Raw genomic sequence first — 288,358 nt, 5'->3', positions numbered from 1 at the left:
TTCAAAATAGGAAGTTCTTTCAAAAGAAGCATTTAGACCCTGGCCTAGTAGCTCAGTTAGTTAGAGAGCTGTCCTGATATGTCAAGGTTGTGTGTTTGATCCTCAGTCAAGACACATATAAGAATCAACCAATGAATGTGTAAAAAAGTGGAACAACAAATCAATATTTCGCCTTCCTTCTTTTCCTGTCTCCCTTCCTCTTTTTCTCTAAAATGAATACATTAAAAAAAGAGAGAGAGAGAGAAGCATTTATTGGTGATGTGGTTGGTATCAGACACGTCTCTGGACAGAAGAAAGTAAGTTCTTGGCAAAGATTTGTACAGAATGTTATGAATATAATTCACTGTTGATGAGAGTGACTAACAGAATCCAAGCTATGATTGTATTTCTTTACCATAAAGGCTTTTGATTTCATTAGGCTTGATTTTCAAAGGAAGATAACTATTTCTCTCTCTTTGGAGGTTTTGAAGGAGAGGAGAGGAAGAGATTGAAATTTCTGAGTAGGATGCTTAGAAGGGGCCATAAATTGTTTATGAACATTAGTCCTGTGGTAATATAAAAATTGAGGAGAAAAGAAAATCTCCTTAGAAGCAAAGGCATTTTGGCAGTAGACATTCAATGCTCTGATGGAGTGGTTAGGATGTAGAAAAAAAGTACCCCTTTCCTTCAAGTTCTTTTTCCCTCAGAGAATTAGCACACTAAGTACTCAACAAAGACCATAAGATAATGGTGGCTTCCTACCCTTCCCTAAGGCGTTTAAATGGCCTGATAAAAGCAATGGAAACAAGCAAACATCAATTCTCACCAAGGACACTAGACTTTCTGAATTACCAAGAACAGTTTCACCGAAGACCTTAGGTTTGCAAATAAAATCATGTTTTGTTGTTTTTTTATTTTTTTTTCTTCTCTCAAAATATATTTATTTATATAGTTATAAATAAATTATATAGTCGAGAGTATTATAGATGTCCTCCCTTTTTTCTCCCCATTGCCCTCCTCCACCCGGTTCTTGCCCTGCCCCTGCCTTCAACACACTATTGTCTATGTCCATGGGTAATACATACATGCATATAAGTTTTTTGATTGATCTCTTCCACCTCTTCCCTCTGAGATGTGTCAGTCTGTTTCATGTTCCCATGCCTCTGGTTCTATTTTATTCATTAGTTTATTTTGTTCATTAAATTCTTTGTTTGCTTATTTTTATTTTTAGATTTAATTGTTATTAGATTTCTATTGCCATTTTATTGTTCTTTTTTTTTCTTTTTTTTGTTCATCCTCACCGAAGGATATTTTTCCATTGATCTTTTTAGAGAGAGTGGGAAAGACAAATAGAAACATCAATGTGAGAGAAACATCAACATGAGATGAACACATTGATTGGTTGCTTCCAGTGCAGGGCCAGGGCTAGGAGGGAGTCTGCCACCAAGGTATGTGCCCTTGAGCAGAATTGAACTTGGGACCCTTTGGTCTGCAGCTGATGCTCTATCTATTGAGTCAAAGCAGCTAGGGCTATTGTTCATATTTTTAATCTTTATTTTCATCTTCTTTTTAAAAAAATATATTTTATTGATTTTTTACAGAGAGGAAGAGAGAAGGTTAGAGAGTCAGAAACATCTATGAGAGAGAAACATCGATCAGCTGCCTCCTAAACACCCCCCACTGGGGATGTGCCCACAACCAAGGTACAGGCCCTTGACTGGAACCAAACCTGGGACCCTTGAGGCCACAGGCCGATGCTCTATCTACTGAGCCAAACCGGTTTCGGCTTTACCTTCTTCTTAAAGAAGACCCTTCAACATTGCATGTAGTACTGGTTTAATGGTTATGAACTACTTTAGGTTCCTCTTGTCAGTGGAGCTCTTTATTTGACCTTCAATTCTACTCAATGATAGCTTTGCTGGGTACAGTAATCTTAGTTGTAGGTCCTTGCTTTTCATAATTTTGAATTTTTCTTGCCACTCCCATCTGGATTGCAAAGTTTCTGTTGAGAAGTCATTTGGCGGTCCTATGGGTACTCCCTTGTTGGTAACTGCTTTTCTCTTGTTGCTTGTTCCTTTTTAATTGATTTTGAGAGGGAGAAAGGGAGAAGGAGAGAGGTAGAAACATCAATCAGCTGCTTCCTGGGGATCAAGCCTACAACCCAGGCATGTGTTCTCTCCCTTCTTCTCTGTAAAAAATCGATAAAATATATTTTAAAAATAATAATAATAATAATAAACTAAAATGTCCATAATACCCAAAGCAGGAACCAATGGTTTGAGACGATTATGAGCAGCACATTTCAAGGTTGTCCTTCTAGAATCTATTATCTGTGACTTTTCCTGATTCATTCCAGCCCCACATCTATGCATAACTAAGCTCTCAAAACTCTTTTCTCATGTCTATTTTTCATATGAGCTGCTCCTCATTCGCCTCCCCTTTAGACTATGAGCGCCCGAAGGGCATACGTTTTGCCCTGATTTTGCACAGGCTCAGTCAATGCTTGTGGGTTGAATTGATTTTTGCTTTCCTGGTTTTGCTGGGTGGGTCAAAATTAATTTGCTTGTGCATAGTATTTTCATAAAGGTGAGGCTTTTCCCCAAGAAGATAATGCTATGTAACCTTGGGCAAGTTACATAACCTCTCTGAGTCATATAATGATGTCATTGATGTCATTGCATTGATATTAATATTAGGTTTAGGAAAAAATTGAATCTGGAAAATGGTGGAGCTGGGATTTTAATCCAAGGAGTCTGTCTCCAGCCTTAAGAGTCTGAGCTCTGCGGCCAGGCCCGGAGCAGCAGCTGCCAGGCTGGGAGCAGCCAGGCCCGGAGCGGCCGGGTCCGGAGCGGCCGGGTCCGGAGCAGCCGGGCCCAGAGCAGCCAGGTCGGGTGCGGCCAGGCCCGGAGCAGCAGCAGCCAGGTCCACAGCAACTAGGTCGGGAGCGGCGGTGACCAGACCCCGAGCAGCTGGTTGTGGAACGAACTAGAGCAACAGAGGCCAGGCCCGGAACAGCCAGGCCCAGAACAGCTCGCTCCTCACCTGCCCCTGCCCCACGGCTGCCTATCAGACATGGCTGGTAACTTTTGTGGGAACTTGAGGGTCTGCTGAATCAAGTGATGAAGGCTTAGATCTGGATGTGTTGAGTTAGTATAGCGCTGGGGTGTTGATCTGTGAGTGCCTTGTGTGGGGCCTGGATGAGGCTGGTTGACCTATTTGGAAATGTCTTTTGTGTGAAATGTATCATTGGGCATGTGGAGGTATTATTGATATGAGAAAATGCTAAGTAACTGATTTACTATCTGAAAAGGGATTTACTATCGGGGAAAGGGAGGGAGGAAGAGACTGAACATAAACTGTGTACCTATGGATGAGGACAATGGGGGATGGGGAGGGGGCGGAGGGTGGGGTGGGAACCTGGTGGAGGGGGGAAGAAATGAGGAACCTTTGTAACAATATGAACAATAAAGATTGATTTAAAAAAAAAAAAAGAGTCTGAGCTCTGAACCACTCTTCTTGATTTCTTTTTTTTTTTTTAATATATTTTATTGATTTTTCACAGAGGAAGGGAGAGAGATAGAGAGCCAGAAACGTCAATGAGAGAGAAACATCGACCAGCCCCGCAACCAAAGTATATGCCCCTGACCGGAATCGAACCCGGGACCTTTCAGTCCACAGACCGACACTCTACCACTGAGCCAAACTGGCTTCGGCTGATTTCTTTCTTTTTTTATTTATTTATTTATTTATTTATTTATTTAATTTTTTTATTAAGCATGCTAGAGTTTATTACAGATTTGAATCCGGGCTCAAACCTTGGCTGACGCAGCAGCCTGCAAACACCCAGGCAAGAGCCCAGATGGAGGGGCAGTCCCTCCTCTTTTTTTTTTTTTTTAAATCAAGCTTTATTGTTCATATTATTACAAAGGTTCCTCATTTCTTCCCCCCTCCACCAGGTTCCCACCCCACCCTCCGCCCCCTCCCCATCCCCCATTGTCCTCATCCATAGGTGCACAGTTTATGTTCAGTCTCTTCCTCCCTCCCTTTCCCCGATAGTAAATCCCTTTTCAGATAATAAATCAGTTACTTAGCATTTTCTCATATTACCTCCACATGCCCAATGATACACTTCACACAAAAAACATTTCCAAATAGGTCAACCAGCCTCATCCAGGCCCCACACAAGGCACTCACAGATCAACACCCCAGCGCTATACTAACTCAACACATCCAGATCTAAGCCTTCATCACTTGATTCAGCAGACCCTCAAGTTCCCACAAAAGTTACCAGCCATGTCTGAGAGGCAGCCGTGGGGCAGGGGCAGGCGAGGAGCGAGCTGTTCGGGCCTGGTTGCTCCGGGCCTGGCCTCTGTTGCTCTGGTTCGTTCCACAACCAGCTGCTCGGGGTCTGGTCACTGCCACTCCCGACCTAGTTGCTCTGGACTTGGCTGTTGCTGCTCCAGGCCTGGCTGCACCCGACCCGGCTGCTCTGGGCCCGGTTGCTCCGGGCTTGGCCGCTCCCAGCCTGGCAGCTGCTGCTCCAGGCCTGGCTGCACCAGACCCGGCTGCTCCGGGCCTAGCTGCTCCCAGCCTGGCGGCTGCTGCTCCAGGCCTGGCCGCACCAGACCTCGGCTGATTTCTTATATTGAGAAAAGAAAAGAACAAAGATATTGAGAGGAAATATAGGTAAAACATATAATATATAAATGAATTTGCCTCAAAGAAGGAGTATAGATACACAACAGCAAGATCCAGACATTGCAAATTCAATTTTAACTCTCTGCTGCACTATGTTCTAAAATCTTTACCTTTAAAAAAAAAAAAAAAAGTATATTTTTATTGCTTTCAGAGAAAAAGAGAGGAGAGAGATAGAAACATCAGAAAGATAATCGTTGATTGGTTGCCTCCTGCACACCCCATACTGGGGATTGAGCCCACAACTGGGGCATGTGCCCTGACCAGGGAATTAAACCATGACCTCCTAATTCATAGGTTGGCATTCAACCACTGAGCCACGCCAGCTGGACTTCGCCTTTTTGAAGTATAAGAAAAAAAGAGGTTTGGGCAAAAAATGAAAAAGCATCCCAAGTCAAATTTATAGAAAATATTCCTTTACTAACTTTTGGTCAAGAATATGTTTATATATTTTCAGAAAACAACTCCAAGACCATGTGGATTCTAGCAACAGAGGGGAATTGACAGGACTGCTCCAGCCATGAAGAAAGAAGAGAAGCAATCTAGAGATGGAAGACGCTGACGTCACCTTGCCATATCAGCAGTCAGCAGCTGTGTGTCACTGCAGGTTGCCCAGGACCAGACTAGAGAGGGTTGGTCAGACCTGCATTACCACCATTTGTCTACCATCCAGAACTGAAATATCATTGCTGACATATACACATAGGAACTATTTGACACTGAAACTGGGACTCAAAAGAACTGTTGGCTCAGAAAAAAAACAAAACTCATTACAGACTGATTTATTTGCCTCTCAGCATAACCATTATTGCTTGTCTCATTTTTGGTTCTTATAAGTATATTTCCAGTAGGACATGATCTCACTCATCTAGGGGAAATGATGAACAATATAGACTGATGAACAAGAACAGATGCAGAGACAAGGAGCCATGGATCAGACTGTTGGACCTCAGAGGGAGGGTGGGGATAAAAGAGAGAGATAAACCAAAGGACTTGTAGCATACTTATGAGCCTAACCAGTGGTCAAGGACAATAGGGGAATGGAAGCAAGAGTGGGGAGGGGTGGGGGATGGGAATGGGGGGATGAGGACAAATATGTGATACCTTAATCAATAAAGAAATTTAAAAAAAGAAAAAAGAGGGGCCTTACCCAGTTTTGCTCAGTGGATAGATTTTAGGCCTGCAGACCATAGGGTCCAGGGTTTGATTCCTGTCAAGGGTATGTGTCCTGGTTACAGGCTACTCCCTGGCCTGGGCCCTGTTTGGGGCACATGCAGAAGGCAACCAATCAATGTGTTTTTCTCACATCAATGTTTCTCTTGGTCTTTCCTCCTTTCTTCCACTTTCCTTAAAATCAATGGAAATATATCCTCAGGATTGACAACAACAACAAAAAGAAATAAATGAACAACCTATAAAGAAAGAAAATAAAAAAGAGGGGAGGTATAATTTCTTTAATAGTTTTCTGTTGAAGGGAAGCAAAAACTCAATCTAGGGACTTGCCTTCATCTCCTACCCATTAGTTCCATGCCAACAGTAGCCAGGCCAAGAGATGTGAGAATTTTTATTTATTTATTTATTTTTAGATATTTGAAATACAACTTTATTCTGATTCTAAACTAAAAGGAATGTGAATGAAAGTAACAAACAAGATTTCACCACTGAGTATTGTGATGTGACTGCAGCATTTTTATAACTGAAACGAATTGATTTTTTTCTAATGCTCTATCCCTCTTCTTTCCTCTCTGTAAAAAATCAATAAAATATATTTAAAAAAAAAATATATATATATATATATATACTTTTCTTGATTTCAGAGAAAAAGAAAGAGGGCATGAGAGAGAGAAATCTTTTTCATAAGTGTATTTAGAGAAGCCTTTCTATTTGTGGCATCTCAGTAAGTTATATTTTTCAAAGAATTTGCCCATTTCATCTAAATTTTTGTTATTGTTAATCCTCACTCTAGGGTATTTTTTCCCGTTAATTTTTAAAAATATATATATTTTATTGATTTTTTACAGAGAGGAAGAGAGAGGAATAGAGAGTTAGAAACATTGATGAGAGAGAAACATCTATCAGTTGCCTCTTGCACACCCCCCCACTGGGGATGTGCCTGCAACTAACGTGCCGTTGACCAGAATCAAACCCAGGACCTTTCAGTCCACAGGCTGACGCTCTATCCACTGAGCCAAACCAGTTTTGGCTCCCGTTAATTTTTTAAAAATATTTTTAAATTTATTTTAGAAGAGTAGAGGGAGAGAAAAGATAGAGAGAGAGAGAGAGAGAGAGAGAGAGAGAGAGAGAGAGAGAGAGAGAGAGAGAGGATGAGAGTCATTGATTGGCTGCCTCCTACATGCCCCACACTGGGAATGGAGCTGGAGACTCAGGCATGTGTCCTGACTGGGAATTGAACTGTCCTGGTTCATAAGTCAATGCTCAACCACTGAACCACACAGTCCAGGCTCCCATTAATTTTTTGAGAGTGAAAGGGAGAGGGGAAGACATAGAGACAGAAACATAGATGTGAGAGAGACACATACATCAATTGGTTACCTCTCACATGTACCCTGACCAGTGCTGGGGATTGAGCCTGCAACAGAAGTACACATTCTTGACCAGAATAGAACCTGGGGTCCTTCTGTCTGTGGGCCCACGCTCTAGCCACTGAATCAAACTGGCTGGGGCTCATCTAAATTTTTATTTATGTTTTTATTTATGGACATAAAGTTGTTCATTATATTCCCTGATTGTTATTGGGTTTTAAAATTACCTTTATTGAGGTAATTTACATACAGTAAAATTCACCAATTTTAAGTGCACAATAGAGTTTTAACAAATGTATACAGTTCTGTGATCAACACCACAATTAGGAAATAGAACATTTTCATCACCCCCAAAAAAGTTTCCTTGCTGTTCCTTCGCAGCCAGTCTCTTTACCTGGTCCTTGGCCCTAGACAACTATTGATATATTCTAGAATTTCAAATAAATTAAATCATACAGCATGTAGTCTTTTGTGTCTGGTTTCTTTCATTTAGCATAAAGCTTTTCAGATTCATCCAGGTTGAACGGGTGATTATCAATAGTTTGGTCCTTTTTCTCCTGAGTAAAATTCTATTGTCTGGTTATACTGCCACTAGTTTATTCTTTCTCAAGTTGACAGAAATTTGGGTTACTTCCAAGTTAAGGCTATTGTGGATAAAGCTGCTATGATGATTTTCATACAAGTTTTCGTGTGGACATGTTTCCACATCTCTTGGGCAAATATCTAGGACTGGAATGCCTGAGTCACATAGCAGGTGCATGTACAACTTTATAGGGAACTGACAAACTATTTTCCAAATTGCTATCCCATTTTACATTTCCACTATGAGAGTCCCAATTGCATCATATTCTCGCTAACTATAGCCATTTTACTAAGTGGGTGGATGTAGCTCAACTTGATTTTTATTTTGCATTTCCCCAATGACAAATTATGTCTTTTCATGTGTTTATCATTTATGTACTTTCTTTAATGCAGGGTTTAAATATTTGGTTTCCTCTTAAGCTTGTTTTATAAAAACAAACTTATAGATACAAAGAACAAACTGACAGTTGAAAAATGGGAAGGAGTTGTGGGAATAGATGAAAAATGTGAAGGGATTAAGAAATGCAAATTGGAAGTTATAAAATAGTTACAGAGATATAAAATACAGTATAAGAAATATAATCAATAATATTGTAATAACTATGTATGGTGCCAGGTGGGTACTAGACTTATAGTGGAGGAATCACTTCATAAGTTATATAAATGTCTAACTACCATGCTGTTCACTTGAAACTAATATAATATTAAATGTCAACAATAAATGAAAAATATTTTTAAAAATTAAAACTAAATAAATAATGGGGAAAAATTCAAATAATAAACTTGAGTTTTAGTCTTTTTATTGCTTTTCAGAGTTTGTTTTTGAACTTTCTAAATATAAGTCTTTTATCAGAAACTAGAGGCCCAGTGCATGAAATTCATGCATCGGAGGTGGGGGGGGTCCCTTCAGTCCAGCCTGTATCCTCTCCAATCCAGGACCCTCAGGATATGTCCAATCCTCAGGCCTAAACTGGCAGTTGGACATCCCTCTCACAATCTGGGACCACTGGGTCCTAACTGCTCACCTGCATGCCTGCCTGATGACTCCACACTAACCCCCCTGCTGGCTTAGTCACCTCATGCAACTTGCTACTCAGTATTTTGGTCACCCTCACTGCCCCCTCCCCCCCATGGCCTGATCACTGCCAACTGCCCCCCATGCCCCCTGCAGATTGGTTTCCCCACACATCTTGCTGCTCAGTTTTTTGGTCATCCCTCACTAACTTACCCTGCCAGCCTGTTTGGTCGTCCATTCGGTAGTTTTGGATGTGACCATCAGTTAGCCTTTTATATATATTGATAAGTTTTGTATAATTACAGTATTCCTGTTTATGGCTTGGCTTTCTTTTTAAAGTATATTTTTATTGATTTCAGAGAGGAAGGGAGAGAGAGGGAATGAAAAGTCAATGAGAGAGAATCATTGGTCAGCTGCTTCCTACATGCCTCACACTGGGGATCTAGCCTGCAATCCAGGCATGTGCTTTGACTGGGAATCAAACCATAACTTCCTGCTGCATAGGTCCACACTCAACCACTGAGCCACTCTGGCCAGGCATAAATGATACTGTTTTAAATTCCAATGTCCAATTGCTTGTTGTTTCTTTGTATATTAATCTTATATTCTGAAACCTTGTAAATTCATTTCTTTTTTAGATTTTTTAGAATTGTTTACATAGCTAATCATATCATTTTAAAATAAAGACAATTTTACTTTTTTCTTTTCAGTCTATATCCTTTTGATTTTCACCTTTATTATCTCCTTTCTTTTATTCCATTAATTAATTAATTAATTAATTAATTTAGTGTTTCTTTTCTAAGCTCTAATTTGGGATACACAACATTAATTTTTGTTTGTTTGCTTGTGTTTAGTTTTGTTCTTTTTTATTTCTATTTTATTTTTAAATATATTTTTATTGAGTTCAGAGAGGAAGGAGAAGGAAAGAGTGAGACAGAAACATCAATGACGAGAAAGAATCCTTGACTGGCTGTCTCCTGCATGCCCCCTACTGGTGAACAGAATTGTACCCACAACCCAGGTATGTGCCCCTGACCAGAATCAAACTTGGGACCCCTCAGTCTGCAGGCTGATACCCTATCCACTGAGCAAAGTCAGCTAGGACATTTTGTTCTTTTGTTTTTTAACTAATATGAACAGACTAGAGGCCCGGTGCATGAAAATTCATGCACTAGAAGGGGGTCCCTCAGCCTGGCCTGCCCCCTCTCACAGTCTGGGAGCCATCAGGGGCAGGAGGTGACCTGGTGATTAGGGAAGGGCAACACCCCATCACACCTCTGTTGCTGCCACTGCCAGCACTGCAAGCTTTGGTCGGCCCTGGTTACGTGTGCCTCGAACAGCCTTGCACGGTTGGGCAGCTGCCATCCAAGGCTTGCCTGTGCCTTGGGCCAGTCCTGGATGGCTGAGGGGATGAGGGAACTGCAGGACTCCAGAGGCAGGTGCGCAGAGTGGCTGCATGCCTGCCACCCTGGTAGGGCTGAGGGGACTGGGCGCTGCCATCTTGTGGCTGTGGGTGCTGTCATCTTTGATGGCATAGCAGTCAATTAGCATATTCCCTCTTTATTGGCTATGGGCATTGCCATATTTGTGATGGCATGAGAGTTAATTAGCATATTCCCTCTTTATTAGATAGGATAAGCCTGACCACAACACTTCTGCTCTATCCCATAAGTGTTGATAGAGCATGCTATCACTATTATTCCATTCTAATTATTTGAAAAAAATCAAGATGGTGGCATAGGTAAACACCTAACTGCAGCCTCACACAACAATTTCAAAAAAATACAGCTAAAATACAAAAAAAAAATTATTTATCAACTTTTTGTTATGATTTCTTCTTTGATCTAGGAGTTATTTATAAGTATGTTTTTGTCCTTAATTTTTAACTTAATAGTGGCACTGTTAAGTTAAAAATTAAGGACAAACCCAGAACTCAGCAAACTTTTTTTGTAAAGGGCCAAATAACAAATACATATTTTCTTTTGCATATTCTTCACAGGAATATTATGTAACCATTAAAATTAGGCTTTGTTTTTATATCAATATGGGACTCTAAGACATATTATGAAATCCTATGTAATAGAGGTAATATGCAAATTGACTGTCAAGCACTTGAACAAGATGGCTGCCTTCATGTGGGCACAAGATGACCACCACAAGATGGCTGGCAGGGGAGAGAAGTTGTGGATGATCAGGCCAGCAGGCAAAAGTGGTTAGGGGCAATCAGACAGGCGAGTGGTTGGGAGCCAGCAGTCCTGGATTGTGAGAGGAATGTGTAACTGCCATTTTAGGCCCAATCCCCAGGATCAGACCTAAACTGGCAGTTGGACATCCCCCTAAGGGGTCCCGAATTGTAGAGGTGCAGGCTGGGTTGAGGGGACCCCTCATGCATGAATTCCATGCACCAGGCCTCTAGTATAAATATAATAGGCTAGTGTACATACCGTGTTTCCCCGAAAATAAGACATCCTCTGAAAATAAGACCTAGCGCATGGAAAGATAAGATATCCCCTGAAAATAAGACCTAGCGCAACTTTGGGAGAAAAAATTAATATAAGACACTGTCTTATTTTCAGGGAAACAGGGTAGCATAATTTGATATTAATTTAAAGGAGTGTATTAAATATATATACTTATATATGCATAAAATAGCCTGGAAAGATATTTAAGAAGTTGCTAAAAATGAGAGTCTTTGGGAAAAACTAAGCCTGGGTGCTAGAGATGTGAAGCTCACTTTCACCATATACATTTTTACTCACTGAATTTTTTTAAAGAGAGTTTATTAGTGAAGGAGAGGGACAGGGAGAAGGCTGCTTTATAGGCAGAACACCCTTCTTGAATTTTTAAAATATCACATGTATTACTTAGTTTAAAAACTATTAAACCTTTTTTAAAAGCTGGCATTTCATCATATAGCATATGTTTATTTATTTTTTAATATATTTTATTTATTTATTTATTTAATTTAATTATTTTTAGCATATGTTTAAACAAACTTCCCTTCTTTGTCTGGAAGAAATTTTCCACAATCAGGAATTAAATGTACTGTGAAAACAGGTAAGACTAGTTTATTAAGTCTCAATAGAATAAAGAACCCTCTTATATTTTTACACATACACACACACACACACACACACACACACACACAAAAGCACACGCGCGCGCGCATACACACACACACACACACACACACACACCACAAAAACCTTCAGCCTACATTTTAAAACTGGCTGAGTGTGGCCTTTGAATGTTACTGTTTTGTTTTGTCTTGTTTTGTTTTGTTTTTTTAAAAAATCAACAAAATGGTTTGGTTTTATAAAAATAGAAAGGCATGAATGAATGTATTGAATTCTTATACTTGATATTGTATTTTTCAGCTCTAGAGTTTTCTTTGGTTCTTCTTCAAAATTGCCATGCCTCCAACCTCTGACATTAAAACAGAAAGAATAATTTCCAGTTCTGTGCTGAGATATTTAATCTTGTGTTTTGTTTTGTTTTTGTCTCCTCAAACATTATAAACATAATTAGTTTAAGGTCTATGTTTGACAACCCCTTGTGGTTATTTCTTTTGTCTGTTCTAAACCTTCTGTGCCTGAGGATTCTTTCATGTCCGGGGCATTGTATTTGATATAATCAAGGTAGAAATAACCTGATGGCATCTTCTACCTAAACGTGCCTAACGAAAAAAAAAAGAAAAAAAAAAGAATAATAATAAAAAAATAAAAGTGCCTAAGGACATAGTAACAGGAATTACCTTAATCCAACTTTAGGTATTGAGATAATAGATAAAAAACTGGGCTGAAGTCCCTAGAAAGGCTGATCTAGGGATATGGTTTTAATCTTCTTATAAAGACCCTCAGGCTCTCACCCCAAAGCTAGATGCCACCCCTACCCAGAGCAAGTCAGCTCCAGGGGTTGTTTCAAGGCATCAGAAGAGAAGGAAACACGTGGGCATCTTGAGTAGGCTCCTAAATTGGTGCACACTCAATTCCGATATGTTTAGAATATCAACCCTACCTTTCAAGCATTGAGAAATGAGTTCTGACTGCAGGAAAGGAGGCAGAAAGATCACTTAAAAAAAAAAAATCACTTTCATTACCAACATAATAAACTTGTAATTAACCGAGACTCTCTCCCTCTTAAAAGCTCTTGGCTCCTTGACCCAGATGCTTTCTCTGCCTGCATGCACCCTCTGCCCGATTGTCTTCTCACAGATGTCCACCTGGTTCACTTCCTCACCTCCTTCAAGTCTTCACACAAACACTATCATTTTAATAGGCCACGTCCCCATGACCCTTTGTAAAAGGGGAACCTCTTCAATTCCTGCTTCTTCTTACCCTGCTCAGCTTTCTATTTTTTTCATGATCAACTTGTCTTCTACTATGCTGTGATTTACTGAGTCATCACGCCCAAGGCTCTGTCTGCTTTGTCCACTGCTGCCTCCTGGCATCTAGACCAACATCTGTGTGGTGCTCAGTAGATGTTTGGTAAGTGAATAAGTGGTGGTAGCTCAGAGGTCTCCTGGATATAAGAGGGAGGAGCCTCTCAGAGGTCTCTAAAAATCTCTCCTCTGCCCTACAGCTTATCAAACAATTTTAAAATATATATATATTTTATTGATTTTTACAGAGAGGAAGGGAGAGAGACAGAGAGCTAGAAACATCGATGAGAGAGAAACATCGACCAGCTGCCTCTTGCACACCCCCTCCTGGGGATGTGCCCGCAACCAACATAAATGCCCCTGACCAGAATCGAACCCGGGACCTTTCAGTCCGCACATGGACGCTCTACCACTGAGCCAAACCAGTTTTGGCGAAACAATTATTTTTTTGTTGTTGTTCCAACTACTTATAGCCCTGTCCTCAAAAGGGATTTGAATAAATGTATTTCCCCTACTTTCATGCATTTCTGGTGATATACTAGATTTAGGTTTTGTAGGTTATAGTTCCTGGATCCCACTGCCTGACTCATCTCTGGATCTGCATCTCACTAGGAGAAAGGTCTCCTCAGGGATGCCTGGAATATTCTTCAAAGTCATGGACCACCACACCCTGCAACCATCTCCACAATAGAAACAATTCTGCCCAGACGCAGATAACCTCTCTTTCTGAATACTCTTTAAAAAAAAAAAAAAATTCTTTATTGATTAAGGTATTGCATATGTGTCCTTATTCCTCCATTACCCCCACCTCTCATTCATGCCCATACCCCCCTGTTGTCTGTGTCCATTGATTAGGTTTATATGCATGCATATAAGTTCTTTGGTTGATTTCTGGATACTTCTTGAATATTCTAGAACAGGCTTTTTTTTAGTGTCCTTGACTAATAATGAACGAATGAGACCTTCCCTCTGAATGACTCATTCATTCTCTCTCTCCCTCTTTTGTTTTTTTTTTGTTTTTTTTTGTTAATCCTCACCTGAGGGTATTTTTTCCCCACTGATTTTTAGAAGGAATGGAAGGAGGGGTAGAGAGAAACAGCTTTGTGAGATACATCAATGGGTGGACTCCCACACACGCCCCTGGAATGGAACCAGGGATGGAGCCAGCAACCGAGGTATTTGCCCTTGATCAGAATTGAACCCAGAACCCTTCAGTCCCTGGGCGGACACTAACCACTGAGCCAAATCAGTTAGCAGGACTCATTCTTTTTTGAATATTCCTTCTTGCTCATCTCTTTCAGAGGAGACTGAAGTTGGTTTTATTCTCGCTGTTTAATCTAATGGGAACAATGTCACCTTTTCTCTTTCCAAAGGACTGCCATGCTGGACCTAAGCTGAGGGCAATCCTTTGAAACACACAAATATTCAGGCACATTAGCATTCAGTACCTCAAGTCTGATAATTGCCTCTGTAACTTCCTCTTTCACGTGGGAATTCACACCATGACTAAAAAAGAAAAAAAAAAACACTGAGCTCTTTGGTTTCTTATCAAACAAAATAAGTTAGCGTTTAAATAAACCAAATATATTTAAAATTAGCGGGGTCTGCTTTCAAATTTTTCCAAGTGGCACACCAAGAAACATAAACTTAGACAGTCCATATGTGCTATCTGATGGCAAAATCATGTCCATAAGAGTGTAGGGCTTCAAACAAGAAATGATATTTGGAATTGATTGGAGGCTGAGATGAGGGTGACAGAACCAGTTCTTGAGACTTCTGTACTTTTTATCACTGTCATATATTAGGTCATATATTGATATTTACATGGGTTGTATTTAAATTATGCTAGAGTTTTAATAGGATAAAAATTGTAATTTTACAACACCGATAAGTGTTTTCATTGTTCAAGGCAAAGCTGTTTCCTTAGAATTTTCTTTTTTGGAATCTTACCTGCTTTTTTAGATAACCTTCTTTTATATCCCTGTTCTCGCTGACTTATTATTTTAGTATGTCATTTGAAGCACATAGAAGCACATGCATGCTGTCATTTTCATAAGATGAATACCCGTGAACCCATCTCCTGGTACAAGGGAAAGATAAGGGTGTACTCCTGAGAGGGAAAGTGTGAAAAATTAAGCATTTTAAATAATTTGCTACTCTCTTTATCACCTCCCTGCTTGCCCATTCCCAGGAGTAGCCAACAGCCCTAAACTTCCTGTTTATTATTCCCTTGGTTGACACATATACACATCCATCCTAGAAAGATAGATGATAGACAGCAGAAAAAAAAGAAAGGAAGGAAGAAGAAAAGAAGGAAGGACAGAAATAGGAAGAAAGGAGCCTTTCCGATCCGCCATCTGCGGTGGAGTCGCCGCCAAGATGCAGATCTTCGCGAAAACCCTCACGGGGAAGACCATCACTCTCGAGGCTGAACCCTCGGATACGATAGAAAATGTAAAGGCCAAGATCCAGGATAAGGAAGGAATTCCTCCTGATCAGCAAAGACTGATCTTTGCTGGCAAGCAACTGGAAGACGGGCGTACTTTGTCTGACTACAACATTCAAAAGGAGTCCACGCTTCGTCTTGTGCTGAGACTCCGTGGTGGTGCCAAGAAGAGGAAGAAGTCTTACACCACTCCCAAGAAGAACAAGCATAAGAGAAAGAAGGTTAAGCTGGCTGTCCTGAACTACTACAAAGTGGATGAGAATGGCAAAATCAGTCGCCTTCGCCGAGAGTGCCCGTCCGATGAATGTGGTGCTGGAGTTTTCATGGCCAGCCACTTTGACAGACATTATTGTGGCAAATGCTGTCTGACCTATTGCTTCAACAAACCAGAAGACAAGTACTTGTATTTGGGTTAATAAAAGACATGAACTGAAAAAAAAAAAAAAAAAAAAAAAAAAAAAAAAAGAAAGAAAGAAAGAAATAGGAAGAAAGGAAAGAAGAAAGAGAAAGGAAAAGAAAAGAGAAGGGGAAAAGATGGTTAAAACATATTTAGTTATTTGTTTGTGAACTCTAAAAATCCTGTCATATTTTAAGTTCTTCCCTGTGTTTTACTTTTTCCATTTACCATTCTTCTTCCCTGTAATGCATTTAGTTATAATTAATCCATTTTCATTCTTCTATATTATTCCATTATGTGGTCATATCACAATTTATTCATTCTCTTGTCCTGGTGTAAATATCTATCTATCTTATCTATCTATCTATCTATCTATCTATCTATCTATCTAGGTATCTGTATGGGTGTTGTTGTTTTTTTAAAATATTTTTTATTGATTTTTTACAGAGAAGAAGGGAGAAAGATAGAGAGCTAGAAACACTGATGAGAGAGAGACATCGACCAGCTGCCTTCTGCACATCCCCTACAGGGGATGTGCCCACAACCAATGCACATGCCCCTGACCAAAATTGAACCCAGGACCCCTCAGTCCACAGGCCGACCCTCTATCCACTGAGCCAAACCGGTTTCGGCTCTATGGGTGGTTTTTTACTAGTCCTGTGTCAGAGGAGTTTCCTTTGTTGGTATGAACACTAGGAGGAGTTATTTGTGTGTTTTCTTTGGTTTGTTTGTTTTTTGTTAATCCACACCGGAGGATATAAAACCTTTCAAGAGCCCTTTGCCAAAAGGCAATTATCAGTTATCATTCTTATTCTCATTCACAATCTTGCTCCATAGATAAGGATGCAAAGTCAGTTGAATGGTTAAAAGCTTTTGGGTCGGAGTTAGGTAGAACTGGTTTGAAAACCTTCACACCTATACACAGTAGCTGTGTGATCTTGAGTTAATCAGTTCACCTCTCTGAACCTCTATTTCTTCATCTGTGAAAATAAAGTGGGACCTAACATTTGTCAAGTGCCAGGACTATCTAAAGTACATTATATGGATTCACTCAGATTTTCACAGTAGCTCTATGTGATAAAAAACAAACAAACAAACAGGTCCCCCACCTTAGGGGCGGGGAAGGGGGTGCGGGGGGAGGGTTTAGAAGAAAGCGCACTTCCGGTGCCCTTTCTCCTGCAAGCACCTGGGCCACGGACCCTCGTGCGATGGGTGCGGTTTCTAAGCTGGAGTGGGGTGGAGGCGGGCCGCCGGTCTCGGGGTCGGACATGGCCCAGAACTTGAAGGACTTGGCGGGGCGGCTGCCCTCGGGGCCCCGTGGCATGGGCTTCGGCGTTGAAGCTGTTGCTCGGGGCCGGCGCCATGGCTTACGGGGTCTGCGAGTCCGTGTTCACTGTGGAAGGCGGGCAGAGAGCCATCTTCTTTAATCGGATCGGTGGCGTGCAACAGGACACCATTCTCGCCGAGGGCCTCCACTTCAGGATCCCCTGGTTCCAATATCATCTATATTCTATGACATTCGGGCCAGGCCAGGAAAAGTCTCCTCCCCCACAGGCTCTGAAGACCTGCAGATGGTGAACATCTCCCGGAGAGTGCTGTCTCCACCCAATGCCCTGGAGCTTCCCAGCATGTATCAGCGCCTCGGGCTAGACTACGAGGAGGAGCGAGTGTTGCCCTCCGTCCATCGTCCACGAGGTTCTCAAGAGCGTGGTGGCCAAGTTCAACGCCTCACAGCCGATCACCCAGCGGGCCCAGGTGTCCCTGCTGATCCGAAGGGAGTTGACAGAGAGGGCCAAGGACTTCAGCCTCATCCTGGATGATGTAGACATCACGGAGCTAAAGCTTTAGCCGAGAGTACACAGCTGCTGTAGAAGCCAAGCAAGTGGCGCAGCAGGAGGCCCAGCGGGCCCAGTTCTTAGTGGAAAAGGCAAAGCAGGAACAGCGGCAGAAGATGGTGCAGGCCGAGGGTGAAGCTGAGGCTGCTAAGATGCTTGGAGGAGCACTGGGCAAGAACCCAGGCTACATCAAGCTACGAAAGATCCGGGCGGCTCAGAACATCTCCAAGACGATCGCCACGTCACAGAATCGGATCTATCTCACTGCTGACAACCTTGTTGCTGAACCTGCAGGACGAAAGTTCCACCCGGGGAAGTGACAGCCTCCTCAAGACTAAGAAATGAGCCTGCTGACCAAGAACTCCACTCCCAGAGAAGTGGATCTGTTTCTGCCCTGGTGTTTGAGGAGCCAACTTGGGTTCAGCACACACACCCCGCCCCTGCCCCTGGTGTCATGTGATGGTCCCCTCCGAATCTGTCCTCCCAGCCCTTTTCAGATGAAGACTGACCCATTGTCAGGGAATGGCTTTCCTCCTCCCTGTGTTGGCAGGGGCTGTGGGGACAGTGTGTGATTTCTCAGTGATTCCTGCAGTGTTGGCTCCTCTCTCAAGGTTGGGAGGCAATAACCACCATCCCAGGAATTCTCAATAAATTTTTATTACTTAAGCAGAGAAAAACAAAAACAAAAAAACAACAACAAACAAAAACTATCTACATTTTACAGAGAAGAATCAGAGGTTAAGTGATTTGTCCAAGTTCACATAGATCTGGAGCCACAATTGGAATTCAGGAATAATAATAATACCACCACGTAGCATTATTGTGAAGGTTAAATAATCCTTTATGATAACATGTATAAAGTAAATATATGATGAGAGTAACACAAAGGACAAGAGGGGATGAAAAAGGAATTATACCAAATATACTGATAAGTATATTCTTTTTTAAAAAATACATATTTTATTGATTTTTTACAGAGAGGAAGGGAGAGAGATAGAGAGCCAGAAACGTTGATGCAAGAGAAACATCGACCAGCCAACGTACATGCCCTTGACCGGAATTGAACCCGGGACCTTTCAGTCCGCAGACCGACGCTCGACCACTGAGCCAAACCGGTTTCGGCTGATAAGTATATTCTTATGATATGCATGAAACGGTATAATCATAACTAGGGATAGTCTGTGATAAATTCAAAATGAATATTGTAATCCCTGAAGCAATCACTAAAAATAAATTACAGAAGTATATTGTATCATAACATGCCATTACATTATAGAAAAGCTAATAAAATGAAATAATAAAAATAATTCAAAAGGAAGCAGGAAATGAACAAAGAAACAAACGAATAGCCAGAGGATAGACTTAAAGTTAACCTTATCAGCAATTACTAAATTAGATTAAAAAGCTGACGTCATGCCGAAACCGGTTTGGCTCAGTGGATAGAGCGTCAGCCTGCGGACTGAAGGGTCCCAGGTTCGATTCCGGTCAAGGGCATGTACTTTGGTTGCGGGCTCGCCCCCAGTGCGGGGTGTGCAGAGGCAGCTGATCGATGTTTCTCACTCTCTATCCCTCTCTCTTCCTCTCTGTGAAAAAGCAATAAAGTATATTTTAAAAAATTAAAAAAAAAAAAAGCAGACGTCTTTAACCTGGATAAGCACATGTTCTAACCAGAAAATTTTCTTGACCTTTCACCAGGATCACATACTCTCTCTCCATCACCTTCTCTAAGTCATTTTCTCAGCACTTATTATCTCATACTTCTCTAGTTGTTGTTTTTCAAGTAATTTCTCCTCATTAGAACTTGTACGGGGCTGTTGGTTGGATAAATGAACCAAATAAAAAAGTGGCCTGAAGAGGACATAGATTTGTGGACAATACAGATTAAAAACTCATCAACCACAGATAGGGATTACATCTATGTATTTTATATATATTTAAAATGTATTTTTTATATGTAATTATTATATATTTTAATATATATATATATATATATATATATATATATATATATATTAATTTAGGAGAGGAGGGGAGAGGGAGAAAGAAATAGAAACATCAATGATGACAGAGAATCATTGATAGGCCTCCTCCAGCACACCCCACACTGGGGAACGAGCCTGCAACCTGGACATAAGTCAGGACCGGGAATTGAACTGTGACCTCTGATTCGTAGGACAATCCACTGAACCATTCAGGCTTGAGAAGATTATATAAAAATATCTACATTTCAGAAGAGGAGATTTTGCATAACAAAAACATGTCAACAAAGCAATTCATTTAGAACAATAGTCCCTATCAACAGTGAATTCAGATTCCAGAATGCTAAAAATCTCTTCCCCACCCAGAAGATTTACTACAAATCCTGAGGTGTGCTTCCTTCTGGCTACACGTGACAGCTATTAAAGCGGCCGAAAGTTGTCTCGCGTTAGGGTGTTGCAGACTTGTGTGTCAGAGGAGTGGATGATTCCCACCTGGTACCAGTGGATGCTAGATTGGAAGAACAGGTAAGAATCAGGGGTCTTCAAACTTCTCTCATTATGAGAATCACCTGGTGGAGTTGTTAAAACACAGATTCCCGGATCCCAACTATAAGAAGTGCTATCAGGAATCTGTGTTTTAACACCTCCACCAGGTGATTCTCATAATGAGAGAAGTTTGAAGACCCCTGGGTAAGATGGATGGGCTGACAATGAAGCTTTATAGGTGGACGGATCACCCATAGTTTCCATCAGGATGACTGGAAACCTTGGCAAAGAAGCCTTCAAGCCAAACAAGAAAACTTGATGCCCTCCGCAAACACAGAAGCTTCAAGCAGTTTACCGGTAGATTGCCACCCATAAACTTCTAGTCTACTAACTATTTGCTAAACCTCTACTACGGGATCCAAGTGTGCAGGGAAAGCAATAGCCTTTCCTCCTCTAAAATGAGCGCTGGTTGTTTTGGTTGGTTTGGTTGGAGCATCGGCTTGTGAACCAAAGGTTTGATTTCTGAATTCCCTGCGAAAGGCACTTAACCCCAGTTTCAGGTATTGTGTTGTTGTTAACCTTTGTTGTTGAAAATATTACATAGTTCCTTCTTTTCCCTCTATTAACTTCTTCCAACCTGGCCCCGTCCCCCATTCCCTCACTCCCCCATTGTCTTTGTCCCTGGGTTATGCATATATGCATACAAATTCATTGACTGGTCTCTTCCCACCCACCCTTCCCCGCCTTCCCTCTGAGGTTCAACAGTCTGTTCAGGCTTTTATGTCTCTGGATCTATTTAAAAAAAATATTTTTTTTTATTGATTTTTTACAGAGAGGAAGGGAGAGGGATAGAGAGTTAGAAACATCAATCAGCTGCCTCCTGCACACTCTCTACCGGATACGTCCCCCAACCAAGGTACATGTCCTTGACCAGAATTGAACCTGGGACCCTTGAGTCCATGGACTGATGCTCTATCTACTGAGCCAAACCGGTTATGGCCATGTATTCTTTCTGATGAGTGTTTTGGGTTTCTTAGGATATATTCCTAGAGGTGGGATCACTGGGTCAAATGGAAGTTCCATTTTTAATTTTTTGAGGAAACTACATACTGTTCTCCACAGTGGCTGTACCAGTCTGCATTCCCACCAGCAGTGCACTAGGGTTCCCTTTTCTCCACAACTTTGCCTACACTTGTCATTTGTTGATGATAGCCATTCTGACAGGTGTCAGTTGATACAACCAATGAATGATACAACTGCTTACCAGTAGTAGTACGCTCCTATATAGTGGGCTCTTGTTATTTTGTTGATGGTTTCTTCTGCTGTGCAGAAGCTTTTTATTTTGATGTAGACCCATTTGTTTATTTTCTCCTTAGTTTCCATTGTCCTAAGAGATGTATCAGTAAACATATTGCTACTAGAGATTTCTGAGATTTTGGTGCCTATGGCTTCTTCTAGGACTTCATGGTTTCATGTCTTACATTTAGGTCTTTTACCCATTTGGGGTTTATTCTTGTGTATGGTGTAAGTTAGTGGTCTAGTTTCTTTTCTTTCTTTTCTTTTTCTTTTTTTTTTTTTTGCCTGTATCTGTCCAATTTTCCCAACACCACTTATTGAAGAGATTGTCTCTGCTCCAATGTATGCTCTTGCCTCCTTTGTCAAATAGTAATTGAACACAGTTGCTTGGGTCAATTTCTGCGTTCTCTGTCCTGTTCCATTGACCTATATGCCTGTTCTTGGGTCAGTACCAGGCTGTTTTGAGCACAGTGGCTTTGTAATATAACTTGAAATCTGGTATTGTGATTCCTCTAACTTTGTTCTTCTTTCTCAACATTGCTGCAGTTGTTGTTTTTTTATGTTGTTACATATAAATTTTTGGAGTGTTTGTTCTACATCTGTGAAATATGCTATTGGTATTTTAATAGGGATTGCATTGAGTTTGTAGATTGCTTTGGGTCATATGAGCAATTTAAAAAATTTTGATTTCAGAGAGAGGAAGGGAGAAGGAGAGAGAGATAGAAATATCAATGATGAGAGAGAATCATTGATCAGTTGCCTCCTACACATCCCACACTGGGGATTGAGCCTGCAACCCTGGTACACACCTTGACCAGGAATTGACTGGGAATCGAACTGGGATCTCCTGGTTCCTAAGTCAACACTCAACCACTGAGACACACTGGCTGGAGTCCCTGGCCTCAGGGCCTGGGCTCATGTGGGAGGCAACCAATATGTATCTCTCTCATGTCAATGTTTCACTTTCCTTCCTTTACATTCTCCTAGGATCAATGGCAAAAATATCCTCAGGTGAGTGTTATAAATAATAAATAAGAAAATAAGTAAGTAAATAAATAAATAATCAGTTGAGTATTATAAGTAAATAAGTAAATAAATAAGTAAATAAGTGAATAAATGAACTATGGTCAATAGAACTAAGGCTGGAATGAATAGTCTCCAATGCCAAAGCAAGCCCTATGCCTTTAAAAACTGTCAGGAAGGCCATCAGTAAATCACAGTAGGGGTAAAGAAGTTTGAGAGTAAAGAGTGAAACAGCTGCTAAATAGTCCAAACAAGAAAGGCCCTATATTGCCCTGCTGGCATGGCTCAGTGATAAGAGTATCAACTTATGAACCTGGAGGTCACAATTCGGTTCCTGATCAGGGCACGTGCAGGGGGTGTGCAGGAGGCAGCCAATCAATGATTTCTCTCTCCCTCTCTCTCTCTCTCTCTCTCTCTCTCTCTCTCTCTCTCTCTATACCACACACCAATCTCTATCTCCCCTCTCCTATCTCTCTCCCTATCTCCTCTCTATCTCTCTCTATCCTCTCTCTCTCTCTCTCTCCCTATCTCTCTCTCTCTCCCTCTCTCTCTCTCTCTCCCTCTCTCTCTCTCTCCCTCTCTCTCGCTCCTCCCCTCCTTCTCTCTCTTCTCCCTCTCTCTTCCTCCCCCCCTCCCCCCTCCCTCTCCCTCTCCCTCTCCCTCTCCCTCTCCCTTTCTCTCTGAAATCAATGAAAGTATATTTAAGAAAAATAAAAAAATACATATGAAAAAAAAAAGAGAGGCAATTAAGGCCCAGAATCAGGGGAGAAGTAACAGGAATAAAAATAAATAAATAAAATAAAATAAAAAGAGGAGGGGCAAGCAATGCATAGGTCAGAGTTTTCTTCCAATGGGGCTGTGCAGGCCTAAGGGCTGCAGCTTACACTGGATGGGGGTTTCATGGGGTTTGTTCTATGCTTTTGGCCCATAACATACAAACTATTCTGCGCCTCTTCAAAATATTAGCCCCTGGTGTCCACTGGCAGTATCATGAAATAGACATTATGATGGCACTGTATCTTTTAAAAAAAATCCCCTTTTGTAGCACTTCCTTAAAAACAGCTATTTAATGCAACTCTGCAGCGAGCTCTTGACAGTTCTGTCTTAACCATTCCGATATTCATGAAACATCATTGTAAAGGGTTGAGGTGCCTTCCTGGTAAGTGTTACGCTTATTTTTTTTCAAAGCATCTTGTAAAAACGGTTATTAATTTTCTCCTTTGGTCTAACGAGTGTTTTCTATTTACTGCCTGTCCTGATAAGAGATATATTAAGCAGCTGAGTGATCAATACGTTTTCAAACTTTTTTCTTCCCTTTGAGTTTGTTACTTTTGAGAGTTGTGGCAGTTTTGTGGGGTATTGTAGTAAAAAAGGAGTAGCTTCATTTAAGTATTTAATTCAAAGTACAACACTCATGTATTTGCTTTGGCACTTGCGAGTAGAGGCATATTTCATTAAAGTCATTGATGCGTGGCTTTTGAAAAAATACATTTCCCCCCAGTTTTTTTGAGGTACAATTAATGTATAATATTTTATAAAGTTAAGGTGTACAACATGATGATTTAATATAAACAATTATTAGGAAATGATGACCACAATAATATTAGTTAACACCCATCATCTCAATAGTTTCCTATTTTATGGCTTTTCTTTTCATATTCTCTTTTTACTGGCATGATATAGTGATTTCAAAGAGCTGAACAGAATTTTTGTATTTGACTTATTGATGTGTTTTGGATATGCATAATAATAACATTAGATCCCATCATCTCATTGTACAATGCCGTCATATTAAATATTAGAGTAAATTCATTGTGTTTGCAGGATAAATGTTAACAACTTGTATAAAGAGTCGTTAGGTGTGCTAAATGAAGGATAAGCAATGTTAGTTATAATGTTGTTATGTGTATTTATCTCTGTGTGTGAAGTTTTATAGAAAGTATAGTTAAAAAGTTAAAAAACATTTAATGTGGGTCAGTGTGATAATTGTTTATTTAAAACAAAATCTAAATTACTTATAGAGATAAGAAGAAGATAATATAAAATTATGGATCAGGGTTCTTAATTCAGGATTTTAGGAAGTCCATGGGTGGGTTTAAAAGGCTATATCTTATTTGTGATATAATTTTACATTTTATAAAAGAAAAAGTGTGTCTTGCCATATCCGGTTTGGCTCAGTGGCTAGAGCATTGGCCTGCGGACTCAAGGGTCCCAGGTTCAATTCTGGTCAAGGACATGTACCTTTGTTGCAGGCACATACCCAGTAGAGAGTGTGCAGGAGGCAGCTTATCGATCGATGTTTCTCTCTCATCGATGTTTCTAACTCTATCTCTCTCCCTTTCTCTCTGTAAAAAATCAATTAAAAAAAAGTGTGTCTTTCCCCAGATTCTCTGAAGGCTCTACAACATCAGAAATGTTTTAAAAAATTACTGCTAAAAACAAATAGCTATGTGTAAGGTAGAAAATGATTTTGATTATCAGAATTTAGAAATACTTTTAAATATTTAAATATATACCTGAGTTGTTTCTGTATTCTCCTATATGCTAAACCATGTAGGAAATTAATTCTATTTAGTTTTTTTAAATTGAAGTTTTGTAATGCTAGAACAGCAAAAAAAAAAAAATGTTTATAGGAAGAAAATTTGTACTCATCATATAGGATTCAGATGGTGCTTTTGGTTTATGTAAGACATTTTTAGAAAAAAATTTGAGTAAGATCTTTCAAGTCAGAGGAAAATTAAATAGAGACACTTTGTAATTTCAGTTTTTAAATCTTAATCTTTTTCAGAATTGCCAAATTAATAAGAAGTATGGTAAGTGGTCATCTAAAAATCTTTATTCATCCTCCATTTTGAAAATACATGGATCAAATTAATAAGAGCAAGCAATGGCTTGCACAACAGTTCTACTTTAAATTATTTATCTACTAGAGGCCTGGTACATGAAATTTGTGTGTGTATGGGCGGTCCCCTCAGCCTGTCCTGCATCTTTTCAAACCGGGAATTGGATATCCCTTTCACAATCTGGGACCACTGGCTCCTAACCGCACACCTGCCTGCCTGCCTGACTGCCCCTAACCACTCTGCATGCCTGTCTGATCGCCCCTAACCCCTCTGTCTGCCAGCTAGGTCTCCACTAACTGCGCTTCCCTGCCAGCCTGATCACCCCTAACTGCAATTGCCCCTACCTGCCCTTTCTGCATGCTTGCTTGCCCCTAATTGCTCCCGACTGCCAGCCTGATCGCCCTTAACTGCCTCTGCCTCAGCCCCCTCTGTGGCTTTGTCTGGAAGAAAGGAAGGACGACCAGAAGATGTCCAGTCGACCCAGTCTAATTAGCATATTACTTTTTTATTAGTATAGATTTTTTTTATTTCAGAGAGGAAGGGAGAGGGAGAGAGAGAGAGAAACATCATTGATGAGACGATCATTGATTGGCTGCCTCCAGCACACCCCCTACTGGGGATCAAACCCAAAACCCAGATATGTGCCCTTGACCGGACTTGAACCCAGGACCCTTCAAGATTTAAAAACCAAAATTAAAAAGTGTCTCTATTTAATCAGTCTGCAGGCTGATGCTCTATCCACTGAGCCAAACCGGCTAGGGCTAGTTTTTGAAATTCAGAGAATTTCGGCCCTGGCAAGTTTGGCTCAGTGGGTGGTGCATCACCCCTGGTACCAAAAGGTGCCATGTCTTGGTTGCAGGCTTGATTAGAGGCATTTGTGGGAGGCAACCAATTGCATCAATGTTTATTTCTCTGTCTCTCCCCCTCCCTTTCACTCTCTAAAAATCAATGGAAAAATATTCTTGGTTGAGGATGAACAAAAGAAAAAAGAAATTAAGAGCATTTTGTTCTTAAGTAACATTTCAGATTCTGTTTGATTAAAAATATTTTTTTATATTTTATTGAATTTTTTTTTTTTTTACAGAGGAAGGGAGAGGGATAGAGAATTAGAAACATCGGTGGGAGAGAAACATCAATCAGCTGCCTCCTGCACACCTCCTACTGGTAGATGCCCTTGACCAGAATCGAACCTGGGACCTTTCAGTCCACAGGCTGATGCTCTATCCACAAAGATAATTAATTTTTATCCCTTTTTCCAAATCAATCTCCAGTTCTACAATTCCTTGAAAAATTTTATAAGAATGTTAAAATACTTTACTATAGCTACAAGGAGGTAGGCAGTTTGATTCCTGGTCAGGGCACATGCCCAGGTTGGAGGCTCAATCCCCAGCATGAAGTGTGTAGGAGGCAGCTGATTGATGATGATTCTTTTTTAAAATTGTAATCCTCACCTTCACCCGAAGATATTTTTCCATTGATTTTTAGGGAGATGAACAGACAGAAACATCCATGTGAGAGAAACACATGATTGGTTGCCTCCTGCATCAGGGCTCAGGCCTGGGAGGAGCCTGCAACCCAGGTAGGTGCCCTTGACCAGAACTGAACCCAGTATCCTTCAGTCTGCAGGCCGATGCTCTACCTACTGAGCCAAACCAGCTATGGCAATAATGTTTCTATCTTATCAGTTCTCTCTCTCTCTTTTTCCCTTTCTTTTCCTCTTACCCTAAAAATCAATAAAAAAAGATTAAAAAAATACTATACTATATAGTATGAATATTAGTCTCCAAATATGATATTATAGAGCACTGGCTCTCAATCAGGGTTGAATTTGTCCCCAGGGGTATATTTAACTATATTTGAGACATTTTGTCTGTCAGAGCTATTGAAGTACTCCTGGAAGCTAGTAAGTGGATGGAGGCCTGGGATTCTGCTAAACATCCCACAATGCCCAGGACAGGGTCTACTTCCCCCCCCAACAAAGACTTGGCCAACCTAAAATGTCAATAGTGCCATGGTTGAGAAACCCTCCAATTGGTAATTTTTGCAACTTCAGAGTGTTGCCATTGTTCTTACAGGCTTCTGTCGAACAAGATAGGCTGGGCCAAGCATTTGAAGATGCTTTTGACGTGTTGAGGCAACATTCAACTGGCAATCTTCAGTACCCTCCAGGTAAGATGTTAGCCTCTTCTACTGCCACATCAAATGGCTGGTTGGTAACATACATATGCAAGAATAATGATAAGAACAGAGAAGACTGTTTTTCCCCAATGCAGCTAGAATTAATTCTAACAAAGGCAAAATGCATCCAGGTTTGCCTAGCCTAAATCAATCTAAAGTCTTATATATAAAATGCAGAATACATAGAGAATGACATTCCACACAGGAATACTAAGACATATGAATCTTTTTTATTAAGTACTAGAGGCCTGGTGCACAAAATTCATGCACAAGGGCAGAGGGGTCCCTCAGCCTTGCCTGCACCTCTTGCAAACCAGGACCTCTCGGAGGATGTCTGACTGCTGGTTTAGGCCTGATCCCACAGGGATCTCTGCAGAATTGGGCCTAAAACGGCAGTCGGACATTCTTCTCACAATCTGGGACTGCTGGCTCCTAACTTCTTGCCTGCCTGCCTGCCTGCCTGCCTGATCGCCCCTAACCACTTATCTGCCTGCCTGATTGCTTCTAACCACCTGCCTGCCTACATGATCATCTCTAACCATTCTCCTGCCTGCCTGATCGCCCCTAACCACTCTGCATACCTGCCTGATTGTCCCTAACCACTCTGCCTGCCTATCTGATTGCTCCTAATGACTCTGCCTGCCTGATCACCCCTAACCACCTCTGCCTCAGCCCCTGGTGCTGTGGCTTCATCCAAAAGGACATCTGGAATGATATTCGGAAGGTCATTTGGCTGTCAGGTCTAATTAGCATATTATGCTTTTATTTTTATGGATATTGACATTTTCAGAAAGGGCTTTTCAATTCTAATTTATTTTATTTTTTATTTTATTATTTAAAAAAATGTATTTTATTGATTTTTTACAGAGAGGAAGGGAGAGGGATAGAGAGCTAGAAACATCGAGGAGAGAGGAACATTGACCAGCTGCCTTCTGCACACCCCCTACTGGGGATGTACCTGCAACTAATGTACATGCCCTTGACCGGAATCAAACATGGGACCTCTCAGTCTGCAGACCGAGGCTCTATCCACTGAGCCAAACCGGTTTCAGCTCTAATTTATTTTAAAAGACCTTCCACCCAAGGAAAATATATTTTACTGGAAAAAATAAGTATGCTATTCTTTTGTACCTATTATCCCATAGACCAGGCGTCCTCAAACTTTTTAAAGTGGGGGCCAGATCACGGTCCCTCAGAGAGCTGGAGGGCCGGACTATATGAACTACTAATTCCTACTGTAACACCTCGGCTGCACTCACTGCCCAAAAAACCTGGCTGGCCGGCTCAGACTCCTCTGCGGGCCGCATGTGGCCCGCGGGCCGTAGTTTGAAGACGCCTGCCATAGACTATATAGATATATAGCATAAATAAGATGCAGATATTTTAAAAATTGAGTTTACACATGGTATTGCAGGAAGTTCCAAGATATAAGAACTCATGCGTTCTCATCCTGCAAGGAGCGTGTACTCTTGTGGAAGAAATAGAATATGTAAAAACTTATCTGTAATACCAGCATAGTTCAATAAACACCCTAGGGAAATGCTAAGTGATGAAAAGAACATGGTGGAAACAATCCAATCTAATAAAGAGGAAATATGCCAGTTGAGCGTCACTCCAACACACTAGATAGCTGCCCCATGTGGACATGAGATGGCCACTACAAGATGGCCAGAAGGGGAGGGCAGTTGTGGGCGATCAGGCCAGCAGGGAGGATAATTAGGGGTGAGTGGGCTGGCAGAGGAGGACAGTTGTGGGGGACCCAGGCCTGCAGGGGAGGGCAGTTGCAAGGGACAAGGACTATAGGGGAGGGCGGTAGTGGGTGACCAGGCTGGCAACAGAGGGTAGTTAGGGGTGACCAGCCCAGCAAGAAAGGGAAGTTGGGAGCAATCAGGCCTGCAGGGGAGGACAGTTAGGGGCAATTGGGCTGGCAAGGTAGGGCAGTTAGGGGCAACCAGGCTGGCAAGAGAGGGAAGTTAGAGGTGACCAGGCCTGCAGGGGAGGATAGTTAGGGGCAACCAAGCCTACAGGGAAGGGCAGGTGGGGGTGACCAGGCCAGCAGGAGAGGGCAGTTAGGGGAAATAGGGCCAGCAGGGGAGCAGTTAGGCATCAATCAGGCTGGCAGAGGAGTGGTTAGGGGTAATCAGGCTGGCAGGCAGATGTAGTTAGGGGCAATCAGACAGGCAGGCAGGCGAGCAGTTGGGAACCAGCAGACCTGGATTATGAGAGATGCCCGACAGTCAGATATCCCTTGAGAGGTCCCAGATTGGAGAGGGTGAAGGCTGGGCTGAGGAACACCCCCTCCCCCCATGCACTAAGCCCCTAGTTGTATACATAAGCATATACGTATAAGCACATATACATACAAACATAAACTTTATCTTCTTAAATTTCTTTCTGCTTTTACATTAGATTGCAAAGACTACGTGACTGTCTTCAACCACTGCCCTCCTGTTGTAGGAAGTCCCAGCTACTACAATTTGCTTTCTTCAGAGCAACCTGTCTATAACTGGAAAACAGTGTTTGTGAGTATACACACCAGGAGGCCTCCCTCCTCCCCTTCTCCCCCCTCAGTAACAGGTACATTTCCCTTTTGCACCGGATTTCCCCTTGGCACTAGGTATATGGTAGCTGAAACCCAGCTGAAAGACAGCACAGACTGCAAACGCTTATTCATGGCTGCTTACTCATGGCCACCATCAATCAGGGTATGAATTTGACAGGCAATGTGGGTGGTGCTGAGCAGTGCTGTGAAGAAGGAAACTGCCCTTTGCTATTGCTCCTCACCCAGCCGCAGACTGGTTCAAATGACTTCTAGAAAGAGGAGGTGCTTTCAAGGATCTAACATCACTGCTTCTCTTAAATCCGTCTGGAAAATTGCAGAACAGCTATGATGGGTCCCTAAAAACCAGACGGTAAAGGCCCTGACATCCCCTGCCCTGACTTTACCTACAATTTTGTATTCATCTGTTCTATTCCCCCACCCCCCAAGCACTAACTACATGTATTGGGCCAATTAATTTATATTTTAGTAGCTTCCTGCAAAAGTAAATATCCCCACCATCTCCCCCCATTTTATTGATTTTTGTACAGAGAGGAAGGGAGAGAGATAGTTAGAAACATCGATGAGAGAGTCATCGGTCAGCTGACTCTTGCACACCCCCTACTGGGGATATGCCTGCAACAAAGGTACATGCCCTTGACCAGAATCGAACCCGGGACCTTTCAGTCCCCAAGCCAACACTCTATCCATTGAGCCAAACCGGTTTTGGCTCGTGTGTTCTTTTACATTGTTCTGATGTGTCCATTTTAGTAAAGCAGTCTTAATGTAGTGGGGAGTAAATAGGAAATGATTTTTCCTTTTCTTCTGTCATTATTTGCAACCGTGCTATGCAAAAATCTTCTTTTCTGACCCTGCGAATTGTTCTGTCATGGCCTTTCCACGAGACATTTCTTTGAAGAGGGAGTTTTTGCTTCCAGCTTAAGCTCTTCTGACTCCATTTAGGGTTGCCAGGTAAAATACAGGATGCCCAATATTTCTATTTGCTAAATCTGGCAATCCTCCTTCTGCTTCGATACACACACTGCACTGCCTCTTGTGGATGGGAGGTCCTTACCTGTTGGGCAGCCCTGTTGCATGGGGCGTGGTAAGATCACTCAAGTTCAGCCCCTTCCACCCATGTAGATCCACATGTCCTTGTCCTACTGTATGGTAGGAACTCCTGTCCCCTTTCTTCGCTCTGCCCTCCTTTGGTTGCCTTCTTTCTCCTCTTATCTCCTCTTGCCTGGATGGGCATTTAAAGCAAGAATGGAAATCCATCTCTCCTTTTTGCTGACACTTAAATTCAGCAAAACTGATTCTTTTTGGACTTGTGTTCTCATTGGTATTTTTAGGGGAGGGAAGCCACCCTCTGTACTTCCTCATATGGAGAGGACACTATGGAACTCCTCAGAAACCCAAAGATGACCCTTCATGGCTAGGTCCTCTGCATATATGCTAGTTCTGCCCTGGGAGAGATGTGGCTGCAGCTGAGGGGTAGTGCTTTGGAGAATCTGGAGGATGTTTAACACTCTTGTCCCCCAGCTTTTGACTTTAGCCACATAGAAAGTCCCACTTAACTTCCTGCTGCTTTGTTTGTATAGAACCATCCTGTGGACCTCCGTCTTGAAGGGAATATTCATCCATCTTTGCAGAACATCCCTGAAAACCAGGTGGTACAAGCTCCTGTTCTCCAGCAAAAGGGAGGAAAAGGTACATGGATCCATCATGTAAAAGAACCGGGTCCCCCTCAAAGCAGTTTTAAGGGGATTCCTTATCTGTTTGGAATTGTATTTGCAACATATTCTCTAATCACGATTGAGCATAATTTAACTCAGACAGATTGAACTACTCCAAGTTGTTCATCAATGATGAGCTTTTGCTTCATAGAGATATTGTAAAGTTGCAAAGTATCCACTTAGCTCAACTAAATACATAATGTGTATATATTGTATTTTAGGTATCGAAAGGGGAATTTTTCACAAGTTATTTTAGAATTCTTATTTCAGTTGTGAAGTCCTTGGGATAAAAATCATCTTCTTTATTAAGTTTTCTGCAAAAAATGTTCTATAATAATTTGATATTTTGCCGAAACTGGTTTGGCTCAGTGGATAGAGCGTCAGCCTGCAGACTGAAAGGTCCCAGGTTCGATTCCAGTCAAGGGCATGTACCTTGGTTGCGGGCACGTTCCCAGTAGGGGGTGTGCAAGAGGCAGCTGACCCGATGATTCTCTCTCATCGATGTTTCTAACTCTATCCCTCTCTTTTCCTCTCTGTAAAAAAATCAATATAATATATTAAAAAAATAATAATTTGATATTTTATAAATTTGAACAACTGATGTGAGAGAAACATGGATCAGTTGCCTCCCATATGCCCCCAACCAGGGATTGAACAGAAAACCTAGGTTATGTGCCCTGACCAGGAATCGAACTCTCAACCTTTAGGTGTATGGAACAACACTCCAACCTAGTCACCTGGCCAGGTCATCCTTTAGAATATGCATGTTTGTATATGCAAAAAGTAAGAAAAACACTTTCTAGAAATATGTAGGATAGACTAGAACTTTTACTTTTCACTTTATGCTTCTCCTTAATCATTTATCATGAGCATATAATATTTTATTAATAAATAAAAATTTAAACATTTTTTTTAAAAAGCTGAGGATCCATTATAATTTTTTAAAATATATTTTATTGAGTTTTTACAGAGAGGAAGAGATAGAGATAGAGAGTTACAAACAGCGATGAAAGAGAAACATCGATCAGCTGCCTCTTGCACACCCCCAACTGGGGATGTGCTCGCAACCAAGATACATACCCTTGACCAGAATCAAACCTGAGACCTTTCAGTCCGCAGGCGGAGGCTCTATCCACTGTGCCAAACCGGTTTCGGCTGGATTCATTATAATTGATTTAACCGCTGGATAAGAGGCAGTGAGTTTGTTTAAGGTTGTGACTTTTAATTCATGATTTGTTTTTGGTAAGTCCCTTTCATTTCTCAGTTCATAAACTCAAGATAATACAATGCAAAAGATAATTGTAAAAAAAAAACAACTTTTGAGGTTTTTGGATGACTAATGACTGATGCAAGAGTATGTCTCCCCAGTGGCTATTTAAAGTGGTTTAGAAATCCACTATTTTAATTTCTCAAGGGGGAAATGGAATTTGGCCATGGATCTTTTTAATTTTATTTATTTTTTTAAGCTCCTGACAGATCTGATGAGGCATGGCATTTATAGGCCAAACCCCAAGTTACAAAACTGGTGGTCACCTCTGTTCTCTGTTCCACTAAAAATATCCCATTAACCAACCAAAAACCACAACAAATCTTCCTGAAGTTTCCTGTCTAGTAGTTCTAAAATATAAAGGGCTAGGCTCCTAACAAGAAACACTCTGACAGTGCCATTTTATGTAACCGTAATGAAAAAATATTACAATGCCCATTGTCATTGCTCATAAACAGTATTCAAATGTCATAAATATATTTCAGCATTTTCCACACCAGTTTTCTCTATACTTGATTTTTCAAGAAATTATGCAGACCCAGAGTTCGCATTTTTACCTTAGTCACTGCTATTGAATTCACTTAGATTTGCATAATGTTTTGCCTTTGACAAAAAGGATTCATACTCCTTACCTCATTTTGACAACTCATTTGAATAAAGACCTTCAAATGACTTGCTTTCTGAAAATAGCTTTTGGGGCTTCTCTTGAAGACCACTACACTTGGTCACCCATTTTGCTCAGTTTCTTTGGTCTGTAGAAAGTTTTAACACTTGATATAAAAATACTAGTTAAGATTTAGCTAGATAAATGGGAGATTCAGGTAAAGAGGTTCCAGGCTTCTTTATCATTGAAGGATGATGCAGGATTTTTTGACAATTTTCCCAAAAAATAAAGGTCCAGTTGAAAGTTCAAGGTCCAAAAGACCCTTGACTTTCAAGTCCCATAAAATGATGCCCTAAATGCATGCCTATGTGAATGAGAAGGAGGGAAACCAGTCCCAGAACAGCTTTTCATGTTGTCGTCAGTCAATAAACTCTTCCTGAGGATGTTCCTTGGTACAGCAATGAGTAGAGTGTGATGTTGTTTTCCTCCATTTTAGGCAGGAAGAAGCTCCGACTGTTTGAATACCTATATGAATCTTTGTGTAATCCTGAGATGGCATCTTGTATTCAGTGGGTAGATAAAACCAAAGGCATCTTTCAGTTTCTATCAAAAAACAAAGAAAAACTTGCCCAACTTTGGGGCAAAAGAAAAGGCAACCGGAAGACCATGACTTACCAGAAAATGGCCAGAGCCCTGAGGAATTATGGAAGAACTGGGGAAATCACCAAAATCCGGAGAAAACTAACTTACCAATTCAATGAGGCCATTCTCCAAAGACTCTCTCCATCTTATTTCTTGGAAAAAGACATTTACTCACAGTACGTTCAACCTGGTCAAGGATATTTGAGTTTAAATAGCTGGAATGCAAATTGTAACTATCCATATACCAATCACTATGAGCTGAGTTACCCTAATTGCTAAATATAATCTTACATATGATTTCCTAACATCAGAAATCCCCAAACCCACAATACAATGTATAACTAATAAATTATAGAATTATATACTACATAATTTTATTAACCAGTCACCCTGAAAGAATTCAATAAAAATTAAAAAACATATTTATAAGTTTCAGTATTTTTCTCTTTTATATTTAAATCTTTTATTGTTCAGTATTACACATATGCCCTCTTTTCCCTTCTAGCCCACCCCAGCCCTTCATCACCCTATTGTGTGTGTCCATGCATTATGCATATATGCATACAAGCTCTATGGTTGATCTATTCCCACCCACCATTCCTCTGAGATTCTATAGTCTGATCCATGCTTCTATGTTTCTGGATCTATTGTATTTTGTTCATGAGTTTATTTTGTTCATTAGATTCCACATATGAATGATTTCATGTGATACTTGTCTTTCTCTGACTGGCTTGTTTTGCTTAGCACAATACTCTCCAGATTCCTCCATGATGTCTCAAAGGTAAGAGACCCTTCCTTTTTACTGCTGCACAGTATTCCATGGTGTAAATGTACCACAGCTTTTTTATATGCTCATCTCCTGATGGGCACTTGGCTTGTTTCCAGATCTTAGCTATTGTAAATTGCACTGCTATGAACACAGGGGTGCATACATTCTTTCTGGGTGATGTTTTGGCTTTCTTAGGATATATTCTAGAAGGGGGATTACTGGGTCAAATGGCAATTCCATATTGAATTTTTTGAGGAAACTCCACAATGTTTTCCATAATGGCTGCACCAGTCTACATTCCCACCAGCATTCTACTAGGGTTCTCTTTTCTCCACACCCCCACAGGCACTTGTCATTTGGTGATATGTTGATGGTAGCTATTCTGACAGGTGTGAAGTGATACCTCATTGTCATTTTAATTTGTATCTCTGTTGACCAGTGATTTTGAGCATTTTTTCATGTCTTTTGGCCATCTGTATGTCCACTTTGGAGACGTGTCTATTTAGGTCCTTTGCCCATTTTTAATTTGGATTGTTAGTCTTCCTTTTGTTAAGTTGAATGAGTTCCTTATATATTTTAGATAATAGCTCTTTATCAGTTGTATCATTGCCAAACATTTTCCCATTCAGTAGGTTGCCTTTTCATTTTGTTGACAGTTTCTTTTGCTGTGCAGAAGCTTTTTATTTTGATGCAGTCCCACTGGTTTATTCTCTCCTTAGTTTCCTTTGCCCTAGGAGATATATCTGCAAACATATTGCTATGAGAGATGTCTGAGATTCTGCTATGTATGGGTTTTATGGTTTCATGAGTAACATTTAAGTCTTTTATCTATTTTTAGTTATTTTTGTGTATGGTGTAAGTTGCTGGTCTAATTTCACTTTTTTTTGCTTGTATCTGTCCAATTTTCCCAACATCATTTATTGAAGAAATTGTCTTGACATTGTATGCTTTTGCCTCCTTTGTCAAATCAATTGAACATAATGGCTTGGGTTGATTTCTGGGGTCTCTGTTCTGTTCCATTTATCTATATGTCTGTTCTGTGGCAGTACCAGGCTGTTTTGATTACAGTGGCTTTGTAGTATAATTTGATATCTGGTGTTGTGATCCCTCCAACTTTGTTCTTCTTTTTCAGTATTACTGTAGCTATTTGGGATTTTTTGTTGTTATTGTTGTTGTCCCATGTAAATTTTTGGAGTATTTGTTCTAATCTGTGAAATGTGCTAATGGTATTTTAATAGGCATTGCATTGGATCTGTAGGTTGCATTGGATAGTATGGACATTTTAATGATGTTGATTCTACCAGTCCATGAACATGGTATATTCTTACATTTGCTTCGATCTTGCTCTATCTTTTTTTTCAACATCTTATAGTTTTCTGAATATAAGTCTTCTTACTTCCTAGGTTAAATTTATTCCTAAGTATCTTAAGTTTTATGTTGCAATAGTAGATGCTTATTTAGTTTCTTTTTCTGAGAGTTCATTGCCATTGATTTCTTGGTGTTAATTTGTATTTTGCTATATTGCCAGATTGTTCATTAGATCTAATAGTTTTTTGGTGGTATCCTTAGGTTTTCCTATGTATATTTTTATGTCATCTTCACATAATAGTTTTATTTCCTCCTTTCCAATTTGGATACCTTTTATTTCTTCATGTCTGATCACTGTGGCTAGAACTTCCAGTACTGTGTTGAATAAGAGTGGTAAAAGCAGACATCCCTGACTTGTTCCTGTTCTTAGGGAAAATGGTTTTGCTTTGGCCCAGTGAGTAGGATATTGGCTCTTTTTTTTTTTTTTCTTCATCAGTTTAGGAAAGTTTGCTGCCGTTATTTCTTCAAACACATTTTCTATCCCTTTCTCACTTTCTTCCCCTCTGGCACTCCTATGAAATGGATATCGTTATGTTTCATGTTGTCCCACAACTCCCTTAAGCTGTCCTTGTGTTTTTTAATTTTTTTTTTTCTTTTTGGTTCTCTGATTGAGTGATTTTTTTTTTTTTCTCTACCCTATCATATAATCCACTGATCTGATACTCAGCTTCCTCTAATCTGCTGTGTATTCCTTCCAATGTGCTCCTTTTTAGTGCTATAACATTCCTTCTGACTGGTCTTTTTTCACAGTTACTATATCTTTTTCTCATGCTGTTGAGCATCCTTGCCATCATTATTCTGAACTCTATGTCTGATGAATTTATTATTTTCATTTCATTTAGCTATTTTTCTGGAGAATTCTCTTGTTTGTCTTCCCATTTTGGCTGCCTGTTTGGGTTTGTGTCTATGTATTAAGTAGATCTGCTATGACTCCCAACCTCTAGTGAAACACCATTTCAGATACAGTTTCTGACTGGCCCTGAGTCCCCTGTTTGGAGCTATCAGCAACCCACAGCTTGAAGCTTCCTCTGTGGGGGCTGGCTGCCTTTGGAAAGAACCAAGATGTGCACTAAGGTCTGCTTTTTCTATCGCAGGCCCTGAATTAGATCAGGCAAAGACTTATAGGCTCCAGATAACCTGCCTCTGCCTGCAGTCCTATTGTTATTCAGTCTGATTAACCTCAGACTATCTGCCACAGGATGAGGTGAGAGGTTTTCCAACAGGGTAGGGCAATTGCCTCTGCCTGCAAGCTGATTGTTATTCTCACTCTCTTAATGGGCCTCATAAGCTCCACAGGGTAGGTCAATGGTTTTCCAATAGGGTAAGGCAATTGCTTCTGCCTCTCCACTCCAGGCAAAATCTGCCTGGATGGTAAAGGTCTGCTGGAGAAAGATGTCCTCTGCAATATGAGGGAAATGACTCAGCACAGGAAATGGGTGTCTGTCTTCTGAGTTATAATCCCAGAGCCCTCAACCCTGGCTTCTGTTCACACAGTCCAATCCACTCTGCCTTCCCTCTAGGTGAGTGGCTGCACATGTAATTTTGTGTATTGGCTATTTAAGAGGTTGCCTGTATTCCCATCTCTCTCTCCCTGGCAGACAGTAACCCTGATGCTATTCACAGCCAGATGTTCTGTGGTCACCTTTCTCAGTTCTGCTGCCCTGGACTGGGGAGCCCAGCTTGGGTTTAGACCCCAGAGTTCTCAGTGGGAACTCCCCACAGCTGTGATATCCTTTCAGAACTTCAGTTGCTGTCTATGACAGTGGACCAACCCTTTCACACCTCTGTACTTCCTACCAGTCTCTAAGCAGTCTCCATTTTTCATCCTTGGTTATCAGGGTTCTCTCCAGCTAGACTTCAGTTGATTATTCAGGATGGTTTTTCTGTATTTTAGTTATAAGTCCAGTTTGGTACTGGAAGCAAGTCAGTGTAGTTTCCACTTATTCGGCTGCCATTTTGGAATCTCCAGTATTTTTCTCTCTCTCTTTTTTTTTTTAAAAATATATTTTATTGATTTTTGTACAGAGAGGAAAGGAGAGAGATAGAGAGTTAGAAACATCGATGAGAGAGAGTCATCGATCAGCTGCCTCTTGCACACCCCCTACTGGGGATATGCCCGCAACCAAGGCACATGCCCTTGACCGGAATCGAACCCGGGGCCCTTCAGTCCCCAAGCCGAGGCTCCATCCATTGAGCCAAACCGGTCCCGGCCAGTATTTTTCTCTTAATGCAAATGTTGAAGAGAAGAACTTCATTGTTGTTATTTTTTAGTAAATAGCATATAATTGCCTAGCCAGTGTGGCTCAGTGGCTGAGTGTTGAGTCATGAAAGAGGAGGTCATGGTTTGATTCCCAGTCAGAAAATCATGCTGAGGTTGCAAGCTCAATCCCCGTAGGGAGCATACAGAAAGTAGTCAATTGATGTTTCTCTCATGGATGTTATTATCTCACTATCCTTCTCCCTTCCTCTCTCTGAAGTCAATAAAAACATATTTAAAAAAAATAAAAGCTTAGCAACTTGGTGAGATATTCTCTCAGCAAAAGATAAAATGATCAAGGCTCATATGAAAGCATAGCCTAAATGTCCTTGCTCTTAGTATTGACTATATACAATACTTCTATCAGTGTTTCCCAAAGTGTGATATGCGTACCCCCAGGGGTACGGGAAGAGTTTGGTGGGGGTACGCGTTGCACCGGAGTTTGTTGGGGATATGCACTGCACGTGCTTAGCTGCGCCTAATTCTACGTTCTCATGAGTATGAGGGGTACTCAGTGTTACGAAAATTATAGAAGAAATACACATATGTCAAAAGCTTGGGAAACATTGTATGTCTGAAGAGATTACTTGACTTATATATTCACTTAAACATTTTCCTGCCATACTCAACAAAAAAAACCTCACTAACACATTATGGCTTTAGCAATAAAACCAAAACTAATTGTGATAATAGTGTTTATTTTATGCTAATATACGCTTAATGGCTTTATAATCTTCAGTAGCTATCCTGAACTGATATTTTTCTCTGCACTTGGGACCTTATGATCTATAACCTGTGGTGCCAAAGAACAATGGTCTAAGGCAGTGGTCAGCAAACCGCTGTTCTCGAGTCATATGCGGATCTTTGGCCCCTTGAGTGTTCTAATGCCACTTCTTCAAAATAGACTCTCCCAGCTGAAACTGGTTTGGCTCAGTGGATAGAGCATCAGCCTGTGGACTGAAAGGTCCTGGGTTTGATTCCAGTCAAGGGCATGTACCTTGGTTGTGGGCACATTCCCAGTGGGGAGAGTGCAAGAGGCAGCTGATCGATGTTTCTAGCTTTCTATCCTTCTCCCTTCCTCTCTATAAAAACTCAATAAAATATATATATTTTTAAAACAATAGACTCTCCCAGGCCAAAAAAAAAAAAAAAAATGACTTCTGCGCATGGACCATGAAGTTTCATTTTCTACGTGCACGCCTGCATGTGATATTTTATAGAAGAGCCACACTCAAGGGGCTAAAGAGCCACATGTAGCTCGTGAGCCATGGTTTGCCGACCACTGGTCTAAGGAAAATGCCACCTAACTTAAGAAAAGCTTATACCTCTCAAAAATTATTTCCTTTCATTTCTTTCTTCCATAGGGTAGGCCCAGAAGCTAATGTTTCTTGCTCTCTTGCCACTAAGCCACAGGGAGGGGCTCTTGCCCCATTATCTCTCTGGTGCAACCTTGGAACGTGATCTTCCTTTTCCCTTGAACAAGCCCAACTGAGACCAAACTGGAAATTGAAAACGGAAAAAAAACTGATAAATGATAGAAACTAGCAAATACTAAACCCAGAATGAAACCAGGATTTAATCAGCCTGGCCTGAAAACTATGGTTTAATCTCCACATTACATAAGAAATCCTGGGAAGAAATATTTGCCTTTTCTGCTTGGCAGGTTCATGCCTGTGCCATAACTATGAAGCAAGAGAGCTTCCTAAATTACATGGACCATTTTCATCCATTTTCATCCTGGAGCCTGCCCTATCCCATTTGTAGTATTCCCACTCTCTTTTTTCTTTGTGTCCTCCTGGTGCCCTTCCCCAGGGACTCTTAAAGAAAAAGAACAACGTGTGGATTATAAAACAAAAAGCAACAAGCTCATAGTTAGAAACAGCAGAATGGTGGTTACCAGAGGGGAAAGGGGTAGGGAGAAGACAAAGATTGTAAAAGACATCAAATACATGGTAACTAGAAGGAAACTAGACTGAATGGTGAGCACACGGTTGAGTATACAAGTGTATTATAATGTACACCTGAAATGTATATAATGTGATTAACCAATGTTCCCCAATAAATTCAGCAGAAAAAAAAATCAACATGATAGATCCAGAGTGATAAAATCAAGGGTAACTTGATATTGGTCATCTCTACATGTAGTCTGGGTTTCTTTTATAGACTGAATGTGTACATCCCCAAAATTCATGTTGAAATCTACTCTCAATGTGTGGGTCTTTGGAAAATGATCAAGTTATGAGGGTGGAACCTTAATGAATAGCTTTAGTGTCCTTATAAAAGTGATTTCCAGAGAGCTTTCCTTCCCTTTCCATCATGTGAAGATACAAGAAGTTGGCCATCTTTTAATCAAGAAGTGACTAATAAAAAACAAAACATTAAAAAATATTTTTTATTGATTTCAGAGAGGAAGGGAGAGGAAGAGAGAAAGATAGAAACATCAATGATGAGAGAGAATCATTGACCAGCTGTCTCCTGCACATCCTTCACTGGGGTTTAAGCTCGAAATCTGGGCATGTGCCCTTGACCAGAATCTTATCCAGGACCCTTCAATCTACAGGTCAATGTTCTATCCATTGAGCCAAATGAACTAAGGCTAAATTTTACCACAGATTGCAAGGAGGAAATGAAAAGGATTTAATTAGCGACAATAAAATTCCATAAACATATTCTCTCTATTATCCGTCCTATATCCAATACCAGCCTGAGGTGTACATCTGGACAATTCTCCCAGAAGTCCCAGTCAGTTCCAGTTCTTTCTTACTATTATAAAGAGATGCTTCCTCTTGGGCAGAAACCTTGGCTCTGACTTTTACCCAAAAATGCACCTACCAAAGTCCATTTTCACAATCAGATCTTTCCTTTTAAAGACATCTCATTCTGTTCAAAGACTAAAACCCTCTTCATATATTATGGGAAATGATACCCTATTACAAACAGGATGTTCTCCTGGCTGCCACCCAAGGACAAGGGAGAGACTTCTTACCCTTGACTCATGATCCCTCTTTCCCATCCTCCATCTTTGTCACTCCTCTGGCTGAATGTCTCAGTGCATGGGAGTTCTGAGAAGCAAACTCCAAGTACAGTGCATCTCATGGGCAGTTTCCCCTATTCCATCTCTTGGCCCACATATTAAGCATTCATTTTTTCCTTCAGGATACTTCCTGCTAGCACTTCCTTTAAATCACAGGATCCTCCTCTGTACTCTGGTCCTGGAGTCTGTGGTCTTTCTAGTTGACTTACCCTCTTTTCTGTCTTCAGTTCTTCCTATTCAAAAGGCTTAAGGAAGTGCTGAAAATGTTTCCTTTTCCTCATCCCAGCCATGCTGAGTAAGAAATATTCTATGGGCCACTCTGTTCAAATGCATCTCCTTTACAAAATTAAGGGGGGGAAGCCTGTATAAAGTAGATTGCAGCAATAATTATAATGCATAACTTAAAAAATGGTGAATATAATTTTCTCCCTCCCCTCTTCTGTTCCCTTTTTCTGCTACCCTGTGACAGGTAGAATATATCATGCACTGGGTATTCAATGCTAAGCAAAACAGACATTTCCTTCTGCCATAGAGCTTCAATTCTACCAATATTGAATCATCCTATTTAATAAAAGATTAATATGAAAATTGACCATCTCTCCAACATACAAGATAGCTGCCCCCATGTGGTCAGAAATGACCGCTTCATGTGGACACAAGATTGCCGGCAGGGGAGGACAGTTGTGTGTGATCAGGCCAGCAGGGGAGGGCAGTTGGGAGAGACCAGGCTTGCAGGAGAGGGCAGTTGTGGGGACCAGACCTGCAGGGGAGAACAGTTAGGAGCAACCAGGCTGGCAGGAGAGGGCAGTTAGGGGTGACCAGGCCAGCAGGGGAAGGCAATTAAGGGCAATCAGGCCAGCAGGGGAACAGTTAGGCATTGATTACTGGTTAGGGGTGATCAGGCTGGCAGGCAGAAGTGGTTAGGGGCAATTAGGAATCCAGGCAGTGAGCATTTGGGAGCCAGCAGTCCTGGATTGTGAGAGGGATCCCAGATTGGAAAGGGTCCAGGTTGAGCTGAGGGACACCTCTCCCTTCATGCACGAATTTCATGCACTGGGCCTCTAGTAGACTATAATATAAGGTCAGAGTGAAAAAGGACAAGAGCAGAACACAACTCCCCATCACTGCCCCATAAGACACATTTCATCCAACTGCACAGGAATGGTGAGATTCCTCCCTGGAGAGGAGTAGATTCCATGAACAATCGATGGGACTGGTCCTATTTCCATTCTTTTCAGGGAATACCCTTTATTATGTCCTTCATGATCCTTAGTTCTGCCTTTGGGGATAATATCCCAGTTTGTTTGTTTGTTTATTTAGTATAATTATATCTGAAATGTACATTCAAAAGATGTTTTCTTAGTGTCAAACAGCATTGTGCTAATACGAGTTCAGAAATCTGATATTGCCAATTCCACATTTTAGCATTTGCTACTAACAACACCCTACTTCCTGGTACTAAATTTTGAAGCAGTAAACTTTCTTGGTTGTAGCTAACTGAAATTAGCTTTGATCCAGTTAAATACTCACAGGAATTTATTGAAAGATATTAGATTGCTTACGGAATTTCTGAGAAGCCTGAAGACCACGCAGCCTTTGGATCATAAAGACCCAAACCACATCAAAGACTTGGTCAAGTGAAGACATTGCTGACATTGTTACCAATCACTAGATTAGATGCCTCAAGTTATGTCATCTCACATGTCACTGAACAGAACTAGCATCCATCATTGCTGAAACTAATTTGCTACAATTGTCATTGCATTCAAGGACAGTTGTCTAGCATTCCTGCTTCTGCACATCAAATTGGCTGAGGCTTGGTCATGTGCCTATGGTGGCTACAAAGTAAGCTAGAAAAGCAATTATCTGGAACTTTCAATTTTTATACTGGGAGTCTATTTCTGCATCCTATCAAGACTCATAAGGTCAAGAATTCCCCAAACATGGGAAGGGGTTCACATGTTGGGCAGCCAAAAGAATGACAAAAGTTCACTTGATTTTTAAACTACAATAACAAAGATGAGAGCATGTATAGTTTAATTTTAAAGACCTTTGACATGCCTGGCCAATTTCCCAACATTCTCTTTGTTCTTAGTACTTCTGTGGTCATAAAAAATTTAAATAGTCTCTAAACAACTTTTCTTTATCATTCTGAGAAGGCAGTTTCAGCACAGTATTTAAATTCTCTCAATATCAAGTAAAATTGTAACATATTTCTGTAACTGAAGCTTATCTAAGAAATTGAGATTTTTGCAATATGAAAGTTTTTTCATTTTTGCAATATGAAACTTTTGCAATATGAAAGTTTTATTAATGTCTGCCTTGCTTAGGAAGCATTTATGATTATGAGTTTCATGATTTAATGTTATGGGATGAAGTTTGGAGAGCTGGAAATAATATAATCAACCAATTACAATGATAAAAGACTACAAATCTGGTGCACGGATTTGTGCACTTTGAAAGGAAATTAATTACTGCCAACTCACCACAGCTCGGCAATAAACCAGATTCAGGGCCAACAGTGCCCCAGCAACAACATAACCCATGGCTGAAGGTTTAATGTCATAGCCTCTGTGAGGAATCAGGCTCGCTTCTCTCTGGTCCTGTGGTGCGTCACCCAAGAACCACCACCGCAAAGTCACCACAGCGTGGAAGCTCCTGCATTGAGCATCTGCCCCCTGGTGATCAGTGTGCATTATACGCACTGGCCGGTCAGCTGGTTGGATGATCAGATGTTGGCTTAGCCCTTTATATATATATAGATAACTGATTCTATTCCCAAGAACATTTTTCTGGTTGCCAGAGCTCACTCTGAGGATGTGAGGGGAACATTGAGAGTGGTCAGGGTAATTGCCTCTTAGGAGCAGCTCTCAGTCAATGACAGATGGGAGTTCATAGGTACTTACCTCTGCTTCTTTACTGCATAATTGAAATAATGCTGAGACATGTCCTTCCACTTCCATCTTCCCCTAATGCTGTTTCTCTCAACCTCCTCTCAAACTACTAATATTCATGTTCTTGTCTCAATGTCAGCTTCTGGAGGGAGGAGAGTGCCCAACATAAGCTATTAAAGGTCTTAAGTCACTTACGACCATTCAAATGTATTAATTATGGATGAGAGCAATAGACTAGCACTTAGAGCTTACTGCAATACTAATATGTTTCTTCTTCTTCTTCTCCTCCACCTTTTCTTCCCCCTTTTCCTCCTCCTCCTCCTCCTCCTCCTCCTCCTCCTCCTCCTCCTCCTCCTCCTCCTCTTCTCCTTCTTCTCTTCTTCTTCTTCTTCTTCTTCTTCTTCTTCTTCTTCTTCTTCTTCTTCTTCTTCTTCTTCTCTCTCTCTCTCTCTCTCTCTCTCTCTCTCTCTCTCTCTCTCTCTCTCTCTCTCTCTCTCTCTCTCTCTCTCCCGTGGGTGTTAGCAGCCCTATTTTCCATTTATATCAATAAAAAAAACCTGAAAGAATTTATGTATTTTTTTTTTCTAAAATCATCCAGCTAATGAGTGTTCCATTGTCTGTATTCAGGTCAATCTAATCCTTCCTACTGTGCTATACTGTCTGCTCATGTAAAGATTACCTTAGGAATAAGTTAATATATGTTCTCTACCTGTGCCAATGCCAAATCTTCATAACATTATCATTCTGGAGAAAAACATCTGCTAAGGGTATTATTCAGTGTTATTAACAAAAGTCATATATAAAATAACCACCTACTCCCCATCACTGATGATGAGAGGATACAATTAGTACAACCTTTGAGGACAATATTTTAAATTAAGAAATAATGTATTTCTTATTTTTATTAAGGTGTAAATTTATCATGTACAAAATTTAAATTTCAAATACTGCTAAAAGGCTTATCATGAAAAACAACAGTGCCTTGCCCCATCCTCTCCTTCACCAAGGCTTGCTTTCCAGAGGCAACCACTCCAAACTCGTTTACCTATTTCTTCTGTATTTACGACATAGATCTAACTAAGTGCAGGGCTGCTATTTCTTAGTTTCCCAACTTTAGATAGTATCAGCTAACATTACCGACAAGTGACTTTTCTGTGCTGGGCCCCGGCTTGTAGGATGTTAGGCTTCTCATTTTGCTAAGGCAAGGAGCTTCTACAAGGAGCTTCTTCATAAAACTTCATGGCAGATAGATGATTTTAGCTCAATGCATGCATCAAGTCCTCTTCATTTAACCCTATATTTGATTGATAGTGTTATTAGGTAGAGAATTTTGAGGGTTGTTTTTTTTTTCTCTCTGAATTTGGAAGGCATATCTTCATTGACTTCTCCCATTCCCTGTCTTTTTTTTTTTTAATTTTTTTTGATATTTTATTTATTTTTTACAGAGAGGAAGGGAGAGAGATAGAGAGCTAGAAACATCGATGAGAGAGAAACATCGACCAGCTGCCTCTTGCACACTCCCTACCGGGGATGTGCCCACAACCAACGTACATGCCCTTGACCGGAATCGAACCTGGGACCTTTCAGTCTGTAGACCGACGCTCTACCACTGAGCCAAACCAGTTTCGGCCCATTCCCTGTCTTTTGAGACATCAGATGCTCTTCAGATAGTGGTGCCTTTTCTTTTCCTTTCTGAAAGTTTTTGGATTTTCTTTGTATCCTGGGTATTCTAAAAATGTTTTACTTGTGCCCTTGGAGGAATATTTTTTAAACATATTGTGCTGAGTAGTTAGTGGATCTTTTAAACCTGCATACTTACATCTTTCAGTTGTGGGATTATGTTGTTTTTGTCATGCTTTTGAAATTTCTTTTCCCAAATGTTTTCTCTTTCTTACATTTTGGAACTTTAATAGATCTAATATTGATCTTATCAGTCTTATCATGTCTCTTCTCTTTTGGGGGGATATTACCTTAATTTCACATTCTAATTTCTCAATTACATTTTATTTTAGCTATTATATTTTAAATATACAAATGTTTTTTAAAAAATGTTTATTAATTTCAGAGAGGAAGGGATAGGGAGAGACAGAAACATTAATGATGAGAGAGAATCGTTGATCGGCTGCCTCCTGCACACCCTACAATGGGGATGGAGCCCGAAACCCAGGCATGTGCCCTGACCAGGAATCAAACCATGACTAGTGAGTGTTCCTGGTTTATAGGTTGACACTCAACCTCTGAGCCATGCTGGCCAGGCAAATGTACAAATGTTGTATCTTATTTTCTGACTGTTTTCTTTTATTATTATTATTATATCTTATTTTTATTCTATGGATCTGTTACCCTCTACCATATTTCTGAGGTTATTATATATAAGCACCTTTAAGATTTCTTCCATTTACAATAATATATTTTTTTCTATCCCCTCACTTAATTTTCCTCCCTATTTTCTTTCCTTCTTTTTTATATTAATGACTTTCTTAAAATGTCTGGTGATTCTTGTCTCTCCACTAATGGGTAAGGCACTAAAAAGCTTTTATGGGTAAAACTTACTGACTATAGACTTCACTTTATGATAGTATGGTTGGAAGGTGGCTATTTTCTAGAAAAGCCCAAATATCATCACCTGTAGAAGAATATTCCTGAGAAGAATACTCATAGAGAGACTCTGGAGAGACAAATTCCTAGCTTTTGGGGTTTCTTGCAGCAGGTTGATAAGGGTCTCAGGATCCCACTATTCAGTAAGCAGATATTCACTTAATACTAAGGTTTTTCAGTGTCACACTTCACTCTACCCTTTAACCTAAGTTGAAGTCCTTCTGATCCAATTTCTCCACATAACAAACTTGTGATGTACTATTATATGGACTAATTACTTACCTGTCTGGATAGAGAACCTAAGGACACAACTGTTACATTTAAAAATTTTCAAGTAATCACCCTATTTTCAACCCTATGTTGCCCTTAACCTTCCATGATACCTCATGCCTCCAAATATTGGACTTCTCAGGGAGAGAAATCATCAAATCATCTTGGTTTTACAGTTTCCCCTTCAGTATGCATGTAGGTTGAACTTTCTCTTCTTGCCAAGGCAGTTATTATCCTTTCATGAATCATTTGTGGGTCTATTTCTGTTGTCTATTTTTTCTCTTGGTTTGTGTGGTAATTTTAAATTGATATTTACTATGAAAAATTATAGAGACTGTAGATGATATTATTTCGCCAAGAAAGGATTTATATTAGCTTTGGTTAGAAAACAGTTTAGGAATATATTATTGTAATCCAGTCAGGCTACTATGCTAATTCAAGACTAGATTTTGGTTTTTTTAAGGTATAATCTATTTCCTTTCCTTTTTATACTATCTCCTAAGGTATAGCCCTGCATATATATATTTAAAATTTGTTACTTTAAAAAGTCTGTTGTATGATTTTACAAAATTCAATAATGAGAACTTTGTAAACTTGTGCTTTTCAAACTGTATATATTTACTTCCCAGGGGTAAGAGGAAATGTACCTTGTTGTGGGAATATGGTGTTAAGCTATAGGATTAACATGCTACTTCATTCTGGAGAATACATTTTACTGATATAGCGCTGATAAAACTAATTTTTTCATGAAAACAAATGTCATTGTATTAATGATAGAATGCAGTATTTCCATTAATCCTTGTGCTAAATCATAAAGTGATTTTTTACTTTTGGTGGATGGTTTCAGTCTATGCACCCAGGAGTCATTCTCCTTGAATTTTAGGGGGATATTCTTCTTAGCATTGATTGCATATAACCTGCTTCTTCCTCCTTCCTTATTACTCCCATGGCTAGGAAATTCAGAACATCATATCCCAAACATTCAGTAATAATAAATATCATTAACTTATGTAGTCATTTGTCAGTCTCAATTTCAGATTTAATTATTCATATCTTGACTATATTTGTTTTCTGTTTTTTATCTTTATCAAATATTCTTTAATTTTTCTAATGTGCTGGTTTTAGAGAGAGAGGAAAGAAGACAGAGAAACATCTATTTGTTGTTCCACTTATTTATGCATTGATTACTGTATATGCCCTGACTAAGGATCAAACCCACAGCCTTGGAGTATGGGGACAATGCACTAACCATCTGATCTGTCTGGCTAGGGCTCAAAAATGCTTTTATGTGTATTTATTGTCTGCTGCTTCATGGTCTTTTGGGAAGTAGATATATTTGGGAAATAGATATATTTTATGTATCTATCACGTTGCTTATTTTATTCATTGTCCTTTTATTTTGGAATATGACTGAGCCTTTCTTCAAAGACAGAGTGACACGATTTATTGATTTGTGTGGAATTTTTTAATAATACCTATCATTTTTTTCTTTATTAAGGTATTATATGCATGTCCTTATACCCCAAATGTCTCCTATCCCCCTCCCCTGCTCATGCTCTCACCCCGCTGGTGTCTGTGTCCATTGGTTATGCTTATATGCATGCATACAAGTCCTTTGGTTGATCCCTCCCCCTGCCCCACCCTCCCCTGTCTTCCCTCTGAGTATTAACAGTCTGATCAATGTTTCTCTGTCTCTGGACCTGTCTTTGTTCATCAGTTTATGTTGTTCATTATATTAATATTATGTGTGACATTTTATTAAAATTACTAGGAAATCAACCTAATCTAGGGCTAGGAGATTAAATGATCAGTGTAAAATACATTAGTGTTTTTTGACTATTTAAAAGGAATTATAAATATTGTTATATTTTCAAATATGTAAGGCACTTTAAAATACAAGGAAAAGCATTCATTCTATTCATTTGGTCTCAGGAAATTATTATTTCTTTTAGGTTCCCCCCTGCAAATCTCTTTCAAAGGCAAAAGCAACCCAATGCTTTTATAGATATTTTTAGAAGCATTTATATGTAGGGACTACATGATATCAGGATGATGTAAAAATATTTTTATAGGGCAAGAATAGCTATCATATCCACTGAGTGGCAGAAGGAATATGTCATTCCATCTTATAAAAATACTTTTGCTATCTTATGACCTCCATACTGAGTAACTTATTTAGCTCATTTGACTTGTGGAGTACCAAGAGACTAATTTTCATTGCAATAAATAAGAGAACTTATAAAATTATTTCTTAGATTGCCATATAACTTTGGTGAGGGAACTGTGACTACCTGAGGAGTAATTTGTAGGAGAAAGGATATCTTGAGTAAATTAAATAAGTGAAATAGCATTACAATGAGACTTATGGTATAGGAAATATTAATAACAAAATATGGGGCTATTATACTTTTAAAAATATACTTTATTGATTTTTTACAGAGAGGAAGGGAGAAGGATAGAATTAGAAACATTGATGAGAGAGAAACATCAATCAGCTGCCTCCTGCACACTCCCTACTGGAGATTTGCCTGCAACAGGGTACCCTTGACAGGATTCAAACCTGGGACCCTTGAGTCTGCAGGCTGATGCTCTATCCATTGATCCAAACAAGTTAGGGCTAGGGCTGTTATACTTTTTAAAAAAATGTGTTAGATTTCATCTGAGAATATACACTAGAGTGAGTTTGAATCTTCAGTCTTAGACAGTGACTTAAATTCTTTGAGACACAATTTATTTATCATTATAATGTAGATACTGCTCTCTCTCTCTCTCTCTCTCTCTCTCTCTCTCTCTCTCTCTCTCTCTCTCTCTCTCTCCCCCTCCCTCAAGGTTGTCTTGAGGAATAAATGACATATCAACCTCATAGAAAAACCATATTCACTTCAATGAAGGGACCCCAAATATAGCTTGATTTCTAAATTTTCTCATTTAGAAGTCTTAACAATAAGTTTTCAGTCACTTGAAAATACAAACTTCTAGGGTACACTGTAGATTAGTCAAATGACTATGTTTTAGTATAGTAATTTTGCTACTTCTATATATTTAAAATTGCACATGAAAAATAGCAAATAAACAATGATTATATTACCTATATAAATATTTATTGATTTAAGAAGATGCATGTGGGTACCAAGTTGATCAGGGGTGGATTTGTGATGGTTAATTTCATGTGTCAACTTCACTGGGCCATAGAGCACCCAGACATTTGGCTAAATTTTCTTCTTAGTGTATCTGTAAGGGTGCTTCTGGATGAGATGAACATTTGAATCAGTAGACTTAGTGAAGCAAATTGGCCTCCTTTTCATGTAGATGGAGTTCATCCAGTCAATGGAAGACATGAACAGGCTCAGTAAGAAGGAACTTCTGCCTGACTGCTGGAGCTAGACATGGATCTTTTCTAGCCTTGATCTTAGACTGAAACATCAGCTTTTCTTGGATCTCAAACCAGACAGCTTTTGGACTGACCTTTATACTGTAGGCTCGCCTGGTTCTCAGGGCTCTCAGCTTGGACTAGAACTTCACGTGGACACTTCTGGGGTTCCATTTTGGAGACTGCTGATCTTGTAACTCTTTAGCCTCCACAGGTGCACGTAGTTTAAATAAATCAACATATAGGCAGAACATCCAGCTGAGGAAAGTAGAGGGGGAAAACCCTCTCTCTAAATTGAAGAGCTAGGAAAACTGGAATGTGGCAGATGAATTCGACACTGACACATGGTGAGGTAAGCTTTCTATTTCTTTCTGCAATATGTCCTCCACATTGAATCTCATGGTCAAGGTGCCTGAAGTACTTTGCCTACCTTGAAGACTTCATTTTCTCTTCTCCCAGTGCTCTCTGCATTTAATAGACTTCTGTTGTCCCTATGCAAATAGAAGTCCTAGCCCCAACCCAAGAGTTCCATCTTAATTTGTTTCTATGAATTGACTATAAACCTGTGGGCACAATAACTGATCAATTTTCCATAATCACTTGGTCTGGGACTTCTTTGATCACCATGTTTTTTGTTCAATGGAAATTCCTTCACTTAAAAAAATTGTACACTCATTTCATACCTCTTTTAAAAAGCTCTCAAAATCTAAATATAAAGGCATAATAATCGCCTTTAATTCTTTGTATTGCTTTCCAAGCTTTTCTTTTTATAATACACACACACACACACACACACAAACACACACACACACACATGCATATATATATATATATATATAGATAGATAGATAGATAGATAGATAGATAGATAGATTTTGAGAGAGAGAAAGAGAGAAAGAGAAAGAGAAGGGAAGTGAAAGAGAGAGATATATTTATGTGAAAGCATCAATAGGCTGCCTCCTGCACACACCCTACATGGGATTGAGGGATCAAGCCTGCAAATAGGGCATGTGCCCTGACAGGGAATCAAAGCAGCAATCTATGGTGCCCAGGATGGTGCCCAACCAACTGAGCCACATTGGTCAGGGCTCCTTCAAAACGTTTTCTATACATATATAAACATGAACTATTTTACAAAATGATGCCATAAAAATATACTCTATTTGTAATCATCTCTTTTCACAGAGAAATGCAGCCTGACAATATTTTTTTTTGTGGACAAATAAAGCTTTATATTTTCCTTTTGATAGCTGCATGATATTCCTTATGTAGATATGGCATGATGTCTAGAACAGATTACCATCTTGCTCTATGATATTTTCCAGAAAAATTTTCGGATTTCACATCTATTTTTTTTTTCTGTTTGTGATAAATCTATTGTCTAGACAGATTTATTCTGTAGGTTTTTTGTTTTTTGGCCACTATGTACAGCAAACACTTCAGAGCAGTAACCATTTGCAGTCTAGAATCCCTGATCTTGACTCAGGAATGGTCTTCTGTGCTGCTGCTGAATGACCTGCTCTGGATGTGATTTCTCAGTTGCTCTATGAGTTCAGGATTCTGTTGCTGTATCTGCTGAGCAAACTGCTGTCCTGCTTGGATGAGGCTAGACAGGTCAGTTAGGCTCCCAACTCCAGCAACAGGTCCCCCAATGGCATTTGTCATCATTCCTGTCATTAGCTGTTGAACTTGAGGATTCTGCATTAAACTTGCTGCCTTAGGCTTTTACAGCTCCTCTGATTTTCCTTCTGATTTTCTCTTTCCTTCTCGTTGTAGAATTTCCAGTCATTCAACTTTCCTGTAGTTCTGTGTAATGTCCATTTTGTATTTTAGTTGTATTTTATTCAAATTGTGTGAGGCTGCAGTTAGGTGTTTACCTATGCCGCCATCTTGGATTTTCTGTCTCACATCTATTTTTACCTTTAAAATTTTATTTATTTATTTTGAGGGTATGTTTATTAAAGCTGGGGGCAGTGAAACAAGGAAGGGCTTAGGATAGAAATTAACAAGAGAGACTAGGCGGGCTGCTTTGGTTCTCTAAAAATGTTACAGGAGAGAAATGAGCCACGATGGGACTGCTGTCAGCTCACTGGAGAGTCAGAGAAAAGGGGGCCTTGGAGGCAGATTCAGGGGGTAGACTAGGATGAGCTGACACTGTCCATTGCTACCCTGGTTGCAAGTCTCATGGGGTCCCCTAGAGTTTAGGAAATGCATGCCTGTTGGGGGAAAAATGGGTTAAGGATCAGGCATAGGCACAAGCATGTTCCTGGGAGGGAGTGGCCATTTTTACCTTTTTCTCAGATGCCAACCTTTTTAGGTTCAAATTGCAAGTTTTAGCAATAAAAATAGAAACCCAGGGCTCTGATGGCTGAGCCCTAACTCCTGTCAGGTCACATCCTCTGCGGGGTGCCACCCTTTTTCCACTGTGAAACATTATTTGAACAGATTCTCAAAATAGCACTGCCTCTTTTTAGCATGCCAGCATCTCCCTGGTGTTATCTGGCCTTCCCCAGTGGCCAGCAAGAATTCTCGACTCCTCGTCCCGGAGTCTCTCTGTCCCTGTGCCAGACCAGACTTAGCAATCAGGGCATGACGTCAGATATTTTCAGGCAGTTGGACCTTTGGGACAGCAAGTGGGAATGCAGACTTGTGGAACTGGCCAACTCCCTGTCTCCACCCATAGCCAGAGATCCTGGAGTCATGCATACAAGTGTTCTGAGTAGGGGAAAAGGTCAGGGGTACAGGCAGATGGAGTGTTCTAAACCCAGTCTAACCAGCTTCCACTTTGAACTTGCTGTTGCTTATAAATTACAGAGGAGGTTGAGGGAGGATTTCATGGGTGCAGGTACAGTGAAGGCAAGATGACATAGTGAAGGTTATTGCCTGCCAGTCTCACTGGAAAAAAGATCATTGGCTAGGACGATGGAGCCACTACAAGCACGTGAAATCTTTTTTTTTTTTCCTTTCTTTTTTCTATTTAAATATTTTTAAAAATCTAAATACACATGTCCCCTTTTCTCCCATTGACTCCCTTCTGTCCGCCTCTGTCCTTCACCATCCTGTTGTCTGTGTCCATGGGTTATGTATTCAAGGACTTTGGTTGATTACTTCCTACCCACACACCCTCCCCCACCTTCCGTCTGAGAAGCATGTAAAATCTCAAAAAGTTGATTGGTTACTTTGAAGAAACCCCTGGTTAAAATTGTTCTTTCTTCCTCTTGCTCTCTCTTGCTCCGTGACCCACACTCACCCGGGCATGTGGCCTTACCCGCATGGCCCATGGCCCTGCAGAACTCATGCACAATGGACTGCAGCTGGGAACACAAGCTAAGCCAGCCAGATGTTGGACTGGACAATAATGTGGAACAGCAATTATGGGCAGTGGCCTCAATTCTGGCCTCGCTGAAGACCAGATTGGACTTCTTTCATGAGAGGCAGACAAAGATGGGACCTTGGTGGGAAACCCCTTAATTTCACATCATCAATAAAGCTTTCCACAAAACCCCATTCTCCCCTGAGGGCCTCTTTTCCTTGTGGCACCCTGAGAACTCTACTTGCACTGAGAACAGATTTGCATCCTTGCCTCACCACTTACTAGCTATAGTGATCACAGGCAAGTTAGATAATGGCTCTGTCCATTCCAGTGATAAATTGACCACTTAATCTGCTACAAAGTAACTGCTCAGCACATGTTAATTAACAATTACTGTTTTTATTCTGCTAAAATTATTGTTAAAGGCATACCATAGCGGGTGTAAATGATACCAATAGCTAAAGTCTAGCATGGTGCTGGGTGTGTCAGGGATCAGTGAGAGGGCTGGTTAAGACACTGAGGGTTGGAACCCTCCAGGAGTTTCCAATTTAGTAGTTCAGAGGGTTAGGAGGGAGGCTGAGAATTTGCATTTCTTTTTCTTTTTTTTTTAAATATATTTTATTGATTTTTTACAGAGAGGAAGGGAGAGGGATAGAGAGCTAGAAACATCGATGAGAGAGAAACATCAATCAGCTGCCTGCACCCCCTACTGGGGATGTGCCCACAACCAATGTACATACCCTTGACCAGGATCGAACCTGGGACCTTTCAGTCCGCAGGCCAAAGCTCTATCCACTGAGCCAAACAGGTTTTGGTGGAATTTGCATTTTTTTTTTTTTTTGAATTTGCATTTCTAACAGTTATGTTTCCAGATTGATAATGATGTCACTAGTCTGGGAACTGCACTGTATTTGACAGTGGTTAAGTACACCAACTCTGGTGCCAGGCTAGCTACTTTCAAGTTCTAACTACATCTCCCTAGATATATGATCTTGACTAAGTTCCTCAATCCCTCTGGCCTCAGCTCCCTCCTCTGAAAGTAGAGATAATAAGAGAGACTTTCGCCGAAACCAGTTTGGCTCAATGGATAGAGCGTCGGCTTGGGGACTGAAGGGACCTGGGTTCGATTCTGGTCAAGGGCATGTACCTTGGTTGCGGGCATATCCCCAGTAGGGGGTGTACAAGAGGCAGCTGATCGATGACTCTCTCTCATCGATGTTTCTAACTATCTCTCTTCCTTCCTCTCTGTACAAAATCAATAAAATATATTTTAAAAAAATAATAATAAGAGAAACTTTCTCCAGAGGTCATTAGGAGGTTTAAATGAGGCCTCACATATTGCAATTGTTTAAGACACATTGATACATAGAACAGATTGACAAAATGTCAGAGGGGAGGGGGCGGGACTGGATAAAAGAAGGTGAAGAGATTAGCCAAAGAACATAAATGCACAGGCCATGGATACAGACAACAGTGTGGGGAAGTCCAGGGGAGGATGTGGGGCTGGGTGGAGATGGGTCAAGGGAGAGAAGTGGCAGAAATCTGTATTAGCACCAATAATAAATAAAAAAAAATAGGAAAAATTAATAGACAAAAAAGATACATTGATTGTTGTTAATAAAAAAAAAACAATTAGAATAAACTTATACCAGTGCTATCCAATAGAATGTCCTGGTATATGGAAAGGTTCTATTTTTGCACTATTCAATTTGGTAGCCACAAGCTTGAAATGTGGCTAGCACAATGGAAGAACTTAATGTTTGATGTCAATTCATTTTAATTAATTTAAATTTAAAAAGCCACAAATGTCTAATTCGAGTTCCTCCCCAGGACCTGGGCAGAGCCCAGCTATTTGGAAAGCTGACACACATGGCAATATAAAGACACTAGAGGCCAGGTGCACAAAATTTGTGCACTGAAGTGGGGGGTGGGTCCTGCAGCCCAGCATGTGCCCCTTTGCAGGCCAGGAGCCCTTGGGGGAGTCTGACTGATGGCTTAGGCCCGCTCCCTGCCATCAGTTGGATATCCTTAGTGCTGCTGTGGAGGCAGGAGAGGTTCCCTCCACCACTACTGACCTTGCCAGCTGTGAGTCCGGCTTTTGGCTGAGTGACACTCCCCCTGTGGGAGCACACTAACCATCAGGGGGCAGCTTCTGTGTTGAGCAGGATCGGGCCAAAATTGGCTCCCTGACATCCATTTCACATGGAATCCCTCCGGGGTCCTGGGTTGCTGGACCCCAGCAGCAAGCTAACCTACCAGTTGGAGCATTTGCCCCCTGGTGATCAGTGCATCTCATAGTGCCTAGTTGACTGGACAACTGTCTGCCCCCTGGTAGTCAGTGCATGTCATAGCAAGTGGTTAAGTGGCCTTAGCATATCATTAGCATATTACGCTTTTATTGGTTGAAGGGCTGACTGGACGACCGGACACTTAGCATATTAGGCTTTTATTATATAGGATGGGTTTATGTGAATCAACTATTTTCTAACTGCTTGACTTTCTAATTGAGCTACTTCAACCAAGCAACTCAATTTCTTAGCAATGCAACCTCACTTATAAACGGGAATAACACCTGTCCTGATTCCTCAGAAATTCTCTATGTGCTCTGTGATGCTATTCATTGTATAGAATGCTTCCTCACTTCTAGACTCTGTCCTGGCTCAAGCCTTTGATGGACAGTTACCAACAACCAATCTACATTTTTCTTGGCCATCCCCCACACCAAACAGAAGAAAAACTATCCCTCTTAATGATTTACCTTAGGGCTCATCAACATAATACTTCCCTCTACCCAGCAACTTCATTCATTCATTGATTTGTTCTTTTATTCCCCTAAGAAAGAAAGGATGTGGGGCCATGAAAGAGAGGAGTAACAAACAAACAAAACAGAACAAAAAGAGAGGGATTCTGTGTGAAACGGAGGGGGCTATGCTGGTCATGGCTCAGAGCACAGAAGAGGACAAATGTCTATCCTTGCTCTCTCTGTCCAGCGGCTATAACTCCCTCCATCACAGTCTGAGCTTTTCTCCCCTCACCCCCTTTCATGCTCCTCCCATTCTGACTTAGGAGCCTCTTTCAGGATTTAAGTTTTCTATTTTTTTCATCTCAAGCTGCAAAGGTGCAGAGTAATTAGCCATGTTAGTCATGCAAAAATATTAGGAAGAGGACCACAAACAATGTGGGACCTGATGATTCCAGAAAACGTTTTTTATAAGACCTAAAAATATAGCTCAGAGTTATAACATGAAATAGTGATGCCCAAAGACTCAGTAAAGCCTAAAATGTGAACAGTGAGTCCTGGACTTGGAATTTCCTGGATCTGAATAGGATAGTCCAAGGAACACAGCATTGGGGCAGTCCCATCGATCCCTTAAGAATGTCATAGCCCTAGATGGTTTGGCTTAGTTGGATAGCGTGTTGGCCTGTGGACTAAAGGGTCCCAGGTTCAATTCTGGTCAAAGACACATGCCTGGATTTCAGGCTTGATCCCCAGTGGGTGGGGGGCTCATACAGGAGGCAGCCGATCAATGATTCTCTCTCATCATTGATGTTTCTATTTCTCTCTCCATCTCTAAAATCAATAAAGAAATATATTTTTTTAAAACGTGTATGGACCAGTACTATCAAGTAGAAATCGGGTGAAAGCCATGAATGTATGTCATTGAAGATTTTCTAGTAGCTACATTAAAAAAAGATGAAGCTAATTTTAGTCATGTCTTATTGAAATCTGTGTATCTGAAATAGAATTTTAATATGCAATCAGTAGAAAAAACTATAAGTGAGATATTTTATATATTTCATAGTGTCTTCAAAAGCTCAGATGTATTTTATACTTGTAACACATCTTAATTCTGACTGACCACACTTCAAGGGCTCAGCAACCACATGGGTTACTAGTCACTGTCTTGGGCGGTGCAGATGTGGGCTCTGCAGCCATAAGACCTAAAGCTATAATCTTGGGAAAGTTATACAACCACTGTGCTTCAGTTTCCTCATCTGTAAACTGGAAGAAAGATAGTCCCTACCTTGTTTAGAATTGTTATGAAGCTTAAATGAGCACTTAGTACATTGTCTGACAGAGTCGGCTATCGGTTAACGTTAGCTTTTATTATCATTGGGTATTTGTTTAACTGCATCCTTATAATGACCAAAGCAATCTTTCAGTCAGATCTTACTCTGGGCTTACTAAATGGGGACTATATGTTTGATGCCTTGCAACAATAAAAATCACCAGAATTTCTACCTCACTTCAAACAGAAATTATCGGAGCAGCCTGGTCTTTCACAAAGCTGGGAAACCTATAACTTGACAAATTTCTTTCTACTATTAAGTCTGCAAATAGATTCCTATTGAATTTTTCCTATAAGCAATATCATATTTTTATTAGGATGTTTACAGTTATAAAATTATCCCAGATTGCTTTTTAATGAGTTCTTAAGAGATTAAAACCATGCTTCATTACAGTAAGAAGATAGCACTGTTTTCTTGAAACTATGGCACATAGCCATAAATTCATATTAATATCACAGGATATGATTGAGGGCCTAAGCACCATTATATATAAATTATTACTTGGGACCTCATATGACCCTTTGGAATAAACAGTTGAGTAATTCTACAACGGTTGTTTTGGGCCATTTAAAAAATATATCTTAGCAGTTTCCAAATCTCAAATTCTTTCATTTATTTATGCATTCACACATTCATTTATCAACTATCTATTTACTCAGCAAATATGTGTTGAGCACTTACCATGAACCAGAAACTTGGCTAGGTAATGAGGAGTCTCTGGTTAGCAGAACATACAGTTCCTGCTCTCATGAGCTTACTATTCAGTGGGGTAGAAAGATGTTGATCAAATAATCACACCAATAAAATGGCCAACCAGCATAATTACTATTGAGAAAAGAAAGGGTTGCTTTGAGAGTCTATGAGGAGGGAATCTGATTTGGTCAGGAAAGCCTTCCTCAAGGAAGTGCTAATGGGATTGAGGACTGAGGAGTAAGAGGAGTTAACTAGGTGGAGAGGGGAGGCAATTGCATTCCAGACAGAGGGAGCAGCATGAGCAGAAGTCCTTAGATGGCAGGGTCATGGTGAAGGGGAAGAGACTGAAAGAGCTGTGGCCCTGAGACAGAGTACCTCAGGTGCTCCCGCACCATTGGCCCCTGGGGGAGTAGGTACTACTTCTGGGTTACATTTAATAAAAGGTTCCAGCCGAAACTGGTTTGGCTCAGTGGATAAAGCGTCGGTCTGTGGACTGAAAAGTTCCAGGTTTGATTCCGGTCAAGGGCATGTACATTGGTTGCTGGCACATCCCAGGTGGGGGGTGTGCAGGGGGCAGCTGGTTGATGTATCTCATCGATATTTCTAGCTCTATCCCTTTCCCTTCCTCTCTGTGAAAAATCAATAAAATGTATTTAAAATAAATAAATAAATAAAAGGTTCCATTTCCTTCAGCTCAGGTCAAGCAAAGCTATTTGTAACCCATTTAACTTGTGTGTTTTCCAGAGTGCTTGCACCCAGAAGTCGTTTCAATTTACTGATAATCTTTAGGATGTAAGATCAGCAAGAAGAATGACCACTCCTCATTTCCCACATATCATCTAGTTACCCAGTAGGTAACTAACTTCATGTGATTTAAAACAACCTTGGCCATTTGCTTTCATTTCATTTGTTACCTTGGTGTTTCCAGGATCTGCATAGTGCCTTGACTGTAGATGCCTCTGAAGCTTCCACTCTCCACTTCCTTCTATAAGTTGGAGTGGGAATTTGAAAATTCTAAAACTACCACTGCACACATTTGGTTACATTTTCTCTTAATTTGTATGTCAACTTGATGTATAGCCCATTGGAGGGGGAAAAGAGATACTAGTTTAGTGTGAAAGTTGATGATTTTAAAGCAGCCCAGGTTGACACCCTTAGAAAATGAGTTTGAAGAAAGAGCTTAAAAGTCAAAGTTACAGCTATTGCTTCAATATGAGACACCAAGAAGGACAATGTTAGGTAGTGCCTTGGTCTATACTTCTTAAAAGGCTCTTGAGTTGATATTTGAGAGATGTACCCTAATATAAAAAGGAATATCCATCAAGAGCATCAATGATGCCAAGTGAGAAGTGTAATTAACTTACTTGAGTATGCTTTTCCAAAGTGGCCTTCTGCTTCCAGCTGACACTCTTCAAGATATACATAACTCCCCTTTTAAGACATATAGTGATGTCCTTCTTTAAGCCCCCATCCCCTCAGATCTCAGCATTTTGAGTTCATTGAAAAATATATTTAAGCCACCATTGCAATCTCCTGGAAATGTTACTAGAATAATCAATCCAGACCCTTCTCCAGGTAGAGTGACCTTACATGACACTCAGTGCCTCAGTTTCCTCCCTGGCAAAGGAGAGTAGCAATAATACCTACCTCAGAAGGCTGTTGTGGGAAATAAATAAGTCAAGTGTCTATATATGTAAAAAAAAAAAAGTATAATATATTACCTTATTATTATCAATATCATTATTATATGAGAGTGAGTGGCTGGTAGGAGACATTTCTGGCCCAGCATTCTCTTGGGAGGATATCAGAAAGAGAGAGTGAATTGACATTTGAGAGTTCTTGATCTGTCCAGGGCGGATGAATATGTCTGCGTCCTTTCTGTACCCACCAGAGAGTCATGTGGACTTTAAACTCTGCCCTTAAAACTTTTCTAGGGTTCACTGAGTCACTGAGGTAGTTAATTTCTTGAGATCCTAACCACTTGTCATTTAAACTTATAGATCCAAAAGATAATACCCTCTACCCTTATGAGGAGCCCAAAGTAGCCAGGATTTGTTACCTACCACTGCATTGTAATACCAAGAGGCCAAACTAAAGCAAAAATGCAGTGACTGCCCTAACTGGTTTGGCTCAGTGGACAGAGGTCGGCCTGTGGACTAAAGGGTCCCATGTTCGATTCCAGTCAAGGGCATGTACCTTGGTTGCAGGCATATCACCAGTAGGGAGTGTGCAGGAGGCGCTGAATTGATGTTTCTCTCTCATCGATGTTTCTAACTCTCTACCCCTTTCCCTTCCTCTCTGTAAAAATAAATAAATAAATAAATAAATAAATAAATAAATAAATAAATAAATAATATATTTTTAAAAAATGGAGTGGCCATAATAGGGTAATTGACATAGTCAATATGGCAAAGCACAATCTCAGGAGACAGGCCCTGCTCAGCTTTTTATTTAAAGCATGTTAGGCCATGTTATTCCTACTGCTGATCCATTTTCATAGCAACCCCTGCTCCTCACCCCTCACCCCTCACCCCTCACCCAGGGTGTGCTTTTTACATAGTGAAAACACACCAGCTAATTCTCTTTGAGCCCAAGTCCCCCCAGGCTTGCCATTTGAAGATGGTTTGTGGGTAAAGAGCTCATTTCTGGAATGCTGAAAGAGCTAAATATTTGCCCAGTGGGCGATGCACCAAAGGCAGCCCCAGCTTTTTAGCTTTGATGACTGTTTCAGGGTAGGATTTTGCAAATCTGTCTTGCTGCACCCTTAACCATAAAGATAGACTTCCTGGCTTTAGGAAGATGATCCAGTTCACAAATTCCCTTTACCAAAACTGAGTCAATTCTCCACAACTTCCCCAGTTTCCTGATTCCAAGGGTAATCCTTTGATGTTACCCCTGCCAATGAACTATGACCACAGAAAGGTCAAGGGCTGTAGATAAAATTCAAATTAATTTTGAGGTAAGGGATTATCTCAGCCGAATTTGAGGAGGCTCATTCCTTTCAGCATCTGGTGCTATAGTCTCATATGATATCAAAGTATTCGGTCTAAATGCCAATCCCACAGATCTGGGGGCAGGATATATTGTAGATCTAACCAATCAGGAGATATTTTTTTATGCCAGCTCAAAGTAACTCACAGATACCTGACAGCTGCAGCTGTCTGGGCCCCTAGCGATGGCATTGGTCTATGACTCATAGGGATGTTTATGCCAGAGAATGTTGCCTCTGCAACATTATCCCAGATATGCCCCAGGAGAAAGTAATTGGAGCAATGAGTGTGAGAGGAAGATCTCTGGGCAGATTTAGTCAAACCCAGCTCCATATCTGAGTGCAGATAGCGGTAAATGGAGAGGCAGAAAATGCATGGGCTTTGGGGTCAGACAGACCTGGCCACGATTCTTAGCTCTGCGTAGTTTATTTTTTTATTTTAATTAATTAATTAATTAGTTAGTCTTTTATTTATTTTTATTGATTTCAGAGAGGAAGAGAGAAGGAGAGAGAGATAGAAACGTCAATGATGAGAGAGAATCACTGATCAGCTGACTCCTGCACTCCACACACTGGATATTAAGTCCACAACCCAGGCATGTACCCTGACCAGGAATCAAATCGTAACCTCCTGGTTCACAGGTCAATGCTCAACCACTGAGCCATGCCAATGGGGCAGCTCTGGGTACTTTATATTCAGTCAGTTAGTCAGTTATTTACTCATTCATTCATTCACTCGCTCAACTATCTTTATTGAGGAGTACTATGTGCCAGCCACTGTATATATGAAAAGCATAGGATATATGAAAAGCAGGACTGGCTACATAATTTGTGGGGTCAGTGCAAAAGGAAAAAGCAGGGCCTCTTATTCAAAATGTATTGTATTAAGAATTTCAAAAGCTGAAATCGGTTTGGCTCAATGGATAGAGTGTCGGCTTGGGGACTGAAGGGTCCTGGGTTCGACTCCGGTCAAGGGCATGTACCTTGGTTGTGGGCACATCCCCAGTAGGGGGTGTGCAAGAGGCAGCTGATCGATGATTCTCTCTCATCGATGTTTCTAACTCTCTATCTCTCTCCCTTCCTCTCTGTACAAAATCAATAAAATATATTTAAAAAAAAAGAATTAAAAAATAAGAATTTCAAGATGGTGACAGCAGCACATTAAACCAAGCGTGGAGCCCTTTGTTAAGGGCTAATTCTCACGATAAACCTTATGAGAGAAGAGGCATAGTGCTCATAAAGCTGAATTTCTTGGGGGAGGGGATTATTGAATCACACCAATTAACCTATTTTATTTTACTAATTAAACATGACTTTATAAGGACTGTTGAAAGATAGGAGCATGGTGCTTTGAATATCTGTAAAATGGGGCGTCAGCTCAGTATACCACAGATTGGGTGGCTTTAACAACAGAGATTTATTTCCTCACAGTTTTGGAGACCAGAAAGCCAAGATCAGGATGCCAGCTTGGTCAGGTTTTGGTGAGAACTCTTTGGCTTGCATCTCAAAATTATCTCCCTTCCCAGGAGATAATATCCTCCAATTCCCGCTCACTTGGCCTGGCTAAAAAAGGGCCCTTAGGTGAAGATGACTTCTCAGGCATGAACTGGAGTGGTTAATGCTCAGGGGACAGGGATAGTCACAGACAGGAATAGACATAACAGGATCTGCTATGGACAAAGCAAAACAAAGCAAAGAGCACAAGAAGAGAAGAAAGGAACTGTGTGTGTGTGTGTGTGTGTGTGTGTGTGTGTGTGTGTGTAGAGCAGCGATTTTCAACCTTTCTAATCTTATGGCACACATAAACTAAATATTAAAATTCTGTGGCACATCGAAGAATATAGTATGCCATATTTTCCGGCGTACAAGAAGACCCCCTAATTTTACAGTTAAAACATAGGTTTAGGCCTATATTCGCTGTATAAGACTACCCCCCATTTCCGAGGCAACACCAGTTCTTTTTTTAATAGACCGCCTCTCTGACTCTGACCAATTTGAGCAGGCTTTTTACTAGAGCACAGTGTAGCTTCAGGTACAGAAAATGTATAAATTGCATGCATAAAAAGCCCGCTTGGATTGGCTGAGTTAGAGAGGCGGTCCGAGCAGCCTTGCAGTGATTGGTGCTAGATCGAGTTGGAAAATTCGTTTAGCGGCATATCCAGACGATTTTCGGGATATACTCGGTGTATAAGATGACCCACGATTTTCGGTTGACTTTTTTTCGTTTCAAAGGTCGTCTTATATGCCGGAAAATATGGTGCTTTTTTGCTGATATGACAAAAATATGCACAAATTTGATTCATTCACATCAGACAACTATTGTGTTAACTGTTGGAAAAGAGGTCAGTGTCCTTGACTAAATACCAGGTATTGCATGTTTTAAAAATTTCTCTCTCTCTCTCTCTCTCTCTCTCTCTCTCTCTCTCTCTCTTTCTCTCTTTGTCTATATTGATAAAAATAAAATTATTGCAGCACAGTTATAGAAAATCACTGGTGTAATGAGCTCTATTAATACATTAAAAAATAATAAATAGAAACACCTACAACCAACCCCTCTATACAACTCTATTTGAAATAAGTTCTTCTACATTTATCAATTCATAATTGTTTCTTGTGTATGGATTTCCAAATAGAACAACACATTGCTAAGTATTTATGAATAAAAATGGGTTCATAGAGGAGAAAATTCCCTAAAGGGTTAATAAACATAATAAACATATAAAAAGGTATTCACATCACTGGTATTCAGGGAAATGCATATTAAAATAGTAACATCCCATTTTGGGGGGGAGGAAATATTAAAAAGATGAATAATATTCAGTGTTGACAAGGATATGAAGAAACAGACATTGCCATCAATGCTGTTAGGAATTTGAGTTACTACCACTTCTGGGGAAAGAAATAGAGCAGTATACATTAAAATTTAAAAGCTCCTATGCCCTTTGGTTCCTCTTCCTCTTCCTCTTTTTTTTTTTTTTTTTTTTTTCCTGCAAAAAGTTTATTGTTTTCATTTGGTGCCAGGAGCATGGAAGAGGGCTCTAGGGTGTGAAAGAATGGCTAGGGATTTAGGCCAGCGGTTCTGGCAAAAACCAGACACCAGGGGAATGCAGAGGGGCCCCTCAAAGTCCTCTGGGCTCCAAAGGCTCCTTAGTCAGGCTTGAGCCTGAACCTTTCAAAGAGATACCCGCCCAGCCCCGCCTGGGGCCGGCCAGCCTGCAGGAGGTGAGTCAGGCGGTCACCCATCTTCTTGATGACTTTCACCTGCTCACCCAGGAAGTGGATCTACTCACCCAGGAAGTGGATCTGCTCGCCTAGGAAGTAGTTTTGCAGAAAGCCACGGAGACAAGGCTCTGTGCCGTTAGAACCCAGGGCCTGCAGCTCCAAAAGGGCCTAGTTCGGGTTCCTCTCCAAGGCCCTGGCGGCTTCCACGGTGACCTGAGTGTCACCCAATCATCCTGGGAGGCGTCAGCGCGTCCTGGAGAGAATGCGGCGCTGCGCTGGTTTTGCATCTTTAGGAGATGCTCAGCGCCCTCGCGCTTCTTCTCCGCCAGCTCTGGGGAGAAGTGGTCCATGCCCCAGAGCCACATCGTAGAGGTGGAAACCGAAGCCCAGAGAGAGGTAGGTGCAGGAGGCCCGCAGATGCCGGGTGACCAGGCGGTGACGGCAGCCTCTTTCTCGGAGGAATAATTCGGATAAACTTGGGAGCTCATGATTGTTCAGCAGTAAGAAGTTAAGGTTACCCTAGCTCTGTGGTCTGTAAACTGCGGCTTGTGGGCCACATGCAGCTCTTTGGCCCCTTGAGTGTGGCTCTTCCACAAAATACCATGGCTTGGGTGAGTCTATTTTGAAGAAGTGGCTTTAGAAGAAGTTTAAGTTTAAAAAATTTAGCTCTCAAAAGAAATTTGAATCATTGTACTGTTGATATTGTGCTCTGTTGACTAAGGGTTTGCCAATCACCACCTTAGAGGGAAAGGCAGGGACACACAGATACTGTGTACTGCAGGAAAAGCATATAAGCCTGGTTATTTTATTATTATATATATATATAATTGATGTACCCGCAACCAATGTACATGGCCTTGACTGGAATCAAACCTGGGACTCTTCAGTCCACAGACCGACGCTCTACCACTGAGCCAAACCGGTTTCGGCCCTACCCATTTTTGTTTCTATTTCACCCTGCAGTGAGTAGTAAGCAGTAGGCATCCTATTGGTTGACAAAACACCTGGCGTAAGAAAACACAGAGAACTGCTTATTCAGTGACATCCAAGGACAATTGAATTCAGTATCTCACTATGACACAGCCAACTCTCACACAGAATTAAATATGAATCTAGGCCATGTTCAAACATAGTGACACACATCACTTGATATTTTTTTCACAGTTTTATCATGAATTTTGTTTATTTATTTATTTTTAAATTTCTTTATTAATTAAGGTATTATATGTGTCTTTATTACCCCATTATCCCCACAACTCCCCCATTCATGTCATTACCCCCCTGTTGTCTGTGTCCATTGGTTAGGCTTATATGAATGCATACAAGCCCTTTGGTTGATCTCTCTCTCTCCCTCTCCTACCTTCCCTGAGGTTTGACATTCTGATCGATGTTTTTCTGTCTCTGGATCTGTTTTTGTTTATCAGTTTATTTTGCTCATTATTTTCCATAAATGAGTGAGATCGTGTGATATTTCTCTTTCTCTGCCTGGCTTATTTCACTTAGCATAATGCTCTCCAGCTTCATCCATGTTGTTGCAAATGGTAAGAACTCTTTCTATTTACTACAGCGTAGTATTTCATTATATATATATATATATATATATATATATATATATATATATATATATATATAGTATTGATTTTTTTTTTTACAGAGAGGAAGGGAGAGGGATAGAGCGTTAGAAACATCGATTAGCTGCCTCCTGCACAGCCCTTACTGGGGATGTTCTCACAATCAAGGTACATGCCCTTAATTGGAATCAAGCTTGGGACCCCTCAGTCCACAGGCCAATACTCTGTCCACTGAGCCAAACTGGTCAGGGACACATCACTTGATATTGATTGCCTTCTTTTCCTTCCCTCTTTTCCTTTCTATTCATTTGATTTATACAACAAATTTGGACCAAGCACTGAATGTTTACTTAGCATCAAGTTATGAGGATACAAGCATCAATAAAATGTAATTTCTGCTCAGGTGGCATGGCTCAGTGGTTGAGCATTGACCTATGAACCAGGAGGTAATGGTTTGATTCCCAATCAGGGCACATGCCTGGATTGCAGGCTTGATTCCTAATGTGGGGTGTGCAGGAGGCAGCCAATCAGTGATTATGACTCATTATTGATGGTTCTATCTCTCTTCTTCTCCCTTCCTCTCTGAAATTAATAAAAATATATTTAAAAAAAATATAATTCCTACAATATTTAGATTTAGAATCTTGGCGCTATCAACTCAGCAGTAACTTGAGCCTTGGGGAAAACAACCTCTCTGACCATAGTTTCATCATCTTTGAATTGACCTAGCTTTTCTTCCATTAAGCAATAATAATCATTTCACCTTAGGGCTTTGGGAAGAGGGAGAATTCTCTTTAGCAGGACAGAGAAGAAAGAAGCTGTGGATACCCTTACATGGCTTTTTTCTTTTTTTGTTCCATCACAAGGATGTTTGGCAACCTATAGGGGCGGGGGGGGGGGGGGGGAAGTGTCATAGGCAAACGTAAGAGGAGAGCCAAGTTAGGAGGAGTGGGAAGGCACATGAAAGGAGTTACAGCAAGTGGATTTGCCAGGATAGAAAGGACCCATCCACCTGGTTGTAACTTAAATAGCTTTTCTGCTCATTGATGTGACTATTGAATGTTACTAGTGTGGTAGAATTTGAACAGTTGATGAATGAATTCTATCTGTGGGTATAAAGTAATCTGATATCTTTGGAGAAGATGTTTTGCTTAAATGTTTAAGTACCATTTATGAAAGTGAATTACTGAAGAAGCAAATCAGGAACAAACACATCACACTGGATTGAGCTAAAAAAACACAAACTATCAAAATGGTGAAAGAACTTAAATGTAAGACAGGAAACCATAAAAATCTTAGAAGAAGATTCCATAGGCAGCAAAATATCAGACATATGTCATAGCCATATCTTTACCAATATAGCTCCTCGGGCAGTGGAAACTAAGGAGAAAATAAACAAATGGGACTACATCAAAATAAAAGGCTTCTGCATAGCAAAAGAAACCATCAACAAAACAACAAGAAAGCCCACTACTTGGAGAACATATTTGCTAATGCTACTTCAGATAAGGGTTTAATCTTCAAAATTTACAGGAAACTCATACAACTTAACAAAAGAAAAATAAACAATCCAATAAAAAAAAAATGGGAAAAATGTAAATAGACACTTTTCGAAAGAGGCCTAGAGACATATGAAAACATGCTCAAAGCTACTAATCATCTGAGAGATGCAAATCAGAACAACAATGAGATACCATCTCACACCTGTCAGAATAGCTATCATTAACAAATCAACAAATGATAAGTGTTGGCAAGGATGCAGAGAAAAAGGAACCCTCCTGCACTGCTGGTGGGAATGCAGGCTGGTACAGTCACTGTGGAAGACACTATAGAGTTTCCTCAAAAAGTTAAAAATGGAACTCCCATTTGAACCAGTAATCCCACTTCTAGGACTATATCCCAAGAAACCAGAAACACCAATCAGAAAGGATATATGCACCCCTATGTTCATAGCAGCACAATTTACAATAGCTAAGATTTGGAAATAGCCTAAGTGCCCATCAGCAGATGAGTGGATTAAAAATGATGGTACATCTACACAATGGAATACTACACCGCTATAAAAAAAAAGAAGGAACTTTTATCATTTGCAATAGTATGGATGGAACTGGAGAGCTTATGCTAAGCGAAATAATCCAGTCAGAGAAAGATAAATATCACATGATATCACTCATATGTGGAATATAATGATCAAGATAATTTGATGAACAATAATAGATCCAGAGGCAGGGTGGGGATGGGGGTAGAGAACAACCAAAGGACTTGTATGCATGCATGTCAGCATTAAGCAATGAACACAGACACAGGGGCATTGGGGGCTTGCCCTCGGGGGTGGGACTGGTGGTGATGGGGTCAATTGGGGGAAAAATGAGATATGTAATACTTTAAATAATAAAAAACAAACAAACAAAATCATGAACGAGGTTATTGTTGAGTGGGGAAGACAAAATGAGGGCCTGATGGTGTCAGTTTCTGAATATGGGCTTAGAGCCTGACAACCTGAAGTCTAATCTCATCTCTACCACTTACTAGCCATGAAACTTTGGGAAAAATACTAAAACTTTTGTTCCTAGGTATCCTCATCTGTAAAATAAATGTAATACTACTTACCACATAGGATTGTTGTACTTGATAAATAGTAACCGAGCATATGTAGCCCTCTTGTGACCAAGAGTTGAGAATGTTTCTCTTCTTATATTAAACTGGTGACCTGGTGCACAAATTCGTGCACATTGAAAGGTAATTAATTATAAGGTGGCTGGCAGGGTGGGACTGGGTGAGATGGGTTGGACATGCTCTGGAGCCAACCTCCCACAGCCCCTCCCCAGCATCTGCTGAGTGAGCAGGAGTCCCTCTGGCAGGTGAGGTCCCTCAGTCTGGCCTGTGGGGATTGGGCTGAAACCGGCTCTCTGACATCCTCTGAGGGGTTCTGGATTGTGAGAGCGCACTCTGCAAAGTTGCTGTAGTACAGGTTGTAGAACGCAAATGCAAGTGTGCAGTAAACCAGATTTGGGGCTGACAATGCCCCAGCAACAACATAGTGATAAATGATTCTCTCAGCTGAAGGTGGAATTGCGCGGCCCCTGCGAGGAAATCGGGCTCCTTCCTCTCTGGTTTTGGGGTGCATCAGTCGAGAACCGCTGCTGCCAAGTCACTGCAGCTCAGCAGCTCCTGCGTTGAATGTCTTCCCCCTGGTGGTCAGTGTGTGTCATAGCAACCGGTCAGATGGTCAGACACTTAGCATATTAGCTTTTTATATATAGAGATGTTTTGATGGACTAGAATGGGATGAGGAAAAAAAGCCAAGGGTATGAGAGAAATTTTCATTTGCATGAGCTATTGCCTTGGATAATACAATTGTAGTATATTACAAGTGGAGAGAGTATTGCTGATATTTTGGGGGGAGCACCACAAATTTTTGACCAGATAGTCACATAAACCATTAGCACTTTAATATACCTATATGTATTTTAATTGATTTCAGAGAGGAAGAGAGAGATAGAAGCATCAACGATGAGAGAATCATTTATCACTCTCTCCTGCATGCACCCTACTAGGGATTGACAACCTGGGCATGTGCCCTGACTAGGAATCGATCAGTGTGACCTGTGACCTCCTGGTACATGGGTCAATGCTCAACCACTGAACCACACTGGTTGGGCCCATTAGCATATTATATGTCAGAAATTAAAACCTAACCTCATGAGGAAAGTAGTTTGAGTCTATATTTATAACTACCCTGGAAGTCTATTGCTGGAATGGAAGATCTTTATTTACTTGAGCCTTAGTCAATTCAGGTCAATGAAAGGAAAGTACTAATCTAAGACAGGGCTGTGATAGATGTCTTAACTTGTCACAGAGATATTTTCCAGAGGAGATATGGAGTAATGTTGAACTTGGCAGGAAGTTCATATTTTGCAACGAACCATACAATGGTTTGTTTATTCTTTTTTTTTTTTCAAGTGTTTTTCTCTGTGTTATTTTTTTTAAAGTACTCTCCTATATTTTTCAGAGGAAAGGCTTGAAGGCTTGAATATTCCCGAATTGCTTATCTGCAAGGGAACATGACTTTGGGCATGTATGCTTGGTATTGCTAGTTTTCCTTTTTAAATGCAACTCCCACCATTACTCAGAGGTTGGCTAAAGCAAAGTGTAACTAAGATTTTCATACTGTACCTGTGGCCAACTATATCATATACCCCTGTGTTTCATCAGTCCTTATCCTATGTTCCCATCAGCAGGCAATTACAAAGCCTATGGGAAAACAGGACTACACATGGGCTTGGAAACGCCATCGATTTTACAGGAGAAAGGCAGAGCAAAAGAATAGAAAAGACCCCTATTCGCTAGCCTTTCGGTTGGGGTTTTACAGTTACTTCAAATTCTAGACACTTAAAACACTTTACTCCCATCTGCAAAAGTAAGTCAAGGAGAGGTTCTTTGTTCAAGGTTCAAGTGCTCTTGTGACCTTCCCAAAATAACTTTGAATGTAATACAGTAGAGTCTCACGTAGCTAAACACTCAAGACTTGGACCTGTCATCATTGTCACCCCAATCATTCTTTCCTCCTTTCTTAGGTGAGTCAACCACTTGAATAAAATTTTCCATCAGCACTCAGAGTTACATAAACCCCTTCTTTTTGCCTTTCCAAATCCACTAGGAGTCTCTGTCAGTTAAAGAGACAAGTACATAAGCTGGGCTTATCAAGGACTTTTTTCCTAGATAAGTTTTCCTAGCTGTTTATACTGTTTTTTTTTCCACTCCAATCTGCATCAGATTCAGTCAATCTTCCCCATTGGTTTTATGTCACCAAGGGTCTTTTTTTCTTGATTTGTGAGATTTTGCAAGAACTGTGACCATTTCAACCAGCTGTTTATTCCTGAGGCCATGTGTGCCACTGTTCGGCATGTATTATTTATTCCGTCAGCCAAGTCATTGTGCTGAGTTGAGCATTCAAGAAATACGATCGTTTCCTTGGTCTCTGTTTTGGAAGAAGCTGGAGTTTTATCCTTGGTGACAGCATGAAAACAATATTTAAATGAGGTTAACAGAGATGGGAGGGTAAAACTACAAATGTTTTGTTTTCGACGACTTCAAGATACAGCATAGGAAACGAAAATGGGCAGTTTCTAGAGTTATGGCAATGTCACAAGAAAATGCAGCAGATAAAATGTATGTGTATAGAAAAGTGTGAAGTTGACACCAAAAGGAAGGAAACATACCAATAACACTGAATACTTGGGTAATGAAATCTCAGGTGATTTATTTTTTTCATATGTAATGTGAGATTTCCCCCTACTTTATTTCTATAGCTTTTTTATATCTTCTCTCTATATACATGATTTTACACAATCTTCACTATTTCATGCAAGTGTTTTTTTGTAGAATAAGTTCCTAAAATAGAGGTGGTATATATAAACTCCTATCCTCCCCCCAATTTAAGGGTCTGAACCATTTTTTGTTTCAGAAATGTATAAAATTTAGATAATAAAATATTATATAGCCAGCTGGCATGGTTCAGTGGTTTAGTGTTGACCTATGAGTCAGGAGGTCACGGTTTGGTTCCTGGTCAAAACACAATCCCAGGTTGTGCGCTCAGAGGGCGTGCAGGAGACAACCGGTCAACGATTCTCTCTCATCATTGATGTTTCTTTCTCTTTCCTTCTCCCTTCCTCTCTGAAATAAATACAAATATATTTAAAAAAATATTACATAGCTAAAACATTGAAAACTTTTTATTTTTCTTTAAAAATAATTTGTCTTGGTTTCCTTTTATCCTAGTTACAAATGGTATATGGTATAAAAAAAAAATGAAAACTGTTACTACTTTAATGATTAAGCCACCCTATTATAATTATAATTTACAAAACAGGATCACGTTATAATACTGTACTACCACTTGCTTTTACCCCTGATATACCTCTACCACATTGCTCCATGTCAACTTGGATAAGTTTACCACTTTCTTATTAACTAGTGGCCTGGTGCATGAAATTTGTGCAGAGGGGGAGGGGAGGAGCCTGGCCTGCACCCTTTCCAATCTGGGATCCTTCTCACAATCCAGAACCACTGGCTCCTAAGCACTCACCTTCCTGACTGATATCCCTAACTGCTCCCCTGTCAGCCTGATGGCCCTAACTGCTCTCCCCTCCTGGCCGGATTCCCCTCACTGCCTATGTGCTCTCCCTTCCTCTTGGTGCCTTCAGACCCTAGCACAGGAATGCTAAGAGCTCTCTGCCTAGACCCCGCTCCCATCATGACATCACTCTCCAGGCCAGCAGTACAACGGTCCTGTGCGTGCCTCCAACAGGGGGGGTGCCCCCTGAAGCAGCCTCATTTTCCCGCCCACCAGCTCCTGTGCGTGTAGCCTGGTAGTGACTATGACACCATTAGGACCAATTAGCATATTACCTTTTTGTTATATAGATTATATAGATGGCGATGAGCTTCTTCATATGTGCCATTTCAGTGTAACAGATACATACTCCCCTTACTGGACATGGCTCATTTTCTTAATAATTGCAAACAGTGCCTTTTATGTAATCTCTTAAAAATATATATTTTTATTGCTTTGAGAGAGAGAGAGAGAGAGAGAGAGAGAGAGAGAGAGAGAGAGAGGTGTGGTGAGAGAGAAACATCCATCAGTTGCCTCTTACACTCCCCCTATTGGGAATTGAGCCCACAGCTCGGGCATATAATGTACCCTGACCAGGAATCAAACCAGAGACCTTTTGGTGCAGGGGAGGAGCTCAACCAACAGCCTCACCAGCCTGGGCCCTTTTATATTATCTTTACCATCTTGCACTCACATTTTTGTAGTGTCAATTTTTAGAAATGAAAATGTAAGTTTTTCAATCAGTCTTGGAAATGCGTTAGATGGCATTCCTAACTCCTCATGACCACAGGGTGGATATTTGTGTTTCCTCCAACCAGCTCACAGAGACTGCAATTGTCTGAAAAGACCCTATGCTCTGTTGAGAAAAATGGCAAGTTCTGACTTGTTCTCAGTGTCTTCACCAGTAGATGGCACCTCGTCTTTCCTTGTATTGATTGCAATGCCCCCTAACTTCAGTGCATTCCCAGCGTGCCTCCGAGCCCGCACTAGCAAAGCCATGATCACATCACGTACAAATGCTCCTCTCTCCGCGTGCTTATCCCATGTTTGTATTGTTCTGGTTCCAGAACGCTGAGACTTTAAGCCCGAGGCTCTAACTTGAGCAGGAAGAGTTTATTTTGGGATGAAGCATCTTCCCCCCTAGAAGGGCCTCTCCACCAGCGTCTCTATTTCTCTGTCCTTAGAGCACGGGAAGTTCTGGAGGGGAAAGCATTTTTCTAAATCTGCAGAATTGACTCTTCTCTCTCAAATAACAAGCAGACACGTGTTTGTCGGATTGACTCAGTCTACAGAGGGAAGCACAGTTGCAGGGACACTGAAGGGCCGAGGGGTAGTGCCCAGAGCGATTTCGTTCAGTTATGCTCAGGAAGACGACCCTATAAATCTCTTTAAGTATGTAGAGTTGATGGGATAAATATATACAAAGTATCCATTTCATCAACCCTATAAATATACGTGTTTAAAAGGGCTAAGGAGGAAGGAAAGAGCAGTAAACTATGATTTTTAAAAATGTGATGACACATCATTTTGTGTAGGGCAGGTGTCGGTTTTCTCTCAAATATATCAGAAAAGCTCAGGGTAAGAGTTTACTATCTTAGTTTGCTTTAAAGTGTTTTTTTGTAATCAAAGTGAGTAAGCATACATTTTTTTTCCCTCTAAAAAATTAGTATGACCTTGAATAAACCTTCAAGAAGAATGGGAGAGAACTGACATTCATGGTTTGCCTTTTCTATAACTACGGAAATGTAAATGACATTTCCACTTGTCTCTCTCAACAGTTCAAGTATATGTAATCTTCTCAAATGAGATAAGAAAGATGAGCTTTGGGGTTTGGTAAGAAAGGAAAAAAATAACCATTTATGATGCATTTGGCCACATGTGGCACACAGCACAGTGAAAATTCCACATGGGGCCCTCTGGGCCGATTTTATACTATGAAAGAGTTTACTAATCACCAGCACAGCCTGCGAAAGTCTAGTCCTCAAAAAATAGCCAGGTTTTCTGCCTCTTCTCCTCCCTTCCCCTTTCAAACCCAGAGAGACAATGGAAAGTTAGAGTCTTTTCTAACAATATTTTATAAGCAATTTGGCAGTATTGGCCAGTAAAATGTAAAAATATCTTAGTTTTGTTCTAAGGTAGCTAAACACATTCTTAGGTCACCCTCTCCCCAGAATATAATATTGTTATTGGTGGTTGTTGGGGGTGGGGGTGAGGGTGGGGAATAAGAGGTGAATTTAAAAAATACATATATATGTGTGTGTGTGTGTGTGTGTGTGTGTGTGTGTGCTATGTAGATTTGCTTCCATATTTAGGCAAACATGTTTTCTCCTTTTTTAAGTTACAACATTGTGCACTTAAAATCTTGTCTTGCCTAAATCTGATATAGCCCCAAAGCTCTAGCTCAGCCTAACTTGAGATTTTAAAGGAAAGGTAAATGATAACTTTGGAAATGGGGAAGAAAACTCTGTCTTTATGTGACTTCTGAACAGAATATAACCCTTTATGTCCAGATCCATATTAAGCTTTAAAATAATCACACACACACACACACACACACACACACACACAGTAAAAAAAACAACCCTCCACAAAAAACAACAACAACACATAACACACACAAAAATAAAAGCAAAATATAAAAATAATCACAAAACTGTTTGCTGCAGGATTCCTTTTATATCAGGTTTCTTGGTTATTAGAGCATTAGCTACTTGACAAAGAAGCTGAAGTGCCGATGAATAGCCACAAATGAAAGACTAGGGCTTTTGAAATGTATAAAGCTAGTGAGTGAGCTACAGTGGCCTTTCAGAAATGCCTCCACTTAGCATAATATCCTCAAGGTCCATCCTATTGTCACAAATGACAGGTATCCTTCTTTCTCATTAGGTAGGGCAGACAGAGAAAGACAATTATTGTATGATATCACTTATTTGTGAAATCTAGAAAAGCAAATGTGTGAAAACTGAGCAAAATGGTGGTTACCAGAACTAGAGAAGGGGGGGATAGGAAAGACAGTAACAGGACAAACTTACAACGAGGTACATAAACCCTAGAGATCTAATGCACAGAATATGGAATATAGAAAACAAAGCTCTAGTATAACCATCAAATTTCCCAAGAGACTAGATCTTAATTATTCTAACCACTAAAAATAAATGATAATCTGTGATGTGATAGGGATGTTAATTATTGCTACAATAGCAATCATATTACAATATATGGATATATTAAACACATTGTATATTTTAATTTTACACAATGTTATATGTCAAATATATTTCAATTGAAAAAAATAGAAAAAATAATATATTCAACATATAATGTGAGCTATGTGGGTAGGGATTTTACCTCTGAACCAATCACTGACCTCTACCAAGTCCTTAAAAGTCTGATTGTTGGGATCTGTGGTTACAACCCTGATGCACATTTCCTTTTTAAAATAAGTTTTTATTGATTTTTAGAGGGAGAAAGGAAAGAGATAGAGATAGAAACTTCAATGAGAGAGAAATCATCAATTGGCTGCCTCCTGCACACCCCCTATTAGGGATTGAGCCCATAAATCAAGCATGTGCCTTGACCAGGAATGGAATCATGGGACAACACTGAATCACTGAGCCATACTAGCCAGGCTGGATGCACATTTCAATCACCTGGGGGAACATTACTTTTTAAAATGCTAATGCTGGTGCCCCATCCCACCCACTCCAACTAAATCTGAATGCTGAATGTGGGCTTGGCAAAGCAGGGAAAGCCCCTGTATGGATATTTTTTCAAAGTACCCAAGAGATTCTGATGTGCAGCAAACCTTCTACCTACATCTGAAAGGAAATCTCCATTTTATATTCCCAGAGCAATTCGCAAGTCACTGGTTAGATTTGAAAGGGTTTTCTCCCTTCCTCAGCAGGGGGCAACTGGATTGTGCTAATGATATAACCAAGACAGTTGGGGACAGAAAGGAATCTGACTTATGTGAAGGGGCCAAGGATACCCACAGAAATTATTTAAAGAAAGCAAACTTCCCTTGCTGAGTGTGCTTCATGGCTACTATTTTTTTTAAGTCCTTCATTTTTCTTTTTCTTTTTTTTAATATATTTTATTGATTTTGTACAGAGAGGAAGGGAGAGAGATAGAGAGTTAGAAACATCGATGAGAGAGAAACATCGATCAGCTGCCTCTTGCACATCCCCTACTGGGGATATGCCTGCAACCAAGATACATGTCCTTGACCGGAATCCAACCCGGGACCTTTCAGTGCCCAAGCCGACGCTCTATCCATTGAGCCAAACCGGTTTCGGCCATGGCTACTATTTATGATCCAGTGCTTATCAAGGTCTTTGTCTTTTTTTCAGAGCCAGTTTCCTAAGAAACTATAAAGCTGAACAGTTGGCTTCCTCCAGTATCTTGGCCTCTCCCCCATTTAGTGAGCCCTAATGGTGATTTGAGCCTGTGAAATGTTCAAAGGGAGAACATTTCCGGTCAAATGCTGGCCTTCTAGTGTAGGCGATGGGAAAGGGATTTCTCCCAGCTTTCCATGGCTGACCGAGTGTGCGAGACAGTGCACCATAAGAGTGAAGGGTGGGTGTTGGAGACAGACCCCTCGGGTTCTAATTACGACTCCTCTATTTCCTAAATATTTTTACTTGGAAAAAGTACTCCATTTTTCTGAAACTTGTTTTTCTCTTCTGTGAAGTGGTGGTGATAATTTTCAGGGTCATTATAAGAATGAAATGGGAAACTGTATACAGAATGTAAGGATCAAATGGAATAAGGGATACAAAATGTTCAGCATAGTGCTTGACTCAGGCTTAGTACTCAAGAAATAATAGCTATTACTACCCTAACTCTCTTTAGCCACTAAATTGACTGGCAAAATTAACCACCTCTCTTTACTCCCTCTAAAAAAACATATCGATGGCCGCACCCTGGAATACTCCTACGCAGGCTTACTTCTCCCACCAGTTGAAGTATAGCCTTATTAAGAGTATTATTTGTTCCTAAACCTGTTTATGCCAGTGTAAGACTTATAATTGAAATTTAATTAAATGTTAAGTAAATAGATGAAATATGAATATGAAAAGTTTTTTCTAGAAATACTAGGTTGGATGCATAAACAAATTGAAATTACAAAAAAAAAAAAAAAAAAAAAAAAAGATGCCGAAGCCAGTTTGGCTCAGTGGTAGAGCGTTGGCCTGCGAACTGAAAGGTCCCAGGTTTGATTCCGGTCAAGGACATGTACCTTGGTTGCAGGCACATCCCCAGTAGGGGGTGTGCAAGAGGCAGCTGGTCGATGTTTCTCTCTCATCCATGTTTCTAGCTCTCTCCCTTTCTCTCTGTTAAAAATCAATAAAATATATTAAAAAAAGAAAAAGAAAAATGTCAAAGTAGGTATGGTAAAACAAGCTGTAAAGATTTGGGAAATGGTAAAAATCTAGCTGGTAAGAGAGTTGTCTTGTTAACTTAAAAGGTCTTTGGTTCAATTCCTGGTCAGGGTAAATGCTTGGGCTGCGGGTTTGATCCCCCTCCCTGATGTATGTGGGAGACAACCAATCCATTCAATGTTTCTCTCTCACATTGATCTCTCTTCCCCACTCTTCCTCCCTCTCTAAAAATCAATAAAAAATGTCCCCCAGTGAAGATATATATATATATATATATATATATAGATAGATAGATAGATAGATATATTGATATATATATATTGATATATATATTAAACTTTAAATATTTAAATAATTCATTTGTGCACATGTAAAATCATATTCTCTGAGATATGTGAATGTTGTCTATAAACTCAAGAAAATTTCAACTTAAAACCACAAATCTAAATCAATTACTCAATTACACCTTTTATGTTGGAGCCATGAGACTGTCTCCTAAATGGCTCAGCTCAATTGTCAAATATGAATATGAAAATAGTAGCACCATGGTTTTGATTCTCTGAAACTTTTCTACACTTTTTTCTAAATCTTCCCGGAGTTTTAAAAAAAAAAAGCATACTCAATGAAGATGATTACCATGCTAGTGAACCAAGGTTGTCTTTTCACATAAAGACAGATACCATTCAGTTAATAGTGGTCATTTCAGACCAGAGATCCTGCCCAGACTTGAGACCTGGTGCTCCAAAGACAGTTAGCAATTCTTCTCTCCACTCCACTGAGCTCCTTCTTATAGTCACGGTGTTTTGGGTTTTGAAACTTGAAAAGACATTGCCCTCTAACTTGCATGACCCAATTCTCTGTCCGTTGTCAAGTGTCTGCAACTCTGGACCAACTCAAAACCAGACCGATCACTTGCTTTCACGCATGTCTTCACTCTTAAGATATGTGCATAGGTTTCTCATTTATATCTAAAGACTTTGGACTTAGCATTGAAGATACATAAATGCTTTTTTCCCCACTTAACTTAAAAGACTTTGAACTTGATAAAGTCCGAAGATATGAAAACGTTTTCCTGTTTTGCTTGATAAGAGACTCTAGACCAGATACCTTCAGGAATATTTGAAATGATGCTTATGACTTTGACCTGTGGTCCTTAATCACGAAATCGTTTTCTTGCTACCTCTCTCAGAGTTGAAGCACTAAAACTCTTATTTGTGGACTATGTTCTCTTCATAATCAATAGATGGACATTCTGAGAGTTCATGCAGACTTGACTGATGGGTCACTGCATTTTCCTCACTTAACCCAATTGTGATACAGCCCTTTAAGCAGTGTTGCAAGTGGCACTACAAGATCTCTAGAGTGAACCCACAGAGGAAACCTCTCTGTCATCCTCCTTATGCCAAGGTAGCAATAAACAACTCATGAGAGAAAGAAATGGGTTTGTGAAGGAAAGATATCCACCTACATTTATTTGAAGAAGAATAGTTTAATAATTAAGATAATAGTTTGATAATTATCTTATTTAAGAATAGTTTAATAGCCGAAACCGGTTTGGCTCAGTGGATAGAGCGTTGGCTTGCGGACTGAAGGGTCCTGGGTTCGATTCCGGTCAAGGGCATGTACCTTGGTTGCAGGCACATCCCTGGTGTGGAGTGTGCAGGAGGCAGCTGATCATTGTTTCTCTCTCATCTGTGTTTCTGATTCTCTATCCCTCTCTCTTCCCCTCTGTAAAAAAATCAATAAAATATATTAAAAAAAGAGAAAAGAATAGTTTAGTAATTAAGATTCTGAAAATCATACCTGCTTTCAAATACAAGCCCTCCCTCTTCCTCACCGGGAGCTTCGGAAAGCGATTTACCCTCTTTGCATCTGTGTCCTTATCTTAAAACAGGGGTAAGAATGATATCCGTCTCATAGCATTTTATGAGAATTCTTTAAATGAGATAATACATGTAAAATGCTTAGCAGGATGCCTGGGACATGCTAAGTATTTACTAAACGATGATGGCAACTTCCCTGCATTTTCTGAGAGACAGCTGAGCGTGAAGCACGCCTTCAACCAGGGAGGCAAAATGAGGGCACCGTGGGACGGCAGCAACAGTCAGGGCAGCTGAGCAGTTCCAGTCTTTTCAACAAAAGCACAGGGCAGAAAATAAATCTGAGCCCAGAATCCCATCTCAGAGGCCCCAGCGCTGCAAATAGCAGCTGCAGCTGCAGACCACGGGCTGGCCTTTACATGTCCAGTGTGAAAAGACTCCTGGTGACACACTAATCTTTTCTATCACACCCACACAGACTCAGCAGTCACACGTAGGAGTAAACTCTGAATATTAAGGAGCCATTTGCAGTAGCCGTATAGCAGACTGACTGATAATAAAGACTTTATGGGAAACAGGGCTTGGTGAATTTTATATCCGAAGTGTACTATGGATGATTCTGGATTATTCAGCTGCCAGTAAAAACCACCTTCCATCTATAGAACACTTAACATTTCCAGACACTATGCCAAAGACTTAACATGTGTTATCTCATTTAACCTCCTTATGTCTCTATGGGGCAGATACAATTATTGTCTCAAACTAGATCTTGAAAGAGACCAGTAAAAGATGAAAAAACAAACAAACAAACAAACAAACAAAAAAAAAACACACAAAAAAACAAACCTAAGGCTCAGAGAATTAAATAATTTACCCAACATTGCAAGTTTCTAAATACGGAGCCAAGCTAGAAACCCAAGTCTGTCTGACTCCAGCATCTCATCTGTTAAACACTTTGCTATGTTGCCTTGAAATTACAATGATATATTGCTCGTAAATTATTTCATGTGCTTATTTCTCGTTACCTCACATGGGCCCCTACAGGGAAGGGCAGGGTGCCACACTTGTTTGTTTTGTGCCTCCAAGCTTTCAACACGTAGTGGAAGATGAATGATACTTATTGATAGATGTTGAGCAATGTTGTGATGGAATAGGAGAATGGGAGGAACTGGTCAGATCCCAGTGACATAGCCTTACAGTCACTTACAAAAAAAAAATGCTTGCCTCTCAACCCATAATTTTTTTCAGCCACAAATTCCTAAGTGCTTGCTGCAGGCTGTAAAGATGATTAACACAAGATCCTGCCTTTACAGTACTATAGGCTAGACTGAGTATTGCAAATTCAAATGGCCACCTGGGCTAGGCAGTTAGCCCAAATGACTGAAGTTAGCCCAAGAAGAAGCAAACTGGAGTGGTTTCTATTGAGCTCCAGTTTAATGTGTCTACCTAGACCCAGTATTTCCAAGAGAGACCAGAAATCCACACTTTGTGTTATATACATCTACATATAGATATATTATTGATTTTAGGGAGAGGAAGGGGAGAGAGAAATATTGATGAGAGCGAGAAACAACCATCAGTTGCCTCCTGTATGTGTCCTGACCAGGGATAGTACCCGAAAGCTGGGTATGTGCCCTGACTGGAAATTGACTCCACCACCTTTTGGTGTATGTGATGATGCCCAAACTGACTAAGCCACATAGACCAGGGCTGATTTTAGAGGGTTTTTTTTTGTTTTTTTTTGTTTGTTTGTTTGTTTGTTTTTAATATATGAAATAAGTGTGTGTGCCAAGCAAAATTCATTTGCAAACTGGATTTAGCTTACAGGCTACCTGGTTGAGATCTGGTTCAAACGATAAGTCACATAAATAGGGACAATAGGAGGTAATCGGACTGTGTTTACTCTACATGGAGTATATGTAATGTATTCGGTGGAGTCAGAGGTCATGTCAAACTAGAACAGTAGAGATGGAGGAAGTCATCTTTGAGGTTATCCTGCCAAACTGGATCAGCTTTGGAACCACCGTGATGGGAAGTAAAGCTGCTTGGGCTGCAGGAAGTAGTAGGTACAAAGACCTGCAGCTGGGAAATAATGGGCCAAGGTCAGGGACCTCTGGGTTACGCTTACTTTGCTTCATTTTTTTTGTTTGGTTTTTTAGTGTCTCTCTGAAAAGAAATATATTGCGCATGTCACCTACAGTCATCAGAATTTGGAAACATATGGATTATTCCAATGAGCATTATAAGCCCAGAGTAGAAGACATTGAGGCTGAAAATTGTTAGGGTCCATAAATCAAAGGAGATATGAAGGCAAAGGAGCTCTCACTGCTTATAGCCTTCTGCATGGTGTGTAGTAGGACCTGAAGCTTAAAAGAACATCTGAGTCTTGGAAGGGATCCAGCAGAGGCACCAGGACTAATTTGGGAGATGAAGGGTATGTCTTATGAGGAGCGGCTTAGAGGGCTTAACATGCTTCAGCTTTAAAATAAGGCGGGTGAGCAGAGTTCTATTGATAGCTTGCAAGGTTTCCAGTATGAACTTGTGCTTGGTGTGAGAGAAATTCAAAGTCACACCAAGGAATGTCCAGAAAGTGGGTTTCTTCTTTCTCATTTCAAGAACAATGAGCAAGAAAGTTTTTAAAACATGGAATGGATTTCCATAGACTATTGGGGGTAATAACCTTCCATTTTATCACTACCAATTCCCCATTGGCATTTATAATGCCAATTTATAATGCCACGGGTAGGAACATCACCGTCCCAGTAGCTGCAAGAGTGCATGGAGCAAACGTGACACAGACATCCATACGGGCAAAATTCACTGAGTCTAAAAGTTTACAAATTTTCCCCGCCTTTGTCACTTATTCCTTCTTGTTTCATGTACTATGAGGCTGGTTATGGCTGGGAGAACTGGTAGACCTAAGACTGTAAGTGATACTACGGGGTCAGGCTTCAAATTTCAATTTACTCAATAGCCTGCTTTCTTTTGTATTTTAAGTAATTTCATTTTGGATCCAGGACTTCTGCTTTTCATGGCTTACTTAAAACTCAAAAATTTCTACAATGTATGCACGGAGGGAAAAATGAAAGATAACTATATGTTTTAGCAATGGCTATCATCCTTAACTGGTTACATTTTTAACATTCAACGCAGATTGTCGGTCGGTTCAGAAGTGAAACTCAGGATCAAGGTCAGAGATGGGCTCCGGGAGTCATTCACACAGTAATAGCTGAGAATCTAAGAGGGGATTAACTCACCAAGGGAGAGAATGTACACAGAGACCAGAAGGCCAGGAGCTGAATCTTGGGGAAAGTCTCCCCACCTCTATTTCAGCCAGGGTGCAGGAAAGTAAGAAAGGGAAAGCAGGAAGAGAGGTAGGGTCTGTCTGTTGCCACTGAGATCCAAGAGCTCCTTCCCCCTAATCACTGTCCTCTTTTGAAACCAGCTATCTAAACAAAGCCCTTAAGCTCTTTTGTTCGCATACTTTTTGATATGGATGGAATTGTGCGTGCCCGCGCGCCCTTCCCCCCCCTTTTCAATTCATATGTTGAATCCTAAGCCCCAATGTGAAGGCATTTGGAGATGGGGCCTTTGGGAGGTAATTAGGTGGAGATGAGGTCACGAGGGTGGGATAGTCATGGATGGGTTTAGTGTCCTTAGAGACACTTTTACTCTGCCTCTCTCGCCTTGTGAGGACACAATGAGAAAACTGCCCTCTGCAAGACGGAAAAAGAGCTTCTACTCAATCCCTGTCTTGCAGGTACTCGGATCTCAGCTCTCCAGCTTCCAGAACTGTGAAGAGTACATTTCTGTTCTTTAAGACACCCTGTCCATGGTATTTTGCTATGGTAGTCTGAGCTCACTAATGCATCTTCCAAAATTCTTTTTGGATAATCTTCGTATATTTTCAAATTTATATTTAACATTTTTCCATCATAAACTTAAATAGTTGCAAACAACGTCATCTCCAGTCTTCTCTAAAAGTTGGCCTGGAAAATAACAAAAAAAACTGTAACCTCACCATTTTAAATATCTTCCCTGGAATAAAAATGTCATAGTGATATGATACCCACCATAACATATTAAAGGTATATAAATAAGCTCTTTAACCCCTGGAAATGTAATGTTATTTTCTTTCTCCCTGAGTAAATATTTTTATTCTATTTACCTCACAGAATTCTATTCCCATTTAATATAATTTCTGGCCTTAAATGTTAAATTATTTTTTTCTCCTTACATTTCTCTCCTCAAAAGATATATTTAAGTAGAAATTTTTAAAAAATTGTTTTTCTGACTACAAGGCTTTGTAGTGTTAAAAATACATTCAGAATTAAGTTGCTGTTATAAGTATTATTTGTATACAGTTGATTAAAGATATATTACTAACTGATAAATTATTAAGAATAAAATAATATTTTATAGAAAATGCATATTAGGTGGGAAATGCTTTTCCCACTAGTTAATTTATTCATGGTTGGATATTATCCTATATAATAAAAGGCTAATATGCAAATTGCCCGCTCGGGAGTTTGACCTCTCATAGTGTCCTTTCTTAGAGACATGTGCTGACCACCAGGGGGCGGTGCAGAATGAAGGAAGGCCCTGGCTGGCAGCCAAAAGGCCTCCATCAGCCCTGATCACTGGCCAGGCCTAGGGATCCTTCCATGCACAAATTTCATGCACTGGGCCTTATAAGAAAGAAACAGTATCAATATCAGACAGAATATTCTAGCCTCAAAGAGCATATACTATATGATTCCATTTATAGGAAATGTCCAGAATAGGTAAATCCACAGAGATGGGAAACATAATGTTGGTTACCAGGGCTTGGGCAGAGGGGCAACTGAGGAGTAAGTGATTACTGGGTACCAGGATTCATTTTAGAATGATAAAAATGTTTTGGAAGTAGGTGGAGGTGGTGGTTATACAACATTCTGAACTTACTAAATGCCATTGAATTGTTCACTTTAACATGGTTAATTTTGTATGATGAAAATTTCATACAAATTTCACCTCACTAAAAATTTAATTTAAAAATATGAAGAAATCTTCATTTCTTAGAAAGTAAGAAATAAATCCCTTTTAAGTAACTCCTGGATCAATAAGAAAATTAGAAACAAAACTGACGATTATTTATAAATTAATTAAAAGTTTGGTAGGTTAAATCAAAATCTATGGGATGCAAATAAAGTTGTAGGCTAAAAATGTCTAAATTAAATCTTCAACATAGAACAACAACAATAAATTTGACCAAAAGAAGTTATGAGAAGAAAATATAATAAGCCTACAAACTTGCTCTTCCAAAACACAAATTAAAAAAGAGTTATACTCAGCAAAAACATATTAAGAGAAAATAAAAATATTTATTAGGAATAAAAATGGGGCATAAAAATCACAGATATACCAAGCATTACAAATTAAAACATTTATACAACAAAATTCTTACTAAACCTAGAAAATAATTTTTAAAGTAATTTAAAAAGAAATAAAAATCCTGAATATTTCACCATCTAAAGAAGAAATTAGAAATATTTTAAAATATTAATGAATTAAAATGGATAAGACCAGCCCTAGCTGGTGTGGCTCAGTTGGTAGAGTGTCCACCCATAGACTGAAGGGTCCCAGGTTCAATTCCAGTCAAGGGCATGTCCCTTAGTTGCAAGCTCCACCCAGTGCCTGGTCGGGGCATGTGTGGAAGGTTACCTACCCATGTGTTTTCCTTGCATCGATGTTTTTCTCTCTCTGTCTCTCTCCCTTCCCTTCCACTCGCTCTAAAAACTAATGGAAAAATATTCTCGGGTGAGGATTTAAAATAAAATAAAATGAAAAATAAAAATGGATCAAACCAGATGGTTTTATAATTGTGATAATTATCTTTAAAGAACACCTTTTTTTTAAAATTTGTTTATTAGGGGCTCAGTGCATGAACTTGTGCACTTTGAAAGGAACTGTGGGCCATGAGGCTGCAGTTGGCCCATCCTCTGTGCCCCTGCCCAGCCCTTCCCATCCCCTGCCCCCATCCTCCCACCCTCTGTCTGCCGGCAGCCCTGTTCATGCTGCCACCACTCCCACATGCTGACAGCGCCAGCCCAGCTCTTACCCACTGATGGTATGGAGTAATTGGGCAGGCAAGCAGTGGCTGCTGCCCCAATTACCCCTCAGGAGCAGGGCAGATGGAGAAGCCCTCAGGGGCAATAAGGACCAGCAGCTGCCGTACACCCACTGACAGCACCAAGCAATCAGGTCCGGGGCTGGGCACCAGCAGCAGGTGCAAGCAGGGCCGGTGCCAGCAGCAGGTTCAGGCACTGGCAACAGGTGTGAGTGCCCAGAGGGACAATGGCACGCAGGAGCAAAGAATTTTCAGTAACTACTAGAGGCTCGCCCCAATGACAGTGACCAGTGTCCCACATTGATATTCATTTATTTTTATATTACTTTACAAGAGGCCTGGTGCATGAAATTCATGTACAGTGGGGGGTTCTCTCAGCCCAGCCTTCACCCTCTCCAATCTGGGACTCCTCAACGGATGTCCGACTGCCCATTTAGGCCCGATCAGGATTGGGCCTAAATGGGCAGTCAGCTCTCACAATCCAGGACTGCTGGCTCCCAACTGCTCACCTGCCTGCCCACCTGATTGCCCCTAACAGCTTCTGCCTGCCAGCCTGATCACCCCCTAACCATTCCCCTGCCAGCCTGATTGATGCCTAACCCTTCCCCTGCTGGCCCGATTACCCCACAACTGCCCTCCCTGGTCTGGTTCCCTACAACTGCCCTCCCCTGCCACCCAACTGCCCTCCACCTGCAGGCCTTATTGCTCACAACTGCCCTCCCCTGCTGGCCATCGTGTGGTGGCCATCTTGTGTCCACATGGGGGTGGCCATCTTGTGTGTTGATGTGAGAGTCAATTTGCATATGACCTCTTTATTATATAGGCTTTTTTTCCATCACCTTTTATCCTCTCTTGCCCTCTTCCACCTCCATCCCCATCTTCCCCCCAAATCACCACAGTGTTGTCCATGTCCAGTTCTTTCTCTTTTTTTTCTTTTTTGCTCAATCCCTCCACCAATCCCAACCCTTCTCCTATAATCCCCCCCAGAGATGTCTGCCTGCTCTTAATCTACGAGGCTGTCTCTATATTGCTTGGTAGGTTAATTCAAAGAACAAGATTTTTTGTTATTCCAACTATTTTAAATATTAAAAATATCAAGTATCAATAATTAATTTCATGACACTAGCATAACTTACATGGTAAAGATAGCACAAAAAGAACTTATAGAATAATTTCACCAATACATAAATGCAAAAATATATAAGCTCAAGTATTAGCAAATAAATTCAGAATTATATTAATAAAATAATAAAGACACAATAATATAATGGATTTCCTGGAAGGCAAGGATTGTCCAACATTTGGCAATTTTTCAAAATACTGTAATTCATTTTATAAGCAAATCAAAGAAGAAAAGCACGTGATTACAATATATATATAAATATATATTTGATAAAATTCAGCAATCATTACTAATAAATACTGGATACAAAATAATTACAAAAATAACTTATTGCTTTTCTTTATACTCTTAATAACCAATAAGAAATAGAAATGGAGAAAAGAATTTCATTTGAAATAGTAACAAAAATAGAATGCATAGGCACAAATTTAGCATGAATGGTATAGAATTTTAATGGGGAAAACTATAAAGTGTTATTAATAACTATAAAATAATATCTGACTTGAGAGACAAAACACATTTCTAAATGATAAAAATTAATATCTAATGACAATCATCTATGAATTAATATATAACAATTTATATAATTTTAATTATAATATTCTTTCTGTTGGAAGCAGGTTACTGAAATTGACAAAATGAATTGAAAGTTTACAAGGAATAACATAAATGGAGAATTGCAAAGAAAATTTTGAACACTTAGGCCAGAGAGGGGGACTTGCCCCATTAGATATTAAAATATAATGTAAAGCTAATTAATCCCAATAGTATGATATTGGCTGAAGATAAACACACTGATGAGTGAAATGTGAACACTGCATCTATAAATAGATTAAAATTTATATGGGAACTTAAACCCTGGGTTACATTTCAAGTCAGTGGAATGGTGCTAGCATGACTCCCTGTTAAACTGGGGCGGGGGAGAATAACCAAGTTTGAATCCCTAATTCACACAATAAAAGTATTTAAATATTTATCAAAATTTGAAAAAAAATTAAGCGAGAATTTGAGTAACCCTGGGTGGAGAGACATTTTTGAGTAAGACAGAAAATCCAGAAGCTATAGAGGAAAAGGACAGATTTGAAGAAATAAAATACTTATGGCAAAAAAAAAGCAATATAAAATCAAAATGCAAAAAAAAAAAGGGGGGGAGTATTTGAAACATATTACAGTCAGAGTTAATATCACTAGAAAAAAATAAGTATTTGAAAAAAAGCAATAACAGAAAAAATAGAAATCATCAATAAATGATTTAATAATGATTTTAAATAATAAATGATGAAAATATCTTAATCATCAATTAAGATATGTTGCTTAATCTCTGGAAAAAATGGTTAATAATGAACAATCATATCTAACATATTAAGTTGATAACTTTAAAAAAAACACAAGGTATGAGAAAACAGGCAATCTTGTACATTGCTGATTGGCTTGTTAAGTAGGCAACATTTTAGGAAAGCAATCTAACAAAAATCTATAAAAGGTTTAAAATGCATCTACACTAGCAAGTTCACTTTTAATTTCTGACTAATTTAAAAGTATCCATATAAGTTTATAGTCTATGATGTTATTTGTAGTGGCAAAACACTGGAAACAATCTGAATGTCCATCAAAAGAGAAGCAATTGAGAATACATGGCCCACTATGGTGCATCCAGTCCATGAATGATTATTATTCAGCGACATGCACACACACACACACCCAGACACACATACGTATACTAGTACATATTAACATGGAGGATGTCTGTCTATGACAGGTTAAATGGGAAAAGCAAGTTGGAGAGTAATGTAGATAAAAATCGATGAAGAACTTCCTATGTATGAATATATATTTGCATGTGTATATATGAACACAGAGGAAAGTTAGACCATGTTTGGATCCCTAATTCACACCTTGGAGTGAGGACAAGGTTAAGGAGAGGGCGAGGGTTAACATTTACACTCCTCTGCACCCTTTGGTTGGTGCAGTGAACATTATTTTTTTATTTTGAAAAGATTTGCTAGGAATGGGTATTTGCCTAGCCAACATCCATTCTTTCTCTTTGGTAACAGAAGCCCATTGCCACTGAGAGTAAAAGGTCCTTTTGTGGCCATGAGATCAAGTTGTAGCCAGTGGGATGTACTAGACATTGTGTGGGGCTTCAAAGAGGGTTCCTTAAAATGAAGGCACTTTTTATCTGCTGCCTGGAATGTAGATGTAACGACATGAGCACGAGCAACCATTTTAGACCATGAACTTACCCGAAGGATGGTAGGTAGACCAGAAAGGGGGAATGTGGATTTCCCATGACACTGTGGACCCACTATAATGACTAGACTAGTTACTTTGGGATTTCCTTTATGTAATCAAGAAAGACGTCTATCTTTTATATATATATATATATATATTTGATTTTTTACAGAGAGGAAGAGAGAGGGACAGAGAGTTAGAAACATCGATGAGAGAGAAACATTGATCAACTGCCTCTTGCACACTCCCCCGGGGATGTGCCCGCAACCAAGGTACATGCCCTTGACCGGAATCGAACCCGGGACCTTTCAGTCCCCAGTCCGACGCTCTATCCACTGAGCCAAACGGGTCTCGGCAAGATGTCTATCTTGATTTAGCTATTATTTTGTGGGTTCATGCAGTATTCAGCCAACTCTAATCCCAAAGAACACCAAGGGGGTGGGGGACAAGAAAGCATTTAAAAATGGAGAGAAAGAAGAGCCCTATTGACCATTTTCCCCACTCCCCGAGAGGCATGTTGGAGATAAAGAGTCTGCCATCTTAGATGGATGTATAAGATCTGAAACAGGGTTTATGTGCTCCTAAAACAATACAATCCTGAAAAATTACTCTTGTTGATATAGTACCCTAATTAAAAATTTTACTTTAGCCATCTAATACATTCTACAGTCATTTTTCTAGAATTTGTTCATACTTCCAATTCCTCCAATTAGTGTTTGCCTTTTTGTTGTTGTTGTTGTTGTTGTTGTTGTTGTTAATCCTCAGTTGAGGATATTTTTCTATTGATTCTCAGAGAGAGTGGAAGAGAAGGGGAGAAACAGAGAGACACATGGATGTGAGAGAGACACATGGGTTAGCTGCCTCTCACTCATGCCCAGACTGGGACCAGGGATTGAGCCTGCAACCTAGGTATGTGCCCTTGACCAGAATCGAACCCAGGACCCTTCAGTTCTTAGACCAGTGCTCTACCCACTGAGCCAAATAGGCTAGGGCAGTTTTGTCTTTTTAGCAAAAAGTTCCCTAGGCCATAAAATATTTTCTCCCTGGGTTTCAATATCTCCTGGCACTCGTTCAGTTCAGTAAAACGATCAGTGTATTAAAAACCCAAAAGAGTTTCTGCAGAGGCCAGTGATGGCATGGCACCTCTCGAGTGGCATGCGTGAAGTCTGCCCATGACTATAAACATTCTTCTGCAATGTGATACTCAGTCCTTATGTCCATTTCATATGTGGTGTTCAGTGCTATGGGAATGCTGAAGAAATGATTCCTTTTTAGGCCTACCCATGTAGAATCACTATTTTAAATCTAGAAAGATCTTCAGGGGTCATTTAAAATATATATATTTTTATTGATTTCAGAAAATAAGAGAGAGACAGAGATAGAGGCATCAATAATGAGAGAGAATCATCGATTGGATACAGAGGTCAATTTTTTAAGCTTTTTTTTTTTTAATCCTCACCTGAGGATATTTTTTCCATTGATTTTTAGAGAGAATAGAAGGGGGAGGGAGAGACAGAAACACCAATGATGTGAGAGAGACACATCAATTGGTTGCCTCCCACGTGCCCCTGACCAGGGCCGGGAGCCTGCAACCGAGGTATGTGCCCTTGACCAGAATCGAACCCATGACCCTTCAGTCCGCAGGCTGATGCTCTATCCATTAAGCCAAACCAGCTAGGGCCAAAGGTCATTTTTATATGCCTCTTCATGAACCCAGAAGGAAACTGAGTCCCAGAAAGGCCTTTTATCTTTCTTACAGTAACAGCTGATCCATGATGGTCCAGAAATAGAACCCAAGGGTCTGACTTCAGACTCTAGATTCTTTAGTTTATTTCTCATGGTAGACTCTGGGCTGGGGGAGGAATGTTTGGTTTTGTTCTTTTCAAGGCACATTTAATTTAGTATTACAAAATACGCTGTTTTCTGGCTGATGTTTCGCATCTAAGAGCAAGGAAATCATTTTAAAAAGCAAAACAATGAAATCAGTGGCACTCCGTGGTTGAGAGAAGGCTTTCTTTGTAGAAAATGGTCATTGACCTTCCTGACTGCTCTCCTCCCCCGCCCCCCACATAGCTAACGCATGATGCTATTGAGTTCTAAGTTGAGTTTCCATCCTTATATGAAAAGTTAGCTTGGCACAGAGTTTGGTAGAGCTAAGTCTGACCAGCTGCGCGCTCAGCCACAGGGAAAATTAAGTGAGACAGGGTGGCTGGTTCCCTACAAATCAGTCAAAGTCTCTTGAGCACGATCTTGAAAACACATGGCAATGGAGGCACTCAAGGAGTCTTTTCATATATAAACTAATTTTAGTTCTGGTCTCTGAGGTGCCATGAATGTGGATAAAGGAAGTAAGGTGTCTTTTTTTGTTTGATCCCTCGGTAAGTTCATAGTTCTCCATGAAGTTCCAGGAGGCTTTTGGGAGAAAGTGGCCAAATCTGACAGTCTACCAATATCTTAAGTTAAGAGTACTGTGTCTGTCTGCTGTCTTGAAACAAAATAATGGCTACTGGTCTGTCTGACTTTGCTCCATGTATTTTTGTTATTTATTTACTTGTTTATTTATTACTAGAAGCCCGATGCACGAAGATGTGTGCAAAAATAGGCCTACTTCCCCTGGCTGCCGGCACGTGGTGGGGTCGCTCCTGCAGCCTGAGCAGTAGTGGCTGCAGCGGCAAGCCCTGCGTGCTCCGGCCCCGCTTCCTCCTCGCCCTCTTTCTCTGAAGAGTGCCTCTGTGCAGCGCTGGTGCTCCAGGGGAGGCGTGGAGGGGAAGAGCTGGGGAGAGCGAGGCAGGAGGGGAGGACTGGAGCGGTTGGGTGGGCATTTCACTTTCCCATTGTGAAAGTGGGATGCAACTGGCCCCCTTCCTCATCTTCTTCCTCCTCCACCCTCTGCCTCCTGCCTGCCCACTCTCCCTTCATGCCCATCACCCTCCCCCCCACCCACCTCTTGATTTGGTGAGATAGGGAGGAGGGAGATCTGATAATTTGGGTTACTGTGTAGGTGGCCTCTTTCATCACTGCTGCCATGGCCTGGGGCTCCCGGGGCGTGCTAACTGTACACCAAGCTGCTCCAACGTTAGGGTTTTGTTTACCAGTGCAGCGGGGCAGGGTGGGGTAGAGGGAGACACCGGACACCCTGGAGTTATGACCTCAGGCACCAGAGGGTTGCCTCTGAGGCCGGGGACTGGGCCACAGGGAGGCTGCAGGGACGGTTGACAGGTGTGGAACGGGGCAGGGAGGCCCTGAGGAGGCACGCTGCCCAGAGGCCTGGAGTGGCTGGGGGAGCAGGGCTGCCACACTATTTGTCACATTAATTTGCATACTCACTCCTGATTGGCATTGGGCATTACGAAGTGATGACCAACTTACATATTTATCTTTTATTACCGTAGTATAGATTTTTAATAAGTTTTTCTTGATTTCAGAGAGGAAGAAAGAGATAGAAACATCAATAATGAGAGAGAATTATTGATTGGCTGCCTCCTGCATATTCCTGGGCATATGCCCTGAGTGGGAATTAAACTGTGACCTCCTGGTTCATAGGTCTACTCTCAACCACTGAGCCAGGCCAGCCAAGCCCCCATAAATTTTGAAATGTACAATTCAGTGGTTTTTAATATATTCACCAAGTTGTACAACCATCATCATGATCTAATCCCAGAACATTTTCATCACCCCTAAAAGTATCTCCAGATCCATTAGTAGTCACTTCCAATTCCACCTCCACCCCGCCACTGCCAACCACTATTCAACTTTCTGAGCACCCTGGGCATTTCACATAAATGGACTGGTGGTCTTTTGTGTTTTCCTTCTTTCAGTTGGTACCGTGTACTCAAGCTTCATCCATGTGGCACCATGTATCATTCCTTCCTTCTTTTATATGCTGGGTAATATTTTTTTAATTTATTTTTTATTATTTTAAAATATGATATATTTTATTGATTTTTTTACAGAGAGAGGAAGAGAGAGAGATAGTTAGAAACATCGATGAGAGAGAAACATCGATCAGCTGCCTCCTGCATACCCCCTACTGAGGATGTGCCCACAACCAACGTACATGCCCTTGACTGGAATCGAACCTGGGACCTTTCAGTCCACAGGCTGACGCTCTACCCACTGAGCCAAACTGGTTTCAGCTATTTTAAAAAGATGTTTCTTGAGAAAATATAAAGTCTAAGTATTCCTTAATAGAAATCTTTGCTATTCTTAGAGATTAAATGGGAGAAGATATTCAACATAAAAATTTGGCTATTCAAATTAATTTCAATATATTATTAACGGCCCTGGCTGGGTAGCTCAGTTGGTTAGAGCATTGTCCTGATATGCCAAAGTTGTGGGTTCAATCCCTGGTCAGGACACATATAAGAATCAACCAATGAATGCATAAATAAGTGGAACAAAAAATTGATCTCTCTCTCTCTCTCTCTCTCTCTCTCTCTCTCTCTCTCTCTCTCTCTCTCTGTGTGTGTGTGTGTGTGTCTCTGTTTCTTCTTCTCCTCCTCCTCCTCCTCCTCCTCCTCCTCCTCCTCCTCCTCCTCCTCCTCCTCCTCCTTCTTCTTCTTCTTCTTCTTCTTCTTCTTCTTCTTCTTCTTCTTCTTCTTCTTCTTCTTCCCCTCCTCTTTCTATATCTTCTTTCTCTCAAAAAATAAGTAAGGAAATATTTAAATATAATAATTCAGAACTGACAAAAATAAAAATCTAATGGGAGCATAAAATTCTCATCTTAATTCAGAGATTTTTTTTTTATAACCTTAGTAAAAATTAAGGTAGATGTTGGATTCACATATTCTAATTTTTAATTTAATTAAATTTTTTATCATCTGGCAAACTTTTTGCACTCCTGAGTCGAGACAAGCTTTCATTAGACAGAAGAGAAAAAAAGAGAGAGAGAGAGAGAGTAAAAAGGAGCACTAGGCTGCGGCTGAATTTAGAAAGTAGAGGTGTTCTCATCAGCCACATGAGATGGACAGGAGATTCCTTCCAATAGGCGAGAGAGCAGAGCACAGACAACAGATGTGAGAAAGGTCCTCCTAGCTGTCAGGTTCCAGCATCCTTGTGCTGAAGAAGGGGCGGTGCCACATGACTGAAGTCCAGAGGCAGTACAAAAGCCCAGGGTTTCTCCCCAACTGCCTGTCACACGGACCTGCACCATCTCTTGACTGCTCGTGGGGTTTCTGTCATCTCTTCCCCGAGGGGAGCAAACCCTTTGGAGAGTAACACTTTACTGCAGCCATGCCTGAACCTGTCCCAGAACCTGCTAAGAAGGAGGGTAAGACTCATCCATAAACCTTTTTGCTGTACTTTATAATAGCATGTTTTCATGTCGGTATTAATTTTTAAACAAATCCAACTTCTTAAATAGGCTATAAGATCATAGGATCACTGTGCTTTTAGGAAAAGACCCTTGAGAATAAAAAGGAAGAAAGATATAGGAAGAGTACGCCAATTTGAAAATATCTGACAATGACAGTTTGTGAAGGAATAGTGACTGGAAGTTTCAAATTGTGATTTTATCCTTCAATGGCCAGGGATCCTTGACATGTAACTTGAGGATATTAGTTGCTTGTGGTGAGCCAGTTGCATTTTTTCAAGTGTATTTTCATAAGTTGAATCACAATTTTTTCACCATGTATTTGCAATGTGTGTGTGTGTGTGTGTGTGTGTGTGTGTAGAGGAGCTTGGAATATACTTTTAAAAAAATGGTTAGTAGATTAGATCAAGATTTCAAAAAAGAATTGGTGACACTATTTCCAGATTGGTTGTTTTTATCAACTGGCAAACTTTAGAAGAGACAGATACAGGCATTTTTTGCTTTTAGTGCATTTGGAGCTTCATTCATTAAATTCTTCCATGGGAAGAAAATCAAACACCTGCATAAAAGAGACAAACTTTGAATATCACTGATGGGTTGTGTTTTTAATGAATCTTATTGTAGATAATTTCATAATATGTAGCCTTTAAAAATAATTAAACTGAAAATATGAAACTATTCTTCATTAGAAGAAATGCTTCACCTTTCTATAAAACAATCAAGATTAACTACTAAGTAGTAACATAAATAAATTGGAATCAGAAATTACTAAAACAACTTAATGAAAAACACAAATTAACAGCACAAGTAAATTTAGTTTTGTTTTTAATGGAAACATCTGACAAAATATTATTTCATTCACATGAGCCTTCATTTAGTGCTCATTGAATTTTTATTTTTGACTTCTGCAAATAAAAGCTGAAAAAAAGATTAGCAAAGAGCAAAATATAGCATTCAGTTTTTTCATTTTTAATTCTTAAAACTGCTTTTAACCGTTATTATGAAGAACCTTGGAAAAGATGCTAGACATTGAACCAAATTATCAAAAGTCTTTGGAATATATTTTCTTTATGTAATTAAGTAACCAGTGTTGACAGGCTGTGGTGATCAGCTTACAGGTTGGCTTTACTTGCTAGTGGAGCATTGATGGATGAAGTCTTCCACCCGAAATAACCACACCAAATGCATGCATTAATATGGGAACTTAATCCTGACTCTCAGGCAGGGAGTCCAACCCCTGCTAGAGTGTCTTATTTGTAATGCAAATGATTTACATGCGTATTAAGTGTCCTTTTTATTTGATCTGTCACTTGACTAGCCTCTTCAAGGCTTATGTGGATGAAATGCATTCTATGTTTCCTGCCTGAGGACAGAATACTGTTTTAACTAACCCACCCTTAGTGGGTGAATTTGCATGAAGCCCACTTGAAAATGGCTGAGAAACTACTAAAGAAAAAAAAAGAAAAAAGATGACAGGCTATGGAGCCTATAAAGCTAGTTAAATGACTCTGTTTGCTAAACTTTTACTTTGTCCAACAACTCAATCTGATCCATTCTACTTTTAGAGACAATGACATTTTAGAGCTACGGAGAGGAAACTGTATCTTTAAACTTCAGCTCCTCACCACCCAAAAATGTATATTTTTACTAAAGTAACACAGATACCAAAGTCCTCATGACCTTCTTTTGCTATAAAAGTACTGTTGATATTCTGTGTAGGAGTCCCCAACCCAGGACAGTAATTTTATACTCATAGATTCTTTGGTTAGTTTAAATTTAGGTGACAGAGAGTAGAGATAAAGAAAGGGTTACTGATATATTTAAAATCTTTTCAGGAATTACAGGGATTTTTTGCATTGGTATCATTTCCAGCGGGACTGATTCTTTTTTTGACATTAACATTTTTTTTTTTAATTATTGACACTCTTACAGATGTTCCCCATTTTTCCCCCCTCTTGGCCCTCTTCCACCCAGCTCCCGCCTCACCCCTCCCCTGACCTTCACCACACTGTCTAAGTCCACAGGCTAGGCGTATATGTTCTTTGGGTAATCTCTCCACCTTCTTTTATCCAGACACTCCCAAACCCCTTCCCCTCTGACATCCTTCAGTCTAGAACTGATTCTTTCCCCACTCCCCACTAATTAAATACTTTATTGAATAAATACAATACCAAACAAAATGCATTCAAATGCTTCCTAAAAATAAAAAAAGATCAATTTTAAAGGTCAGGCTAATGACAAACGCAATAAAGGCAGATAAGCTAGTTTAACATAATTGGCTGATTTTATACAGCACTTATATCTTTTAGCCCACAAGTATATTATTAAATGATAGAGAACATCTAATACAACCATTTCTACATAACTAGGAAATAAATTTCTAAGAAAAAAAGACTTTACAGACCCCATCTTTTGTACCCAACCCCAACAGTCTAATTCTAGAGGATAAAGCCAACGACTCTCCTCACACGAGCTCACGACTAAAGTCGCTTTGCTATAAAAATCTGTATTTCTGATCCGTTATGAGCATTGAGACAAGATTCAAATATTCCCAAAGAAAGAAGCACAATGCACGTTGTGGTCGCCTAGTCAGCAACAGCAAGCACTACATTCAAAACTAGAACTAACTCTTAAAGAAACTGCACCTTCAAGAGTTTTCCTGGTGAAACACGTGCATTTTAGTTTTGTTTCCATCAGAAGAGTTAGGACTATGTCAGTTCAGGAACTATTCTGGTTCTTGTACCTTTTCCTAACTGGTTTCATTTTTACCGGGGTTCATTTTTTCCCATGTACACATCCCTCTGAAAGATAGCCTCAAGAATAAAATTTGCCTCCAAACCAGTTCTTCAGAGTCATTTCAAACTACCCAAGGGACAGGTTCCTCCAGCTCCTGCAGGTCTTATTACCTCTTGCCCGGCCCAGACAGCCATGTCCAGGAAGGACATGACCAGTTGCTGTCACTCTTGATCGAATACATGGGCTGTTTGGCCCTCTTAGGATCCAAGACGACCTGGCAACTCTTTGGAAGAGGCTGAGTTTTCAGCACCTGAAGCTGCAAATGATGAATCTCTCAATTGCCTCCCAACCTTCAGTGGCCTAATTCTGGGAACTTCATGTTGGGTCTTGGGAGAGCTAGATCTTTTAAGGAGGAGGGAGAAGTTCAAGTGTAACTTTGGGCCTCAAGGAGGAGCCCTGATAGAAATGATTAGTCAATGGGCCTTGTTTTAGACCCTTGAAAATATTCTGGATGACTCACTAACCCCTTTTGGAAGAAGACGGTATTCTTTTAAAGGAGCAGCCACTTCCTATTCCTTCTCTCCACTGCTTAAATTGTGTATTTATCCTGTGCAGAACTGGATTATTTGTACCACCAGTTATAGTTTGGATTCATGCAGAAGCCTAGTAATTTCCAGTTATCCTATTCTTTTTAAAAATATATATATATATATTTTATTATTTTTTTACAGAGAGGAAGGGAGAGGGATAGAGAGTCAGAAAATTCAATGAGAAGAAACATTGATCAGCTGCCTCCTGCACACCCCCCACTGAGGATGTGCCCACAACTAAGGTGTATGCCCTTGACCGGAATCGAACCTGGGACCTTTCAGTCTGCAGGCTGACGGTCTACCCACTGAGCCAAACCAGCCAGGGCAAGTTATCCTATTTTAATGATGAAAGAGGAAGTGAAAAAAATCTCGAGATTTGTGGTAATGCTTTTTATACATTTATGCTTGCATCAACCCTAATTGAGCAGTTACTAGGAGTCAGTTGCTGGGACTTGAGGGATATATTTAATATGGCCTCTATTTTAAAAGCCCTCACTAATTGCTCCGGTGTTGATTTAAAAAAAAAAAAAATTACCAATCACTGGAAATTCTCTTTTTTTCCCTGTCAAAAAGTAATTTTATCAATAAAAATTTCTAATTTTTTGAATTAGAAAATTCCAAAAGCTTTTCTTCTATGCTAGACTTTCTAATAGTTTTAAAATACTACAAATAGCTCTTAACTGCCCCCTCCCCCAAATGATTCCTCAGAATGATATCTCTGTAGTTTGTGATAATTAAAATCATAAAGTGGTTCCCTACCTACTTTGACAACTATTTATTGTCACAATCTAAAGTTACTAAAAAACACTCGTCTAAAGCACCAACTTGAGGCTTCAACACAAATTTCACTTTTTGTTACATGACCTATCAGGCCCTTGTGTATTTATGTACTTAACATAAGCACAGAAAGCAAAAAGGTGCTTGTGTAATATTCAAAAAACCTTGGGGGAGTCACTGTCATTCCTTCATCAGCTATGTGAGATCTCTTCTTGAAAACTCAAACCTACAGAAAAACATCATTCCATTTATGACCATAATCTTAAGGTTATCATTCTGATAACTCTGAGAATCAAAGGATGGCATTGTTGCTAGATTCTTTTGCTATATCACCATGCAATATATATCTAGCTAATCTATCTTGGCCCTTTTCAGTAGAAATAGGTGAGGTCTTGGTAATGGAGAATAACTTTTTTTTTTTTTTTTTAAGTCTGTAAGACTTTTTTGTTCGCTTTATCTTTCTTTCTTGGTTCCCTAGAAATTTCGCCATATTTTAAAATTCTGCTAACTATCTCAATGTAGAGCAGCATTCATAACCTCTTGCCTATTTCTCAGCATGGCTCAAGGCTTAATCATCATCAGAAAAAGGAAGCCTGGTGACAGAAAATCTACCTGCATGAGATCGGGTGGCTTATTTCAAACACCAAAACAAAGTTATCTTTGGAAAAGTCATCTTATTCCCTGGTGGCGGGGTTTAGTGGATAAAGCATCCGTCTGTGCACTGTGAAGGGTCTCAGGTTCGATTCCCAGTCAAGGGCAATGTATTGGGTTGCAGGTTTGATCCCTAGCCTGGGTCAGGGTGAGTGGGAGAGGCAATCAATCGATGTGTGTATCTTTCTCTCTCTGTCCTCTGACTCTTTCTCTCTCTCCCTCCTTCTTTCCTTTCACTCTCTGAAAAGCAGTGGAAAAAAATGCCCTTATCTTATATATAAACTATTACCTTTCCTTCAAATTGGGAAAAAGTTCATTTGCAGGAAATAAGGGAAAAAACAGGGGAAGAGAGAGGAGGTATTTAATCAAAGGCAACTATTCTTCTACTTCGAATGGTTTATTTAGGCCAAGTGAAAGATTTGGAAGAGGAATAAAGAAGTTGTATGAATGACTGGATAAATGAATGAATATGTTTCCCCCTGAAAAAAAACATTGCCATGCTGTACTGGAGAGGTCTGTGTAGGTTTGAGCTATCTGTTTTCAGAAGGAATACTCTGCAAATGCACATGAGAGAGACTTAATACTTGGCAAAATCATTCTTTTTCAGTAGCCTGATTTTATGACTCTGCGGATTGCACCTGTTAGGAAGATAAATAAAGGACTGGCCAATTCTTTCCTCTCAAGTGCCCTAAATATATCACTTTAAAAAAAAAACTTGGGAAAACAAATTGTATCCTTGCTTCTCATCCAATAAGTCAGAAGAAGTGTCCCCAGACCTTTCAAACAGCAGCAAAGTTGTGGTAAGAAAGTTCCTGAAACAGAGATCGAGGTTAGGCCCTCTGGCCCCTGATGGGTCTGAGGGACCCAAGAGAAAGGGAAAAGCGCGGCACTTGCAATCTTTTGTTCTCTCAGTGGCTCTTTGATTTTGTTCATGAAACTCTTTTAAAATTTGTTTTTATTACTTTTTGTTGTTAATTTTCACCCGATGATATTTTTCCATTAATTTTTAGAGAGAGTGGAAGGAAGGGTGAGAGACAGAGAAAAAAAAATCCATGTGAGAGAGAAACATCATTTGGCTGGCTCCTGCTTGTGCCCCTACCAGGGCCGGGATGGGGCCTGCAACTGAGGTATGTGTCCTTGACCGGAATTGAACCCGGTACGCTTCAGTCCCAGGGCCGAAGCTCTACCCACTGTGCTAAACCAGCTAGGGTGAGACATTTTTTATTTTAGACTCCTCTGGACACACAATTCACAGAGTTTTCTTATTTATACCAATTGCCAAGTCCCTGAATCTGACATGAATATTTGAATAAATTACCCAAACTGAGGTCTCTAAAACAAAACAAAACACAATACACACACACACACACACACACACACACACAAACCCAAAACACAGGGCACAAAAATAAATGGTCACTTTAAAACTTGAGTGACTATAAAATGATGTTTTTGCAATTCTTCTGTAAACAAACAGATGCTTTTTTAAATTTCAGAGAGTTGAGGGAAGAGGTTGCTTTGAAAGGAAATAAGTGCTATTGTTTTTATAATCCTAGAAAGCTTTTTTTTTGTTATTTTTGCTTAAGTTTCTTTTAATTTTTAAATACAAACTTTATTTGTAGGCTCTTGATAAACACACAGGGAAGAATTTTTATTATTGTTAATAATTGCTATTTTTGTCGGCACTCTCCCTTAATTAGTCTATGAGACCTAAATTAAGAGACACAAAATACTCCTGGCAGCCTGTGTCTTCTGGAGTAATTCTAGACCTCATCCCTAGACATGCTTGGGTGTGTTAGATAATAAAGAACAGGACTAAAGCTCTAGCAATAACAAATAAGCAGAAAACTCTTCACTTCTTGTGTAGTTGAGGGGAAATCTCCATGTCTTCTTTCTTTGTTTTTACTTTATGTCCATTTTCGATGGGGACAGATTTCTTTTCTGCAAGAGTCCTAGGTTGATTCAACATATTGTGTCCTCGGGAAACTCAGATACCCAGAATCATGGATACTGAATTATAGTGTTCTGAGTGAGGGTCACCATGAAGTAGCTATTGTTTGTGTAAGAGCAGTTTCCTAACAGTTGAAAGCTAATATTTAAGGAATGCAAAACTGAAAAAGCAACTTTATCATTAAATTTCCTATGTGTATGCAAATTGTCTTATCACCAGAGCCAACAGGACTTCTGTCCCAGAGCTTTTTTTTTTTTTTTTTTTTTTTTAATATATTTTATTAATTTTTTACAGAGAGGAAGAGAGAGAGATGAGAGTTAGAAACATTGATGAGAGAGAATCATCAATCAGCTGCCTCCTGCACAACCCCTAGTGGGGATGTGCCCGCAACCAAGGTACATGCCCTTGACCGGAATCGAACCCGGGACCTTTCATTCTGCAGGCCGACGTTCTATCCACTGAGCCAAACCGGTTTCAGCTGTCCCCAGAGCTTTTTATAAGGACAGCCTCAAAATATCAGTAGTGATCTTTTCTGCTTATAACTAAAAATTGAACCACGTCTCTTTCGCATGGATAGGCCCAGGTATAATTTACAAAGAGTGCATTCATTTTGGACAGCCACAAAAATACACAACAAATAACATTTCAGGATGTTCCCATTCATGGGGTTGGTTATTCCTGTGTTTTTATATGCATTGCCATCAGATTATATGGACTCCATCAGATTGGGGTGTGAAGTGGTTGATTTGGCAAAGAGAAAGAGCAGGATCATTTATTCACATGCTTATTTCTTTCTCTAAAATGAGCACAAATGCCCGGCCAGTGCCACTCAGTGACTGAGCATTGACTTATGAACCAGGAGGTCATGGTTTGATTGCCGGCCAGGGCACATGGCCTGATTGCAGACTCAGTCCCTGGTGTGGGGTGGGCAGGAGTCAGCCAATTGGTGATTTCCTCTCATCATTGATGTTTCATAATTTTTTATAAACATTTTAAAAAATTGATTTCAGAGATAGAGAAGGAGAGGGAGATTAAAACATCAATTATGAAAGAGAATCATTGATCGGCTGCCTCCTGTACGCCGCCTACTGGGAACAATCCTGCAACCCAGGCATGTGCCTAGGAATCGCACATAGGATCCTTCAGTCCATAGGCTGACGCTCTATCCACTGAGCCAAACCAGCGAGGGCTATTGATGTTCCTGCTCCCTTTTCCTTCCTCTCTGAAATCAATAGAAGTTTATTTAAAAATTAAAAATAAAATGAGTTCCCCAAAAACCACCTGTAATATGATTTTCATTATGTCTTTCAAGTCTGAAACCCACTTTGATAAGACTTTTGCTCTTTTATACTCTCTTAGGAATCTTTTTATGGGCTTAGTTGGCACCTCAATACAACATCTAAAATTACATCTAATATGCCTGGCCGCTGTGGCTCAGTTGATTGAGCCTCTGCCCCATGCACCAAAAGGTTGCCTGTTTGATTCCCAGTCAGGGCACATGCCCAGGTTGCTGGTTCAATCCCCAGTAGAGGGTGTGCTGGAGGCTTATGATCATCAATGTTTCTATCTCTCCCTTTCCCTCCCCTCTCTATAAATCAAAGTTAATAAAATTATGTCTAATAACATGTCAGATGTTAGATTTCATCATTTGGTCTTATTAATTTTTTGTCTTGTACATTAGATATTTACAAGAACCTGGGATAATTTTTTCTTCTTCAAAATCATCTAATTCTTCTTCTAAATAGCATTAAATCTTTTTTTTAAATGTCTCAGGAATTATTTGCTTGTATTAGGTAATAGTTTCTGCCTTCTATAAAACTGTATACATCTTGAAACAGGATTTGCTGCTTATAACTAAAAATGTGTAATTTCTCATTTTTAAGTTAGAGTTGTTTTGCATATAGTATGCATTTGGCTTTCTTCTTATGCATATTAAATAAATGATATTAATTATTGAACAGTGATATGAAAAAATTATACTATTTACTAATAGAATATTCTAGGTGGTTCAAAGTACAGATGTACCAAGTACTTAGTTACCTTGTCTGTAGACGAGAATAATAATAGTACCTAACTCATTGGGTCTTTGTAAGCATTAAGCAGGTTAGGTAAAAAGCTCAGAACAGGACTTAGCACATAGTAAGAACTACATTTTCCTTCTGAAGCAGCAAACTTAGAAATCTTGTTGTTAAAGGTGTTAAATGCCACGTTTAATATAAATTTTGAGGATATTTGACTTCCTTACCTTGTGTTACTATCCATAATACATTACAAAAGAGCTGTTGTTATTATCGTAGCCATAATTGGCACCATCATAAATTTTTTTGTTTGTTTTTTAACTCGGGTGAAGCATCTTAGCTTTTACCCAGGGATCAAATAAGAACCTCTGTTGTGTTACATGCAGTGTGTCATGTCCAGCTGGGGGTCTCCAGTTGTTAGACAGAAGGTAAGAAGATTGTGGGGCATGGCCTTTCTCACGGAGGTGAAGGTGTCACCCTACACAGTTGGTCATGTAACCAGATCTGCCACTATATCTGGGTTTGTTGGACATTCAGATTTCTCTCTCCACCAAGGGTGCTTTCTGCAGGTGGGGTCTGACCATCTCTGTGATAACCACGTAAAGAATGCCCCTTGGTCACATATGGATGTGGAGAGTGACTGATTGAGTGCTGCTGTGTTTACTGTTGTGGAATTTTATTTTTATGACCCACCTGGCATTGGCACTGTTCTTCCTCTATTTTTAAAAAGTTACCCAGTGTGAGGCCCAGTATGCCTTGGGCAAGGTCTTTGAGGAATTATCTGATAACCTATAACCATCTAAGAGCGATATGATTGTGATGATGATCAGCTGAGGAGCAGACACCCCCCCCCCCCCCCCCCCCCCCCCCCCCCCGGGAAAGGCATAAAGAAGGGACTAAACAAGGAAATTGTTAACAATTCAAACCACTTTTGTAATAATTTTCTTTGGACCCATGCAAAGTTTTTAAATTTCTTCCATTTCAGTCAAGGTTCCCCGACACCACGATGCCATTCAACACCCCCATTTGATTCTTACTTTAAAGCACGTAAGAATAGGGAGAAAGAGACGAGTCATCAGATCTTAGCAGAAGGTCTTATTTTCACCCAGCCCCGTGTTTATAGCGAGAAGCTATTTGTTGCAATGTAATACTAACCACATTTGAATCCTCTTCCTGTGTAGAATGACATCTTGAGTTGAAACATTCCTAATTAGAAAGACAAGAACAAGCTGACTAGGAGAGGGGGAAAATAAATCCTGTGGATTCAGTGAACTTCCATCAAACTGAATGATGAGCCACTGAAATTTTACATACTTGATGCACAATTAGGTTAATCTATTCAGAATCTTAGAATATCATCTTTGGCAATACATGTAAATGAATACGGATTAAATGGATAGAATCATTCTGAATAGCTGGATTCTCTGGGTAGCTACAGGTTTTTATTCTTGAATCTTATTATTTTAAACAATTTGGATAGAGACAAGCCTAAAGTGTAATATATTGCTCCTCACCTTTTTTTTTTTCTTTTCTTTTCTTTTTATCCTCACCTGAGGATATTTTCCCCATTGCTTTTTAGGGAGAGTGGAATGGAGGGAAAGAGCGTGGGGGGGGGGGGGATTGAGAGACACCTATGTGAGAGAGACACATTGCTGGGGATGGAACCTGCCATCCAGAAATCAAACCCATGATCCTTCAGTGCTCAGGCTGATGTTATAACTACTGAGTACACTAGCCAGGGCAATTACTCTTTGCTCTTAAAAACAAAGTTCAGCTGAAACCGGTTTGGCTCAATAGAGTTGGCCTGCGGATTGAAGGGTCCCAGGTTTGATTCCAGTCAAGGGCATGTACCTTAGTTGCGGGCACATCCCCAGGATGGGATGTGCAAGAGGCAGCTGATCGATGATTCTCTCTCATCGATGTTTCTAACTCTCTATCCCTCTCTCTTCCTCTCTGTAAAAAAATCAAAAAACATCACAAAACACACATACACATACACACACACATACACATACACACACACACACACACACACACACAAACATAAACAAAAACAAACAAACAAAGTTCAATGAATATAACTTAATGTTGTCTTAAATTATAGATGTGTTATTGTACCACCTGAAATCCTGAGAGCCAAAATTATTTGCTTTTGTATTAAAAGGGCTCAGGTTATTTGTATTTAGAATTTGTGTATAATTTTTCATAGATTTCCTGTCTCATCCCTTGCCAGAAGGCTGCTGTCTTCTTTTATTGCTTTTGTTACTCAGTATGTGAAGCTGCCCTTGTCTTCCCTTGGTTTGTTTGCTCTGGACCCCAGACCAGGTCACCAATCTGGTTGAGTAGGGCCTCACTAAGGAGTTTCTGCAGGGAACCTAACACATCACATTTAAGGAGGCACTCACTTTCAGGGTTGTGCAAGAGCAGTGTCAGTGCCTGTGAGTGAGTGCTCCCTTAAAAGTTAGACCCTGGGCACCTGGCCTGCCTCACCCTGGCCCCTCCCAGTTCCTAGACCAACTGAGGACCTGGGTTAGGGGCTTCTCTTGTCAGTAAAGCACTTGAGCTCTTAGTGCCCAGAGCTTGAGGGGCTTGAGGGGCTTGAGACAAATCCATTTTGTCCGTGGGAGACCCTTTTAATTTGCTGCTCAGCAGCTGTTGTCTGAGTCAGGGAAGTTGCTAGATAGCTGAGTTCTGAGGAGAGGTGGTACTAGACAACATTGGCCTTTTGTCTCTATTATTGTACGAGGAAAATGGTTATTACCCCCAAATCAATTTATGACTTTGACTGCTTTATTTGTTTTATTAATCAAGGCTACAGATTATTCCCAAATGAGCCACATGACATGTTTATTTAAAAGAAAGAGAAAAGCACACACACAAAATATTTTTCAACAAGATTTGCAATAAATTCTAAACATTTCTAAAACATTTTGGTCGCAGGTTCACTTTCATATTATTTATAACTAGTGACCTGGTGCACGGATTCATGCACATTAAAAGGAAATTAATTAGAAGGTGGCTGGCAAGGCTGGACTGGGTGAGAAGGGCCAGACAGCCCTGAAGCCAACTTCCCATGGTCCCTTCCTCATCAGCTGCATGTGGGTGGCTCTATGACTTGAAAGGCACCTGTGGAATGATCAGGTTATTTGTATTTAGAATTTGTGTATAATTTGAGCAGCAAATTAAAAGGGTCTTCCAAGGGCAAAATGGATTTGTCTCACCTTTGGCAGGTGAGATCCCTTGGCCTGGCCTGTGAGGATCAGGCAGAAACTGGCTCTCTGAGTGCGAGAGGGCACTCTGCAAAGTTGCTGTCCTACAGGGTGTGAAATGCAAACACAAGTGTGCAGTAAACCAGATTAGGGGCTGACAGTGGCCCAGCAACAACATAACCCATGGCCTGAAGTGGAATAGTGAGGCCCTGCATCCTCAGCTCCTTCCTCTCTGGTTACCCAAGAACCACCACTGCCAAGTCACTTCAGCTTGGCAGCACCTGTGTTGAGCGTCTTCCCCCTGGTGGTCAGTGTGCCTCATAGCAACCCTTCAGATGGAGTGAAGGACACTTACCAAATTAGACTTTTATATATAGAGAGGCCTATCTTTTTATATATATGTATATATAGACTAGAGGCCCGATGCACACATTTCTGCAAGAGTAGACCTTCCTTCCTCCGGTTATGGCACCAGCTTCCCTCTGGCACCCAGGACCTAGGCTTCCCTCGCAGCCCTGCTTCATCGGGAAGGATGTCAGGCCTAATTAACATATTATGCTTTTATTATTATAGATAATTAATAAGGAAATGAAAAAGCATTTATTTTACTCATTGTATCTATCAATAGTTACTGTACTAGGAATTTAAATTGATAAAATAATTTACAACACAAGAATACACAGCATAACTTATATTAGCTGTCAGAGCATCATGTCTTCACACATATATTCTATGGAAAGGTTACTCCATGTTTGTGAGATTGTGAGTGCAAAGGGCAAATAATGTCTTAGCATTATTTAAAAAAATAGTTTTGTCCTCATGGACTCCCCAAAGGGGATTTGGGGGTTCTTGTGGATGCCAGACTATAATTATAGAATCACTGTTATAAATCAATATAGAATTGCCTCTAAAAAATGTGTAATTCCTTTAATTGTCAAGGTGTAAAATGTAGAATAAGTAGAACAGGAAACAAATTAAGCACAAAACTATAAAAACATTAGATTAAACAATAATTTATACCCAAAATCTATATCACTGATGCATAAGCTAATAGAAATATATTGTCATTTGCATTTGCTAATGTTTTTGGTGACACTTACAATTTATATAATCAAAACTTCTCTAAGAGTGATGGCCACCCCCATGAACAATATTTTATTTTTTTTTAATATATTTTTTATTGATTTCAGAGAGGAAGGGAGAGGGTAAGAGAGATAGAAACATCAATGATGAGAGAGGATCATTGATCAGCTGCCTCCTGCCCACCCCATACACTGGGGATTGGTGCAACCCAGACATGTGCCCTGACCGGGAATCGAAACATGATCTCCTGGTTTATAGGTCAACACTCAAATCACTGAACAGTGCCGGCTGGGCTGGACAATATTTTATATTAAAGCATTTACCGTTGTTCTGTTGTCAAGGCATGTATAGTCCAGACTGCTACTTGTACAGAGTGCAGACCCCACGATCAGCAGGGGATGCGCCTGCCAGTGTTTACGACATATTTACTCTAAAAAGAAAGATAATTTCTGTGCTACCAAAAGTGACAAAACAGGAGTTGGTCAGACAGAGCCTTATTCATCATAATGTTTGCAATACATAAGGCAATCACATATTTTATTTCAAACGGAGAATTTCACTCTAAGAATAAGAAATAATAATTAGGGATAACATACAATATTTTCCTGCACCCCAAGTTGCCAAAAGAGGGTTTTAGCATGTTTATTTTATTAAAAAAAAAAAAAAGTGGCGAAAAGAAAACCACAAAAAGACCTAGAATCCTGCCACTCAAGGGCATTGACTGTTATTATAGGTTCTTCCTATCTTTTCTATGACAACAATTGTGCCCTCCATGCTTTCAAAAAGCTAAATTAAATTGTGTATGAGGTCCCATAAAATATTTTTAAGCGGGTCAGGCGATGTATTGGAGCCAGTGAGCCCATGGGAAGAGAAGAGCTGGGTTGTTTACATCGTTTTGGTGTAGAGACACACACATACAGAGAGGCAAGTCAGTGCCAAAGACTTCGAATTTCCCCTCTTAGTTTACTGACCAGGGTCCCTTGGTCATTGGAAGCAGAAACGGACAGCCCTGGAGGCCAGTAATGGCGTTACTGGGTTCCTAGCCTTTCAGCAGCAGCACGAAGGCCACATGGGGGCTGTCTACTTAATAGCTGCCACCGGTGCCCATCAATTAGAACGCCCTGGCACTCACTGTGCGGGCCTGCCATTGGTGGCATACCTGTGCTGCTTACAGTAGGTGGTCATAGGAAAAATCCACCATAAATAGCTCGAGCCCTTTGAAAGCATTTCAGGGTTGCAGAGGCAAAGTCTATATCTGTGAACCAGACAGGATCAAAGAGCCGTCGCGCTTGCCAAAAGGGGCAGGAGCTTGCTTGACTTGCTGGTTCAGAATCCAATTCATTTTCACATTGTCTATTAACATATTTCCTTGGGCTTAACTTTTTAGAGTATTTGGTTTCTTCTTTTCATTTAAAAAAAAAAAAAAGAAAGAAAGAAAAGTTTAAAAACAGCAACAACAACCTGGCTGGCATGGCTCAGTGGTTGAGCTTTGACCTATGAACCAGGAGGTCACAGTTCAATTCCTGGTCATGGCACATGCCCAGGCTGTGGGCTCAATCTCCAGTGTGGGGCATGCAGGAGGCAACCAATCGTTGATGTTCCTCTCTCATCGTTGATGTTTTTATCTCTCTCTCCCTCTCCCTAAAAATAATAAAAAGATATATTAAAAAAATAAAAACAGCAACTTATATATCCCTGCTACTTTAGTCCATCCTGTTGGTCTGCTTTCTAATGGAGACAATGGGATGACGGGAAGAAGGCAAAGAGCCACCTTTCCTCACATGGCAGAAAAGTTGCATGGAATTTGCCCTTTGGTTTTTGAAAAAGCAGAGATGTAGTAGAATAAATATCCATTTGCTCTCAATCTCAAGAGCTTCCCAAGGCCAGGCGCCTTCCGATAGTCACAGCAAGGCTAAACTAGTTGGCGGCGGAGGTGGCATGCTTGTCCATGCCCGTCTGGAGGGGCTTTTTGCTGAGAAACGCAGCCCAGATTTTGAAAGGGGGGATTCCTTAGAAAGGCGAGGGGTATACTGTCATTGACGGCCAACACTCTAGTCCTAATTGCTCTCCTGCCCTTGTTAAGAAGTGGAAGAGGTGTTGACAGTAAGAAGAAATATAAATGATGGGGTTGGGCGAATGCTCGTGAGCCTACAGCCAGGGGGAGGGTCAACCGTGCGAGACATAGCGTTCCCTGTGGGTAAGACAGACGAAGAAAGCTGCCCTTAGAGTGCCAGGGGCCAGTTCTTCATTTCCTGGCAGCGAGGGGAAGGGCCTTTTGTGCGGGCAGGAACAGGCTGCCAGTCAACTATATTTATGGAGCAGCTGCTGTGCAGACTTTGAAGAGGAGGAGGAGACAGGCCTTGTCCTCAAGAAGCTTGTGATCAAAGAGAGAAGAAAGCTCCTCACCTACTGTAAGCCCTTCGCCTTCACGGTGGCATTTGAAGGGGAAGGGACTTGGTGAAAGGGCAGAGTCCGAGCCTTGTCTCTCTAAGTGTGTGTCAGGGTCCGGCAGCATCAGCCTCACCTGGGAGCCTGTTAGAAATGCAGAGGCTCAAACCCAGAGTCAGAATCTGCACTTGACCAAATCCCTATAGATGATCTGTTGGCACGCTGCAGTTTCAAAAGCACTAGAGGGGCCTGGAGGTGCTGCCTTTAGAATATTCTGAGAGAGAAAGCTACCTCAAAATATCCGGTTCAGTGAGTAAATTGGTACAAAAGGCAGTCCATTTACCTGTGAGCTTCTTTATTATTATTATTATTATTTTAAAATATATTTTACTGATTTTTCAGAGAGGAAGGGAGAGGAATAGAAAGTTAGAAACATCGATGAGAGAGAAACATGGATCAGCTGCCTCCTGCACACCCCCACTGTGGATGTGTCTGCAACCAAGATACATGCCCTTGACCGGAATCGAACCTGGGACCTTTCAGCCCGTAGGTCGACGCTCTATCCACTGAGCCAAATCAGTTTTTGCACCTGTGAGCTTCTGAAACACTGGCATCTCATCTTAGCCTCACTTACTAGTATAAGCCCCGCCGTTCTTACTCAATTTCATATGGGAGCTCAATGAATCTCAGTTGCATGGGTGCCTCTTCCTACAGCCCTAGTCAGTGGGGTCCTGTGGAAATTGCTGGGAATGAATTATTGTTACAGAGGCAGCCAATGAATTTTGGGAAAACGAAAATGATTATTAGAGGAGTGAGCAAAGCTATGGGCAAAGTCAGAGACACAGGTGTGAGTTAAAGTGAGAGTTTTGGGCCCTGAGACTTAGCTGCCATAGTTTGTGTTCGGTCTACGTCACGTGTCACTTGGCCTTTGCCACTCCTGGTTCCCCATCTCTCCAGGTTTAAGGCAGCCGGTATTCTTTGTTTCACGTGCACTGAAAACTATTGAGAGTTCATTTTCTTATCTTTTCTGCCCCACCAGGATTGATTGAGTTATCTACATTGTGCACACTCTATATCATACATGTACATGTCATCAGAATCATCTATTACCATTTTATAGTAGGAGACTGTTCAGTTCCCAGATGCTTCCTCACCTCCCACCCCAATTTCAGACGTGTTTGTTCTAGAACATGATACAGCCCACAGACCTCGAAATAAGGCCCATCTCTAGCAAGTGGCAGGTGTGAAAAGACATTTTTAGAGAAAAATTCTGATAATGATGATGATGACCAAGGAGGAATAAAGCATATACAGGGTGTACCCTGTTTCCTGCCCCTGCAGGAACTCACTCTTTGCTGCCAACAACCCTTAAGATAAATTCTGCTATTATTTCCATCGCCTCAGAGAGGAAATTAAGACATGCTCCACTCCTACAGACAAGGCAACACCCACCTGAGGCTATCCACCTGCCACACGTCCAACACGGAAACCATCCTCACAAGCCACGATATTTTGAATTTAATTTTAAAAAATCAATTTGCAATGAATATTATAAACAGAAATATATTACTCACAATGCAGATGTTCTTGAATATTTTCAGCTGAAAATTCTCATGAAAAAATGATTTTATTTATTTATTTATGTATTTGCTTTCTAAATAGTTTGTATTTTTTCATTTTTTAAAATATATTTTTATTGATTTTTTACAGAGAGGAAGAGAGAGGGAAGGAGAGTTAGAAACATCGATCAGCTGCCTCTTGCACACCCCCTAATGGGAATGTGCCCGCAACCAAGGTACATGCCCTTGACCGGAATTGAACCTGAGACCCCCCAATCCGCGGGCCGACGCTCTCTCTATCTACTGAGCCAAACCAGTTTCGGCAGAAAAATGATTTTAAAGCTGGTCAGAGCTGCCACTTAAGGAAAACTTTTTTTTTCTTTTTTTTTTAAATAGACTGGCGTGGCGTGTGGGGAAGGTCCGTCTCTTGCGTCTACAGATGTTTATGGCATACGATGGGTTAAGACCAGTCAATTCGGTGTTGGAAATGCAGTAATATCTCTGAAAAGGCCATCCATTTACTTCTGCTCCACAAGTATGAGCATCTGAGAGGGGAAGGGCAGCACCAGGCTGCAGCACCCGGCTTCTGAGTCAGGCAGACCTGGCCACCCTTCAAGGATCTGTGGAACCTTGCTGGGCCTCAGTTTCTTTCTGCAAAATGGGGGTAATTATAGCACTGACGTCATAGAGTTGTAAGGATGATAAGAATTAATATACACTAGGTCCAACGTGTGGTGGGTGCCAAAAGTGGTTGTGCTTTATTTATTCCTTCATTGGTTGTAAAGTAATGGAGTTTCTATGGTTTAAGAAGGAGAAATTTTTGCTCTACCTACCTACCAGGTAAACTGCATTTTTCTGTTTGTTTTTTTTCCCTTCCAAAACCTTTCTAAAAAAATGTACTAGCATTTATATCCCGTGTCTCTGACTATCCGGCAATGACCCATGCTGTGTGGATTTCTCGGAAGTGGAATTAAGCCCTTTAAATTCTCACTCTGTTTTGATTTGGGGTGTTTAGACACAATGGAAATGGAGAACTCATATTCAGGGTGCATTTACAGTTTCAGTGTTCAAGACTATATTCGCTTTACTTATTTGATTAGAATTCACCCTTGGCATTACTTCCAAAACAGGATTTTAGATAACTTCAGCTTCCCTTACAAAATAGGCCTTTATTTACATAGACGCTGAGAAAGTATCACCAATTTTTAAAAAATATATATTTTATTGATTTTTTACAGAGAGGAAGGGAGAGAGATAGAGAGCTAGAAACGTCGATGAGAAACATCAACCAGCTGCCTCTTGCACACCCCCTACTGGGGATGTGCCCGCAACCAACGTACATGCCCCCGACCGGAATCGAACCTGGGACCTTTCAGTCCACAGACCGACGCTCTACCACTGAGCCAAACCGGTTTTGGCGAAGTATCACCAATTTGATAGTTTATGTGCAATCACCAAAGAAGTCCTTCTTAAGTTTTTTAAAAATATATATTTTATTGATTTTTTACAGAGAGGAAGAGAGAGGGATAGAGAGTTAGAAACATCGATGAGAGAGAAACATTAATCAGCTGCTTCTTGTACACCCCCTATTGGGGGTGTGCCCGCAACCAAGGTACATGCCCTTGACCGGAATCGAACCTGGGACCTTTCAGTCCATAGGACAACGCTCTATCCACTGAGACAAACTGGTTTCGGATTAAGTTTTCTTTTTTTTTTTTTTAATCAATTCACTGCACACTTAATGTGTTTTCAGGAGCAAAATAAGTTACCAGGGAGAAAAGAAGAAAAAAAAATGTAAGATCCTTGTTCTGATTTTGTTGTGAGGGAAAAGAAACATACATATACAAAGACAACTGAAGATTAATGAAAAACAATTAATGAATGATGTGGCCCAGAATCCCCAAAAAATAATGAAGAGGAACAGAATGGAATAATTAGCTGAGTGTCTTATAAGAAATGTAAAAAAGATAGGTCAAGATTACTATCAGACAACAGAGGTAATAGTTATTGCTGTAAATTATAGAACTCTATCTACATGCCAGGAACGTTGCTGAGCATTTTACATAGGATCAGCACCCTTGGAAATCATTTATCTTATTATACTTATTTCACCTACGAGCACACCAAGCTGATAGAGATTAAGGAATTGCCCAGGTCACACAACTAATAGGGTGTAGAGTCAGGATTCAAAAACCTAAGTCTGTCTGACACAATCCCACGCAGGTCTGTTGGGAAGAAGATCATCACTCTCCTCAGTGGCAGAAAAGTCAGAAGGTGAAGAGAGACACCAGCTCTAGAACAGAGGGGCCGCCCAGAGAGAGAGGGAGGAAGTGGCCGCTGACAGTGGCTTTGAATGCTAACCTCCAGGGCATAGACCTAACCAAATAGGTAACAGGACCCTCTCGTGTAGAATAACAGGATGAAAACCAGTTTGGCCTTACTAATCCCTGCAGCTGTGGGGAAAGAGACTGAAGGGGAGCCCAGCTGGTGTGGCTCAGTGGTTGAGCACTGACCTATGAACCTCGAGGTCACGGTTAAATTCCCAGTCAGGGTGCATGCCCAGGTTGCAGGCTCGATCCCCAGTAGGGGGGTGCAGGAGGCATCTGATCTATGATTCTCTCTCATCATTGATGTTTCTATCTTTCCCTCTCTCTTCCTCTCTGAAATAAATAAAAAAATATATATATATTTAAAAACAGACTGGAGGGAGAACAAAGTTGTCTGCAGAGAGAGCCAGGAAGAGGTCCTCAGGCAATGGGCAACAGAGATAGCATGTCAAAGAAATGGGATTCTCACTCTCAGTATTCTGGTATCCATGTGCTGAATCAGCTCACCCAAAGCTGAGAGCTCAACATGAGATTTACACCTCTGCACTCAGAACTCTGAAAATAAAATGCTTTGACCCTGGGCTTTGTCTTCTAGTTGCCAATGGCACTAAAGATCATTTCCATGATGTGGCAAAGAAAGATGCCATTTATGGAACACATGTCTTTCACTGTATCTTTAAGCCACATTACATCCTGTCACGTTATCATCTGCCAATCTGAAAGGTTATATGTGTTTTTTTTGTTTGTTTGTTTGATTTTTAGAGAGAGTGGAAGAGAGAGGGAAAGACTGAGAGAAACACTGATGTGAGAGAAACACAGAGATTGGTTGCCTCCTGCACCCACCCCAACCAGGGCCCAGGCCAGGGAGGAGCCTGCAACTAAGTACGTGCCCTTGACCAGAATTGAACCTGGGATCTTTTAGTCCATAGGCTGATGCTCTATCCATGGAGCCAAATCGGCTAGGGCTGTGTGTGTGTGTGTGTGTGTGTGTGTGTGTATGTGTGTGTGTGTGTGTGTTTCCATTTAGTCGTTTTCCCCTACCTTATTACTAAATAGTAATGTATTTATATGATCATCTGGATGAAAATCATTTTTTAATTTCAATTGGAGTTTATACCTGGCACAAAAAAAATATTAGTGATGGAAGAAGACGTTGCTACATCCTGGCAGCCCTGCACCTCTCCTTTCTTTTTTCCTGTTCCCATGACATCTAGCCCTTCTTCGGTGCCCACTCCTGTCTGCCCAGACTGAAACAGGGCGCTTGGCCTGCACATAGAAATGGCTTTTGGGCCATACTGCTGGTTGCGAGGTCTTGTCCTCTTGGCTTGGAAAGAGCCACTTGTAGAAAAAAATGTGGAAAATCCTAGATCCAGACAAAGACAAAACTCCTGGGATCCCACAGAGTGCCTATAATATAAAAACTTTGCTTTGATATTTAATTGTCAAGAAGAAAATAATTGCAAAAGAGTTCGCCTTCCTTAACTGCGTCTTCCTGCGCTGGAGGAGGAGCAGCTGGTCCTCACGCGCAGGCCACTAATCCCCAATCCTGGGCACCCGCCGGGACTCAGCAGGGGAAATTCTATGCCCTGTGGTCACGGGGTGTGCCTTTACGGACTTGGACTTAGAATGTTCTTTAACAGAAGTTCCTTTAACAGACTTTACTGCCAGACTACTCTATAATTCTGGATCTCTAAGCCAAGTATAAAACCTCAAAACCAGAGCTCTAAAACCTCTGGATAAGTGTAGGAAATCTACTCCAGGCATATGACCCTGCCACCCGGATCCCCATTTTACCTGTGTCCTATCCATCCCTAGTCTCTGCCACCTCCTGGAAATCTAAACAATACCATTTATTTTTAATTAAAAAAAAATATTACTTTATTTTTTATTTTTACTGAGTTCAGGGAGGAAGAGGGAGGAAGAAATAGAAACATCAATTATAAGGAGAGAGAATCATTGATCAGCTGCCCCCTGCACACCCCACACTGGGGATCGAGTCTGCACCCCAGGCCTGTGCCCTGACCAGGAACTGAACTATAACCTCCTGGTTCATGGGTTAACGCTCAACCACTGAGCCATGCTGGCTGGGCTATACAATACTATTTAGATGCTCACCCCACACCATACACCAAAAGGCATTGTGTTTTGGGCCCCTTGATGCCACAGGTTGATGCTTCACCTGTTTCATCCCTCTTGTTAGTACCAGTAAGATGATGGCCTAGACTTTAGTGCAGCCAGGGGCCATGAAAAGTAGCTCTGTGTTACAAGAGCCTAACACGTACGTTACTCTTTTCATTTCTAGAAAATGAAGTGCCAGCCCCAGCCCCAGCCCCAGCCCCACCCCCGGAAGGTAAGTAAAGACACTATCTCATCCATTCAGGCTGTAAATCCAGAATGTCTCTCCCAGCATGATTTGGCCTTCACTGAAGCTGGGAGCTTTACTCTAACTCCTATGGAGAAGGTGGATGACCACAGTTGCCATGGGTTTATAATAATAACAACAATACATTGTGTCCATATAACCCTCTCACGTTGATCTAATTTAGATGACACATCATATACTCGTAAAACCCTCCGAGTTATGACAAAACTGTAGTTGTGCTGATGTTTTGGTGTTGTGGAGGCTGGGCCTCCCAGGGGCTGACACCTTTGCAGGGCTTTTTCACATAAGCTCGGAGCAAACAAAACGCACATCCCTCTTGTGAGGGTCTAGAGCAGATCTCTCCTCGGTTCTGGAAGATCAGCAGCCCCTTGGCGACCCAGACCCTGCCACCATCAAGCAGCTCCAGAAACTCCTCAGCAAGTTTCTAGGAAGATTTGGTGGCCTGAGTCTCAACATCAGAACCAATTTCTCCAGTTCTTAGTATCCTGTTGTCCACCAGGTGGCAACAACAACAAAAAAATAAGAGGTAAAGAGTTCTGGTGAATTTGGCAGGTAGAGGCAGTGCCCAGTGACACACACCAGGTGAAGCCAGCTTTTCTACCTACATAGATCCAAGGAATAGAACAGGACTGATAAGATCACAGGCCTGAGTGGAATGTTAAATTCCCAGCATGGGTCTCCAGAGTCATTGTCTATCATGCAAATAACCCTCAAGATGGAGGCGATGTGTGTTTTCCTATGAAGACATCCAAGCGCCTTCCCGCATCTCTTCCTCCTTGAACAGGATGAGAAACTGGCATTCATTAAAGAATTATTCACACAGACTGTAGATACAGAGAATAGACTGATGGTTGCCAGAGGCCTGGATGAAAAAGGTGAAGGGATTGAGTGGTATAGATGGGTAGTTACCCAATAATCATGGGAATGTAAAGTACAACACTGGGACTAGTCAATAATATTCTGATAACTATGTGTGGTGCCAGGTAGGAGTGGAAATATCAGAGGGAACACTTTGTAAAGTATATGATTGTCTAACCATTATGCTGTACACAAAGTAATAGTGAACATAAATGGTAATTGAACATTTTTTGAAAAAAATTTATTCATAGGGTATTCACCATGTGTACAACTCTGCCTTAACCCTTCAGAAAGATATAGGTCTCTCTCCCAGATTCTTATTGATAACTGGGTACAAGCAAACTGAACTGGTTGCAGTGGAGAACTCTTAGAAAACATTTCTGTGTATTCAGTGTGCTTAAGGCCACATACAAAATAGAACACAGACCAGGGAACAATTCAATAAATTACAACCACTATGTTGAAACATGAAGCAAAGCTCTAAGAACTTCACAGGGCGGTATGTGATTTAATGCATGTTACTTGAGTTGAGAATGTGTTGTGGAGACAAGCGTGGGAGGACACTGTAGACCAGTCCAGCCTAGTCGAAAGCAGGAATTGGATAAGACCTCAGTTGCTAGTGATCTTTTTGCCATTAAGGGTGTAAGGGGATTATGAAGTTCTTCCACCCTGGAGATCATTTTCTGAGAGACAGTTTGAGAAATCTAACTACTCACAAAAGCCCCTTTGTCCAGCTGACAGTACCAAACCACATGCCCCAAATCCTCCAGTAGTATAGAAGAGTATTGCTACATGTCAAAACGAATGAAACAGGCTCAGTGCCATGAGTTTAAACAGGGGTGAAGTCAAGTTTAGTTTTCTTTCAGCCAGTAAAGATGTGTGACATTCTTCTGAGGAACTTCTTTGAGAAGTTCCTTTGGTATGTTTCCTTCTCGCATTTACAGAGTTATCTTTGCCAACATTGTGCACATTGAGGACCTACAGGCCATTATAGACATAACCTTTCCCTTCTTTTCTTCAGATCAGTAGCTGTCCCTGAGCCACTATAAAGTTTCCCTTATTATGCCATATTTCACAGTCATTGCACAATGCTGACTTCCTGTTGCCCAAACAAGTCTCCTATGAAACTCTGCTCAAAATGTCTTTATTAGTTAACTAAGATTCAGATCTATATTCAATAAAAGAGAGAGAGAGAGTTCTTGCTTGAAAGAATTCCTTTTTTACATGTGCCACAAGTCAGACACCATATGAAGGTGTTTAAACTAATGTGGTTTTGAACAGAGAGAAATGCAAAGTAGATGGTCTCAACTGATAAAATATGATTTTCCTGCTATCATATTGGCACTCAACTCAACCCAGAAGATTAATATTTGTCCCAAATTATTTTATTTGAAACTGTTGTACAAGTATAGATTTTATACCCTGGCTATATTATATTATCCTACATAATAAAAGCCTAGGTGGTGTCACGTGCAACATTATCACAAGATAGCCATCACAAGATGGCCAGCAGGGGAGGGCAGTTGGGGACAACCAGGTTGGCAGGGGAGGACAATTGGTGACATCAGACTGGCAGGAGAGGACAGTTGGGGGCAATCAGGCAGGCAGGCAGGCAGGCATGCAAGCGGTTAGGAGCCAGCAGTCCCAGATTGAGAGGTATGTCCCAGATTGGAGAGAGTGCAGGCTGGGCTGAGGGACACTCTCCCTCTACCCCCATGCACAAATTTCGTGCACCAGGCTTCTAGTCTATATAATAAAAGACTAAGCAACCATTATGGTGGTACGACCAGAATGACCAATTGCTATGATGCGCACTGACCACCAGGGGCCAGATGCTCAATGCAGGAGCTTCCCCCTGGTGGTCAGTGTGCTCCCATAGGGGGAGCACCACTCAGCCAGAAGCTGGGCTCACAGCTGCAAGCACAGTGGTGGTGGTGGGAGCCTCTCCCACCTCTGTGGCAGCTCTAAGGAGCAGTGAGTCAAGCAGTAAGGAGCAGTGAACAGGCGGGTGGTAGGGAGCGAGGGGTCCCAGAGTACCAGAGGGTACAGGTCGGGCTCAGGGATACCCTCCTCCCCCAAGTGAACAAATTTTGTGCACTGGGCCTCTAGTAGAATCATGATAGTGTAGTATTATTTAGAAATAAAAACTATTAGAACCATTACATTGCACAACACTGACTTCCATTGCCCAACAGTGGATCAAACCTCCTTAAAAAGTCATTAAGTCTCTTGTTGGGATCTACAAGGAATTGACCCACATTTTATAAGCACCATGCATTAACCAATTGTCCGCTGCAGCATGACCCATATTTTATATTCTCTTCCATGCCAGCATGTTCTAACATGAACCCAGAGTTGAATGTATTTTAAAATCTGTATTGTATGTTTATACATACACTTTTCCCAAAAGTGATCAGATTAATTGCCTTTATAAACAGTTGAATGTGACTCTACATTAGACTCCCAAAATTCACCATTTCTGTACAACATAATAAGTGAATATTAGTATAATTTATGATCTGTCTGTTTTCATTTAAACCCCCCACCCCATTGCCCATCACACAATAAAATACTTTCCTTAAGACACTTTAAAAGTATGCTTGTTGCACTAGCCGGTTGAGCTCAGTGGATAAAGCATCAGCTTGAGGACCAAAGAGTCCCAGGTTTGATTCCAGTTAAGGGCACGTACCTTGGCTGCTTCCACATCAATGTTTTTCTCTGGCTTTCCCTCTTTCTTCTGCTCTCTCTAAAAGATCAATGGGAAAATATCCTCTGGTGAGGGTTAACAAACACAAACAAATAAATAAATAAGTTTTTTTTTTTTTAATGTGCTTGTACTTTCCACACAGAACCAAATAAAGAGAAGGAAGCCGGAACTGCACCAGCAAAAGGTGAGTGAAGGGAGGGAGAATGGGGCTGAAGTCAATAAAATTAGAAACAGAAAGAAGTCAGTAAAAGTTGCCATAGGGGCTTCGTGGAATTTCTATGCATTATCTTTCATCAGCCTGGTTATGTGTGCCTTGTTTTCATCATATCTGTACAACCTAGTCAGTATAATGGCAAATGGTGCTTTGATCCATTTTTATTACACACATTTCTAAAAGAAAAACAACGATAAAAAAAATGACAAGTACTTGTTGAGATGGCAGCAAATTAATTGGTAGTTTCTAATTTCCAATCTGCATATGAAGGAAAAGGGGTGTCTGGTCTTCTTGAGAATACACCAATTTGGAAATTCATCTGGACTGCCCAGTTTTTCTTGAATTGGATATTTTCATGTCACTGTGCTAAACTGTTCCAGGTTTCACTAGTAATTTTGAAGGTCAGCATCTCATTTTGTAACACTATGTATTCATGTAGATTTATATAATGACATATAGATAGATAAGACAACCTTAAGCAAACATCACATTGCTCCTTGCTGATTTGGAAACTCATTTATTTCTGCAAAATTATTGTTTTTACTTTATATGTAGTTAGTCCAAACAATGTATAATCTTTATTACAAGGATCCACAAAATACAAATTTCTTTGTGTCCCTATGGAGGAAGTCATTGTCACATCTGACCATCTGTCATAAGCTAAGGAATATTGGTTTTCTACTAAAAATAGTTTTCACAGAGGCAGATTTGACAATTCTGCTTTATATGTTTGTATCATGACTTATACATTCATTCTTATTTGTGTAATGAATGACATAGTTTAAATTTTGGAATAGCCAATTATTTCCTGACTGCAATAAGACCTTTTTCTTTTTTTTCCTGGACACCACTCCACAAATGTCAGGTACCTTCGTTCTTACTATGTTATATTTCACTACCTAATTCTTACAATTCTCTTTTCTTCTATACATGAGTAAAATACCTTTTTCTTTCTTTCAGTATATTGGACAACTTTTCTTCAGCTAACTTGAACTTATGCACTCACAAATGAACACATAATGTTGTTAGTACACTCACTTTGTCCTTGACCTGCAGTGGCTTCTGTGGGTAGTAACCTGAATACTAATCCCAGCTACATGAGACGGTCTGAAGGTTATTTGCTTATGGAATGCAGACAATGCAAACTCCTAGAACTCCTTCCATGAGATGGGTTCAAGGATGTTTGGACATCTGGCTGAAGTTATTGTAACATTATTCTCTACAAAGCCGATGGCATACACCTCTGTTTCCAAATTTGGAAAGATGTCTGGGCCAGGTTGTAAGGCTCCACCAACAGAGCAGATGATCTAATCCTAGAGGGCAAGCTGTCAACGTTTAAACAAAGCCTGTGCTTGACCCTGAATGTGAAAAGTCATCCCAATTATATTTGTGTGTTTAAACGAGAAAATGACTTTCTGTGTATTACAGTCAACCAACCAACCAACCAAGCAGTTAACCAATCAACAAAACTCTTCTCTCTGGAGAACGCAGTTTGATGAAAGAGCCAGGCCAGATGACTAGGGAGGGCCTCCTGAAATTAGTAGCCTTTTCCCCCCTGATATTTGCAGAAGTTAAGCAAGGCCATGGCCACATGCAGTCACAAGACCAAATACATAAACTCTATGTATCTATTTTCTCTACATGCCTAGGAAGAAAATCAATTTAGGATAGAAGGTGAAATTCCTAAATAAAGAAGGTAGATAAATAGAAGTTGTTTGTTTTTTGTTTTTAAATGTATATATATATATATATATATATATATATATATATATATATATATATTTATAGAGAGGAAGGGAGAGAGATAGAAACATCGATGAGTCATCAATCAGCTGCCTCTTGCACGCCCCCTCCTGGGGATGTGCCTGTAACTAAGGTACATGCCCTCAACCGGAATCGAACCCAGGACTCTTCAGTCCTCAGGCTGACCCTCTATCCACTGAGCCAAACCGGTTTTGGTGAAGTTGTTTCTAAATATACAAACTTTTCAACTATTACCCACTTTCATCAAGGAAAGGGAATTTTCAAAGAAAAACACTTAAGCAAAGAATAGACACAATAAACATTGCTGACTGTATGGCTGTGGTTGAGAAAGATGTGCATGAGCATAAGCAAGATTGACAAGTGCAATAAACCATTCCTGCAGCATTGACTAGAATGTCCTTCCCTGCCCTTCACCCTCCCCAGTCATCAGTCCATCTAATTGATTTAACCCTTCAGTTGGTTTTACTCCTTTATACAGCTTTCCCCTTGACTTCCATCTCCCTTCCTTCTTCTGACTTCTCTTGGACCTATTGCCTCTGTTGTTCAATCACTCTTTTCTCCACTTCATCACATATTAATCCTTCATTTATTTCCCTCACAGGAGTAAGCCTTTTGACAGTCAGGGGCCATGTCTTACCACCTCCTTGGGCCCCTCATCTCATTTTTAGTAGTTTTTGCCAGAGAGTCACACAAGGCAATCTCCTAATAAATACCTGAAGGAGGAATTTTCGCGCTGGCTTAGCTGCTGATCCCATGGACAATGGTAATCTAGATAGATTTTTATTTCTATTGGCTTGGCAGGATGATGAACACCGGATGCATATTTTTTTTAATATATTTTATTGATTTTTTACAGAGAGGAAGAGAGAGGGATAGAGATTAGAAACATCAATGAGAGAGAATCATCAATCAGCTGCCTCTTGCACACCCCCTACTGAGTATATGCCCGCAACCAAGGTGCATGCCCTTAACCAGAATCGAACCTGGGACCTTTCAGTCTGCAGGCTGACACTCCATCCACTGAGCCAAACTGGTTTCGGCAGCATGCATACTTTTTTTTTTTATATAATATATTTTATTGATTTTACACAGAGAGGAATTGAGAGGGACAGAGAGTCAGAAATGTCGATGAGATAGAAACATCGATCAGCTGCCTCCTGCACACCCCCCACTGGGGATGTACCCACAACCAAGGTACATGCCCTTGACCAGAATCGAACCCGGGACCTTTCAGTCCGCAGGCCGACGCTCTATCCACTGAACCAAACCGGTCCCGGCAGCATGCATACTTTTAATAATGAGGTTCAGAATGAGGCAATGATGCTATGTATTGAGTGCTCAGGACAAATAGTCCTCAGAACAGATAGATGATATACAACCAACTCACTTAAAGCCATCAAAAATGGTCATGCCTGGATATTAGTACATTTTCACACTTAATTGGTCCCCTATCCAAGTAGTTGAAATATATTCAGTTGATAGCTCCAAGACTGTCACTGTAAAGAATGTCATTCATACCAACTCAGCCTTAATATTCCCGGATATTTATGCAAAAACCCGGAAATGTTCTGAATCTTTTGATGTAGTCGCAAACTATTATCTGGTTCTGATATCAATCTTACAAGTAATGTTTGTGGGTGGATGTGCCAAGTTTTCAGGGTTACTAAGAGTCTCTGTCTGGGAAACAGCTGATTTCCCAGAATGGGGTTTTACTATTTGTTGATTTGCTTGTTTGCCTCTGGACTTGTCCATCTAGCTATCCTGTTCCTTACTTAATACTGCCCACTTGTCCTGGAATTAAAACAGTAGAGATGGCAATTTGAAAAATAAAAATGTGTTTAAACAGCAATATCAGAATGTACATGTGCAAACCCCTCTAAATCACCGGGAGGCATTGTCCTTATAAAAAATAAAGCTACCGTGACTTAGAATCCTTCTATATATTCTGAAAGAATATAACAGGTGGTAAAAAAAAAAAAAAAAAAAAAAAAAAGTAAAGTACTTTTTTTATTTTTATACCATCAGTGGGCCAGAGAACTGTCTTTTATTCTGACATTCATTTATTCAGCAAGTGTTCAGAGGCAGCTGTGTACCAGGCCAGAATCTAGTGTTGGGTCCTGCCCTCCTGGAGCTGAGTTTGGGAGCGTTAGAGGAGAGAATGACCATCAACAGAATTCAGTGCAATTCAGCTTTGAAAGCAGACAGTTGTCCTGGAGAGCCATGTGTAAAGAAGAATGTGGGTGTTTAAAGGGGATTATACTTTTTAAAAAATATATTTTATTGATATTTTACAGAGAGGAAGGGAGATGAATAGAGAGCTAGAAACATTGATGAGAGAGAAACATCAATCAGCTGCCTCCTGCACAACCCCTAATGGGGATGTGCCTGCAACCAAGGTATATGCCCTTGACTGGAATCGAACCTGGGACCTTTCAGTCTCCAGGCCAACCCTCTATCCACTGAGCAAAACCAGTTTCAGCGGATTATACTTTTTTATGGGCAACCAACATTGAATCCATGAACATAAAGTAATGAGACTGACTTTCTTCTGTGCCTCAACAATGGGCCCTGTGGCAAGTGTCAAAACTGGTTGGCCCTGTAGGTGGCTGCAAACATGCCAGCAGCATTAGAATCAGAGATTACTTTGACAATAAGTACTCATTTTAATGCCTAAGTTCTGATATATGTTTTTTTATTTTAGTTTTTGCATCTTATTAATGTATAGTCTATATATTGTTTGTTAAGCCCAATTGGGATAGTTTATTGCCATTTGATAATCATGGCAAGAAAAGCAAAATCTTTCTTTTTCCCAGTCATTAAAAATAACTTTACCACATAAACTATTGTAAATGAACCCTGTGCATATTAAAGAGCTCACATAAGTTGAATTGAAGCCTCTTTCTTTGGGAAGGAGCGTGATTGGCAGAGGAGGAAGTGAATCAACAGAAGTTCTAGGAAATTTCTCCTAAATAATGATTCTTTTAATTTAAAATATGATTTTATAGGTTTTTTTTTCATTTAGGTCTCTTTACATCTGCAATAACACTATCTTCATGCTTCTTACTAGCATGTTAAAATATTTTTGTGGAATTTTACCTTTAGGTATCAGACAACCGTCTATTAAAATGTCTCTGTGCTTTATCTGTGTCTTCTAACTATATATTTCTTTGTGAAGAAGTTTGTTAAAAATTAATATCATCATAGTTTTCTTTTTTAAAAAAAAAGTATATACATATATATTTTAGGAGAAGAATAGAGAGAAACATTGATCAGCTGCCTCCTGTACACCCCCTACTGGAGATTGAGCCTGCAACCCAGGTACATGCCTTGACTGAGAATTGATCTGGTGACCTCTTGATTCATGGATTGATGCTCAACCACTTAGTCACACCAGCTAGGCAATATCACCATGCTTTTTGACTCTAAGACAAAACCATTATAAGATGCAATATCAATTTAATAGATTTGGGGAAGAAAAAACTTCTTACCAGTGTATTTTCCGGTGTATAAGACAACGTTTGAGCTGAAAAAAAGTCAACCAAAAATTGGGGGCAAAAGACCAAAATTGCACAAAAATTACCTGCAGATCTTGACGGCAAAGTAAGTCTTTTCTTTGAAGTGAGGGGTAGTCTTATACAGCGAATATAGGCCTAAACCTATGTTTTAACTGTAAAATTAGGGGGTCGTCTCATACACTGGAAAATACGGTATTAGACATGTTTATTGTAAGATATATCTTGATTTCAGAAGCATCAAAACGTAAAGGCATGAATCTTCTCATTAAGAAAACACAATAATTTAACAAATGCCTTAACATATGATGAGTTAGTGTTAGCTGTTGTTGTCATTGTCTTCCATACATGGTAGTTGTTGCTATTTTCATTTTTGGTATGTTAATAATTATAAAACTGATTACCCTGCTTGAGGAATTCATAAATATGTCTAAATCAAATCATGTGTTTACCCGAGGCTTGTTTATAGTCACATGTATTTTTTTTTAGATATTTTTTAAAAATATATTTTTATTGATTTCAGAAAGGAAGGGAGAAGGAGAGGAAGAGATAGAAACATTAATTATGAGAGAGAATCATTGATCAGCTGCCTCCTGCATGCCCCCTACTTAGGGCCAAGCCCGAAATTCAGGCACATGCCCTTGACCAGAATTGAACCCGGGACCCTTCAGTCTGCAGGTGATGTTCTATCCACTGAGCCAAACATGTATTTCACATGTACTTTAATTTTATAGGCTTTTTGGTCTTTATTCTAAAATCTCAATAATAATCTCATTTGTTTTACATAAAAAATTTAATGTAAAAAGGCAATTGAAATCAACCATAGATAGAAGTTATTTTATGCTTACCAGAGTGTGGAGAATTATAATAATGAAAATATCCTATTATCAGTGGAAGTTCTCCCTCAAATTTCAAATTTCATGTGTATCCTCCCAAAATCCCATGTAATATGAGACTAAATTCTTCCTCTTCTTTCCAGACATCCTTCTTTAGGCTTAAAGAATCACTTTTTTACGGTTTTACTAATGCTATTTTCCCATGACTTGAAGGCAAATAAAATTCTGCTTTGGTGAATTTTCCTTCAACATAGCCAGGGGAGCTAGCGCAGCTGCTCTAGGTCCATGACTTCTGTTTCCTAAAGAGTCAAAAACAGATGTGTATGTTTTCATCATCATTGTAGTCACTTTTTAGATAGAAAAAAAAGAGAAATTGTGACTTACATTGTACATATTTTTTTTGCTTTGTTTTCTTTTAAAATGTTTTTTGTATGATGCCATACCTTTCTCATGTGTGTTGTTGAATTAGGCACAACTCAAAAGATTTGGATATTCAGTTTCCCTTCTAGCAATAGAACCTTTCATTCTCATTCAATTCAACCAGATTTATAAACAGGCAACTTTTCAAGAATTTCAGGTCAGGATCCCTACATCTTAACTATGTTTCCTAATCTAAAGAAATGTCAGGACCAAAGTTACTTTTATTTATTTATTTGTTTGTTTGTTTGTGTGTATGTTTGTTTATATTTTTAAATTAACTTTAGAGAAGAAAGAAGAGGGAGATAGAAGCATCAATGATGAGAGAGAATCACCAATCTGCTGCCTCCTGCACACCCCCTACTGGAGATTAAGCCACAACCTGAGCATGTACCCTGACTGGGAATTGAACTGTGACCTCATGGTTCCTAAGTCAATGCTCAACCACTGAGCCACCCCGGGTGGATCAAAGTTACTTTTCAAAGAAGGGAAACAGTCAACTTGTCCATTATATTTTCTAGCACCTAAGTAAATTTGGAAATGTGTGTATAAGAAATCAAAAAATTGTTAATTGAGCAGGAATTGATGTTTGGAAGTAATGTTTGATCATCTAGATCATTTCATGACACTCTGAAGCTTTGGTTTAATATGTGGTGTCTTAATAGTCTAAACCCGTGGTCGGCAAACTGCAGCTTGAGGGCCACATGTGGCTCTTTGGCCCCTTGAGTGTGGCTCTTCCACAAAATACCACGGTCTGGGCAAGTCTATTTTGAAGAAGTGGCATTAGAAGAAGTTAAGTTTAAAAAATTTGACTCTCAAAAGAAATTTCAATCGCACTGATGATATTTGGCTCTGTTGACTAATGAGTTTGCTGACCACTGGTCTAAACTAATTGTGCATATTCATCCAAATAGTCTTTAATATTTAATGGACATCAAAACTACTCATTCATCAACATTTTGCTTATTTCTTCATTTTAGTTTTATGAAAGTATGTGAATATTCTTAATCATTTAGCTTTCCAAACAATTAACTCAAGGATTCATTATACCCTGTGCATAAAGCAAACAAATACATATAAAACCTATATAAAATGAAGTATTCACTTGACTCAAAATGGTTCTAATTTCTATATAATAAAGGAAGTTCCTGTCTAGGACTTGGTTGAGTTTTAAAACTTATTTTTCCAGGACTTTAAATCAAGATTTTATTTAGTTTAGTAAATAAAAGTCTTTAAATTATAAGAATAAAATATTAATATTGAATTAAATTTATGGCAAGCATTTGTAAATCACCAAGTATTTCATTTTTTATGTAAAATTTGAATCATCTAAGTATTCTGAACTGTAGAATTCTGATGATAGCTCAGAAATGCCTATCCTTCCCCAAATGTACAATTCCAGGAGTCAAACATGAACTAAGTTTGAGAAATATTAACTGTTGTATCATTTCTTGTCTCCACCCCGATTGCTGGAGCATATTAGCACACTGACAGCTTTGAGATGTCCCTAACAAGCACAGTACAATAGGATGCAAGCATAAAACTCCAGTTAGCCTAACATCTTCCAAGCTTCTCTGACCACAGAAAGCTTCCTCTGAAGATTCTGATTCTCACAGTATCCAGCAAGTCACCTCGTGGGTTCTGAAGATATAACATTAAGGTTCTCTGAATATTACCTTAATTATTTTGTAAAAACTAATAATAGATATCTTTGGTTGACAGACTTAGGAAAGAAATTTCAGGCTAGTAAATATTATTTGCTGTAAATATTTTAATAAATTATACAGAAATGTGCTATTTTATCTCAAGGTATCTGGTAAGGCACTTTACCTGGTATAATTAACAGTCATGTGTGTGCATTTGCTGAATCCTATTTTATTTTATTATTTTGTTTTCTTAAATTATATTTTTATTGATTTCAGAGAGGAAGGAAGAGAGAGAAAAACATCAACAAAGAGAGAGAATCATTGATCAGCTGCCTCCTCCAAATCCCACAAGGGGATCGAGACTGCAACCTGGGCAAGTGCCCTGACCAGGAATTGAACCATGACCTTCTGGTTCATAGATCAATGCTCAACCACTGAGTCACGCCAGCTAGGCAATATTTTTAAAATTAAACAGCATTGACCATCACCGATATAATCTTGAAAGTTCTTATAAAATTTCTAAAATAATTATTGGTGAAGTTAATAAGTATGACAAATTGATTTATATTAGTTAATGTTGACTTTTGTTTTCTATAGAAAAGGGAAATTAACCATGAGGTTTTCGGAGTGGGGGAACAAGTTCTCAAACAATACATATATGCTTTGATGTCTGTGTCCAAATGATCGTGGTTCATGAATCATGCCTGTCATTGATGTTAGCTACAAAACGAGAACTCAAAAATCACCTTCGTTGAGGATTTCATCGAGGTTAAAAAATTTAACATCCTAACCTAACAACCACATAAAACGTTTGCTTAGAGTTCCAATTTTTAATTTACACTTTCATTTGTATTATCTTATTCCCTTTTATTTATTTTTATCTTTTGCCCAAAACATTCAAATTTAATCTTTCAGGTACCCAGTCTTACTCATCAGTTGAAAGTGTTTTGTGTAGTTTCTCCTCTTCTTTTTCAGATTTCTCTTTCCTCAGGATACTTGGGATGAAGTCCTTTTCTCCTTGACTTTGTGTGCCTATTTCTTGTTTCAGATGAAGAGGAAGCCTCCCCATCTTTTGTCCTGCCTCCAGGTTAGGATGATCCCAAATCCCCTATTTCCCCACTTTGTCATTTATTATGAAGTTGCAGTAAAGGAAAAGAAAAGACAGAACACCTTGATGAAACAAGGCACTGAGAAGGTGGTGCCAGAGCTAAGAGGAAAAACAATGGCTTTAATGGTAAATTTGTAATTTTTTTTTTTTACATGAGGACATTTTTAAAGAGTCTTCTTTTGTGAAATAAATAAGACTCATAAATATTGGATACAAATTTTAGGGGCAAAAATATTTGTCTTCTATTTGTTTTTTAAATATTATTATTGGTTTTAGAAAGAAAAGAAGAGGGAGAGAAAGAAACATCAATGATGAGAGAGAATCATTGATTGCCTGACTCCTACACACTCCCTACTGGGGATCGAGCCCAGAACCCAAACATCTGCCCTGACCCAGAATTGAACCATGACCTCCTGCTTCATAGATCGAGTCTCAACCATTGAACCATGCCAGCTGGGCAATCTTATTTTATTTTAGTTTAGTTAATATTTTTTTTAATTGATTTCAGAAAGGGAGAGGGAGAGGGAAAGAGAGACTGAAACATCAATGATGAGATAGAATCATTGATTGGCTGCCTCCTACATGCCCCCTGCCAGGGATGGAGCCCACAACCCAGGCATGTGCCCTTGACTGGAATCGAACTTTAGTCCATAGGCCGATGCTCTATCCACTGAGCCAAACCGGTGAGGGCTTATTGTTTTTTAAATAAGACATCATTTTAGAGATGCCTTCATAGTTTAAGCTCTATTGATTTTCCATCCAAACCAACTTCTAGTTTCTTTCTCCCTATTATCAGAAGAGGGTTAGGGGATCCAAGGAGGTTGCAGTCAGCACTTCGTTGGCACCCCTTTCTCTTGCATCACCCAGACCACACTTTCCTTTCAGGTTTGAGTAGTCGGGCCCTGGAGAGAAAAGACTCAGGTGAGCAGACGCCTGGAACAATCACTAATGACCTCATTTCTTGAAGCTGCATTGATTCTAATCTTTGTTTTATTCAGTTTGTAGCTCTGGTAGCCCTCTTTCATTACATTACATTTCTTACAAGAAAACTAATGTATTAAGAAACAATTAATTTTGCATGATATATATACACAAATGCGGGAATCTTCCTACATACACCACAGGTTGATTTGTCTTATTATAACTATCATTTGACAAATAAAGAGAGATTAAGGAACTTTTAAAATCTACACTTGGAGAGTGCTAAAGTTAGATAATAATTCACATTTTTATAGAGCTTTACATATACTTGATAAAACACCTACAGATCTATCCTGTCAGCTATGCTACAATTCATTTATTCATTCAACAAATTTGTGTTGAGTGCCTACTATGATCCTACTATGGACTTCTTATGGGCCAAGCATTTGTAGATATAGAAATGAAGAAGAAAATAAAAACAGCAAAATTTCTGCCTCATATTCTAAATGTGAATGATCACTATTATTATTAATATCACAGTCACGCACAACATAAATTTTTAACATCAACTTCGTTATTAAAAATCATGTAATCATGTGACTACATTGCATAACTTAATTGTGAAAATGATGGTCTCTGTGGATAGAAATACTGAGCATGACTGATACATGACAACTAAAATAACTAAATCTACATTTTCTTCTTTTCAAGAAGCATTAACAGGTAAAGTTGGCAACTCTAGCATTTTTTCCCCCCAGCTATTTAAGCAGCTGAAACTGAACTTCTCTGAATTCAGCTCTCAGAGACAGAGGGAATATCTACATTCTCTCCTACCCACCTCATTGGAGTTGACTGATGATTAATCCAAGCTAAGAACCTGGAATGCAAACTAGAAAATGCAAAATAATCTTTATTTCCAGGTTCTATCTCTTCATGGGAAAGACTCAAAGAGTTTTTTCTTTCTGTTTTTCTGAGCTTTCCCCTCTTTCAGGATGCTCCTGATATCCTTGAAACTGTACCTGCAGTCATGATCTGTTAATTTTCCAAATTATGGCCATATCTGTATGATCCTAATAGGATTGTCTAATTATACAATAGCAAGACATTTAAAAATATCAGGCCAGACTTGATTGTCTCATCCTTCCCAGTTGACCTACAAACTGACCCATCCAACTCTTTTGTTATATGTGTATAGCCTCAAAGTCAGTGACCTAAAAAAATACTGAGAGTACTGCTTTAATATACTTCTCACTATTATTTATTTGTTAGGGGTCAGGCAGGATGGGGAAAGAAAAGAACCATGGCTTCTAACAAAGACAGAATAACACCCTACCTGAAAAGTGTTAGCTTCTAGGAATCAGAAAATGTTCCTTTATCCCATCATGGAAGAAACATCCATGTAAGAATGGGAACCTGTCACTCTTCTGATGACTGCAGGGAGATGGATGGAAAGAGTGGTGTTACATTTACCCAGGTTGACTAGACAAAGTCAAGCTTCTGAGATGATGAGAACGACAAACCCAGGTAAGTCTACCTCCGAAGCACCTGGCCCTGAAATGATCCTTTTCCTCCTTTATCCTCATTAGAATGGTCTCTTGGAGAATCACCTGGCACCGAGGATCAAGACAAGCAGAACGCCAATTCTCAGCTGTCCATCCTGTTTGTGGAAAAGCCTCAAACAGGAACAGTGAAAGTTGGTGAGTGCCAAGCATAAATCCTGCTTTAAAAAAAAAAATGCAGGTGAAATTCACATAACAAAAAATCAACCATTGTAAAGTTGGCTATTAGTACGACCACTACTTCTATCTAGCTCCAAAACTTTTTGTCATCCCAAATAGAAACCTTGTACCCCCATTAGGCAGCTACTCCCCATTCTCCCTCCTCTCAGCCTCTGGCAACCACTAATCTCCTTTGTCTCTATAAATTTTCCTAATCTGGGTATTTCATATAAATGGAATCACACAATATGTGACCTTTAGTGTCTGAGTCTATCTATTCTGTAGCATAAATCAGTACTTCCTTTCCTTTTTATGGCTGAATTAGAGGCCCGGTGCACAAAATTCATGCATGGGAGGTGGGTCCCTCAGCCTGACCTGTACCCTGTTCAATCGGGGACCTGTCGGGAATATCCAATTGCCTCTTGCAATCCGGGACCACTGGCTTTTAATGTTCACCTGCCTGATCACCCTAACCCCTTTACCTGCCTGCCTGATTGTCCCTAACCACCTCTGCCTGCCTGCCTGATCGCCCATAACTGCTCCCCTACCAGCCTGATCACCCCTAACTGCTCCCCTGTTGACCTGATCACCCTTGTGCCATCTACCTCACCCCATACCTGAGACCCAGGATTCCCCCCTCTGGCTGATCACAGGCACCCGGGACCTGGGCTTCCCTCACTCTGGCTGGCTACAGGTACCCAGGATCTGGGTCAGCTTCTCCCAGGCCAATCACAGCCACAGGAGACTGTGGGCATGTGGCTTCACCCAGGCCACAACCACAAGCACCTGGGACTGCAGGACGGGCAGCTTGTCCCTCCCCCAGGCCACAGGTGCAGACGCAGCCACTGGCACCTAGGACCATGGGGCAGGCAGCTTGTCCCTCTCCTGGGCCACAGCCACAGCCACTGGCTCCCTGGATCGAGGGGTGTGCGGCTTGTCCCTCTCCCAGGCTGCAGGTGTAGGCGCAGCCACTGGCACCCAGGACCACGGGGTGTGCAGCTTGTTCCTCTCCCAGGCCACAGCCTGGCTGGTCCCCATTCCTCTCTCCCAGTATAGAGTGTCTGAGCCATTATGGTGTGATGGCGTGAGGGCATGATGACCATTTGCATATTAGCTCTTTATTATATAGGATAGTATCCCATTGTATAATATTTCTATATTAAATCCTTGAAGAGGTGAGTTATCATTTTAGTATCTAGGAGTTGAGTGCCTTGAGACTGGAGCCAGGTGGGATACAAATATATTTCTTCATTTGTCAAGTGGGGATGATACCTGTGAAATACTTTGAAGAATGCTTGGTGTATCTTAAATCTCCGAGCCAGTGTTTGCTGTCATTACAACATGCCTCATTCTGTAAGATTATTACAATACTATCAGAATGTATAGTATCTCAGAGGAAGCTAGTCAAGTAGATGGTTCAACTTTGGAGATAATCATTCAAAAATACTGATTGCACACATGTTAAAACACTGTTCTGAACACTAAGTATAACATGTGAGCACTCACAACTTGCAGTTTTAATGGGAGGAACAGACGACAACAAATTAAACCAACAGATAATCACAAAAAACAAGCACCATGAAGGAAATAACAGGGTGCTGAGTTAGAGAACAACTTGGGGCCAAGGAACTTCTAAGTAAATTTTTATAAGAAATATACTGGGATCAGGACTAGTCTTTGACACTTACCAAATAGTATGCATATAAGTCTATAGTTGCCTATATTCTTTTAGGTTGGGAATGTAGAAGCACACTGCATGTAAATGGAAATGTCAGTGCCCCTCATGTTTCCGGAAGACACCAAAATGCTGTCTGGCCATGGAGCTAGAGTTTTCATGTACTTAGGATCTTATCAGTAATCTTTCAATTCAAACAGATAGGCAAGTTTATTTTAAAAAGATCAGCTTCATATAATCATATTCTCATAATTCTAGACTTCCCATCACTTGCTTAATAAAAAAGATTTGAAAACATTTATACACTATCTATAATAATAAAAGCATGATATGTTAATTAGACCAGACAGCCAAATGACTTTACAGATGACATTCCAGACAAAGCCTTGTCGGTGGGAGCTGAGGCAAAGGTGGTTAGGGGCGATGAGGCAGGCAGGTGAGCAGTTAGGGATACAGGCAGGAGAGTGGTTAGAGGTGATCAGGTAGGCAGGTGAGCAGTTAGGGCACTGAGGCAGGCAGGCAGAGTGGTTAGGGGCAATGTGGCAGGCAGGCCAGTGGTTAGGGACGATCAGGCAGGCAGCCAGAGTGGTTAGGGATGATCAGGCAGGCAGGCGAGCGGTTAGGAGCCAGTGGTCCCTAATTGTGAGAGGGATGTACGACTGTCGGACATCCTCCAAGGAGTCCGGGATTGTAAGAGGGTGAAGACTAGGCTGAGGGACACCCTCCTTCTACCCCCTCTTCCTGTGCACAAATTTTGTGCATTGGGTCTATAGTATATATAGATTTGTATACATACATTTGTGAATTCACATTTTTATTTCATATATAGAATATTAACCCCCCACAAAATTATTTCTACTAATTAACCCATTGCTTCTTTTTTGTTCCATAAACTTCAAATGCAGAACAAGTTGGAGAATCTAAAGACCTTCTAGGGTGCTTGTAAAATAATCAGGCCCATTTCATTGGACAATTCTAGGGGCACCTGTCTCATTAGAGTGTATGCAGTGCAGTCCCATGTAACTCCTTCCAGTTGAGAACAAAACAAATGACAGTTTTTAAAAATGTCATTTAAAAAAATGACAGTTTTTGTTGATTTCAGAGAGAGGAAGGGAGAAAGAAAGAGAAAGGGAAACATAAATTGGCTGCCTTCTATGTGACCCCCACTGGGGATCGAGCCCCACACTTGAGCATGTGTCCTGATGGGGAATGGAACTGGTAACCTCCTGGTGCACAGTACAATGTTCAATCAACTGAGAGCCGCACTGGCTGGGCCAAATGACAATTCTTAAACCAGCCTGAATCACTTGTGCTTTCTCTAGGTGAAAATATCACCTTTGTAGCCAAGGTCAAGGCTGAAGATCTTCTTAGAAAACCCACTGTCAAGTGGTTTAAAGGGAAATGGATGGACCTGGCCAGCAAAGCTGGGAAGCACCTCCAGCTGAAGGAAACCTTCGAAAGGCACAGTCGGGTATGGCCCTGAACTCCTGGCACAGGGGCCTGGCTAGCTCATTCCTTCCGGGTGGGTGTCGGGTCATTTTTATGTTCAGCTTTGAGAGCTTTCAGTCCCAGAAAATTCTCCTGAGTTAGTGTTCCTAGGGTCTATCCTTAGCTTGCTTGCCCTGCTGTGCCCAGAGGCTGTGGAGCACAGGACCCTTCCTCTATTGAGAGCATCATCGCAGAATCCACAGATACAGATGTGTCTTTAAGACGGTGCTACAGGGGTGGGGGAAATACTGAAATGTGATGGCATCTTTCTGCCAGGTAGGACTGACATGTGCTGGATGCATTTCATTGCAGATATATACATTCGAGATGCAGATCATCAAGGCCAAAGAGAACTATGCAGGAAACTACAGATGCGAGGTCAGCTATAAGGATAAGTTTGACAGCTGTTCATTCGATCTTGAAGTGCGTGGTAAGAGACCCTTCTTGTCTGGATAAGTGTGATGTTTTTATTTTTTTATTTTATTTATTTTTGATGGGACATGAGGGGATGGAGGAGAAGGCCATTTAATACTATGGTATTTTGAAAATAAAGCTTCCTTTAAAACAGTGTGTGTTTATGGTTGTGATGGCCTCAGCAAGCCTGCTGAATTAAATAGTTATGAGGTAATTGTATAAGGGGAAGTTGGGGATATCATTACTGAGTATCTCTTGTTCATGCTCTCTATATCCCTTCAATCTCCCAAATAAGGGGCTGGTGCTATACTGAATGTTCACTTTTCATTGAGTCCATTTATTCCCACTCAGGTTTGGGGATAAGTTAATATGGCCCAAGGATGTTAGGATACCCAGGTGGAAGGGAGGATTTCTCTTATAAAGACAGAGATGAGATATGGAAGTATTCATTTATATGTTCTGTGTACCGCCCGGAGCAGATTTAATAGGGATAAATGTAAAGGTGTACAGGTAGTTTGGGGGTGGGAACCACTTCTCTGGGTATAAAAGGGAAAGTTGACTTGGCTGTAAAGATCATACACTTAAGATGATTCCAAAGTGTGATGTCGCTATAAAAGACAAAGCTGGAGTAATTTAAAACTAGGCCATCAGAATCTAGGTTTAGGAAATGACACCCCACTCTACAGCATGCTGCAGCACTGATCCACATCGGGAGTAGTGTCTTGAGCCCTTGACACTATACTCCACCAGCCTCCCTTCCAGAGGAGGGCAGCCAGGGGAATGGAGAATCCAGAAATCATTCTCTATTTAGTGTGGATGAAGAATTGCCTATACAATTCATTGTAAATAGAGGAAGGGCCATCACACAGAAGGACAAGGCCATTTCCATGGAACTCGAGAAGTGTTTAGGCAGACTAGAATCTAAAGGTGGAAATTAGGAGACAGTGAAGTTTGTCTTGACATTAGAGTGAGCTCTGTCATTAAAGCTTTGTAGACACAGCAGAAGGTTGTGAGATGCCCATCCCAAGAGATGTCAGGCGTAGGCTACATGATCTGAGGTGGAGGTGTTGTCAAGCTTTCTCTATGAAGTGGAAATCTGGTCCTGAGCCACTCCATTGGGATTATAGAATCTAGCCAGGCATCTCTGAGAATCACCTGCAGGGCTCTTTAAGAATTTGACTTCTGGGTACCTATCTCTCTGATCAGGTGAATCAAAATCTCCAGCAGGGAGATCAAGAAGCTGGCACTTTTGGAAGCTCTTCAGGAGGTTCTAACAGGCAGGCCGGTGGGATGGCCATGGGCTGTGGTAACATTGGTTCTGAGTGAGGGAGGAGAAGTTATGCAATCCGGACAGCATTCCGGGAGCAGCCATGCCCCTTTCCCCTGGCCTTCCTTCTGTCCGAAGAATCCTCACAGCCTGGAAAGGAAATGAACACAAAACTGCCTTCTTAATGGTGTTTATTGTTTTTCTTTCCTTTCAAAGAATCTACCGGGAGTACGCCAAACATTGACATCAGATCTGCTTTCAAGAGAAGGTAACTTCAAAAGGGGACTCACCATAGCTTTTGTACAACACAAAAGTGGAAGATTTTTAAAGTACACTTTCTCTTCCTCCACCCTCTATAATTTCAAATGAGAACTTTTTTTCACTGTAGTTAAATATACAATATATTAAAAAATTTAGTGTTCTAGAAAAGCCATAGGCTTAAGGCCAAATCAAGTATATACTGATCATGCTTTTTAAAAATATCCTCACCTGAGGACACATTTATTGATTTTAGAGAGAGGAGAGAGAGAAACATCGATGTGAGAGAGAAAAACATCAATTAGTTGCCTCTCCTATGCATCCTATCCAGGGACTGAACCCGCAACCTAGGTAATGTGCCTGGGGAATCCAACCCGTGACCCTTCAGTGTACGGGGTCAACACTCCCAACAACTGAGCCACACAGGCCAGAGATTAAGGGTCATTCTTAAGAATATTCTTGTTAACAGTGAAGCTCCCATTTTGGCAAGCTTCATGGTTGCCTTATAAAAACATACTTTCAATCTGTTCATATATGCCTTCTTCCTTAATTGCATTATTTCCCAACAAATGGCCAAAAAAGATAAATAAATAAATATACACATCTCATGTAGAACCAATTAAATAATGTCAGAAAACGTATATCGCTTTTCATCTAGAAATCACTATGGAGCTATTAAACCACATGCCCAGAAAACCACAATTAAGTAGCTACTTACTGAAGTTAACATTATTTAAATATTGGATTATACTAAATGAAAGACCACTGAGTCTGCTGGAATTAAAACCACTGTAAAATGTTAAATACAAATACCTACTTGATTTATTTCCCAACTGCCACAGCTGAAAAATCAGGGGTCAAGAAAGAAAAATGAAAAAAAAAAAAACCCTCTAATCTATTATAAGCACAACTAGCCCTTTCCTGGTATTATTTTACTTTCAGTAGTTGATATTTTCATAATATAAATTTCTTAATGAGAGCAAATGTTTTGTTCTTCATACAATTAAAGGTACACACAGTTTTATTTAATAAGGAAAGTCAACTATTAACTATTATAAAACAACGAGTCTGCTAATAAAAGACATATTTTTTTCTCCTAAATTATAAACAAATGAAAATTTTAATTACTTTGAAAGATATTTAATATTACATGATCAGTCAATTGGCATTTTTTGAAAAGTCCTAACTTTCAAATCCTGTTCATTTCCTTCCACCTTGTCAGGCCCAGCAAATGCAAAGGTCTGACACTCTGTCCATACCATGTACAATTGGTATATTTTACCAAATTTTGTGCTTTAAAGAAATAGAAATGTGTTTATTTAAAAATACACAAAATTCTCCAAATACACACAATTATAGAACTTTTGAAAACACATTTTTGGACCTCAATTCGTATGACTTATATGTTATACACAGTTTTTAAACCTGCAGACTCCCCTTAGGAACCATAGCTAACATTTGTAAAGAGCAGGAAGAAAAATCTTTATTAAAAAATTAAACATGCAAGTAAGTATGTAGTGCCATTTAAGCCAAAAAGCTTCTATTTGGAGTTGATAAGAAATTAAAGATGGCTGCACGCCTAATTTAAGATCCATTTTTCTATAGAAAAGCACTTTTAAAAAGTCCCTGTAGAAGGCTCATCAACATTTCACAGGCAAATTTTTGAAAAATTCATTTAAAAAGAAAATGAAAAGCTTATACTTATTTCCCTTTAAAACATAGGAATACAACTTTTATTTTTTATTTTTACTTTTTGTTAATACTCATCCGAGGATATTTTTTCCATTGATTTTTAGAGAAAGTGGCAGAGAGGGGGAAAGATAGAGAGAAACATGGATGTGAGAGAAACATTGGTTGCCTCCTGCACATACCTGGACCGAAGCCCGGGCCAGAGGAGCCTGCAACCAAGTACAGAATAGAACCCAAGACCCTTGGCTCCTCAGGCTGATGCTTTATGCATTGAGCTAAACTGGCTAGGGCAGGATGTATCTTTTAAAAAGCTTTGCACTAGCTCCGTTCTTACGTTATATCGGTATCACATTATCTGATTCAACTATTGATGGACACAAAGAGGTTACCTTGGAATATAAGCTTTGTACTTAGTATATATATATATATATATTTGACACTAGTACACTTGGTCCTCCAAGCCAATCTCTGTTTGACATGTGTGAGAGAGATCAGCAAAAGTCCTTTGCTTTTTACACGGGTATGTTTCCAGATCCCCCAACTTGCAAAAACAAAGTACTTTGTGTTGTTTGGCTTCATTGCATTTGTGTTACTCCATTTTAACACAAATCGGAGCCTTTTTTATATATGCAATCGACAAAACTGTGTCTCTTCATGTTTACTTTTCCACAAGTTACATACTCCCAAAAGTTTTCAATGTCACTTGTGTGAAAAGAATAGTTTGTGTTGATTCAGTCCCAGGATGTGTGTGCTGGTACAAAATTGCATATACTTTATACGTAGAGTGTTTGGGGGAAACTGTTGTGTATGTGTCTCTCAGCACTAAACCCAGATTTGCTTTTCTTTCGTTAATGACAGTGGAGAAGGTCAAGAGGATGCAGGGGAACTTGACTTTAGTGGTCTCCTGAAACGTAGGTGAGAACCAAGTGATGGAGTGAGGAGCTATGGCCTGGAAATTTTTAGATACCCACTCAGAGAAGTCAAGTTTAAAGCAGATGTGTTTCAAAGGATTTCTTATTTCTTACAACGTGTTTTGCTTCTAGCACATAACAGAGTCAACTAAGAAAGGGACAGAGAAACAACTGCATACTAATCTGATCAAGGTTTTAGCATACTAATCTGTTAAGGTTTTAGCTGGTGCTGTTATGTTTTCTTCTTAAATGTTTTATGAGTCTGCATATTTTCTTAGTCGGGGATGAAGAGATTGAAAACTGAGACAGAAGACTTAAATACCTAAAAACCTCTGATTTCTCTCATTTCAACTATGATTTCCTATGATGCAGGAATAAAGCTTCCATTCTCCTGCATTTGATATTTGCCTGAAAAATCAATTTCACAATTTTGGTAGAAGTCTATATAATTATACACATCATATATATTTTGAAGGCACACCTACTTTAATATAGCATGTATTATTTACTGTATTTCATCAAATCTAAGACACCATCCATTTTAAGATATAACTGTATTATATAAATCACTGAGCAATAAAAAATTGCTCCAAATAGTATAGAATGACATACTTTGGATTATAAGATACATCTTTTTTTGAGTTGTTTAAAATGTCAAAAAAAATGTTCATTTAAAAAGAAATAAAATATGGTAGTAAAATAGAAGTAAATATTTAGCATTTTCACACCCTGTTACATTGTTCTCTTTTACAATAGAATTTGTACAACTTCATTATGGATGTATAGCATATAATCATTTTATATTTCTGTCTATACAGTTGCATATATAATCATATCATATGCAATATTATATTTGTTATATATAAAGTTAAACATATTCAGATATTTAGTGCAGAAACAAGAAAAAATTGATATTTGCTGGGATTGTGTTTATCTAGTAAATCTGTAAGTTAACAGTAAAACGACAACTCTAAATTGATGATAATGTAGTATTGATATCAGTTTTCATTTAACTTTTTAGGTTCATTTTTATTTCTTTCATTTATTTATTTATTTATTTATTTTAAAATATATTTTATTGATTTTTTTACAGAGAGGAAGGGAGAGGGAGAGGGAGTTAGAAACATCAATGAGAGAGCATCATTCATCAGCTGCCTCTTGCACACCCCCTTCTGGGGATGTGCCCTCAACCAAGGTACTTGCCCTTGACCAGAATCAAACCTGCAACCTTTCAGTCTGCAGACTGACGCTCTATCCACTGAGCCAAACCGGTTTCAGCCACTTTTTATTCCTTTTAGTGCTTCCTAGGGTTATTAAAGGAACACAGGTACAAATATGCTTGACAAGAAATGATAAAAACAAAACAAAACTGGGATATCTCAGTTTAGTTTGATGCCTTTATTCAAGTTCCAATGAATGAAAAATTCACCCCAGCTCTAAACATTTAGGGTGAGAACAGAAATATTAAAAGATGCAATTTATTAATTACCAATGGACATTAGCCACTCAATATACATTGGCAGTATCAAATCATCTTTCCTCCTTTGGACACTTCATAGTGATGCTTCAATTTGTAAAACAAATTGACACTTGATGAAGACAAGAAAGGTTTTTCCCTTGCAAACACTTACTCAACCAGCAAACTACTATTTTCTTTGTATAAATATAATGCTACAGGTGATGTGAGGAAAAGAAATCCAGTGCCTTCCAGTGCCTAGCACACCAAAAGGGAAGACTACATATTTGTGGGAGGGAAAGAATAGTGGTAAAAACATGAATTTGAGTTTCAACTCTACCATTTACTGATTACATGACTTCAGTCAAATTATATGTCCTCTCTGAGACTCTGTTTCCATATGTGTAAATGTGGAGAATAAAAACTACCTAATAGAATTATTGTGAGAATTAAATGTAAAAGGCATGACTCACAGTAGGTGTCGAATATTCACTTCCACCAAAAATGTGACATTTTCCCTTGAAGAGTTTATATTTGTAAACAAAATATATACATATCAATCAGTCAATCAAAACATGATACAGTAGATTATTAATTGTCATACTCTGGGTAAAAAGATAAAAGAAAAAAGAACAGACTAGTTCTACCAGTTTGCAGAATACAAGAAATCATCTAATTAATGGCGAAAATGACTAAGGAAAAAAAATTACTAGAAAATATAGGCAGCCAACATGTCTCATTTTCTTTACATCCCCTAATTATGATTTTGACTCATAAATGGACTGTTGTTAACATAAGACTATATTCATTTAATATACTATACTAATCCATCAATATAACTTTACAAATCATTGTGTTTTTCTACTAATTTGTGAATTGCATATGTTTTCATTGTGGTAATCACACGTGGTTACCATTTCTACTCTAAGAGTCTGCGGCAAAACCGCTATCTGAACATATATCATTATAACCAACATCTCCATACAACAAAAGATATCCCTGCCCTGAGTAAATCTTTTAGGTAGCATCTAGTTATGGGTTTTGACCTATATAAATACTTGAAAATTTTATTCTACATAAAATTTCTACAACTGCTTTGTACTTCATGAGGATCCTCAAGTTATGGAAATTTTGATGTAGATTAAAATACTGTAAATGTTATATAGGTTGATCCCGGTGCTTGGGAAAGAATGAGGAGTGCCTATAGAAATTTGAATTTTTCTCCCCACTATGAATTTTCTCCCCACTATAATGCAGCCATACAGGTAGGGCCATCTGCAGCCACATAGGTTAAGAGAATATATGTTCTGGATGAGTTAAGGATATGCTACAGATGGGAGCCTTGATCTCACAATCCAGTTCAAAATGGGGAATACTTTAATCTTTCAATTTGGGATTCAGTTAAGTCAATGGTAGGCAAACTGCGACTCTCGAGCCACATGTGACTCTTTGGCCCCTTGAGTGTGGCTCTTCCACAAAATACCACATGCGGGCATGCACGTACAATGCAACTGAAATTTTGTGGCCCATGCACAGAAGTCGGTTTTCAATTCTCAAGAGAAATTTCAATCATTGTACTGTTGATATTTGGCTCTGTTGACTAATGAGTTTGCCGACCACTGAGTTAAGTGATAGAGAGAAAAGGAAGGAATAGACACTAAGTCATCGGTGTTTGCACACAAAAATTTGATAAAGAATGTGGCAGAGTAAGGTATATTTTGGTGTTTTAATGGGGGGGGGGGGAAAGGTGAGGATTGGCTTTATGAACCTGCCAACAAAACTTAAGAAATCACATGGAAAATTATTTTTAATACTAGCCTCCATCATATCAATATTCACCTCGTGGATCTAGGCATGCCCTAGTGTTTCACTTGTGCCTCTTTTTAGCTCTTTCAATCTAGTTTGCTATTTTAAATCCTTTCGCCAGGGTCAGGAGGATACTTGAAATGTATATATATTTAATTCTTCTTGGCTGAAATACAAATTTAACCCAATGTGTCATGGCACAATTATATAGTTTAGGGACTATATTGAGGCTGGAATGTGACAAAAACAGAGCACTGATAAAGTGGGTTGAGGGGATACCCACACAGAATATATACATATGCACATATGCATTTGAATTGCAATTCTTCCAGATTTCCTACAAAATATTTAAAAGACATATTTGAAATTTAGACTGCTTTCAGGCAGTAGAGTTAGTAGATCTGGAAATTATTATTATTTTTTAAATATATTATATTGATTTTTTATAGAGAGGTAGGGAGAGGGATAGAGAGTTAGAAACAGCGATGAGAGAGAAACATCGACCAGCTGCCTCCTGCACACCCCCTACTGGGGATGTGCCCGCAACCAATGTACATGCCCTTGACCAGAATCGAACCTGGATCTTTCAGTCCACAGGCTGACACTCTATCCACTGTGCCAAACCAGTTTTGGCAGAGCTGGCAAATTACTACTAATATTCCAATATCAGTACAATTTCCCAAACATTTCAATGTCACCAGGTTATTTCAGTGAAATGAACATAATAATACTCATGTTTTAAGAGGCACTCTTTTTCTAGGGGTGTTTTCTAGTCTTTTCCACAAAGGTTACTGATGGACCAGGGACCCTCACTCACTTCCACTTTCCAGATTAACCTCAGCATCCTCTGCCTCTGGGTGAAGTGGCTTATGTGACAATGAAAATTAAATATTAAAAAGTCATCCTTGCCTAACATCACCCTAAACTCTATGTTAATATTTGTATTCTCCCGTTCCCATCATTGCAATCCAGCATTTCCCCAAGACACTGAAACAAGTGTGATTCATGTGACAATGCAAACATATGTAATCCATCATTTGCTAACATGATAGCATGAATCTGTTTTCACATTGATGTTTAAGATGTGTTGACCAGTTTTCCTGGCAAATCATATCCAAACCAGCATTATTCACAGTAAGTAGTCACTGTAATATTTCCTCATTAATCTGATTTTTTTAAAAAGTCAATGAAATGTCAACAAAATCAGGATGATTTAGCCAATGAAGAAAATCCATTGAAATTATATTTTGCATTTACCCTAAGGATCTTTTCCTAAAGAGTGTTTATTCCTGAGTTTTTGTTTCATTGTTCGTTTGTTTTAAAACAAGGGCAGACAGGTATACTTTAAATCAAATATTCTTTAGTTGTATATGTTCTTTACATGTTCTGTATGTTCTATAGTTAGTAATCAAAGTTTTGAGTCATAATTTTTGACAATTACACTGTTACTATCCTCTTGTTCATGCAACCCAGACCATTTGCTTTAAAGTTTAACATTTTTAAAATTTCTTTATGGATTTTGTTATCGTATCTTCATAACTCATACCAAGCCTGTCCTAAAAATTTCAAGACAGTACTTTAAAATGAAAAAAAAAGTAGTTGGCCTCCTTCTCCTTCTCCTGACAATTTAGAACACAATTCTTTTCAAAATCATATGTATCCACAAAAATCAGACAAAAAAAACCAACCAACCCAAAATAAAATAAAACGTGGCAATTTCAAATATTTTTGCATTAAAAGATAGCAAAAAATGATTAATATGGTAAGAAACTATTTGCAAGATCCAAAGGTGTGTGTACTATATGTGTACTGTCTTCATACATAGATAGGTGTATGTGCACACCAGTGAAGGTAGAGAGCCTTTTTCCCTAATAGACCAATATTTAAAACTTCTAGGTCTTAATCTACTTTTTTTCAATAACCATACCCTTAAGTTCCTCAAGTCTCACCTTCTAGACTTTTCAAGTTGAAAAAAAAAAATCAGTAAAAATGCCTTCAGGCTATTTTCTGATAGCCTCCAGTTCCCACCCCGCCCGCCCACGGGCTTTGCACTAGGAAAACGATGTTCCTATACGTGCACCCATCTGATCTTGAACTATCGGGGAGCTTCTCTGAGACTTCCAGCAAAGCCCTGGACTTCCTTCCCAGCTGAAGTGCTCAGACGCTAAACAGAGCTTTCAACACTGAACCAAAGAATCCCTCCCGGTCCTTACGGGCCAGCGAGCAGCTGCTGCACTAAGCCGTGCTTCTCCCCGGTTAGGGAGGTGAAGCAGCAGCAGGACGAGGAGCCCGAGATAGACGTGTGGGAGCTGCTGAAAAATGCGAACCCCAACGAGTACGAGAAGATCGCCTTCCAGTACGGCATCACCGACCTGCGCGGGATGCTCAAGCGGCTCAAGCGCATGCGCAGGGTGGAGAAGAAGAGCGCAGGTGAGCCCGCGGGGGCGCGGCCGCCGGGGGGTCCCCGGGCCCTGGGTTGGGGGTGGGCTTTGTAAGAGTTAATGGATTCCCTTTGGCTCCAGGTGGACTAGTTCACTGCCCCCGCACAGCACTGACTCTGTAGGCGGTTGACAAGCTACTGAAGGTGGAAGGTTAACAGGAGAATTACATTAAAATATTGCCACGTGCTGCATGTAATAGAATACTTAATATCCCCAATGCCACTGGTGATTTCTCAGCGGCCCCTTTCTCCAGCCTCCACATCTCTCTCGCTCTCCAATCCTTCACTGTTGCGTAGGCGGAGTCGATTCCATGTCTCTCTGTTTTACCATCATGTTCTTGTAAATTCATTTCTCACAGCCAGTGAGGGTAGGTTGTCAGCGAGTTTTGTGAAATGGCAATGCTGCTCCCTGGTGACCTACAGCGGGATGCAGTTCCTCTGGTTTTTTAAATACCCTTTAAAAAATACTGTAGGACGTTGACATTTAAACAAAACAAAACAAAAAAACAAACAAACAAACAAAAACACATTTTAAATTGATCATTAGCTCTTCATAGTTTCCTATTCTTGCTCATAGTATGGTTTATGACACAGCAGGTTAACATGTCAATCCAATTCTTGTTTGTTGTTTGTTAAATGTTCAAACAGGATTTAAAGAATCTCACCACCTCCTTTTAAAAACCTGCTCTTTATTTTTCTGTAAATTGGTTGAGAATTGGCCCCACAGAAACATAGAAGTGGTTTGTTTCTGTTTTGTTTACTAACTCGGCCATTCACAGACTTCATTCTCTCGGACTTCCTGAAGTTTTATTTCTGAGAGGTGTCTGACACACCAGCTTTTCTTATATTTGTCACTTAGCTCTGAATTGATGCCTCGAGGTATGTGATAGATAACTTTTTAAAAGCTAAAATGTATTTTATCTTGCTAAAATATGAGGATGTGAAATTGTTTGAGAAGAAGTATAATAAAGTTGGAATGATGAAAATGCAAGCATGACAACTTTGTGAGGCATTCCACACTTAAAGGTATTTCACAAACTGTTAAAATGAGAAGTATTATCTTTAAAATCATAAAACATATGGACTTTTCAAAAGGTTAACTACCTTTGTTTAGGACCTTTCAAAGACAATATTTTAAAGAACCACTATGTTCTACATTATTTAAATTTTTTGAAACCCCGAGTTCCTAACTACATATGTAAGAGGAGTTTTAAATGTGCCAGTATTCGGGCAACTACCCACAGTACAAAAATATCTGATAAGCCTATTTCAATTAGTCAAAGGCATTCAATGTAATCTTATGAATCATTGGATTTATCTCACAAATTTTAGATTAAAAAAAACTATCTGTAACATAGAAGACATACTAAGGCAATACCAATAATCCTGACAGTAATTATTAGTATACTAGGATGATAAGCATATTCTTTAAATTCTATTTCATTTGGGTGCTTTATATTATACAACTCCTGAAGATTAGGACAATCATCTTTAAAGCCTCTTCAGTAATACCTTTCTTTATGTTTCTTCCAAAAGCATGTGGATTCTAATTTTATAAACTATTTTATTGTATGTAAATCAGCCCGGAATTCTATAATATAAAGGATAATTTGTAAGATTTCTCATTTTTTTCTTCTCTGAGTCTTAATTTTTCATTTTGTCTTGGGTTCTCATGCATATATTGACTATTTAAATTCATAGCATACATATATGCATATTAACATAGTTTTGCTTCTTCTCTCTACTAGCTTTTGCAAAAATTCTTGATCCTGCATATCAGGTTGATAAAGGAGGCAGGGTAAGGTTTGTTGTGGAATTGGCAGATCCAAAGTTGGAGGTGAAATGGTATAAAAATGGTCAAGAAATTCGACCCAGTACAAAGTAAGTGAACTTTACAAGTAATCAGTGATAACTGTGTCAATCAAACAGTAGTTTGACTTAATTTTCTATGAATAAAAAGTTAATAACAGCACTTTTTATTTAACATTTACAAAAAAAGATTATATAGAGGGAGAGTAAAAACTTTTCATGTATTTTGGAACCATTAAAATTATAGTGCTGTATGAATTAAACCTTGTTTTGGATTTAATTCTATACAAGCTATTTCAGATGACTCCCAATTATGGTTTTTATCACTACAAGTTATATGTGATTATAACAGGGCATTACCAAACTTCTGTCAATTTTTTAAAATAAAAGCTTGAAAAGTTTTGAAATACATATTTGAAACCAGTTGGGAGTCCCAATATATAATTTATAATGTTTGTTTTTTCAGAGTAGCATCAAAAGCCTGTGTTTTATTATTGGTTGGCTTTCTCCCAAATGAAGTGGACACTAATCCCTGATGTCTGATGGTATCACTGGTCTAGTATGACACTGATTTACAGCGATCCTTGTCAGCCGGAGAGATTTTCAACTTCAATACATTTTTTTTTAATTAATAGGAGCTACATGCATGTCTATAAAAAAATTTTAATCCTAAAAATGTGTCACTTCTGTAGGACAATTAGGTGGCTTCCTATCTCTTAATGTGGTCATGCCTACAGAGTGACTGTGACCATAGTTCATACCTGACAAAAACCTCTTGAAGGTGGCCTGAATTTACCTTAAAACATAATTTTACTTGGTTATCTTAGTCTAGAAAATGTTTAGTGTTTTATTCTCAGTCTTCAATTTGAGAATTTTTCAAATAAAATGTTTTTTCTGTAGTCTGTTTTAATGCCCTATCATAGATAATCCAAATCATAGATAATGAAATTAGGCAGACTTCTTGGCTTTAATTTTGGTTTGTTTTGTTTTTTTGTTTCCAAATACCCAAGTTCTTTCTTACTAGATGGTAACTGTGATCTGATAACATGAGTTCTTAAGCTCATTTTAGAGAATATGCACATTCTGTAGAATTACTGTTTATATTAATGATTAAGTTTATATTATTGCTTAAATTATATAGTCATTTATTTGGCCCCAAAGTCTGTGTCGCTGGACTAGGCAAGGAGTGGAATCAATGAATCAGTGAATAAGATTAAGGCTCTGTCCCTCTACAAAGTAGATAAATTGGTGATTTTAAAAAATGTACAGAGTTGACAATCTCTCTACCTCAGACAACCCTAGTTTCCAAAAATGGGTTAAAAATATTAAATAGAAAATATGTGAGCACTGATTTATATTTGAAATAAAAACCTTATATAGAAGAAAATGACTGAAATTAAATATTAGTGGATAGGTATGCATAAAAATTACATTTGTATTATAAAGATAAAAAGTGGTTTCATGTCCAATAAACTATGTAAGATATAATTCATAAATGGCAGATCAAAATCATATCCCTGTCTTTCAAGCGTTACCAAATTATAAGCCAACGTTTCTGGCAAGAAAGAAAAGAGTAAAATCAGGTTTATGGACTCTTATTTTTCTTCCATTTATTTAAAATAGATACATTTTTGAACACAAAGGATGCGAAAGAATTATGTTTATCAATAACTGTGGGCTCACAGACGATTCAGAGTACTATGTGACGGCTGGCGATGAGAAATGTTCCACGGAGCTCTTTGTGAGAGGTAAGGTGAAATCCCCTCCTGCAGTCCTCAGGAGCCACGGCTGTCTCTCAGGGGTAATAAAGTGACGAGGTGAGGTCTGGAGCTCCACAACAGAACTAAGAAGCACTCTAGAGATGGTTTAGTTTGGATACTTGATTGGCTCTGTATTGAAGCTACTCTACCCCGGCAGTTAATGCGTATTCTGAGTCTTCAGTTTCATTGAAGACTAGAAAGGCCAAGGAGAGAAAAAACTGCTGAGTACAAATGCCTATAGGTTTTGACACAAGTAAGCAGTATCTTACAAAATAATTATTCTAGTTATACCTTCTGAAACCCAATGAAGTCTACAGAATAATCCTCATCTCGCATGCTCAGCTGATTAAAAAAAACAAAAAACAAAAAAAAGCAGATCTCTCTTGAACCCATCTTATAACTAAAGGGGCATCAGTGGTTGGCACTGAGGGCTCTAAAGAGAATCATTTCTTAAGACATTGTGAAAAGAACCAGATGTTGTCCTAAAGCCAGCCACCCTTATTTTTTATTTTTGTGAGACCCCTGCATAAGACAATTCTGCGATTTTTATCACCCATCTAGAGCCAGAATCGAAAAATTTTAGTCTTAAAGGTTCTTCTTCATCAGAAATATCTACCACCTGGTATCTTATTTGTCCATCCTTCCCCTTCCCCACAGCAAAATGATGTTTGATACATTTTGTCTGCTCTCTAGAACACTAATTGATTTGATTTGATGAGTTCTGGGAAAATTTACTCAGTGTTGTCAGCTATTTATTTTGCCAAGAAAAGTCATTTGCACCCACCTACCATCAAACTAACCATAGCCCTGTGGTATGATACTTTCTTACTTCTAGTTTGGGGTTGTGAGGCAGGTTTGGGACATTTAATGATTCTGATTCTCTCTCGTTTTCACACTAGAGCCTCCAATTATGGTGACCAAGCAGCTGGAAGATACAAATGCTTACTGTGGGGAGAAAGTGGAATTAGAATGTGAGGTGTCTGAAGATGATGCAAACGTAAAATGGTAAATATCTTTTATGAGGCCTATTCATTTTTAGTAGACACACAAAAAAGTACCTTCATAGATTGGAGAATAGGAAATTGTTTTTACAGATATGAAAGGAATTCAGTCTCATTCATGTTAGTGTAAATGGTAACTAAAATTATAATAAGATACTGTTTTGTTTTTTACTTACGAAACTGAAAAAGATCAGAAAAGCTGTATTGGTAAGGATGTAGGGAAGTAGGTTCAAGGGTGCCAGGCCTGTTCAACCCCAAAGACTATAGACGCTCTTCACCACTATGCCAGTCCTTTCACTATACCATGCTTCCTCTCACTATACCATGCTGGCAACTTACATGGAATATATACTTTATAAAAATTTTATTCCTAAGCATTTTATTATTATAGTGCCTCAGAAAAATATTTTAGACTAAGAATCACCAATTACTTTAAAAATAAAACCTTTTTTTTGTCAGATGAAAATATTTAATTTAATCCCAAATTAAAATGCTTTGTTGGGAAGTATAGTAAATTACATAGCCGGAGTCTATAGTAATTGGCACAGAGTCGATTGTTCATCCTAATCTAGAATAATAAAATGTATTAAACCATTATACTCACTAGTGTATGTTAAAGGCCCAAACATGGGTAATATCTGCTCTTAGCATATTCATCTGTTTGACCTTAAATGGAAAGAGGGAGTTTGTGTTCTTTTCATGTAGTTTTTCAGATAACATTTGTCATAATAATAATTTATTGATAGATTGATGTATACATTCTTTAATTCATTAAATAGTTCTTGAATGTCTGGTGTCTTGACAAATATTCTACAAAACACTGGTATTTGGGAAAACAAGGCAAATAAGGCCCATCTCTTGAAGGGTCATTTATAAAACATTTTAATCTATTTTAACTCAGGTTTAAGAATGGTGAAGAGATCATCCCTGGTCCAAAATCAAGATACAAAGTTAAAATTGAAGGCAAAAAACACACTTTGATCATAGAAGGAGCAACCAAGGCTGATAGTGCGGAATATTCTGTAATGACCACAGGAGGACAATCATGCGCTAAACTCAGTGTTGGCTGTAAGTAAGACTTCCTGAGATGTCTTTCTTGTTGGCTTACCAGTGGTGTTGCATTTAACTTCATTGTAGAAAATTTTCCATCTATTTGATTTCTACCTGTGGTAATTTTAAATATGTAAAATTAAATTCCATTCTAACTGTGTGTCTATGTCTTATCAACCAGGGTCTCTAAGAAAAGAACCAACTATTCAAGTTCCTAGTAGAACACCCCTATTGAGAGGGAAGGATAAAAGCCACCTGCCAGAAAAGTTACCCATGGTTAAGAAATATTTCATCTCCAAATCACATAATAGATGATAAATATCTAGTTTGATATGATATCAACTCTTGATCATGTTTGCTTCATCCATAGGTGAACTTGCTATCTGCTCATTAAATAAACATTCAACATTCTGCAATTACATTTGAGATGAGAGTTACTCAACTAATGGGCCTCAATTGAGAATACTGAAGAGCTAATTTGCTAATATGCTTCAGAGGCATGAGAGAATTAATGTACTTCCCCCAAGTACCCACTATTAGTTCTCAATGGCAGTCTGTCCCTTTCAGTTAGCTATGAAAATTAAAATAGCAGATCTCACAAGAAGATTGATAATACACACAGAGCAGAAACCCTACTTCCTTACTGCTTTCTTAGTCGAGTTGCAATTCATATGATCACCAAATTATTCAAAAGTAATTTCAATACACTCCTATGTTTTTTAGAGTAGTGGCCATTTTAGTTTAATATAAAAAAAAAAAGAAAAGAGGGGTGTGTGTTTTTTTATCTTAGGCAGATCCTTATCTGATATTTGTATTTATTTAAAGCAGGTACAGTCAGTTCTGTTATAATGCAACATATGCATTTCTGAAAATTACTGTGCTATCCAACCAAAGTCATGAAATAAAAACCAAAGGACTGGAGGGGGAAGGGGGGAAGAGGAATGAGTTATGGGCACAACATTCAACGTTTTTGTCAGCAATACAACTTACAAAAACCCAATAAGAACCTTACAAAAATATTAGCACAGTTTTACATGTGTTAAGTGATTAATAAGTAGAACAATAAGTAGAACAATGCAGTACCTCAAAAAGGAACTGACATTTGCTTATGGAAGTAGTGTCAAAAGTGTTGCAGCTTGTGAGCTATTAGATAGTGGTAATCTCAGTTGTGCATGGATGTGGCTCATATCACATGGGTGGCCTGAGGTATTATAGCTCGTGGGTATGTGTGTGTGTGTGGGGGGGTGTTCTGTATAGTCCTACCTGGCTCAGCTCAGCTGGGCGCAATTTTTTTTAATTCACCTGATCTTTGTCACAAATGAAATCATATGCAATCAAACATGAAATTTGTGTTATGCTACAATTGCCCCCTTAATTAATTGCACTGGAACAAATTCTCATTTTCAAAGCAAGCCTGAATAGCAAAACTGGCCATACCATTATGAAATGACACCATGTTTGCCTGTCTGAATTGGGCTTGGCACTGATAGTGGTCTGTTACTTTTGTAGTGAAGCCTCTGAAGATATTGACACCTCTAACTGATCAGACTGCAAAACTTGGAAAAGAAGTCTGCTTGAAGTGTGAAGTGTCTGAAAACATTACAGGAAAATGGACTAAAAATGGGCTACCTGTTCAGGAGAGTGACCGCATCAAGGTTGTACACAAAGGAAGGTAAGCAAACTAGGCATTCCCGAAGCGAAGGATGATCCCGATCTTTACTTTCTCCCCTTCTTGGCAAGAATGTTTGAAGAGCCCTCCAAGGAAAATAATCTATTTCTGATTCATTGCTGCCAAATAGCAGGAGCGTATGATTTCTCTGTTATACATCATGTCCTATCTGTGACCTGCACCTTACAATATGGTGCTTTGTCTATTCAAAACCCACTGACTGATTCTTTCTATCTAAACATGACGTTAGAGGAATGATACTGAATTCTAATTGAGGAACTGGTCAAAATGGATTAACTATTCCTTTGTGGGGGTGGAATGGTTCGGGGATAGAGGAGGGCATATTATCCTAGAATCTAGCAACAATAAAACAAATTCTAAGGTATGGGTTCTCAAACTTGGATCTATGGATCCTAATGATATCATGAATGAACTTTAAGGACCCTCATAAATCCTCTGAGATGTTTAGCAAATTTTGTGTGTACAAAAATACTTGTTTTTTTCCAGCAAGAAGATCCACAGTGGCCATCAGATTTTCACTGGCTCATGACCTCAATAAAGTTAAAAAGTATTACTCTTAGTTTTGGTATATAAAGCCAAAGTCAAGATTATTCTTAATAATTTCTTAAATCTTAAAGTATGGTATCAGTGAGATATTTTCTTTTATCCTTTTTAATGCTTTGAGATAAAAAAAAAAAAAGAGAGATTCTTGCTTAATAAGTAAGTTGTATTTGAGGAGATAACTCCATATAGTCTAAAATAGGTATTTAATATGGACCAATACATATGAAAATTAAGACTTCACATTATTTTCTCTCTCTCCAAGCTGCACTAAACAAGTTAACCAGATAAAAGCCAGGTTCCTCCTCAGTTTGAGTCATATACAATCTAAATCTTTGCAAAGTCTTAGAAATATGGTTTTTCTCATTTCCTTAGAATCCACAAATTAGTGATAGACAATGCTCTCATTGAGGATGAAGGTGAATATGTATTCACACCAGATGACTACCCTGAAACTTTGTCTGCCAAAGTTCACGTTATTGGTGAGTAGATAAAAGTAACCTTTGGAGAATTCTGTTCTTTGATTTTTGTTGTTGCATACTTTGGAATTGTAACATATTCAAAACTATGTGATGTTTAAAGAAAAACATACATGAACTGTTATTAATGACAACCATATGGTTAATTCTTAAGAAATCTTACTATAAAGTAGTTTTGAAAGGTGCCAGTACCATCTATACTGAATCCTCTTACATTCTTTTTGGCCCGATAAAATATTGATTACTGCCGAAACTGGTTTGGCTCAGTGGTAGAGCGTCGATCTGCGGACAGAAAGGTCCCAGGTTCGATTCCGGTCAGGGGCATGTACGTTGATTGCGGGCACATCCCCATTGGTGGGGGGGGGGGGAGGTGTGCAAGAGGCAGCTGGTCAGTGTTTCTCATCTACGTTTCTAGCTCTCTATCTCTCTCCCTTCCTCTCTGTAAAAAATCAATAAAAATATATATTTTTTAAAATACTGATTACTACCAATGTTTAGCACTAGCCAAGTACTAGCCCAGGTATTCACATGAGAATGACTGTCTGATAACAAAGGCCATGTTTAATATTCCAGATCCTCCTAAAATCAACCTGGATGGTCTTGATGCTGACAATACAGTAACAGTAATTGCAGGGAACAAGCTTCGTCTTGAGATTCCCATCAGTGGAGAACCTCCTCCTAAAGTTATTTGGAGCCGAGCAGATAAGGTTTGTTCTACATACATGCGCACGCATGCACGCATACACACACACACACACACACACTGCCCACCCCACTTCCTGACCTCCATTAGTTAGATGAAAGAAGAAGCAAATAAATGTACAGGGGTACAGCAACAATGTAATTTTTTTGATAAAGATCACTGATTCTTAGGCAAATGTAATAATCATTCATTTACCTTTCACATATGTGACTGCCTTCTATGTGACCTGGCATGTTTTTGTGTTCAGTGAACAAGATTCTATATTTCATTCTAATGAATGTCAGGAAATGGTATGAAAGAGAAAGAGGCAATGAATTATTTAAATAAATAGATGGATAAAATTATTTTGCATATTTTGAAAATTAAACAAAAATAGGCTAATATTATTAGCAAGTGACTATGTGATGAATGACAAAAGCCTCTTTGAATGACAACAAGGAACCCATTATGTGAAGATCAAAGGAGAAAGATTTTCAGGTAAAGTCAATGCAGGTGCGAAGGATAAAAGGAGAGAATGAATTTGATGTGTTGGAATAATAAAAAGAAAGCCATTGTTACTGGGGTAGAGTGAGGGAAAGAATAATAAGGTTGTAGTGGTAGAGTAGTATCAGCTCATATATAACCCTATGTATTCTTATATAAAACTAGAGGCCCAGTGCATGAAATTTGTGCATTGGGGGGAGGGCCCCTCAACCCAGATTATGAGAGGGTACAGACCAGGCCAAGGAACCCCACTGGTGCAGGATTGGGGTGGGGGAGGGACACGGAAGGTTGACCAGCTGGAGAGGGCTCAAGGGAGGGTTACAGGACATGTCCAGCCCATCTCGCTCAGTCCTGATCAGCTGGATCCCAGCAGCAAGCTAACCTACCAGTTAGAGCATCTGCTCCCTGATGGTCAGTGCACATCATAGTGAATGGTTGACAGATTGTCTGGTGGTCAGTGCACATCATAGTGACCAGTTGAGTGGCCTTAGCATATCATTAGCATGTTATGCTTTGATTGGTTGAATGGCTAATCAGATGACGGTACACTTTGCATATTAGGCTTTTATTATATAGGATGTCTTATGGGCAGCAAAACTACTCCATATGATTCTATAATTTTGGATACTTATCATTATAGATTTGTCAAAACTCATAGAATGTACAACACCAAGAGTTGTAATCTTAATGTAAACTATGTACTTTAAGTGATAATAATGTGTTACTGTAACAAATTGTGCTACTCTGGCACGGGTGTTAATAGTGGGAGAGGTTGTGCATATGTAGGGATGAGTTATATGAGAACTCTCTGAGCTGTTTGTTCAGTTTTGGAGTAAACCTAAAACCAATTTCTTCTTCTTCATCATAGTTATTATCATCATCATCCAAGACCTAGAGAGTATTTTTCTCCTTTTCTATTTTCTAGAGGGGAAAAAAAGTATCATTGAGCCATGGAACAACTTCAAGCAGTACAACTGGAGTCTTGAAAGAGGGTCAGAAAACTGTTTAAAGAAATAATAGTCAAAATGTTTCCAAATTTGACAAAAATTATAAATGCAGATACAAGAAACTCAATAAAAACTAAGCACAAGGAGCATTAAGAAAATGACTCCAAGACTCATCATAATTAAATTGCTCTAAGCTTGTGAGTAGGAAAAAACCTTAAAAATAGAAAAAGGAAAAAAGTCACATTTAATACATAAGGAACATAGGCAAGGATGACTTCAGATTTCTCTGGAAGCAAGGCAAGTGAGAATACAGTGGAGCAACATCTTTAAAGAAAAATACTTTCAATCTAGAATTCTATACTCGACAGAAATACTTTTTAGAAATGAAGGCAAAATAAAATGATTTTCAGATATATAAAATCTAAAAATAAAAAAAATAAAAAAAATCAGCAGCAAACCTGAACTATAAGAAATGCTAAAAGAAGTCCTTAAGTTAGAAGGAAAAGGATATCAGATGAAACATTTTCACAAAGGAGCAAAGACAATCAGGAATGGAAACTACATTTAATAGATAAACATATAAGAGGTTTTTCAATATTGAAATCTCTTAAAAAATAATTGACTAAAAAATAATAACAATGTACTGTGTGACTTATATCATAGGAATAAGTAAAATTTATGACACAAGAAACGTAAGGTCAAGTGAGGAGAAATGGAAGTAAGGATCAGTAGAAATAAAATGGAAGTGTGCTATTATAAGTTTCTTTTCTTTGGGATACATGAACTATTCAATATTATAATGTCATGTGAAGGTAGACCATGAAAAGTTTAGGATGTATACTATAAACCCTATAGGACCTACTAAAATAAAAAATGATTTATAGCTAATAAGCCAACAAAGGACCTAAAATGCAATCACCAAAACATTTATTAATTCAAAAGAAAGGCAGTAAAGAAGCATGAAGAACAGATGGGACCAATATGGGGAAAAAGCAAGATATAAAATTGAATATAAAGAGAAATATATAAATATATAAATTAGATATTTCAATATTCTTCCTCAATAGTTCATAGAATAAGAAGGTAGGCAATCATTGATATACAGAAGATTCAAAGAACACTATCAACCATTTTGAACTAATTGACATTTATAGGACACTCCATTGAAAAAGCAGAATGGGCATTATGTTAATAAGCACATGGAAAATTTACCAAGATAAACCACTTCTTAGCCATGTGGCCGTGGGCCACAGTGTTCTCATGTGTACATTGGGATGATACCTTTGTCCTTAGAGTTGATGGAAGATTAAACTAAGAATGTATGTTTTAGGCATTAGTACTTTGTCCAGCTTAGGTTATATGGCACTCCAGTATAGTCCTTACTTTTGTCTAGGTCATGCCACATTTTATTTCTTTCCTCCTTAGGCCATCATGGAGGGCAGTGGCCGGATAAGGGCAGAATCTTACCCTGACAGCAGCACTCTGGTTATCGATGCCGCTGAAAGAGATGATTCTGGTGTTTACAACATAAATCTGAAAAATGAAGCTGGAGAAGCACATGCCAGCATCAAGATTAAAGTTGTGGGTAAGTTACCCTATCCTGTTTGGCTCAGTGGATAGGGCATTGGCCTGTGGACTAAAGGGTCCCAGGTTTGATTCTGGTCAGGGGCACATGCCAGGTTTCGGGCTCGATCCCCAGTGGGGAATGTGCAGGGAGCAGTCGATCAATGATTCTCTCTCATCATTGATGTTTCAATCTCTCTCTCCTCTCCTTTCCTCTTTCTGAAATCAATCTATCTATCTATCTATCTATCTATCTATCTATCTATCTATCTATTTATCTATCTATAAGTTGTGGTAAGTCCACTGGATCAGTAAACTTCTAAAAACAAGTTGGCATGTTTAGATCATGAGTACACCATCAGCTCTTGATTCTCTCAACATTTCTGGGTAGGCAACAAAGAGAAACATATTTTGGCTCTATATTATAAATCACTCTCTTTCTTTATCTTTGACACTTCTTTTCTTTATTTCTCTTTTTCTTTCCTTCCTCTTTTTTTGTGGCATGGAGGACATACTGCAGGAATGAGTAACTGAGACAGCATGTGGCTCGAGAGCTGTAGTTTGCTGACCACTAGTCTAGCAGATTAATGGTGATCTTAGGTTTCACGAACTCTTTATCACACTTGAGATGTCCCTTAAACATATTGCAAATTGACCATAAACTAAGGTCATTTAATCAGGCACTGAACTATATTTACAAGACATGACTTATCATTTTTACTTGGATTTTTATCAGTGGACATCTTGAATCTTTCAACTATTACAAAATTCACAATAAACCATCCTGGATTCAGTTCTGCTGGAAGTTCATGTTGTAGTTAAAAAAAGAAAATCACATTGGACATTTTGTTTCTTAGTTACTATTCTCAAGGTAAAGAACAAGAGTCTTGGGTTCCATGTGGGGCTTGTTATCTAAGTTGTGACACTACTTTAAAGGATTCATATTTTTTATTTGGCTTACCTTCTCAGATGGAGCATGAGTTTTTGCCCAAATTAGTTACTAAATGCATTTCCATTAAACATGCAGAAGTTCTCAGAAATAACACTGCTTCTATGATCATCACCAAAAAGTACATTTTCCAATTAACATTTTTCTTTGCACGTGCTCTCTTATTTTATTCTATGTTTTTGTTTGCTGCAGACATTCCTGATCCTCCAGTGGCACCGAATGTGACAGATGTGGGAGATGATTGGTGCATCATGAACTGGGAGCCTCCTGCCTACGATGGAGGGTCCCCGATCTTAGGTAACTGCATGCTGGTCAGCCTGTGGAACTGCCACAGGAGTTGATGTCCTCTGTGCACATTAGGACAGAGTACATTAAACATTAGTACAGAGTACATTAAAAATGTGATATTTAGAAGAAAACTTATTATTCTGTCTTTACACAAAATGAAATACTATATTTTAGGATGCTCTGTACATATTCAAGGGTTTTAATAGTCATGATGAATATTGTATGACTGTGTGTTCTCTTCTTTGGTTGACATTTATATTTGACATAATATTTAATTATATTGAACCACTATGAGTTTAACTTTAAACCATTCTAGTAAGTAAATGTCTAGTTTTGTAGAATGGTGTCTATGGGGAAATTTATTTTGGAGTTAAATACTGAGAGAACGTGCTTTTCCTATGGAACACTCTTTTCTACTTACTCAAAAAACTGGTCATTTCCCCTTCATATTGTTTGGACTCAGAGCTAAATTTATTGCTCAATAATTGGTCTTACCAACTCTATAAATTGGTTTGACCTACATATCTATTATCTATTTTTCTCTTTTCTTCTTAGTACAGTTCTATTTTTTTCTAGTATTGTTATTTTTTTTTCTTTCTCCTATGCTATTAATACTTGTATTCCCTTTAATCTCAAACAACTGTTGAAATAAGGTGATTTAAAAATGACATACATGACTCTTTGACTTAGAATGCAGAGACTATTGAAAATTGAAGAACTTCTAATATCTGAGAAAGTATAGTTTTGGAGACCCAGGAGAAAAAAACTTGCATTTCTATTTTATGTCATCTGTAGGATACTTTATTGAGAGGAAAAAGAAACAAAGCTCCAGGTGGATGAGGCTAAATTTTGAGCTCTGCAAAGAAACAACTTTTGAGCCCAAAAAAATGATTGAAGGCGTGGCCTACGAGGTCCGTATCTTTGCTGTCAATGCCATCGGCATCTCCAAGCCCAGTATGCCCTCCAAGCCATTTGTTCCTTTGGGTAAGTCAGGAGAGATGTGTTCTTTCCTGGAAATCATTATCCCAGATTATGACTGCTTCCTTCTGACCTCCAACTGGAGTCGACCTGGAGGCTTCTTTAGAGTGGTGGGTGAGCAGGAGGTTGGAGGTGGTGAGGAGTGGTAAGAAATTTGATAGAGTTGAATGTCTCCCTAATGTTGGCCATGGAATTCATGGCCAGAATTCCAATGACAGCTGGAGGTGGCTCCCGTTTGTGCTTCCCACTGAAAACATGTTGCTGAACTCACTGACACATGACCACACACCATTTGTCCTTCTGAAGGTAAAACCAGCACCTTGTGTAAACACTGTAACTAAAACAGATTAAGATCTGTTCAACGAAACACCCTTTAGAACTAGTCTTTGCTTTACAAGCACATTTTAAGTGTTATCTATGGACCCCAAAAAATCAGTTCAGCAAAGACAAAGAAATAGATGGTGAGGCCTTCACTATTTTATGATAGTGATTTTTTTTTTCAATAGAAAGACTTAATATAAGAGTTTGTACTTTAGAGAGTTATGGGAAATGTATTATAGGTCATTAGATCCCAAACTTTGACTTTTTATTAACTTCCTAGGACCTCCCAGCCTCCACACTAACTTCCCAAATCGGAGGGAACATGTGGCAGTATTTTAAAATATTTCCATGTTCCCCAGCCAGCATAGCTCAATGGTTAATCATTGACCTGTGAATTAGGAGGTTATGCCTGGGCTGTGGGCTCGATCCCCAATGTGAGGCATGTATGAGGCAGCCGATCAGTGATTCTCTCTCATTGTTGATGTTTCTATCTCTCCCTTTTTCTTCCTCTCTGAAATCAACCCTATATGATAAAAGCCTAGTATGCTAAGTGTTTGGCCGTCCATTCAACCAAACAAAGCTTAATATGCTAATGATATGCTAAGGCCACTCAACTGCTTGCTATGATGTGCACTGACCACCAGGTGGCAGATGCTCTGACCAGTAGGTTAGCTTGCTGCTGGGGTCCAGCTGATTGGGACTGAGTGAGATGGGCCAGACATGCCCTGGAGCCAACCTCCCGTGTCCCTTCCTGGCTGGCCAACTTCCCGCATCCCTCCCTGGCCTGCACACTCTTGCAATCTGGGACCCCTCAGGGGATGTCAGAGAGCCGGTTTTGACCTGATCCCGCTCAATGAGGAGCTGCCCCCTGGTGGTTAGTGTGCTCCCACAGGGGGAGTGTCGCTCAGCCAGAAGCTGGGCTCATGGCTGGTGAGCGCAGTGGTGATGACGGGAGTCTCTCCTGCCTTTGTGGCAGTGCTAAGGATGTCCAACTGTCCACCTCTGCGGCAGCAGTAAAGCCATCAGTTGGACATCACCAGAGGGCTCCCGGACTATGAGAGGGCATAGGCTAAGCTGAGGGGACCCGCCCCCCCAACCCCGTGCACGAATTTCATGCATTGGGCCTCTAGTAAAAATATATTTTTAAAAATAAAATAAAATGTTTCCATGTCTAGTGGATCTTTACACACAGCATATGCTTAAGGAGTCTTCATTTAATTTTACTACTAAGTGGATCTTTTGTGTATATTTTTATTTGTACCCCAGCTCATTTTATTACCATTCCTGCTGCGATACTTCTGCAGTTAATAATTTCTTCTCATTTCTGTCTCTTTTACCTTTGAAGCTGTAACCAGCCCTCCTACACTTCTGGCTGTTGACAATGTAACTGACAACACCGTCACAATGAAGTGGCGGCCCCCAGATCAGATCGGCGCCGCAGGGTTAGATGGATATGTGCTAGAGTATTGCCTGGAAGGAAGTAAGTACAACTTCCTGGTTACAATGAATACCATCATCACTAGGTGAGATATGCCCCCCCCCCCTTCCACTTTCTTTTGTTTCTCTCTCTTGGGAACTCACCTCCTGCCTCCTGAAAATGACAAGCCAAAGGTCATCCTCCTAAGATGGATAAAAATGTAGCCCTTCTTTGACACTCGAGGCTAGCAAATTAAGATCTCAAAAATATCCTAGCTTGGCTGCCCAATGGGACAGCACCATTGACCTAAGTCAAGATATAGGAGGGGGGAGGATGCCGAAAATAGTTCAGGGATTTCCAGTTCTTGAATTGGTGGGATTAAGTTGTACCAAAGCAAAACAAAAGTCTAAAGTCTAGTTAGAATGAAGAAAAATTTGAAAATCTCAACCCTACACTGAGCAGAGGTCAGCAATCAAAAGAGCTGCCTCTTTCTGGGGAATGAAGAGTGACTACATACTTGGCTCTTTGGTGATCATCCCCTGCCTTCTAAAGTGGGAAACCAAAAGGGGGAAGAAGAATTAAGGACAACTTTTTTTAGTGTTTAAATCCCACAAGGAGTCCCAAATGGATTGCACATGTGGCAGCAACTCCTCTCAGGGCTTTGCCTACCTAAACATGCAATCACTCAAATTTAAGAGCAGAAAAGAAACGGGAAAACAATTGCTGATAACAACCATAGAAAAAAAGGAAACATGGCCCAAGAAAATATGGGCCAGAGGGTACCGAAAACCAAAAAGGAGGTGAAATTCACTCAAAGCCTCTAATGTTTCTTGAATTCCTACTTGTCATGGTTGGAAAATGTATGAATCAAACTGCCCCAGCTCCAGACTCGGGCTCCATGCTGGATGATGGTAGGTAAACCACCCTCAGGGAAGCACGTTTGTATCCACAAAGAATGAGCCATGGGGTAGCCTTAAGGAAAGCATTTTGGACCCCAGCCTTTAACTTGGGTCTCACATGAAGGACAGTTCACACTTGGGAAACCACGAGTGTGACTACAAATGCACCTCCCCAGGAGGCAACACCGTGATGGAGAGGAAACTTCTTATGAAGAGAAAACTGCCGAGAAAGGAAGCCCTGGCCCTGGATTGGGGCACCTGTGGAAATGACCAGGGGTGGTCAGCAGAGAAGAAGAGGAGGGGGGATGAAGCCTGGTAACACTCATTTCCATTTCCATGTGCTGAGCCCACAGAGCACTGGGTTTATTTCTCCAGGGCTTAGAAAGCCACTAACTAAAACCAGTGGGGACATTCTAAGAAAGTTCCCAGAATTATCCCAGCATGGGAGGGGGGGGCAACAGATAAACTCTTGAGAACTTAATATGGTTAATTTCCATTGCATTCCCTCCTCTCCCCCCCCCCCCCCAATTTCAAAAAATCATGAGCACTTCACTCCTTTGTCTATATCGCCCAGAATTCCCCAATCTTATATGTGCTGTGGCTGCTGACCACGAACCTTTTGTATATGTATGACCTGGAGCAAATTCTCTACTCTTTTCTTTCTGATAGGTCTAAAAAGTAAGAAGATACAGCAAAATGATACATGGCTGTCATTTTGATGTTGCCCACCTTAGATAAAATACAACGAAGTGTATTTTACATGATTTTGTGTGTGGTCTGTGTAGATATATATGTATAAGCCTATACATATATATATGTACACAGTCATTATTAAGTATATATTTTGCCACATAACGTTTTGAAATTAGCTTTCTATGGAACGTGTACATCTTCCTTCTTGCAGTCTTTTCTTACTTCTTTCACGTGGCTGACCTATTCTTCATTCTCTTTTAATGGCTGTTGTTCTCCAGACTAATTTTCTGTAGTGTTTAATGCTTTTCGACATGTCAGGTTTTATCCTGTGAGAGAACTCTTCCTTCTATAAGATGGTGTGTTGGTTTTGACTCTGCCTTTCTCTTGTTTGTTTGGGTTTTTTTTTAACACCTGCAGCATTTTACTCTTCTGTTTTCTTCCTTCACTCTCGCTCCTTCTTCTCTTTGCCTCCCTCAGCAAAAGTGGTTCAAAGGTGAAGGGATCAGCTAGTTTTGTTCCCCTCGGGTCCCATTGCATCCTGTTTTCTCTTAAAATTTTCTTCTTGACTAGTTCTTTGCTCTTTCGTGCACGTTTTCTGCCTCCCGATTTCACTTGCTCATCAACTGTCTCTGGACTATGAAAATGTCAACACAGTAGTCCCCAAACCAACCACTGGCTTAAAGATGTATCTCTTTTTTCAAAGTCCTAAATCATTTTTATTATCACCATACACATTGCCAAAACCGGTTTGGCTCAGTGGATAGAGTGTCAGCCTGCGGACTGAAAGGTCCCAGGTTCAATTCCAGTCAAGGGCATGTACCTTGGTTGTGGGCACATCCCCAGTGGGGGTGTGTGCAAGAGGCAGCTAATCAATGATTCTCTCTCATTGATGTTTCTAACTCTCTATCCCTCTCCCTTCCTCTCTGTAAAAAATCAATACTAAAATATATTTTTTTAAAAACCATACAATCCCAGACACCAGGATATTCTGGCTTCCTGTTCCTTCTCCCTGATGCTAGTACTCCTAGAAGGGTTGGAATAAGACAGGAGAGAAAGTTCCATGGGAGCCAGTGCAGTCCAGATACCCAGAAAGACATCATGCCACACCAGTGGGGTGTTCCCATGACCACCCTGTGAGCCAACACCATCCCGTCCACTCTTGCAGAATGCGGAGACCAGCTGGCTCCCTTGTCTTCTTGACCAACAGCTTGCTCTCGCGGCAACCAGGGGCTGCCTCCTCAGCAGCCAGGGCAGTTTTCATTGCCTTGGAGAATTAGAGCTCAGGTTTGGCCTTATTATGAGTGTCCTCACTCCCAGACTGATGCATGAGCCCCATCACAGGAGCACTTCATTCCATGGGAACTTGGAGGACCCTTCCAGGCTGGGGTGGCTGGAGCAAGGATGGACTGTTCCACTGTGCACTGCTCCCCTGTGGAGTCCAGGGCCTGCTCCTCCCTTCTCTTCAGGGTCTTGCCTGGTTCTTCTCTACCTCTTATTCCCACAGCTGGAGGTGCTTCAGGCTCCTTTCTCCTCCTCTTCCCTGTGGCTGGTGCCACGGGACAAAAACCACAGTCTGAGCAAAGCAGGCCACGACCCTCCTCAGGAACCAATCCTGCCCCCCTCCCCCCTTTAACGTGTTTGGTCTCTTCCATCACTGCTCTGAAGACAAATATCTTTGCATACTTTGCATACTTTACTAACAGAGAATGCTGACTACTGATACATAAGTCTTCTGGTGTGACAGTGGGTGTCTTTAATTAATTTTAATGGCGGATTCTCAAAGGTACATCAGCAAAACAGTCTGGTGAAAATGGGGAGGCCGCATATGATCTGTCGTCAGGTAAAGTATTCTCTGAAAGCTTTCACACTTTCTTACTCTATGAATAAGTTTCTGGGAATGTGCCCATAGCCCAGCATGAAGTACACCCACCATCCGTACACACAAGGGAAGTCCTTAGAGATGGAGGGAGGCGGGCGCGGGCAGGGAGTTCATAATGTGGGATCCAAGCCTTTCTTTGTCCTGTGGGCATAATGCATAGGAACTTTTAGAAGCTGGGATGGTTATTAGCCCTGGATGCTGGTTTGAGGTGGAAGAATTATGCCAACTCCTTAGGAGGTCTGGGCCCCTGCGCTTCGTGGTTATTGTCTTCATAAATGGGAGCATGATCAGATTCCCTGTCCTCGTGTTTGCATCTCATAGTAATAAACTAGCATCTGATTAGCCAGAGAGATTATATGACTGGAAAGTTACTACATCATTCTGTCTCTCATTCATAAGAATAACGTTTTCCTGTGTTTCTGGACTTTAATGGACACGGATGACTAGATATCACGGTTACATCTTTCATTGAACAACTGCTGCCAAATTCCCTGGGGCAGTTATTATGCAAGAGACCCTAGTTTCCTGAATAGAGTTTTTTTCAGAAATAACAGAACCTGACTGCCCTTCTTCCTGTTACTTGCATTAGCCGGTCAAGGCCATTTTTCATTTTTCAAGTATGAAAAATGCCCAGCCACACACGTGGTCTGAGTCCAGGCCAAATGATGTAATTATGAGTAAAATACTAACTTGGAGTTGACTGTTCTGGTTAAGATTATTGTTCCTCTAAACACCTCGTTGCCTTCTTTTTCTTTTGTGGGTTTTAGCTGAGGACTGGATAGTTGCCAACACAGATCTGATTGACAAGACCAAGTTCACCATCACGGGTCTGCCCACGGACGCCAAGATCTTTGTGCGTGTGAAGGCTGTGAACGCAGCCGGTGCCAGCGAGCCCAAGTACTACTCTCAGCCCATCCTTGTGAAGGAAATCATAGGTAGGTGGTGAGCCTTTCAACGTGGTGTCTCCCTTTTACATTATTTGCTTTTATTCCTCAAGTCCCTTTCTTCTTCAAAACTTTCTATTTCGTTATCACGTCTTTGATATTGTATTCATGCTTCCTGGGAGCTGAAAATTACAAAACAGTTCAGCCTGTATGGCTCAATGGTTGAGCACTGGCCCATGCACTAAAAGGTCACTGCTTAGATTCCCAGTCAGGGCACATGCCTGGGTTTCAGGCTCTATCTCCAGTAGGTGGTGTTCAGGAGACAGCTGATCCCATGATGTTTCTCTCTCATTGAAGTTTCTCTCTCTCACTCTCTCTAAAGTCAATAAAAACCTATTTAAAAAATAAATAAATAAATAGAAAACCACACAGCTCTTTTCAGGCAGTGTGGAGGGTAGACTGGATTTATAACTTGGTATGAGGACCAGTTAGTTAGCCTCACTTGGTCCTTTACCATTGACTTGAGAGAGAAAGAGAACTAGTAATCTGGACACACTGTTAGACATCTGCTTTAATGGTGTGAAAGAGGTCATGGGTAAAACTGCTGGGGCCTTGGTGTGGATCAAGTCAGTGCCACCGACTGTTACTCTTTCTTATCTTCCTCCCCACCATTGCACTTGCAGCTAAAATAAAAGGGCCAGTGTTGCCTTGGAGTGTTCTTGATGTGGCATAAAATCATTAGTATTATGAAAGCGTGGTGTTTGAGTACACTTTTTTCCCTATACTCCGCAACAATAAAATGCACAGTATGCATGGCGCCCTGTGCTGTGTACCATAGTATAATGGTTGCTTCTAGGAAGAGCCTTCAACTGAAGTAGAGGCTGAACTAGTGACTTGTTTCATGAGATGACCCTGGGACAAACAATGTCTTGTCAGATTTGGTTACCTGGCAGACATTTTCTAGAAAATAAGTGGCGTGAGCCTGTCACTTCAAGGAAAACAATTTACACTATTGGTTGTCAACTTGTCAATGAAATATTGGGTCGGCAACTAAGTAATTGCGGGTTTCACACATATGGCTTCAGTTGAATTTTTAGGTTTGCAGACGTAGTACAAATGTAAAACACATTTTGTTATTTGATAGTTGGCTATTCAGCTGTTAATCAATAAAAAAGTTTTTTGATCTGTTTTGTAGTTTTCATTTGGCGTTCGTTGAAAAATGAAAAATCAAAAGGAACATTTTCGTCATATTTTGCTTTTTTATTTCCGCAAAGGGAAAAACGCATCGCAAGCTCATAAAAAGTTATGTGCTGTTTATGGTGACGAAGCCTTAAAAGAACGGCAGTGTCAAAATTGGTTTGCCAAATTTTGTTCTGGTGATTTTTCACTCAAAGATGCAAAACGCTCTGGTGGTCCAGTTGAAGTTGATGACGCCCTAATCAAAGCAATAATCAATTTGGACTGTCATAGTACAACATGTGAGATTGCAGAGAAGCTTCATGTATCACATACATGCATTGAAAATCACTTAAAACAACTTGGCTATGTTAAAAAACTCGATACATGGGTTCCTCACGAACTGAAAGAATCACAGTTAACGCAACGCATTAGCAGCTGCGATTTGCTAAAGAAACGTAATGAAAATGATCCATTTTTAAAACGACTGATAACTGGCGATGAAAAATGGGTTGTTTACAACAATATCAAGCGGAAAAGATCGTGGAGCAGGCCAGGTGAACCAACTCAAACAACATCAAAAGCTGATATTCATCAAAAGAAGTTTTTGTTATCAGTTTGGTAGGATTACAAAGGAATTGTCTACTTTGAACTCTTACCACCCAAGCGAACGACCAATTCTGATGTCTACATTGAACAACTAACGAAATTAAACAATGCAGTTGAAGAAAAGCGGCCCGAATTGACAAATCGAAAAGGTGTTGTATTCCATCATGACAATGCAAGGCCACACACATCTTTGGTCACTCGGCAAAAATTAATGGAGCTTGGTTGGGATGTTTTGCCACATCCACCATATAGTCCTGACCTTGCACCATCTGATTACTTTTTGTTTCGATCTTTACAAAACTCCTTGAATGGTAAAAATTTCAATAATGATGATGATGTCAAATCGTACCTGATTCAGTTTTTTGCTAATAAAAACCAGAAGTTTTTTGAACGTGGGATTATGATGCTGCCTGAAAGATGGCAAAAGTTCATTGATCAAAATGGGCAATACATTACAGAATAAAGTTATTTAGTTCCATGAAAAAATTGTCTTTGATTTTCTTTAAAAAATCCGCAATTACTTAGCTGCCGACCCAATATGTATAAGGTTCCAAGAGAAAATTTGGTGTTTTTCTATAAAGTTGCTTTAGGCTTATAATGGCAATAAAAATAGGAAGTTGCAATAAAATCAAAGAGATTAAGGATAATTTTGTGTGTGTGTGTGTTAAACTATTAAAACATTTCTTGGAAGAAAAGAATTGGAACCAGAGTTACCCTATATCCGTGGTAGGCAAACTGTGGCTCACTAGCCACATGCGGCTCTTTGGACCCTTGAGTGTGGCTCTTCCATAAAATACCACGGCCTGGACGAGTCTATTTTGAAGAAGTGGCATTAGAAGAAGTTTAAGTTTAAAATATTTGGCTCTCCAAAGAAATTTCAATCGTCGTACTGTTGCTATTTGGCTCTGTTGACTAATGAGTTTGCCGATCACTGCCCTATATTATCTGTTAGGGGCCCATCTAAGTTTTACTGCAGAGACGAGCAGTGAATGTCATGTCAGCATGCCAATATAAGGCTATTTCCCCGTGCACTAGACTGATCACAGAATTGTGCTTTGCTCCTCTCTCGCAGAGCCTCCAAAGATTCGCATCCCACGGCACCTGAAGCAAACCTATATCCGCAGAGTTGGAGAAGCTGTCAACCTGGTGATACCTTTCCAGGTAACGGTTCAGGGCTCGCTCATTTTCTCTCTCAACGCTGGGGTGTTTAAGAAGACAGGGGGGATGCTCTAGTGTTGATGTTCATCAGGACTCAGGAGTTCCTCCAAGGGAGAAGCTAAATGGGAAGAGATTTGGGGAGTAGTGATCTCCTGCAGTAAAAGAGAAATCTATAAAACTGTCATAGCTTTTTCTTCTGCATGACACAAATGAGACCTGAAGCTCTGGGACTCTGGTGGGGAAGGGAGGCAACATCGAGGAGAAACCAAAACAAAAAAATTTTAGAGACTCTTTCCGGCCTTACACGTCTGTTAAACTGACCTTCATTCGCAGTGAAGTTCTCAGGAAAACGTGGGATCACCTCTCACAATTACCCCAAATTACCCCAAGCAGAATTCCAATGAAGGACATTACTGAAATTTGATGTTTCAATGCCACTAACCAAAAAAAAAACTGTGAACCTTGTTAACTCATTGCTCCATCGAAAGAATTTGTTGTTTATAAGATTAAGTAGACTTTGCCTGCAGTAGTCAATTTTGGTCTCTCTCTCACACACACACTGCATCATCACATCCTTACTTATTTGACATTTTTTTTTTTTTGCCTCTTTTTAATGGAACTTTCTGTGATGGAGGAAATATTTATATATGCGCTCACCAACATGATAACCAGCAGCGAAATATGGCTGTTGAACACTTGAAATGTGCAACTAGGAACTACTGTGAATTTTCAATATTTTAAAAATTAAAGCTAATTTCAGTTTAACTAGCCACATGTTGTTCTTATATCAGACAGCATGGCCTTAGAATGTAGGCCCTTGTGCAAACTTGAAAACACACACACACACACACACACACACACACAGTTCATTTAAACTCAAGCCCCATGAAAACCAAGCTGACAGACAACTCCAGCCATAGGGCCCACACCTTAGAAGAGGCAGTTTGTTATCTTCCACACACACCATGCGTGAGATGAGAATGAAAGCCAGGGAGGACGTGAGTGTAAACACAGCAGAGGGGGAGATGACTTGGCAGGTTCCCCCCACTTCTCTCCTCTGCAGCCTCACACAAAAGCAGGAGTTAGACAAGCCAACCCTCAGGACCCAGCCCCAGCACTGGACTGGAGCTGCTGAATCATTTCTCCTATCCAAGTACTAACCAGGCCCGACCCTGCTTAGCTTCTGAGATCAGACGAGATCGGGCGCGTTTAGGGTGGTATGGCCGTAGACTGCTGAATCATTTCTACCTCTAGGGCTCATCCCAGTTCCCAGATCTTGGGTGTTTCATTTCTGTCACTGGGTCTGGGAAAGGAAAGAGCATGAGAACAGGGACCTCGCAGGTATGGCCTCCCAGGGGCTGCTTAACTGCCAGCAGGGGGGCTGACAAGACTGCTCCATGTTTGTATAACCTCTAGATTCTCATAAGCATTTTCTCATTTAACTGGAAGAAATATCTTGTGAGGCAGGAAGGGCAGATTTCTTTATCCTTATTTGAAAAGAGAAGGAACTGATGGTCAGAGAAGTTAAGTGACTTGCCCAAGGGCACCCAGCAATTAAGTGGCAGTACCAAGAGCAGAGTCCATGTCTCCTGACACTTAATCCAGTGCTTTTCCTACTTTATAGGTTATCAGAGAACTCAATAACTCCTCCTCCTCCTCCAGTAGTTCAGAGCATACATTTAAGGAAAGACCTGGAATTTATTTTCCTTATCTTAACCATATTGTTCTCTACTTTCCATGTGCAAGTCTAAGCACCCCCAGCCATTTTCCAGCTCTGTGGGTGGGGGTTTGATGTGTGTCTTTCACATTCCTAATCATAGCCTATCAATAAGTCCCACTAGGAGCCGTAGGAAGGCTGTGACACACCAGACTGAATGAATGTTTGGTTCCCACCTTCGGGTGAGCCTGGGAGCTCAGAAATCCTAGGAAGTTTCTTTATCATATAAACTGAAACGCATGTCTGTGAGTGAGATTATAATTGCTCAAAGTCTGTTTTTTTTAGGTTGATTGATTTTGGAGAGGAAGGTAGAGGAAGAGAGAAAGAAGGGGGGGCGGGGGGGGAATCAATGAGAGAAAACCATTGATTGGCTGCCTCTTCACATCTTCCACTGGGGATTGAACCCAAAACCTGGGCATGTGCCCTGATTGGGAATCAGAACGCAACCTCCCAGTTCATAAGTCAACACTCAACTACTGAGCCACTCTAGCTGGATACAAAATCTGCTTTGAGAGAATAGTTTCAACACCTATAAAAGAAAGAGAGAGAGAGAGAGAGAGAGAGAGAGAGAGAGAGAGAGAGAGAGAGAGAGAGAGAGAGAAGAATTATAAAAAGTCTGAAGTGAGTTGGAATAAAAGGTAAAATAATAACTCACATTTAGGTATTAATAAAACATAGTATACAGAAGCTTTCAAAGAACTTACCTTTATAACCCCCATGGGAGGCAGTACTGTCCTTGTTCTTGTTTTACAACTTGGGAAATTGAGGCACAGAGAGTTGAAGTAACTTGCCCAAGGAGACACAGCTATTCAGTGGTGGAATCAGAGTCCAAATATAGACTCCAGGGCCCCAGAGGCCCATGCTCTTGGCCATTATGCTGTGCTGTGCAGCCTTTGGAGCTAGAGAAGATCCGGCAGTAAAACCTGCTTCTAATGCTTTCTTAGCTGCAAGGCCTAGGGCAAGTCATTTAACTGCTCATCCAAAAAAATGAGGATAATGATACTGTCTTGATCTGAAGATTACGGGAAATAATAAACTTCATGTACCTAATGCAGTGCCTTGTACGCAGAATATAACTAAGGCAGCGAGAAATACTGTTGCTGCTGTAGTTGCCCACCACCAGGCTCTTTGCCAACTTTGCCTTGAACGGAGCAAGACACTGTCATTTTCTTGTAACAGTAGAAAAAAACGAACATTGAGGCAATCTGATTTCCCTCCCCCTCCACTTTCTCTGTCTTCCTTTTTAGGGAAAACCAAGGCCAGAATTAACTTGGAAGAAGGACGGAGCCGAAATTGATAAAAATCAAATCAACATTCGCAACTCTGAGACTGACACGATCGTATTTATCAGAAAAGCGGAGAGGAGCCACTCAGGGAAATACGATCTGGAGGTCAAAGTGGAGAAATTCGTGGAAAGCGCGTCAATCGACATCCAGATCGTGGGTAGGTTCGGGAGAAGGAACGAGAACGTCCTGTCAGCTCAGGATTTGTACTAATTGTCCGTGTCAATAAGGCTAAAGCAACAATTTGTGTGAGGTTGGCTCTGCATGAAATTCTTTTTTTTTTTTTTTTTTTTTAAATTTCTTAACATAAATCAGTAAGATTTGTTAGCATTTCCGAACAATTTTTCAATAAAAGGATTAATCATGGAAGACAGGGCGTCTATAGTAAAGAAAATTAATGGATATACTTTTTTAGTGGAAAACATCTGTCTTGCTTGATAATCCAGTCGTCTCCTACTCTGTTTCTATTTCTCAGCAATAGAACTACTTGCTGTGTTGAATTCTTGCATAGAAAACATTGTAGATTCTGGATGCAGGCAGTATCAGCTTTCGTTCCCAATTAGGCAGCATACCCTCGTGATCCAATACTAGTAGGGCTGCCCTGGAGGGCTAGTTAATAAGGTCTGAGATTTCATTTTAATTTTCTTTTCAAAATCCTTTTTCCCCCAGGAAGATGAAAATCATGTTTCCAGATAAGCTTAGCTAGAATGCATTCCACTTCTCTGAAGTTTAGGAATGGTACAAGAAATGTGGGTAGAGAGGCAGGGAGGGAGGGACGTTTTAAAATATCCTCCTGAAGCAATGCTAGGCTGGGAGGGAAAGTGACCTTCCAGTGATGCTGTGAATTTATCCTGCAGACCGCCCGGGTCCACCCCAACTTGTGAAGATTGAGGATGTCTGGGGAGAGAATGTTGCCCTAACATGGACACCACCAAAGGACGATGGAAATGCAGCCATCACAGGGTACACGATCCAGAAGGCTGACAAGAAGAGCATGGTAAGGCCTGGCTTTCTCTGGTTCGGCAGCAGCAAAATCACATTTCACCAGGAGGTCCTCTCTCATGAGGAACCCATGGGGCCGTGGAGAGATGAGCTGACTTAAGAGTCAGACTTGAATCCTAGCATTGCTGCTTAAGACCACATGCACATGGACATCATTTTGATCTCCATCTTTCTTGTCTATCATGTAGGTTCATGAATACTTACTTTGCTTGGTTATCATGAAGCTAAAATAATAATAATAATAATAATAATAATCCTATCTAATAAGGAGGGAATATGCTAATTGACTGTCACACCCTCACAAAAGATGGCGGTGCCCACAGCCACAAAATGGTGTCACTCAGTCCCCTCAGCCCCACCAGGGCATCAGGCCTGCAGCACCTGCCTCCAGAGTCCCCAGTCCCCTCAGCCCCCAGCTGCTCCAGGGCCGGCCCAAGGCACAGGCAAGCCTCAGATGGAGGATGCCCAGCCCCCGAGGGCCACCCAAGGCTCAGATAACCAGGGCTGGCAAAGGCTTGTGCTGCTGGCAGTGGCAGCAGCAGAGGTATGATGGGGGTGTCGCCTTCCCTGATCACCGGGTCACCTCCCGCCCCTGAGGGCTCCTGGACTGTGGAGAGGGCAGGGTGGGGCTGAGGGACTCCCCCTCCATTGCATGAATTTTCATGCACTGTGCCTCTAGTAATAATAATCAAAAATAAAAGCACCTGATAGAATGCTTAATAGAATTTTATAGATTCATTTGTTCAGCAAATATTTACTCACTCTGGATTCTGACTCAGATTTACACCCTTGCAACTTTTTCTTCTTGTAGAATAAATGTTTGAATAGCATGGTTGCTAGTTCGAAAAGAAATACTCTAAGGGAACAACATGTGCAAAGGTCCTGAGGAAGGAAGGAGCTTAGGGCGTTCAAGAAGAAACTCAGCCCGGCCAGTGTGGCTCAGTGGTTGAGCATCGACCTATGAACCAGGAGGTACTGGTTCAATTTCCAGTCAGGGCTCATGCTCAGGCTGTGGGCTAGATCCCCAATTGGGGGTATGCAAGAAGCAGTCAATCAATGGTTCTCTCTCATCATTGATGTTTCTCTCTCTCTCCCTTTCCCTTCCTCTCTGAAATCAATTAAAAAATATAATTTTTTAAAAAAAGAAGAAACTCAGTTGGAGTGTGAATTATTACTATCCATATTTTATAGGTGAGGAAACTGAGGCTCAGAAAGTATAAATGACTTGCTTGAAATCAATAGATTTCAAATGTTAGAGTGTCAGTCTTCCTGAATCTGAATCCATCCACTACAACCTGCCTGTAAGTGAATGAAGGATTCAATGAAAGTTTGGTCATACAATGGCATAGAGCCATTTTTCACTCTCATAGGAAGAGAAAAACATCTATTGAATTTATTGGGATGACATTGATTGATAAAATTATATAGGTTCCAGGTGGACATTTCTATAACACATCATCTGTATGTATATTGTATTGTGTGTTCAACACCCCAACTCAAGTCTCCTCCCATCACCATTTATCCCCCCTTTACCATCTTCTACCTCCTCCCACCCTCAATAAGAAGTCTTTAAACATTTTCACCAATAGATAGCAGGAAGAACATAGGTTATGAAATTACATAGTGTTTTTTTTTTTAATTTGATGCAGCTATATTTACACTTTTTAAAAAAATATATTTTATTGATTTTTTTACAGAGAGGAAGGGAGAAGAGAGAGATAGAGAGCTAGAAACATCGATGAGAGAGAGACATCAACCAGCTGCCTCCTGCACATCCCACGCCAGGGCTGTGCTGCAACCAATGCCCCTGACCAGAATAGAACCCAGGACCCTTCAGTCCACAGACCGACACTCTATCCGCTGAGCCAAACCGGTTTTGGCAAATTACATAGTGTTAATTGAACAAGGGAGGAGAGTTGGGAAGAGCCATTTAAGCCCCACCTTTTCATACACTGTTTCTAGCGTGTTTTCCCCCTCTGCTGGATGGTTGTTTTGTGACAAAGTGAGATTTGTCCTTTAAAGCAACATCTTTTATTGAAATGTGGGCAGCTTGAGAGCTGGGTCAATGGATGGCTTTGCAAGGGAAGTACGGCATGTCTTGAATTTCCTTAACACTGAGGGTTCTCCTCCGGACTGTAGCTTAGAATAAACAAGTCAAACAGTAAATATATAATTTAAGGTGGCAAGTGCTGTAAAGAAAACTTCTCCAGATTAAGGTAACAGAGTGTGGACTTAGTAGAGCAATGGAAGGCTGAACAATTAGGGAGGAGGTGAGATCTGAGCAAAGACCTAAAAGAATCTGTGTTGATAATACTAGGTGTTGAACAATTTCAATTTTTCTCTGATGATTTAGTAACATCTCAGAATAAATATACTGGCAATGAAATGTTATAATTATATCTTGTTATACAAAAGATAGATAAGTAGACAAGTAGATTGATAGAGATGACAGACTATACAGTTATGAGAAAAGTATAAAGGTAGTAGTTGACATCTAGGATATATGATTCTAATATATAAATGAAGATTAAATTATACAAGTATAAACCAATTATAAAGTATTACATAAATTAAACGTACATAGTTATTGCTCTCAAGATAAAAATTAGTGCTATTTTTATTTTAGTGAATGAAACATCACTGTTATTTATTCTAATCAAAGGTTGGAATAGTTGTGTATTTTTAGGTGATTTTCCTCAAATTGTTTTGTTTTTGTTTTGTTTTTTTTCAGGAATGGTTCACTGTCATTGAGCACTATCACCGCACCCATGCCACCATCACTGAACTGGTCATAGGCAATGAATATTACTTCCGGGTCTTTGCTGAAAACATGTGTGGCCTCAGTGAGAATGCAACAATGACTAAAGAGAGCGCTGTGATCGCCAAGGATGGTGAGTTAGCAGCGGGCTGATAAAGGGGGCTCTCACCCATTTCCAGTGAGTGGAGGTTTGAGGAAGTTTCCCTAACACCAAACAAGTCTTAGACTCCAGCTGGATGTCCCACAATTCCACTCCACTCTGACATTACCCAGAGATAGCATCAGATCCTACGGGTTCCAGGCTCAGTCCCATAAGAATGTCCCACCTCCCACTTCAAACGCCAATTGCAAGTCCAAACTGTCTCCTGTGCTTCTGACTGACAGGCTATAAACCAGAGATTGCAATGACCCCCTCCTCAGGTTTGGTTAACTCTCTAGAGTAGCTCACAGAACTCAGAGAAACATTCTATCCACTGTATCACTGGTTTAATAGAAAAGATTATAACTCAGGAACATCCAGATGGGAGAGGGGCACAGGCAAAGGATGGTGAATGGGCACGGTTTCCAAGCTCTGGGAGAGCCATCACTCTCCTAGAATCTCCCAGTGTTCACCAATTCAGAAGCTCTACAAGCAGATCCTCTTTGGTTTTTAGTGAGGCTTCATTGCACAGCCATAGGTTGATTAAATCTCCAGCCCCTCTCTCCTCCTTGGAGACTAAAAGTCCCAACCCACTAATCACAAGATTGGTTCCTTTGGCAACCAGTCCCTAGGTGGCAGTGTGTGTGTGTGTGTGTGTGTGTGTGTGTGTGTGTGTCAAGTGCTACCTCATTAACATAACAAAAGACATTTTAAAAGCTCTCCTTGCTTAAGAAATGTCAAGGGTTTTAGGAACTCTGTGCCAGAAATGGGGATCAAGACCAAATGTATGTTTCTTATTATAAATCACAATTCCACAACTAGACATCTGGAGACTGGTTTTCAGTAGCTAGAGAAGACTGAAAGAAAAAGAAATGTGGTGAAAGGAAATAAGAAATTATAAACACATATTTTTAAATTATGGTAAAAATGTCCAGTAATAAATTTAAAAGTAAAAATTTTTAGAGGAAAATTATATTATTATTGTATTTTTTAAAAATGTAAGCTGTAATTCATTCCAACTTCTGGGCAGTAGGTATATAAATGCCTAAATTCACAAGGATAGGAAAAAGTAGGTACTGACTTATTGAGCGTGGGTTACTTCTATTCTTAGACACCTTCAAAGTAGCTACACATGAGACCCATGAAATGGGTGAGGCTGAATTCCATGCCTATCATTTCATTTCCTCATCACTGTCACAGTAAAGTGCATTGTTGATCAAAATACTCTGACACCAATTTCTTCTCAATATTTGTTTCAGTTTCAGATGACCACTCTGCCCCCTGTGGGGTATGTGTGCCCTCCAGAATAAATGCTGTGTGGTATTCACTTGTGTTTTTACATGTTTGGGTTTTTGTTTTTTTTCTAAGTTCAGAGAAGTTTTCCTGGCGAGTAAAGTATGCCAAGAATAATATAGTCTCAGGCCAAATTGTGTATTTTAATGCTTGTTTTTAAGGTAAAGTCTACAAAAATCCAGTGTATGAAGACTTCGATTTCACAGAGGCGCCCATGTTCACTCAGCCTTTGGTCAACACCTATGCAGTAGCTGGGTACAATGCCACTCTGAACTGCAGTGTGAGAGGAAATCCCAAGGTACCATGTTTGTTAGTTTTTAAATCACATTAGTTAAACTGAAGAATTAACGCGAAACTCTCCCTTTTGTATTTGCCATGCTATAAATATAAATAAGAATAAAAACAGACTCTTCAACTGCTAGTTGTGTCTTATCCTGGGGTTGGAGGGTGGTATTGTTGGAAAATTAGGTACACTAATTTAAGAAGTAAAAACTGTTTACATTTCTTTACTACATAAGGAATTCATTCTAAGGAAAAACCAAATCATCTATTTTAAAAAGGATGGAGAGGTGAGGAGACGGAAGTAATATTGTTTTACCTGAAAAATTAGGTGGAAATGTTGATTCATCAAGTTTTCTCTATTAGATTAAGATAAATGATGATACTAGAATGCAAGGCAGAATGTAGAGTAAGCTACATTAAGGGTACAGAGTACTTGGAAGGGAGAAATCACATCTAACAGAAGAGAGTTAGGAAGGTTTGAAGGTTTCATGTTGTTGGCATTTGAAAAGGACAACCAAGTTAATGAATGTTGTCCATGGAGACATTTATCTGTGTGGCACTGAGGGAAGGAGCCCTAGAATTTGAAAAATTGCAAACAGTGGTATTTTTTTCACATGTACCATGAACAGAAATAGGAAAGTCAGAGAAAAGCCAAACTGAGGATAGGAGGAAGATTCTGAATTTGTGATTAATTGGAAGTGATGTTGGTCCTTCCAAGTAGGAATGATCAGTAGGTAGAGGAGAAGTTCACTGGAGCTTAGAAAAAGGCCAAGGCTATGACCCTCAGTTTAGAAGTCTCCAGAAATAGGGGCAGATGGGAGGTACAATCCATCCCTTGGAGTCATTAGAAAGGAATACCATTGAGGAAAGAGAGTAATGAGGAAAAAGCCCAGGACCAAGTGAGCCTCAATGAATACTTCCACTTGAAAGGTAGAAGGAAGAAAGAATAGTGTGAAGAAGAAAGAGAGGGGCCATCTCTAAGGTCTGAAAAAGCAAAATCATATAAGAGGCAGAAGAGGAAATGAGGAGGCTATGCACTCACATAAGAAAGGGGAAGACCCTATGAATAAGGACTGGGGGGTCAGTGATGTTAGATATAGTTGAGGGGTGAAGGAGAATGGAGTTACCTCCCTGGGTGATTAGGTTATCATAGATCTTGAATTATCTGGTTGGAGAAGATTCATTGCCACCAGATGATGAAAACAGATGTCAGATGTCAGAGGACAGATTAAATGGTGAGGAGGCATAAGTAGCCCACAAATAACTAGAAAAAGATATCAGGAAAATAAAGTGAGGAAATTTGATGGTTATGACATCTTATGGGGATTCTCTGAAAAATGTCCAACAATATACACTGAGTGGACAGATTATTATGATTGATCTTTGAACACATAATCTGGCCACTCAGTGTATATATATATATGTGTGTGTGTGTGTGTATATATATATATATATATATATATATATATATATATATATATGTAAATGTATATATTAGAGGCCGTATATATTAATATATATATATTAGAGGCCCAGTGCATGAATTCATACATGGGTGGGGTCCGACCAGCCTGGCCAGGGGGAGAGGACATGGGGGATTGGCTGGCCTGCCTACTGGTCAAACTCCTGGTCAAGGGGACAGTTTGTATATTAGCCTTTTATTATATAGGATATACACTGAGTGGACAGATTATTATGCATTCAGAGATCACAATAATCTGGCCACTCAGTGTATAGTGGATGAGTTAACCTCATGGACCTATAGATCAAATTCAAATGCAATTGAATCCTCCTGGGAAGTTTGCCCCAGAACTGTCCTGTGAACAAACCTGGCTTACTTCTTCAGAACCGTTCATGTGCAAACTTGATCGCTAACTCTGCATGATGTTGCAGAAGTGAAGGGAACCAGGTTTGCTGAGTTTATTGTGGTGATAGAAATATATTAGCCCCAGAAGCTACTGAGGTGGCCCATTCTATCCTAGTACAATGTAAAGAAAAAAAGAACTGCTCATTTGCTCTCTTGCCAATCACTAAGTAGAGTTTAATTTGAGAGAAACTGTGGATTCTTCTGAGATGTTCTCTCTCAGCTATGTTTAAAATTCTGTCACTGCTTTGATGGCCTGTTAATATGCTAAATACAAATATGTTTCAACTTAATTTACTTCAATATTAATTTCAGCCCAAAATAACCTGGATGAAAAACAAAGTTGCTATCGTGGATGACCCAAGATACAGGATGTTCAGCAACCAAGGGGTCTGCACACTGGAGATCCGCAAGCCCAGCTCCTACGACGGAGGCACTTACTGCTGCAAAGCAGTCAATAGCCTTGGGACAGTGGAGGTCGAATGCAAACTGGAGGTGAAAGGTATGACATCCAAGACCTCGGGTGTAGGATAAAATGAAAGAAAACCATTTAATTATTGTGCTTCCTGAAAAATCCAAATTTTTTGCCAAAATGTTCTGGGGTGGAGGAGGAAGGGGCAAGAGAATTGGGATAGAGAATACATTTTTACATCTTGCATTCACTCTTTTTTTATTATTGTTTGAAGTATTATAAATAGTAGTACATATGTCTCCTTTTTTTCCAATTGACCTTCCCCCAGCCTCCCCTACCCACCTTTGACTTATTTGTGAAGTTTGTTTGTCTTGTTAAGTAGACTTAGCTCTATCTCTTGTAATTCTTGTTAATTAAAGAAATAATAATTACAGTGAAATGCTGGTATGTGTACAGCATGGTGAGAATAAATGAAGTCAAGAGAGTATTATTTTGGTGACATAGTCCACCTATAAATATAAGCCTAGGGCAAAACTTATCTAAAGATATAAATTTACACTATATTTAATTAGTTTACTGTTTTGTGAAACTTTCAATACATATGGGTAAGTTTGCTAATTTGGTGTAAACTATTACTTAGGTGGAATATAGCATCTGCTTATTTTAACCAGTTGCTTTTAAAATCTGAATAGAGAACCTCCATTTACAGATGTACATTTCATTTATACTAGTTTTCTACCAATGTAAATTAAGAAAACATATAAGGATTGATGTGGTAGAAAAGTTTCAGCATAACTTGTTGTCTTAATCAGTTTTTATATTAATTTAATATAATTTGTATATTAAAGTTTTTTTTCTTGGCAATCAAAACCTACTTTGGGACACCATGAGATAATAGGTGACACGATTTTAATATCTTTTCTCTCATTTGTATTGTATTACCTTGCCTTCCTATGACAGCCAAAGTCTTTTCTCTACATCTCTATAATGAAGAAATTATTATTTAAAAGTCAGAAAGATAATCTTATAACATCTATTTATTGGAAAAACAGTAAATGCTTAGCATACTTATGTTAAAAAAGTTTTTAGTCCTAAATTTAGTATAAAATAGTTTTGAAACTTATTGAAAAAATTCCTTTTGTAACTTTTTGAAAAATATATTATTCTTTCTCTTCTGATCTCTGTCAGTCCTGTGGTAATCTATACAATAGATTCATAATTGAGTGAGAGAGAAAAAAAGTTTAAAACATAATATCCTTAGAATAATTTTAAAGCTTACTCTTGAGATAGTGCCTACAAAGGTAAACATTACTTTTTAGTTTTTATTAGCTTTAAATGCAGATTATGGTCCCAGTTGCAATACTCTTATGTTTCTAAACTCTTAGGCTTAATAATTCCAAGGTACTGTTGGTACTTATGTTTCTGCATCCAAAAATAAAAATAAAAACAAAAGCCTATTGCAACTTCTGCGTGTTTTGAAAATAACTGATTGTTGTTAATGATATAAAATGATGATTTCATAAATGGTTCAACATTTGGGGTTCTTCCTAAAAGATAACAATGTCATGTATATACAGATGATATATTAATTATGTAGTTGCATAGTGAATTATATGATAATTTAATAATAGAAATAACGTGTTCTAGTACATACGTTCATAGTAAGATATCAGTTGCAACATACTGTATGGGTAAAAGTTTTGGCTCCTAAAAGTAAAGCCAAGTTTGTTTATCATCAGATTGTTATCTGATAATAAGTGACTTAAATCAAGTTAAACTGTAAAAATAAAGGTGAAAATGTGAACTGAGAACAAATAAATATTGGTACAAATATTCTAATTCTACAGTGATATATCAAGGAGTATATTCCCCTGGAGAACCACTGTTCCTGGCGGGGCAGCAACAGGTTTTAAAAATTCATATCGCACCGGATATTTCTACTTCCTGTTCCATTCCTCTTACATGAAATCGCACTTTGCATGTAAAGCTTGACTTTCTCATTTGCTTCTCATTATATTTTTTTTTAGCAGCTCATGGCATACAGTGTTTATGCCATGAACTAGGAAGGCCAAATTATTCAAGGTTATTAAGTAATTAGGAACTAAGTTTTGTCAGAAACCTACCATAGCACAGGTCCCCATAAATAAAGCTAGAAGGCTGCATTTGAAGGTACCATATTTTAGATGTAAGATTATCAACATCTGGGGACCAATGACATTTCTATAATAATTGCATTTTTCACATGTAAAGAAATACGATCTTCCTTCAAGATAGTTTCCAGTGTGGTTTTCTTAGATTTGTGTTGAAATTCAGAAAACTGAATCTTGTTATATTGCTAAGCTGTAGAAAAAGTGTTCCTAGTATTTTTGATAGGGAAAGGTCACAAGTAAAAACAGATTCAACATTTAGAAACTTTCATAGTAAAGACTTTCCCATGAAAAATTTACCAGTATCTGTAACCCATCGTTCTGTTGGACATTTTAGGTATTTCCATGGGACCAAAAGTGTTTCATATACTCACAAACTTAAATGGAGAGAAAATTCTAGGTCCCGTTATTAAATGTATTAAGCATTAAACGAGTTTGATAGTATGTGTATGATTTCTCCCCTATTTGGAAGAGTGGATTAAGAAGTTCTTTGGAGGGGAAGGGGAGTTCTTTGGGGATGGGTAAGAAACTTGATGTAAACTCTAATTATGTAGATCTATGCCTGCGTTTATCATATGCACTCTCTGAATTCCCAGAGGTAATGTAAGCTTTCAAAGGAAGAAAGAATTAGGGCTGTTTTTTAAAAGTTTTGTAGATTATGCATATAGTCACTTTCTAGACTGTTTAAATCTTGTGTTTATTTAGATTAGTCACATTTAGAATAATTTCAGAATACATATTATAGAATACACTAGTCTGATATTAATGTCTACTTGATAATTTTGCCTTTTAAAATTTCAACATATATATATGTACACTAATGCTTTATTCATCATCTATGTTTTTCTTTTGTTGAAAAACACAATATATATATGTTGTAGGATTTTTTTTTTTTTTAAGCTAATGGTTTGGAAGCTCTTACCATAAATATTCACTCTACAATTCAATTGGCTTTGCCACCCATTTAGGCAAAGTGGTTATGCATATTAATAAGTGTTTTACATATTAATGATCCTTTTGAAGTGACTGGATCCCTGCCCTTCATTCCATGTGCTTCTATGTTCCTACATCTTTCACATGACTAAGGATTAATGAAATCACCTCATCATAATCGCGACCATAATTTCATCCAACACGTACTCAACTCTGGTTTTAGCACTTTATTAATGCTCACAACTTCTCTCTTTCTCTCTCTCTTTCTCTCTCTTTCCCTTAGTTGTAGCACAGTAAGGATTTTTGAATGTGTATTATCATCTAAGGTAAGCTTTCATATGGATTTGGCATATGAAGCTTATGCTATCATAAGTCATACAGAGCTTGTGGAGTATGGCATGATTTTCATTATGTAGTCCAATGAAAATAGACTGTTTAAAACACCTAACTTTGTAGTTTTTAATTTGTATTTTAGTATCTTGAAATTAACAATTTATTCAGCACAACTATCTCCTGTTGACATGAATGCGGTAGAGCATGAATTAAAGCATTTAATGTGGATGGAAACGAGTGATACCCAAGCATTCTAAACTCTTTGCATCAAGGAATGGACATGTACAAAAGTGGCATCATTTCTACCGATATGTGACTTGAAGTCTTTTTTTAAAAGGAGAATGACTTTTCCAAATTTGCACTAAAGAAGTTTAAGAATGTTCATATGGCATGCTGTTTTTGTCTGGACATGAATTTGTTAGCTAGTAGTGAAGTACTTCTCCAAAGGACTATGAATTGTATGGTTTCATGGGTTCTCTCATGAAGGGTACTTTTATTTTTTTAGCTATAATTCAGAAACATGAACGGTAAGTATGAAATATTAGTAGGTATTTCTCTGACCTTCAGAAGGTATTGGATAGGTTTTAATATTTTTAACAGAATATTCCAATGTGAGTCCTAGCTGGATTGGCTCAGTGGTTAAAGTGTGAGCCCTCAGACTCAAGGGTCACAGGTTTGATTCTGGTCAAGGGCACACATTTTGGAGGCAACCAATTGATGTGTCTCTCTCACATCAATGTTTCTCTCTGTCTCTCCCCCTTGCTTCCACTCCCTTTAAAAAAAAAAAAAAAAAAAAAAAAGTATCAATGCAAAAAATATCCTTGGGTGAGGATTAACAAACCAAAAACCATTTTTCCCCCCAATTTGTTTCACTCTTGATAATGTATAAGTAGCCAAGTTTAAAGAAGTCACCTCCTTTTTCTTCTCTAATGTGTTTGAGTCAGAACTTGGTGCTTAATTAATAAGAACAGAAATAAACCAGAAGCAGTTCTTCCTGCTGATTCACAACATGGTATGCATTTATTCTGCCATTCAACCAGAGCTCTTAAATCATCTATAGAGAATCCCAAAACCTCTGAAAGAGTGATAAGGGTTTTCCAGCCAGTTAGGAAATTAAATTAAGATTGAATAATAGCAGGAAACAAAGGATTTGCATGGGTCTAGCCAGAACTTGCTTTTCCTTCTAGATGTCAAGTGCTTTAAAGTCATAATATACTAAACCCAGGAGAAGATTTCCGAGTAAGTACTGATTGGATCTCTGTCACTAACTGGAACACAGTTAGACCCATTTCCAGGCAGCTAGTCCAGGAGAATTGTTTCAGCGAGTTTTCGCACCGCCGGTTTTGACTTTGCCTTTGCCTTTTCTGTCCTCTCCAGGTGGACTTTCCTTCTGCAGGCTCCTCTTGCAAGGTGTACCTCCTAACATAATTGAGTCATATATGCGAGATTTGCACTCAAGCAATCCTGAGGAACACTAAGGGCCCGGCCACTGCCCTGGCACTCCACGGCTTTGAAATATGGTTGCAATGAGAAAGCATTGTCTGTGTTATGGCCGTTGTTCTTTTTTTTTTTTTTTTTTTTTCTTTTTTCTTTTTTTTTCGTTCTAATGTTGAAGAAGGAAAAAAAATGTTTGCACGGATTGCTCCATTAAACATTGTAAACAAAATCCTGTTTAAAGTCAGTGTTTTTATCATTATTGTCTATGTTTTGTCACTGTACTTTACAAAAAAAGAAAGCTATATTATATGCAAAAGTAGTTACTTTAACATGCTTCTTCTTTCCAGACTAAAAAACCAGTCTAATATACCACAATAGAATCTTGAGAACCCATCTTTCTCTTGATCTAAGAGATTTTTTTCTAAGCAAAGCAAAATTGAGTATTTCCCACACCCCTGCCTAACACCAGTGGATCCTGTGCCTATTTCCCCATTTGAATTTGCTAGAAGACTTCTTAAAGTCAAACAAGTTTTCTCAACAGAAGGGGAAGTATATTCAATAACTGCTATAAGAAGTCTGAAGTGTTTATATGTTGAAATGACACAGTACTGGTTTTTGCATTGGGGTCTGTGTGCTCAGACAGAACTGAGGACAAAAGGCCAGAAGCCAGCATGCTACCAAACTCAGCCCTGACCTCCAGCGTGTCTCTCTGGTTTGGCATCCTGGCCAAACCCACCAGAGCTCCTGCCAAAACAGCCACAGGGACAGAGAGCTGGTGCAGGCTACAGAGCAGCTACAGATGTAGGGTTTGCCAATGGCATCTGCTCCAGTGGGTGGAAGCCTTAAAAATTTAGAAGCTGAGACACATTTGTGTAAACCCATAATCTCTCTGGCAGCTCCCTTCCCTCCTCTTGATGTAGGGAACGCTGCAGTTAAGGGAGAGGAGCAGGAAGGTAAGATACCATACCTCACCTTACCCCCTTTTTCTCTTTGGCCTTTTGTTCCAGGAGCTAACTACCTTGTGACCTGTAGATGGGCCCATAGCACCCTGGGACAACATTTAGAAATATCTGCTCTGCTTCCTTTCCATCTGAGAGCTGAGAAGCTGTAAGGGTGGTCCTGCCCCTGGGTGGGGGTGTGGCTCCTAACGGGAAGAATTGACTGGGGCGGGTAGTTGTAGTATGTTTGGGAACAGCAAGGAGAAACTCAAGTTATTGTCCAAATTATGGTGGCCACCTCTTCTCCTGTCCTGATTGGTTGGTGATCTTGCCTTCACCACATGTTCTTCACAAATCTGAAATAATAATGCGTGTAGTCCCTATGCAAAGCCCCATTTTAATCAGAAAACCATTTCCATGTTATTGACTAAGATATTTTACATGAAAGAGGTCTGGCCCAGCCAGCGTGACTCAGTGGTTGAATGTTGACTTATGAACCAGGAAGTCAAGGTTCAATTCCTGGTCAGGCACATGCCGGGTTGCAGGTTCAGTTCCCTAGTGCAGAGCATGCAGGAGGCAGCCAATCAATGATTCTCTCTCTTCACTGATGTTTCTACCTCTCTCTCCCTGTCCTTTCCTCTTTGAAATAAATAAAAATATATTATTAAAATTTTGTATAATAAATAAATAAAAAATGTTTTTAAAGAAGTCTGGCTTATCTATAAAGGAGCGAAGACCACTTATCTCTATTGCAAACCAAGTGAGAACCTATCTCTATGTGGCACAACCAATCAGTATGGCCCCTGCTGCCTGGTTGCTGGGTTAGAGGCCCAGTGCAGCAGGTGAGCTGGTTGCCCAATTTAAACACTCATGGTCAAGGTTGTTATGCCCTTTGTAAACATAGCTTAAAGGGACTATAAAGCATCCTTATAAAATGCTGGTTCCCCAGGCATTACTTATGCTCTAACTATATTTTGTACCAGAGAATGTTATTTTTCTACAAGTGATCTCTCTCCTCATATTAAGGGCACTTCCATTACTGCAAAGTTCTAATAGGAAAGAAAAAGCCTATATTAGAACTACAAAGAGCAAATAATGTCAGAAGCTGCCATTGTTATTAGCTGCCTACACCTTTGTTCTAGTTTTGTGTTAGTTTCACTCTGCTACAGAAAAAGTTATATATTAGAGGAATTTACCAAAAATTGTTTTTGGGAACTAAACATTTGGAAATGAAATTCAATGAGAAATAAGCCATTTCATGCCTGTAAGGAATTTATAACGCATCACACTAAATCATATAGGGAAAGACACAAGCAAAGCAGCTCACAAGTGTAAGAGATATACACTGAGTAACCAGATTATTATGATCTCTAAACTCATAATAATCTGTCCACTCAGTGTATATCCTATATAATAAAAGACTAATATGCAAATTGTCCCCTCAACCAGGAGTTCGACCAGCAGGCAGGTCGGCCAACTGCCCATGTCCTCTCGCCTTGGCCAGGCTGGCCGGACCCCACCCATGCATGAATTCATGCACCTGGCCTCTAACACACACACACACACACACACACACACACACATATACACACACACACACTGAATGGCCAGATTATTATGCATAATAATCTGGTCACTCAGTGTATAAGGTTTCAGAAGCTGAGTGGTATGGTCTATGTGCTATAACCCATGTGTGTATCACACCAGATTGTAGTGCAGAACATGCTACATGACTTTGTTTTTATAAATCAAACTAAAGATCACTCTGAGCTCCCCACTAGCCAAAGAAATTGAGAAATTCTCTCTGCCCTGCTTGGAAGGTCCTATCTCAGGTCCTGGGCCAACTGGAATCTTTCCTGGAGCCTAGAAAATGGAGAGAAGGGCCCAGCAGGCATGGTTCAGTGGTTGAGCATTGATGGATGAACCAGAAGTCCACGGTTCAATTCCCAGTCAGGGCACATGCCCAGGTTGCAAGCTTGATACCTAGTGTGGGGCATGCAGGAGGCAGCCATAAATGATTCTCTCTCGTCATTGATGTTTCTATCTCTCCCTCCCACTCTCTTCCTCTCAGAAATCAATAAAAGTATATTTTTAGAAAAAAGAAAATAGAAAAAAGTCTCTGCATTCCCTTCTGCATTGGCAGCTACAGAGATGCCTGTAGTTCAGCTCAGTATTGTCCCTTCAACTTGCTAGAAAAGTATGTGGGCACTGGACAGTGCTACCACTTAGTAGCAGCCTTGGACCTGGGCAAGAGGGACTTCTGCAATTTCAAGAGTCCCACTCTAGTGACAACTTGGAGCGATTACCACACTGCTTCTTTTTACAGATTGTAAACACTCTCACTGCCAGGGCTTCTGTGGACCTTTTCTCTTGGTTCAAATCCCTAAGGAAGAACCATATGGCCTGTATATGAACCCTGAGGCCAAAGGCATGGACAGAGGCACGTGTTTGCCTGGGGCTGGGGTGTGCAGATGTGACCAGAGCTTGTGCATAAGGCTGGGACATCTACCTGTGTGCACCTGAGACCCCCTCATGGTGTGGTGGAGGAAGCATCTGTATTGCAAAGAATAGAGAGATCAGACTGGCAGTGGGCAACAATATTCTAGCCAATATTTCTGAAGAATCTGGTAATTCTATGTTCAAAGCAGGCCTTCCAAGTCATTCTGAGGGTATCTTCATAAAGACTACAGGATAAAATTATTTTTTAAACCATCTGTTAGCTTAATTTATAACTTCTAAATATTTATGTATGAGTTATAAAGGTTCGAGGTCAGGCGGCCCACAACCATCTCTGTTCCTTGTCTTGTATCCTTTCTGCCCCTCCTCCATCATCCAACATCACTCTCACTTCTCCACTCCCATTACTTCTTCTGCCCTACTCACCAAACTCACATACAACCATTTATCTACTGCCCCACTTACATTCTCTGAAATAGAATTATAAAAATATAAATTTCCTCTTTGGAATATAATAAGGGATAATAATACAAGACAATATTACCAATTGTCCCTATAATATTTCTTGATTCTAATTTGAACTCTATGTTTATTTCCTTATTTTAACCAGGCTACTATATCACTTGTAGAGAGTATCTGGGACGCACATGAGCATTTCTTTGGTTATTGTCAGCTAAGTCCAATGGTGTTGGCAGAGTCACAATCTGGAAACGTACCATGCCAGAGGCAGGTATGTTGTCAGCCTGACCCTAAGCTCAGGGGCCAAGGGGATGCAATTATCTGGGCTCAGCCAGGAGTGACAATAACAAAGAAGCCACGAGAATGAAGAATTGCAATTTGATCCTTAGTCATGATTTCACATAATTTCCTTTGTTTTAAACTCTAGTAAAACTTCCTGGAATCATGCTGTATATAATAAATGTGCTACATCAGCTCTGGATCACTGTCCCTCCATCAGAGGGTAGTATCCCCCCTGGTCCCAGCTTTCCCTACTGTCTCTGTGTCTTTCTCCTTTTATTCCTTTTCTCAATCCCCAGCCATCCCTACTCAGGAACTTGTCTGCTCTCTAGCCATGCTGGATGCAGTAAAGAGAGAAAACTTATAATCACCCTTGCACCAAAGATTTAGGTGATTGCTACATGTAGATATTTATAAAATCCTTTATAAAAACTTTGATAACTTAGAATGAACTAGAGAAACAAGCCCATCCATGGGATGACCAGTTCTCCTGATTCTAAGGGCTGTCATCACCCTCTCAGACACTTGAGCTCTCTCTGACCCCAAATGTACTCACGGGCACAATCTCTGGCCTCACTGAATATGTTTCTATCTAGAGTAGATTATTAGGAACAAAATGCCAGGAAGACAGCAAGACAGTTAAACACTCCCAAAGGCTTGGAACACTGGCTGACTCAATTCACTAAAGGGAAAGAAAAACAACCTTGCACTCTAATGAATAATTGACCATATCTATTTTCCCCCAAGCATTAGCTTTAGAAAAAGCTTTCCATTTTTTTGTGGATAAGCACTTAGCCATCCACAGCAAGAGATTCCCCTCCATTTATTATTCTACTCTCACCTTTATCCTACTTTTAGAGCCCAGGAGAATATCTTAAAGACATCATACACCAATTTGCCTTCATTTTTTTTTTAAAGTTAATGAAAAAACAAAACAAAACAAAAATAACCAGGGGTTGCCCTCCACACTGTGGCAAGGAAAGAAGTCATTGTTCAGATTTCGCAAGGCATCCCTCTTGGATGATTGGGACAAAGGGTTATTGGAAAGGAGCCATGTTACAAAATGAATCAAAGCTGGTCTAAAGTCATGTGGATACTTGGAAAATTCCAGGCACTAGAGAGCCAAATCATGCATCCCCTGTAAGCTATAGGATAAAGTGCCCCTGGGCTGTTCATCCGAGGCCCCCTCCTGAGTGTCCACTGCAGGGTTTCTGTAACGTCAGTCCCAGTTCCTGTCCTGGGAGGTACCACTAAGCTGGAGGCAGGTTGGATAGTGGTGGAGGTTGCCCAGCAGAGGCAGAGCCTCACTGTGCGGGGCTATTTTCATGTATGGTACTTCTTTTTTTTTTTTTTTCCCTTTTAATATATTTTATTGATTTTGTACAGAGAGGAAGGGAGATAGTTAGAAAACATCGATGAGAGAGAGTCATTGATCAGCTGCCTCTTGCACACCCCCTACTGGGGATATGTCCACAACCAAGGGCATGCCCTTGACTGGAATAGAACCCGGGACCTTTCAGTCCCCAAGCCAATGTTCTATCCATTGAGCCAAACTGGTTTTGGCTACATGTACTTCTTAATAGCTCATAGTTGGGTTCAGTAAATATTAGCTAGCAATTCATCAGGAGTTCATCGATGAGATGATGTTCTCTGGGTCCTTCGATGGTGATTATCAGGTCCAAGAAAACAATGCAGGCAGGGACTCTGACCCAAAGTCAGCTTTTTTACACTCTCTGAAGATGTTAATAGAGGGTGATGAAAAAATAGGGAGGGTGTGGCAGGAGAGGGCTCCTGTGAAGGCCGAGACTAAGCAGGAGGGAGAAAAGGACTAACACGGTTATTTGTACAGAGGAAAAGGCAAACACCAGACAAGGAACTAGAGAAAGAGGAAACAGCAGTGAGAAAATCAACAATAAAAAGGGAACAGTACCTCCTTATGTGTTTTACAGGCATTATCTCAATCATGGTTTCGCAACTCTACTCACCACTGCTGCACTCCTGTTTAGAGAAAGGAAAAGTTGGGACTGGATGTGATAGCACAGCCTGAAGCCAAGGCCACAGCCCCCTTATATATTTGTTGTTGTTGCTGATCCTCACCCGAAGATATTTTCCATTGATTTTAAGACAGAGTGGAAGGGAGGGGGAGAGACAGAGAAGACAGAGAAATATCGATGTGACAGAGACACATCAATTGCTTGCCTCTTGCACGTACCCCAAGTAGGGCTTGTGATCGAGCCTGCAACCAAAGTACAAGCCCTTGACCATAATCGAACCTGGGACCCTTCAATCCACAGGCCAACACCCTATCCACTGAACCAAACTGGCCCCTTATATTCATTAAGATTTATCCACATGTTGTATTCTTCTTGATGATAGAAGAGTTTATTTAAAGAAAACAATTTTTTCTTCCCAGATCTTCAAATGGATTTGTTCTAATACCTTCACCAAGGACCAAGATCGCAATTCCACTGGATTTATTGAGATCAACTAGCACATATATATTAAAATATATATACAATATAAAATAAAAATAAAGTATAAAAATAAAATAGAAGATCTTGAACTTATCTATCTATCTATTTATCTATCATCTATCTATCTATCCATCATTCTTCATCCTGGAAAGAATAGCCTTATGCAAAATTGAGCCAAGCTGGTCTTCCTCATCCCTTAATTGCCCTGAGTCCTTTCTCTCTCTTCTCTCTTTCTTTTTTTCCATTTGGGGCTCAAAGGGCTTGCTCACAGTAGTACCTCCATCCAAGCTTTTTGAGACTGGATGCTTCAGCTCCCCAATGTGGCCCGGTGACTGGCAGCGGCACATGGGAGCTTGTTAGAATGAAAACTCTCAGCTCCACTTTCACTCCCAGCTCCACTGACTCAGATCCTGAATGATAGCCAGCTCTCCAGTGATTCCTGTGCTCGTTCTTATTGGAGAGCTGCAGCTCCAGCCTTCATTCTCTCTAGTTTCTTGTATGAATACTAGTATGTATATGGAGCCATTCTCTCTCAGCTGTCCCAAAGGAAAACATTCTGACAAAAATATCCCTCTTACATCCTTGCCAACACTTACATATTTCTTCTTATTGGTGAAGCCATGGTAACAGATGTGAGATATCTTGTGGTTTTGATTTGCATTTCCCTAATAATTAGTGATTTTGAACACCTTTTTATGTGCCTGTTAGTCATCTGTATGTCTTCCCTGGAGAAATGTCTTTTTAGATCCTCTGCCCAATTTTAAAACCAGATTGCTTTTTGGTGTTGAGTTGCATGAACTCTATAAATTTTGGGCATTGACCCCTCATAGGATATGTCATTTGCAAATGTCTCCTCCCTTTAGGTTGGTTTTTTTCTCTTTTGTTGATGGTTGACTTTGCTGTGCAGAAGCATTTAGTTTAATTTTGGAGAGGCTCTGAAGGGAACTGTTGAACACTTTCTGTGGAATGTAAATTGATGCAGCCATTATGGAAAATAGTATGGAGGATCCTCAAAAACCTGAGAATTGACCCAGAAATTTCTTTTCTGGGTATTTATCCAAAGAATATTAAAACACTTATTCAAGAAGATACCTGCACCCCTATGTTCATTGCAGCATTATACATACATGGTAGCCAAGATATGGAAATAACCTAAGCATCCATCAACAGATAATAAAGAAGATGCAGTGTATAAGTACAATGGAATACTACTCAGCCATAAAAAAAGATGAAATAGTGCCATTTGGGACATGACTAGAGCTTGAGGGTGTTATGCTAGGTGAAATAAGCTAGACAGAAAAGGACAAAAGCCATATACTTTTGCTAATATATGGAATATAAAGCAAAAAAAAAAAAAAAACTAACAAAACAAAAAACAAACAAACTGTGATATAGTTAAATTTATTAACCTAGAAAGGGATTTTTCCTTGGATTACTCATGGTACTGAAATTTAAAAAGCAGATATCTCCTAGTTTACTATGCATAAAACCAGCATAGTTCAAAGTTGGTCTCTGCCATTGTGATTAGTTTCCTGCATTTTCAGCATCATTTTCCACTTTAAAGATTAGGAAATAGTTTGGCCTGCAGACACCCGCATATGGCCTGAAAGCAGGATTTGCCAACCTTTTTTCTGTAAAGGGCCAGACAGTAAATACTCTAGGCTTTGCAGGCCATGTGATCTCTGCCAAATCATTAAACTTTACCCTTGGAGCACAAAAGTGGTTATAAGCAATATGGAAGGCATACTCATGGCTTTATTCATGGCACTGAAATAGGAATTCATATAATTTTGTATCACAAAAAATTTCTTTAAAAAATTTTTTTTCTCAATCATTTAAAAATGTGAAAACCAGCAACATAGTGCTTACAGTTAACAACATGGTTCTGTGCACTTCAAACTTTATTGAGAAGATAGAGCTCACGTTAAGTGTTCTTACATCAACACAAAACATAACAAAGGGAAGCAAGGAAAGTTTGCAAGGTGTTGGATATGCCTGTCACTTTGACTGTGGTGATGTTATCATGGATGTTTGCATATGTTCAAACCCATCAAACTGTACACATTAAATATGTGCAATCCTTTACATATTAATTATACCTTGCCCGGTTGGCATGGCTCAGAGGTTGAGTGTCAACCTATGAACCAGGAGGTCATGGTTTCAATTCCTGGTCAGGGCACAGGCCTGGGTTGCAGCTGGATCCTTGGTGTGTGGCGTGCAGGAGGCAGCCGATCAATGGTTCTCTCTTATCATTGATATTTCTATCTCTCTCCCCCTCTCCCTTTATCTCTGAAATCAATAAACATTTATTTAAATACATATATATAGATTATACTTTAAAAGAGCTATTTATAAAAATAAAAAGGTAAAAACCAGACTTAGCCCGTGGGCTGCATGAAAGCAGGTGGTGGCCTGAGGTATTGTGATGAATCCTATGGGACAAACTGCACCTGCTGACAAGACGCTGCCCAACGCAACTGTCTTGAGCTTATTCTGTGCAGATCAGAACCACGAAGAGGAAACAGTCAAGTGGCAGGCTTATCTCAATACAGCATGTTTATGTCTTAAGTGGGTGCATTGTGAGGTAAGGCCTGTGAACTTAAGTGGGTGCATTCTGAGGTGAGGTATGTGAATACCACCTGGACCCCTGTCCTCTAGTCCCACAGAGGGGTATGTGTCGAAGTATCCACTGTTATTGGTATTGTGGTAGGCCACATGTGTCAAACACAAGGCTCGCGGGCCAAATCCGTCCCGCGAGGCCTTGCAATGTGGCCCGCACCGCGCTGTCATCACTGCACTCCGCTGTGTTTCCATCACAATGACAGTTTATGACTGTTCAGTAAACCATTCGGCCCGCGATTTAGGCTGGATTTTAGATTTTGGCCCCTTCTCTGATTGAGTTCGACACCCCTATTAGGCAGTCGGACAGACATGAGCAGAGCAGGACAGAAGGCCAGGTCCAGATGCCAGCAGGGCAGAAAGCCCCAGGTGCCTAGCAACAGGGGAAGTGGGAAAACAAGGACCTCTCCCCCAGGGTAACCTTTCCTCCCCTAGCCTATTGGCAGTCATGGCATGTTAGCCCCCCTGACCTTTCATACTACTGGTCATGGGGTCTGAATACCTCCCCCCCCCCCCCGCCGGCCCCCTCACCCCCGTTCTCCTGACCTTTCCTCTCCTGGCATGTTGCTAGTCGTAAAAGTAAGACCACACTTAGAGGGGGAACCATCAAAGGGGCCGAAGAATAACCTTCAAGCATCCAGTTCCCAGGAAAATAGGGTTCTAACCTGAATCAAATACACCTGGGCCTCAGCTGTGCTTCAGCTCCAGGTTCAGTTCAATGGCCGACAGCAAGACCAGCTGCATTGACTAATGTCCCCCTGCCCTGGCTCGGACCAATGAGTGGAGACCAAGACCCTGAAAGGACACACCTGGAGAGCTGATGAGTCCTCTACTGAGATCCTCCCTGGGACCACCCTAAGCCCTTAGGACAGGGGGCCCAGCAAGCTGTCCTCTTCCTGTTTCCACCAGGAATGTTACCTTTCCCCCAAGCTCCCAGGGCCCCTTCCTTTGCCTCTGTAACTTGTGTCCTGAGCCCATTTCTTCTATAGCTCACTTATTCTAAATAAACTTTCTCTTACAGCTTGAGTCTTGGTTCTGAATTCTATCTCAGCCAGAACTCAAGCACCGAGGTTGCCGGGCTCAGGTCTGGTCAGACTTCACCTAACACACCTGTTGCTGTGTTTCTGTCCAGGCCAACAGTATCCCACTCTCAAAAAAAAAGGGGGGGGAGGGGAAAGGGTGGATTTTAAGCATTCAGTCCCTCTGTGAGTGATTCCAAGTCCTGATTTTTAGTTCCAACCCTTGGTCTCTGAACCTTGAACCCCCAGAAAGGAAAAGGGTCCTCCAGAAGGAATACCTGGCAGGGAGGGGCCCTTGTCTTGGGGGTTGGGAGGAAGAATTGCGCTTGTGTGCTTGGCCCACAGGACCTGTCTTCAGGCTGACTGATGGGGGAAGGGGGGCATCCTACTGGAGAGGAAGAGAGACAGAAACATCCATGATGCACAACCCCACGGGGATCAAGCCAGCCCTGAATCAAGCATGTGCCCTGAATGGGAACTGAACTGTGACCTGCTGGCTCATAGGTCAACTGAGCCACACCTGCTGGGGGGCCATCCTGCTGGGGACCCCAGACATGCAAGATCAAGTTCCCCCTTCCCGCTCTGCAGCAGGAAGGGCAGCCGGGGGTAACATTCTAGCCCAAGGCCAGAGCAAACCGCACCCCTGGGGGAGGCCTGAGTTGTGCACGAGGACCAGCTCCTAACTGTCCCGGCCGCTGACTTCAGCCTCTGGGGGCCGCGACTAGCCTCGCGAAGGAGAACCCGACCGAGCAACCATATGCATGGCGCCCGCGGGGAAGGGCAGGCAGGGCCCACGCTCGGGGCGCCCATTCCAAAGCGGCCGTGGGCGGGGCCCTCGCAGCCGCCCGTGGAAGCCCCGCCCAGCCCGCCCACCGCTCCCGCGGCTCCGCCCCCGCCCCCGCTTCCGCCCGGCGCCCAGACCCCGCCCCCCGCCCCGCTCTAGGCCCCGCCCCTGGCCCCGCCCCGGCGCATTGGGCCCCGCCCCCATTCCCCGCCCCCGTCCAGCGCCCATGCCCCGCCCCCGCTCTAGCCCGGCGCCTCAGGCCCCGCCCCCCGCCCGCCGGCCGCGCCCCGGGGGTGGGGTGAGGGCGGGGTCCCGGGACGGGATGGGGGGCCGCCGGGCCTAACCTCGACCTCGTGGCTGGCCGAGCGGGTTCCCCCTGCGGTCGTGAGCCCTCGCTCCCCGTCCCCGTCCCGTCCCCGCGCTGGCGCCCGGCTCGCAGGGGCGGCGGGGCCCGCAGGCGGCCATGGCGGCGGGCGCGGGGGCCCGGCCGGCGCCGCGCTGGCTGCGGGCGCTGGCGGAGCCGCTGAGCGCGGCGCAGCTGCGGCGGCTGGAGGAGCACCGCTACTGCGCGGCGGGCGTGTCGGTGCTGGAGCCGCCGCTGCAGCGCTACTGGGCCTGGCTGCTGCGCTGGGTGCCGCTGTGGCTCGCCCCCAACTCCATCACCCTGCTGGGCCTCGTCATCAACCTGCTCACCACGCTGCTGCTCATCGCCTACTGCCCCACGGCCACCGAGGAGGTAAGGGGGGTCTCCGGAGGGGGGGCTCCCCGTCTGGGCGGCGGGAGGACCTCCCAACTGCTGTCCTGGCCCCTGTGCCCCCCCGCCGCCCCCGGCACCGCCCCGGGATGCAGGCACCAGGGCAGCGGGGACCCCCGCGTGGCTGAGCCTCCCGGGGGGCGGAGGGCGGACCCCGCCGCTGCCCCCCGCGCCGCCCCGGCTGCCCCGAGGCTGTCACGCCGCCGCCCCCCGGTCCCGTACCGCGTCCGCCTGGAGCCTCCCCCCCGGCGGAGGGGCTGTCAAGGTCACTGCCAGCCGGGGGCCCGCTGCCGGTCGCCCCGCGCCCCGTGGGGGCCGCTCCGAGCGAGCGGTGGGTGACTTGACACCCACGGGGGGCTCACACCCCATCCCGGGCGGCCCGGCCCCGGCCCCGGGGCTTGTGGTCCGGCAGGTAGGTCCTCCGGAGATGCCCTCTGGACACCCCCAGGCGTGTGCTTCTCAAGGTTGAGCTGGTGATCCTGAGATGAACCCCCAGAAAGGGTCCCTCCAGAACGAAGGAATAGCTAGCGGTAGCTTTCATCAGAGAGAAGTTACACTTCCTCTTTGCTTCTTCATCAAACACCCCACTAAGATAGTAGCGAGGCGATAATCCTTATCAGGGAGCCTGAAAGCCAGTGGGTTTGGTGAGCTACAAGTCGTTGACCTGTGTCCCAGATAAGAGTAAGTGGTGTGGGCTTGACAGCTGCTCCTCAGTAGCACCCCTGGGGCTGTGTGGAGGGTTTTGGAGGTGGGGAGAGGATTAGGGGAGGGGAGGGGGGTGCTTCTTCCTATAGCTCTGTGGAGTGCAGGGATAAAGGCTACCTTGCACTCTCTGTGACATTGTCTTCTTGTCTTTGCCCTCCAAATAGTAAAGTCCCTTTAAAATCATATTTGAACGTAGTAGGTCCAGTGGGAGAACTAATGTGATTTGAGGTTGGGTAACATGAATCCAGTGGAAATATCTCCTGTCCTCCATATATACATCCATTAAAAAAATAATTAGTGGCCCCTACATTCCCCCCCCCCCCCCCCACGTAGAATGCCTTTTTTTTTTTTTTTAATTAGAGAAACATTGGTTATAGAAATAATACACAGTGGTTTAAAAGAATACACACACACACACACACACAAAAAATCAAAATGAAAATAATCCACACAAGATTAAAATAGTCTTATGAAAAGTGCAAACTCATAGACTTGATGTATCAGTTGCATTTAATGCTGAAGTTGTGCAGTTATTGCCTTGGTTGCATAAGGCTTTTTAAAAATTTATCTTTACTGTTGAAAGTATTGCAGCTGTCCCCTTTTTTTTTCTCCCATTGACTCCCTCAACCCCACTCCCGCTTTAGAGGGAAACCAAAGAATTTATATGCATATATGCAGAGCCTATGGATAGACAATATAGCATGGGGGAAGGCCTGAGGAGGGAGCCTACAGATTTTGCTGACTGATAGTTATATTTATTATAGATGATGTCTTGGCAGCCATTCCTGTTGTTATTCATTTCCATCTTTTTTTTTTTTCTCTTTTTTTTTTTAAGTAAGTTGCTTTAGTGTTTGGCTAGAATGAGGAAGATGTAGGTTCTACTGTGGCTACTTCAAGACGAGAACGCTGGTCTGCTGCCCAAGTATAAAATAGAAAGCTCCACCTGCCAAACCACGTTCACGAGGCTGCAGTGAGGCCCCAGATAAATCACACGCAGATAAACGTAAAAAGTTACCAGTTGCTCAGCAAATTAAAAGCATTACTGTTATTAAGAATGTCCTGAAAATATATAATAACATGTAGTTCTTCTTGGGCCTACATTTGGCCCAACAGGCTTTGGATGTTTCTGATACAGTTAGATTGTGAACTTTTCAATATTATTATTAATTTAAGAACCATTTGTTGAGCATTTAGAAAGAACAGGGCATACAAACAAGTCCAAGAGATTCTGTTTAGAGGTGTAAGGAGGAGGGGAGTGAAGGAAGAGGTCAAAGTATAATTAATTAATTTTTAGGCTGAGCCTCTTGAGGAGTCAATTAAAAAAAAAGTAAAAAAAAAATCAATGATTTTAAAAGGGAGGTAAGGGCTAAGATGAAAGCAAGAAGAGTTTCTAAAATATGTCATAGTTCTGCACCTGCTTCTAAGTGGCTGAAGCCATGAGGAGAACATCTTTGCAGGGTTCACTTGGTCTCTTTGATGATTCCAGCATCAACATGACAGAAACCGATCATAGAGCTGGTAAATGAGTGGTCCAGGCAGGATTCTGATCTAAGGTGGTCTGACACCTAAGTTTATATGTTTTTACATATACTACCACCTTCTTATCGGGAGTTCTTGCCTTTTTCTATACGGTATGTAGGGAAAAAACCCTTGTATCTTATACAATATTTATCAGATATATAAAGTGCTTTCACATCCATTGTGGCTGGCAAATTTTTTCCTTCCTAAAATAGTCTTTCCACCATTTTAATATTTCTTTCGTCTATTCATCTTGAAGTAACAGTAGTACAGTATTTTTGGTAAGAGGAAATTGAGGCCAAGAGGATTAAGTGACTTTAATCTGGCTTGGAACTTGTTTTCTTATGCTTAGACTTAACAGATCGCTTTCATAAAGGGCCAGGAAAAACACATAAGTGTTTTAGATTAAGAGGTGTAGGCTTATCTACTCATCTCCCATATAATAAAAGCCTAATATGCAAATCAACCAAATGGTGGAACAACCAGCAGCATGACCAGTCACTATGATGCATACTGACCACCAGGGGGCAGATGCTCAATGCAGGAGCTGCCTGCAGCTCACAGGCCCCAGGCCAGCCAAGGTGGGTGCCATCAGGAGCCCCCTGATTGCCCCTCAGAGGGAGGCAACTGGTGGTGGTGGTGGCGGCGGTGGCAGGGGTGGGGCTGGCGAGCAGTTGACACCAGGCTGGCCAAGGCAGGTACCAGTGGGGGGCCTCCTCAATCATCCTGCCAGTTGCCCCAGAGATCGGCCTTGATCACCGGCCAGGCCTAGGGACCCTACTTGTGCACGCATTTTGTGCACCGGGCCTCTACTAGGAAATAATCCTACTCAGAGAGGATTATATGTATGCAATGCCGACTACATATCTATATGAATAAGATTTGATCTATTTCTTAACTAGTGGGTTAGTTTCTAGGATATGACTGGGGGATGAAGGGAAATTAATAGAAAAAAAATTAATGCAAGTACTCTGAATTGCATTTCACACCACCATTTTGGTTAAGGCACTTGCTGCTCCAGCCAAATGGAAGTGCTTACTATGCAGCAAGGCTTTGTTTCCTTGTCCCTCTCTTTTCTCCTTCCTCTTCCTTTCTCCTGTCTCACTGCCATCTTTTAATGCCCAGCTCTAACACTAACTCCTGATGTAATATTTCTTCCTTCTCTGGAGTCAAATCAACCACTTAATCTCCTAAACTCCAATAAGAAGAACTAATGTTGGCCATGTATTGACTACGTTGTTCCTGGTGTTATTTGAAGCTGCTTTTGTCTGTTATTTCATTTAATCCTCTCAAAGACTTACGAAAAGGGACTATTATTAACCTCATTTATAGATGAGGGACCTGGAGGGACATTAACCTCTTCAGGGTATATAGCTTTAAATGGAGATCAGGGTCCCAAACCTGAAAGCTATGCTTCACTGAGGGATTTTGTTCTCCATTTGGGGAGCCTTTTGTTCTGCCAAAGGCCATTTGGGTATTTATAACAGCGTTCTCGGGCCATATAGAATTACCATCTTAAAAATTAGCCTGTAGTATTTGGTCAAACATTTACTTTACTTACCTCTAATGCCTTGGCAGGGCCAAACCAAATGATATCGTGAGCCGTAGATTATGTGTGTCTTTTCTGAGCAGGACAACCTGCCAAATTTTAAATTCAGACAGTGATTGCTCATTTATCCATTCTCCACAGCTCAGTCCCTTACACAAAGCAAGAGGCTTAGTAAAAATATTTGCTGAATTATTGGCTGCACAAATGAGATAACAAAATGTAATCGGGAGATCGTGTTTGTCCAACCTTATCCAGTTTTATTAGGTCTTAAATACGTAGCAATTGTTTGGCCAGAGTAATTTTACCGAGTAAGCAGGAGTTGGGGCGAATAGAGAAAACAAGAACTGAATGGCCGCCTCCTTACTTTGATGAAACAGTTCTATCTTAACGCTGTCCTGTCCTTGGCCCCATTCCTTGGTTGCCTGATCCTATGTAGGATCATAGACCCCTAGCGTTTGAAGGGCCTTAGGGCTTTTTAATGTGATTCCTACATTTACATATGAGAAAGCTCAGTGATTGGTATCTAGTTTTTCAAACACCAGCCTAGTAGCAGTTATCTATCACAAAACCCTCATACACCTGTTTTTGACTGGTATAAACGGTGGCTCCATTGTGTAAGCTGATTTGAGTAAATGTTTTTGCTTTATCTTTTTGGTCTGTGTGTATAAATCCATGTCGGTGTCTCTATTAAGAGTGTGTTTATAGCAGATGGGGTGCCTAGCATAGAGAGAGCTAGGTCGAAGGGCACTGAACAATTTCTTTCATTTATGATAGAAAGTTGAATCGAAAGGCAAGTATATATGAGAAAGACCCTAAGAAGTGTTTTATTCCCTGTCTTAATAATTTAGGTTATAGTTGCCTTTGCACTATAAAGAGTTATTTTTGGGGGAAATAAGAAAAGGCAATAATCTGTACATTCCTCTTCAGTTTTTGTATAGGTTTGGTTTCTTTGAAATCTAGTCTATTTCTTTCTTTTTTTTTTATCCAGCTCAATAACTTATCAAGTATCATTTATTAATAAGGCAGGACTCTTGTGAGGGATTGGCCTCTCCTTTTATCGTAAAATAAAATATAAACTCCAAACTTGCAGGAGGTGAAAGGTCTAGAAGCAGGGGAGGGGCTGGAGGGAGGCAAGCAGGCACTCAGGCTTCAGAATGACAGCAGGCAGGTGCACCGCCCTCGTCCCAGCCTGTCCGGAAGGAGCTTCTGCAGGCGATGTGCAAGAAGCTCTGCCATCGTGGGCTTTGCCCCTTGGTTCCTGTGGTTTTCCTGCACTCCTTGAGAATTCTGGCTCACGTGTGGCTAAAACATGGCATTGGAGTGTGTGGAAAGAGCTTTAAACCACACTCCCTGGGTATCTGACCTGGGCATAAGGCTCTGGCCGCTTGGAGTCTGTGAGGTTGTAAGACGTAGCAGGTGTTAGAGCACCAGGCACAGCTGACTTTGATGATAGATCAGACCCCGGAGTTCTCTTCATGCGCCTATTCCTTCCTGCTCCCCTTAGCGGTATGGGAGTCTGGCAACTCTAATAAGTACTAGAGTTGGTATTTAAGGGGGAAAAAAGAAAAAAAGGACAAAAAAAAAAAAAAAAAAAAAAGGACTTTTCACACAAAATAGAAAAAGAAGCCCACCTTTCAAAGTTCAGAGAAAGCCCTGTAGCCCCGAAGTGCTGGTTAACCACTGTGCTCCCTGCTGGCTGCCTTCCCCAGCTTGGAGCCTGCCTCACTTCCTGAGAACGGGTGCGCCCTTCTCCACTGCTGGCCCCTAACCAGCGCTGAGGCCAAAGGTCCCTGTGGAAACCAGCGAGTCCCCAGGGGAGAATGGTGTTACCCTTCCTGACACCCTGACATTCTGTGGAGCCTCCCCCTCTGTAAACAAGGAAATGTCCCCTCCAGCCGCAGGTTTACGTCTCAGCTGTATCCACAGGCACAGGGTGTGGGTTAGACCAGGCAGTCTGTTAGAAACTCCAAGAATTTTTTCTCAAAAAGATCACTAGACTCAGTCCACTAGGATCATAGTCCTCCTTTGATTGACACCACAGCGGTAGTACGTTTTTTCACACGTGCGAGATCTGCCTGAACGGTTTTCTTTCTTCCTAACCTGTTACCAATGCACTTTCTATTTTTATGGAGAGAGTAGTCGGTTGACGTTTTGGATCACTGAAATGTTCCCGTTAGCAGCTGACCCAGTCGTTACTGGTTATGTAATATCTTGTATGTCAGTCAACTATACCCAAGGTTATTTAAAGCCAAGAGGCCCCCCCCCCTTTTTTTTAAGTATAAAAAATCATATAAATGAGCATTGTATAATTCCAGTATTTCCTAAATTTTAATTTGGGAAGATTTGCTTTTTGTGTATTACCTATACTATTTTTTATTTACTATTTTTCTTTCATCAACTTTCATTTTTTAAAGACTTAGGCTCGTTCGAAACCTTTTAGTAACCATATTAAATTTTCCCAATAATACACTAAAATAAAGATGTAAATATTGAAATGAAAAATTTACCCATGAAGCACCTAAAATTATCTTATGCAGGTAGTGTCAGTAACAACAGTTGCAATAAATAAGGAAAATTTACTGAGCTCCTTGTTACCGGTCGGTTAGGGAACCTGGCCTGAGCAGGTCTGCCTAGGGCCAGCTGGTAGTGTGTGGGTTCTTTGTGCAGAAAAGGTTTCACAATATGAGTCCAGGTGACTCTGAGGGGGACAGTAAAATAATGAAGGGCTTAGCAAAGAAGAAACAATAGGAGAGCCTAGGTGGGACTGCTTTGGTTTCTAAAAATGTTATAGGAAACAAATGAGCTGAGGCAGGGCTGCTTTGGCTTGCTGAGAAGTCAAAAGAGGAAAGAAAGCCTTGGAGACAGTTTTGGAGGTAAGCCTGGGACAAGCTGCTGCTGGCCACTGCTCCCCTGGGGCACCTTAGAGTTTAGGAGATGCTTGCCTGAGAGGGAAGAAATGTGATGCATGCTCCTAGAAGGGAGAGCTAGAGCAGGGTCCTTTGTCTTTTTAAAAAATATATATTTTATTGATTTTTTACAGAGAGGAAGGGAGAGGGAGATATATATATATATATATATATATATATATGCCTAAGCAACTATTTAACTGGTGGCTATGACATGCACTGACCACCAGAGGGCAGACACTCCAATGGGTAGGTTAAGTTGCTGGCCTTGGGTTAGCTTGCTTCTGGGGCCCTGTTGCCCCCTAATCTAGTTCACCTGCACCTCAGATCTAGAGAGGAAGTAGTCCAATTCCTCATGGAATTGGCTGAGGGATAGCTTGCTGCGATATTAAAATATTTCTTGTAATTAATATCCTTTCAATGTGCATGATTTCATGCCCTGGGCCACTAGTAGTGTAGTTAGATACATCAGTGAGAGAGAAACACTGATCAGCTACCTCCTGCACACCCCTTACTGGGGATGTGCCCACAACCAAGGTACATGCCCTTGACTGGAATCAAACCTGGGACCCTTCATTCCACAGGCTGAAGCTCTATCCACTGACCCAAATAAGTTAGGGCTGGGTCCTTTGTCTTAAGGGCTTTATTCTCTCCTTTGCTGGTGGGAATCTTAGGGGAGGTCTCAGGGAAGTTTTTAGCAGCATATTCATCAGTTTTCCAGATGTGCTCTTTCAGGGTCTCCGCTGATTGGTCAGTACCAGGGTAGGGGTCATTGGTCATTGCAGCTGGTTCTGGCTTTGACCACCTCCTTTTGCTGCTTTTCTGGAGCTGAAATACAACTGAGGCCTAGATGTTATCTCTAGGGAGGTGATCTTCCGTATCTGCTGTAAATTGCTCTGCCAGTGTGTTCAGCTCTCTGTCTTGGTTTCCCCATTCCACTCGCCAAGAAATGTTTCTAGCTTACTATCTTCCCTCATTTCTATATGCCAGGTACTTTTCTAAGTGCCTTATATGTCATCACCTGAGCACTTCCTCTTCTCCCATGCCTTGACCTCACAAATTCTAGCTGCCTTGACCTTCCTAAACTATGCTACGTTTCTCCTTAACACAGCAAGATCCCTGGGCACTGTTCAGTCCTCATTCCTTTACTGTGGTCTAGAAACTGCCTCTAGGCCATACGCCATGGCAGTCATAGGCTCACCTCATTTGTTTCTCTTCTGCAGGAATCACATCCTGCGTTGCCTGCAATGTCTGAAAACTGGTGTTTAGTTTATTTTAATTGTTTGTCTTGTTTTGTTTTGTGAGGTTAGAGAGTAAATCCAATCCCCTGAGACTCCATCCTGAATAGAAGCAGGGGTCTGTGATCCATTTTCGTTTGAATAATGTCAAATCTAGTGCCATATATGAATAAGTACTGAAAGAATCAAAATCAAGTCCTAATCCTTGCTCGATGATTTAACTTAGTGCTTCTCACAATATGGGCTTCTGAGACCTTCTACCCAGATGACTTAGAGCAACTCATTTCATTTCTCAGTTTATTTTTACCTCTAGAAGGAAGATTATGAATCTTCTTTATAACACACAGAGGTCATATTAAGTATGAATACAAGAAAATGTGTCGATTGGCTTAGATTGAGCTATTGTCAAACAGAAGCTAGCTTACTGTCACTCGTTATTATTTATTATAATAGTCTTTATTATTTACATCTACTTTTAGGCACCATACTGGACGTACCTATTATGTGCACTCGGGCTCTTTATCTACCAGTCGCTGGATGCTATTGACGGGAAACAAGCCAGAAGAACAAATTCTTGCTCTCCCTTAGGGGAACTTTTTGACCATGGTTGTGACTCTCTTTCCACGGGTAAATTAACTATAAAGTTGTGTTGTTGTTTTTTAATAATGACTTAAACACTAAATGAGCTGTTTGATTTTTTTTTTTTTTTAATAGATGTACCTCTGGGAGCAATTTTTGCACAGTGTATTTTAAAAATATCTTCAAGTGTTTATTTTGTTTAGTGTACCTTATTTTAATGCCAAGATTCAGTTCCTTAAAGCACTATTGCTAAATAGTAGATGGTGATTTTCCCCCCCCCATTAATTATTTCTAATTCGTAATGGTTCTTAAACCTTGTTTCTTTCAGTATTGATGGCAGTTGGAGCTTCAGTTGCTGTGCGCTTAGGAACTCATCATGATTTGTTGTTTTTCTGCTGTTTTATTGGGATGTTCTTATTTTATTGTGCTCATTGGCAGACTTACGTTTCGGGCGTGTTGAGGTTTGGAAAGTAAGTATGTATTTTAAGTTGTACATTTAAAAATATAACCGAATTTATGTTCACCGTCTGTTATAGTTCATATGTATGTAATAAGGGGAACAAAGCTTCAATCAGGAATTTAAATGATCTTTTAACTTATTGGATCATCAATAAATGTTCTATCTTAATTTAAATCTTTCAGGTATTCTGCAGGTTATAAATAGTTACATATTTGATAATAACTTTATTTTCTCTCATTCTCCAACTTATTAGCCCAAACTTATATGAGACATGAGGAAGAAAAAAATAAGGGACCCGAATAATATAGAAAAAGATTCATGATCGATACTCAGTAAATGTTAGTTCCTCTCCCCCTTTTTCTCCACAAAGTACCAAACATTTTATTATTATGTTTTCCTTGTCCAACTAATTTATTTCTCCATGAAGCCTGGAGGCCACTGATCTTACTAATACCTGCATGTCATTATTCGTGTTTTCCTTAATATTCAATTCACCTTTTTCTTCTAACCATCCCCAAATAACTTAATTGTATTTTCTTCCATTTCTGATGTTTTGTTTTGTTTTTTTGTTTATCTAATCCTCACATTTTTCATATTTGCAAAGCATTAAGTATTCCTTTAGCATCTAGGGACTCCGGGGGCATCCAAGTGGAGATGTAAAGTAGGCTGACAGATATAAAAATCTGGAGCCCAGAAAAGAAGATGGGGATTTAGAGGTCATTAGCATATAGATGATAGCCTTACATACAGAGAGAATTGTTCAGAGACTCCAAAAGGAGAAAGGATGGATTCTGGAAGTAATAGCATTTAAGATGTGACCTTCTAGGAAGGAGCCTGAGAAGAGCTTCCAGCAAGTTAGAGGAATCAGGAAAGAGGATGGAATAAATAAAACCATAGCAAAGCATTTCAAGAAGGAGAGAATGATCAGCATTTTAAATATTGTAGAGAAGTTATGCAAGATAATAACTGAAATGTATTCCTTAGTTTCGGCTAATTGAAAGTCACTGTTTACCTTAAGTAATTTTAGTAAAACTCAGATTAGAGTAGATTAAGCAGCAACTCTGAGGACAGGAGGAAATTAGGAATTTACTACTTTTCAGTTAACCTGTTTATGGAGCAAAGAAGAGAGGAGTCGATAGCTTCAGGGGGTACTGTTTAGGGACTGTATTAGCTGGTTTTTAGGGGTTGTTTTGTATATAAGAAATTGAAGTGCATTTATATATTAAAAGGTAAACATTTGTTCGGGGGGGGGGGGAAGGATAACTTTTGGAATTCTTCTTAAGTTAAATTGACTTAAGAGTGTTTGAGAATTTCTTAAATTATCTGTTGTTTTTATATTTTATAATTTTTTCTGATTATGAGAGTAATTGTTATAAAAAAATCAAACTTTACAGAAGTACGTAACATAGAAAGTAAAACCTTCTGAATCTCAGTGGAATCCACTATTTGCAATTTTATATATGCTATAGAGCTGTCCTCTTTATGCATATACTAATATTTACCTGTATGTGAGCACATGTTGTTCTGTAGGTATGTTTTTTACTTAACCATGTAGTCAGCTGATAATTCAGTGATGGAACTAAAGGTAAAAATAAACTAAGTCTATAGCTATTTTTACATCTTTGATATTTAATATATGGTTAACTAACCTTTACATACAGGAATTTTATTTACAAATATCTTTTCTATTCTTTACCCTTCCTCTTTAGAGTGGATGTAAATGAAATTCAAGTAGGTTTAATGGTCGTCTTTGTGTTGTCTACATTAGGAGGAGCAACAATGTGGGACTATACGGTAAAACTTAATGTTTATATTTATTTTTAAGTACTTTTTAAATTTTTAGGAAAAATATGCATTGTTAATTTTCTTCAGAAATCCTTGGCATTGTACTTAATATTCATTGGATTTCTTAACTTTCTCCTTTTGTTTTGTAATTTTTTTATCCTATATACCTTATTATGACATTTTCCTTTATGCAAGAATATATTATCACAGAGAACAAAACAACCCACTTCCCTAAATACAAACTAAAACGCTAGTTGCACTGCCTTTTCCAGGCCAAAATTTATCTCATAAAATAGATGTTTACAAAAGTAAATTCAATAAAATATTTTACATTTGAAACTTGTCCCTCAATATTAGGAGAGAAATGTTGCTAATTTGCATTTTTTATAATCTATGATGAGGTGAAATGTCCCATATTAAGGAGTATTTTCATTTTCTGTTTGGTTGGTAACCTCAGTATTTTTATCAAAACTGACTCTCACAAAGCCACTGTCATAAATTCACACTTTGCAAAGGAAGAAACTAGAAAGAAAAAATTATTGTATCTACAACCTAAGTTCACAATACTGCTCGACTCACAACCTCATTCCTATAGATTTAAGAAGGATAATATCAATAGCCACAACTAACATTTATTCAACACTTATTATGTTCTTGAACATTTTGCTATCATTGTTTCACTTGATTCTCAGAACAATCCTATAAAATCAATATCATTAATCTGTTTTATAAATGTTTTAGAATAATTAATTTTTCCAAGAACACTAGCTAGTGAGACCTGGAGCTAGAAATTAATTCCAAATTCTATGTTTTTAGTCACTAAGCTACATTTACGTCCAGTTAAAATAGTACAAGATACAAAACTAAACATACTCCTACCATAAGATCCCTTAGAATTTATCCAAATAAGTTGAAAACTTATCCACACAAAAACCTGAACACAGATGTTTCCAATACATGGATGCAACCAAGATGTCCTTCAGTAGGTAAATGGATAAATCATGATATATCCAGACAATAAAATATTAATTACTATTAAAAAGAAAAAGTGCTTTGACCAGTTTGGCTCAGTGGATAGAGCAGCGGGTGGCCTGTGGACTGAAAGGTCCCAGGTTCGATTCCGATCAAGGGCATGTATCTTGGTTGCGGGCACATCCCCAGTGGGAGATGTGCAGGAGGCACCTGATCTATGTTTCTCTCTTATTGATGTTTCTGACCCTATCTCTCTTCCTCTCTGTAAAAAATCAATAAAATATATTTTAAAAGAAAAAGCTACTAAGCTATAAAAAGACATGGAGAAACTTTAACTGTATATTACTTAGTAGAAGAAGCCAATCTGAAAAGGCTATGTATTAAATGACTCCAACTATATGACATTCGGGAAAAGGCAGATGATGGAGATAGTGAAAAGGTACGTGATTGCCAGAGTTTGGTGGGAGGAGGGTTGAGTAGATAAAGCACGGAATTTTTAATAAAGCAGAGAAACTACTCTGTATGATATAATGCTGGAGGTACTAGGGCTTATGGAGACTCTGCTTACTTCCCGTACAATATTGTGGTGAACCTAAAATTGCTCTAAAAGGTAATTCTATTAAAAATAGTAATAGGAGACTTCTGTGACATTTAGTTTCAGAAATGGCTAATTATTGTTTATATAACTAGGATCAGAAATAGACTTTGAGCATATTTTCAAGTAGTGGTACATTCCTTGAGACATTCATATTTCTTCTCATCATGTAAGATTAAGTAATAGGATCAAGCAAAATGTTATATATCTTAAATGGTAGCTGTTCTGCTAGTACCCATAAGAAGGCGAATGTGGACCTAGAGGCAGTTAGGCATCTCTGGTCATTGTGTCAGACATAGTTGTCTTAAATTTGGAATTCTGACAGTTTTTTTTTTTTTTTAATGTATATTTTATTGATTTATTTTTTTATTTTTTTATTTTTTTACAGAGAGGAAGGGAAAGGATAGAGAGCTAGAAACATCCAAGAGAGAGAAACATCGATCATGGTCAAGGACAACAGGGGGTGGGGGCATGCGTGGGGAGGGGTGGGGGATGGGAATGGGGGGATGAGGACAAATATGTGATACCTTAATCAATAAAGAAATTTAAAAAAAAGAAAAGGAACATTGATTAGCTGCCTCCTGCACACCTCCCACTGGGGATGTGCCCGCAACCAAGGTATATGCCCTTGACCGGGATCGAACCCGGGACGTTTCAGTCTGCAGGCTGACGCTCTATCCATTGAGCCAAACCAGCTAGGGCCTGATTTAGTTTTGATGGGGAAGAATGTAACTTCATCTTAAAATTATTTCATTCACTGTTTTGACAATACTATAGGAAGAAAGCACATCTACTTATTCTCACCAATAAGAATATTTATTTTAGATGTAACTTTTCTAAATTAATTGTTAATCTATAGTTTACACATTTTTTGGACAATATTTCAAAAAGTCTATTTTCAGAACACAACAGCCTACAGCTTTTGGCAATTCATTGTTACTGTTTTTAAATCCTTTGCTGCCTTTGGAAGTTTTCTTGAACAGCATTTGACCAACAGGTAAATATACTGCTAGAGATTTAATCCTGGATCTTAACTACACAAAATTTTTGCATGGACACACATCATGATTGTCACATTCATGATGCAAATTATGGTGTCTGACTTTGCTGTGATTTACTAAATCCAAGTAACCCATCCTTTTTCACTCATTTAAGTCAGATGAAGGTTTATAAGATTAAATGCCTCACAACAGTTATATAAATAGACTTAGCTGAGTTTAGTGGATTTGTTTTTCACTTAATGAATAATACAATTAAAAGAGAAGTTACTACTTTAGGCTATCTTCCAGAAGTTAAGGTTGAGTAAAAGGAAAATGATAACTTATTGTTCAGGACCATATTGTAATGTTTCTTTATTATTTAGGAGGAAAATATATCCCATTTTCTTAATGATGTTTCTTTCCTCTAACCCTCAAGATACCCATTCTAGAAGTAAAATTGAAGATCTTCCCAGTTCTTGGAGTTGTAGGTGGAGCAATTTTTTCCTGTTCAAATTACTTCCATGTTATCCTCCATGGTGGAGTTGGCAAGAATGGATCCACTATAGCAGTAAGACATTAATTTCATCACCATGTAGTATTAACTTTATGCTAAATTTACTTAACAGCTGCAGCGATACTAAACATATGCTGAAGTTCAAGAATGGGGAAAGGAATTAAATATCTTAAAGAATTCTTTTTAGGTATATAATACAAAAGCAGTTTTAAAAGTTTAGACTGATAATAAAGCACTTTTCCTCCTTGTAGCCTTTCTGAGTAGACATTCCTGGCATTTCATTTACTCATCTACTGCTTCATTACTGTACATAATTAAGAGTTGCCATTTGTTTTGCCATTTTGTGCCTTACACTAATAAGGTGAGGAGAGGAGGAAAGGTAGAGACTGAGTTCCTGATTGAATGGCGGGAAAGCTGCCAGGGGTCATTGTTTCACATATGGGGTACTTATTACCAGCGAAGCATATTTCACTGAAATATATATTTTTAAACTATTCTATTTTAAAAGGTAAAATATTTTAACTTTAATTCTTAAATTGAGTGGATAGACCTGGTGCTTTATGTTCTTTACACTTTGCTCATGCTCTAATACTTTTGTATTTATTTATATTTGTTTCTTCAAATGTCTTTAATACTTTATATGATAGTCAGAATTCCTGCCAAGCTTTTAAATAAATACAACACAGTATCTGTTTCTTAAAAAACATATTGTAATCTTCAAGTTTCTTTTACAATAGGATATGAATTCTTATTCCAGTGATGTCATCTTTTATCAAAAATGTTTTTGGAATGTCTTTTTAGAATTACTTTCATTCTTGTTAATTTTTTTGGTGCTATAGTTCAATTTTTCTGTCCTTTAAAGGTGGATTTGATTTTGAAAAAAAAAGTCATTTGGAGCTAGGTCTAGTAAATAAGAGGAGTGATAAACATAAAATACAGCATTTTTCATTTTTAAAAAGTCTTATCCTCTTAAATAACTTATGAATTGGCTTTCAGGACAATTTAAAAAGAATCCACATAATTCATAAATTATCAATCTTTTAAAATACATTTTATATGCATAATTCAAAAGCAAAGTACAAAACTCATTTAAATACATAAGTTCTGATATATTGGGAAAAAATAATTTAATGTTATTTGAGGTGTTTTGTCTGTTGACCTCAGGAGAGTACTGTGCAGAGGTGCTTAGGAAGACTAGTTGCTTGACCATGGGTGACAAAATAGAACACTAGCTGAATCATGAGTCCTACTAAAGAAAATATGATTTAGTAAGGATCAGTGTCCACTTCATAGAATGTTTTACTAAGAAATAATTGATGACTATTTGAAGAAAGACAAGAAATCAAATATTAGGGCTAAGAAGTAGTTGATTTTAAACTTTTAAACTGGTGGTTTTCCAACTTTTTTAGCAGCAGATTTTCTTGAGTAAAATCTCCTGAACCATCTATACTAATAATAGCCTTGGTCAGTGGTCGGCAAACTGCGGCTCGTGAGTCACATGCGGCTCTTTGGCCCCTTGAGTGTGGCTCTTCCACAAAATACCACGGCCTGGGCGAGTCTGTTTTGAAGAAGTGGTGTTAGAAGAAGTTTAAGTTTAAAAAATTTGGCTCTCAAAAGAAATTTCAATCGTCGTACTGTTGAAATTTGGCTCTGTTGACTAATGAGTTTGCCCACCACTGGCCTAGGTGGTATCTCACCCTCACGTCATCACAAGATGGCCATCACAAGATGGCCACACGCACAGTGGACGCAGGGCCTGGCAGCCGCTCTGCGCATGAGACCTAGGGGCTCTGCGTGGCATGGAGGAGGCCCAATGTCTCTGCTGCCTCACATGGAGAAGGGCAATTGGGGGTGATCAGGCCTGCAGGGGAGCAGTTAGGCGTCAATCAGGCTGGCATGGGAGTGGTTAGGGGGCAATCAGGCTGGCAGGAAGAAGCAGTTAGGGGCAATCAAGCAGGCAGGTGAGCAGTTAGGAGCCAGCAGTCCTGGATTGTGAGAGGGATGTCCAACTGCCAGACAGGGATCAGACCTAAACCAGCAGTCAGACATCCCCTCAGGGGTCCCAGATTGGACAGGGTGCAGGCTGGGCTGAGAGACAACCTCTCCTTGAGTATGAATTTCATGCACCAGGCCTCTAGTAATACAGATAAAAGCACTATTTTATTAGTCTAAATTTTTATGTTATTACAATATAGTATAATGTCTTATTATATATGGCTTTGTAGTATTATTACTATAATTTTATAGTAAGTTATAACATGTAAACTTAAAGAAGAATAAGTGTTTTAATAAACATATTTAAATTGGTGGTTATGGATTTAGTAAGTCTTAAGACCAAATTTATTTCAATATTTTGTTTAGGATAAGCAATGCTAAGAGAATCCTGATTGATAAAGGTAAAAGTGTAATAGGTTGGAATTTACAGTGTTATGTAAGAGTGCATTTACAGTCTAAATATGAAAAAAGGAGAGGGAAGGGAATTGGTATTGAGAGAAACCGAGGCAGATATTTCTGGACAAAAATATTTTAACTTTGCAGTCCAAGAGTTGATGACCTTTAACATAGTAAAAGTTGGTATAGAATAAATTATATTATTTTTTAGTGTTTATTAGTTGGGATCAAACATCTGTAGCACTGAATCTTTGTAACCCTAAAGTTCTGTGAAAGTTTGAAAAGCACAGCTAATGCCTGTATACTCACTGTTCTTTAGATTTCTAGTTCCTAAAACAAAATCGATGCTCAGAAAATGCAGTGTAATCAATAGTGTTAAAATGTGATGCTGATTTTCTGCTTTATCCATTAGGGCACCAGTGTTTTGTCACCTGGACTTCACATAGGAATAATTATTATACCAGCAATAATGATCTATAAAAAGTCAGCAACTAATGTGTTTGAAAAGCATCCTTGTCTTTATACACTAATGTTTGGATGTGTCTTTGCTAAAGTCTCACAAAAATTGGTGGTAAGAAATTACTTTATGATTTATTGTATAATAATCTACTTGATCCTCAAACTCAGAGCTGGAAACTATTTCATACAGTGGGTATTTTGTGTGTGTGTGGTGTTATCATCATAAAATGTAGATATCTATTTGTCCTCCAAGTAAAATTGTGAAAGAGTTAATGCTATATTTAGGGAAACAGACTCTTTACTGTATAGTAAGTTCTTTTATTTGTTTAGCTATAATTATCAATTATAACTTTCTGATATCAAGAAATTTAAATACTGTAAACAGTAATCATGAATTTAAGAAATTTTAGATTCAGTATTTCCATATCAAATATGAGATTAAATGATATCTTTATCTTTATTTGTCTTAATAGTGAATTAAAGTTATAATCAATTCTGTTCTGCAAGTAAAAGCTAAAATGTTTAAAATTTAATAATAAAACTATTTTGTTTACTTTTTTATAGATAGCTCACATGACTAAAAGTGAACTGTACCTTCAAGACACTGCCTTTTTGGGCCCAGGTCTTTTATTTTTAGACCAGTACTTTAATAATTTTATAGACGAATATATTGTTCTATGGATAGCAATGGTAAGTTCTTTTCTGCTAATATTTTATTTTTAATAGATGTCAGATAACACTGTGCTTAAGAGTCTTTTCAGTGAAATATCAGGTAGTCTTACTACTATCGATAATTTATACCATAAATGTTTTTGTAAAATTACTTATTTAAAGCTGTGAATTGTTTTTTATTGAGTATAGAAACAGCCTACATATCTGAGATCTTGCTTCCAACAACCCAAATTTTTAAAAATACAACTGTTTACTTAACAATAACCATCTCTTTCTCCTCCCCCCAAAATAGTACAAAAATACCAGAAATGATTTTACTGGCCAAAGGACTATAGCATTTATTATTACCTTTTACTTAAGCTCATTAGAATTAATCAAAGCTTATGGCAAGTAACAGGTAAATTAGATGGAGTTCGTGTTAGCAAAGGCGAGCACTTATTGCATTAAAAACTGTCAGCTAATATTGAGGAAATGAAAACAGACAGTATTATTAAGTACCAGGTTGGGGACCATTTTTTGGTAAAAATAAGCAACCCTATAGATGGCCCTCGAGGATAGTGCTTTATAATCATGATGTCTCATCAAGCAAAGGTTAAATTTTCATTGATTACATTCTGCTTAAGAAAGTGATAGATAATATATATCAGTAGTTTCAAAATATTATTATCCAAAATGATTATATAGAATTATGGTATTTAAGAGAGAAGCTTTAGCCATCAAAGAAAAAGAAAATCATTGTTGATAATAATCACAAAAGTGGATAAAGGAATTATTTTATTTTATTGAGACAGCTTTATGGTAGATCTTTAATTTTGATGATTTCGGACAATTCTGCTATATTTTTCTCTACCTCTGGACCTCACTTGCCTTCACCAAATTTTTAATGATATATAAACACATATTGAAGTGTCCTGAAAGAAATCTGCAGTGAATCTTTTGATAATTTGAATCAACTCACCCTATTTGTTAGATTTATGCACTAAAAAACTATATCTGTTCTGTGTGGGTTACCACATCTGATGATCCTGTATACTAGGTTCTGGAGTAAATTAATAATTTCCATTTATGGTTCATTCAAAGGTTTTTCATTCTTCAAATGGCGGTGAGATCCTTGAAAGTTTTTCAGGCAGTATTCTAAATAGTATTTACAAATCAGAAGAATTTCCTTTAATTTGCTGTCCACTTTAAAAACTTTTGGAGCTTTAAAACACTATACATTTAAGAAATAGATGATTATCCAAAATATCTGAGAATTCAATGTAGGGTTTCTTTTAGTGAACTTAAATATTACCAAATGGACTTAACATAATTAAAATATCAGGTTAAAAACTCAAGTACCTATTTTGTAATGAGTGAGTTGGCCTGGTTTACATTGATGATTATGGTGAGGAAGTCAAATTCAAAACACTTGTGCCCTTTGGCATCCTTAGGGGAAAGGTGATTGCTTCAGAGAGAAAAAGGTCACATGGAGCTTTTCAAGTTAAAGATAGGGGGATTTACCTCTCATAGGTGAAATTCCCTCTCTTCCAACAGAGCTTCTGAAGGAAGCATCTGCCTCTAGTCTCTGGGAAAGTTTTTAAATAGTGTGCTTTCCTCAGTTTTTTATGCAACACAATTTTGTATATGCCTCCCCTTAACTATGGTATCTTTTCCAGACCTTTTTGTCTCCCTTTGTCAAACAAGGGACATCACTTTCATGGGCCTTTACTTTCTTACAGCTAGTCTTAAAGGAGTAAGGAGTAAGAAACGTTGTGATGGAATGATTTTGTTATAACTGATAGCCCCTTCTAGTAGAAATTTGTAGCTTAGTTGCACAGCATATAATTGAAAGAATGTGAAGACTTCCATTCTATTACTTTCCAGCTTTTGTAATTCAGTCGAGGACTTTTCCACTGTGCCTCAAATTCTATAACTCTGAAATATCTTGCATGTGTTCCAGAGGACTATTTGAGGTTCAGATATGAAGTATATGAAATATTCTAAAATGTATTTTTGTTGAATTTTCAGTTAAGTTTGAAATTGGGGAGGGGGGTAGGCAGAAAAATAGCTGCTGCTTCAAAAAAGATAGACCATAATCTATTTTATATTTTCTTTTTTGCTCTAAAGGTCATTTCTTCATTTGATATGATTATGTACTTTAGTGCTTTGTGCCTGCAAATTTCAAGACACCTTCATCTAAATATCTTCAAGATTCCATGTCATCAAGCACCTGAACAGGTTCACAAGCATATTGACTAATAACCCAAGGAAAAAAGGAGAAGCAGTTAGGGGAACCTAGGAGTGAAGGAAATCCCCTTTTGCAGGAGGCTAGTATACTATCAAATAAGGTTATATTTGAATATAAAACATTAAGTCTTGTAAATTCCATTATATCTATTTCAGTTGTGAAATCCTCATTGTGTATCAACATTTTTTACCACAGATAACCAGAGTAATACAAATCTATAAATTAGAAATAAGACTAAAGAAAGAAATTTAAATTTTCTAGGTACAAGAAAGTGAACCACTATAGTTCTAAATAGCAGTCTCTGTCTCAAATTCTTACACTCAGGATTTTCATTGCCAAATGATTACATAAAAATTCAGAAATTCAAGGATGGTAGCCATGTTGAGGATGATGCTACTTAGCTAAAAATTGGTGTGTTCACAATACTGTATAAATGCATGGATTATAATACTATATTTATTAATGATGTATGATTTTTTTATTAGTCATTTTCAAGAGGCATGTTAACCGCTATCATATATAATGAAATACATGCTTTAGTGTATCAACTAGAATTTAAAAGGGCTATTAGAATTTTCTATAATTTGTGTTATGTAAAAGCAATTTGTCTTATTATACAATTTTGTCTTATTATACAACACAATTATTAGTTCAGAAAAACAAATGAATCTTTATAGTGAAGGCACTTGTTTCTTGATATTCTGAGTTAAAATGTCATTGTCATAAAAAGATGGGCATTAAACATCTCATTCTATTAAAACAATACTTAAACTACAGTTGACTTAAAAAAATTAGTAATTTATGAAAACATGGCAAAAATATCTTCCCTTTAGATTACTAGCCCGTTACTACAACTATACATGTCATTTGAGGTAAAAAGGGGATAAAATAAGTACCAGTTACTCAACCACTGAATGCACTATATACTGATTCTTATCTTTTTACTCTCACTTCAAAGTATTTATAGTGTTCATTATGAATAATAGAACTATCACCAGCCTCTTTGGTGATCCAAATCCTGAGACTCCCTCCCCTCTTATTCTACTTTTAATTTTATCCCACAGTTCTGTAGACCATAAGCTATAGGATGAAATAAAAAAATAAAGGAGTAATGAACATGTACTATATCTTAAGCAAGAAAAAGACAATGAAAAAAGTGAAAGTTGATATCCTTAAAAAAAAAAAAAGTATATACTTACGTGAATTAAGGACACAGAAAACACTCTATGGTACTTATTTTGTCTCTGTAACACTTGGTAAACTCAAATAAGGACCTTCTTAGACATCTGAATAGTACCTAAGATTTATATTCCAAAATATACATTGGCTTACAAGGGAACTCCTCTACAAAATGTAAAAATTTAAGAAGCAAATTGTCCCCCTAATGTCAGGTAGACTGTTGTTAATCATGGACTAATTTCTTCCTATATAAGTTATCACAGAAAAAAGAGAATCCCCATGGATTTGTTTTTTAAAACTTTGAAAACCTTTTAAAAAGTAGGATAAGAGTGTGTTATGGGGTGGGGACGAATTAGAATTTAAAACATTGAAAAATAGGAGAAAATCACTTCTAATGGACATATGGGGGGGACAATATTTTTTGTTTTGAATGATTCAATGAAAGTAGTTTGAGCAAAAAAATAGTAAGTTTAACTGATACTTTAAAAATGGTGGAACAGTTTATTTATTAAATCAAGTATTTCATATATTTTGTTTTTAAAATACACATTTTAAAAGACAAGGTATATGAATTAACTGTTCAAATTTGGAAATGAAGGTAAAATCAAACTTCCATATATTTAATCAGTACTATAAGTATGTGCCATTTAATTTTGAACCAAGCTAAATTAAATGGCATTTTATTGTCTTTGTGGAAATGACATTCATAAATTTGTATTTTAAAACAGGTATTTATATTTTGTCCAATCACCTTAATGGTTTTTAGTGGTTTTATTCTACAAGACAAATTTAAGTTGCTTTTAATACATTTTATAAGTCAATAGATTTTTCTTTTGAAATCTTATCATTGGAATTGGCCGTGTAAGTTAATGACTTTATACAAAAGGATGTACATATAAAAATAATTTTTTTCTTTTTTTAAAAATATAATTTATTGATTTTTTACACAGAGGAAGGGAGAGAGAGAGAGAGCTAGAAACATCGATGAGAGAGAAACATCAACCAGCTGCCTCTTGCACACCCCCTACCGGGGATGTGCCCGCAACCAATGTACATGCCCTTGCCCGGAATCGAACCTGGGACCTTTCAGTCCATAGACCGATGCTTTACCACTGAGCCAAACTGACTATGGCTAATTTTTTTTCTTAAAGAGTAACAATGTAACCACCAATACTTGTGCTTTCTACTTTTTGGGACTGATACAGATACACTGAAGCCAAAACTTGAAATTAGATCATCTTTATTATTAAGTTAATTGACAAGTGTCATAAAAATTCACTATTACTATTAAAAGGCAGAAAGCTTATACATACAATTTAGGAATTGCTGCTACTCACATAACTATTTAGATTTTACTTGGAGGTTAACCAAAAGGAGGCTTGCACTTAAGCTAATGAGTAATGTACTGGGCCTCTAGTACAAAATAATCCTACCAGTCATTGAATAGGAAGTCTTAACAGTACTCAATATATATTAATTCAATGTAATATTTGAAAATACAATTTTTAAACCACTCTAAAAATGTGTTTGCCTCTTAGCTAATGTTATAATTGTATCACATTACTTAGGTTCAAGTTCTTCCTTCCAAGAGCCATCAGAGTAACATGGACTGAAGAGACTTTCGAACAATTGCCATCTCCTGCTGCTGCTGTTCATGAAAGGAGATATTAAACATTTGTTTAATTTTTAGATAAGTATTAACCAATTTCAACAAATAAAACATTTCAGTGCTTAAAACATATTCTTATTTTTCGGTTTTAATATAACTTACAGTATCCATCATAATTTGTTTTTGAAACATAGCCATTTCATTTTTAAGTTCATTTTGTGCATCAGTAACTAGAGTATCACTGTTCTTCTCCAACTCCTCCATACTCTAAAACACAAAAAGCTTGTTTAGTCATAAATCACCATTTTTAATCTCAGGTTCTAAACTTGTGCAATTAATTTTCAAAACTAGGAGCTTTTAAAAAAAAACTCAAGTAGTGTACATTATTTATTCTAAATAAAAATATTCTCTAATGCAATCAAAACTAGAATACTCACTAAAAGATTAAAAAGTGCCACACATGAATCAAATAGTATTAGAGGAGGTAACTACTATAGTATACTTTGCTTGAAACAGTAGTTTAATGAATTGTTAAAGTTTCAATATTGAACATACTTAAATAAATAAATAAATAAATAAAAAGACTGGAAATTATAAAGAAATGATTTATGAACTTTCTATTTTCAGTTGAACCAAGAACTCTCACTAGGTGCTTATATTATGTATAAATCTTATTCATAACATATATATTTTGGTAAAATTCCCAATTTACCATTTCCTATTTTGAATAATGTCCACAAAAACATTAGAATCTGAAAGTAGAATACATTTGCCACTTAAATAAAAATGAATTTAAAATGAAAAGTAGTTAAGAATTTTAAATGCATAAGCAAAATTTTTTCCCTTAAACTTAGAAAAAATTATATTCTACTTCCAACATAAATTGCTTTAAAAGAATATGTTATGTTACCAAATATAACAGACCTTTATGAATTGTTCATATAACTGTTTAATTGTTTTAAGTCTCTGGCTCTGACCAAGTCTAGATTGTTGAAAAATCTGTTGTTGCTGTCGAAATAAATTCTGAAAATGTAAAAGAAAAGAATCGTGATAATTTAAGTAAGCTTTTAAATGTAGCAAAAAAAAAAAAAAAAAAAAAAAAAGTTTAAAGCAAATAGTTTTAAAGTCATACTTTAAATATTTGTTTTAACAGCTATTATAACAAAATTAGAGAAAATCTGTATTCACCACGAATATCTATACTAATAAAAGGGTAGTATGCTAATTAGACCAGATGTCTTCTGGACAAAGCCACAGTGGCAGGGGCTGAGGCAGAGGCAGTTAGGGGCCATGAGGCTGGCAGGGGAGGGCAGTTACAGGCGATCAGGCTGTTAGGCAGAGGCAGTTGGGGCAATCAGGCTGGCAGGCAGGCAAGTGGTTAGAAGTCAGTGGTCCCAGATTGCAAGGGGGATGTCCAACTGCCAGACAGGGATTGAGCCTAAACGTGTAATAGGACATCCCTCAGATTGGAGAGGGTGCAGGCTGGGCTGAGGAACATCCGTGCATAAATTTCATGTACTGGGCCTCTAGTACAATATAATAATCCTAGTCATTGAATAGGAAATCTTAACAATACACAATATATCTTAATTCTTGGTGCTTTCAATATCAACACAGATAATCCTTCTGATAATGCTGGTCTTTCAGTTCCTTGGCCTACTTTCTATCCTACTTTAGTTATTCCTTTACATACTTATACCCTAGACCAGCGTTTTTCAACCGCTGTTCCGCGGCACACTATGTTGCCTGGTGTGCCGTAGGTGCAGACAAGACAAGAATTTTATAATTTTTCACTATTTTGTTTACTTAATATTTCATAATAAAGTAATTATAAAATACTTTCTTTGTGTTTATTTGATTCCTATTCAAGAGAATTACTTTATATATAGTCAATATAGGCACAGAGTTAAATTTTTTAACATTTTCTAATGGTGGTGTGCCTCGTGATTTTTTTCATGAAACAAGTGTGCCTTTGCCCAAAAAAGGTTGAAAAACACTGCCCTAGACTCTGTCATTACCAATAACTATAACCTCTTTATAGTATGAATAATAGCATACTACTCAGAATTCTTTTATATAAACTTATTATATATAAATTTTAATCCTCCTAGCAACTCTATGAGATAGGTACTCTTATTATTCCCCCTTTCATAAATGAGGAAACTGAGGGAAAAAAATAATTTTTCCACTAGTTCACAGTAGCATTTGGTCAAACCAGAATGTGATTCCAAACAGTATTTCTAGAATCCAGGCTCTAACCATTACTCATACTCTTTCTCCATATATCTCTTTGTTCAACCACTTCTCTTTACTGTTCTAGCTCACTCTTTGTAGTATTAAAGCTCAATAATATCTATCAAGACCTAGAATCTATTCATCTTACCTACTTTTCACTGTCCCTCTGTGTCTTCACATTTCTCTTTCCCAGTATAAATTCTGTGGTAAATCATTATAATTACTCCTTTCCCATCTATATCTTACTATCTCTTTTTATTCTGTCACCTTTGTTTGCCTGGAAAATACAACTGTAGCTATCCTGCCTACATTCTTGCAGATGGTCCTAGTTGAGGAAAGCTACTACACTAACAGGTCTCTTTAAATCATGATCACTAGTCTAAATTGGACCCTTAGTGCTGCTTAACAATTATATTTTCTTAGTTTGTTCACTGTCCCACTCTCAAGAAAATATACCTTCTGATTTGATCTCAAAAGGCAACATATTTTCCACCCTATGATGGCCTTAATTATTTCACTAAACAGAAGGAATCCAGAGTTTTCAGTCTCCTATCACCATATCTACATACCCATCTACATAGCTGTGCTCATATACTCTACCGTCTCTATTTTTTTTAATTTAAAAAAAAAAGAAAAAAAAATATATATATATATATTTTTTAAATTTATTTATTTATTTTTTACAGGGAGGAAGGGAGAGGGATAGAGAGTTAGAAACGTGGATGAGAGAGAAACATCAATCAGCTGCCTCCTGCACATCACCCTTTGGGGATGTGCCAGCAACCAAGGCACATGCCCTTAACCGGAATCAAACCTGGGACCCCTCAGTCCACAGGCCGATGCTCCACCCACTGAGACAAACTGGTTAAGGCTCTCCTATTTTTAAAGATGTACTATCCTTACTGAGGCTTTTTGACATGTCCCATCCATTCTCAAGAATTTAGCAACTGTCTCCCCTCTTTCCACTCTTTTTTTATTTTTCCCTGAAGATTATTTCTCTTAGCATACAAACATGCTAGTCTTTCATCATTTTTTAAAAAACAACATCAAAACCCCAATGCCCTGGCCAATGTAGTAAAGTGGTTAGTGCTGGCCCACACACCAAAGGGTTGAGGGATCAATTCCTGGTTAAGGGCACATTTCTGGTTGCAGGTTGGATCCCTGGCTCTGTTTGGGGCTCCTGCAGGTGGCAACCATTGAAATGTCTCTCCTTCCACTCTAAAAATCAAGGTCCTTTGGTGAGGATTAACAATGCAAGACAAACAACAAAAGAAACACAATACACTGTCTTTTCTACTCAGGCTACCACCCCTTCTCCCCACCCCCATTCTTATACTCATTCCAATTGGGTTTTTGCACTCACTATTCCACCAAAACCACTCTGTTCAAGACTGATCAGAACCATCCTTATCAACACCAATGACCTCACATCACCAAATCTATCTTATTTGGCCTATAAGCAGCATGTGAAAGTTAATCCTCTCTCCTTTAAAGGCTTTCTTCACTTTAAAATAGTTTCCTTTGTAGCTGTTAGGGTACTTATTCTCATCTTGAAATCTACAGGTCCAGTTCTTAGACTTCTCTTTTACATTTACAATCACTCCTTTGGTGATTTCATCCAATCTAATGCCTTAAATGCTGTCTCTATGTTGAGTTCCCAACTTTGTATGTTCAACCAACACCTCTTTCCTGAACTGGCCTCATACCAGTGACTTAACATCTCCCCTTGGTATGTTTCATATGCATCTTAATATTTCCAAAACTGAGGTGATCAACCAATCCTTAAAATTATTTGATATGAATAGCACCATAATTCTTAGATAATTTTACAAATAATGGAAGGAGGAAATAAAAAGATAATGTAGTTATATATGTGGAACTGACTTCCATCTCCCATAGAAATATCCAGGTAACACAAGAGTAAACTATATCTTGCCCTGGTTGGTTTGGTTCAGTGGATAAAGCATCAAGCCTCAGAATCCGGGTTGGATTCCAGTCAAGGGCCGGTACCTCGGTTGTAGGCTTGATCCCCATGCCCGTCATGTTGGAGGCAACCTATCAATGTGTGTGTCTCACATCTATGTTTCTCTATCTCTTCCCTCCCTTCCACTCTTTCTAAAAAATCAATAGGAAAATATCCTCAGGTAAGAATTAACAAACAAAAGCAGGGAGGCGGGGGGAAGAGTAAACCGTGTTTTGATCATAACTTATTCAATAATGGGAAAATTTCCCAAAGGGATCAGTAATGTTCCTCCAGAGGACTCTTCTGCCAGGGTTACTAAGAAAGACAGTCCACTGGAATTACTAAATTTGTTAAGTCTGGGATTCCAAGAAGCTATTTTGCTTACCACATTGAGAGAGCCAACTAAAAATTGGAGACAGAGCCAAGACTATACTACATGAGAAATTCTCCACCCCATCCACCTATGCCTGAAGTTAACCCCCTGGACTTTTTCTTTTATATATATATATATAAACCAATAGTCCTTTTGTACTTTGGCAAATTTGTGTCACTTGGAACTGAAAGAATCACAACCAATATAGGAAGCAAAGACCATCAGCTTTTATGATTTTGGTATGTGCCTATACTTCTCTAGTTTACCAATCACCAGGACCAAAGCATAATGCCAGCAATGGATAATGGAACCCGGCCAAATTCTATGGGTCTCCATTTCCACTTGACACTTAGTTAATAGATTAATTATAATTCTAAGCATGATACTAACAGCTAGTTTTTCTTCTTGTTCCTTGGCGTTCTGTATATCTATCTCCCACTGCTGAAACAAACTCAGAAACTGCTGAGAATATTCTTGACTAAGCTTCTGCCTGAAAACATAATAATGATATTGTCATATTTCATAACAGTATCAAAAAAAGATTCAAAACAAAAGTGACTTTACAACTTTGTACTATAATAAAAGAAGGAAATAAAAACACCTTAAAATTTCAGATATGAAACCAAGAAAGAAAATCAAGATTCCAGACATGTTTGTTCTAACCCTATAGCTCTTGAAAATTTAAAAAATTTTATTGTACAATATATATAAAGTTTCCAGAAAAACCCATTTTACTGCCAAGCAGTTTATTTTTCATTTATTCTACTGAATATGGGTCCTGATATGATAGATTCAATTAAGTTATTATTCTAGTATTTATCAGATAAGATTTCCAAATACACATCTTTCACTTAACTTGTGCTCATTTTGGTACAACAATGATTTTATACAAAAGAATAGTTACTTCAGCTTAAATATACAAATTATTTACAATATCAGATTGATCTTTTTCTACACTGTTAAATAGTTGACTTTCACAAGACTAACGGTTTAATAACATTTACTTTTTATTCACTTAGTATATTTTTATAACAAATACAAATTACCTTTAGACAAATAAACCTCAATTTTCATTTAAAAGGGGATTAAGGTAATCTTTATTGATTTCTAGGAAATATATTTCAAGTCTATGAAGGAGTGAAGTTATAGTACTAAAGGACTTAGAGAAAAATTAAGTCAAATATATTTTTTACTGGAGACCCCAATAAATATAATAGTATTTTTCATAATTACACTAATGAATACTTTGACATGATAAAAATGTGGCTGTGAAAGAACCAACAACCATACCTTTGTTCTTTTTGGATTTTCCAAATATGTTCAATTTTCTGGTTACTGGTTTTGAGAGAAATCTTCGTATACAATGCTAATCTTTTTTTCTTTGTATTAAGAGAATTTCTAATGTTAGCTATGTGGAAAATAAATATTCATTAAAATGTAATATTGAAAAAAATCACATATTTTGTTCCCAAATCCTATATAATAAAAACCTAATGTGCAAATTGACCTAATGGTGGAGCAACCTGTGGAACAACTGGCCACTATGATGTACACTGATCACCAGGGGGCAGATGCACAATGCAGGAGCTTCCCCCAGGGCACTCAAGGTGGGTGCCAGTGGGGGCCCACAGATTGGCCTTGATCGCTGGCTATGCCTAGGGACCCTACCCATGCACAAATTTTGTGTACCAGGCCTATAATATTGAAATAAAAATGAGTTTCAGAAAGACATTTAAAATTAAATTTTAAAATAAGCATAATATCCAAAAGCAAGGTTATTTGCTTTTTTCTGAGAAAACTTTTCATTATTAATATCCAAGTTCAGATTTTTAAAAAATTTATAGATGATTAAAAAGAGTTAATTAAAGGAAAGAAAGGAACTCAAGAGTAGGCTTTAATTTCTTTATGAGAAAACACAAAGGCTACATTTTTCTAAATTTATAAAATACCTGAAACCAACTGAAACAACACATTTAGATGAATTATCATTAGAACTCATTATAGGAAACACGCAAAACTATTTTTAAATTCAAAAAGGATAAAAATAGTTAAATAATAAGAAAATTATTATTTTATTATTTGTTAATCTTCAGATGAAGACATGCTTACAGAGAGAAACACCAATGTGAGAGAGAAACAACAACTGGTTGCCCTCCACAAGCTCCTCAACTGGGGATCAAACCCGTAATCCAGGTATGTGCCCTCAGCAGGAATCGAACCAGCAACCTCTTGGTGCATGGGAGGATGCTAAACCAATTCTAATCAGGCAAGACAAATACTTTTAAAAAAATACAGCTGGTGATCATTTAAATCATACTTTACTAACTCTGACCAAAACTAAGCATAGAAAAATCTTAATTTAAGAAAATATCTGGCCCAGCTAGCATGGCTCAGTGGTTGAGCATCAACTTATGAATCAGGATGTTACAATTAAATTCCCGGGCAGTACATTTGCTCAGGCTGTGGGCTCGAGCCCCAATGTGGGGCATCCAGAAGGCAGCTGATTGATGATTCTCTTTAATCACTGATGTTTCTCTCTCTCCTCCCTTCCTCTCTAAAATCAATAAAAATATATCTTTTAAAAAAAAAGAAAAAGAAAATATCTAGATAATTTAAGAACCTTTTGAATACTTTCATGGAGCTATTTATACTACATTTTTATTCATAAGAACTGTATTTAAAAAATGCTAAATATGTTTTTATTGCTTTAGAAGAAAGGAGAAGAGAAACATTGATGTGAGAAAGAAAAATTGATCAGTTGCCTCCCATACATACCCTGACCAGGGACTGAACCTGAAACCTGGATGTGCCATGACCTGGAATTGAACTGGCCCCTTTTGGTGTACAGGACAACACTCATACTGGTCAGAACTCAAAAATTTTTTTAATAAATGCTTTGCTAAACATGCATATGGATCTACCTTCAAGTTATTACTTTTCAGTAATCATGATGGAGCTACATTATTATAAAAATACTAGTGTCTCAGTGCACAAAATTTGTGCAGGAGGTGGAGGGGTGGAGTGTCCCTCAGCTTGGCCAGTACCCTCTCCAATCTGGGACATTGCTCTCACAATTCAGGACCGCTGGCTCCTAACCGCTCACCTACCAGCCTGCCTGATCACCCCTAACAACTCTGCCTGCTGGCCTGCTCACCTCCAACTCCCCCCCCCTCCAACCAGCCTGCTTGCCCCCAATGGCCCCCTCCCCTGATGGCCTGCTCGACCCCACCTGCCTACCCGCCCCCACCTGCCCCCTGCCAACCTGCTCGTCCCCAATTGCCCCCCCTTGCCAGCCTGTCTGCCCCCAAACTGCTGCCCCCACTGGCCTGCTAGCCCCCAATTGCCCTCCCCTCCTGGCCTGACCACCCCTAACCACCTCTACCTCGGCCCCACCACCATGGTTTTGTCATATCACCCTTTTATTAGCATATCACCCTTTTATTAATACAGATTTTATATATCCAATATTCATCAACAATAAGTATATGTAATTATTGTACAAAACAAGCATTTTGCCACCACCAGAGCAAAGCTTTCAAAAAAAGTCTCAATTATATGAATAAACCATATAGAGAAGACAAATATTAACTTTTTTTGAGTACTATGTCCCCAAACAGTTAAGGTAATTGATATTTGACATAAACTTTAACTGGTTAAAGTTTATGAACTTTTTATCTGATTATATATTTCTTAGTAGCTAGGCAAGACTATTTTTACTTCTCAACTATATACCGTATTTTTCGGACCATAAGACGCACTTTTTTTCCCCCAGAAGTGGGGGGAAAAAGTCCCTGCCTCTTATGGTCCAAATATAGCCTACACATATACTTTAAAAAAAACGTTTTTTTACTTGCCCGGCTCTGTAGTCTCTGTGTGCTTGCCCGGCTCTAAAATGGTTCTGAATGCTGCTGTTTACTTTACAGGGTTGATTACATGTGTTTATGACTGTGATGTTGGGTTCTAATGTACATAAAATATTTTAGGACACTATTTGTTTCAGAATCTTTTTTTCTTCATTTCCCTTCTCTAAAAACTGGTGCGTCTTATGGTCCGGTGCGTCTTATGGTCCGAAAAATACGGTAGTTTAATGATGTAAAAATAACAATAGAGTTACTTCAAAGGCTTCAGTTTACACTCCCCTGTTAAAGAAAAGAACTAAGGAATGTTATAGAAAATAAATTGAGTAAATGGAAACTGACATACATACAGATATGTGTGTGTTTGTAGTGTGTGGAAGAGTCTGCAAAAGTCCTAAGAGAGGCAAAGACTTTTCCCATCCATTTTTGTCCTAAAATTCCAATCCATTAAATTTGCACAAGTATAAAATAAAAGCACCATTCTAATATTCATCATTGTTAGTAACTTTTGCACTCTTCACATCAACAACTGGAAAAGATTAAGTAAGGAAAACTATGAAGCTGAATCACACAATATATTTATGCAAAGTCACTTAGATGAGAGCAAAGCATTAAGTGGCAATCTTGAGCCTGGCTGGTATTGCTCAGTGGTTAAGTGGCAACCTCTGAACTAGGATATCACAGTTCAATTCCCCAGTCAGGGCACATGTCCGGGTTATGGGCTCGTTCCCCAGTAGGGGGTGTGCAGGAGGCAGCCCCATAATGATTCTCATCATTGGTGTTTCTATCTCTCTTTCTTCCTCTCTGAAATCAATAAAAATGTATTTAAAAAAATAAATAATAGTCTTTTAAACAATGAATATTATACAAGTTATTTGGTTTAAAACAATTTTTAATACAAATATTCTAAAACATACCTCCAAATCTTTCCAGCATATCCTGTACTTCACCTCTGTGAAGAAATTACATTTAAATATTTTAAATTAAGGATCCATAAAATATCATACTAGTTTTGGAAGAAATATCACATCCCCAGTATTTTACATATAATACTAATTGGACAACCAAAATCTACTTTTCTTAAAGTACTAACAGGCAAAACGTATGTTGAGCACATTACCCCATATCTTCAACTGTTACTGCAGAAGTTCTTTTCTTCCCAAGTTTATCAATTGCTGTAGTCTTTGCTGCATTGACAATAAAAAATAAAAATATTTTTGAAATTAAGTATGCTATTTGGATAATTTTTAATGAAGTAATTTTGAGATCTTTTAGGCTTTTTGCTAACATGAGTTTTTGGTTTTTTTCCTAACATGAATTTTTAAAGTCAATATAGAAATGCAATACTTTCTCTGTAAATCAGGTGGAGTTAAATCAAGATCCAGGACCTTTTTTTTTTTCATTCTTATCCGAGGATATGATTATTGATATGAGAGAGGAAGGGAGAGAGAAAGAAGGAGAAAAAAAGAGAAAGAAGGAGAAAAAAAGAGAGGGCGAAGAGAAAGAAATGTGAGAAAGAAACAGATCTATTGCCTTCTGTACTTGCTTGGACTGGGGATCAAACCCATAACCTGGGTATGTGCCATGACCAGAAATAAAGCCTGCCACCTTCAGGTCTATGGGAGGACGCTCCCACCAACTGAGCCACACCGGCCAGGGCTCCAAGACCATTTTAAAGGAACAATTTTGCAAGTTTTCCTGTGTTAATGTCATAGCAAAGCCATGCACTATTTAATCGACATTTTGGGAATAACGACTGCAAAGGCAACATCTGCTATATAAGCTACTCTAACTCCAAATGAGAAACATTAAGTACATTAAACTGCTTGAGAAAGTCTTATTAAAATGAAATAGGTTCAAAATAAATGAACTGTAGGGCATGGTGGCTCCACGATATGAGATATACTATACCATCAGTAGCATCTTCCTCTGAACCATTCAGATCTCGTTTATCTTCTTTCTGAAAGTCATAGGCAATTACAGCCCGATCCTTCATGGATGTCTTCCTATCCTCCACTGATGTCTTCCCTGATTTCTTGGTTTGTTTGCTTCCATGGGGTACCATATTTTTAACTTTTAAAAAACAAACATCTTAAACCTTCTGAATCCAAGGAAACCATTTAAATAAGCTGGTAAATTTCAAAATTAGAAATATCAAATAAAGATTATCTTAGTTGAGTAACATTTAGGAATCCCCTCGTTTAGTTTGACGGACCGAAAGTGAACAATGAGAGTACCTGATCTCTGCCCCAGAGGAGGCAACCAATCGATGTGTCCCCTCTCACACCGATGTTTCTCTCCCACTTCCTTCCACTCTCTAAAAAAAATAACAATAAAAACAAATCAATGGAAAAACATCCTCTAATGAGAATGAACAAACAACAAAAAGAGAGCATCAACCCTGCTTCCAGGGGTGCTGCTATGGCGAGTTCACACCGGGAGGGTGGGAGGTCAGATTTTAGTCTGGCCTCTGCCAGACTCTGGCTAAACAGTGGGCAAACGTAGCTTTCCCATTTCAGTCCCAAAGTGAAAACGCGGTTGGCAGGAGGACCATGAGCGTGCCCATCAGACCCAGCGCAGCCCCTTTCTGCCCACCCCACCCCGCGGCCTGGCTCCCTTCCACGCGGCCCGGCCCCCCTCAGCCCTCAGCCCAGGCCGCCCCCTCGACCCCTCCGTCCCTCAGCCCCTCGGTCCCGCCCTGACCCCTCCGTCCGTCAGCTCCGCCCTGACCCCTCCGTCCCTCAGCCCCTCGGCCCCGCCCTGACCCCTCCGTCCCTCGGTCCCTACGTCCCTCAGCCCCGCCCTGACCCTCGGCCCCTCAGCCCCCGCCTGACCCCTCAGTCCCTTAGTCCTGGCCTGACCCCTCTGTCCCTCGGCCCTGGCCGCCCCCTCGGCCCCTCAGCCCCCTGCTGACCCCTCGTCCCTCAGCCCCGCCCTGACCCCTCGGCCCCTCAGCCCCTTCGGTCCCTCAGTCCTGTCTGTCCCCTCGGTTCGGTTCCTCAGCCCCTCAGCCCCCTGATGACCCCTCGTCCCTCAGCCCCCGCCTGACCCCTCATCCCTCAGCCCCCGCCTGACCCCTCCGTCCCTCAACCCTGCCCTGACCCCTCGGCCCCTCAGCCCTGCCCTGACCCCTCGGCCCCTCAGCCCTGGCCTGACCCCTCAGCCCCCGCCGCCCCCTCGGTCCCTCAGCCCTGTCTGTCCCCTCGGTCCGGTCCTTCAGCCCCTCAGCCCCCTGCTGACCCCTCGGAGCCTCAGTCCCGGCTGCCCCCTCGGTCCGGCTGCCCCGTGGCCAGTCCAGGCCCTGCTCTCATTGACTGACAAAGGCCCAGGTGGAGCCAATGAGAAGGGTTTACCTGACGGAGCAAGAGTAACCTCTGATGGACTCCCGCCCGGTACCAACCCCTGCCTCCTCACCTGAGAAAAGAGCCTGGCTGCTGAGGACCGCAGCCCGGCTCTCCCACGGGTACCCCGGGCGCGCCAGCCTCCTCCCCGGGCAGCCGCTTCGCTACCGCCACGCTCCTCGCTCCTCCGAAGCAGCTTGGAATCCGGCACCTGGGAGAACAGGCCGCCTCGCAGCGCCTCACCAGGAACGGCGCTGATTGGCTGGTCGCAGTGCACGCATGCGTGCCCTGGGCTGCTGGGCTCCGCCCCCCTGCGCGAGGGACCATGAGGCTGCTGCTGACCCAGAGCACCTTGCGCCTGGGGCCTGTGGCTAATATATGTTTGAAGCCTGTTGCTTTCCGGTTTCTTTTTCTTTTTTAATAACTGTTAAAATTTTATGATATTTGAAAGTTATAAAACCATATATAAGTTATGAAATATGGTGAACACATACCTAATTTGTGAAGTAAAATTTTACCAGAACCTAATGAAATCTCCCCAGGAAATTCTTGCCAACACATCCCCCCGTTTTCCAGTCAGAGATAGTTTCAATTATCCTGGATTTTGTGTAAGTATTTGCCACTCTCTACCATTTCCTAAGTTTTGTTACCACATATATGTGTCCTTAAACAATCCTGTTTAGTTTAGTTTAGTTTAGTTTAGTTTAGTTTAGGCAGTACAGAAAATTGAGCCATATTCTATGTAGTATTCTGCCACTCACTTTTTTTGGTTAACATTATGTTTCAGAAAATCTTTATTATTACATATAGCTATGGTTCTTTCATATTCACGGCTGTATAATGTTCCATTGTGACTCTATTCAAAATTTATTCACGGATGAAAGGTCAGTTGAGATGATCATGAAATTTCTCTTTTCCTTGGTCATGTGAATTGCATTGATTCTCCAAGTGCTGGGCCAACCTTGAATTCCTGGAGTGGACTCACCTTAATCATAGAATTGTTCCTTTGGGGAATGACTGAATTTGGCTTGCTAGTGCTTTGTTTTAGATTCATAAGGTAGATGGCCTGTGGTTTTCCTTTCTTGTGGTAACTGAGCCAGGTTTTGGTGTGGGATTGTACTGACCTCAAGGAATAAGTGTGTTTTCCTTCTTTTTTTTTACACTCTACAGGAATTTTTGTGGGGTTGATGCTGTTTCTCTCTTAAATGTTTTTATCTGAATTGTGCTTAGTCTTTCCTTTAAATCCTTGATTTGCCAGTCACTTATTTGTATACTTCGTGGTATGTGTAGAAATAATCTTAATGAAAACACTTTTGAAAAATTAAGTAGGCAATGTAATCATTTTATCCTGACTACATTAAAAACCTCACCTCTGCCCTGGGTAACAATCCTTCACACAAATTTCCACCTCTACCATCATCATCCCTGACATTAACTAGTCATTGTGCTGGGTATATTACATATGCCATTTCCTTTAGACATCAGTGTTGCCTCCCATGTTTTAAAAGAGAAAACGGAATCAGAGCAAACAATGTCCAGGATCCAGGACTCAAGCCCCAGAAGTCTGACTAAAGAGATGGGTGTTTTACCTGCTTCTGACATTATGTCATGGGGATTCAACATGGCCTGGAGGGGATGGGGAAAAAGAGACAGACAACCTGGGCACCAGTCCACCTTTGCCTCTAACTGGCTGTCAGACCTTGGGCAAGTCATGTGATCTTCATGACCCTAGCAGCTTCATGATAAGATGCAGGGCATGGGAGTTTGGAGGCACCATTGTGGGGTTAAGCAACATGAGCAGCTTTCCTTCTTCTGTATTACATACTGAATGTCATTTGAACTAAAATTATTCCGAGGCTTTAAGAATTTGAAACCACTTGATTACTCATCAACTTTTAAAGTTCCTCTGTCCTTAGAGACTCTACATAATCATTAGATGAATAATTCTATGAATATTCTATGATCAATCCCATTATCTATTAAACTTCTAATTAGATATGAATATATTTACCAAACCACAGACATCTCCACCATACCCAAAAAAATCATTTCTCTACCTTTCTAAAATAAATCCTTCATTTTTAAAATTATCTCCAGCATGGCTGGTATGGCTCAGTGGTTGAGCATTGACCCACCCACCAAGAAGTCACAGGTTCAATTCCCAGTCAGGGCACATGCCCATGTTGCAGGCTTAGTACCCAACTGGGGGCATGCAGGAGTCAGCTAATCGATGTTGGTGTTTCTCATCAATGTTTCTATCTCTCCTTCTCCCTCCCTCTCTCTCTAAAATCAATTTAAAAAATATTAAAATAATCTCCAGATAGCCCCTACATTTTTACTATATGATAAATCCCATTTAGAACTTATTTCCCTCCTACAAAATGAGATTCTCCAATATGTTATAATACTATCGTGGCCTTACATTCCTTTCCACTTATTTTCACATACCAATACACTACTGTCTAAGCATTCAAGTGACTACTGAATCTTGATAAAATACACTCATTCCTCAAAGATTTAAAAAACAAAGCATCAGACAAAATATAAATTGTTATGAGACTTCAATTTTTGAAATACATAATTTACAGCACAAACAAAATATTTACATCACAAGTTCTTTTTACAAAACGTGTGTCATTTTGAAAGAATACTGTTGAGATCCTGATCTAAATAACTGCCAGAGTTAAAAAAGAATCGTGGTATCTGGTCTCCAGAAATCCACTGCATAATGATATAAATAAAATATGGCTGACTGTCAGAACTTACCCAGACATAAAAATACAATACTAATTCTTTACCACAATGGTCAGCAAACAATGGTCTGTGGGGCAAATCCAGCCAGTGGTCTGGTTTTGTACAGTTGTATGCTAAACATGGTTTTGACATGTTTACAGTTTAACAAAGAAGAAAATGCAACTGAGACAGATATGACCTGAAATACTTACTATGTGGCTTTTTACAAAAAAGGTTTGCTGATCCCTGCATTTTATAAAATCAATTGGGATATACTGATGGGTATTAAAAAAGACAATACTGTAAGGTCAGTACCATCAGCAGTACTCATTTCTAAAATGAATCACTTCTGTTCAAATATGTACATTTCCAAAACATAATTACATCTGAAAAGTAGCTCTGCTACTTAAGTCTAGCCCTTTACAATTAGATCTCCACATGAAATCACAGTATTCTTAGGAGAGAGAGAAAACAAGGACAAAGTTTCTAGAGGTCAATCATTGAGCTTGTCAGTAGTTGTAAGTCATTTAAGATCACTTACTAGTCTTAAACATTAATAAAATAATTTAGATATTGCCAACAGAAGGTGATACTATTGCATTACTTAAATAACATTGATTAAAAACATGTTTAGACATCCCAATTCATTATTTTCAGAAGCAAGAATTACTAGCTAACTTAATAGCTACTTAATTTTAAAAATGAGAAATGAAAAAGGAAACACCAAAAATGTAGAACCTGCCCTAACCGGTTTGGCTCAGTGGATAGAGCATTGGCCTGCAGACTGAAGGATCCCAGGTTCGATTCCGGTCAAGGGCATGTACCTTAGTTGCGGGCACATCCCCAGTTGGGGGTGTACAAGAGGCAGCTGGTCGATGTTTCTCTCTCATCGATATTTCTGGCTCTCTATCTCTCTCCCTTCCTCTCTGTTAAAAATCAATAAAATATATCTTTAAATTACAAAAAAAAAAAGTAGAACCCCAGCAAAAGGCTTTGGAATGCAAAAGCTAGGGTCTCTCCCAATCTCCCAGCAATCCCAAGCTGCCATAGGCTTCTCATGTTCACGTTAGTTGACAGTGGTTGCCGTGGGAACTTGGCAACCATCTCTTGTCAGTGACCCGTTTTATTAAAAGAATGACAGGTCCATGAGCAAATGCTTTAAAAGTAAAACCAGTTCAGAATTGCTCAACACGCGAATGTTCACAATCCCTGGTCAGGAGGCTGTATTCACACCACAAAACAAGTATTGTCCTGGGTGTTTTTCCTTCTTCGGGCCAAGCTGGCGAAGCTTCACATCGTGAAGACATCTCTGTCTTGCCAAGCTTTAAAACGCCGTGAATGCCGAGGTAGATGACTTTCAAATGAAGATCTTCTATACCCTGATTCGACTGGGACTTGCTTCTTTCTGTATCCTCCTTCTGGGAAATATCTTCCGCTTAAGGGCAATTAACTGAATGATGAAAGAAAATAAATTTTAATTTCCAACTTGACAAATTTTAAATTTTATGAGAGTCACATGACCTTAACTATGTCCACAGTCTTATACATAAAAAAACAGACAACGAATTAGTCTCATTATTCCTCCTCCCAAACAAAAGTAGAACCCCAAATCAGACCCAAATCAGGACCTTTGTTTCACTCTGCAGGATGAATATACCTACATATGTGCCCACAAGATATTTAAATCCATGAGGATTAAAATTTTTTTGATCTAAGCTTCACTTTTTAAAGACCTATAGCTACAGATTTTTACACAGCTATTACCAAGCACACTTATTTTTAAGATGTCTGTCAAGTCTTTCTGTTGAAGGAAAATGGCTCTGTTTAGCCATTAAGACACTGTCTCCAGGCCTGAAAATGTCTAGAGATGCAAGACAGAATTCTTAAAACATTTTTAAAAACCTGGCTGGTGTGACTCAGCTGGTTGGGTATTGTCTTGGGCACTGAAAGGTTACTGGTTCAATTCCTTGTCAGGACCATGCCCAGGCTTGCGGGGCTCAATCCCTGGTGCGAGGGTGGGGCAGAATGTGTGGGAGGCAGCCCATGGATGTTTTGCATTCACATTGATGTGGTTGCCCCCAACTTCCCCTCCCCAGCTGGCCTGGTTGCCCCATGCAACCTGCTTGTTCAGCCGTTTGGTCGTCCCTCACTAATCCCCTGCCGACCTGGTCATAGCCAGGCATCTTGTGAGGGTGTGATGGTCAATTTGCATATTACCTCTTTGTTATATAGGATATTTGACATATTAGCTACAAACCAGTAGAAGAAATTAAAAATTTCTTGTGACTTTATATCATTTTCTAAAAGAATCAGATACTAATATACCAAGAAATACTGTTTGATCCCCACATAAGATATAAAGCTTACCTGTTCAGCAAAAAACGAGAATATAGTAAACATAATCAATGTTGCTAGTACACAATGAGTCCAAAACTTCAATTTGTCTCGATATGCTCTCCTGTGCAGAGAGAGAAGAAAGCAATTATGTAGTTTTGTGCATGGTTTCACTATATTACTTAGAGTTATTTATATACCAGTTTAGCAAAAACAATCATGGGAAAACAAAAAAACACTGCCTGGAGGCAATTCTAAAATGTTAACACGATACACTTTTCCAACGTAAGTTCTCATTTTTCATTATATTTGAATTAGTCAAAGTTATCCAGGCAGAGATGAGGACTTCTAAAGAAAATTACTTCTAGCCCTAACTGGTTTGGCTCAGTGAATAGAGCGTTGGCCTACAGACAGAAGGGTGCCGGGTCTGATTCCGGTCAAGGGCACATGCAGAAGGCAACCAATCCATGTGTTTCTCTCACATCAATGTTTTTCTCTGTCTTTCTTCTCTCTTCCACTCTCTCTAAAAATTAATGATAGAGCAAACACCGCATTAAAGAAATTTCACCCCAGCTAGCATAGCATGGCTTAGTGGTTGAGTGTCAATCTAGAAACCAGGAGGTCATGGTTCAATTCCTGATCAGGGCACATGCCCAGGTTGCAGGCTCAATCCCCTGTGTGGGATTTGCAAGAGGCAGCCAATCAATGATTCCCTCTCACCACTGATGTTTCTCTCTCCCCCTCTTCCTTCCTCTCTGAAATTAATAAAAGTATATATTAATAAAAAGACATTTCATCACTCTTAAACAAAAAATACACACATACATATACGAGCCATGAGCACTTACCATTCCTGCAGCTCATGCATATGAAGAAAACGGTTCCGATACTCTCTTGGCAGCTCAAACTGGGATGGTACAGGGAACATGGATTCATAGAAATCCCTAAGCACAGCTTTCACTGTCTGGGCATCTTTATGATTATGGTCAATATTGTCATTCAGGCAAACAAACTTCCTGAAAATAACAGAGACCCAGGGTTACTGATTATCATAAGGATGATTCTGACTTCACAAAACAAGAAAATGTGGATTCCAAATATATTTTAAATAGATTTATGCCACAAGACAGATTCTTTTCTTTACTGATAAGGTTCTCTGAGGCAGTAATGTTTTATAAATTTTTTTTTAGATATTCCTCACCTGTATAACAGAACTAGGAAAAATAATCTTGAAAAGTGCCTTCTATCTATGGAATAAATTAATGATTTCCAGTTAAGTGTTCAATAAGTGCAGTTCACTAACTGGATCATTGTGTTAGCAGACAACAGCATGGAGATCACCAGAGGGAAAGGAGGTAGGGGCAGACAGAAGAGGATAAAAGGGGCATAAATGGTGATGAAAGGAGATTAGACTTTGGTGGTGAACACACAGTACACACAGATGATGTGTTATAGAATTGTCCACCTGAAACCTATATAATTTTATGAAACAATGTTATCCCAATAAATTCAATAAAATATATTTTTAAAGTTTAAAATATATAAAGTTAAAAAAAAAAAAAAAAAGCAGTACCTAGGGTTTTTTCTTATATCATCCAATTGGCCAACCACATGAGAAACATTGGTACGAATCATTTTAAAAGCAATTTCTTCTTCTCCCATGATTTCAAACCTAATTATAAAACATAAAGAATAAAAATATTTATGTTGATATAACAGATTTTCAATAAGAAAAACATTTTATAAAACTTTACAGATTCAGCATCCTCAGAATGAGTTAACCTTTCAATATTACTAAGGAAAACAATCTCACATAAATATTAAAAAAGAATGATTAATAAACCATTGTAAAATTATGAAAATACTAGACTCTCATAATAATTATTTTTAAACTAAACAAAGAGAATATTTTATGTCTACTTACCTATATTTGTTTTTGTCCTTATATGCTTTGTGGATTTTATCAGTTACTGGTTTACAGCTGGTTAACAGACTCTTAGTGACGGGTGGCTGTGAGAAAGACAGACATTAATTACAACAGGGGCCAAGACTAGGGTGAGGCAAGTGAAGCTTCAGCTTCGGAGCAAAATTTAACAAGGCACCAAAAGACTCAGCAATCAGGATGAATACTTTCAAAAACCAAATTGAATTACTATGGTCTGCAGGAAAATTGCCCGTTTCTGTAAATAAAGTTTTAAGTGGCACGGATCTGTATACAGTGGTGCCTCACACAACGAACTTAATTCGTTCCAGGAGCAAGTTTGTTATGCGAAAAGTTCGTTATGTGAAACGTGTTTTCCCATAACAATACATGTTAAAAAAAATAATTCGTTCTGTAGCATAAAATATGCTAAGATGACATAAAAAAAGATAAATTTTTTGTTATTATTTTTATTTAGATACATCTAAAAACATAATTTTTTTAAAAAAAAACACACATTTTTTTAATTTTAAGACAAACTAAGTAGAGTCTACTGAATCTTGCACATCTTCATCCATTTTCTGCTTTTTGGCCAATGGTTTCATGAAAAACCTGTCCGAAGTCGTTTGTTTTTCTCTTTTCTCCAACATCTGCCGGAAATAACAGACAAGAGTATCGGAGTAAAGATCGTTGATCCTGTTTGCTTCAGCTGAATCCGGATAGTGGGCATTGGTAAACTCCTGAACTGCTTTCCATTTGACCAGGATGTTCTTGATGTCAGCAGTTGGGATTGGTTGATTGTTTGATTGTTGCTCCTCGTTATCAGATGACGCTTCCCTTTGAGCATTCAACAGAAATCACCTTCCTGCTTTTTTTAGAAGCCATGATATAAAAAAAAATAGAGTTTAACTTAAAAGGACGACTGCCGTGATACGTGCGTGATTTAATTCGTAATGAAGAACGATTGCCGCGATACGTGCTTAAGTTAAGCGCAGTGACTAACGACTGCCTGCAGTGCCTGCGCGGAAGGATGCAATACATCGGCAGTGATCGTGGAAGCTCGGGCGAAGCAGTCGTGGAAGCTCGGGCGACTTCGTTGTGTGAAATGAAGTTCGTTGTATGAATCATGAAATGAAGTTCGTTGTGTGCAGCGTTCGCTGTGCGAGGCGTTCTTTATGCGAGGCACCACTGTATTAACCCATGTCATATGCTAACCAGAGGTGGGGAACTTTTTTTTTCTGTCAAGGACCATTTGGATATTTATAACATCATTCTCGGGCCACACAAAATTTTCAACTTAAAAATCAGCCTGCTATATTTGACCAAACATTTAACTCGCCCCTAACGCCTTAGAAAGGCCAAATAATTTCACAGGCCTTATACGGCAACTCGGGCTGGACATTCCTCACCCCTGCTAACCAACGCATAATCGGCAATACCTAATGTTTGACTCTGGATTCCCATAGCTCCTGTGCTGACCTGTCTCACCACAGCTGCTGCTCATGCCTGAACAAGAGTGAGGAGCACAGTATCTGGCGTGCATAAGGATTGTTCAGGAATCAGATTTTTAACTGATTTATTACTCTCTCTCTATTCATCTAAAAATGTCTTTTATCTGTAGCTAAGTATAAATTATTTATACAGTGGTGCCTCGCATAAAGAATGCCTCGCACAGCGAACGCTGCACACAACGAACTTCATTTCATGATTCATACAATGAACTTCGTTTCACACAACGAAGTCGCCCGAGCTTCCACGATCACTGCCGATGTATTGCATCCTTCCGCGCAGGCACTGCAGGCAGTCGTTAGTCACTGCGCTTAACTTAAGCACGTATCGCGGCAATCGTTCTTCATTACGAATTAAATCACGCACGTATCACGGCAGTCGTCCTTTTAAGTTAAACTCAATATTTTTTTTATATCATGGCTTCTAAAAAAAGCAGGAAGGTGATTTCTGTTGAAATGAAACAGGACAATGCTCAAAGGGAAGCGTCATCTGATAACGAGGAGCAACAATCAAACAATCAACCAATCCCAACTGCTGACATCAAGAACATCCTGGTCAAATGGAAAGCAGTTCAGGAGTTTACCAATGCCCACTATCCGGATTCAGCTGAAGCAAACAGGATCAACGATCTTTACTCCGATACTCTTGTCCGTTATTTCCGGCAGATGTTGGAGAAAAGAGAAAAACAAACGACTTTGGACAGGTTTTTCATGAAACCATTGGCCAAAAAGCAGAAAATGGATGAAGATGTGCAAGATTCAGTAGACTCTACTTAGTCTGTCTTAAAATTAAAAAAATGTGTGTGTTTTTTTAAAAAAATTATGTTTTTAGATGTATCTAAATAAAAATAACAAAAAATTTATCTTTTTGTATGTCATCTTAGCATATTTTATGCTACAGAACGAATTATTTTTTTTAACATGTATTGTTATGGGAAAACACGTTTCACATAACGAACTTTTCGCATAACAAACTTGCTCCTGGAACGAATTAAGTTCGTTGTGTGAGGCACCACTGTATATGGCTTGAACTTTTGCAAGATAGTAAATTTTTTAAAATACCATTTTATTCTAATTATGAAATTGAAAGCTAATTATAGAAAATATCAATATGAAAAAAGGAAAATAAAAACCATCTATGATTTAGCCTATTGTCATTTCCATTACTTTTTGTGGTATGTTTTGTGTATGTGTGTGTGTATGTGTGTGTGAAGGTATTTGGGACTTTTCTATAGTTTAAATCATACTATGTACATGGTACTATTTTCCTCCCATATAATTTTATTTTGTAAATATTTTCCATTCAGCAGTAAATATCTGTAAGCATCACAATAATAACTACATTAAGCCTTTTCCCTAGATTCTAAATGCACATTTTCTCCCGCTTCTCTGGAAATGAGATGCAACTCACAAACAGAGATTTCCAATCATTTCAACCAAGTGGCACTCCAATATCATTGTGTGCAAATCATCTACATTCCTATTGGTAAAAGCAAGAAAGGGCCAACATCTTAGCTTTGATGAAAGATTGTATTCTAATTGATGAATATTTCCTTGGTTAACCTTCAGACTGTTCTCCTAAGCCAATGAGAATACTTCGGGGCTAACTTCTGCTATCCTTAGTGAAAAGAAGTCTGCTTATCCTATATAATAAAAGCCTAATATGCAAATTGTCATTTGGGGGATGGCTCTTTCGACTGCTTGCTATGATGTTCGCTGATCACCAGGGGGGAACACAGAACATGTTGGGCGTTGGTGATGTGGCACTGGCAGCAGGTGGCAGTAGAGATGCTACTAGCTCCAATGGGCCCTGATGAGAGTAGGACCACAGTGGGATGGTGGAGCAGGTGAATGGGTAGTGCCAGGCCAAGGCAGGTGCGCAACCATGCATAAACTGTGTGCATCGGGCCTCAAGGAGAATAAAAACAACTAATCCTAATATTAGCTAAAAACGATTAAGGAGAAGAAAAAATATTTCAAGGCAAGATATAAAATATTCTGGATTATCTGTGGTACTACTTTCCACCAAATATAAATATACAGTGTCCGCTTCTAGTTTTTGAAATGCCATACAGAAATGGATACAGATATACTTTCTGATTTACATAAAAGAACCCATGCCGGGCTGCTGCGCTGAGCTGGCCTGGTGTGCAGGCCTCCGGGCGGGGTCCCGTGTGTGCTCCCAACCTCTTTGGCTCCCTCTGGCTCTGGTTCCACCCCGGGCCCCTCGACTCCCTTCCCCCAGCCCTGCTGCCGCCTGCCTGCCTCTCCCCAGGAACAGCCTCGGGCCCGCGGAGGCCAAGCCAGCCTCGATGCTGTGGTGCTGCGTGTGGAGCTCGCCTCCTGCCTTCTGCTTCCTGGGGCGGGGCTGGCCTGCCTCCTCTCTCAGCCCGCGTGTGAGAACTCCAAATAAAGAGCCCCTTCCATCGAAAAAAAAAAAAAAAAGAACCCATGCCACTTACCAGATTGGGGTCATAGTATGCTTCCTGAGTTGGTGGAATGTTGCTTAGCTGAGTGATATTAGCAGGGAGCATTTTTGAGCAATTTATTAACATGTGTTCCAGACCTGTTAAATCCTAACAAAGCAAAATAAAAGGATAAACATTCTAGGTACATTACAAGTAATAACTGTAGCTTTAAATTAAAATAAAAAAAAAAAACTACATAAAGGTCTCCAAAATTTTTTAAATGCTACCTTCAAAAAGAGTTTGACTATATGATTCTTAAGGAAAAGAGAGCAGAATGAGACGATACAAACACGAATATTTCATCTTGGTTTCAAAGTAAAACACCCTGAACCGGGAGGCACCATTACACAAGATGGGCCAGGGATCACAGACAGATGTCCTGCCGTCAGATTCATCTTGGCACTATCCATCAGTGAGCACCTGCTCTTGGGACTGGAGAGGCCATGGCAGAGGGGCTGCTGCATCACAGGCCTGGCTGATAGCCATTTGGCCGCACCTGAAGCCCCTGAGTGAACTTGTCCCAGAACCTTACATGCAAGTGTGGTCTGGCTCTTCTCCAGACAATACAATGGCAATCCCCACTGCAAGCCTAAAAGAAAGGAGTCTCAGAAATATGAACTTCAAATTTGGTTTTCGTTCTGGCACTAAAAATGGAATAGTTGTGAATACTCTCACTAACTATTAAGAATTACTCTTGCTCTAAGTGATTTGGCTGTGGATAGAGCGTCGGCCTGCAAAGTGAGGATCCCAGGTTCGATTCCAGTCAAGGGCATGTACCTTGGTTGCAAGCACATCTCCAATAGGGGGTGTGCAGGAGGCAGCTGATCGATGTTTCTCTCATTGATGTTTCTCTCTATCCCTCTCCCTTCCTCTGTAAAAAAAAAAATATATATATATATATATATATATATATGTATATATAGACATATATATATATATATATATATATATATTTTTTTTTTTTTTTTAAAGAGTTACTCTTACTTACATTACACTGAAATACGTAGGGGGAAAAGAGAAAGTATCAAAATTAAGTTTCATTTAAAACTGCTGCAAAGTTTTAAGGGAAAATACACCACCTGCAAACTTAAAGGCAGGTCATGAATTCTGGTCGCCAGTGTTCGGATTTCTCTATCAGATAAGACACCAGATTGGTCGGTATCAACTTCATCGAAAACTTGAGATATATTCAGCGGCTGGACTGCACTCATGAGGTAGTAAAAATAAGAAAAAGCAAACTGCATATCCTCAGAGTGGCGCACTTTGTGAAATGACGTCTTGTCAAATTCTTCAGGGAACCTGTACAAATATAACACATAATAAGCTCGGGATATTTAAAATATAAAGAAGTGCCTAACGTTTGTAGAGTTAGCATCTCTTTCCTTTCCATTAGAGCCATAGACATAGCACAGCACAGATGTAATTTTTTTTGTCCCTTTTTGTTACTTATTTATTTTTATTGAATTTATTGAGGTGATATTGGTTAATAAAATTGAATAGGTTTCAGGTGTACAATCCTATAATACATCACCTATATATTATATTGTGTATTCACCATCCCAAGTCAACTCCTTCCATCATCAATTATCTGCCTTTTACCCTCTTCAACCACCCTCGTTCCTCTTTTCCCTCTAGTAATCATGATACTGTTGTCTGTGCCTATGAGTTGGGTTCTTCTTTTTCTTAATCCCTTCATCTTTTTCACCCAGCCCTGAAACTCCTCTGCCAGCTGTCAGTCTGTTTTCCATATCTACAAGTTTGTTTCTATTTTGTTAATTTATTTTGTTCATTAGATTCCACATATGGGACTTGTCTTTCTCTGACTGGCTTATTTCACTTAGTATAATGCTCTCTGGTCCATCCATGCTGCTGCAAAGGATAAAGATGTTAATTTCCAGCAGCTGTGGCTCTGAGCACATGCAAGCGACCCAAACCCAAGCCAGACTTACATGTCCTGCAGTTCCTGCATGACTATTCGGTCGATCATGTGGGGCATGTGTGCAGGGACTTTCCTAGATGTGAATCCGAACTTGCTGTTTAGAATTTTATTTACATATCGAAGGGAATCTGCAAATGTATCTTTTAGTTGCCTCCCAATATGTTTGCTGTCAGTAAAGTATGCTAGCTGTGTCTTCAATGACTCTTCTTCCTAAAAAGAGAATTCCACGTAATACAGCATCAGGTTTAGTGCAAAAGCATACTTGGACAAGAGATAAAGGTACCATTTTATATAATGTAGTAACTAGTCACTAACGATCCATGAGGAGCAAATGACATGAGGATCCTAAGAGCGTGACTAAACTGGATTTAAGAGAAAGTATCACCGGCATTGGCTTGAGAACAAGAGTTGTGTGGTGAAGGGGTGTGTGTGTGGGTGTGTGTGTGTATGTGGTGTGGGGGTGTGTGTGAAAAAAGGAGGAAATAAACCTAGACAAGAACTCTGCAGTCCACACTCAACAATCAGCCAATGCCTACTGCACCTCACTCAACAATCAGCCAATGCCTACTACTACAAGGTACTTCCTAAATAGAATGAAAGGAATTCCCTCTCCATCCTTCTTTCTTCCAGCCTGACATTGCTCATGGCTGTGCTTTGTTCACAGTCCGGCCTCAACCACAGGATTTTTCTTGGTCTACCAATGCTGATACACCCTTCACAAATCAACTCCCAGGATACTTCCTCCAGGATGCCTTCCCTGACACCTCCAGGCAAAGTTAAGGCGTTTTCCCTTTGGACTCCTTACCCACACCTCAACAGAGACAGACACCTACCTGTCAGTTAGGGTCACTGAGATAATTACATGAAATCATGTAAGAAAAAGCATTTCATTCAGTGGCTGGCACAGGGAAGTGCTGAATAATTGGTAGCTACTGTTATATTACCATCACTTACAAGGTTATTTACTCTTCCTGAGCATGGGACGAAAGAAAGCTAGATGTAACTTACATCAAGAAGATCTTGGAAATACTTTTTTTTCTCCCAGGGCAAAAAGCCGGGGTAACTGTCAGTATAATGCTGCAGCTTTCTTCCAGGCAGTACTTCATTCACATCTATGTGACTTTCAGCATGGTCCTCCATCCTGTTTTCCTCCTGTTCTTTCCCTATGGTTGGCTTTTCTCTGGGCCCCTGGTTTTTCTGTGGAGCAATCAGAGAGGAGAGCTTTCCTCTGGACACACCTCCACCTCCCACTCTTTGGGTCTGACTTTCAGATCGAAAGCTCGCTGGGGTTTCCAAGTCCCAGGGTGAAGTCCGACGCTGGTAGCGGCCATTCGCTTTTATCGTCTTTGCTGGAAAAGTCGACCTCGGAAATCCCTCCGGTGCTCCTAAGCTATCTGGCCCTGGGCTTCTGCGAACCTGTTTTGCCAGTGGGGCGGCCACGCTCTCGTTTCTTTCCTCTGTGATGACAGCCTGGTTTATGTTTACGTTAGCATCCTGGGAGTTCATCAGAAACGATGTCAGCAAGGCTGACTTGGATAGGTTGTATCCCTTCAGAGTGATATCTCCCCATTCTAGTTGCAAATCCAAGTTAGCGAGACGCAACTGGGCCTCTTTGGGGAGGAGTGAAATATTGACCAGGGGAATTTTCACCCCCTCTTGCCATCTCCCTGTTGTGTTAGCATCGTGTCTCTTGAACTTTGGGAATCGTTTTTCTTCGGGAATATCCTCAAATGGGATCTCCACCTCTGGAAGAGGTGTTATGGGGCTAACCAATGTCTGGTAAGACCTCTGGGTGGTAGAGTTGAGTTTGGGTACTTCTCTTGTGTCAACCTCGACTGAGATCTGGATTTTGAACTCCTTGTCATCTCTACTTTGAAGTGTGAGATTAAAATGTATTGTAGTTGCATTCATTCCACTGTGCATTATGAGGTGGATGGTTTTCCACTTATTGGCTATGGAAGCGTGTCGAATTATGGGGTTGTCACTGTAGGCGCCTTCGACTCCCCTTTTGGCTATTTCTGCAAAGCTGAAATAAGGCAGGCATTCACCTTTTGGGATAACATAGTGAGTCTGGTTTGGGAGAAGAGTTACTTTATATAATTCATGAAAATGATCTAGAGGAGAAAACACAAAAGTTACTTTTTAAAAGCTAACCATTTCCCCCTTCCCCCTTTAATTCTTAGGGTTTCAGTTTTTACTTTCTAACAGTGACTCTAAATAGACTTTAAAATAATCAGAAATTCAAACAGGAGCCACTGATACAGGGCTCCTTTCCAGTCATCGACATGGAATACTTCTGAGTCTAACAACGAGTTCCAATGATCGACTTCCATCTATTGTCCATGTGAAAAAATACAACTGTCTGCTAAAACAACCTCCAGTAATAAGCTATCAACAAGATCCAGTAAAACTATCTTTCTTTAATAAATGTATTTTATTATTTCCAAATTAAGCCATCACCATATATTTTCAACTAAGGGAAATCAGCTTAGTAAAAAAGACAAGACACTGTAATAATACAGGAAAAGATGCAGCCTTAGCATTTCCCGTTCTTTAAAGATCTGTGTCCTCTTACTTTTAACTTACAACTAGTACGAATGCAAGGCTGAGAATCGGTTACACAGAGAATAACGACTTTAAATAACAACGAGCTGAAATGCACTCTAATGCTCAAGGGCTTTTATCCCCTTATTCTTTTTCAATAGATTACTATGGCAATACATATACCTTGCCCACAGTCGCCAGCATCAAACCCACAGGACAAGACATTGCAGGCCTGGTCACAGAACTTATCAGCGAGCCAAGAGTTTGCACACCCTTGATTACAGTAAGAGACACTGTTTATTCCTCCACCGAAGTGCCAGGGCTGGACAGCTCCCAAGCTCCCGGTTCCCCCGGCTCCGGCACCATAGCGACTCCCTCCACTGTTACCTACAGAGGGAGGAGGAAAACAGAATCTTGCAGTTTTTACAACGGTGAAAAAGCTCCTTATTCCTTCACAGCATTTTCAAGATTGATGCATGAGTCTTAGTCAGGAAGGGTTCATTCTTTCCTCAGTTCATGTAGCTAAGAATAAACTGAAAAGGGGACATCACCTGGCAGTGGGCAGGGCACCTGCTAGCTGTGCCACCTGGAAGGACCTCAAACCGTCTCCAGGGGGCACCTATGGATGTGGATGGAGGAGCAGGAGAACAGGGAGAGGTTTTCCAAACACTGACTGTCAGAACTGCCCAAACATACCCTAATGCAAGTGCTGCCCTCATTGTCAAGTGTCAATGTATTATCAGGGGCTGAGTTCTCTGGGCTCCACAGACCCATTCTGCATGCCTGTGTTCTCTCCCTGCAGCTGGCCGTATTTCTCAGAAGTGCCTCTGACAAATCTGAGTGAAACACAACTTGAGGTTTTGTTTCCTCCCTTACTTAACACTTTTCCAAATCTCTTTCCTCACATGGAATATGGGGTGCCATCTGTGCATACAAGCTCTCTTTCCTAGGTGACTAAGAAATTAAGGTAAATAATGCTTCATAAGTTTAAATATTTTGTACACTGAAGGGCAATCATATAAGCATCTAAGAGAAGAAGAGGTGCTGGAGAGAAAAGACATTTATTTCATTGATCTCTTTTTCATTCACCAACCTAAGACAAATGCTGCTGGAAGCCACCAGCCAGGAGTTCCTACAAGAACCAGTTAGAGTTGTTCTTGCTCTTACACGTACATAATTAAGGGCAGTCCCTGTTTTCATATTTTCAATAATAAGAAAAGGCTTGTGCAAATGCAGGGCCCTTGTGGGAAAATGCCCTCAATAACAGATAATATGAATAAAATGGGCCACAGCGGGACACTTGTCATCACCTCCAAAGAGTCTACGGATTATTGGTTATTTTAATATATGAAAATGTTTACTTCATGGTGCAATAATGATTAGAAATGAGTGCAGTAATGATTAAGAATGAGAAACTTCCAAGAACAGAAGCAAATTACCCTTGAAGGCATCCTTACCAGAGCAATCCCCACCATCCCAATCGCAGGCCGAGTTGTTGCAAGCCTTGTCACAATAGCCATCTTTAATCCAGGAGCCCGGGCAGCCCTCAGCACAGTTGGGCACAGGCCATGTCAGATAAACCTATGGCAAAGCCAGAGAGAATGTGAAACAGTTTCCGACAGTGTTCCTTCTCAAATTAGAATTCCTTAAAACAAACCTGAGCCTCTGGAAAAAGGTTTATATTATCCATGGCTGACTGCATTCATGGGGGGCATTTTGCTTTATGCTTGCCTGCACCCCAAGGCATTTCCTCAGTTCTGCTCTTCTGATGATACTGACTGAGCACATTTACTCTGTTCATTACACGAGGAAAGCAGATAAGGACTCAGCTCACGGATCAATTTCTCACACCGTGGTCTTATATTTTGAAAGAAAATAGCAACAGGTCAGGCCCTAACTGGTTTGGCTCAGAGGATAGAGCATTGGCCTGCGGACTGAAAGGTCCCAGGTTCGATTCCGGTCAAGGGCATGCACCTTGGTTGTGGCACATCCCCAGTAGGGAATGTGCAGGAGGCAGCTGATCGATGTTTCTAATTCTCTATCCCTCTCCCTTCCTCTCTGTAAAAATAAAAATCAATATTTTTTAAAAATAGCAACAGGTCAGACTTAACTGGGAGTACAAATGCATGACACAGTAGGTGGAATGTATCCCACACGAGTCACTGCTTTTCCGTGTCAACCGTCACTAGCTCCTGAATGTATTTGCATTTGCATCGTGGCTGAGAAAAAGCAGATAAACTCTACACATCCTCCACCAGCACATGTTTTATGGCAAACTAACCAGCCCAGCGATCTGAGCTATGAGCCCCCTGCTTTCACAATGAGTGATATGGTACATGGTGACTTCTCATAATAAAATCATTACAAAAACATGCTCCCCTTTGACAGTCTGCATGCCTTTGCACATTCCATCTTTTTGGAATCTAGTGAGCTCCCACTTGTTCTTCAAAGTTCATCTCAATTCAGCTAGGCATCCTTCCCTGTTCCTGTCTGATTTCACCCTCCCTTGCGCCCACTGTTTAGCAGCCGGCACACCTGCCAGCATGGAAATCACTACGTATAGGCACTGATTTGTGTGTCTTCCTTGTCAAGCCATAGCTCAACTACGCAGCCGTACAAGCTAACACAGGGGAGGCCACTGAGCAGGGGCACAGGGCAGTGAGCACACTGGACACAAACAGCAACAGGAAAAGCAGCTTCGTGATTCAGCCTTACAGTTGCAGAGTTCATCACAAGCTTACGGTGATAAGTCTCCAGCTTATCGATGACTCCTTTTAACAACTACCCGGTATTCCTATTTCCCCAGGAAACATCAAGGTCAGGTCATTGCCGAGGACCATCCTAAATAGCAGGCTCCTGGTCTGTGCTTCTCCATGCTGCCTCTCAAAGCCAGACTGAGACCAGTCTCGATGAAATTTCACCCACCGTTTAAGGAGAAAATTGAGCTAATTTTCTGTATTGGTCACTTTGCTGACGCTGTAACCATGATTTTGTATTTCACGGTGATTTTGCCTTTTCTGTTTTTGTTGTAGTAGAACATTTAAAGGGTCGGGGGGAAAGAGTGGGTTTTGGGTGTCTGAAAATGTAGGCAAGAGAAAAACTACCAATCAATTAAAAGTTCCAATCAACTCGAGTCCTCTTCCTTCTTCTAACATAGTGACTTAAAAATCATAAAGTAGTTTTCTTTCTCCCAATTTGTTAACTCTCCTGATCAGATGCTTATTTGATCAAATCTGAACACAGTTGTACGCATATTGATTCCTGACTTCCCGTTAATAACTCCCACGTGACTTCTGAGCCAGGAATCCCTTCTTCTTAGGTACCCACCTTTTGACCTTTGGAGTGACTATAAAAATCATCTGGCCACACGTCCTTCCCAAACATGACGTCGTCATTCAGGTAAATGAATTTCTGGGACAGCCCTTCGATGCGATGAATGTGACTTTCAATAGCTGGTGAACTAAAGGTAGGCAAGTGGCTCAAATTCCGAAAAACATCCTTTGAACAGAAAAATATAAGTTAGAAAGAGGGTGAATGAGAGGGGTTTTTCTTTTCGATTTTTGTAAGGAAGGCAGGCAAATGGAAGAATTAAAGGAAGGCGGAAATGGAGGTGAGGAGGGTGAAGGGAATGAAATCAGGGAAAAGTAAAAGAACAGAAAAGACAGAACAGAAAACCACAGCCTCGTGATACACGGAAAGCCACGTGCCTGGTGTGTTACTATGGTCACTCGAGGGTTATCGAGGTTCAGCCAGGACGGAATCTGCCCGTTGGTGACTATGAAGATATTCCGAACCCACGGCGCATGCCTCTCGATGGATCGCAGGGAGTATCTCAGCTCTTCATTATCTTCGAAGCGGCTGGCAGAAACGTCTTCATCCTGCTTGGACTGGGAAAAACACCCGGTGCTTGAAGCCACACCTCCCCCTGGGTCTCCCTGGGCCTCTCTGCTCTCAGCGAGCTCTGGCAGACTTTTAAAGACCCAATCTTACTTTGAAACATTACAAAAACTGCAAAAGACTCGGCTCAGTGACGACAACAACAACACAAATACACAGCATTTTTTTTTTTAACACACTTTTTTAGAAAAGGTTCTTAGATCTGATTCTTGGTCACTTTAGGTAATATTAACCAATGGCAGGGACTGGACCATTAGAAAAGTCCCAGTCAACTCAAGTCCTCTTCCTTCTTCTAACACAGCGACTTATAAAGCTTTAACAACATAAACAGACTCGGGCTTTGAAAGGATATTTGCAACCCTTACCTGGCTGATGGCACTCAGATCCCATAATAAATACGCAGGACTTATGGTCAGTTCTTTCCCATCGATGGTCATGTTCTTCTTAGTCTGCTTATTCAGTTCTTGGAAGTCTTTGGGGTTGTTCAATTTCAGGAGTGCTACACTGGCCTCTGAGTACAGGTGCAACTATAAAATGACAACAGGGTTACTGGTGGAAAAACTGAGCCCTAATGAAGAGACACCTTGAAATTCCCATTTTGATCTTTAAACTTTAAATGTATATAAAAAACATATATATTAGACATATTTAAAGATTAAAAGTTTCATATATATATACATATATATATATATATATATATATGTATATATATATATGAAATAGCAAACTAATATCAAAGAAGAAGGAGGAGGAGGGAAAGAGCAGAAGGAGGAAGAGGAGGAGGAAGAAGGGGAGGAAATCTAAACAGGCCAGATGCTTTTCCCAAATGAATGGAATTAAGAACCAGAGGGAGTGGCAGGGCCCTGGCCAAAGAGACATCTCAGGCCCCATCTGAAAGCTGCAGCCACTACTCAGTGCCAATCCAGGGCTGCCAGATCTGAGAGGCCAGGAAATCTCCTAATCTCTTTTTTTAAAAATTATTTAAAAATGTTTAGTTACAGTTGACATTCAATAGGAATTTCCCAATTTTCAATGCTGGCTCAGATGTTTTTGATTGTCATATATCCCAACACAGCACTGGTCACCAGTTTATGACCTGTGTTTTAAAATATTCTGTGTTCTGCTTACTCTGGGGGCAAGTCCTGCAGTGTAACCTCACTGTAATTGGCAGGGACCATGTCTGCTAGCAGGGCGTCGGGATGGCTTTTGTGCCCACACATACGATGAATGAGTGTCTTCGGCAGAGCTGACTGACGTGCTTCCAAAAGCATGTTTCGGGGCAAAGTGTTAAAAGGAATCTAAATCTAAAGGAACATCATAAGCATCAACATGTTTTTTTTTTGTTTTGTTTTGTTTTGTTTTTTAATAATTAGAATTGCCTGTATTTCTTTTTTTTCTTTTTAAAAAAATATATTTTATTGATTTTGTACAGAGAGGAAGTGAGAGAGATAGAGAGTTAGAAACATCGATGAGAGAGTCATCGATCAGTTGCCTCTTGCACGCCCCCTACTGGGGATATGCCCGCAACCAAGGTACATGCCCTTGACCGGAATTGAACTTGGGTCCCTTCAGTCCCCAAGCCAACGCTCTATCCATTGAGCCAAACCGGTCTCGGCTCAACACGTTTTTTGTTATCAATGTGAGAGACACCTTGACCGGTTGCTTCCTGTACACGCCCTGACCTGAGCCATGATTGGGCCTGCAACCCAAGTAAATGCCCTTGACCAGGAATACAATCCTGACTCTTCAGTCCATGGGCCCATGCTCTAACCATTGAGCAAAATGGGCAACAGCTTAACACATTTTATAAACAGGCTTCCCCACCTCTATGCAAGTCCGTAACACCCTTGATGTTTATGTTCTAAGTGTATAATAAAATTTCCCATGAAAATGGCCTTTCAGAGCTTAAAAAGCCAGGAAGAGGATTGAAAACCACTAACTGAGGACAGCAAAATCCTTCTACCTAAGTGACTCTTCTAAACAGAGCCCGGGCTTTGTTTTAAATTTACAAACCAGAAGCAAACACAAATTACTATGGCCTCAGATTAAGCTCTTGTATTTGTAACATGACTATACCTAGCTTATCTTTCAGAGGTTCCTGAGTTTACGTAGGCCCCAAAACTAAAAGTTAGTTGAATTTTCTCTTTTCCCCTTTTTATTACTCACTCTTACCAGAAATGCTTGCACGTGCAATGTCTTCCTAACTGATTTTGTTCTTTCACCTTGGCAGTGCCTGGCCTACACTAAGCACTCATTGAATGAAGGTCAGCTCTAACTGCTGCCACCATCCTGCCTCTGGGTGAATACTCTTCTACCTGGGAACCTACAGGGCCTCACTCTCCACCCCAGGCCTCCGCTATTCCCACAGCACCTCTTTGGGCTCCCTGGAGTATAAAAACCATTACTTTAGAATAAATCAATATAGTGGTATCATATACTAATTTAATTTTAAATTACTGGGAAAATATCCTTACCTTAATCTCTTCTTCCAAACTGCTTTTATTCTGGAAAACTATTTTGAAATTTCACAGACAGTTGCCTAAGGTAACTACACAATACTTGGAAAGAGATGAAAAGTAAAAAAAACATAAGGGGATATTTGTGTATGAAAAAGAATTTCTGCCACTGCAACCAGGTTTTGAGTAGTGAAAAAGGGTGGGAAGAAAATATCCTGGTCTAGCCACTAGGTGGCTCTCCAGTCCTAGACTTCGTAATTACTTTTCCGGAAAAGACAGAAAGGGTATTGAAGCGTGGTTGTAGTGAGTGCCAAAGGCTGGTTGTAGTGAGGGCAATTGTGGGCAACTGCTTCCATATGTAGCTTCTTACTTGAAATTGTAGGTTTATCTAAAATCTTTAAATCATAAGTTTCTCAAAGAGAGAACAATTGGACACCTACCCTCTGCAGACCCATAAGGGTGAAGTCAGTATGACTGAGAGAGATAAACCGTGCTATCTGTAAGTCACTGACACTTCCATATGTTTGTTACTGTGGCATTTTCAAGAATGATGTGCCTCCCCTGGCTGATTTGGCTCAGTAAATAGAGCATTGGCCTTCGGACTGAAGGGTCCCGGGTTCAATTCCAGTCAAGGGCACATGCCCGGTTGTGGGCTCGATCCCCAGTGTGGGGCGTGCAGGAGGCAGCCTATCGATGATTCTCTCTCATCATTGATGTTTCTATCTCCCTCTTCCTTACCTCTCTGGAAACAATAAAAAATATATTTTAAAAAGGGAATGATGTACTTAATAAGCCCATATATGAGATAGTGTATGGTTAGAGAAAAAACATACCAGCTAATAAAATTGAAAAAACAAATTAGCTCCTTCTAGTGATCCGACAACTCAAACCAACTACGTCTTAATATGTGCTGGTGGTTGTCTAAAACTTAAATCAGTTCCAGAACTGCTTGTTTAATCTGTTTATGTCTTTATTTTAGGAATAAAACCAAAAGAAAGGGTGTTGTGCTTTTAGAGAACAGGTGCATAACCAACTGAAGGGAAGTCATAACCAATTGAAGGGAAGTCACTAAAAGGAGGAGCATGAATATAATATTCCTACAATACACTGTGACCTTGAACATGCCCTGAACAGAGGTCCAGGCAGGACAATATGTTGTTTGCACTGTCCTTCCTGCTGAACCATGCAACGTGGTCAGCCTTCAAGGATCCCGGGCAGCCCTTTCTCTTTGAAAATTTCCCCCATGTCTCTGATTCACACAGACTCTCCTGTCTCTAAATGCCAACCTCAACTCTAGACTACTCTGTATCTAATCCTCTACTGTCTTGTTTTGCTACTTGAACACTTACTATACAAACATACTGCCTCCCAAAGGAGATTACAAATAGCGTGAAGACAGACTCACGTCCTCCACTGCTTCTGCACACCCACCCAGCAACCATTATCATGGGACTGACCCAAATGTGAGACTGCACTTTAGAGCTTTCGGGAGATATTTCACCTGCTCTAACATATGTTAAAGAAGTGAACAAGAACAAAAAGAAAAAGAAAAATGAAAAAAAAAAAAACAAGCAAAAACCCACCATAAATGAAAATGTCTAAAAATGCAGGAGGATTTAGAACAAGTGAGCTGAAAATAAAGACCAATAGACAATCTAGTTTCTCAAAAGGTGAATTCTGTGTCCAGCACATACAAAAATTCTACAGATTATACAAGAATTCACCTCAAGGTATCTCAAACTAGAGAAAGTCTTTAATAGAAAAAGATTGGTTTCATAAGACTGTAGTCCACAGTAAAGTTTTTATGAATTCAAATCTATTACCTAGTAAAAAGAAACCATTTTCCTCAAGTCCTACCTTCCCTCCAGAGGGTGCAGGAGTACAGATTTTGGCTGTGCTCTAACCAGAATAATAAAGGCAAAGTAATGTTGTATGAATACAGCCGTGGCACCATAAACCTAGTGAGGCCTATGGATAATCACGCTGGCTGAACTGTTTCCCTTTGTGGTCTAAGACAGTGTATCTGATGTGTGGGTTTACAGTCACAGCCTTTTTTCTTGCTCCCTCTTCAACAAGCATTTCTTGAGTGGCCCCTCAATGCCAGGCCCCAAGATAATCACTAGGGGTACAAAGGTGAACAGGCAGTGCTACTGAGGGGTCTGGGGCAGAACAGAGCTCTAGATGGCAAGGCCTCCTGGAGGAACTGAGAGGACAAAATGGCTCAGCTGTCGAGGCCCTGGAGCCCATGCCTAACGGCCCTTTCCTCCCACAGGCCACAAAGCTCCTCCAAGGAAACATCGCCCACGCTGAGCTCAGAGTTTCCTTTCTAGAAAAGCTCGCTTCTCCCACGGAAGCTCTGAGTGCGGCTAATGCCATCACTCCCATCTTCTCTAGAGGCTCCCACTTCCCCTTTCATTTTTCCTTCCCTCTTTCCCAGCTAGTAAGTCGCCAGGTCATGCTGAAGGGCTCTCTCTGGTGTTTCTGGAACCATTCTCATCCTTGCACCACTGACAAGGCACTTACTGAACCCAAATGCCTTTTTTTTTTTTTTATACCAAGAACACTTTATTGGTTTCCAGTTCTATTACTTAACACTATCTTCCTCTTCTCCAAATTAGAAACAATTCTCTTTAATCCATCATGCAAAATGCCTGTTATAACCCTTTAATTTTTTCCATTATAAATATTCTATATAATAAAATCTATATAGCGCCTGGTCGTCCGGTCAGCTGTTCAACCAATCAAAGTGTAATAGGGTAAGGCAGCTCAACTGCTCACTATGACATGCACTGACCACCAGGGGGCAGACGCTCCAACTGGTAGGTTAGGTTGCTGCTGGGGTCCAGCCCATTGGGACTGAGTAAGACAGTTCAGACATGCCCTGGAGCCCTCTCACAGTCCCTCCCTGGCTGGCCAACCTCCCGAGACCCTCCTTGCCCCCCATCATGCACCGGTGGTATCCCTTGGCCTGGCCTGTGCCCTCTTGCAATCTGGGATCCCTAGGGGAACGTGAACCCAAATATCTTGTTGGGCTCAGGCAGCAGTGGCTTAACTGGTTTTCCTGCCTCCAACATCATCTTGTCTAATCCCTAACTGCTACACCTTTTCCTGCTGTGTTTCTTCGAAAGGTGTCCTTCTGCCCTGGCTGGTATGGCTCAATGAGTGTCAGCCCATGCACCAAAGGGTCTCAGGTTCGATAATAGGCAAGGGCGAGTAGCAGGTTTGCAGGTTAGATTCCTGGCCTCCATCAGGGTGTGTGCGGAAGCAAGCAAACAATGTGTCTCTCTCACATCAATGTTTCTTTCTCTCCCGTTCCTCCAGTCTTATTCCCTCTCACTGAATATCAAAGGGGGAACAAATCCTCAGGTGAGGATTTTAAAAAAAGTGCAGATATACCTGTTTCTGTAACTCTAGAACCAATAGCTAGGAAGCCAAGAAGCCAAATAAACATGGCTGAAATCGATGTTAATCTTTGGTTTTATCTACCCCAATCAATAGCAAAAATAGTTCAGGGGAAAGAGGAATGTAATATATCTTTTAAAAGAACTGCAGATTAAGAAAGAATTCAACCCTAATCTAGCTGGGCTCTACCATATTTCCAAGTACCATTAAAAAGTAATGGAGGAAAATATGAAAAAAACACACACAAAAACATATAAATGTCATTCATGTTATCATTATTTACAAAAATTGTACAATGTATCTTAAAAGAGCGAAACACATGGGAAAAAGAAACAAGCTGGGGAAAGAATATGAAAAACATGTTCAAAACAGGTACTACAGTAAGAACCCCCCACTTACAGCTCTCCCCACCACCTCCAGGTCCATCCTTCACCTCCCAATTGTTCAATGACATCAACAGGAACAAGAAGTAAGAATGAGAAAGCTAAACACAGTGGCAGGTTTTAACACTTCTTAGTAATATCAAGAAAACCAGGGCCTAACAAATTCTGAGCCAAGAACCTTACGCCCTCTCTTTTAAGAGAAAAGACATCCATGTTTTACAACCTGGAAGGCTTTTGACTGATGGCAGGCATCCTGACGTAAGGTCAAATGGAAGGTATACCCACGGAAACTGCGCCCTAAATCAACAAGGCAATTGGCTCTGAAAACAATACAAACTTTGTTTCTCCAACAATTTAGTTCTCCACCAAGTGGTTCACAGAAAAAAATGTCTAAACCGGACTTCCGTTTTCAAACTGACACCCCATTCAACCTGACACCTCAGCTTGACAAAAAGCATCTCTCAGGCAACAAACTAAGGAGAGAATGCTTTCCTGGCTGGTGATTAGCACAATTTTAAAACATAAAGAGGCCATCAAGGGTGCTAATGTTGCTAAGGGTGTGAAAGAAGCAATGATCACAGACGATTGAAGAGATAGAAAAATGCGTTCAATTTGAATAAAAGAAGAGCAGTTGGCCAGCCATTTCCAAGACAGTGATACTAGTATATGAACAAGCTAGGATGCTGCATGCTGACCTGAAAGACATCCCTAGACCTAGACAGAATGCTAAAGGTGATTCAGTGGTTGGATAAATTTAGGAAAAGAAGTGTTTATTTATAGACTAAACCGTACATTAGACATGTACCGTATATGAGCGAGGTTAAAAGGGGAATCATTTTTGGATCTGGAACGAATTAATTCAATTTACATTATTTCTAATGGGGAAAAAGGATTCTGTTTTTGAAGAAATAGCTTCTCCAACAGCTTTCCAAAAAGAATTAAGTTCGAGAACTGACTTCACTGTAAATGTGACAGAAAAGGCGTGTCACAGGGCAGCCTCCATAGTCAATTCTAACAAATAGCATCACTGGTCAAGCATGAGGAGTTAATAAATATAAATCCTAAATATGTTAATGGTTCAATTAGCTATTAATGAAGGGAGGTTTCACATTATCAAATGTTCCAAATATCTGAAGCACACTCCCTCTGAGTAATAGCACCTGACACATAGTAGAAGCTCACTGGTTAAATAAATGAACCTGCTTCTGAGAAACCTGCAACCAAATTAAGACCTTACTCTTCATTTGGGTAAAACAAAGTAAAAACTTTGTTTCTCCAACAATTTAGTTCTCCACCAAGTGGTTCACAGAAAAAAAATGTCTAAACCGGACTTCCGTTTTCAAACTGACACCCCATTCAACCTGACACCTCAGCTTGACAAAAAGCATCTCTCAGGCAACAAACTAAGGAGAGAATGCTTTCCTGGCTGGTGATTAGCACAATTTTAAAACATAAAGAGGCCATCAAGGGTGCTAATGTTGCTAAGGGTGTGAAAGAAGCAATGATCACAGACGATTGAAGACGATTTTTACTAGGTTTTACCCAAATGAAGAGTAAGGAGTGATGATCTCCTATAAACCAAGGCTGTCTCCATAGGCAGAATAGAGACCCACTTTGTTTCTTATAATTGCCAGCTCTCCTATGAAAGAAATGGACCGTACGAGAAGAATCATGCATTAAATGAGATGTTTGTACTGGATGCTCTATTGTCTAGGTTCTTACCAGTTTTATTTTAGAAGAAAGATTTTCTGGCAATTTTGCTTTTAGTTGATTAGTCTCCTTGAAGGTCGGTGGAAACCCACTCAGGAAAGCCAAATCTTGCAATAGCACTAGCCCAGGGACTTCTTTATCTGTGGTCTAAAATGAGAGGGGAAAAGTACAAGTCACTTTCCACATCACAAGGCTGGTGAAATCTTACAGCTGAGAAAACCAGCAAAGATCTCTTGTATCATACAAGCTTCAAAGTCAGAATTAAGATGACTTAGTAGATCAACATTCTTTAATACTAGCAAGCTAGCCTTAGAGGAAAAGTAAACATTAAAAAGTCTCTCAAAGTAAACCAGCTTTACTACTCATACTTATATTCTAGCCTTCTGCAAGAACAAAATTAATTTAAAATAACATACCAAATAGCCCCTCCAAACTGTCTGATGGCTATTTCCTTTAAAGGTTTCAGCATGGGCATCTTCAACTACAATAAAGAATACAACAAGCAAGCCAATTTTTAATGAATACTTAACTATAGCATCTGACAGGACACTGTACAAAGCATTTTGAGAGCAGTTAAAATAGTATTATACATGGTCTCAAAAAAAGGTAGTTAAGGGAGACAAAACCCATCCAACCAAAGTGGAACGAGGTAATGCAGTGTGTAATTAATGTTAAAATTTGCAATCCAAAAGGAGAGATTCGAGTGGGCAGCAGAGACATGGAGATGACAATTTGACAGAAATCACAGCTGGAGGAGCAAACAGAAGGGAGATAATGGAAGCCAGGCCAGAGGCATTTAAACTAGCAGTAGGGACCCACTGTAGATCCTGGGGCTCAAGAGTCACAACTGAGGGAATGCTAAATAGATTATATTTTTTAAAGGTTAAATGATACATTCTTATATAACTACCTATACAATATTGGTCATTTTGGCTCTACCCTTGCTTTATTTTCTTTTTTGCCTGCTTTATTTTCTTTTTTGCCTCTGGCCCTTGAAGAAAGGATCTGCCATCACTGACCTAGATAACTGAGGATGGATGATGTGACAGGGGTTAGGGGATTTTGGGGGAAGGTCAATTGGGGGATGGAGGGGAGGAGAAGGAGATATATGTATTAATATATGTAATACTTTAAATAATAAAATAAAAAAATTTTTAAAAAGAGTGAGCCTATGTCCCACTATAAATGTAAGCGCCACGAAGGCAGAATGTGTTTTTTTTGTTCTCTGCTCTATCCCTATTACCTGTCCTAGAACATCAACCAACTCAGAGCAGTGGTTCAACGAACCTTTACTGAATGAATGATATAATAAGTAGAGCAGTCAAATAGAAACCCAAGTGGGAATTCAAAAAACAGCTTTTAGAAGACTACAGTTTAATGCAGATTTTGCTAATCAAAATCAAGTCTTTGCTATGCTATAAAATTAGTAGAGAAAAATCCAAGATTCTCTCCATAGGTGTTACAACAGAGTTATAATTGTTAACATAATGTCATTGTTTTTTTTTTTTTTTCTTTCTTCAGATGAATTGTTTTCAGAGTACCTTAATTTAAGGACATCTTCATTTAAAAAACAAACAAAGCTAACTTTAACCAAATAACAAATCAGATAACTTACTATAATTTGTCAAAGATTACCCCTTTACTTTTCCTATATATTTAAAATATAACAATAGAAAAACCTAGGCTATTTATACTGAATAAACAGTGCTCGTCAAAGCGAGCACAAAAATTGAATTTTTTTAAAATTGCATCATTCTGTTCCACTCAGAATTGTTAAATTCAAACATCCAATGATAACATGACTGAAACACCCACAAGAAGACCTTACCATTCTTAGTACTATCGAAAACAACAACTGAAACGTTAGTCGAAGGGTTTTTTGGTTTTGCAACATTGAATACATCGCTGGCAAGATGAAAAGAAGGGTAAAGAGATGGCAGGTCCTTCAGTGTGACATTGGCCGGCAGGGCTGGGTCCAGGACAAGCATTGGCACCTTAATGCAGTGTGTCAGCAAACATTCCAGCTGCTTCTCACTGGAAAGAAACACCAACACGCTCACAACAACATTCTTGAAAAAAATCACACTAAAAAGCTGGTTGGTACATTTCCCAGACGTTTGTCTAATAGCCTATTAAAAATCATATTTTAATAAACAAGGAATTTTATCTCAAAAATATAAAATTTAGTAAGGTAGAAGTATGAGATATAAAACCATTAAGCAAGTGCAAATCTAAAAGATAGAGTTTCAAATTTCTATTAATAAAATGGCTGCCACCAAAATTTAATAACTCAAAGTAGAAATGAAAAATAGCATTTCATTACTATCATTTTAAAGATCACTCATAATTCTAGTGACGCCTATTATTAGGCTGAATATAAACATATTGTCTAAACAAACAAACAGGCAAAAGACACAGCTAGAGAACTCACAAAGTGATAGCTATGATTATAAGTAAACTTGTCCAACTTCACTAATAATCAAAGAAATGCAAAAGAAAACATTGTTTACTAAATTAGCACCCTTCAAAAAATACTATCCTGTTTCCCCGAAAATAAGACAGTGTCGTATATTAATTTTTTCTCCCAAAGTTGTGCTAGGTCTTATTTTCAGGGGATGTCTTATCTTTTCATGCGCTAGGTCTTATTTTCGGGGAAGCACGGTAGTAGTGACTCAATGTTAGCCAAGTACTTTAACCTGTTCCTCTCCAAAACTGTTAGTGTCACCATAAATGTTTACCATTTCCTCTTTGGAAATACATGTACTGTATATAATATTAGTCAAAGGGCTTTTTGGTTTTACAACATAAAAGCATATACATACTTCTTCCTCAAGAGTTTATTTCCATGAATCTAATCCAGGTAAGAGAAGAGTACCAGGAAGAATAAATAAACCCACACACAGAAAATGCTGGACCCCCCAAAAAATATCACGAAGTATTGACAACAGTGAAATTACCATTGTGTCTAACATTTAGTAAATTGTAGTACAGTTACCTTATGGGATATCATACAACTATTGAAATTGAAAAGAAAGAAGCATGAAAGTAATTCATCAACAGAAATATGTATAATGGTATATAATTTTAAAAATAGGATAGGACACAAAATTGTACATAGATTACAAATTATAAGTATAAAAAATGCATGAAAAGAGAATAATAAAATGATCATAGTTGTTGAATGAGGATCACAGAATTCTGTATATTCTTTTCACTTTCAACTTTTCTGTAATGTGGCATCATCACTTTAAAGAATTTAAAAGGCATTTAAAAATAATAGTATTAACAATAGTATATATAAGTAAATATAAACAGATGATTCTGAAGGTACCTCTGGATCTCAGAATTGCTCAGGATCAATTTTCTATGAATAATTCTTTTATTTTTAAGTCTGTTAAGTGGGGAAGTGGTCATTAACAAAGATTTCCACTTCTCTGGGAGACAGTCCTGTTTTAAGGATCTAAATCAGGTATGATTCAAATCAAGATAGTTCTATCAGATTTTTGTCACTGAGCTAAATTCCCTTCCTAGCCCTCAAATATAAGACATACAACTTTAAAAAAAAAAAAAAAGACATATAACTTGGACAGAATTTAAAGGTAAGGAAATATACATTAAGCACACAATTAAATAATGGATATAAATGAAACACTGGAGTTAAGAGTTTAAGTGAACCAAGAGAACTGTACACCAAGACAGATTAATGCGAATGACAGAGAAGAAAAACCTTCTTAACTCTTACAAAAAGTGATAAAGCTTTGGTTAGCTGGCTACAACCCAAATAACCAGAGTCCTCAATCAACTACACCTTTGACACTGCAAAATTTCCCACCTAATGAATGCATAGTAATTTGGGGGTCAAAAATTAACCGAAGAGGGATTGAATAGGAGTAAAAGTTAACACAAAATGCTGTGTTCCCAACAGAAACAAGTGCAAACCTGGAAGTTTCACTTTAGTCCTTCAAATTTTTATTCCTGACAGAAAAATCAAACTGCTTACCTCTTCTTAGTTGGTTCTGTTGTGTTCTTCCCAAGGATTTCTCTAAAGAAAGCAGACACATTTCATTACACATGCATGGACCAGTGCTGGCCCTAAATGTGAATAAGAGATGACTTACAACATTGATTTTCTCAGTTACTCCACTGGAACTAACCAGTTGGAAGTACTCTAATGCTCACGACATTTAAGGTACATTATGAAATTATACATTTAATGACATCTGATCAACAAATAATATCATGTGCCTTCCACAGTAATCATGACAGATTACTTAAAACAGAAGCTTTTACATCTTTACAGTGGTTGGCAAACTTATTAGTTAACAGAGCCAAATATCAACAGTACAACGATTGAAATTTCTTTTGAGAGCCAAATTTTTAAACTTAAATTTCTAACACCACTTTTTCAAAATAGACTCGCCCAGGCCATGGTATTTTGTGGAAGAGTCATGCTCAAGGGGCTAAAGAGCCACATGTGGCTCGTGAGCCGCAGTTTGCTGACTACTACGATACTAGCAGACCATGGTACCAGGCTATCAAAGCTGTTTTCATGCCCTGGGAAGGTCTTCCATCTTTCTCTAACACTGAGAGGAAGACTATTAGTTGCAGTATAACCTAGCCAATGACCTGTGATTGGCTGGCACCATAACGCTCACAAAGGAGTGAATGGAGAAGTTCTCAGCAAACACTCCTGAGGAATCAGAGGAGGTTACATCAGTGAGGTCCCTAGCTCAGAAGGCTCTCCAGAAACCCACTGTACCTATCTTTCCCAGATAAAGTAAATAAAATGGTCAAATTACACATTGAAAAGAATTACCAAGTTTCTAGTTCCATAGTATATTAATTGATATTAAAAGGCAATATATTTTTACTGCCTTTATTGAATGGAGAAAATTTAAATCTATAGGCCTGTTTTCTTTTTCAAGGGGCCACCCTAACGCACTGTATAGCTATTTGATGTACTAAAACCTCACTTCTTGAGGATGCCTGGGACTCAGACTGAGTGAGTGGGAAACCAGGGTTCCTTTGGGAGGTTCCTCCACCGTGAGGCCCCTCAGAGACCAAGGCCACCATGGAGTGCCACGGTCTAAAATGACATCTAACAAAGGGAGGCCAGGATCTCACCAAAATGGCTGAGTCCTCTGTAGGCACCGAGAAACAAAGGTGAGACATATGGCTGCCAAGACCTTGAAATAGCATACATTTGAGATGCAGATTTTTGTCTGGATGGCTTCGCAAATGCCACCTTACCCCTCTGAGCTGTACTGTTACTTGTAGAATGTTGTGTTTTGCTTTTCAAATATCAGCTTTACCTCATGGCTTTCTGCTCCTCCTCCATCCGTTCCCTGACTTGCTGCAGTTCCTTCAGTAGTTCAAGGTCGGTGCCATTCACCCAGGTGTACACCACGTCGATCGGCATGGGCAGACAGAGCCTAGGGAAGACCCACAAGTCCTCAAGCTTATATGCATTTTTCCAATATATTTGAAGAGTATGCCAGGTTTAAACGTAGAGGTCATGAAAAAAAAAAAAAACAATGAAAAGGTAATTCCAGCAGGGCATATATCACAGAATTGCACGTTTCAAACTGGAGCTGAGGGATGAATACATGCTGGAGAACTTTATGCAGTTTATGTACTTTATGTAGTTGGCATCATTTGGTCCTCACAACCACCTTGTAAAGAGACTGCGATCACTCCACATTTAGTGTGTGTGTGTGTGTGTGTGTGTGGGGGGGTGTCTTAAAAGTGCACATCAAACTGATACGTTCTCAGTTTAGTGAAAATTGGTAAACAAATGCAGCTAAACATAGAAAAGAATTAGAAGCTTAAAATGACCTGAGTTATCAAGCAGTCCAGAATGAAGACCTAGCTCTATTGAATGCTGTAGCCTTCCTTCCTGTTCCTTGCTGTCCCCAAGTCCTAGAATGTCCCTCCCTCAGAATGTAAGCTCCAACAAAGCAGGAAACTTCCGTTTTATTCCCTGAAACACCCAATGGATTAGAAGAGTGCCTGGCACAAAGGAGCTGAATGAGCCAACGATTTCTGAGACACTAGTACAGAACGTGTGTGTGTGTGTGTGTTGAGCCCTTCAAATTTGAGCTTTGTTTCCCCCTCATTATCCTCAAAATAAGGAGTCAGATAGGCTTTTAATTCTTTGTTATATTATTGTTGTTGTTTTGCTCTTTTGTGTGTGGGGGGGGGAGGGAGGGAGAGTTTGTTTTTAATTCTTGAGTGTCCTTTCTAAACCTTATCTTAGTGTTTCTGTTCAGGTTGTACTCAGGATAAAAGCTTTCTTTCCCTTTCTTTCATCAACTTACCCAATCCTACCCATCTTTCAGAGCCTGCTCTAGAGCTATGACACAGGAGTTCACAGTGACATATGACATATACTTTTGATGATTCTGTGTATAGTTTGGTCTTTTCCAAGTAATGGTAATGGTACAGCTTTGTGTGTGTGTGTGTGTGTGTGTGTGTGTGTGTTTGCCAAGGATCAAAGCTTACTCTCCTTTTGTTTTCCTCACAGGCAGGCATGGGTTAAGGGCCACAACAGTACAAAGGGCTCAAGAGCCTAGTCAAAACATCAGTCTTTGCTTGTGGCTACAATCATACCATGCAGCACAGGGTTAATTATCTCATGGAAAATAAATGTGGTTTGGTGGGTAAATCTTTCCTATTAAAAAAGGAAGGAAAAAAGAAGTGACAAGTTTTAGTTTAAAAGAAGCAAGTGAGCCCTAGCTGGTGTGGCTCAGTGGACAGAGCATTAGACTATGGACTGAAGGGTCCTGGGTTCGATTCGGCCAAGAGCACATGTCCGAATTGTGGGTTCAGTCCCCAGTGGGGGGAGGAGGGGTAGAGACATGCAGGAGGCAGCAGTCAATAATTTTCATCATTGATGTTTCTATCTCTCTCTCCCTCTTCCTTCCTCTCTGAAATCAATAAAAATTAGCTTAAAAAAAAAAAAAGCAAGTGAGATGAGGAAAGGAGTGTCTACTCATTCAGTGAATAAGTGTTTGCCGAGCACTCAGTATGTGCTAGGCACTGTTCTGGATGTTGGGGATTCAGCAGTAAATAAAACAAAACTCAAACCTGTGCTTTCATGGAGCTTACATTCTAGAAAGGTGAAGACGTGAAATAAACCAAATGTAGTCTGATGCTGGCCGGTGTCATTATGGGAAAACAACACAAACAATGGGGATACAGAGTGTGTCTATGTGGGAGGTCAGTGTGAAACGGGGAAATCAGAAACAGCCTCACTGGAAGGTGGCATTTCGGCAGAGATGCGAAGGGAGGAAGTAAACCATGTGGGTAACGGGGGGAAGAATGGTCCAGAGGAAGGGAATGCCCTGTGCAAATGCCCAAGGCAGACACCTATGGGCATGGTCAGAGGCCAGGGCAGAAGCAATGGGAGCAAAGGGAAGAACAGAAGAGGAGGTGGGGGAAAGAGGTCCCAGGGGACGAAGGGCTTCATGGGAAAATGAGGAATCACCTCACACTCAGACACGTGTGATGGCTAGACTAGCATCTACCAACCCTCATGGGTCAAGGTTCACCACTGCCTGTAAATTAACATCTAAACTCCTGCACACTCTGCACCTTGTTTTCTAGATACTCCAATGTATGGCCTTACCCAAACAGGATAAGACCTTGCAGGCTGCTGTGCCTTTGAACATGCTTCCTCTTCTGCCTGAAATATCCTTTCTTTCATGCTTCTTTCAACCACTTCCTCCTTCCCAATCGCCCTCTTCCCACTGCTCCCACAAAGAGCATGTACTGCTCAGTACGCAGCTCCCACTGTGCTTTGTTCACTAAGGAATCCTTAGCACACTGTGTCGGACTGTTTTTTAGTGTCTATCTTTCCAGTCTGGATGCGTATTCTGGGCCAAAATGATAAGCATTCTGTGCCCTGCTTCATTATTTCCTCTCTTCCCTTTATCTTCAGCTCTCTCTTCCACCATAATGGTGTGCAAAAAGCTTCCTCAGATGGGTCTTTTCTGCATACATCTGGGCCAATGGTTCTCAAATGCTAGCAGGAATCACAATCTCCTTGTAAAACAGACTGCTGGGCTCTATCCCCAGAATGCCCAATTCACTAGGTCTGGCCTGGGGCCCCGGAATTCACATTTCTAATAAGGTGAAGCCAATGCTGCTGATCTGAAAATTCACTTTGAAAAGTGCTGATTTATATGTACATAATAGTTCACATTTTTAAGTAACAAAACAAAAACTTTCCCACTAAGATGTCAGTTCTATATGAGTTCTGCTTATTCATCACTGCATGCTTAGGAACAGTGCCTGGTACACCGGGTATAATATATACCTGTTAATTAAATAAGTATTAGTTCATTCCCTCAACATACATTGGTCTTTTCCATTAAAAAAAAAAAAAAGCCTCACATTACCCTCCTGTAAATTATCTGGGGTCACCCTACTCCTACTTCTTGGGGTTGCTTAGACTGAAAAATTAAAAAACTGCTTAAATAAATTAATTTAAAAATATTTTAACAAGAAAAAAAAGGAGAATCTGGGGGAGATAATAGATCAACCGAAGGACTTGTATACATGCATATAAGTACAACCAATGGACATAAAACTCTGGGGAGGGAGGGAATATGTGGGAGGGAAGGAGGGGGGCAAAAAAAATCATTAAAATATGTAAAAAAATAAAAAATAAAATAAAAATTAAAAAAAAGAAAAAAAGGAACTGTACGTTCCAAAGCTTTCCTATAAAAGTACTTATCTGCTATTAAAGATTTTTAAAGTAGAATCAAGAGATATCCATACATATTCAAATGAGGGAAACAATGTAAGTACATAATGCATTTATGTACTGGCTCTTCTAAGACTTTAAGATCAATTTAATTCTTTGGTGTTAAACTAACAAACCTAATGAAACCACGTGATCTACTCTGGGTCAATGAGTCAATTATTTTCCTATTAGACACGGTCACAGTGAGTGTGAATCTTTCATTCTAACCACGAGATCACTATCTTAGTTTCCAGACTAGAAGGAAGTCTATCTTAGTTTGAAGACTATCAATCATCTATGACTCAAAACCAAAGCTGTGATGACAGTGACACAACTTTTATTTTAATCAGTTTAGATTAAATGAAAAGTAGGTAAAAACAAACAAAAACAAAAAAAACTTAGAACTTAAATAGTATCTCAGAACCAAAAAGTTGGGAGAGATTTTATATTTAATCTAATATCTACAATTTAGAGTACACAAAATTGAGCCCCAAACAAACATAAGGCCTCACAATTAGCAGTACATAATTTATATATTCTCTTGTTACTGACATATAGAATGGGATTTTTTCCCATTCAGGGCAAACAACATGAAAAAGACGTATAGAAAAACTAGCAAAATCATGAAACTTTCTAAAAACATTATGATATTCTAAAATATATTAGAACATATGATATGTTATATATGACCCATTTACTTGTCACCATCAGAATTATGCAACTTAGAAATACCCCTGCATAAAAATCAAACTACGGTACATTTTAATGCAATTGAAAAGCAGGAAAGAAATATTTATCACATAAAAAAACTTTCTTCAGAAACAGAAGAAGAATTTGATTACAACTGCTGACCTCAGTATTTGTGTTTTCTAAGCTAGTTTTCCTTCTAAAGGCTGTGAAGTGCTCGGGGCAGGGATTTATACGGCTGCACCATCAGCACTCAGCACAGCAGAAGGCACAGTAGGTTGAGTAGGTACTCAATAAATGGTTAAGAAAAAAGACAATCCATATTGAGCTTTCCTTAGAAAACTCAGTGTTACTAAAATGAAAACTGAAGAAGTAGGGGAATTCTATTTCATTAAGAATTCGTTCATGCAATAGTCCTCAAAGTGTGGTCATCAGACCAGCAGTACAGTATCATCAGTGAACACGCTAGAAATGAAAATTCCCCAAGCCCCTCTGAGACCTACGGACTTAGGCACTTCTGGGCCGGGGAGAAAGCCTTCCTTGAGATTCTGGTACATAGTAATAAAGTTTGAAAATTGCTACATTAAGGAAATGGTTCTCAAACTTTTTAGTCTCAGACCCTTCACACTCTTAAAAATTATTAAGGTCCCCAAAAAAGTTTTTGCTTATAGGTTATAACTATGCACACCTAAGATATTTTAAGTTAAGTTTTAAAATAGTAACTCATTTTAAAACAAAATAAACCACTTCACTATTCACGTTAACTATTCGTATGAATAACTTTTTTAATGAAAATAACTATTTCCCACAACAACAAAATTTAGTGAGAAGAAAGGCATTGTTTTACATTTCTGCAAATCTCTTCAGAGACTCAGAAGAGGAAAGCAAACACCTCCAATCTCTTGTATTCTGTCTGACCCCCTTACGTTGTTTTGGTTGAAGTGTATGAAAAAACCCCAGGCTCAAACAGATATGAAGTTGGAAAGAGGAATATTTTTTTGCTGCTAAACCAAAAAAAGTGGTAGTTTCTTAAAAATTAGTTGCAATATGGAATTGGAAACATAAATTTTTTGTGCTTTTATATTCAAATCCATTGGTCTTTCTTTCCCTTTGAATAATGGCTCTTTCACCCATGCAAAAGTCTGTAACATCAATGTACTAGTTACCTACAGAATAACAGAGTATAGAGTTTTGCAGATCTGCCAAATGGTGACACATTGCCTTACTTTTCTTATATAATATTAATAATGGGGATTGTTTTGGATAATTACAAATCTACTCAGAGAAGCCTACAATGTTGTGAAGCTGGCTAAGCTCACAGTGGTGGAAATGTGTTTTCCAAAATTCTAATATTCATCTGAAAGTTTAAGCTTTATCATTGGCAACAAATACTATTTTTTCTTCAAGAGACAGGATCGCTTGTTCATTGTCAAGAAAATTCTTGCCAAATAACCAAGTCTGATAATCATACTTGAATTTGTCCTTTCAGGTTATAACAATGGTGTTCCATGAACAGAAGAGCTAGTTCAGGCCACAACTCAAACAATTACCATGTGGCTTTTCCTCAAGACAATCCCCATGCAGTCAGGTCTTTAGGACTGCCTCCCCTTTCCTCTCACACATTAAAGGCATACTTACTCAAAGGGCCAAGATACAATCAAACTAATAATTTTTTACTGCTTTATCATAAGTATTTTTAAGTAAACTAAGTTTCTCTTGCACCTGCAAATATGAGGTGGTAGAGAATACAATGACTCATGCTAAGGTGTGGCAATGTTACCCACACTGCTTTTATACCACCAATGCTAATGTCAACACAGTAAAATAGCAAATGGCACCTTAGTATGGTTACAAAAATAGTTTTTATTTCACAGGTACCCAAGATCTTCATAAACTTCTGTTTTAAGAGATCCTAAGAGAAAGATCTAGTTTCCTTACTCCACTAGTTACTCGGCTACAAGTTACCTCCCCTACTAGACTACAAAATTCTTTACAGCAGATAGTTATATCACAGGATCTAAAACAGAGTAAGACTGATTCCATCTTCATTAAAGAAGCAAAGTCTGGGTGTCATTCATTTAAGGACCACAGCAAAGAGTAAAGCTTTAGGTCAACTCAAGAAATCCCACAAGCCCTCTTCATTGATATGGTGTGAACTATAATAGTGCATACATCCAGACCAGCCAGTGTGACTACATGGTTGAACATTAGCCCATGCACCAAGAGGTCACTGGTTTGATTCCTGGTAAAGGGTTCATATACAGATTGTGGGTTCAAACCCCAGGAGGGGGAGTGCAGAAGGCAGCTGATCAATGTTTCTCTCTTATCGATGTTTCTATCTCTCTCTTCCTCTTCCTTCTTCTCTCTAGTAATCAATAAGAAATGTATTTTTTTAAAAAAAACAATGCATAGACCTAATTAGCAGTTATTTTTAAAACTTCTTACTTGATAGAAATCACTAGGTTCTCATAACAAGAGAGCAGAGGGATAGGGAGTGCTTCTAAGCTTCAGTGATTGAATCTAGAAGTTCTTAGAAAACTGTCCAAGTGTGCCAATGAACACCAATTATTACTTGTAGTTTCATTGGATTTTCTGATTCAGTGAGTAGATTTATGGGTTCTATCCTCAAGGGATAATGACAGTCATAATCTCTGGTTATGACTTCTGACATTTAGACCAAGTTCTTCTGTGAAGTTAAGTACCTCGGTAGCTACCTCCCTTTTGTTTTGGTCCCCTCTTGCTCCTTCCCCTGTATTGATTTGCTGTGTGCCATTATAATGAAAAGGAGAGTCAATAGATACTGCACAAAGTGAATAAATCAAAAGGGGAAGACTTTTGATTTTAAAGATGGAATGATCACCAGAAGAATCCAAAACAAAAATTCATTAACGGTGGTTCCTGAGAGTGGGAAAATCCAGAATGGAACAGAGAGAGGCTTTACTTTCTATTTTTCTGTATTGCTGAACTGCTTTCACCAGAGACATCTATTGCTTTTATGATATAAAACAATATAAATAATAGATTTATAGACAAACAATGAACAGAGCCTGTGCAATTCATTTCAACTGCAAGAAGGGAAGGAAGGGATTGGTAAAGACTGCTCCCAATGTCTTGTGAGAGAAGAAAACTCTTCAAGAAAAGGAGAGGTTGAAGGCAGCATTCAAGAATGGCCGCACCAAGAAGCTTGACCTTAAGGAGCCAAAGATCCAACCTGGAGGTTGTTTGCTCCTTCCCATAGCAAGACAGCAAGATGTGGTGGCCACAGGGACAGGTGAGGTCCAGTCCCGGTGGCGACCATGGGAATGGCCCTCGTTAACAAAGTGACGTCAACCAGAGAATACTGGTCAGGGCTCAGAACAGCTGCAGAGTAGCCACTCAGTTCCCTCATCCTTCAGGGGGATGAAATTACCTTTACCTCCTGGAACTGGGGCAGCATACAATGAGATCATGTAACAAAGTACTCAACAAACTGCAAGGCAGCATTACTCTTTGGGAGTCAGATTTTCCATCTAAAAAATGTGAGGATTTGCCGGGACCAGTTTGGCTCAGTGGATAGAGTGTTGGCTTGAGGACTGAAGGGTCCCGGGTTCGATTCCGGGCAAGGCATGTACCCTAGTTGCGGCACATCCCCAGTGGGGGGTGTGCAAGAGGCAGCTGATGGATGATTCTCTCTCATCAATGTTTCTAACTCTCTATCCCTCTCCCTTCCTCTCTGTGAAAAATCAATAAGATATATATATATAGTTTAGAAATGTTTTTTTTTTAAAATAATAAAATAAAATAAAAAATGTGAGGATGCATTACAAGGCTCCTTCAGATGGGAGGAGTCTTGAATAAGTTAAACCACATCTACAACTTGGAGAGATCCCTTGACTGCTATATTTAAACATGGGTGCTTTCCTAACTTATCATTTAACTAAAAATAAAATCTCCAAAATGTATCTTTTCTCACCGATTCTGAAAGGACTTTCCAGCAACATTGTCTCTGTAGGAATCAAATAAAACGTGGTATTGATCCCGGCTCCATTCCAGAACCACCTAGGGAAAAGAAGACAAAGAAAAAAACAACAATGTTTTGGGTGTATGTGTGTGTTTTTATATCTTCACTAAAGGAAATTTTAGAGAGAGGGGGAGAGAGGGGAAAGGTAAAAGGGGAAAGAGAAACAGCAAGTGGAGTTGCCTCCCATATGCACCCCAACTGGGAATCTAACCCACAACCTTTTGGTGTATGGGACTCCAACTGAGCCACACTGGCCTGGGCAAGAAACAATGTTTTATTTGCATCAAATAGTAAGAGTTTACTACTTTCATTTCATTAAGAATTGCTAAAAGAACAGGTAAAGCAATGAAAATCCATCTATTACTCAGTGCTTGCCATATGCCAGACACTGTGCTCAACCCAGATGAATAAATTACAAGATAAGAATAGTCTCATACATATGAAAATCAAAGAGATTTAAAAGGCTGTGATATGAGCATTGGGTCTTGGGAGAATGAGGTCACCAGGTAGAGAGAAAGGACGGTGCCAGAAGAGCATGCTCAAATGCTGAAAGCGGCAAACTCGAGTTGTTTGAGGACAACTATACAGCTGGTTTTGGCTGGAGCACACACCGGTAGGAACTGGAGGGAAATGCAGCTGGGAGAGGACGCTGGGCCTGGACTAGGATGTGCCTTGTGTGCCAGGGGAAGCAGAGGTACTGGAGGGCTTTAAGGGGGCTACATGATCCATTCAAAACTTGGAAAAGGCCTGCTGGTGTGGCTCAGTGGTTAAGCACTGACCTATGAACCAGGAGGTCACAGTTCAATTCCCAGTCAGGGCACCTGACCAGGTTTCAGGCTCAATCCCCAGTAGGGGATGTGCAGGAGGCAGCCAATCAATGATTCTCTCGTTGTTGATGTTTCTAACTCTTCCTCTCTGAAATCAATAAATATATATATATATATATATATATATATATATATATATATATACATTTTTAAAATTCTTGCTTGCCGTTTTTAACTATTCTACCCACCCCCACCTCATATGAACATGCATGCATACACACACACACACACACACACACACACACACGACCACCTCCTCTCTACACTATACTACTAAGGATAGTTTGTTGGTAAAATTTAAAAAACAATGAGCTGAAATACTATTTATTAAAATACTACATGAGTTCTGAAATATGTCATAAACAATGTTGTTAAGAATTACTGCCCAGCCAGTGTGGCTCAGTAGCTGAATGAGATGCAAAGCCCATAATTCTTTGCATCAGAGGAATTCCCCAGCTAAGAAAAGGAGGAAGGTAATTATTAAGAAGAAAACGGGTGTATTAGTATAGTGCAAAGTTCGAAAGATTTACAATCAGAAGACATGAGTTTAAATCTGGGACTTGATAAAATCTAGAGCGCTTCTCTATTCTCAATTTCTTCTTCTGTAGAATGAGGAAATTAATGCCACCTATTTCACAAGACTGTTTTGATGAGTAAATGAGATATGCCGGTCATACAGGGCTGTATAATACTTACATACAAATTGTTCACATGTCTCTTAAAGATAGCATTTACAGTGCTGCGGTATAACTTACTGGTTTAAATATGTGTCTACACATCTGTGAGCAACTCAAAGCCAGGAACTTGACCTTTTTATTTTTATTTCCAGATCTTTGGACAATCCCTGACATAAAATCAATCAACTTTTTATTTTTATTTTTAATCCTCACAGGAAGGTACTTTTTCCATTGATTTTTAGAGAGTGAAAGAAAGGGAGAGAGGAGGAGGGTAAAGGAGAGGGAAAGGGGTAGAGAGAGAGAAACATCAATGTTGCTTCCCAAACATGCCCTGGCTGGGGCTGGGGCTGGGGCTGGGGCTGGGGCTGGGGTTGAAACCTGCAATCCAGGTATGTGCCTTTTACCAAGAATTGAACCCAAGACTCTTTGGTGCTCCCGCAAACACTGGCTAGGACATAAACATTCTAGAATGAATGAATATGGCTACTAGTTTTACAAGGCAACTTGGAACAGATTACCACTCCATAGTTTCCCTCTAGAACTTTCTGCTTTCGGATCCATTCCCAAATAGTCAGGTAAAGACTAAAGGGCTAGTACGGCTGGTGTGGCTCAGTGGTTGCATGTCGACCTATGGATCAGGAGGTCATAGTTTGATTCCTGTCAGGACACATGCCTGGGTTCCAGGCTCGATCCCCAGCAAGGGGGGCAGGGAGCATACAGAAGGCAACCAATTGATGATTCTCTCCTCACTGATGTTTCTATCTCTCTCTCCCTCCCCCTTTCTCTCTGAAATCAATAAAAATATATTTAAAAATAAAAAAGACTAAAGGGTTAGAGTTGTGAAGACACAACAGCAGGCCTACTAGGCACACAAGGACATAGAACTCTGTACAAGCACATGTCACTAGGTCAATCTTCAAAAGAATGTGACATGCCGTCCTATAATACTTAAGGAGTTGGAACTCTAACCTCAAGTAGTAAAAACTCTAACACTGACAGAGCTTTTCACACATTGATAATCAGAAGTCTACATTATTCTTAGACTATAAAGGTTCTGCATAGTTTCTGAAAACAAAATTTAGTTTGCAAAAAATAAATTTAGTTTGTGTTGAAGTGTACTGAGATGAAGATCCCTATCTTAAAGATATTCTAAGCTTTATCTTTTCTACCAACCCTCTTCCTCCTCCTATCTGCTTGTCACCAGAATTCTCTAATCACATCTGATTCAGCATGCTCATTTTGTTTTCCTGTCTTGCTTATAAATAAGAGGAATTTACACCTCACAGTTCTGGAGGCTGGAAATACCAAGGCACCGGCATATTTGGTGTGTGGTGAGAGCCAGCGTCCAGATTCACAGCCAGCTGTCCGCTCCTGTGTCACCTCGCATGGTGGGAGGGGTCCAGAAGCTCTCTGGGGTTTCGCTTATGAGCTCACTATTCCATTTGTGACCTAATCGCCTTCCAAAGACCTCACCTTCTAATACCATCACATGGGAGATAAATAAATAAAGAGACTTGCCCAAAGTCAAGCATTAAATCAGCAAGAGATAATGCCAGTTTCCAAAAGCAGACACACCTTTTTTTCAAGCCTTTGTATAATTATAAAAATCAGTATTGAAAACCTGCTGATTCTGAAGCATTGCACTCAGCGTGGTATTTTTACTGCCCAACGGCCTCCTGCTGCCCTTCTCTTCCACCTGTGATTCACCGTCCACATTACCTCTAGAGCAGTGGTTCTCAGCCTTTCTAATGCCCCGACCCTTTAATATAGTTCCTCATGTTGTGGTGACCCCCAACCATAAAATTATTTTTGTTGCTACTTCATAACTGTAATTTTGCTACTGCTATGAACCGTAATGTAAATATCTGTGTTTTCCGATGGTCTTAGGCGACCCTGCTAGCGGTTCTCAACCTGTGGGTCGCAAAAATAATTTTATGGTTGGGGGTCACCACAATGTGAGGAAGTATATTAAAGGGTCGTGGCATGAGAAAGGTTGAGAACCACTGCTCTAGAATAATCGTTCTAAACAGAGACCTAATTCATCATTCTCTTGCTTTAAATTGTTTGAATGACTCTCAGTTTTTCAGGATAAATCGAAATTTGTTAGCCTCACTCAGTAGGCAAGTCCTAAAGTGGCTACCGCCTGCCTCTGCATCTTCAATCCTGGGTATGCTGCAGCCCTTCAGAACTACCTGAGTCCCGAGAAGGTGACAGTGCCTCCCACACATATACCTCTACACCTACAGCATCCTTCACTTGAGAGGGGTGCGCGCGCTCGCGTGCTCGCTCTCTCTCTCTCTCTCTCTCTTTCTCTCTCTTTCTCCCTCCCTTCTTCTCTCCCTCCCTCCCTCTCTCCCCAGCATATGATGGCACAGCAAGAAGGCGGTCATTTGCAAGCCAGCAAGAGAGCTCTCCCTAGATACCAACCATGCTGAGCACCCTGATCTTGGACTTCCAATCTCCAGAATCATTAAGAAAATAAATGTGCTGTTTAAGCCAACACCCAAACCCCTTTCTTCCCTAAGCCAGCTTCTTCAAGATCAAGCTCACATGTCACATGTCATCCTGTCTAAGAAACTGCCCACACCCAACAACCGTCTATCTTCAGCTGAAGGTATCACACTACATCTTGAGATTGTCTATCTGCCTGTCCATCTCTCTGTCCGGAGAGTGAGTTCTCCAAGAGCAGAAAGAAACGGAACCATCGTTGTGTCTCTAGCATAGGGGTGTCGAACTCAATCAGAGAAGGGGCCAAAATCTAAAATCCAGCCTAAATCGTGGGCCGAATGGTTTACTGAACAGTCATAAACTGTCATTGTGATGGAAACGCAGTGGAGTGCAGTGATGACAGCGCGGTGCGGGCCACATTGCAAGGCCTGGCGGGACGGATTTGGCCCGCGGGCCTTGTGTTTGACACATGTGCCTAGCAAGCAGTAGAGTGACACCTCCATAAACCTCTGCCAAATGAATACTTTGTGAAATTTTAGGAAAGAAGCTTTATCCAATTTGGAATTAATCAGAGACGGGAATTAAGTTAATGGAATGAAGGGGGGAAAGCGAGGTATATAAGGGGGAAAAGAAAACTAGAACCCTCCTAAAAGAAGAAACAATGTTTTTTTAAAAAGAAAAATTTTAAATTGTTTAAATGTACTTATTCCTGGGGGGAGGGGGGGGTCCAACTGGGGGAAAAGGAGACATATGAAAAACTTTAGACAACAACAACAACAAAAAAATGCATTTATTCACTTTAGAGAAAGACAGAGAGAGAAAAACATTATGCATTCATTGGCTGATTCCTGTATGTGCCCTGGCTGGAGATGGAACCCGAAACCTTGGTGTATCAGGATGGCACTCCAACCCAGCAGCTGCCAACCTTTTGACCTCCCGGACCACCAATGGTCCACAGACCACTGGTTGGCAATTACTGCTCGAACCAACTGAGCTACTACCTGGCCGGGACAAGAGGAAACAATTTAGGATGCAATTTTAAAATGGGCAGTGTGGATTTTAGTCAATTGTAGAATTCATTTGGCTCGCCCTGTACAAGTGTGACTTAATCTGTAACATTTTTGAAAGATCACATTCTTCTGCTTAATTTAGTACACACATAAATCACACCCGGGCTGATTACTCACCCGTTTAAGATACTGCATGTGATCATGAGATTGGAACAATCCATCTAAAGAACAGTAAGAACTTCAAAAGATATATTGAGAATAACCTTTTATAGCTCCACTTGTTTGTTACATTTTAGAATGAACTAGAATAACATATGGTATTATATAGTTCCAGCTGTATTAAATTAATAAACTTACACCCTCTGCTTTTATATAAACCATAATAAAGCAGTCAGATAAAGAAATCACTGTGAACTTCTCTGCTCTGTCTCCAAGGAAAGATTAATATACTCTTCGCTGTGTCCTTGGCACCAGCCCCGAAGTAAGGTCTCCTGCTGCTGCCTTCATAAGCATCACAGCCAAGGGAAGAACTGTCCTAGGACGCAACACGTGGCATTTAGCTAGCATTTACTGAACCCTACACCAGGTACCATGCAAGGTGTCATATACATGAAGCATCTCATTTAAACCATCTTTCCTCAATAAAGCTTAATCACAATTAGTGAGGAAAAAAAATTGTATATGTATTTATTCAACAAATATTCACTAAGCATCTATAGTTGAGTCTGAGTGGACAAATGAGCTTGTCCATCTTGCTCATTTTTGTATCTCAAGAAGTCAGCAGAGTGTTTGGCACATAATGGAATAAAAAAGCCAGATTATCTTGCACCCTAAATCTCTCAAGTCGGTTCAGTTCTCTTAAATGCCCTATACGGGTCTAACCCTAGGCTCCCAACTAACAGTCCCAATTGAGGGTTTCTCAACTTTGGCTGTATTGACATTTAGGATCTGATAACTTTGTTATGGGGGTGTCCTGTGCGTCATAGGATGGTCAACAGCATCCCTGGCCTCCACCTTCTACATGCCAGTACATAACAACCTTGAAAGTTATCCCATTGTTCTCAGGACAAACACTCAAATCCTGAACACCTATTCTACCAAGGCTCTCCATCGTCCAGCCACATGGACTTCTCACATGTGTACCCCATCTTCAAGACCTTCTCATGGTTCCAGGGCCCAAGCACTAGTAACATTTTTTAAAATATATTTTATTGATTTTTTTACAGAGAGGAAGGGAGAGGGATAGAAAGCCAGAAACGTCGATGAGAGAGAAACATCAATCAGCTGCCTCCTGCACACCCTTCCCCCCCCCCCCCCCCCCCGCCCCAATGGGGATGTGCCTGCAACCAAGGTACATGCCCTTGACCGGAATCGAACCCAGGACCTTTCAGTCCGCAGGCCAATGCTCTATCCACTGAGCCAAACCAGTTTCGACAACTAGTAACATTTTTGGCTGCATAATCTTTGCTGTGAGGGTGGTGCTATGTATTGCAGGATGTTTAGCGGAATCTCTGACCTCCACTAATTGCTAGTTACACCAATCCCACACTACACCCCAATCACGGCAACCCACAATCTCTCCAAACGTTACCAAATGCCTCTAGGGTGGGTGCAAAATACCTCCCAGTTGAGAACATTCGGTAGGCCTACCCTCCTCTGTCCCTGCCTCAGAAATTCTACCCTTTCAAGTTGAGTTCAAACCGCATCAAGAACACCCCCAGGCATGGCTCTGTGGTTGAGCGTCAACCTGCAAACCAGGAGGTCACGGTTTGATTCCCAGTCAGGGCACATGCCTGGGTTGTGGGCTAGATCCCCAGTGGAGGACATGTAGCAGGCAGCCAATCAATGACTCTCTCTCATCACTGATGGTTCTCTCTCTCTCCCTCTCCCTTCCTTTCTGAAATCTCCCTGACCCAGCCACCAGACAGTTCTCCCTGCAGGTCTCTCCCACAACACCTTCTACTTCTTTGCAGCATTTCTCACAACTGTTCATTAAGTAGCATTTAATGTCTGAATGCACCACCGGAATATAAACTCCTTGTCTATGGGAACTTGTCTGTTCACTACTCTGTGCCCAGGGGCGTGGCACTGCACTCAAAGAATGTACCAACTGAGTAAGTGCTCTGCTGGGACACAGGGATTCCAAGATAAGAAGGAGAACATCTCTGTGATCAGCATGCTGAGTACAGAAGTGGCAAATCATTATTGAGAAAGAAGCTTGTGCATAGAGAAATAAAAAGTTTCATCTAAGGCGTCAAAATGCCAGATACCACATTTCCAAAAGAAGTGAGGATCCAAGATGTCAAGTTTCCTAAAGAGGTGGTTGAAAACTCATCGAAATCACAATGAAAAGGCCCAGAGGAGGGTTTTTTGGAAGCTGCCGCGGGCGTTCTGTGACTTCTGCTCCGCCTCAGTGGAAGGGGAGGGGTGGAACTCTCCCCATCACCTCAAGCCCAGGAAAAGGACTCCGTGGTATGACCTAGGGAGCCCGTGACAGGTCCCTGCGATTGGGTGGATGCCACGTCTGCCTCACGCCTGGGAAATAGAAAGGACTGGCTGCTGCCTGCTCTGAGGACAAGGGAAAGGTGGTTGCTAGGCAGAATCAGCTCACACGCCCTCACTCCGAGCTGACAAGGATCAGGATACCTGTCCCTAAAAACACGGCAGCTTGGCATAATGAATATTTCAAGCTGAAGAAATCTGAGGAAGAGCAGGCATGGGAAGGATGCTCTGACCTTCCCCTGAAGCAGGTCATATGACCTTCTGTGAAAGGCGCCCTCTCCATAGCTGGAGGAAAGGAGCGTCCTTGCCTCCATCCTTGTCTGCTGAAGGGAATTCTGAACAAGCTGGCCCCGGGTGGCCTGCCTAGCCAGGGAACACGTGCCCTCGTTGTTCCCTTGTTAGCCACCTGGGCCAACCCCCAGAGCTAGGGCTGTGAGCCAGCTGTCAGTCTCCAGGCCCGAGTGAACCATGCGATCTGAGAGGGGTTCCCTAGAGGGAAATCATGAGCCCGTGTTTCACCAGCTCATGTCCATTTTGTCCTACCACAATGCTCCACTCATCAAACCTCGCATTGAAACATTCAGGTGTAAGCACTTCTTTGGGTCTTCATCTCCTTAGGAAGGCTTCCACGTCATGTAAAACTCAAATTAAATTGCTCCCTGGTGTGACTCAGTGGTTGACACAGCATCGTTGATTGGCTGGCTCCTGCAGCCCTCACACTGGGGATCAAGCCTGCAACCCGGGCATGTGCCCTACCCAGGAATCAAACTGTGACCTCCTGGTTCATAAGTCAATATTCACTCAACCACTGAGCCATGCCGGCTGGGCCAACATGCTAAATTCCATGAACATGATCAACAAACTAAGACCTCAAGAGTAAGTCAAACCAAATGCAACTATCAAATTACCAACATTAAGTTAACGATATATATTGAATCGTTACTGAAAGATTTATGAGGGCACACTTGAGCTGTGCTTAACAAAACTCCATATTAATTTGCCCACCTTAGAACACAAGATTCACAGGCGAAGAAGTTAACAAGATATTACAAATGGAAACAACCCACTTTTTCATCTTCTCTACAACAAGGTGGAGGGCTATCAGCTATCACAGTCACATTGTCAACGCTCAGAACCAGGAAAGGAAATGGATTTTGACTCAAGCCAGTGTCTAGGACATCTGTTGCTCTGGCCCTTTTGATAACAACCTCCTGATGTCCCTCTAGGGAACCCCTCTCAGATCGCATGGTTCACTCGGGCCTGGAGACTGACAGCTGGCTCACAGCCCTAGCTCTGGGGGTTGGCCCAGGTGGCTAACAAGGGAACAACAAGGGCACTCGTGCTGCCACTCTGAGGAAGGAAGCTTTCCTTTGCTGGGCTTACTAAAGTGGTAGATCAGAAGCTAGAGTTGCTGGCAGCAATCTTTGTTTCCACATGGGAAGAGCTCTCCTGAGAACCAAACCAACAGAAGGGAAGAACAGGGACAGGAAGAGATTCCTGATGACATCACTCGGGCACCTCGATCCAACCCTGCCAAAGTTTTGCCCTATAATTTTTCAAATACACCAGTCCAAAAACGACCTTTTCTTTTAAGCCGCATCTGAGTTGGGATTCGGTCACAACCAAGCGCTGCTAATACTAGCAGCAATTTTAAACCACTAATAACCCCCCTCCCCAACCCACCCCCTAAAAAAGCTCCTTGTAAAAGCCTCAGCTTCCTCTAGGATGTTTCAATCCATAATTTCCTTCCGTCCTCTGATTTTCTAAATGATTATTGGGTACCTACTCCCTTTATTGTTACTCAGTCCTCATGGCCTCATCCCAACTACATATACAAAGATGGTCAAGGATGAGCTAAAATTCTTTGTGTCTTTGACAGCATCTTCCACCCTACAAGTACAATCAGACAAATCATGTATGAGAAAGAAGAGGTAACTACAGATGGCCTGCATCAAAATAGAAAACTTGCTCTAACTGGTTTGGCTCAGTGGATAGAGTGGACTAAAAGGTCACGGGTTCGATTCTGGTCGAGGCATGTACTTTGGTTGCAGGCTTGATCCTTGGCCCTGGTCAGGGTGCGTGCAAGAGGCAACCAATTGATGTATCTCTCTCACATCGATGTTTCTCTCTCTGTCTCTCTCCTCCTCCCATCCACACTCTCTTAAAAAAATAAAAATAAAAAATAAACCTCAATGGAAAAATATCCTCAGGTGAGGATTCACACACACACACAAAAAAAAACCTTTACTAGAAAAGAGCTTGAAGGGATGTTGGTTAAGGTCATCTCTATCCTTTCATTTGAGTGATAATAATACACCAGGGAATAAGACAAGGTCCCCACTTTAATAGTTGGCTGGGCTGTGGATCTCTCCCAAACCCCTCCAAAGAGAGACCACTGGTATCTAAAGGCTCAACCACTGAGCCATACTGGCCGGGCTGGACCGAGTTTTCAATTTTCCTTTTCACTGAACAAGAATCTTACTCATCCAAAAGGGCAGAAGGTGGGTGAGCAAAAGAAACGAGGGGGTGGCGGGGGCAGGGACAGTTACTATCCACTACAGCAGATTCTGTCTGAACCCATCTGACTTCCTCATGGAAGTTCACTTTTGAATATTTGTTCCCATACTTAGTGCACGTAAGGAAGTGATGTATTTCACACACATACACACCAGGCGCACAGACACACATGCACATATATACACACCCAGCAGTGATCTACAATCCCCTATTCGCAATCCTGAAATCCAAATCCTGAAAAACAAAAAGTTCTCAGTAGGGACAACCTTTTTGTTTCTTATTTGGCAGCAAAACTTGACCTGACCTGAACTTATTTGGTGGCAAAACTTGGCCTAACCTTACTGGAAGTTATTTATAGTCTTTATTTTCCACACTGAGTGTGAACAGTCATATGTTCCGCTGTAAAAGATACCGTTATTTAATTATAAGGTCATTCAGAAGTTTCGGATAAGGAAATATAGATTTGTGTGTAAATAATTCAACTAAGTAATGATGGTCCTAAACTAATACATTGTTTACTTCAAAAGCATGTTTGAAAGTCTATACAATATCAACTAGCAAAGGACAAATACTGAAAATCAGGACTTTCTAAGCTAAAATGAGTCTTGAGAGCATAGTTAAGCTAGACTCCCAAGGGCACATCACTTGCCCAAGAAAACCAGTTTTCAACAGACAAGTTCCCACCTGCTACCCGCACCCCAAGGCAATGAACTTCAGTGAACTTTAGATCCCAGCTTGAGGGTGCTCACTGTGGATGTGGATCCAGCTCTGCTTTTGTTAATCAGAGTTCCCATGGGTTGAACTTAAGGGAAAAGTAAAAAAATATTTGAGCCGAGACCGGTTTGGCTCAATGGATAGAGTGTCGGCTTGGGGACTGAAGGGTTCTGGGTTCGATTCCGGTCAAGGGCATGTACCTTGGTTGCGGGCAAATCCCCAGTAGGGGGTGTGCAAGAGGCAGCTGATCATGACTCTCTCTCATCGATGTTTCTAACTCTCTCTCTCTCTCTCCTTTCTTCTCTGTACAAAATCAATAAAATATATATTTTTAAAAAATATTTGAAAACTAGAGGCCCGGTGCATGACATTGATGCATCAATATGGCCCCCAGGCCTGGCCTGCTATCTTCCCCAGCTGCCAGCAGCTAGCCCCGCCCACTACTGCAAGTCTGCTGCTAGGCATCCCTCAAACCTCCCCCGCCCCCCGTTCCCCATCCCCCATCAGGTGATTGGGGCCTGAAGGCTGGGGGCAGCTCCTGCGTTGAGCGTCTGCCCCCTGGTGGTTAATACCCATCATAGCGACCAGTCATTCTGTCGTTGGTTGATTTGCATATTACAGTTGGTTGATTTGCATATCACACTTTTATATACATAGATATACTTCCCTCTTACTTCCACTTTTCTGTCTCAGAATTAGATGGGTGTACAGCCAATCCCACTTATTCTAAGAGGGAAGGTTTGGCTCAGTGGATAGAGGGGTCTCAGGCTTGATTCTGATCAAGGGCACATACTCAGGTTGCAGGCTCGATCCCCAATAGGGGACCTGTGAGAGGCAGGCAATCAATGATTCTCTTTCATCATTGATGTTTCTAACTCTCCCTCTCCCTTCCTCTCTAAAGTCAATAAAAATATATTTACAAAAAAAAAGAGGGAAGAAAAAAATATTATGAATTCAGAGCTAACAATCAGTGAAATTAACAAGTTGGTAATATTAACTGTATGATGACAGCATTCTTATTTCAAGAGCTTATTTCAAAATAAGGATTAAAGATATAAATCAGTTGATGATAATAATAATAGTAGCAGTAGTTACTACCATTTAGTGGGAGTCTGCTATGTGCCAGGAACTATGTGTGGTATTTTACATACAGATCTTACTTGGTCCTCACTATCAAACCCGCAAGGAAGGTATTCTTGCCTCCACTTTAAAGTTGAGGAAGCCGAGGTTCAGAAAGCTTAAGTATCCTTTCCAAGATCAAACAAAGGACAGTCTGGGCTGTTTGAGAGACCATGAAGAGCTTAACAGAACAGCTCTGGAGCCATATACTGCCGTGGTTTGAACCCAGCTCTGCCACAGGCTGGGCTAGATTAACTTGTGCAAGGGCCTCAGTTTCATCACCTGTAAAATGGGTGTAATAATAGTAGCCATCTCACAGGGGTGGTGGTGTAAGGATCAAATGAGTGAATGTGAAGGCAGTTAAGAGAAGGCCTAGCACTTGTATTAACTATCGATATGTATTAACTATTCTCACCATCATGCCCTACTACGCATTAACTATTATCATGATCACGAAGAATGGCACCAGCATCCAGACGCAGATCTGCCTCGTCCGGCAGTTCTTCTTTCCCACTGTGCTGCACAAATTAACAACCGCCTCAGTGGCAGAGGGGCATGCCGCCAGTTGGCGTTCTTTGCCTCTCATTTCTTTTGTCTGTTTCAGACCCTGAGATCTGGTCACCTCAAGACTGACAAAAGTCTTTCTTTTGGTAAATAAATAACCAGGCTTCTAATATATAAAATAAAAGATTCCAACAACCGATGCCTCTAAAGTCACCTTCACACTGGGGTTTTAATAAACAGCTCATTTAAATTACTCGGGACCAAAAAATATCTTATCAGCAATAAGACACAACTATACATAGATACAGTCACTATCTTTCGTTGCAACACATGAAACAAAGATAGAACAGCAGGTGGTATATGAGTTAACATATTCCACTTACAAGTCTGGGGCACTTTCTCACCCTCACTTATAAAATGTATTTCTATGAGCCCCTACAGGCCTACACCAACCTGGCTGGTGTGGTCCAGTAGTTGAGCTTCCACCTGTGAACCATGAGCTTCACCTCTAGATTCCCAGTCAAAGTCACATGCCCGGGTTTCCAAGCTCAATCCCCAGTAGGGGGGGTGCAAAAAGCAGCCTGTCAATGTTTCCCCGCATAGATGTTTCTCTCTCTCCCTCTCTCTTTCTATAAATCAACAAAAACATATTTTAAAAAAAGAAATACCGTACGAGACCATCAATAATGAAATAACTACCCAACCCAAAGCAAAGGGCTGTTTCAGTCATGAAAAGTGTTTAAAGTGTATATCTGGAACGCCCCAAAATCCATTACACCCCTGTGTTTCCACCTCCCAAACCAGTTGCTTGGACCATCTGAGGAATTCACAGCCTGACCCAACCACTTTACTGTCCTGTTAACTAAAGGCAGAGTCACAAAGGCAGGGCTAGTGTGACCTGGGATCTAAGTGATGAGCCGCCCTAACCCATAAATAATCCCAGGGCTGGTGCTGGCTCCCAAGAGGTTAAAGGATGGAGTCCAAAATCTAAGGTGCCCGGGTCACGTGGGTCACGTGAGGGTGATCTGGGGACAGGGAAACGGAGGTGCCCAGAGATCTCTCCCATCAGCGTGTGCACACCTGCCGGCGGGGCTCACGGACGGTGTACAGTTGAACAAACGTGCAAGAAAAAAAAAAAAAGTCCCCTTGCACACGGGGTCCTTTACACTTTGAGCCAGTTACACTATTCCCACCGCAATAACACACGTGCCCTCGGAGGAAGTTTTGAGAACCGGGAAGGAACTAAGTTAAGAAGATTAAAGTGCCTTTGTCAAAGGTGAAAAGATTAGAAGGGTGGCACCCCCCCCCCCCGCGGGGCAAAGGGATGGGCACTGAGGAATGGAAAGACACCCACTCCGGGTCCCAGGAGGGGATTCCTGGAGCTTCAAGGCCTGAGGGCGAAAGTCAAAAGCCTTGGGGCCCCGAAGAATGCCCCCGGTGTTTTCCCACCGGGAAATCAGCAAAATGAGTGCCTACTGCCCCGCCCCCCAACCACTGGGGGGACGAAATCTGGACCCCAGACGCAGAAAGCCGGCCCGAGTCCTCCGGGGAAGGGCAGGCGCCGGGACGGGTCCTCGGGGCGGCAGGGAGGACGGGGACGCGGGGGGCACGCGCGCCCGGAATCGCGGCGTCCCCGGCTCGGCGAGGGCTGCAGGGGGTCGGGGGTCGGAGGTCGGGGGTCGGAGGGTCGGGGGCCGCGCGCGTTCGGGGCGCCTCGGCCAGGGATCCCGAGCCGCTACTCACCTCGCCGAACTGGAAGGCGGAGACGATGGTGACCACGACGCCCACGAAGCAGACGTAGAGCCCATACCTGTGGGACAGGCAGGTATAGGTCTGTCTCTGCAGGAGCTTGAGCAGCATCCCCCCGGCCGCCGCCACGCCACGCCACGCCCGGAGGAGCCGGAGCCGGAGCCGCCGCCTCAGCGCGCTGCCATGCAGCGGCCCCCGCCCGGCCGGCCGCTCCGATCACGGCCTCCGGCCGCCGCGCATTGCAGCTCCGGCGATTGACGCCGGCTCGGCTCCGCGCCGCGGCCGCCGCTTCCGGAAGCCGGGAGCCAGGAGCCCACGCCCACGGCGCGGCGGAGGCGGACCTGCACCCCGAGAGGCAGCCAGCGCCGCCCTGGTCTGGCCCGGCGAGCGGTGGCGGCGGCGGCGACTGCAGCGGGGCCGCAGCGCCCCCTGGAGGGCGGAAGGGTAAAGGCAGGCGCGCGCCCTCCCGATCTGCGCATGCGCGGCGGGCCTCCAGACTGGGCGGGGGGACCCTAACCCGCGTGGGGCAGCGCAGCCCAGATAAGAGCATGGGTCCCTGCAAGGACTCTGTGCCACAGGCCGCGCTGTTATGCCACGAACACTTACTTCTGTGCTCACATCCCTTTCTTCATCTACAACAACTGCGAAATATGGTTCATAGGGCGCCTTCCTCCCCCTCTGGCCCTCTAACCTTATTGCTTGAAAGGAAACGTTGGGGCTGCATGTGCCAAAAACAAAATTAATTCATTTATTGATTTAAAATGTAATTAATGTCCTGTGCCTAGCGTAGTGTTTGGTGTCAGGTACTCAGAAATGAAGTAGGCTTGGGCACCCTTCCCAAAGAGCCTAGTTGGGGAATTAAACACATAAAGGATCAAGTGCAGAAAAGTTATGATAGAAGCAGGGGTGGTAGGATATTTCCACTTTGGCTCCAGGTGATGTTGAGGAGGGCCTGCCTATGGGGTGAGAGATTTTGTTTTCTCAGAATATACTCTAGATAATATGATTTTTGTCTTACGTTGAGTCACCTTGGGAAACAATCCACTTACCCGGTGTTGCCATCATTCATAGCATGATTACAATTATCTTCACAACCAGTTTCAAGGATATATTCCAAAAATGCACTCAACTGGGTGGTCAGATGTAATTAACAGATTTGCAAAAGGGAGTAACTACCTTTGCTCCAATTTAAAGTGAAGTGTTGACACTTTTCAGTCCTTTTAATCCTTTAGGTCCTAAAGTTTAGGAGAAGCTGATGTGATATACTTCCATGGTAAAATTGTGGCAGTTGTGCAAGATACTTATAAAGTGGTAGGGGCAGAAATTGAATATTGGGGACTAGATATAGTTATAAGAAACATTCATCATGCTCTGTTAACCTTGATTGCTTTGTTCTAATTAAATAAACACATTCTATCCTGGCCATATGTCCCAAGGACCTGGGAGTCAACCTTGGACCTGGGAGTTAACATTGGAATGTGGTCCATTTTCATTTAAGAACTGCTTATTATTATGGAGAGATTAACAACCTTGTTGCCCAAACAATGGAGTCCTACCCCAGTCTGCATTCCTGTCCTCCTATATAATCCTATATAATATTAATAAAAGGCTAATAAGCAAATCCGAGGAATGGCGGAACAACTGGTTGCTATGACGTGAACTGACCACCAGGGGGCAGATGCTCAACGCAGGAGCTGCCCCCAGGTGGTCAGTTCACTCCCACAGGGGGAGCATTGCTCAGCCAAAGCCGGGCTCACACTGGCGAGCACAACAGCGGTGGCAGCAGTGGGATATCCCTCTAGGCTCCCAGACTACGAAAGGGTGAGAGGGCGCAGGCCAGGCTGAGGGACACCCCGCCTCCCCATGTACTGGGCCTCTAATCCAATATAAGCAGCTGGTATATGTGGGGGTGCAGAGCAGATTTTTGTGAATGGCTGCTTTCCTATACTGTCAGCATTTTTGGAATAAAGCTCATACATGATTCAACCTTGTCTCTGCTTAATTGGCTCAAGTAGTGACCGGCAGCCTGGACCCATTGGTTGTCTGGTTTAAAAAGTTTCAAGGTCTTTTCAAGCATCATAACAGATATAAAACCATCTATGATTCACAGGACTCTCTTAAGATGTTTGTTTCCACAATAGTGATGGCCAACATTTACTTAGCATCTACTGTGGGCTGAGTCATCTAATTCCTCACAACAACCTTATAAGGTAGACATCACTATCGCCATTCTACAAATGACGAAACTGGGGTACCAAGAGGTTAGAAAACTGTCTAATATCACACAACGAGTAAATGATGATTGAGATTTGAACAGGGTGGCTAAGTGGTTGAGTGTCAACCTATGAGCCAGGAGGTCAAGGTTCAATTCCTGGTGAAGGCACATTGCCCTGTATTTGGGCTTGATCCCTAATAGGGGTGTACAGAATCTCTGATCAATGATTCTCTTTCATCATTGATGTTTCTATTTCTCTTTCCCTCTCCCTTCCTCTCTCTGAAATCAATAAATTATAAATATATATTTGTATATATTTTAAAAATCAATAAAAACATATCTTTAAAAATCTTTTTTAAAATGTCTTTATTGATTAAGGTATCATATATTTGTCCTCATCCTTCCGTTCCCATCCCACACCCCTCCCCACACATGCCCCACCCTCCTGTTGTCCTTGGCCACTGGTTAGGCCCATATGTATGCACACAATTCCTTTGGTTGATCTCTCCCCTTTACCCCTCTCCCCTCCCCTATACTCCCTCTGAGGTCCAACAGTTTGGTCCATGCCTCCTTGTCTCTGGGTCTGTTCTTGTTAATCAGTCTATGTTGTTCATCATTTCCCCTAGATGAGTGAGATCATGTCCTACTAGAAATAGACTTATAAGAACCATAAAAATCTTTTTTGATATTTTGTCCTTTTTGTTAGGTACGTGCCAAAAGGAGCCAGGCCAAGAGGTGTTATGAGAGTTTAAGAAATTTTATTTCATTCTCTCACAGTGGACTGAGACCAGTGTGTAGGTGTCAGCCCTAAAGGGGTGATTAGGTTCTCTTA

At 40.1% G+C, this 288,358-nt stretch overlaps 6 protein-coding genes, 1 non-coding gene and 1 pseudogene across 27 annotated transcripts; 6 read left to right on the top strand and 2 right to left on the bottom strand.

The window, feature by feature from the left end:
* The first annotated feature begins 15,531 nt into the window (after positions 1 to 15,531).
* Positions 15,532 to 16,072, top strand: LOC118729933 (ubiquitin-40S ribosomal protein S27a). Its single transcript, XM_036457524.2, has one exon. It carries the CDS (start codon positions 15,575 to 15,577, stop codon positions 16,055 to 16,057), a length of 483 nt encoding a protein of 160 aa, XP_036313417.1. The 5' UTR covers positions 15,532 to 15,574; the 3' UTR covers positions 16,058 to 16,072.
* Positions 16,073 to 17,208: 1,136 nt separating this feature from the next.
* On the top strand, positions 17,209 to 18,542 carry LOC118729931 (annotated as a pseudogene).
* A 5,103-nt stretch (positions 18,543 to 23,645) lies between these two features.
* SPIC (Spi-C transcription factor) lies at positions 23,646 to 34,884 on the top strand. Of its 2 annotated transcripts, none has more exons than XM_036457523.2 (6): positions 23,646 to 23,816; positions 25,446 to 25,470; positions 27,576 to 27,669; positions 30,088 to 30,200; positions 31,819 to 31,927; positions 34,321 to 34,884. In XM_036457523.2, the coding sequence occupies exons 2-6, from the start codon at positions 25,468 to 25,470 to the stop codon at positions 34,743 to 34,745; spliced, it is 744 nt and encodes a 247-aa protein (XP_036313416.1). In that variant the 5' UTR covers positions 23,646 to 23,816; positions 25,446 to 25,467; the 3' UTR covers positions 34,746 to 34,884. The 2 variants fall into 2 exon arrangements, with proteins under 2 accessions (XP_036313416.1, XP_045443562.1); XM_045587606.1 differs by having other exon boundaries at positions 23,653 to 23,816; positions 30,136 to 30,200.
* Positions 34,885 to 94,690: 59,806 nt separating this feature from the next.
* On the top strand, positions 94,691 to 199,218 carry MYBPC1 (myosin binding protein C1). 13 transcript variants are annotated; one of them, XR_006742763.1, is made up of 34 exons: positions 94,692 to 94,931; positions 116,565 to 116,612; positions 120,353 to 120,394; positions 129,648 to 129,686; positions 130,593 to 130,628; positions 132,215 to 132,325; positions 135,344 to 135,492; positions 135,822 to 135,939; positions 137,407 to 137,458; positions 139,996 to 140,052; positions 145,571 to 145,740; positions 147,499 to 147,631; positions 149,183 to 149,307; positions 150,219 to 150,324; positions 151,222 to 151,388; positions 152,880 to 153,042; positions 153,976 to 154,082; positions 154,653 to 154,786; positions 157,638 to 157,797; positions 158,917 to 159,021; positions 159,808 to 159,996; positions 161,657 to 161,791; positions 163,297 to 163,305; positions 165,104 to 165,160; positions 165,967 to 166,134; positions 168,941 to 169,029; positions 171,991 to 172,186; positions 172,884 to 173,023; positions 175,760 to 175,919; positions 177,380 to 177,516; positions 179,680 to 179,866; positions 184,567 to 184,743; positions 188,003 to 188,008; positions 199,209 to 199,218. XR_006742763.1 is itself a non-coding variant. In XM_036459115.2 (34 exons), the coding sequence occupies exons 1-33, from the start codon at positions 94,895 to 94,897 to the stop codon at positions 183,143 to 183,145; spliced, it is 3,591 nt and encodes a 1,196-aa protein (XP_036315008.2). In that variant the 5' UTR covers positions 94,692 to 94,894; the 3' UTR covers positions 183,146 to 183,182; positions 184,567 to 184,672. The 13 variants fall into 13 exon arrangements, 12 of the variants coding, with proteins under 12 accessions (XP_045443553.1, XP_036315008.2, XP_045443554.1 ...); XM_036459115.2 differs by lacking the exons at positions 188,003 to 188,008; positions 199,209 to 199,218 and adding exons at positions 181,624 to 181,682; positions 183,140 to 183,182 and having other exon boundaries at positions 184,567 to 184,672; XM_045587598.1 differs by lacking the exons at positions 163,297 to 163,305; positions 188,003 to 188,008; positions 199,209 to 199,218 and adding exons at positions 181,624 to 181,682; positions 183,140 to 183,182 and having other exon boundaries at positions 184,567 to 184,672.
* On the top strand, positions 179,357 to 179,489 carry LOC118731032. The gene has a single exon (XR_004991734.1). It is a non-coding gene; the product is annotated as a small nucleolar RNA SNORA66 (small nucleolar RNA).
* CHPT1 (choline phosphotransferase 1) lies at positions 195,967 to 219,303 on the top strand. 4 transcript variants are annotated; one of them, XM_036459117.2, is made up of 9 exons: positions 195,967 to 196,391; positions 204,805 to 204,952; positions 205,233 to 205,374; positions 207,074 to 207,158; positions 210,133 to 210,264; positions 213,014 to 213,172; positions 213,625 to 213,750; positions 215,839 to 215,949; positions 218,707 to 219,303. In XM_036459117.2, exons 1-9 carry the CDS (start codon positions 196,119 to 196,121, stop codon positions 218,749 to 218,751), a joined length of 1,221 nt encoding a protein of 406 aa, XP_036315010.1. In that variant the 5' UTR covers positions 195,967 to 196,118; the 3' UTR covers positions 218,752 to 219,303. The 4 variants fall into 4 exon arrangements, 2 of the variants coding, with proteins under 2 accessions (XP_036315010.1, XP_036315011.1); XR_004991633.2 differs by having other exon boundaries at positions 196,017 to 196,391; positions 215,839 to 216,038; XM_036459118.2 differs by lacking the exon at positions 213,625 to 213,750 and having other exon boundaries at positions 196,005 to 196,391.
* SYCP3 (synaptonemal complex protein 3) lies at positions 218,362 to 229,435 on the bottom strand. Its single transcript, XM_036459119.2, has 7 exons — positions 229,087 to 229,435; positions 228,296 to 228,362; positions 228,093 to 228,127; positions 224,609 to 224,726; positions 223,709 to 223,808; positions 219,672 to 219,770; positions 218,362 to 219,014 (listed from the first exon to the last, which is right to left on the bottom strand). The coding sequence occupies exons 1-7, from the start codon at positions 229,238 to 229,240 to the stop codon at positions 218,883 to 218,885; spliced, it is 705 nt and encodes a 234-aa protein (XP_036315012.1). The 5' UTR covers positions 229,241 to 229,435; the 3' UTR covers positions 218,362 to 218,882.
* Positions 229,436 to 233,060: 3,625 nt separating this feature from the next.
* On the bottom strand, positions 233,061 to 285,693 carry GNPTAB (N-acetylglucosamine-1-phosphate transferase subunits alpha and beta). 5 transcript variants are annotated; one of them, XM_036459112.2, is made up of 22 exons: positions 285,306 to 285,691; positions 271,197 to 271,282; positions 263,124 to 263,243; positions 261,812 to 261,853; positions 259,640 to 259,845; positions 258,228 to 258,292; positions 257,824 to 257,958; positions 250,226 to 250,387; positions 249,671 to 249,850; positions 249,291 to 249,461; positions 247,421 to 247,544; positions 246,147 to 246,350; positions 244,428 to 245,533; positions 243,430 to 243,629; positions 242,560 to 242,779; positions 241,475 to 241,588; positions 237,508 to 237,593; positions 237,157 to 237,255; positions 236,432 to 236,599; positions 235,617 to 235,707; positions 234,229 to 234,699; positions 233,061 to 233,987 (listed from the first exon to the last, which is right to left on the bottom strand). In XM_036459112.2, exons 1-21 carry the CDS (start codon positions 285,420 to 285,422, stop codon positions 234,622 to 234,624), a joined length of 3,774 nt encoding a protein of 1,257 aa, XP_036315005.1. In that variant the 5' UTR covers positions 285,423 to 285,691; the 3' UTR covers positions 233,061 to 233,987; positions 234,229 to 234,621. The 5 variants fall into 5 exon arrangements, with proteins under 5 accessions (XP_036315005.1, XP_045443549.1, XP_036315006.1 ...); XM_045587593.1 differs by lacking the exon at positions 250,226 to 250,387 and having other exon boundaries at positions 285,306 to 285,692; XM_036459113.2 differs by lacking the exon at positions 271,197 to 271,282.
* Positions 285,694 to 288,358: the final 2,665 nt, after the last annotated feature.

This window comes from Pipistrellus kuhlii, unplaced genomic scaffold, assembly GCF_014108245.1.
Source record: "Pipistrellus kuhlii isolate mPipKuh1 unplaced genomic scaffold, mPipKuh1.p scaffold_m20_p_3, whole genome shotgun sequence".
NCBI lineage: Eukaryota > Metazoa > Chordata > Mammalia > Chiroptera > Vespertilionidae > Pipistrellus > Pipistrellus kuhlii.
This window is presented reverse-complemented; position numbering and strand designations above follow the sequence as displayed.

Bases quoted from the DNA above. Each gene is read 5' to 3' on its own strand.
- LOC118729933 (XM_036457524.2), top strand. From the start codon at position 15,575: ATGCAGATCTTCGCGAAAACCCTCACGGGGAAGACCATCACTCTCGAG.
- SPIC (XM_036457523.2), top strand. The intron at 27,670-30,087 runs GTAAGATGTTAG...CTTTTACATTAG, and splicing joins CAATCTTCAGTACCCTCCAG to ATTGCAAAGACTACGTGACT. The intron at 31,928-34,320 runs GTACATGGATCC...CCTCCATTTTAG, and splicing joins CCAGCAAAAGGGAGGAAAAG to GCAGGAAGAAGCTCCGACTG.
- MYBPC1 (XM_045587595.1), top strand. From the start codon at position 94,895: ATGCCTGAACCTGTCCCAGAACCTGCTAAGAAGGAGG. The intron at 153,043-153,975 runs GTAAGCAAACTA...TCATTTCCTTAG, and splicing joins AAGGTTGTACACAAAGGAAG to AATCCACAAATTAGTGATAG. The intron at 172,187-172,883 runs GTAGGTTCGGGA...TTTATCCTGCAG, and splicing joins AATCGACATCCAGATCGTGG to ACCGCCCGGGTCCACCCCAA.
- CHPT1 (XM_036459117.2), top strand. From the start codon at position 196,119: ATGGCGGCGGGCGCGGGGGCCCGGCCGGCGCCGCGCTGGCTGCGGGCG. The intron at 196,392-204,804 runs GTAAGGGGGGTC...ATCTACTTTTAG, and splicing joins GCCCCACGGCCACCGAGGAG to GCACCATACTGGACGTACCT. The intron at 213,751-215,838 runs GTAAGTTCTTTT...TTTGCTCTAAAG, and splicing joins TTGTTCTATGGATAGCAATG to GTCATTTCTTCATTTGATAT.
- SYCP3 (XM_036459119.2), bottom strand. From the start codon at position 229,240: ATGGTACCCCATGGAAGCAAACAAACCAAGAAATCAGGGAAGACATCA. The intron at 228,128-228,295 runs GTAATGTGCTCA...ATTTCTTCACAG, and splicing joins GTAACAGTTGAAGATATGGG to AGGTGAAGTACAGGATATGC. The intron at 224,727-228,092 runs GTATGTTTTAGA...TTTTCCACATAG, and splicing joins TATGCTGGAAAGATTTGGAG to CTAACATTAGAAATTCTCTT.
- GNPTAB (XM_036459112.2), bottom strand. From the start codon at position 285,422: ATGCTGCTCAAGCTCCTGCAGAGACAGACCTATACCTGCCTGTCCCAC. The intron at 259,846-261,811 runs GTAAGCAGTTTG...GTTTCTTTCCAG, and splicing joins ACAGAACCAACTAAGAAGAG to TGAGAAGCAGCTGGAATGTT. The intron at 245,534-246,146 runs GTATATGTATTG...TTTCTCCTCTAG, and splicing joins TGCTGGCGACTGTGGGCAAG to ATCATTTTCATGAATTATAT.